General features: G+C 35.7%; 6 protein-coding genes and 2 long non-coding RNA genes across 10 annotated transcripts in view; 5 read left to right on the plus strand and 3 right to left on the minus strand.

Annotated features, from left to right (window-relative positions):
- LOC128999811 (protein wingless) overlaps positions 1-22,396 on the minus strand; it is a 24,367-nt gene extending 1,971 nt beyond the window's left edge. The window contains exons 1-3 of the mRNA XM_054426494.1: positions 22,213-22,396; positions 13,395-13,657; positions 1,361-1,656 (exon numbers count right to left, since the gene is read on the minus strand). Coding sequence (XP_054282469.1) covers positions 1,361-1,656; positions 13,395-13,657; positions 22,213-22,322 — 669 coding nt within the window. The 5' untranslated portion in view covers positions 22,323-22,396. The remainder of the gene's footprint in view (positions 1-1,360; positions 1,657-13,394; positions 13,658-22,212) is intronic.
- A 29,275-nt stretch (positions 22,397-51,671) lies between these two features.
- LOC129001178 (carboxylic ester hydrolase) lies at positions 51,672-152,218 on the minus strand. The gene is made up of 12 exons (XM_054428391.1): positions 151,795-152,218; positions 149,788-149,922; positions 146,320-146,494; positions 142,417-142,602; positions 140,933-141,129; positions 135,739-135,958; positions 62,919-63,008; positions 60,928-61,049; positions 58,307-58,478; positions 54,263-54,410; positions 52,487-52,622; positions 51,672-52,013 (listed from the first exon to the last, which is right to left on the minus strand). Exons 1-12 carry the CDS (start codon positions 152,146-152,148, stop codon positions 51,765-51,767), a joined length of 2,184 nt encoding a protein of 727 aa, XP_054284366.1. The 5' UTR covers positions 152,149-152,218; the 3' UTR covers positions 51,672-51,764.
- LOC129001182 (uncharacterized) lies at positions 67,230-95,662 on the plus strand. The gene is made up of 3 exons (XR_008491400.1): positions 67,230-67,412; positions 85,497-85,664; positions 95,501-95,662. It is a non-coding gene; the product is annotated as an uncharacterized LOC129001182 (long non-coding RNA).
- LOC129001180 (zinc finger protein 708-like) lies at positions 86,450-87,563 on the plus strand. The gene has a single exon (XM_054428393.1). The coding sequence runs from the start codon at positions 86,469-86,471 to the stop codon at positions 87,438-87,440; it is 972 nt and encodes a 323-aa protein (XP_054284368.1). The 5' UTR covers positions 86,450-86,468; the 3' UTR covers positions 87,441-87,563.
- LOC129001179 (gastrula zinc finger protein XlCGF57.1-like) lies at positions 107,921-126,141 on the plus strand. 2 transcript variants are annotated; one of them, XR_008491398.1, is made up of 3 exons: positions 107,921-109,709; positions 116,304-116,475; positions 125,210-126,141. XR_008491398.1 is itself a non-coding variant. In XM_054428392.1 (2 exons), exon 1 carries the CDS (start codon positions 108,225-108,227, stop codon positions 109,707-109,709), a length of 1,485 nt encoding a protein of 494 aa, XP_054284367.1. In that variant the 5' UTR covers positions 107,921-108,224; the 3' UTR covers positions 116,304-116,602. The 2 variants fall into 2 exon arrangements, 1 of the variants encoding a protein (XP_054284367.1); XM_054428392.1 differs by lacking the exon at positions 125,210-126,141 and having other exon boundaries at positions 116,304-116,602.
- On the plus strand, positions 137,920-141,361 carry LOC129001181 (uncharacterized). The gene is made up of 2 exons (XR_008491399.1): positions 137,920-138,052; positions 140,957-141,361. It is a non-coding gene; the product is annotated as an uncharacterized LOC129001181 (long non-coding RNA).
- A 4,854-nt stretch (positions 152,219-157,072) lies between the features above and the next one.
- Positions 157,073-181,945, plus strand: LOC129001411 (anoctamin-10). 2 transcript variants are annotated; one of them, XM_054428668.1, is made up of 15 exons: positions 157,073-157,462; positions 159,581-159,786; positions 161,225-161,495; positions 164,233-164,349; positions 166,891-167,066; positions 167,601-167,762; positions 168,025-168,232; positions 170,119-170,249; positions 171,039-171,128; positions 172,632-172,763; positions 173,085-173,276; positions 175,101-175,256; positions 176,253-176,345; positions 177,133-177,190; positions 180,844-181,945. In XM_054428668.1, exons 2-14 carry the CDS (start codon positions 159,586-159,588, stop codon positions 177,187-177,189), a joined length of 1,986 nt encoding a protein of 661 aa, XP_054284643.1. In that variant the 5' UTR covers positions 157,073-157,462; positions 159,581-159,585; the 3' UTR covers position 177,190; positions 180,844-181,945. The 2 variants fall into 2 exon arrangements, with proteins under 2 accessions (XP_054284643.1, XP_054284644.1); XM_054428669.1 differs by lacking the exon at positions 177,133-177,190 and having other exon boundaries at positions 157,075-157,462.
- Positions 181,946-184,298: 2,353 nt separating this feature from the next.
- On the minus strand, positions 184,299-192,798 carry LOC128999989 (actin-related protein 2/3 complex subunit 5-B). Its single transcript, XM_054426817.1, has 3 exons — positions 192,527-192,798; positions 185,674-185,746; positions 184,299-185,298 (listed from the first exon to the last, which is right to left on the minus strand). The coding sequence occupies exons 1-3, from the start codon at positions 192,670-192,672 to the stop codon at positions 185,059-185,061; spliced, it is 459 nt and encodes a 152-aa protein (XP_054282792.1). The 5' UTR covers positions 192,673-192,798; the 3' UTR covers positions 184,299-185,058.
- Positions 192,799-219,293: the final 26,495 nt, after the last annotated feature.

Consider the following 219,293-nt stretch of genomic DNA (forward strand, 5'->3'; position numbering starts at 1 on the left):
TGTTTATCAAAGATGGAGATTTGAATTTAATTTGCACTGCCAACATCGCAAATACAGTGTTTATGTAGAGAACTGTTTTATAATCCACCACAGACCCATATGGTTCCCTCTAATTGAGAATTAAATAATTAAAAAGCACTTATAATTTTTAAGTGATGAGTGTATACATTAAACAGAAATGCTAACAATGAATTGACGTAACTACAACAACAGAAAATTAAGCAATTCTAACACATTTAACAAATTCTCGAGCCGCGACCTAGACGCGTTATCCGGCTCGAAGGACCAACTTGTGCGAGCGAGACACGAATGACTAATGCGCTCTAGCAAACTCATTTGTTTCCCGTCCAAAAGGTAGAGATCATTTTTTGCTCGGTGGGCTGTAATTGTTAAGGTTATTAGCAGTTACAGGCGCGATAATGGAAGGAAATGCCATCACTAGAGCGCCGGCCGCGCCATCTATCCGTTGCGGTCACTAAATGAACCGTTTAGCCTCTAATCGCCCGCGCCATGTCGCTGCGGTCGCCCGCCGTTCTGTCCACTCTCACGCTATTACTGTACTGGAATTTAGTCGAAGAAAAGGAGTGAGTTTTTTTTATCACGGCGGGTCAAAGTTTTTCTTATTCAACATGTTTAATTGGTTTCAGTTCCGACGGTGATTGTATTAACTTTTCCGATCTTGCATTCAACTAGAACAGAACGACTTTTAATTTCACGACAGTTCTTGCCAAACCAGTAGGAGCTCATCGAATCCTCAAACAACGGTAAAGTGACACAACGCTACCCGTAATGAAAGAAGAGCAACAATACCGTCTTTCACAATAGAGCTGACAATCCGAGTAAGCGATCGTAAATGGACAGTTGGTGCAGTAAAACGAAATGTCACGGAATTAAAAGTATTTGAAAAGCCTCAGGTGTGCTGGTTAGACACGGGGCAGAAGTGTCACCACCCGCTGCGCGTCTCGGACGTGATTCCATCCATTAGCTGCCCCAGAAGCTGTCAACCACTGGGCCACCGACTGCGGGGTTCATTGACAAACCTACATCTCTACATCTACACACGGACAACTCTGTCAGCCTGCTTGTCGTCCTTGTCAAACGGTGGCCTGCAGCTTTCTTATGTTTGACTTAAGTTCAAATAACTTTTAAGAAGTGGCGATATTGAAATCTTTCTTTGTAACATGTTATAATTCATTCCGTAATTTTTGAATAATCTCAATCCTATATTTCGCTTTGTTTTCGTGTTTGGATCCTTATTGACAGAAGAATTTCCTAATGGCCAGTTGGTATCTCGAATTTTTAGCACTATGGATCATAGTATGGAAGGGCTTATACGGTTGTGACATGTATACCAACTCACCGCTCTGCCAGCCTCATTGTTGTGCAGGTTCATCTTCTCCCGCAGAGTTCTCCCTCGTTCCCCGGTGTCGACGAACTCCCGCGAAAACTTGTACCCGAAGCCGATGTTGTCGCTGCAGCCGCCCCACTCCCAGTCGCGGACCCCGGCCGCCGTGCCTGTGGGGTTGGGTCCTCCTCTGGCCTGATGACTGTAGTCGCAGGTGCAGGACTCTATGCTGCCCTCGCTGCAGGATCTCGCCACTGAGTGGGTCACCGCGGCGCTGGTGATGGCGTAGATGAACGCCGTCTCTCTACATCCTGCAAAAGACATAAGAGTTACAACGTTAGCGGTAAATACTGCAAATAGAACAATGGGTACATCATGAGGAGGGAATCCTGCAAAAACATCAACGGGTACAACATGATGGGGGGGATACAGTAAAAAACAAGATTTACAACACTTGTAAGAAACACTAAAAAAATAGCAAGACATTCTGCATTAGGGAGGAAATCCTGAAAAATCATCAATGAGCATAACATGAAGGGGGAACACTGCAAAAGAATAACGAGTTCCCGCATGATGGGGGAAATTTTCGTATGGCGATTCATTGAAGAATATTTCCAATATGAATAGTTTCATGAGAAACCTGCTGTAGTAATTTTTAATTAAAGGTAGACTAGCATATCACGCAGGGCTACAGGCTACCAATACACTTACTGTATTTAATAAACTGTCATTGTTATTTCAAATGTTTAACAATGAACAAACCCTATCACACACACTTCACCCTTTTAATAATGTACAGTCTAGCAACTCGAGGAACAAAAAGACGTACCATCTAAAATTAAAGAATTCACCATAGTATGCCTTTGTCCCGATAAAATAATCACTTAACGTCCCCGTGTAAAAGTTGATTTATTGAGCCATATATTTCATTCGCTATTTATAATGTGGAGTGAAGAATACTTTTCGAAATTAAGTTGAGCATCAATGTACAAACTTTTACTGAAACGATTTTATTACATAGTATTTTTTCAAGAATACAAACATTGAAAGTAATATAAAATCACCAAAACGGGTCAAAACTACAATTTTCAATCATTTAGCATCTATTTTCCAATGCAATAGTGTAGGTAAAAAGCTATAGCTTGCCTTGCTGTGGATTAATGTATGGCTGACGTTGACAAGAATTCGTCAGCATAGCAAAAATCTGAGCCGGCCTCTAAATTTTGCGTGAAATTACATAACACAAGATTTCGTAACATTTTCCAACAAGACTCTATGCGGAACTTAAAAATTCATGTAAATGCGAAACCTCACCAAAACCTTACTAAATAAATAACGCACCCAACACTCCATTGGATAAGGCAAGACAAAACATAAAATCACTTAAAACCACTTTTGTGAAATCGCATCAGGGGACAAATAACGACCACTCGACGCAACCGTCATTAAAACAACTGTGGACTGAACGCTTTGATTTCCTCACTCACAAAGCCCAGTGGTCAGTCTGAATGGTCAAGCAACAAGCACCGGTTGACAACGGGGGTGACCGGTCTTGTAAGACCCTCCAAATGTCTATTTGATATCGAGCATGAAAGGGGTGAACGTACGATTCGCATGTGAAACCGCACTTCACCCCTTTGTGGGGCACGAGAAATAATTTTTAATAATTACGGGTCTCCTTTGTACCCTATGAAAAGCACTGAGGAAGCAGGGCTTTTTGTGCGGTTGAACAGCAATCTCTACCTGCTAATTATCTTTTCGTTGGGATAACTCGTCCTTTTCTCGGCAGAAAGAGTCTTCCGGTTCCGCCCCGGCAAACCGCACTGTAATCGGACCTTTCGTTGCTGTTCCGGAGATTTGGGTGTCTGACGCCCCGGATACGTGGCATAACGTACGAGATCTTTTGGGCGACGAAGGTGATTGGGTATTTTTGGAACGTTTTTGATGAACGTTCGTGTTTCATTATTAAATTGATTGAAAATTGATATTTTTTAAATAGAGATCAAGGGAGACAAACCTATGACACTGAAATCAAATACTCAAAAATAGCTTTATTAGGTAACTAACACGAATATAACGAATGAAAATAACAAAAATACCTAGTTACGTGGTTTAAAACCTATATGTACCACAACTATTTACATAACGCTTCAGAAGAAACCCAAAGTACCCTAACGCACAACTTTTTCACTAATAGCCTAGGATGTTTACAACTAAATAACCTAAATCATATTCAACACCCACCTAAAACACTTTGAGAATACCTGACACATTAGGCACCTGAATGTGATAAATTAGACCCGACCTTCCAAACTATTTTTACCTGGAAGCTCAGATATAACCCGGATGACCTTTCGAAGGCCTTGATGGTCGTAATAGCTGGAAGGCAGTTCCAAGTGAATATGTGATTCACCCTGTATAATGGCTAAGAGGCAAGTCATCCTATCATCTGCTGAGACAAAGGAGTTGTTGCTGACCAAGAACTTCCGGTGTAGTTCATGCTGATCACGGTGCGTATTGGGAAATCAGGATGATTCAAAGAGAGGAATCTTCCACTGTCTGAGAAGATTCGTGGTAGAGAATTGTCATCTCAATGTGTCCTCCATCTCAGATTAAAAGGAATCCCGAGTGAAACAGTCAAAAGGAATCCAACTTTTCTTTAGTACAACCTTGGTATTTTTGTTAAATTACGTTAACATTTGAATTGTAATTGCAAGGGGGATAACAGTGATTTCACTTGCTACATTCTTTAACTTGGGCTTGTGTTTGGTAAAAATTAAGCATTTCGACAGTATTCAAATACGAACTACACAATTTGTGTCAATCTTTGTAGTTTGCTCATTATTATCAAAATGTGAAGAAGTCAATGTTCAGCATTTCAACAGTATTCAACTAAAAACAACAAAATATTGTGTAAATCTTCGTAGTTTAATCAGTAGATCAAAATATAAAAAATGTGTTTTAACTAATCCTTTAAATCAATTTTTTTTTTTTATTGCAGTATGTTATAAGTTTTGACAATTGTTTTCTGAACATATTTTAGAGCCAAAAAATAATGACCAAGGAGACCAATATACAAGGAGAGAAATGAGATAATGACCAAAGTGATAATGAGAAAAGTAGACCAAGGAGTAAAATTAGCAAAGATTATACAGCAGTGAAGATAAAACACCAGGTCTTTGAAGGTACGCGCATGCAAAAAGCTGCTGAAAAGTGTACTAAGTTTACTACTGTATACCTTTATGCAATCGCAAAATATTTTAGATGATGAGAAACAAAGTCACATAATTCTTACTTTTCCAACCAATAGTCCCAGAAACCATTTTCTTTATGGGTTCCAAGCTTCAAGGTATATTCTTTCTAAAGTGTGAGACCGGGTGGTAGTCTCCCAACCTTTTTTTCGTTAGTCTTTTACGGTTCCATAACATAACTCAACGGAGTGTAATGAATTTGTCCGCTGTCTGCACGCCGGGCCATCGCCGGCTCTTGAATTCATAATGAACTTCTCCTTCTCACCAACCTTTACATCTGGCCAGTCGCATCTCTCGGGATGCAACAATTTTGGATTCAGGTGACCTATCTTGGCATTCCTTCAAAATATTTCTTCTTTTCTCTTGGACCATAAAAATGCTTTTAGCCAAACAGGAATCGAAAAGTTCGTAGATAATAATTGTTGGGGGGATTAAATTGATGCAATACATCGTTTATCCAAAGCCAAGGTACTTGCCAATCATAAAGCAAAATTAAAGATAACAAACAATTAAATTTCACAGCTTCTAGCCTTTTGATTTGTACGTAATCTTCTAATTGAAAATGCATTCAAAATCGTAGTTATCTGGAAATAAATTGAAAAATTACGAAAGGACAATAGAAAATCACGAGGTAACTTCTTCAGCTTAGAATGCTCAGATTATTAAAAAGAGAAGTTTTTACTGGCCGTGTGTGTTTGACAACCCTAGCCCTAAATAACCCGTTGGCTTGTGATCGAGAGGGCCGCACACCTGTTAACGACAGCCACTTTGACGCCTTATCGCCGTCTTATCAGCCGCTTATCACCTCTAAACAACTCAGATTCCACGAACCGCACGCCCGGTATGCTCTGTTAGCTAACGATAGGGAAACATGTCCTTCTAATATTTTGATACCATAAAACGATAGGTTAGGAATCTGGCTATGGACACCCGTTCCCACAGTTGTATTGTGACTTTTTTGCTTCTACAGACATGGTTGGAGAGAATTTGTTGAAGTGCGATGCCAAAAAAATTGTTTTGGTAGTGGAATTTTAAGCAACCGATTCTGTTCATCGTTTCTGTTTAGTCTGGCAAAATTATTCTTCACAGGCTTCTTTAAAGTTGTCCACGAGAACGGCACATGCGATCCTACTTATACAGATTATCATAACATTGTCCCAGCATTGTTCGTATCACCTCTAGCAGAAGCCACCACATTTGTAACTTGTGGGTCAACTACTGGTGCTTCTGATGAAGATAACCTCTGTCGACGTAGCTGTAACGCTCTCCAAGCATTGTTTGAATCAGCTTTTAACGTCGTGTCTGTCAAGAAGTGGATGTGTTCATTAGAGTTTTATGTGCTCAGCGGTGGCCAGTGGAGGGGGGGGGGGCAAGGGAAAATAATAAAACGAGTGAAAGGCGAGGTCAAGGGTCACCCATGTCTCACACCCGCCATCAGACAATATTACATTACATCTCGCTTCCACTTCCACTCTTCATTGTTCCCTTGTGGTTTCTTCTCAAACATTATAAGACTATATTTGTCTATTGATTGTTTTTTCTGACTTGTATCTATGAATTCTTGTAAATTTATTTGTAATCTGAGTTAGATATTAGTGGAGCATTTCAAAATCGCTTTCATGGAATCGTTTTAAGGATATGAACTAGAGTCACAACATGATCGCGTTTGGTGTCTCAATTTGAAAAAAACGCCGATTGAAAAGTCATAGTGATTCTCCCAATTACACGATTTAATGTACAAACACACAATAAGTAAAATGTTCTCATAGCGTACATGTTTGCAAATTATGTTCAAAGTTAGTCAATGATTTCAATGAAATACTTATTGGCCTCTAATTGCTTGAATGAACTCTACAACCTTAACCAGTGTAAACAACATAATCACCTCTAACAAATAAAGGTTAAACGAACCCACCTTTTGTATCTTCTCGGAATTATATTTTAGTTCCCAAACACGGCTTAACACCCCTAATCCGATTGTTTTCTCAGCAAAAAACGCCTTTGACAATGCGAAAGTGAAACCTATAGGGGATGAGCATTGTGAAACACTCTAAACAATAAGTGTTCGTTACTCTTTTAATCCTCCACTAATTTGAACTTTGTGAAAAGCCTTTTAAGTTAAATCTGCCAAAAAACGGTAGGTAGTTCATTAGGAGTGTTCACTGCGGCGGCTCTAGGACCACCCCGGCTCCTGGGTCCATTGTCAGCATCTCAACACTACTAATTTACACATCACCGACCTTGTCCCGAGCCCGCCGTGATATATAGACCATGAATTCGAAATTAGGATCCAAATGGGCCCCTCGGGAGCCCCCCGCTACTACGGGACACGACGTTGACTCCCGGTCGCGAATCTGGGGGTCAGTTTCGGGAAACGCTACCGGTTTGGCGAGAGCGAAATGTGCAGGATTTTGTCTCGGAGTTATTGAATACGTAATTGTGGGAATTATTTAAGTTCGGCGATTCCTTATACGAGTAGTTTTTACACATTGTTACCACACACATCACCATAATTATTAGCAAAGCTGTGATTAATGTGCACCGATAGGAATACAAATTTAAACTGCTGGGCTGCTTTAAATTAAACTGTTTGTAAATCCACGTGTATAACAGCGAACAACTGTTTGGTCTATTAATTTGAAATAAGATACACCTTTGAGTTATATAACTTGATCTCAAGTATATACAAAAAGATATATATTTAGTCTTGAGATATTTTGTAGTTTTCTTAAGTTTTTTGCACATTTTCCCCTCAGGGTCAGGTGGGTCAGGTCTTCTGATATTTTCTCTTGTGTGAGCACACTGGATTGTGTTTCTAAATATTACCTTTATTTTTGTCAATGCGTTTTATTTATGTTTTGTGAACGAAAAAGATTTGATTTTGATTCAACTGGTACGAAATAGTTCCCTTGTGCTACTTGCACGAATCATCAATAAGATGATAGCTGAAATGTATAGCATCATGATAAAGTCAGGACAAGTGGTCAACCTTATGTAACACACAAATCTGGGATTTCTCCCCAAATATCCCTCTCCAATATGTTTGGAAGGAATGGAAGGAACAAGATACAATCGTTACCCTCAAATGGTAACACTTTGTCAGTCAAGACTACAGTTCTATTTTTGACAATCATATAAATCCTGCTAGAATAAGCCATCCTTCTTAAACCCTTCATTGCCTTAGAAAATACTCCGTCCTAGCGCTAGCTAATAGCATCTACTCAAAGCTAATAGCGGTTTCGACAACATATTTATAGATATAGTGGGTTCTAACAGGCTGTTTGGTTTTGTTAGCATTCAACTTGATGAAGAAAAATCTCTTTCCTACAAATATATTTGTTTAAACGTTCAGAATAAGAGTACTTAACCTATTGTGATCTCCAGGTGATGAGAAACGTTGGTTTTTATTTATATTAAACCCTTCTGCGCCTTAAAATAAGCAACTTAGGTTGTCAGTGTCGAATTTATCAAATAAAATATGCAGTGGAAATAATAATAACACTGACTGTTATATGTACTGTACTATTAAATACGATGGTTGCACTATCTATATTATAAAAGAATTTGTTGGATTTTTGTGTGCAGCAAATCGACCCTTAAATATTTATTTTAATGAGCATAATGCATAGCAATTTAAAGCTTTTATTCTCTAGATGTGCCTTTTGCTGGTTTGCCGTTTGGATGATATCCCGTGAAAGCCCTTCGTCCCACAGACTTTTAAAATTTCGGTGTTTGTACTGAATTCCGTTGTAAATCATCTGAACCTTTACCAGTTTTTTTTTACATCAAAACTGATGGCCATTATACAATTTTGTTTACATCCACCAGAAACCGGGGTTATCGTTACAGTTGGTGATGCTTTAGTGAATTCAATTAAGTCATTGTAATGTTATATGTATAAAAAGTTAAGAAGAAAATTATTTAAATTTGATTTTGTGTTTTGATCGGATTTTGCGTTTTTATAGTAAATGTTTCATTATATGGAAAAACTAATTACAAAGTTATGTTCAGGTTTTGCTTCGAAAAATTACGTCAGTGATAAGTTAATGATTATTACGTTAACAATAGATCATTTTCAACTTAACCCAGAGCAATCGAAAATCACAAATAGGCTGCTAGTAAGTGTGATTAGAGTTTTTTTTTTTTTTTAACAACACTCTTCTAATACAGTAAATGCAAGAAAAGGACACACAAAACCTTGAAAAATAGACCTCACACGATCCACCCACAATATAAACATTTGCCAACATTGGTATTCCACCTAGATGACCACGGGCTGATGAACGGCGCGTTATAAAATTACAATAATAGCCCGGTAGATTGTAATTTCCGACCGTCGATCGGCCCTCTATTATCATAATGGACCATCGGGAAGTGAATACTTTTATTACACATTTGTGGGCTAATTAATTAATGTGATGTATAATTTGTATTGTTTGAGGACCACACACACTCGCCGCCTTGTCATTAAGGCACCCGCTACCTGCGACGCTAACGTCATTATAATCCAGCGCCGACACCGACACCTTTGGACCGTTCCGTACCGCACAAGCGTGGGAATATTGTTTAAACTGTGATTATTTTCTATTTAAACTGTGGGTTTTTTGTTAATTGTATGTGTTTTTACTGTTATTGTTTTTTCGATGTTTGAATTTAGAGTTGATTGGTTTTGTGTTTAGGTTTGTCTTAACAATGTACCGAATTTAATCGTTCACGTACACAATTATTTTTACTTACAGCCTGGGAAATTTTATGAAGTTTTCTTTTAACTGTACGCATTATTTTATAAGGAAACAAAATACAAGTTTTGCTTAATTCATGCCGATTATCGTTGTTTAAAATGTCTCAATGTTTTGGAGTCTTCAAACCACAAAAGCGTATAATTGATCCTCCATCATTTTCTATTATTATTATTCAAAACTTAATGTAGAACACGAAAATTACATCATCTACTCAAAACTATTAACAGATAATTGAGAAATTGCTGTATTAATTTTAAAAACATGGTTATTTTTTTAAACCTAAAATAACTCTTTAGGGAGCTAATTTATAGACTTGGAACCTTTTATATGCATCATCACACTTCATTTACTTTGTACTTACACCAAAACATTTTTGTTACACTGACTACAAATCACCCTGTATAACAATACACAAAAAATGCACAGGTAAAGTTTTACTTACAACCTGAGAGATTTTATAACCTTTGTCTACATTTATTAATTGACACGGGTGAAAAAACTACGTTTAGGTAAAGAAGCCATTGTCACTTACACTATAATTCGTCCTACGTAGAAAAATATAACTAACCTACAAATTACAAAACCTCCTGAAATAATAAATCCCTAACCTCGGCGAAAGGACCATTTATTTTTCTGGATGCAATTTCATGGTGTTATTTGAAGATTAATATTAACCAGAGGTCGTACAGTGGTCGAATACTCGACCAGAAATATGAAATGTACAGACTTCTTTTCAATAAAACATGTGTTTGCAATTCCTTTTATTTGTTTTGGTTTTTGATAATATTTCGTTGTTATTTCATCAACAGCATGGCAACCTATAAGACCCATGTTAATTTTTTATAATTTTAAATACATTTGTTGTGCTTATTTTTTACCCCATTTTAATTTATAAAGGGGTTTGGCACATCTACAGTAAGATATCTTTCTAACAGTAGATTTTCCCTGAGATGCACACTCGCTGAGGAATATGGTTTTAAAGAAACATGCTTGCCTATTAATATATAAGATACAGTACCATGCTAGGCCTATTATACCCAGAAGCATTCTTAAATTTAAAAAGCCTACCAAATAACTGTAATGCACAATTGATTCACGCAACAATGTATTCCTGCAACAATGAACATCAACCAAATTCACTTCCTGTTTCACACTTTTTCACACTCAAAGCGTGGCCGAGCGCCAGTTCCCGTAATAAATGTCTATAGATTACAGAGTATTTTGACTAGCTGCTAATGCGCCAGAGTGTGCCAGAAGTGTGTTGTCACAGTCGGCCTTCATACCCCATCATATCTGGTGATGGTTCCACAAACCTACAGATCGCTGAGTATTTCCGTCCCCAACTGCTTCTCATAACCATCACACTGCAATCCTGCTAATCCCAAAGTACCAGCTGTGAGATACTGAAGCGTTTTGAAACTGTTTGTAATTAGGACAGATTTGTCACCGGAAGATTACCTTACGATTAATCTTATTTCCAATTAAAATCATTTTCCTATTCCTAGTATGGGCTGTATTATCCCTATGTTTTTTTTCTATCAATACAGAATTCAGAGTGTCTCTTACTAATTATTTTATGATACCAAAAAGTTTGATTTTGTTTTAAATGTCCTGTCGATAAATATATTAAATTATAGTAATTGATTGAGTGGTTGCCAATTACTTATTACGTATTAAAAACGGTGATCATAGAAAGAACCCAAATATAATTTTTAAGATCCGAAATTGGTCTATCGGTGTGGTTGTTTGAAAAGAACGCTCTCATATAACATTTCTAATACATATTCTAGGATTTAATTTAAAAATTAAATAATTTGTAGTTTTAAGTATCTACCGATTGGTACGAGCAACAGGGCATGTTTTAATGCAATGTGAAATAAATATGAGTGTAGAGTGCTTTTACAAGGTTTTACAAGGTTTTAAATATTTCAAGTAGAGTTGAAAAATCGAGTCATTTCAGTTACTCAAATTTACTAAATTTCAAACCCAAAACAACCTTCAAAGTTGGAGGATGAGCAAATCAAAACCACCCCAAATCCCCTGGACCACTCGAGCGAGCGGAAGCAGGCGTGTTTGCGTCTTGTGTTTTTGTTTGCGGGTCAACCCGACATAACATTTCAATAAAGATGTTTTAGTAGTACAAACACGAACGCTCTTAATCCTGTGTTTGACCAGCGACTCGCCCCACTTGTCTTATTTCCGTCCTCTGGTCGTGAGAAATTATTCTCATAACACCCACACCTGCTTGCACACCTAAGTCTTGAATGCAATTGGGTGGATATGATAAGGAGGAGTTCAACAAATGGTGATTGATAAAGATATACGTTGTTCGACAAATAATTTAGGGTTTGGATTAAAATTGGATTAAAATTAAAAAATAATTACAGGAATGTTTCCATTTTTCACAGGAGTCTTCTTTGTTCCTGCAGAATCTTTGATATTAAATAGGGTGGATATGGCATGAGGGAATGGTGATTGATAGAAAAATATGTTGTTTCAACAAATAATTTAGGGTTTCGATTAGAATTGGATTAAAATGCAAAAATAATTACAGAAATTTTTTTCATTTTTCACAGGAGTCTTCATTGTTCCTGCAGAATCTTTGACATTAAATAGGTTGGATATGATATGAGGAAATGGCGTTCGATAGAAATACTAGTATGAAAAAATTGGTTTAGGATTAGAATTAAATTACGATAGAAAAAAGTTACAGCTAAGTTTTCATTTTTCACAAGAGTAGAAGTAGTTTTTGCTCCTGTAGAATCGTTGACAATACATCAACCTTGTTTTAATTTGAAGCCATTAAAAATTAAATTAAATTGATTTGTTCAAATATGCAAAAATTTTAGATAAGCTTAAATGACAGCTTATCATAAACTCCAGTATTTGTTATTGTGTCACATCATGCATCATAGTATCAAAAAGAGACCGAAAGAATATTGACACTCTGTAAGTGGCTGATTAAACTATGTTCTGTTGGACAAAATATTTGCTACAACTGGTTTATATTATTGAGATGTCGACCATAGTTTTGGAAAATCTATAGTAGAAAAAAAATTCATAGTAATTTATGAGATCCGTCACGCATACTATGTACCAATTCAAAATATTCTATGAGAGATCTATGATTCTCCTTTGATAGAAAATAATCAGTGTTTCAGTTCTCGCACCAAATCGAAAGCCCTTTCACAATTGAAATGATGGGAACAATCCGGGCACAATTCGTCTACACAACAGTTATCTCAACAAATTATCATTTACGCTTGTCCAACTTTGAAGGGGAGGGTGAGTATTCTATGCAGGGTTTGTACAAATTAACCCTTCCGTGCTAACATACACAGTAATCCTTCATTAATTGCCCGGCCACGCGCTGGGAGTCTCTGAAACTTTTTTTGGAGGGGTGATAACAGTAAACAAACATGTCCGCCAGGTGTCCCTTGGTCATTTGCATGATAAGAGCCTCTGACAACCCCCCCCCCCTCACTGACACTGGCCCCCTCCGTTGTGAGCGGAAGATTTTATCTGCGGGACAAATTGAAAAATAATAGTATAGAGGGAACGCAGCGATCACTATCTGGAATGTTACTGCTCTGTTGGATGATTCTTGCTTCCGAGGCTACCGAGCTGAAGGTCGAGGGTTATAAAATATGTTAGGGCAAACAGAAGAAATTGCTTGTATATTTGTGTGGAAGAAAAAGGGTTTCTGTTAAAAAGTAAGGTTTAAGAGTCTTGAAATCAAGGCTACTACAAATTTTACAGGTTGACTTTCATAAACAATCAGATTATTTGTATTGGAAGCTATTCAGTGCGACTGTCGACCTTTCAGTTGTTGAAGCTTCGCGTTATCATTAAAAATCATGGGTCGTCATTTGTTATTTATGTCCTAAAAAGTAATAGAGTACTTGAATAACTTTACATGCAATGGATCAAGTTTTCCACGATTTAGTTTGTGGTTTGAAAACATTTGAAACTCTCCTCAAATCGTTGATTCAGAGATTTTAGTCATCTACTTCTCCGACTTAACAAGATAAGATATTATGTTCTTCAAGTACTCACCTCTATCGACTATCTTGCCGAAGAGGTTCTTCCCTCTGAGGAAGTTCTTGGTTGAACAGTTCCACCTCCTGTTTCTGAACTGCCACTGACACTCCAGGATCGCCTGGTTCGCTCCCTTGCTAACAGCCACCAAAATTCCAGGGTTTTCCCTGGCAAGCCGCCGCTGCTTCCTGCGAAGGTTGGCGTAGACCGCTGGATCAATCGCCAACATACCAGGGCTCATGGGTAGCAGGTTGTTTGGTTCTCCTGCCATCGCCATTTTCCTGTAGAAACAACATTAGATTATTGAAGAGTAAAGCAGACTAAAAGGGTTGGTAAAATTGGATCAAAAAGGATCATAGGGATGTTGCCAAAGATTCTCTGGAATGGAAAGCTGTTGGTAAAACAGAGTTTGAAGACCCAGAAAGATATTGAGAACGATGGAAGAGGTGAAACTGGAAGGTCTTGCACCTTGGAAGTCATCACGAAAATTGCAACCAACATGTTTAAAGGGGTAAGAAGGTGTGGATGCCTATCCAGAAGGAGTCTACAGGATTAAGTGATTAAAGTTAAATCAATCTAGTATTACACTAGATCACCACTTTTCTCTTACTTAATACCTTTTTCTAGTCGTTCGCATGGCCCCCACAAGGGTGGGGCTGGCGCAACTCTAGTCACAGGGCCCGGGCCCTCAGGGGGCCCGGGCCTACCCATTTGTTTTTTATTTTTTCCCCATTGAAGATCACTTTACAGCTCATAAATTGAAGATAAAAAAATAATATTTAAATATTTTACAAAAAACAAAGTTAAATAATTTAAAATGTATTAATTCTTGATTCTAAGGAAGTTTATATTTAAATTCTATAGGTGTGTAGGTGCGTATGTACTATACAACAGCAGAACAGCCAGCTCGGGCCCCAGTGGCCGGCTCCACAAACTCCCTCTACCCCTTCCTCCCGCCAGGCGCCTTGCCACTCCTACCTCATTCCCCCCATAATAAACAAAGTTTGGTTTTATAATTGAACTGATAGTTTCAAGAATGAATCCTTATAGTTATAAGTTAAAATAAAATTTGTAAAGCATTGAAAAATTGACATGTACTATGTACCATAGCTAAGGTGACCAGACGTCCCGTTTTAGGGGGACTGGTCCGTCCCGACAAATCCTCTCGGGACGCTTATTTGTCCTGTTTTATCAACATTTGGTCCCGGTTGCACTTTTATGTATGGAATATTTCAATTAATAATTATTGCAATCTAGGTTATTTGACACAAACTTAAAAATTCTTTACTTTTGGAGTTTTAAAAATATGAAAGATTGTAGGCCTAATAATTTTGACCTAAGTTTTCTTCCCAATTTGCTCGGTATAATACTGTACTAAAGCATGGATTGGATAGCATCGGTCATTCTCGGCATTACTCGTGCACATTTGTTTTTCTCCGTGACTACTCGGCGCAAGTTCGGCAGCTCAGGCATCCACTCCCAAAAAATGTAGTATTGTTAAAATTCTTGATGAAAATTGTCACTGAATAAAATATGATTTCATTGGTGTAAGCTGTTAAACTCAATTTACGTAAGTTTTTTCCTACTCCATATTACAAAGTACAATAATAGCAGTTAAGATAGCCAAACCCTCTTACAGGGAAATAAAAAGGACAAAATATTAATAGGCATGGAGCTTTTGTGTATTGATATAATAGTTTTAATTGCTGAATTCCTGTAATTTTAAGTCTTATAACACTCATTGAAGAACTCTTTTCTTCCTTAAAAAAGGCTGCAAAAGTGCCATTTACCACTCACAAATTTAATACCTAGATTGCCTTAAAAACTCACTAAAATACATGACATTTTCAACATTTTCCCGGGGGGGGGGCCCCGGACCCCCCCTCTACGCTGGGGGGTATTCCATACCCCCCCGACCCCCCGGTTGGTAGGGGGGCCCGAGCCAGATCCTGGTAACAGGGCCCACAATTAAATGTGGGGGCCATGAGTCGTTGGTAAACGAAAAATATTTCGACCAGACGAAATTTGAGAGTTATGTGAGCTGAGCACGAAAATCAACCCACTCATTCCCTAAACTCGTCCCTGGACCAAAGGCCGTGGGACTCAGCGGAGACTGTCCATATCTCATCCTCTTTCCCATTCATGTGGCCAATATCGGAGACGGAATGTCGTCTGAATTATGGAATTAGTCCGTAAACGACATCTAACAGTGGCGCGACGCGGGGAATGTAGACATTAGAGTGAGTTTCAGTCCAGTCCGGTTCTGGTTCTCGCTCCGGTCGTGTTCAACTTGGGAGTTATTGCCGTAGGACACCCGAGAAAGGAGGAAATGTTTTGATCTGGTGCGTCAGAAACTATGGTAATGATCACCGTCTAATAACAAATTTTAGATCCTCTGAAACTTTTAGTATGCAAGTCTTAAAGTCCATTAAATCATTTCAAAGTATTGTGCATTAATAGATCACGAGTAAGTTTTTGTTGGAGTTCCTACTACTTAGTTTACTGGTGTTGTAGAACCGTTAATGGTACACTTCTATTTACAGAAAAACGTAAAGTTTAATCAGTCACGAAAATTTTAATCACAATGCCCGATACATATCAAACCTCTTGAGTAATAATATTGTAAAAACACCCATAGAAAACAAACATTAAAATTTCAACAATTTTCTAAAAACAAACATCAAAAAATTGCGCAGTCAGGAGTCAAAGACAGCAGCAATCCTGGAGCAATCAAACTCAAAACCAGTCAAGGCAGCACTCTGGCACTCTGCTAGAATGAAACAGCTGATTCGAAATGTCAACACGAGGAGGATATATGTGAGAGGGACAGGTCGGAATAAAATGTAGTGTTATTTTAGTGGAGAGCCCCGAGATGGTAGATGAGATAGGGTAAGCGACTGTCGCCGGTTGCGATGCGCTGCTGAACGCGGCCCGTGGAACGAGTTTTACATCTCCTACTGTCACACGGAGTTCCGCATCCGAGACTTTTACTGTCACATATCGGGTGGTTTCGTGTCTTCTAGACTCTACACTTCTGCCACGCCGAACGGAGGGAACCGCATTTTCTGGTCTTTCGCAGGAACGGAGAATCCGCGTCGATAATCGAATGTGAGGTGCCGTATCTTCCATTCCTCTACTTTTAATTAATTATCAGCTTCGTGTTCCGTGTTTTCTAGACATCTACAGCCACACACTGGAAGGGGTGTTTTGCATCTTCTAGACTGATACTTTCACCCTTCGAACGAAATATTTCGCATAAGGTCCCAACAAGATACGATCTACAACTTTCGCTTTTTTATGCGAATTTTAGCTACAGCAAAGAATACTTTCGCTCGTTATGTGGTTACAGAGCTTAATGTAAAATCGCTATCTTATCCTTTATGACTATCAAAATTTGATAAATGAAAATTGGTTAACGTTTTTCTCTCCGAAAAGGGAGGGAAACATCACAAGTGGTTTCACTTCCTTCCCAGACGTATGAGTAACACCAGCCTCTTATCAAGTTGTAAACGTTATCATTGGGAAGATCCAGTCAAACATGGGATGACATCAGCTGATAAGTCTACAGCTGTTGTGTATTGTTAACACTTGCAGATTACGAGGCTTATCAACAGTAATGCTTAAGTGTTCGCTAATTTTAAGTTAATTGTCCACAAGCGTCGAGTAACTAAAACTGTACGATTAAAAATTGTCTTTATGAGTGTGCGTCATATGTTTCTTTTATGTTTTGAAGTCCAGAAATCACAAATCAAAGGTCTCCGTCGCAGAAGTGTGGAGTTCTCGCGGAGAAAGTCTCTCAGAGTTCAAAGAAGCCGACCGGTTTCCGACGGCCGCGGGCGAGGGACGGACTCGCGCTTCCGGGTATCTATCCACAGGCACAGCTCCGAAAACTGTCGGAGTGAAATACTGACTCAATTGTGTAATTTCCTGAATATTATCAACGAAGAGTTATCCACAGTCTAAAATCGTGAAAGTTGTAAACTGATAACCTCCGATGAGTGAGAACAACAATCGTTGTAGTCCACAGGCACAGCTTCGAAACCATTCAGAGTGATACTAATTCAACTGTATAAATGTTTTGAAGAGTTTCAACCACCGAAGGGTTATTGAAGGACTAAACACGGTGTGGATGTTAAGAGTTGCAAATTTAATGTTTTTAAAGTTACATATCGATCAAGACGATCATTGCGGCCCACAAAGATCATAGGTAAAATGTGCTGTTTTGTGGAAAGGTGAACAAACATAGTTGAGGTTGTGCACCGATTGTGTTTGTAATTATAGGAAGTAATGCAAATTGAAAGCCGTAATGTATGCACTAAGGTATATTTGAAAGTTTGAAGTTGAAACACGTATTATTCATCTCTGTAATGACTTTAAACGGTAGCCTAAATAATGGTTAAGTACTAAGTCCACCCAGTAGCTCAGACAATCTCATCCAAGTTGCATCATAAGTGAAAGTAGCCTTTGACCCTCTTTGTGTCAAAATCGACAGTCATCAAATGACGTCACGTTGTTTTACTGATATAGTTGGACCGGTATATCCAACATCTGCGAAAAGCCAATTCTCACCGGATTAAAATCAAGAGATTTTTTACTGAAAGCGCATTATATCAAGTGGCCATTAGAATATTTCAGACGAAACGGATTACACATTAGCAAAGATCAGTTATATTTAGCGACAGTTTCGCTAGTGTAGAAAGTGTTTTGAGATGTGTGTTTTATGAGTGTTTTGATACAACGTTCTTGACCTTCTCTACACTGGCCCGAGTCCAAAGGTTCAGGCTTTGGTGTCTGTCAACGCTCTATTTAAATCTTAAATCTAACCAGTACTCGATTGCAACTAAGTTTTGTTTTTTATTTAATGGGTTTTAAGGCACGGTAATTTCCAACATAAGGTGATTGCAGTAGTGCGAATGGTTACACATTATGTGAAAAGGTAACGTAGATGGTTTAGTTAGGGTTTTGCTACGCAAAAAAAATCGTATTAAATTTTGCAATCATAAATGGCAAGGATGTAATGGTGATTCGATAAGGAGAACTTTTGAAAAAGTGCTTTATATGCAGTTTAGTATTAAACTTTCCTGGAAGAATTATCTTTGTCGTCGACTTTACAAGTCCAACAGAAAGTATAACCGTTTAATATATTAAAAGCCCTAAATCTTGATGTGAAATAAAAACACCTTTAACATGGATGTATTTTTTTTCGTTACCAATGTTAGAACTCGTTCTTATTCAAATTGCGCCATCTCACTCCAAGGAGAATCCCTTGAGCATATGTCAACCAAAAATGCAACTGTGTTTTTCGTCTTCGACTTTTTACCGTATCTTGCGAGATTTACATAAAATTCCCATCACGACACTCGTTCAAGCCCACTTTTCAAGACTGCGTAATCCACAATTAAACAGTATAAAAAGCCGTTCCTTGACGTGTTTCCATCAGTCTCCAGGATTTATCGATTGTTGTCCTACGTCATACTCTTCACCACAGAGGAAAAACGGCCAATGGAAACGCCACCGTCCTGTTTATAGCGATTCCCTCTCGATTTATTCGCCGGTATTACCATTGAATACGCTAATAAACAAGGAGCGTGCGCAAACTGGCAATGAGCTCGCATGCGCTATTTGTCTGAGTTCGTCACTTCCACGCACATTATTCATACGCAGGCCTTATATATACGATTCCCTATACGGTCCGTAGCACCGAGGCACCGTAGGCCGCTAGGCCAATATGGGCCGTAGATGGCTGGGGTTTGTAGTTTCTTCTTGGAGGGTCGAGTGGAAAAGAGAGTTATGTCTTTCTGGTTTGTAGCGAAATATAAAACTTGAAGGGTTGTGATTTTTTTTTCATCTCCATTTTGAATTGTATAATTTTAACAGATTAGTGATTTTTTAACGGTGATTAATATACTCATCGGTGTAGGACGCCCCTTGTGACAAACCCTTAAAAATATAAAACGTGTTTGTAAATGAACTGTTTATAAATTAGCTGCAAATTGCTAAAAATTTATAATTTCTCCTAATTATATTTTCGCCTCTCTTATTTTAAAAGTTTGAGATGTATTCGCTTGAGCAATTCCATTAGTTTTTAAAAATTTAAATGAACTAAAATATAATTAACATTTAGTTGTATACGTTAGAAACATGAACACATTTATCGTAACAAGAGCTTTACAGTAGGTTATGGAAAACTAATTTAACAAAATAAAACTAACAAAATCAGTAAATAATTATTTATATCCAAAAACCATGTTCCGATGATTTAGTAAATTGGTTTGTACATCATAGTTATTTTAAATAAAAATAGTGCTATAAAGAATATGTTTGGTAGAAAATCAACCAAACATACATAAAAAAAGGTTAATAAATAAATTAAATTAGTTAATCTGTAACAAGGATAATCTACGTAATTAGAAGGATTTAATTAAGATTTCCCTCCTTTCAAAAGTAGTAAAACACCTTGTCAATGCCAACCCTTCCCAGGACCATGATGAATTGATGATTCAGGTTGACGCAACTTTTATTTACTTTGCGTTATCAGTGTTTTCACTGTGTTAGCACCTTCCAGCTAACTCCTTATATCCGCCATCGTCCTACCCGACTAGCAAAAAAACCTATAAACGGGATTTGTTTCGTGTACATATTCTAAAGAATTATCATCACAATGTTACTATTGCGTAATTTAACTTTGCTGATTCTGTTCTTCGTTCCCAAACGATATGGCTTATAGACATGTGAAAACTGTTGCCTTGTCCGAGCAACCTGTCTGTTAGTTTTTTTCCTTGTATAGCATGCTTTAACTTTATTTTAGAACAATTTCGCATTATTATTAATCGCATTAGTAATGTAGTATTATTGTAAATTGCGTCTTGTATTTGCTTATGACTAAAAATATTTGACTGTATTTGATTGTAAAATGGTGTAAACTTGAAAAATAAATAAATACATTTGTGCACTGTATTAACTGTGATTGTGTAGCTCTGGTAATTCTTTTTCAGTGTCTTGGTTCCGCATGAAAGCTATTTAACCGTAAAATAAATATTTAACTAAAAAGTAAACATTTACCAATTTAATGTAGTCACAAAAACATCCATGTATAACTTGAAACCGTGATTATTTGTATTGCCTAAATAGTCCAGCTTGAGAAAGAATACTGAAAAAACGTCGTATACGAAAACAAGTAATTAAATAAACATTTTCCATTGCATTATTGGAATGTTGAAATATTAAACAATAAAAAAATTACCCTCATGTAATATAAATTCTTCTTTCTCGAATGTCCTTACTAGTTTAGCCCGAAAAACATTGACCAACGTCGAATGCGAAAAATTGAACTTTTCCAATGCATTATTGCTTTATTCACGGATCATTTAGAATCAGAAGGAACTCCTTGTCAAACTTGAAATCGTTTTTTTTTTTTATTGCCTTACGGGTTGTTGCTTTTACAAAATGTTAGCGAACGCTCTAGACGTGAATTAAACTCCATTAATTAAACATTATACAATGCATTCTTTTAATTACAAATCATTAAACACGGATTATAAAAAAATCGAAAGACAATTCACACCTAACTTGCCTTTCTGGTAATGTTTCTTTGCCAAATGTAAACACAGTGCATAAATTAAGAGTTAAGTAATATATTTCCACCACATTGTCGCAATTACGAATTAAGCAATCAAACGATGGTCCACGATGAAGCTTGCACATTGCTCAGCTGATTACCATCTGCAGCTGCTTCGCCATTGTTGTCCCCTTATCACATCTTCTATGATCTGTGCTTTATCAGGTCATCTGATCCTACATAAACTAGTTTGCCCGCTTGCCTAATACAGTTCCCGCAACTGGATAGCTTACGACATCGAATCCGTTTATATCGTCCCTTCCTGTCAAATTGGATCTAGATTACCCGCGATGACGGTTGGAAATTAATTGAGCGTAGAAATAGCCTAAGCGGTAGGTTGTCCAAATGACTTTGAATTAAGCCTATTCAATTTATAAACACATAAATTATTTAATAGATGATACATTTGGAGTAAATTTAACTTACCCGAACAAAGATTTACCATATTCGTCCAGTTAACCTAGATTATCAATCAAGTAGGGTATATCTTGTCTTCAATCGTGCAAGAATAGTTATGAACATGCAAATCACTCATTTGAAATACACAAAAATGAGTTCATCTAAAATATAATGTCAAGTCAATTTATTTTACCATTGTAGAGTCAATCTTAATTACACGAGATTAAAAAAGAACATAATTTGAAACGATGAATGATTGACTTTGTTTATTTTTGTATGCTATGCTACATTTGTATATTTTTAACAATACAAATCGCATTAGCTTAAAAAAAATTGGCTCGAACCCAAATTAGAGCGCATCCATAATAACATATTTTAATTTTTAAGCTATATTATGTTGATTTGACACATACAAAAAAGTAGTAAATATACCATATAGTATTTTATCACTTTTCAAGGAATATACAAAGTAAATTCTTTCTACGAATTATAGTATACTGGTAAACTACCTTTATGAGTGTACTAATGACAAAATATTTCATATCGAAAGAAAAGTTCCCAAAAATTCATGACAACAATAAATAACTTAAGAAATATGTTGCAAAAAGACATTTTGACAGATCATACATTATTAATTGTATTACGACTATAATTATAGTAAATTATACTAATTATTGTCGTCTACCACTTATTACTGCAAATTGTAAAGTCACCCTAAATTAATAGCTTTTACTTAGTTTTTAGCCACAAATCACTACTTTAATAATCAATGTACCGTTTATTTAATAATCGCAACCAGAGTTTCAGCATGCCACTTACCACCAGTTGGGCCCCCTACTCCTGCCAGGGGTCCTCCTCCCGCGAACGACGAGATCCTCGACAGTAGCGAGAATCATCAGGGCGAGCACCAAAGGCGCACAGGACCACATCTCGCACTACATGGGCCACACGCACACGCGCACCGCACGAGACCAACAACGACGGAAAATATATTAAGAAATTCCGACAATAAGTGGCGGCTAATGGAGATTTGGGCGCCCCCCACTCGCCGCGGTGGAGGGGGAAGGGGCGTGGCCTCGTCGACCAATCGGAGACGAGGCCACGCCTCTACACGCGCCGCCCCCCGCGCTGTGGACCATTAAAATACCAAACAGCTTTAACTATCCGCCGTGGTACAAATAAATAAACCAGACGGTTCTCGTCCTCTAATCAATTCCAGGGCCCATTCACACGGTCTGGTTATCGGAGCTGGTTCCAATTGATTCCGATTTCAGGAACATAGGCCTAACATTCCTGACAGATTTGACGATGCGGTAATGAAATGTCGAGACGGATTTTTTCTCTTTGTTGATCACTAAACAAAATGTTTCGTCTGGAACTGTTTGGACTTTGTATTTCACTGTATTCTTCATGGTGTTTCTTCCTTGCGGTGGGGAAATGTCAAAAAGTAAACAATAAATTATAGAACTTTGAGAATAGGGATGACGAACTTCACAAATATTTATCAATGACAACGATTAAATCATTTGTAAAGAATGGTCTGTAAATACAGTAGTAGTACCTGGGTAGCTGAGTAGATTTAGTGCTCACCTTATGATCAGAATGTCATCGGTTTGATCATGAGAAAAGGAAGTAGATTTTTGATGGTTCGAAACTCTACCCAGCAGTCATTTTATTTTATTTTATTTATTTCCCAACGGTTTACACCAGTTTACAAGAATGGATACAATGTTGTAAGATGGCAAAATTCATGTAACATTAAAAGTGGTACAGTACAGTAAAAGAAGTACAGTAAAGTGGTAACAGCAAGAACATAATAGAATGTATAACAATTAACAAGCAATAAGTAAATAGATACTATATAAATAACAATCTTGAATAACGATAAGAATAACAATAACAATAACAAAATTAACAAAAGCGACAAGGAATAACGATAACAATAAAAATTAGAAGCAGTGAAGAAAGTTTTGGATATATACAGTAATACAATGTGGAAAAAATCAGATTTGACAAAAACATGGCATGAGTGGTGATACTTGGCAACAACAACAGGAACGATTAATTAAGACTAGAGCTAAGGTAAAATTGAAATTGATTGAATTGGAATAAAATAAAATAAAATGGAGAAACACGTCCCCTTGACTGAAAACCCCCCTCCCGTTTACCACCCCCTGATATATCCCGTTTATTAAGTATTAATTTAAAAGATAACACACAATGCTACTACAATGCTTTTCTATGTTTGTGTAGATGAAAATGTTGTGTTAATATGCTGTTGATTTTGTATATTGACATGATTGTGTGTTAATATTTTCCAAATTTTGGCATTAGCCACATTAGCTGTGCCTAGTTTGTCCATCTTTTTCTTATATGCTTTATAAGACATGTTCGAAAATCATTTCTCGAACAAATATAACTTGTTACTAAGGACAGCATCGCACAGGTTGCTGTGTAGATATTTAACTATCGGCTAAGTCATGGAATAAGAGTCGTGGGACTCACTACTAACTAGTGCGACTATCTTACTTCAAGGTGTGGCGATATAGGAAGATACAGCAACATATTCTGGAAGAAAGTTGGAAGAGTTCAAAGACGGAAGTGCATCAACTCGGATCATTGCTCAGATATTTTCTTGTATTTATATTACCACTGTTTCAAATCAAATCAAATCTCAAATCAAATCATTTTATTTAGCTAAAATTAACAATACATATTGCATTAGCTAAGTCATGGTACAAACGTACATTTTTAAATTATAAATTTTTCCTTATAAAACTATTTACAGTAAGGTATTTACAAACTATGGCTAGACAAAAATCATTTACAAAGCTCAGCTGTCGCTATCTATACTATATGTTTGATTTTCATAGATATAATCTACTATAGAATTACCTTTGCTACTGTCTGCTTGCTAGTTTCACTTTCATGTCTGCACTTTGTAAATTAATGTATTGTTTGTAAAATGGTGTTTACCGTAGAGAATAAATAAACTACTAATATTAAAAACCAACCAGAGGCCTGCGGAAAATGGTATGTTTCTATAACGAATATCGACTTCATTAAGGTATGAATACGAATTTACATCTTCATAACTAATGGATGAAGGTACCAACGTAAGTCATACCTTCGTTACTTTAAAATAAACTGTGTGAATGCGAAATTAAAAGAGCGTAAATTTAACAAGCTTTCAACAAGTTCAATGTCTCTACCGCGTTGAATCACAGCTGTGTTTTGGCGGCAAGCCTAGACATGACATGCACCTGTCTCCCACCAAAAATATCTCATGCATCATTACGTCTAATTGGTGGTCTCCACGGCTAGACTATTGTTACTTCGCGGTCTACACTTTGTATAATGTCCTCTCTGATAATGCATGAAATCATTCTCATTGCGTTTCTCGTTCACTGTAAAGATCCTAATTTTTATCCAACTTTTGCACTCCAGTGGGAAATAGTTTGGCGAATGTATGTGGAAAGTCTTTTTAATTCCTTTTTTACAGCAAACTTGCAGGGTAAGCGAGTTTATACGGTTTTTGAGTTAATTTTTTTTTTTATTTTTTTTTCTACGCCAGTGGCATTTCACACGAGAAGTTACGAGAGATCAAAGTTGTTGGTAAAAAGTATAACCAATTTAATATGTTCAAGATGTATCGGAAATAGACCAATTATAATTAGCAAGATTAATACATTTTTCGAAAAATCAGGCTAAAATAGGACGATGTTTTCGATTTAATATGTTTAAGATGTATTGGAAATAGACCAATTTATAATTAGCAGGATTAATACATTTTCCAAAAAATCTGGCTAAAATAGGACGGTGATTTCAATTTAATATGTTCAAGATGTATTGGAAATAGACCAATTTATAATTAGCAAGATTAATACATTTTCCGAAAAATCAGGCTATAATAGGACGATGTTTTCAATTTAATATGTTCAAAATGTATTGGAAATAGACCAATTTATAATTAGCAAGATTAATACATTTTCCGAAAAATCAGGCTAAATTAGGACGATGTTTTCAATTTAATATGTTCAAGATGTATTGGAAATAGACCAATTTATAATTAGCAAGATTAATACATTTTCCGAAAAATTAGGCTATAATAGGACGATGTTTTCAATTTAATATGTTCAAGATGTATTGGAAATAGAACAATTTATAATTAGCAATATTAATACATTTTCCGAAAAATCAGGCTAAAATAGGACGATGTTTTCAATTTAATATGTTCATACTGGACTACTTTCTCGCGTTCCTCGTGCCTTTAAAGCACATAAGGAAAATTGTGTCTGGGAACATTTATTTAGGTGTAAATAATTGTGTTGTTGGTGAAATAGCATTGCATTCCTATTCATAAAGAAATGCCACAAAATGTAATAATAATAATAATACCACGCCTACTATCAACCCTTGTTTTCCCCTATAAATTTCATTCGTAGCTTTTAAAAGTGTGCAAAAGAAAATTTGCGACGTTGATAAAACAATAGATTTTAGTCGTGTGGACCTGAATGCATTTTATGAAGTGTAGTCACTAGATTTCCCCAATATCTATGTGAAAATTCCCAAATCCCTTTGATTTAACGTGTGTTCTTCTATTCTCTAGTACATCCATCCATCTAATTTTTAATTGTAAGTGATATTACTTACAATTATTATGTACCAACTATAATATTACCATGCAGAATTTAACAAAAAGCCCAGCATTTACAAGTTCCTACGTAAACGTTGCAGTTTTTACCTTTCTACTTGCCACAACTGTATTTCTCTGTGACATTTTATTACGGTCACGTCACACGGTGTCAAACTATGCAAACTTTACTGCACTTTTCGCACATTTTACACCCCGGAGAAATCCCACCGTCACAAAAACCGACCACCTTGGCGAGAAAGGTACGTCACAACTTTCATTTGCACCTCGAAATTCTTGTGAATGAATCACCTGCAATAACCTCAATAAATCATGTAATTTGACAAAAAGTGGACAATGTTCCTTGAAGTGCATCCTGGGTGATCCTGGGAGTGAATGGACGGGGCCTAGCAGGACGTGTTAATGGAAGGTGTAGTGTTTATGACGCGAGGACACTTGGAGTCTCAAGGGACACACAGCTAGCGAGGAACATGTTCTGGTCTATGGGGAGTTGTTGATAGACTCCAAGTCAGGACTTTGAACCTTAAAATCATGTAAAAGAATTTACATAATCAAATCAAATAAATTTTATTTTGTTCAAAATTGTCTGTATTAGTGACACATTATTCAAACTAAAACTGAACAATGTGTTTATCAATGTACTTTACTTATAGTGATAATGACTGCGAATGCAAAAAGGAGTGTATACAGAATCTGACCACTCGTGCACATACTACGGGATACACAGCCGCTTGTGTAACTCACTGACTCACTGATCAGGTATACAAATGTTTACCCACTTCTAGAATAGCTAGGGATCTGAAATTTTTGTGGAGATTCGTCTCGGTCCCAAACCATCCAGAAAATCCAAAGAGTTTTTCAAATTACAACCCCCCCCCTCAAAATTAGGTAAATAATCCTTCCGCTGGTTTTCGAGATATATATTACAGACAGACAGACAGACATAGCTCGTATTAGAGTACATAGAATTTACAAAATGCAATAAAAGAATTATAAAAGCGTAATTTTATAGTCAATGACAATAGAATTTCGTACACAGTGAGATTAAACATCGGTATGGGAAAGCAATCCTAACTCTACAAATTGTTATGGATATACTGGGTTCAAAACCATTATTCTCACACTAAATTCAAATCGCGTAACCTAATAATGTTCAATAATAGTTTGAACAATGCAACATATGAAATTATTCCAGGTGCGTAACCCATCGTAACATAACACGTCATGTTATAAATCAAATTAAAACTGCACAGTATATCCAGCATTAGGTCTCCATCAACCTAATGTCTGTTTAATAAACAGCTGATAAACAGCTGATGAGCAGATACTGTATCTAAGGGTGACAACACAACAATGGTTAGTCACATGACCCTTGCACCCATTACAGTATCAATGGTCATTGTAAGATTCGCAGGATACGCAAAGATGAATGAAGATAGCTTATCGACATGTTGACAATCATAATGTAATAATGGGTTTCATGGAACCAACCGTTTGGATTATAAGTGTATTAATTAGTTCTAATGGTGTGTTTATGAGTAAGTATGTGGATTGTATGGATTACAAAGGGACAAATTGTAAATTTGTTAAACTTCCAAAAAAAAATTCCACTAAGATTGAAATGCCTCAAAAACCAAACGCATGCGTTTTTGAGTTACAAGCCCTCTAGCTTTAAGTCATATCACGAACCCCTTTTAGTATTAAATTACAGCTTGCGATTAAAGTCTAAACATTTTCCGTCAAAACTGTTGCCTTTTCTGCCATAATTGTTATTCTGCACTCTTCGAGTGTTTAGGTTGGGGACGATGGTTTGCAGAAGACCCCACGTCACAATATTCTGACAGAGTCAAAACAAAAGCTCCAGACACACTTCAGCTTTCAAATAGCTCAACTGAGACAGCCACTTCCTGTGGTGGTAAATATTGGGAAATAACCAGAGAAAACCTTTATGTCAACTGATTTGGTTTTCTCTTTTCAAATGAGTCATCAAATATTACAAAGCAAAACGGAATATGAATTATTGTTACTTGCTAGTATATTTTAATATTTAAGAGATAAAACCTATTTTAATTTGAACCTGTAGGTGTGTTTTTGTTCACAATGAATACGTGTAGAATCGATCGAAGTAGTTGAACATTAATAACATAAACCGATTGTGAATTCAATCAAATACTGTTAACAAATACAAATACACCACAAATTTGTTGTGAAAGTATCCCGCATTTCAGTTTGAATCTTTTTGAATAAATTTAATGTTTTAATGTTAGTGGACCATAATATATAGTAATATTTCTAACACCACATAATATCTATCACTGGAATAATCATGATTTTTCAGAAATTTATATTTCTTTGTGTTTTCGTCTTGAAAATAAGATATTTAAACCAGCAAAAGCTTAATAAACTGGTGGGCATTAATTGTGAATCAGGTAGTTGGGTAATCCTGAATTGCGCCAACTACCAGGGAGCCACCCGATACGTCCCTTAACTAAGCCAAGTGACGGCCCTTTTTGACTGTATAATTGAGTAGGTTACGTTAGGTTAGGATAGGTTAGGATGACAAGTAAACAAGGACATTCATTCTGCTGGTAACTCACCCCTACCTGGCGCAACTAAGGAACATTTTTTGGGACCCTGTGAGGGCTTGGTGCAATTAAGGAACTCTTTGGCGCAATTAATGCACGCCCTAATCAACGACTTTTAGTACCAGTTGTATGTCACGAAATTAATTAAATCAATAACATAATTTGAGAAACCCAAACTAATGAAAAACTATGTTGTAACTATAGACACGCAATTCACCGTGATGATTAGATTATGTTTCTACAACGTTGACATAACGACGTTCCTAAGTCTAAGGCCAGGATGAAAGGATATATGAAAATTAATAAATAAAAAATAAAGAGATGACACCTTCACTACAAAACTGGCAAAGATCAGCATGTTCTTTTTCCAGGAACATTTAAGCAATGATCAATTCCATCTCAGTCCCATTTCAAACTATCAGAAGACTGCTGAATTTTATCACTATCAAACTAGCTATTCTGATAACTAGCACTACATTCACTCAGGCTATGGCAGAGGGGAACCAACTGAAAAATCATAACCAGTTAATTTACCCATAACATTAAAATGATCTGTTCCGAACACTTCCATAGACGGGAGTCGATACAAATACACGGTTCACAACTTAGTCACAACAAACCAACAGCGTCACGCAGAACCACTCCAGATCTGTACGAATTTATTGGACAGATGTCGCGAAGCCGGGAAGTCCAAATTTGTCAAATCACTTATCCGCAGGAAGTACACGGGTTTGCACTCCTTGACTTCCTGAGCAGCACGCGTCTTCCAGACATTGACCAGACCTCAGGCCCAGGTGGTGCTGGGGTTACACTACCTCTTTGGTGGCTGCTCGACGAAATGAGGCACAAGGAAAACTGAACTGATTTGTTGAAAATTAGCATTAAAAATGCTGGTTTGCATGAGAAAAATTATATGATGATCAAAACTTGCAAAGATGTCACAGGAAATAACGTAAATTAAGTTTAAACCCTTTTTGTGGTATCTACTCAACTGACGATGAAATTTAGACGGACGCAAAGAAATATAAACTTTTGTCTGTCCAGTCCATTTCTAGAGGTTTAGCTTAAAACTGTTGGCTTGCAACCTGAGTTAGGTACTAGTAAATGTAAACTTAACTGTCTGTCCAGTCTACTATTTACAGAATTTTACCTTTAAAAAAGTTAGTTGGCATTTATAATTAAGTTATCTACGTTAAAAAAAGTACGCATCATAACAAACTACGACATGAACTAGTAAATGTAAATCATAACTCTTTTCCGTTACATACCATCATGTATATACCATACATAGTTTTTTTTGGGGGGGGGGGTGAAGGAGGACATGTGAGATTCTCTAGTGTTAGGACGCAGAGTTTCGGTTTCCGAGGTCCCGAGTTCTAATCCCGCAAATCGTCAATACACTTAGCATTTTGTTATCTATTTGACGATTCTGCAACCCTCTAGGCCCTCAGTTGTTGAACAGTCGCTAGAGGTTAGCGTCTTAGGATGTTCAGGGACATAAAAACCTATTATTTTGTCCAATATTACATTAAATAAGGTGAAACATTGCGAAATGTAATTTCGGTGTGACAGAGGACCGATTCACAGCTCCAGGTAGTGTCGAAGCTCTGTAATTATGTTAAATGGGTGACCGGGCACCTTTATTGACCTGAGACACAAATTGTAGGACCTTTCACAAATTAGCAGCCATGGGTGGCCGAACCTGCGTGCTAAAAAGAGGGAGTTTCCGAAATGTCCTAATAGCAGATACATCACACGGGATGAATAGTTGGGCTTTTTGTGGTTTTCATTTTGAAAAATAGTCGGGCATTTTGTTTCGGCCCTGCAATCACAGCTTTGTGAGATACGAGTGACACTTTGGAACCTAATTTAATTTTAATGGGCAAAAGTGTCAAAAAGGTAAAATTACAGTGTGATTTAGGGTATTTTAAATTTAACACGTTATTGTGGTGTTTTCGTTTTAGCGAATTTCCCATAGGGAATAAGCTATTACCGTATCATGGTATGGACCCGAGACCGATTTACTTTTTCGTTTTGAGGTCCCTAGAGGCCAAAAACACCATCCGTTCAAATTCATATATAGGGTTTTCCCATTTTTGACCCTGAAAACAAAATTTCACAACTTCCTTCCAAACCATTTTGTAGAGCTTAAAAAACAAATAATTTAGTATATTGAAGCGTTATTATGTGCCTAATGCTACGGAGAAAATTCCAAAGGAGGATAAGTCAACTGTTGCAGTTTGCTTGTTTATGAACATGTTTTGGTTGAAAAATTAAAAAATAAGAAAATACATTCATTTCCTACTAAACTATAGTACTAACATAAAAAAAAACCACTTTTTTACCCTCCCTGTTGCAGCAAACCTAAGTACTCGTTAAACTAATTCCGTTTAGATAGGGAATAAATGTGATATTTTAAAGGAGACATTTTAGTGTAAACCCAATCAGGCAAATGGAAATTTGCTAAGTCTGCAGTTTGCTGCAACGGGAGTATTTACTGTCTAAAATAATGCATATAATCTGGAACGAAATTAGTAATGCAAAAACGTACAAAAACTCAATTACTTGTAAAAAAATACCCAAACATGCCCAATAGAATAAAAACAGAAAAAAGTATCTTCATTCCATAATCAAAATAGTTGTAAACAAGAGCTCATTCAGCACAGGACACCCACAAATAAAAACATATATAAAACAACAATTTGCTAATTGATATATACAATTTTACAAGGTGTAAACTTGTAAAAAGTGCCTGTAAGGATTAACCATCAATGCATCGATGTATATAACCTAACGGAATAACAAAGAATGTATTTGAGCACAAAACGCCTTTTTTTGCTGAACGCAATATTGATAGTGTATTCATATTGCATACACTGAACTTTGAGGCGCAGGGTTGAACCGTAGTTTAAACATACTCCGTTTAATCTATAGTTGATCGAGAAGGAATTAATAACTACAAATGTTCTAAGCTAAACATTTTTTACGTTTATTATATGGATTTTATCATTAACTTCCATACTTGACGTTAAATTAAATTTATTTTTCTCTATGAAAAACCTATATCCCACGTTGCACGCATAAGGATATTATTTGCAATAATGATAAACTTAGTCGTACGCTATTGAAAGTAGTTTTTCTTATAGTTTTAGATGTGTTCTATATTGTTTCAGTATTTATATTTTTGAACCTTGAGGCACAGGGTTAAACGAGAATCTGTTCTTAAACTTTTACACAAGTTTGTAATACTTTATTGTATCAATTTATCGTAAACTTCAATATTTGGCGTTTAATAAAATTTATTTTTCATTACGAAAAGACTTCCATTACACCAAAAGTACACAGTGAAAAAGTGTATGATTCGGTAAATTATAAGCACTGTCGTATGCTATTTATTGTGTTTTTTGTTTGTTTCTACATGTGTTCCTTATATATATTTTTTATTTTTAAGAGGCACATTTACCTATCTCAGTATATTGGATAATACAGGAAGAGTTTGTGTATATTTGAATAGAGAAGGTTAGTACTTATTAACTTGAGAGTTTGGTTAGCTAAATTACGATTACACTAATCTGTGCCTTGAACCTAAAATGTTTTAGGGTCAAGGTGGTCTATTCACAATTCACATGTAATGTGAAATTCTCAAAGACGTGATGCAAACTAGTAGTATGCATCGATGAATAACTCCCTAACTAATAGTATTATACATCGATGGTAGTATGTCATAAGTAGCAGTCACCGTGTGAGGGCGCAGCTGCATGGTGGCGCGAATCGCTCCATTCATCTCCTACAGATACTCTCCACTTCTCTGTTTACCATGTAAAAGCGTGCGGATCGGCTTCCGCTGGGACGATACCGCCTTTGTGGCCGCTAGGCGGTAGGTCCGTGTGGGAACCCACAATAACACAGGGATGCTCAAATTTGTACCTTGGCGCCCCACGGGTGGTGCCTTTAAGATAAATCTTCTGGACACAACTTTCTGCAGGTGAAGAAATGTAGGCCGCTTGAATACCTATCCAAATGTGGGTGCATGTTCAGACTTTATCTGCTTGTCAATAATAGTATATTACGTTACTAGTCATGAAAATATATGTTTACCGGACGAGTGAGGTTGTTCCCGTGCGAGGAGTACGGGATAACCATTACGAGTCCGGTAAACACGTTTTTGACGATTGACGTACAATATTTTACACCATACTACTAAATCCTTACAAATCCTTATATATTACCACCGACTAAAGGACTAATAATCAATAGTCATAACCTCTAAGGGAGGTTATGTTTTTGTTTAAAAACTAACCACTCTCACTCATTGCCAAATACAGTATATAATCAGCTTGTTGGTGTCCGGTAAAACTCATTGCAGAACAGTATTACGCAATGAAACCCCATTTGATTAAGCTGACGGCTGTTTTCTGGACTAAATCCATGCGTGGGAAGTTCGTCAAAACAGTGTAGTGTGGCGTAAAAATATTTATATCCAATGGTTATTTATAGTAGAAACTGCATTAACATATGAATCATTATAGGTGCATGATCAAACTTTATCTCCAAATCAGGTAAAGGAGTTTTCTCAATGTAAACAATATTTTTCTTCAAATTCTCTAAAACATTGTACAGGTAGTGAAGAATCTGTTTAGACAGTGAGAATACCAATATAAATGTGGGTGATTGGTCAAAATTTATCTCTAAATCAATTAAAATATGCATATAGTCTATCTATGTACGTTATTAAAATTGCTCTTCTACATCTTCTGCAGCATTTTTGTCGAAGAGCACTTTAGATCTTCTCCTAACAATCTGAGTTTTAGTCAGACTCTGAATTCCATTTTCCTTCTTCCATAAATACATAATTGTAATTACTTCGAAATTATTTTTTAATAATGCTGTGTAAATCTTCATTTCAGATCTCACACGCAGCAAGAGCAAGTGCAGCTCGATCCACCAGTATAAACTATGCAAATAGGTTGATTTCCATAGCCTGTCCCCACTTGCAGATTAAGTAATTACCGAACACCTGCCATAACACGAAAACTCGTCCTGAGAAATTGTCTATAAAACCATAAAAATTTGCATTGGTGGAATTTCACAAGTCCATAAACCCGTGCAAGGCCGACAGTCGGGGATGGTCATGTAAACATCTGAGGAGGGTGGAGGGTGGTGAAAGGTGCGGATCAAACACACCGGGACTCAGGGGTGGTCAGAGTAATGAGCTGGGCTGACATTTTGGCACACGTGAGCGAGAATGGTGAGAGTGGAGTAGTTTTGACGGGTTCGGTAGCGAGCCTTCATTAGCCCAGCACATTGTGAGCCCCGGGATACCTTACAAACCCGGTCACCTTTCTGTCCATTGTCTTGCAGTGTACGCCGGGGATGGGAACCGAGACTTGTGGCGCTTCGAAAGTGGAGTGCAAAAAAGTCAAGGAGCTTCTGGAGCTGTAAACATATCTGATAACCTCAAAGACTGTGAACACTTATAGCGGAACCTTGATAACGAGAGTGTCAAGTACCGTACAATTTGTTTTGCACCTAATCCCATGTTTGCGAACCTCAATAAGAAGTCAATCTTGATAGCAAAGTCTTAATTAATAGTAATCCTATGAGAGTTATAGAGGTTCTACGCTTGATCACTTTTAACAGTACCGTGTAGGTTTTCTTGAAATCAGTTTGACTTTTGGTAGATGGTTATTTAAATCATCGAAAAATCACAGATAATTGTTATCCAACCTTAACCTACAATAGAGTCACCCTAATGTTGGAAAGCAAGTTTGGTTAGTCGGTGGTAATATTTGCTGAAACACCCGAGTTCATTCCATGCATAATTCTATAGTATCACACATTTACCAAACGTTAATAAATACCCAGATAATCAATAGTCAAAGATATAATAAAAGTTATACATTTGTCAATAGCAACATAATTGGATTTGCTATGGGATTTCAAACGTTGCGCTCAAAAGTTAATCTAAATGAAACTTCATAAGGAATTATATTTTCGCAATAAGCATATTCATTATTATTGACACAACATTCTATCACAAGCTGATATTTAATTTAAATGAATTGTTCCGGTTTCTCATTATAACTATTCCTTTATCATACTTACTTCCCCTAGACGTTGATGAATAAAAAGTAACATTTTCGAGTTTGCATTGTTGATGGGAAAATTTCTTTTTTAGCGCTATAACCTAAAAATCTTTCGGGCGTTCTGTCCAAATACGAAATGTGTCATCAAGGTTTGTATAATATCTTGGTGGTTTTAGTAGAGCTTTAGTCTATCACTAACAAACCTCTACTTCATCCACCCCTCTTCTCTCTGCGCGAAGCCCCACGATGACGACTCTCGCGCCATTTAGCACGATTCACCATTACCATTGGCGGCATAATAGTCAGATAAATACACGTCGACACTCGGCCCCCCACCTCGATCAGCTGATGTACGACTGTATTACCATCGTGATTCCATTATTATCCGCTAGAGTGTGCAGGCGCACGTCGGCTCCGATGACCAGTTAAGTCAATGTTCACAAATAAATTGACGTCGCATTCGCCCGTCGAGTAGGAATTGTTCGATTAAACGGTTGTTGCATTTGAGATTTATTTATGAAAATAGCCGTCGAGACTGCAAGTACTTTGCCGAAGAGTGGTTGGGTTAGTTGGTATACATTGTGTATTAGACGGATGATACAAATGAGTATTTATGTGGGCTGAGAGAGTTGGATTTTATCACTAACTGGTAACTATTGTAATTTTCACAGTTACAAAATGTATTATTAAAATTTTAACCAGAAAAACTCCGATAAAAAGTAAATGTAACGTTTTGTCCATGGAAACAAATTTACTTCCCCATGCTCACTTCGAAACGTTGAACTTTTGGCCAAAGCCATAAGTCACAATGCCTAAACGGCAACAAGAATAGGGTTTTCCTCCATTAAATAGCTAATTTCCAGGCAATAAAGTAATTTTGTTTATGCGTAACTTAAATAGAGCCACACCCCTTTTAGCGAATTTCCCATATAGGGAATAAGCTATTACCGTAGGTCTCATGGTAAGACCTAGACCCGGGACCGATTTACTTTTTCGTTTTGAGGTCCTCAGAGGCCAAAAACACCATCCGTTCAAATTAATATATATATATATATTTATATATATATATATATATATATATATATATGTGTCCGTTAGCGCGATAACTCGACCAAAATTGATCCGATTTTGATGAAATTTGGTACAAACGTGTAAACCTACATTTATTCGAACGAGTTCGCGAACCAGCATAATCGGACCATGGGATCAGGGGTTTATGGGGGGTTTTATGGGGTAAAAATGGGTTTTTCTCATTTTTGACCCTAAAAACTTTAAATTTCTAAATTTCTCTCTAGACCATTTTGAAGAGCTTAAAAAAACAAATAATTTAGTATATTGAAGTGTTTTTGAATGTTCATTGACTACGGAGAAAATTAAAAAAAATTGTAAATTTAAAATTCCCATGTTATTCTTATGGAGAATAAATAAACTGTTCTAGTTTGCTTGTTTGTGGATATATTTTAATCAAATTTGGCAATTTGGTTTATTTCATACTAAGCTATCAATATTTCAATTGAAAAAACACACCTCAACATCTTCCTCGTAGCAGCAAACCTAACTACTCACTAAAATTAATGTTTTTTAAATAGGAAATAAATCTGAAAATTTATAGGGGATATTTTAGTAGAAATCAAGCTGGGTAAATGGAAATTCGCTTAGTATGCAGGTTTGCTGCGACGGGGGTATTTTTTATAATTTAAATAACTAACAATAACGCTAAACACCTCACAACTGATGCTACTACCATTGACTTTATATCTACCCAGCTCACTACTTCTGGAATCCCTTAGCATAATTAAAATGTAAATCGATCCAACGAAACAAATGTGTAATAAACAAAAAGGTCGAAGTGTAAGGAGGCGGACCACACACCACACACCCGACTGGAAGTGATTAATGCAGTGAGGCTGGTTATTCTACAAATTACCACCAGTTACAGTGTGTCCCGGTAATTTAATTAATCCCCCCTGTGACAGCCGATTTTTCTAACTCACTGTTGGTATTTCACTCATTTTCTAAATGTAAGGGATCTCCAGAACAAATGGTAGGTGATATGTTATTGTCGAGTGATTCCCACAATGTGTCCATAAGCACGTGTACACGTTAGTTTTAGTTATCTTCATTATCAAAAATCAATCACTATTGTAATAAAGTTTATGTATATTTAAATATACATAAACTTTGTTACTTCCTAGACTTAAGTCTAGGAAGTGAATACAATATTGTTGACGTAAGTTATAGTGTTCGTGGATTTGTTATATTGAAAAGTCCAACGACGCCACAAAAAATAAGTAAGTTTATGTAATTGAGTGTTTCTCACAATGGCTATTAGTACATGGAAGTGCTCCGAAATTGTTTATGAAGCAAATACAAACAATACAGGTAATACCAAAACTGTTGAATTGTTTGATTATTTTTGTATTTTCAAATATTTGGACCACGTGACATAAGTCTAAATCGTGACGTTTATAAACAGTCCTAATAATTGATTACTAATGCCGATTGAAGATCAAAGAATTGTCAAAATATACATTTTTTATCATTGAATCACATTTTCCTTTTTTTCAAATTCAGTATAGTCCCCCGAGGAAAGAACCCTGCTTGAACCGCTAAGTTTGAAAATCTATGAATTTATATCAATTATTTAGCTTAGAACAGTTAGTGTACATAAAAAATGAAACTACTCCTGAAAATTCTTAGTTACAAGTGTATGTAGGCCTAATAATCGAATTTAATAATCTAAAATCTGGCTTTTCAGAATAATTTTATCACATTTTCATATGTATGGTTAAACAAACCTTCTCAAGTTTTAGAGACTTCACTGTGTACTTTTCACACTTTTAATACAAACGTTTCAAATATTTCAACATGAAATAAGTTAGTGTGTGAAGCAACACCAGAGCAAGAATCTAGACCCGAATACAGCGCTAACTGAGATTTCCTCGGTTATGGCCCCCAATAAATCCAAGTGCGGTGGCATTCAGAATGGAGGAGCAATAAAAATTATTAATGTTTGGGCTAATTATATAATGGCGGTCGGTGGGAAAGAGGCGAGTGATAATCAGTTTAAAATGCGAGGTGCTAAACGAATCTCGCCTACGTTGTAAATACCTGGGCTGGAAACCGACCTCCCGCGTACCAACACAAGAAAATATCAACATTGGATAGTGGACGTAGTACAAGTTTATTGCTTAGTGCACACCGCATAGACCTTTGGGCCAAGTATTCTTTTTAGTGAATGAAAAATCAAATATTTATCTAAAACGCATAGTAATTTGGCAATCAAAGTACCATCAGGAAGACAGTTGAGAGCAAATAGATAACTATAAGACTATTTACTTATACATTATAATAGTAGGCTACCTTTTTTCCTTAGTCATGTTTTTGGAACACATGTAATAAATGTGGTGTGCATTATGTAGGAGTTGATTGTACATACGAGTCCCAGAGTTAGGGAATCACGTCTTAAATTGGAATGTTAGTTACATGGCACGAATACTAGAAAAGACCCGGTATGGATCAAAAACATAAACAAATGACGTTTTTTGCCCGTAAGTAAACGTTATTTAACATTGCTTAAATGGAACTGTCAAACCATAGTACAGGATGGTGTACATGTGTACATTCGTTAGTACTGTATAAGGTAGATGACACGTCTATTTCTAAAAGAAGACTCTAGTATAGGTACAATACCCAACAACACAACTATTATAGTTCTTCAACATAATATTGAGACTTTCAAACAGGGCTGCCTATTTTTACCAGTACATAAATTAAGAATGGGCGAAGTGGAGTGCCCACTTTACCCAAAAAACAATCAGCACCTTGGGTACAACTGTTACTGAGTAATACTAACTTATTCTTTAGCCACAACCAATTATCATCAGTCGTTAAGGAAATGCTTTGTCCAATTGCGGTTCAAAGAACTACAAACCTCACTATGATTGAACTGATGACCTTTTGTTTAGATGTGAGCACTATAAACCCCACAGGTGTCTGCTATTTCTCTATTCGATTATCAATTAATTGACATTGGGACGCCACTAGGTGCGTATTTTATATTTTATGTATGAATAATGAGTGTAGGATTCTAGTATAGGAAATAATGGCACCTCTGAAAAGAACATTTGTAAAACCTTTCAACATCTAGCCTTCAAAACATAAACTAAACATCTTCCCTTGAGCAACTTTCTCTCTTCTGCAAAACTCGTCAACTGAATGAACTTTTGCAAATCCGCAGACGCTAACACAAACTTCCCGTGAGTCAGGGAGGCGCCGGGAACGGCCAGCCCGATAAAGTTGTCACCGTGTCGGAAGTAAAGATGACAAGAGATTCGAGAGGACGGCGAGAAATATGACTGTAGATGCAGGATAAGACGGCGTGGAACCGCGTACGGAGGAGCACAGTGAGGAATGGAGCTGTTACTCATCAGATAGCAAGACAAAGGAACCAACGGCGTCAATGACTGCGTCCTGGGAACACACGTAAACTTGTAACTCTCCTAGAGTTTACTGTGCAGACTTTAAATTTAATAGTTCATCGAGATTTTTTCGCGCTCTAATATCGTTTTTTAACCCTATTTATTATTTTACTCCACTAACACACTTGAAGCTCCTTTATCGCTCTCTGTTTCAAGTTATACATACTATTTAGCTTTATCCTGCTCCTTAGACACTCCTTAGCACTATTTGGCTATCACACTCTATTCTTCAAACTTCAACTATCTTACTCTCCTTTGGTAGCGCCTTTCAGTTCTCTTTTATTCGCCTTTAACATCTTTAACATTTTCTTTATCGCTGGTATGCTTTACTACACATATTACCTCGGTAGCTCCCTTCACTCCCTGGTATGCTCTACTCCACATATTACCTCGGTTGCCCCATCACTCCTGGTATGCTCTTCTCCACATATTACCTCGGTAGCTCCCCTCACTCCCTGGTATGCTCTTCTCCACATATTACCTCGGTAGCTCCCTTCACTCCCTGGTATGCTCTACTCCACATATTACCTCGGTAGCTCCCCTCACTCCCTGGTATGTTCTACTCCACATATTACCTCGGTAGCTCCCCTCACTCCCTGGTATGCTCTTCTCCACATATTACCTCGGTTGCCCCCCTCACTCCTGGTATGCTCTTCTCCACATATTACGTTGGTAGCTCCCCTCACTCCCTGGTATGCTCTACTCCACATATTACCTCGGTAGCTCCCCTCACTCCCTGGTATGCTCTACTCCACATATCACCTCGTTAGCTCCCCTCACTCCCTGGTATGCTCTACTCCACATATTACCTCGGTTGCCCCCTCACTCCCTGGTATGCTCTACTCCACATGTTACCTCGGTAGCTCCCCTCACTCCCTGGTATGCTCTACTCCACATATTACCTCGGTAGCTCCCCTCACTCCCTGGTATGCTCTACTCCACATGTTACCTCGGTAGCTCCCCTCACTCCCTGGTATGCTCTTCTCCACATGTTACCTCGGTAGCTCCCCTCACTCCCTGGTATGCTCTACTCCACATATTACCTCGGTAGCTCCCCTCACTCCCTGGTATGCTCTACTCCACATGTTACCTCGGTAGCTCCCCTCACTCCCTGGTATGCTCTTCTCCACATGTTACCTCGGTAGCTCCCCTCACTCCCTGGTATGCTCTTCTCCACATGTTACCTCGGTAGCTCCCCTCACTCCCTGGTATGCTCTACTCCACATATTACCTCGGTAGCTCCCCTCACTCCCTGGTATGCTCTTCTCCACATGTTACCTCGGTAGCTCCCCTCACTCCCTGGTATGCTCTACTCCACATATTACCTCGGTAGCTCCCCTCACTCCCTGATATGTTCTACTCCACATATTACCTCGGTAGTTCCCCTCACTCCCTGGTATGCTCTACTCCACATATTACCTTGGTAGCTCCCCTCACTCCCTGGTATGCTCTACTCCACATATTACCTCGGTAGCTCCCCTCACTCCCTGGTCTGCTCTACTCCACATATTACCTCGGTAGCTCCCCTAACTCCCTGGTATGATCTCCCGCTCTGTACGTTGCCACCCCGTCGTGTCTAACTATAAAGACATCACGCGAGTATCCAGATGATTTAGCGCCACCCGACTTTCCAATGTTTATTTGAAACACACGCGTTTAACGATGTCCCGGCTTTATGGGGGAGTATGAATCACATAACTGGTAATTAATGCTCGCTCCAGTCATGCACAATGCTGATGTCCGAGCATGATTTATAGTCTGCTCCGCTCACAAGCGCATCTGGTGCCCGAGTGAAACGATCGCGAGGTACTTGTGGGATAAGCTGGTGCATTCTTTGAGGGAACCCGCTAAAATATTCTGCTGGTGGATTTTAAATTTTTGGAATTTAATTTGTTCTTATGTGTATATGCTTCTCATTTTAGTAAAGAATTTATACACTATTATAGAGTCCAATCCCATTTCTAGAGGTAAAATTTCAGTTAGCAAAATGAATAAATTTAGGATTTTAACAAGTTTTTTTTAAGAAAATTATTTTTTTTTTTACTTTTAACAAATTTAAAAGGCTCAACAAAACTTTATTACTTTGCCAGTTCCCCTTTGTCTGATTTTCCGAGTCTCCATGTATAAATCTATTAAAATTAGCTCTTAGACGTTTAGAAACTGGACCCAACAATTTTTGATCATTTTGATTTAAATAAATAACCCTGGCCAAACACCAATTAAATCTTCGATGAATAAGTTTATGACTTTGGAAGCTTTGAGATCTATTGATTTAGATTTCAATATTTCAACTATCATTTTGAATATCATCAACATATCCAACGAACTCAACCAAACTACACCACCTTTCCAATTCACCTTGCCGGATTTACCGATTTTCTGTCTGCTCATTTAAAAGTACTTTTTTGATTATTCAAAAACTGACCCAACTGTCCTTGATCATTGCGTTTAAAGTCCAATGCAAATTAATGATCCTGGCTAAAGAGGCAGTTGATTTTAGTCAGAAACAAAGCTGCCATTTCAATAATTCAACAGCAACACTCATATCTCACTCATCAGTGTCTTAACGGTCTGGTGGCTCGGTTCTGTATCATCTCCTTAACTTTACTCATCAAAACCAAATCACACGCTTCATGTGATGGTGTCCATTCACAAATTCATAGACATTTCTCAGAAGAGTTATGACTGGAGTCAAATGAAACTAGAATCCAAGTCTTAACTCACTTGGATTCTAGTTTCATAGTTTTAATCATTTATACTGTATTGCTTAGTCAATGCACAAAATACTCTTTTGAATTATTAGTTCATACACGCCTGGTAATGTAGTTGCGTTTCCTATTCTTGCTCGTGTTTGAACCTATTGCTATTTTCCCTGAGTCGTCTTGACAGCTGTTTTGACTACGGCCTCTAATAGCGGCTAAAAGCAGGGTTAGGGTTGGAGCGAAACGTTTTAGCGTTTCACACTAAATCGTCCCTCAAGTAGTTGTAGCGGGGTTGACAGCTGAGATGCCACTCCAGCAGTACTGGGATAGTCCTGGAACTTCCTGGATGGCCGCTGTGGCTTATTGGGCAATCTCAAGTGGCTTAAATTACAAATCGAAGGTTGATCAAAATCCATGAACATTCTCGTAAGTCAGCAGTTTATCGTTGGGTTTTTGGGGATCATTATGATCTTGTAACAATTATTTTGTTGAAGCCTTGTAGGGTTTTTATCACAAAGTATATCATTCTACACTGAGGGTATATGGATGTGTGGCTATTAGCTTTAGAAAATAAACTCTTAAGAAATAAAAAAAATCTATAAAATATCTCCTACGAAACATCATGCTGTATAGCACTGTTTTGCATTATGTATCATGTTTAATCGTACTATTATTAATCGTGTATTCATTAATTGACAATCGAATCGTATCAAGGTTATGAGTCCAACTCACTATCGCGTTATTGATTAATTGATCACGATATTTATTAACTAAACGCCCAACGAGCAACGATAAGAGGCTTATTGTAGGACACGTCTCACACTCTATAGAAAAGCGTCACTCGCAAATACATGATCGTATCTAGAACGGTTCCCAATGGCGGACACTAAAATCGTTGACAAACAAGCTCCCTCGGCGTTAAGCCTGTAAGCTCCATAGACCCGCTTATCCTGGACAATTAGCCAGTAGATACCGTATCGGATACCCACCGTATTATGATACGTTCTGAGACTTTTTGTCCAAGATTCGATCTATTAACAGTGTCCTAATGGCCCGTCGCTTCGGTCGTGGACGACGTGTTCAGATGACCTAGTGAGTAGCTCGTTCTTCCGCCCCATCGAGCCCGATTTCCTCCCGAAGTACAGTCGGATTAACAGAACACTGTATTCTCTTTGTCGTTCGCGCCGCTCCGTGGACGGCGCAACAGAGACATCCGTCGAGATGATCTCGCCGATTCGCAGTCCGGAGCTCCGGATATTCGGGAGTACGGCTTCTCGGACGGTCCGGATCCGTTCGTGTTTTACGCCACGCTGTCAACAGCGGTTTGTTACCGGACCGGATTTCGAATTAAAATCGCTCTAATCTGAATTATTATGCGTGAATGATATCTCAGGGAGGTAAATGCGAGGCGACGTTGCTGGACCTACTTCCAAACTGCTGTCAATGGGTTCCCACGCGTATATTTAGCGATAAAAAGTTGTTCGGAAGTAGTATGTTGTAATAGTTTATATAAGTTGCGACAAACTACTGTACCCTGCAATCATTGGACAAGAGGTGGTGATTCCGCTCTAATTAATTCCAAACGTTTCGTGTATATTGTATGGAAATACTGAAACAGAATACTCCATTCAACAAGATATGCCGGAAAACAATGACTCAATACATCTCTTACAGTCTAAATTCCTTTTATGTTGTTTTTAAAATATTAAGAGAAACTTGAGTACCTTATTTTGCATGATGAGGACTTTTAATCCCATTGAATTTGAATAAGAATGCAAGATAAATACGACGTTAGGACTGGCATGTTCTCTCTAAACATTGCAATCTTTAATCAAAGCATTTCATGAGCCAAAATAACCGACCAAACCAATATAGGAGATTTTTAAGTTATACTGCTGGCTTTATAAAAAGATTTGTTTGCAACTATATTCCTTATCAAAGAGGCTGAAATGCAACTTTACCATTTTAAATGCTTCATTATATGCCATGCCATTGTGCTTTATTATTTGTTATTGTCATCATCCAAAACTTTACTCCTCAAACATAGGACGAGCAAGATCTCCTTACTTTTAGCTACCAAAACGTTCGACCAAACTGATTCAATGACATTATAAAGCCAAATGTCAGTTCGCGTTTATATAACACCGTGTTTTCACTTTTTGCTTCTTACTTTCTTCTTCGCGTACCCTCCCGTGAGACCCCTCCTCGTGGTGGGAGAGCCGAGAGCCAAGAGCCGAGACCTGAGAGCCGAGAGCTGAGAGCCGAGAGTCGAGAGCCGAGACCTGAGAGCCGAGAGCTGAGAGCCGAGAGTCGAGAGCCGAAACTGAGAGCCGAGAGCCGAGAGTCGAGACCTGAGAGCTGAGAGCCGAGAATCGAGACCTGAGGGCCGAGAGCTGAGAGCCGAGAGTCGAGACCTGAGAGCCGAGAGTCGAGAGTCGAGAGCCGAGAGCCGAGACCTGAGAGCCGAGAGTCGAGAGCCGAGAGCTGAGAGCCGAGACTTGAGAGCTGAGAGCCGAGAGTCGAGAGCCGAGAGCTGAGAGCCGAGACCCGAGAGCTGAGAGCCGAGAGTCGAGAGCCGAGACCTGAGAGCCGAGAGCCGAGAGTCGAGACCTGAGAGCTGAGAGCCGAGAATCGAGACCTGAGGGCCGAGAGCTGAGAGCCGAGAGTCGAGACCTGAGAGCCGAGAGTCGAGAGTCGAGAGCCGAGAGCCGAGACCTGAGAGTCGAGAGTCGAGAGCCGAGAGCTGAGAGCTGAGAGTCGAGAGCCGAGAGCCGAGACCTGAGAGCCGAGAGCCGAGAGCCGAGAGCCGAGAGCCGAGAGCCAAGACCGTGAGAGACATAGGACTGACTCAGCAGCAGATACATTAGCAACGACATCGAGCCTGGGAAAGAACAACCACTCTCTCATCATCTTGTCCAAACTGGAGAAAACATTAATTGATATCTCACTCCGACGGTGATGGGAACCACGACGATGACGAAGCCTTCTACACCCCCAAGATCACATTTGTTTTCATATTTTTGTAACATTTTGACATTGCTGTTCCTCCTTGCGACCTTTGGCTCTTGATTGTTGGATGTCTTCATTTATGTAGGTTTTCAGCGGAAGTTTTGTATATAATTTGTGGTTCTTCTTACGACCCTTAGCTGTTTCTCGGTGATTCATTTATAGTTTGTGTATTCATTGTTTATGGACCTTTTTTATTTGTAAAACCTATATACAAGATGTCCCGTAAGTAAATACCAACAATTTAGGAATATATTTTATTTCTAAAAATCTAACGAAAATTATTAATAACAATTTTTTACCAAAAACCCTTTGTTAGTAAACTATTTGCTATTGTGTACTATATTTATTAAAAATGTATATCTTAAAATCTATTCAAGGGCACTTTGGGAAAATCTGGATCAAGTTTAAAATAATAATAAACTAATTTACAAACAAATTTATATAAAAAAATCTTCTTTTGTTTTAAAATTGTGGCTAATTTAGATATTATAACTTGATTTATTTAAAAAAAAAACTGGCAAAACTTTGTGATAAAAACTCGAGACATAATTTACTCGTAATTCTCTATATACCATAAGTTACAAATGACAGTGGTTTTACTTTAGATTGCCTAAAACAAAACAAAAAATTGCGTAGGTAAAAAACACACCTTACGTTCAATGTCGTTCTGTAACGTGCATTGTACAGTATATGATATTTATTTGTTTGAATTCTTAAAAGTAAAACTATTCAAAATATTTACCGTCGCCAAATTTATAAAAAAAATATCACTAAACTAACCATCATACGTAGAGAGATACCACTGTACAACCTTTTTTATAAAAAAAAATCTCCGTCACATTGCAGTTCTTTAACCACCTTCCCACGCATCTAAAGGCAGAGTCAGGCCATTTGAAATTCCAAAGGAAGTTAAAATCTTTTCTATTAAATAAATGCTACTACAACAGCGTCCGTGCCTTCCTGACTAACGGACATAGTCTTAATTTTCCTTGAAAAAATGACTTGTAAATATTAGGTTTAGGTTAATTTTATTATTCTAAGTTCAATTCCATTGTATATTATATTATTTTGACCTAACCTATACACGCAATTGTGTCTCTTTGGTTCAATAAATCTCCCTAACAAAGAAAATCTTCGTTTTTTATTAAAATTTTACATTTTTGGTACCTACTAACTTACGGGGAACCCTGTATCTTTTAGTACCTCGTACCTCTTTATGGCAAGGATTTAACTCAACGAGTTGGATTAAAAATGTGATGTCATAAAAATGCTATTAATAGTGTAGGAAGTACAGTAAAATATTTTTAAAGATGGGTATAATCCGGATTACCAAGAATGATACAGGGCTTAAGTGGAATACCTGCTGCACTGTCGGTAATCCAATAAGTTGCTATGGCAACCATTGTGACATGAAACTAGTTGCCACAGCATTCAACTGTATTACCGATAATACAGGGCCAGGTATTTTAACCACTCAACTCACTGTAACTCATTATTCCTTGCAAACATATAAATATTCAATATTAAAATCACAAGGAGAAAAAATACCGTATTAAAGACGTACGTGAGAATTTGTTGAGTGCATTGTTTTCTACAAACTATTATTTTCGTACTTAATTTTTTATTGGTGTATTACTATATTGTTTTGAGTAACGTTATGGAAGCAGTTAGAAGTTTTTATTAAATATGGTTTCCTATTTTTATAAAAAACTAGCTGTACCCGCGGGCTTTGCCCCGTTTAACTTCATATATGAGCTCGTTCGCATGGCTCAATCACGTCCTGGTTGAAGTTCGTTCGCTACGCTCACTCACCTTTAGGTTGGAGCTCGTTCGCTGCGCTCACACATCCTGGTTGAAGTTCGTTCGCTACGCTCACTCACCTTTACGGTTGGAGCTCGTTCGCTGCGCTCACTTGCCTTCAGGTAAGCTCGTTCGCTACGCTAACTCGCCTCCGGGTTGAAGTTCGTTAGCTACGCTCACTCACTCAACTTTGGTTTAAAATTAGCTGTTGTCAAATATTAAAAAAAATAATAGTGCTGCACTCTGTTGGTAATCCTTGTAACTTTAATGCTATTGAACATCATAGAACAGAACCAACTTGTTTAATTGAAACAGCTGTTAAGATTCATTAATTCCATTTATGAGTACTCATTAGGTTAACACGGGAAACTCCAGAGCCACTGGGGCGGAGCCCGAGAGTCCGATCAGAATAAAAACGACTTAGTTTTCCTATTTAATGCCTAAAGAATCAGTGTACCAAATTTCAGCCTCCTAGGTAAGTGGGAAGTGGGAGAATTAGTGATGAGTGAGTGAGTCAGTGAGGGCTTTGCCTTTTATATATATAGATTAGGTAATGTAGTAAGACGATGATTTGTTGGTTCCTTCACAACAGCTGATATACCAGGCGTTGCCATACTGCTCGGCGTAGAGTATCAGACAGTAGACGGCGCCACTGTGTCATGAGCACTACTTTTGCCTAGTGAAAATCTAATCAGGGAAATGTAAATTCGCTTAGTCTACAGATTTGCTGCAGCGGGGGTGTTAGTTCTTTTATTGTTGGTTCGTCAGTATTTGGCTGCACTTTTTGATATGCCTCAATATGTTCTTTTTGGTGCTGTAAAAGCACGTTTAGTTATGTTAACAAATACTCTTTTTCTACAGTCACCTAACAATGTACATGTTCTCTCACGGATTTGAGAAAGCAAAGTAGCCAATTCGCTTATCAGTGAGACAATGTTAACATTGTCTCACTCTAATTACTTTGTCTCACTCACTCCAGATTTGCAACGTGAAGGCACGAAATAGTGAGCGCGTAACATGCAGACAAGGTCGTATGATATGCGCGTGAAATACGTTGGCAGCACTGACTGTAAATCAGCTGGTCAGCTGTTGTACTGTAGTATCGTTAAATTTAATATTGAAAGTTCACTCCTGTTTAAAAATATGTTACATTTTTATACCAATTTATTTGTTTTATGGTAACTGCAGGAAATTATAATGTGCAACTCGAGTGCAAAGTGCAATTGCCTCACTCGAGAAACCATTCCTCACTCACCTTTCTCTCGAGTGAGTCAATTGCTCCCTTTGCTCACTAGTTGCACAAATAACTATTCCATACGCTAGTACAGCTTTTGTCTCACATTTTTTATGACTCTTCTCCCTGCTGATCTTTAAAACCCCAAGGCTTGGTTTTGAGACCTTGCTTGAAATACTGTATCTTAAGGCCCGATAGAAATCTCTAGAGTTATTTCTTGAAATATGCTTTTCTGCTTAATTAATTGATCTTTTTCCGGTCAAGAAATGTCTTGACCACATTCAGCACGTCTTGAGCTTTTAATGTCTATACAAATTGTTCCTGTTTCTTTTATCATTCAAAGTGATCAATTTTATTTGTAGCCTTTCCTTCCACCTTATGATACCCCTGTTTCTTTCAAGATTTTTTCCTAGGGAAAGAGGTGCTTGGAACTGTAAAATTTGTGGTAGATGCCAGGCTAAAGAACCTAGTTCCATTGTCGTTACTGTTACCATGCAAACTCTCCTTTCAACAGTCCTTCCATTTATCGTCTCAGCCAACTTTGGGATTAGCATTTTCTAATATTCTAATTGACCATAAAGACAATCTTTTTTGCCATCATATCCTCCGTCGTAATGTAAATGAACATAAATGTCTATCACAGGAAGGTTTTAAAATTTTACTTTTAATCTTACATATTCGTTCACAGCCTCAAATTCGACTCGAGTATCTACAATATCATAGATGGCGAATCCCATTCCTTACTTAATGTATCCATAATCTCTACCACTATAGTATAACATGAAATTTCCAGCGTCAATGATTACATTTAAGGCCCACCTAATTTCCTACAGGGACATCCATTTTGTACTTTTCCAATTCCCTGATAACTAAGGTCCACAGCACCTGGCACTGCCAGAGAGCAACCGCTCCAGCGGATCTCAAGTCCTTATGACGTATCTTAGGTCTTTGTCCAATGTGATCCATTGTGTCCGAGACATTTCTTAGGCGATACGTAGCCAGGGTGTTTGGCAAGGGAGAGTGGTTAGCCCTTCACCTCAATCCCAAATATGAATGGAGGACCTCACTTACTTCTGGTCAGCGGGTCCATCGGACCTATCCGGGAGGACTGAAAAGCAGATACACCGACCTTCCCCCTATCCGCCACCCAGTGGATGCTCCGTATACGCTGAAGTAGGAAAGCGCATGGCATTATTACTAGACATAAAATACTAACACTATGTACAGAAGATACATACTAGTAGATACATGGCATACTAAATACTAACAAGTTGGTTCTAGCCTAGCTCATACTGTTATTATTCATCTTCTTCAGAACTTGTCCTTGTATTCTGGCCCCCTTGTCTTCACACAGCTCACAGTTTGTTGCTGAACTCTTCAGTTTCTTCCTCTCTCAGGGCCGTCCCTCGGGTTGGCAGCGCCCGGAGCAAACGTGGTCGTGGCGTCCCCTCCCCCCCCCCCCCAGTTATAGTCAGTCGCATTTGCATATTTTAATACTATGTTAATACAAATAGCCGCTGCGTGGCGCCCCCTCAGCCACGGCGCCCGGGTCCCGAGGCAGCTTGCCCCGGTTGCCCCCCCCTTCGGACGGCCCTGTCTCTCTTGAAGTTTACGTTTTTCTATTGCAAATCCTTCAGCACTTTACACAATCCTTTAACTATGTATGTCCTTTAACAGTCCTTTAACTATGTTAACAATTAACTCAAAAGCGTAGTCTGAGCATTTCTAGAAGTGTGCCAGCGACGACCAAAATACTCGGTGGTTTGTTGTTAACTTGTTTTTTTAACTGGTTCTGTTTATCTGATTATATTAGTAATTTGTAGTGTAGAAATAGATTGGTGAAGAAGGTTATTAATTTCCTTTTTGTTGATAATTTATTTCAAAATTATCCTTGCATGCGGGATGTTTCTTCAAAGGAGTATTTAGAGTAACGCCAAAGACAGCTTACAGTGCCTTGATGTAAAACCTCAATGATGCTGGAATGCCTGATATGGATGTTCTTTCACACACATCCTCATTAATAAGCTTAATAACTTGTTTAGGCCGTCCCACCGATGGCATGGCAACTAAAACTGACTAGGAGAGTAGTGTGACCAGGGCCGTGTTAAGGGTCAGTGGAGCCCTGGGCAAACCCAAAATCAGTGCCCCCATTTTTTCCTAGTGCGGGCAGGCGGTGGTTGAGGGGCACCCGGTGGGCGCCCCCAAACCTTCTGCGCCCCTAGGCATATACCCAGTATGCCCGTTTATAAAAGTGAGCCTGAGTGTGACAGGGCTGCCAGCCGCTGCTTGGTGGTGCTGCTGCCAGCAACTAGTGTGACCTGTGCTTTGAAGCTGATAGTAGCATCTTCTTTTAAATTACGGCTGATGCCATCCTAGTGTGACCCGTGCTTTAATAAAATTTGTCTATCTTTGGGGAACTTCAAAAATTATGTTTGTGGCATGATAAGTAGACCTACCTATGAATATTCAAGAAGTGTATTAATTTTTCAAACTCTAGCATTCCTATACGTGGACTTGCTAATCAATGGTTTTCATCTTTTAAGGTTCACAGGCAATGAATTTTCATTTTTCAAGGAAATGAAATTCGAGGATAAAGTCACATAGAAGCGATGCAATACATGTAAAAAAGTCTAACAAAATTTAAAATGGATTTTTTATAACGGTCAGGTTGTCAATAATGACAGAACTACTCTGATTGAATTTATAATTTATTTTTAATGAAATAGTGGTTCCATGTTTCTGATGAATGAGATTTATAGTTCCTTGAAAACAGAATATACAATTTTAAGGTTTGTTCATCAATCAAACTTTGAGTTTTTCATCGCACACTGATTATGTTATTCAAACATCTGGTATTTCTGTTCTGCACTCTCGACCTTTGCTGATTTACCAATGCTTCTTACAGCATATCACACGGTCTTTAGCCCATACCTTGCATTTGCTATTTCAATCTGGGGTTCAAAAAGGACTGCTACATAACTAATTTTCCTGTTTAAAAAAAAGCTCCTAGAGATAATTGCTTTTAAAAAACTCAATATCCTCCTCATTTTCCAACGTATTCATATTTTTCAAACATTATGTTCTTCAAATAAAACCCCTTAGGGATATCAATGGTATTTCTGAATTATTATTAAAAAATTTGGGAAATAACAAAAATAAATTTGTTTATTAAAAAAATTCTTAAATTTAAAAACTTCATACCTCACATTTTCCCTTTTACAACTTGTAAATAGTGTTTCCCTAACTCAAGATTTGCTATAAAAAATGCTTATTCAAATTATTAATTGATATGGATAAGCCACAAAGGACCTTCTCCAATGTGATATCAAAAATCTGCTCTCAAAACTACCATATGGTTCAGAAACACTCTAAATCAAGTTGTGTATTCGATTATGAGAGTAAAACTTGCCCAGTGAGAGGGCAGACCCGGGGTTTGCTATGGGCCCAAGAGATAACTAATTGTGCGCCCTTTCCCCTTCCTCTTGCAGGAATTTTTTCTCTTCCTCGCACTAACCTCTAACCTTAAACCTCGCATACCCCTCTGGGCGACCCGGGCCCATTTACTACAGCGGCCCTGCAAGAAGGTGAGGGAATTTAGTAAACTAAATTTATCAGATACTATTGAATAGATAGGGATTCCAATTTTGACATAAAACAGGAAGGAGAAGAAAGAAGCAGAAGTAATGTATTAATGAATGAGTAAGGTTTCAAAATATGAATACCACAGTAAACATTAAAAAGTATATTAACATACATTGAGCGTCATACAATTAAATCAAAGTTGTACATCAATACGATCACAACAATATACACTTATGCTCTATCCCAGACCTAGAAAGTTTGAGGGTTTCTTCGTGGTCGCTCCTTGAGCAGGTTTTTTACCCCCAATCAATCCGGTTAATCCTCCGGTCAACGAGGTAGCCGTGTTGTTCAGTCCATTAGCCAAGCCAGTAGCCGGCTGGACCAGTGTATCTGTGGCCTTGACAGTTACATTTTGTAAGTTGTCAGTTACAACATTGTTAAGTACATCACCCAGCTGAAGGAAACTACACTCAGCTGATTTGAGGACCTGTAAACAAGTAAGAAAAGACAGTCAGCATAAATAATAAGGTACAAACACAAAATCTCAATGATTAACCTGATCAGTCTGAATTTCCATTAAATTTTTTAAAAAGTTACATAGTTTTGAACAAATTTTGAAAAAATACATCAACGATCCTTTCAATGAAAATTTCTTGCGCAAAAAAATCTGTTTTAGCTAAAAATGCCTCTTAGTTTACATAGTGTGGTATGTATCAACATCTTGTTATAGACATACCACGAACAAAACAACCTGCGCAGAAACGAAAAAGATCACGTGGTTCGCGCAGGTAGGTGGGCCGTACCATTCAAACCTGCGCGGCTCGAAACGGCCCAGGGTTCTTTAGTTTCTGGTATTACTATAGAGTTGTACCATTCCCTTTTTCTTGGGAGAGTAACAAACCAAGGCTGTTTTCCGTCCTCTAAGTTAGTTTAAACATGCATATGCATGATGTTTTTTACCTCTGTAAGTCCAGCCCACAGACCCATCTGACATTTGCGGAAGCCACGGGCCTCCTTTGGTGTCTCATTGATGATAACGTAGTCTCCTCCTTCTGCAGTGAACGGCTTTAGGCTGCGACCAGAGATCTTGGGCAATCTACAAAATTAAACTTTATGTTAAGGATCTAGAATAGTCACTGTCTAACAATCCTGTTCCAATACCCTGGGTCCTGAAATTATTTAGAAATTTTACCAATATAAATTAAATGTGAACCTCTCATTTTCCCTTGAAAATGATGGCATGGTACATTTGCTATCATGTTCAAATATTATCTACTACTACTGCATCTGTTGCTCGAATTTGAACAATGGAAAAGTATTACAGGCGTTATTTCAAAGCTGATAACAGTTATAATTTTCGATGACTTTAAAAAATTAACTCAAAGATATAATGTAATCAACCACTCCAGTTATCAAACTGAAAACGAACTCATTCTGAAAACGAACGCTATTGTGTGTATCATGTGTTTACTATGAACAGCTGTAATTAATACAAATTATTCGTCTGTTTAAGTAAACAAAATCTTTTCATCATAAGAAATACATTGGAATTTTGATGGCCTGTGGGGCAAAGCCCGAGGATTTTTATTACAGGAATACAAAAAATATTATTCTACACAAAAAGTACTTTATTTTGACACATTGTAAAAATCCGTCCATTATCAACGGAGGAGTAGTGTTTTGTAGAAAACGCCTTCACGTATTATATATATATAAGAACACTCATAGTAGGTTCACTCAAATACTAATTTCTGGCAAAAATACAAACTTTTTAACCAGGCCAAATTGTTACAGACAACTTCATGTGTTACATAAAATATCATGTGACAAAAACCAAAGGAGTAAAATCAAACTTTATAAAAGCAGCACACTTGTTGAGCGGCAGCGGCTCCCAAAAATTTGTGAAAATAACGCTATTGTTTTCGCCATTTACACAATCTCGATAATTAGAAAACTGCAGAAAAACCTGACAAAATTGACAGCCATAGGAAACCATCCACAACATATAACCTTTAATCACAACTTACTGACGCCAAGAAAAAATGTTCTAAAGCACTGGCCTAACAACGTCATATGGTCAATATTTTCATGTTCTAATTATTTATTTCAAACAATGTGTTTATGAAATTTTTAGTTTTTGTTTTCGTATGCATGGCAATTATCCAAAAAGCATCACTATAAAATAAAGATAATTTTGATAGAATTACAGGATATCCTTTTTACAAGATATACCTTTTTCTAATTTTAATCTTGGGATCCAAAGTAAAAACAATCATGAACTTGTTTTGAATTGTTTTTTAGATAACTGTGTTGCCATACTTGTTTTTTTTATAAAAAAAACAATAGCGATATTTGTTTAAAATTAATTATCTTATGCTAAAAACAAACTACAGTAGGTTAGATAAGTAATGAAATAAAATTGTTTTCTCTTTTAAGTTTAACCTTGACTACAAACCATTAGACAACATACTTAGTGGTTTATATAACAAAATCTAATCTCCTTGATGTTTTCTTAGCATACTACCATATATACTACTGATCAATCACTCTGTCTATATTTGGAACATATAATATCATAAAGGATATTCATCAACCTAGTTTTATAGGGAGGGGGGTCGCCCTCACCGCTCCCCCCTTGGATCCGTGCCTGCATCAGCTGGTCCAAAAGTGAATGGTTTTATTTAACACAGAATCTATTACTTCCATTAAAATGAACAATGCCATTGTTATACATACCCAGTTTTACAGAATTCAGCCACCATATCAGTGAAGTGCTCTCTAACTGTGATGTCGTGGGGATCAGTCAATTCTCCTCCAAACAACGGTTTTCCATCCACAGATTTGAGGTCGAATAGGTAGATCAAGTCATCACCATGTCCCACACCTGAACATCATACAAAATGGTGATTATCAGGGCCGCAAAGGGGGGGTCGTTTGCCCCGGGTGGCAAGATTTGGGAGGCGGCAAAATTTAGGTTGCTATGTAATTTGTGTTAACCTATACAAAAAGGTTTATTTTGATCCAATGACTCATTCAATTGTATATCCATTGCATTGTATATACATTGTTCTCTTGTGCCTTTCCTATTATATACTTACTTACTTACTTACTGCTGTGGCTCTTGGTACCCAAGGTGGTAGGTGGTACTTTGCCTCGCCAACACACTGCCTCCAGATTTTTCTATCCATTGCCTCCTCTTCCCTTCTTCCCAGTCTTCTTAGGTCTTTTCTAACCTGGTCTCGCCATCTCAACTTGGGCCTTCCTGGTGGTCTTCTGCCCTCCGGATTGTTCAAAAGGACGTTCTTGACTAAGGAGTCGTCCTCTTTCCTTAGTAAATGGCCAACCCATCTCATTCTCCTACCTCTCACTTCGGCCACTATGTCTGGGTCCATATATAATTGCCTCAACTCCACATTGTGTTTTATCCTCCATTCTCCATCTTCAAAGGTTGCACCATATATTTTTCTCAATATTTTGTTTTCAAATACTATCAAACGTTTTTCTGTTATTTTACTTAACACCCAATTTTCTGAGCCGTATAATAGAACTGGTCTTATAATGGTTTTATATATACGGAGTTTTGTTTTGTGTGATAGTATTCGAGAGATTAATAGTTTGTGGGATGCCGAGAAACTTCTGTGTACTGCATTTTCCTATTATATAGTTTTTTTTATTTTTTATTAAGCTTTAAATGATTTATAATTTGTTTCCTCTTTTATATAGACAGGCAATAGAGTTAGTGATTCAGAAAAATTTGGTTTCTTTTTGGAGGATTCCAGCTTATAATATATCCAGATTGAAACCATTTTAAGGGGACTCCCATTATCCTAAGACTTTCCAGTTTTTCGGCAAAAATTGAATGAAACACACTATGAAATGCTTTAGAGAGATCCATGTATATTCTTAGAACATTTTCACCATTTTCAATTGATTGGACGATTTAATTATTTTTCTTTTATTTAGTTTAGAGAAAATACGTTTATTTTGTACTTTTCTAGCTATTCTAGCCATTTTTGTAATTTCCTGTTTTTCTTGTTTAATTTCTGGATTTATCCATGATTTCTGTGTGTTGTAAATTTTTACAAGTTTGTTTTCAAAGCATAAATTGAAATAGTAAATAAACATTTTGTAAAAAATATTGTACTTTTCTGTTACTGGTGCTAAATAAACATCATTCCAGTTTTCCTTTTCCAACATTTTATAATACTAGAGCTTATTTTATTCTGAGAATAGTCAGTATTTTTTAAAAGTTTAATTATTTTTAAAACGTTTTTATTAGCTTACTTTCTTGTCCGGTAGAAACTTTGCAATCAATTTTAAACTAACTTCCCGATGAGCTAGTGACTTGAAACTTGAAACATAGCTCACAAGAAATGGATGACAATGAAATATTATATCATTTAATTTTCAAATTTCCCTTGTTTAAACATTTATTTAAAATTTGTATTTCTAAGATTTGTCCATTGTGATCTGAAAGCTCAGTTATCATTCCTGTGGTCTTTAAGTCATGGGTTGGAATGTTTGTTAGAATGTTATCAATAGCTGTTACTGAGTTAGTTGTGACCCTTGTTGGAAAATGTACTAACAATTTCATACCATGAGTTTTTAACAAATTATCAATATCTTTGCTTTGTTTGCTGTTTACTAAAACATTAATATTAAAATCTCCTACTATTACCACCTTTTTGTTTTTTTGATGACACATAGTCAAATAGAATACCTGATCGACTTAAAAACACTACTTACACTACTTGCAGGTGATCTATAAATACCAACCAAAAGAAATTCATCCTTTTCAAAAACATATTTTGAACAACATAACTGAAACACTTTTCCTTCCCTTAACAGTTCAATATTACCATAATTCACCGCTTGAGAGCTGTATATGGCCATGGCCGCACGAAGCTTTAGCTGAGGCTGAGATTGAACCTGAGAGAGAATGAATGAAGTGGAATGAGCTATTTTGCGTACTGTTTACAGGTGTGACAGTACTGACAGTGATCATTTCCATGCAGTGGTAGGAAAAGATGTTTTCAGTAACAAATTTGTGTTTTTAAAGTGGGATAACTATCTAAAATAATTATCTTACTTGGGAAAATGCCAACAAACTATGAAGAAACATTCTCTTGAGAGGGGTGGTTTTAAATATACCAATTAAGAATGGAATGGTTTAGGACCACATCATAATAGAGAGGGAAGGCCACCTAGGTGTGTATTTTATCCAAAATGTGAATACAAATTAAGTGAGATGACTTGTTTTGCTTTGTTACTGACCAAGATTATTTCACTGTTTCATCTCATCCCTTTTACCACTTATTTTAAGCAGCAATATAGAAAGATAATATCCCAGAGGGATTGCCACTCTGCACACCTGTAGATTTGAAAACCAATCTTCTCAAATATTCTCAAAATCCCACAGTGTCTCAATAGTCCACCACTCACAAGGCCAAACTCTAGGTAAGTTGCCCTTTCTCAAATCATTTTACTTTATCCCTTGCTAAGATAGCGATGTTCTGGTAAAATGTTTTAAAATACAATATAAGCTGGTTTTTCCTAGACGCGGAAGAGGATGGCGGAGAGCGGAAAAGCGATTAACATGGCTTTCCGCTCCGCTTCTAGGAAAACAGTAACATTAAATTACCTAAGACAAGAGGAGTCTGCTATCCACGTTTCTCTCTCCGTGCCTAGGAAAACCCAGTTTAAAGCTGAATATGAATGCAGGAATAAATATGAGTTAGAAACCGCATGATCTGTGTGGCTTTTATTATGACTAAGATTAGCTGGCGCTTTTGCCAGAATCATTTATTAAAAGCCCAATGATCAAGCTACAAAATATTTGCCAGGAACTTTTCTTATTACTCTCAACAACCAGGGACGTATTTCCCTAACGGCGGACACCACGTTTGTGCGGGTGCCTCACTTGGGCTTCAAATTGTTTTTTTTTTTCAATAAATTTATTTCATCAATAATCGGTTTTGCGGGAGACGATGATGAAATCAGCGCCACCGAAAAAGATCTTCACTATTTCGCCGTCAACATAAGAGTTGTCACTATTCATCCACAATCGTGGAAGATGTCCAGGATTTTATCAAGAGGAGTTGAAGATCATGTCCCCGAAAACTCAGAAGATCTTCACGATTTCATCATGATCGAAGGAGACGAAGATGATGTCTCTGCGCTCGCGCAATATGTTATATATCCTCCGCGGCCAATGGAGTCGTTAATGTTTTCGCTGCAGTCAATGGAGTCGTTCATGATTTTTCACCATTATCGAAAGAGACGAAGATGATGTTTCCTCACTTCCGCAAGATATTACCTCTTTCTCCACGGCTACAAAACACTTTCATGATTCCGCCATAATCGGAGGAGACGAAGATGATGTCTCCCCGCTTGGGCAATACACAAACAATTTCTCCACAGCCATAGGAGACGTTCATGATTTCACCGTGATTGATTTTGATCCGATGCCCGAAGATCAAGATTGTTTATTCAACCCGAAAGAAACAAAAAATTGCTGGCCCCTACCTAAGACCCCTAATAATATTATTTGAAAAATAATAGACTTATTATTTTATCAGCTAGTCTCCTAGGTATTTTTGCCGATAAGATTGTTGAAAAAAATGCCAATTTTTCGAGTTGAAGCAATACTACGTGTATTTCTAAGCTTAAGTTCCAACCTTTCGAAGAATCATAATATAGAGAGGGGCTTCTCTGGTGAGACCGGCTAGGGGCTTCATCGATTCTAAATACGGCCCTGTCAACAACCCCTGTTCATCATACCTGGCACAGGTTTGTCTTCCTTCTGCTGAGTCAAGGGGTAGTCCTGCAGGAAGTCGTCTGCAGTAGAAGTCTGAGATTCATGTTCAAACCTGTACAAGTAGACTTTGTCTTTCTTAGACCAAGACTGCGAGGAGAGGAACGCCGGGAGATTGAAAAGAGCGTCTGTTGTCATCTGAAAATTACAACAATTTTACTGATATATGTTTTGAAAGCTATATGAATCAGTTTTATACAGCTAACAACATTAACCATAGTTTTCATTGTCGCACATTTGATGGCTGTTTATCATCAGGTACAATCGGAGACAGTCTACAATTGGGCCTGACTCTTAACCTGTGTGTCTGGTCGAAATTGAGCAGCATTGTATTGTAACATCTTTTACATATATTTACCATCTTGTAAATGTTTACAGTATAAATGCAAAAATATTAGATAGTGTTGAAAGACGTGTTTAAATTATTATATTCAAATAAGTGTCTTTACCTAAACTCCTAATCAAAAAGTTATTCAATTTAAAGGGTTAGGCAAAAGTTTTGATACACCCCCTTAACTTTTCAATGGGTTACACAAGGAAGACTAAGGCCTCCTCACCTTTATCTATTTTGGATAAAAGTATACAATTTTTTTTCGTTAGTAGGTATGAGAATTTTTTTGAAAAAAGCTATTGTTTTTACTTTATCAATGGTGACCAACATACTTAGTCTGAGCTTTCTAAACTTCATAAATGAAATTTGTTATCACTTTAAAGAAGTCCAAAAAAAAAAAAAACAAGTCAAACTTAAATACCGTATGGATCCTTTGGCTTTTATATTTCTTTATTTACGACATGGCCTTCATTTTGACATACCTACCAACCGTTCTATATATGTAATTTTATTTGAGAATTCCAGCTTCAAATATCACCTCTTATCTTTTTTTTACTATAGGTTTCAATTAATAGATGTTATGTTGTGTTTATTACTTTTGTTACAAACACGAAACGTTTATATCAGTTTTGATTCGGTTCTTTATCAAGGGGCGTAGAATGCTCTGATGTGATGTATGCATTTGAGTTTTCTTAAGCCCTTTAGGTTAGTTACTTCATAAAACAATGCTAAAAAGAACTCCATTATCACGCTCATGTTAATGACAAACCTAAGCATCCAAAATGTATTATTTGGGCACCTACACTGTCAAAGAGAAGTTGGCTGTAGTCCTTTCAAACAGACTAAGAAGAAGAAGAAATGTCCCTTAAAACTTACCTTTACCATGACTTTAAATAAGGCACATGGACAGAGGCTAACAAAGGAAGGATTGCACTTGTCAGACACTGTTTTTTTACACATCCAGTTTTTGTGGCTTTGTCAATAGTATATTTCATTACTAGGACCGAAAGTGGCATTTTCCGTGGCGGGCTCAAGTTTTTGTGTGAGGCGAAGCCGAACACAGGGGACCCCAATTTCACGTGCGAGGCGAAGCCGAGTATGTGAGAGCTATTTTCACGTACGAGGTGAAGTCGAGGACGGGAATAATGGAGCAAGTGCTGGATAATAACTTTCAGTACGAGTTATGAACGATACTTTTCATGACGACGCAAAAATACACAAATACAGATTAGCAGACCTCAGTAATATTACAACTATATTTTATTTCTCAAATAATTTGATTGAACATCAAAATATAAAATAAAATCTTTAAAAAGAAACCAACGTATATTTCTCAATAACTTTTGTTTAAACATGAAAATAAAAGAATAAAGCAACTTTTAACTATACATACAGCTGATTCAAATCATTAAATTAAACCGTAACAAAACACTAGCGGGCATAGAGAATAAATGGAGAACTAATTGAGAGCGAGGGAAAGTAAATTTAGAGCAAGGGAAAATCAGCTAATCGATTTTCCCTCGCCCTAAATTAGAGCTTGGGAAACGACCACTTTCATTGATGTCCGCTGTTATCGAAAATAGTTACCTTCGTTACGGAGTGATGAAAAGCACTTTTCAGTAAAAACTATGTCTGTGTAAAAACAAAACAATCAAATCAAAAATTGTTTATGGCCATATTCTTACTTCATACATAGAGTTCAAATAGGTCCTATAAACTTAACTTATTACTCAGTAAAATGGTAAGTTTTTTACGTTTACTCGTATTTTGAAAAGGTTTTTTAACCAAAAATAATAGGAACTAAAATATTTAACACATTGCCAAACAATCTAAAATCAATAAATTCAAACACTCTTTTCATAAAAAAACTGAAACAATACTTAATCAACAAACCTTACTATATAGTCTAAATGGATATTTCGAAGACCACACACACTACAACAATACATAACAGTACCCAAAGAAGAAAGAAAAAGAAAAAACAAGAATTTTGACGATTCCCTGGTCTCAACGACTATGGAGAAGAGGACCTAGGTAAAAGGTAAAAAGGTTTTTTAACCATCTAAAATGTGGACCCACATCTATTTCTGAAGTGGGGACCCATACTTTAATCAACGATGCACTTACTACCACAGAATTAACTGTAATGTTTTGTACCTCAATAAGTGGGATTTTAGAAAGATTCAGGGTGAATGCTTCGCACGGGTCAGCTGGTAATACCTTAGTTTCTAAGAATACACGCAATAAAGTTCATACCTCTATGATTTTATCCACAGTACTTGCTAAGCTGTTTAAACTGGAGGTGATACCTTTCAGGTAGCCAGTGTTGGAAAACAGTTGACTTAGAACGGGATTCAGGGAGGTGTTGCCAAAGATACCTGAAAATTGTAATTGACAAATGTGTTAGGTGGATGCTTTGTATTGCTGGGAAACTGGTCTTTTCCCACGCATGGCTGGATCCAAACAGATAAAATAAGATTAGATAAATAGATTGTGATTCATGAGTTGAGTTGTAATTATGGTTTTTGGACCTGTAAAATACTCTTTATAGCACTAGTAAATAAATACCCGATTTCTGGTAATTTAAAGAAATTACTAGGTACCGTAATCTAAAAGTCAATGTTAGACGTTTACTTTCTCTCCCTATATACATGTATATGGAGAAAGTATTGTTTTTGTCAAAATTTGTTTGTATGAATTTTAAATGGATATATCGGTTTTGGGTCCCCGATCCCAGAAAAGTGGTTTTGGAAGTGATGTTTGTGTGTGTGTGTGTGTGTGTACAGAACTAGACCACACCGGTTGTCCGAATTTGATGAATTTGGTATGTAGGCACTAATCCATGGTATCTCCTGGTGTATATATTTTTTTTTTTTATTTTGATTTTTAAAGGTGATTTTTCCATGAAATCCCATAAAATAACGGAAAATTGATTTTTTTTAAATGGCCTACGGTAATTGATTTTGATAGAAATTTAGTATGTTTATAAGTCCTTTACATTCTGAACAAAATGGTACAAATCCCTTTTCAGTAAAAATCACGGCTCAAAAGTTTTTGTAACTTTTATACTATTTTCTCTTAAAAAGCCAAAAAATAACAGAAAATCTGATTAAAAAACGATTTAATTGATTAAAATTAGTAATGGTCCTTATAATTCTGAACAAAATAGTGCAACCCCATTTCTGTAACGATTACATTTCAAAAGTTACTGCAACTTTTGTGATTTTCCCTATAAAATATCAAAGTTACTCCCGCCGCTTACCTATGTGCCAAAAGAATTTATATAGTGTAAATATTTTTATCATAAAGGTTGTTGACAAGCTAATGGAAGAAAGTATGTGTAAGATTGATGATACCATTTCCCTCTATACAACCTGGTTCCTTATATTAAAAAATAATTTAAATAGTCACAAATAATACATATAGACTAAATACCCCCCGCCGCAGCAAACCTGCAGACTAAGCGAATTTCAACTTGTCTGATTACATTTTTATTCAAATATTTCCATAAATAAGACATATTTATTCCCTATTTAAATAACATTAGATTTAACAAGTGCTTAGGTTTGCTGCTACGGGGAAGGTAAAAAAACTTGTTTAAACCATACGTAAATAGTATGGGATGAAATAAATAAATTTGCCAAATTTTATCAATATATATCCATAAACAAGTAAACTACAACAATTTTTATTTCCTCCATAAGAATAACATGGGACTTTAAACTATTTTAGAATTTTCTCCGTGACCGTTAGGTATGCAACAGCGCTTCAATATACTAAATTATTTCTTTTTTTTAAGCTCTACAAAACGGTTTAGAAAGAAATTGCAAATTTTTTTGTTTTTAGAGTAAAAAATGAGAAAAACACATTTTTACCCCATAAAACCCCCATAAACCCCTGTTCCCATGGTCCGATTATGCTGGATCACGAACTTGTTCGAATAAACGTAGGTTTACACGTTTGTACCAAATTTCATCAAAATCGGATCATTTTTGCTCGAGTTATCGCGTTAACGGACACACATATATATAAATATATATATATGAATGAATTTGAACGGATGGTGTTTTTGGCCTCTAGGGACCTCAAAATGAAAAAAAAAATCGGCCCCGCGTCCAGGTCTTACCATGAGTACTACGGTAATAGCTTATTCCCTATATGGGAAATTCGCTAAAAGTCTTGGCTCCTTGACCCCACAAGGCTTAGCAAAATACAATGTTAATATAAATGTAAACATATTTAGCAACCTGAGTTTATGTTGAGGAGCTGAGGTATCAGGCTTTCTACTGCTTCTTCCGTAGCTTCCAGTTGACCAAGGAGTTGAGTGGCAATTCCACCTGCAACCAAACAACAATATTTAACTACTGAGGAAACCAAACCCAAAAAGTCCACAAAACAAAACTAGCTCATATTTAGGGAAGTTATCATCAGGGTTACACCGGAGGATGTGGGAAAATGTCGGAAATTAAACCTGCAAACTCAAGTTTTTTAAAAGCTGTTTAGAGACATACTAGCTGTAACCTGCGGGCTTTGCCCCGTTTAACTTCTTAATTTTCAAGATGATCTCGTTCGCATGGCTCAATCACGTCCTGGTTGAAGTTCGTTCGCTACGCTCACTCACCTTTAGGTTGGAGCTCGTTCGCTGCGCTCACTTGCCTTCAGGTTAGCTCGTTCGCTACGCTAACTCGCCTCCAGGTTGAAGTTCGTTCGCTACGCTCACTCACCTTTTGGTTGCAAATTAGCTGTTGTCATAAATGTAAAAGAAATAATAGTGCTGCACCCTGTTGGTAATCCTTATAACTTTAATGCTATTGAACATCATAGAACAGAACCAACTTGTTTAATTGAAACAGCTGTTAAGATTCATTAATTCAATTTCTCATAAGGTTAACATGGGAAACTCCAGAGCCACTGGGGCGGAGCCGATTGGACGGATCACGAAATTGATGGTGTTTAAACCTATTCCATGAAATTCTACACATATGTAGCCTACCAAGTTTCGTGGCAATCGGTTCAGCGGTGTCTGAGTTTATCACTGCCAAACAAATATATATATAAGTAGATAGTAATGTACCAATCCTAAACCAAAAAAGGAAGACTTCAATAATTTAATGAAATTTATCGTTTTTCAATACTAATATGTTAAATTTTTGCCTCTTTTTAGGCCAATTTCTAACATTTTCATATTTTTCTAGAAAAAGTATACAATTTTGATGAAATTTTCATGAACATGTTTATATTTTCCATAAAATTGACTACAAAACAAAATGTTTTTAAAAACAAGTAGGCTAAAAATTCTAAAACTTTTTGTTCAAATATTTGAAATATTTTATTTAAATTATTGTTTTTTTGTAAATAACATTTTTCCTATTTGAGTTATTCAAAATCTATTAAAAGTATTGAATTTCTCAGAAAATTCTAATATTTGATGTATTTTACAAGTCCATATTTCATTTTAAATATGAAATAAAAGAAATGTAAAAAAAATGATAATCTTAAGATTAAAAGATAAGTATTGATTTAAATTGAAAATAAATATCACCAATTAAAAGCTTGTTAAAAATTAATGCTATTTCATACATTATACTTTTCTGTATGATTAAAGATAATGTAAAAATCAACAAATACCCCCGCCGCAGCAAACCTGCAGACTAAGCGAATTTCCATTTGACTGATTGGATTTACACTGAAATGTCTACTTAAAAATATAACATTTATTCCCAACTAGTGTACATGTTGCTCGGATTCGAGCAATTGCAAAGTATTACAGGAGTTATTTCAAAACTAATAACAGTCATATTTACAATGAGTTTAAAAGAGTCAACTCAACGATTACCAGTGTGTAGGCTAACTCAGACCATACAGACTAAGGAAACAAAGTTTCTTTTGTTTCCTTAGTCAATGGTTATTGATAAACCTAAAGCATTCCGGCCGGTTTTCTCCTTCTCAAAATACCTCGCTGTACAGGCAACACAGGTCATTGATAGAGGGCCAATTGAGAACGAAAAGTCGTTTTGGGGTAGTGTTAGGGTGCATTTGTAACCTAATAGTTGAGATTGTCCAGGGTCAGGTGCTGACTGTGATGAGTTAAACCTTTTACGCGCCACTGTTCTGTAGCTGCGGTCGTTATCACGATTACGCCTCTTGTCTATGTTTCGTTGTCGTCGCGTCGGAGGCATTTAAAAGAAGAAAGAAAAACAACAATTAAACAAATTATAGCTACACAAAACAACGATAAATGCACAAATTTAAGTTACAATGATGCTAACACGATCCGTCATAGCGACACAAAACAACGATAAATACAAAAATTTAAGATACAACCATACTAACACGATCCGTCTTAGGGGTTATGTTTAAACAAACTCATATAGTAAATAAACGTACTCAATGTGTTTCATTGAATTGAAAAATAAATAACAGCGGTTAAATTATACAGCTGATCAAAATGTAAACAATTATGTTCTTCATAAGGATAACATGGGAACTTTCAAAGCCACTGGGGCAGAGCCCAAGGGACTTTTTCAAAAATGTAAGGTCAGTTTGCAAATCTACGCGACACGCTCTTTCCAATGAGACGTCAATGGATAAAATCGGTTAAGAAATGGCGGAGGAGTTCAACCGACAAAGTTTCATGTAGCGTATTAATTATATAGATTTAAATAGAATTAGTTTAACAAGTACTTAGGTTTGCTGCATCAGGGAGGGTAAAACTGTTTTTTTTTTTTTTTTTTTGTAAAATGTTAGTAGTTAGTAAGAAATAAAAACATTTTCCAAATTTGATCAAAATATGTTCATAAACAAGCAAATTACAACAGTTTACTTATTCTCCATAAGAATAACATGGGAATTTTAAATTAAAAATTTTTTGGAATTTTCTCCGTAACCATTAGGCGCATAATAACGCTTCAATATACTAAATTATTTGTTTTTTTAAGCTCTACAAAATGGTTTAGAAAGAAATTGCTAAATTTTATGTTTTTTGGGTCAAAAATGGGAAAAACCTATTTTTACCCCATAAAAGCCCCCGTAAACCCCCGTTCCCATGGTCCGATCATGCTGGATCGCGAACTCGTTCGAATAAACGTAGGTTTACACGTTTGTACCAAATTTCATCAAAATCGGATCATTTTTGCTCGAGTTATCGCGCTAACGGACACATATATATATATATAAATATATAAATATATAAATATATAAATATATATATATATATATATATATGAATTTGAACGGATGGTGTTTTTGGCCTCTAGTGACCTCAAAACGAAAAAAAAAATCGGTCCCGCGTCCAGGTCTTACCATGAGTACTACGGTAATAGCTTATTCCCTATATGGGAAATTCGCTAAAACAAATTGCGTTGTAAATATAATCTTATTGAAGGAATATTAGTCTATGGCCTAATTTGTTTGGTCGATCTTTTTATGAAAATAAGTGATTGAATAAAATAATAACTAATTGAATTGTAGTAAAATGCAGTGTGGATTAAAATAATTATTTTGATTTATTTAAACTAATCGAAAAGTATTTTATAATTAATGCTTAAAATGTATAATCAATGCTTAAAATCTTATGCTAAATAGTTACCGAATGAAACTAGCTGATTTAACAAAAAAAGTGCCAAGTCATTACGTCACATCATTCAAACAGGACTCGGAACCCCCCACCACCGCGCCCGGGATAGTGGAATTGGTATCGGATCGGAACGGAACACGGAACATACGAAATGAAACGCGGCAGATTATTATTGTTATCGTTGTTGTTATCACAGTAAGCTGTAGCTGTAAGAGTACTGTAAGTGTACTGTGACTGTACATAGTAGCCTATTTATTTGATGCATGTTTTCTCAGACATGTCTGTTTGTGTTATGTATGTGTTCCCAAAATTGTGATAATTGCATGTCAAGTCCAGTAACTGTTAAGATGTTATTTGTTATGTCATAAAGTATTTATTGTAGTGTTGTTATTACCTGTTAATAATGCATGTTGTTTCCCACTTATACCTCATTGAAGCAAAAATGCAGAGTTATAGTTATAGCATTTATAGTTTTATTTTATAAACAGAAATATTTTTTCTGTTAAACCTTCATTTGATTTTTCATTATTAGCAAGTCTGGTTAGTTTGGCTAGGTTATGATAGTTTAATTTTATAATAAAAAAAGTATAAAATAGGATTTGAGGCATTTATAATTTTATTTTATGAACAGAACTATTTTTTCGATTAATAAACCTTTATTAGATTTTTTCATTGTCAGCACGTTTGGTTGGTTTGGTTAGGTTATGACGGTTTAATTTCATAATAAAAAAACATAAAATTGAATTTGAGGCATTTATAATTTTATTTTATGAACAAAAATAATTTTTCAATTACTAAACCTTCAATCTAGAAGCCTCTAAATGACACGTTGGCAAAATTAATCCTGAAAAACAAATTGTGCAAACCGTTCCGATTTCGATTCCGCTGTCCCGGACGCGGTGGCGGGGGGTTCCGAGTCCTGTTTGAATGGAGTCGTCAAGTCAACAAGTGGAGTGGAGTGGAGTGGGGATTTGGGGAAGTGCAAATAGTGCAATGCAAGAATGCAAGCTGCAAATAATTGTAATAATTATTCAATTGTATTGTGATTGTGTCTGAGTCTGTGTGGGGAATTGTGTAGAAATAGAAAGTGCTGTTGCCTTTATTGAATTAATTAATTAAGGAAACAAAGCCTTAACTTGCCGTTAACTCTTATTGCACATGGCTGGTGAGTTAATGAGTTATTAAACTCTGTTTTATCTACGCAAGTACCTAATATAGAATTAATAACTCTCGTTCTACACTTGTTCATTACCAAACACAACAGTGATGTTCAACAATAGAAAAGTTAGCTTTCTATTCAACCTTAGTTTGGGCTCGTTTATGGTATGCCTTCGAAGTTTGGTTACGCCTGACTACTAATAGATTGGTGTTGCGTTGGGGTACAGTTTCTTAACTGGGCTATGCTAATATCGATTGAAACTATCGATTCGATTAGTAAACCTTCATGCGATTTTTTCACCATCAGCAAGTTTGGTTGGTTAGGTTAGGTTATGATAGTTTAATTTTATAATAGATATATTTAAAAATACCAATTATTAATCAATATTTTCAATTCGATAGTTTTAATCGATATTAGCATAGCCCAGTTAAGAAACTGTACCCTTGCGTTGGTTTAACCCCCTATCAAAATTTAGCACGGGCTGCACTTTACTTAGCATGAGGTCCTACACTCATTCAAATGAAAATACAGTATAGATTATTTGATTTTTTCATTTGATATAATCGTTTGGTTAGTTAGGTTAGGGTGTACAGTTTGTTAACTGGACTAGGCCTATGCTAATATCGATTGAAACTATCGATTCGATTAGTAAACCTTCATGCGATTTTTTCACCATCAGCAAGTTTGGTTGGTTAGGTTAGGTTATGATAGTTTAATTTGATAATAAATATAGGCTATTTAAAAATATCGATTATTAATCAATATTTTCAATTTGATAGTTTCAATCGATATTAGCATCTAGCCCAGTTAAGAAACTGTACCCAGGTTAGGTTACCTGACTAACCAAACGATACATCGAATGAAACAATCGATATATCGATCAATATTTTCTTTCGAATGAGTGTAGGAACTTTAGTAAAGTGCCGCATTAGCACGTTACATTTGCTTTATAACAATTTTCCTTTTGGTTTCCTTTATTGGTTAGGGTAATTAACTTATTTAATATGTCTAACTTACACTGGTATTTTAGCTTATGGTATAATTTTGAGATGTCTACCTTACAGTTTTATAATTAATATCTAGCTTCAGGTTTTTTGAGTTATTCATAAAGGGCTAAGTTTATTTGTGGTTTGGACAAGTCCAAGTTCTAGCAGCAACTAACACTGAAAGGGGAAGACGGGTATATTGCGACGATCGTGATCATGGGAACCTCTATATAGATTTATATATCACTAGAAACTAAGTTTAGATGTTTAGCTGAAAATAATGGTGCAAAAATTGTTCCGCGCTCTCAAATATTAACGGAGTTAGTCTGTTTTTAGTTTTATTTAATACCGGTACTTTGTTTTTTTGACCTAACCCATTTGCAAGCCTACGAAATGTTCTCTCTAGATAGGGATAGCGGATTTTTATCCCCCTGGAATTTTAACCCCTGGGCAAACGTGACGTCACAAACCAGGGGGTAAAATTCCGGGCACGAACTTTTGAGTTTCGCGACATCAGCTTGATGGATTAAACGCGGAATTAAACATATGTTTTCACGGTTGTGAATTTAATCAGAACACATCAAATTATCAAAACCTAGAGTGTACGGCCCGGATTTTTACCCCCGGATTTTTACCCCCGGAATTTTACCCCCTGGATTTTTACCCCCGGAATTTTACCCCCTGGCCAGATATATAAATTATTGAGAATGATTAGGTAACTATCTTTAGCCTATTGTGTTTTAATTTAATAGTAAGCATTTTAATTCAATTCAGTTCAAATTATCTTTATTCATCAAGTACATTAGAAATATATACGAGTGAAAATTTAAAAACGTACGTTTTCATGTCCCTGGCCTTTTACTTCGTAGATACCGGATTTGTAGTTTATTATTATGTGTTTTAATATTTTTTGGGGCGGGGGCAACATCTTACACACATTTATTTGGTTTTAAATAGGTTCTAGGTATTTTTTTTGTATTTTTAAAGTCTCGAAATTCACGACCATGACGTGTCCCTAGGGTACATTTTCCAACTTTCACGCTGTTTTTAGACTAATTATTCATGCCGAAATATATAAAGCCATATTTTTATGTCATCAATGGTTATTAAACTTACAAAAAAGGAGCATATTATAATTTTATTGTCATTGCAGACTGACTACCATGACAAAATAAGTCTGTCCCTCGATTTGGCGTCACGACCATTTGGGAAAAATTTTCAACTTTGGAGCACGACAGTGGCAAGCCTGGCGTCGATGGAGTCAGTTGGTTTTAGAGACTAGTTCGGGGTGTACGTCAGGATTGTAGTGCCGGTCGTTTTGAGTTGAAAGGAGGAATTACAAGATTAATAAAGGAAAGATTGTGTTTTTTGTAATTTTGGTGTGTCCATGACCGTACGTAGTCATTCGATGAAGTAGACATGGTGTTAATTTTTGTTTATAAGACATTTCAATTGCTAGATTAACCTAGAAGTCCACTTTGTATCCTCGAACATGAGGTGCAGGGCTACCACCAGAACAGAGCCAAATAACACGTAATTTCACGACCAAAGTTTCACGACCGTCGCGGTTTTTTTCACGACCAATCCAGCCTTATGGATTATAGTGTGTTTGGTCGTGACAATAACTTTAATATAATTGTAAATTGAACAGTTTAGTTCAATTGAAACACATAGTTTTATTATAACTAACAGTCTAAGTGAAGGATTGTTTAGAAAGATTTTGATTATTCCAGAGAATTCACGACCGTACCGCTTGTCCCTGACCATCACGTTTATGATTTCTATCATAAAAATTTCAAAAATTAAAATATCGTCATATTTCAATGTTTTATACACAAAAGAAGCACACCTCTATACAAACATAACGTTTTTTCGGGTCTCAGGTAAGTTTTTTCGAAGTTATACAAACTTAAAAAGATTTTATTGGCTTTTTTCTATTTTTTGAGTTTTTTTCATTTTTCTAGAAAGACCAAATATACCAAAAGCTCAGTGACCTTTTTATTGTATAATGGTCATAAAAGTAAATTAGTTTATAGCAAAACATAGTTATAAAAATAATATTAACTATTTTTAATATTCATTTAAACGTCCGTTATGGTCGTGACAGGATTTTATGTTTTTCTACGAAAGATGCTCTTTAAAAAGAAAACTACCAAAGATATTGCGTTACCATGGACATTTTATGAAACTTCAAATGTTAATGAAATAAAAATAATAATAAAAATTTTGACAAAAGGGGAAAAAAATTTGCAAAGTGCTTTTCCTGAAAACGTACGTTTTTAAATTTTCACTCATACATGAATAGTGTCACATTTCTTATAAGTTATAATAAAACATACATGCTTATAGTAAATGGGAAAAATTGTAAAAGAACATAAAACTAACAGTTAAAACATACATTGATTAAGTAGGGAAAGAAAAGTTAATTACAGTTCATCAAATGAATAAATAGCCCTGCTAATGAGAAATTTCTTAAGTTTATTTTTAAATTTTTTTATATTTACTTCTGCTTGTATGTTTATTATTATTAAGTAGCCTATCTTAATTTATTTGTAACATCAAATAATCGAAAAGGTTTTTGATTTTAATTTTGAGATTCGAGTAGGCCTATCAGGATTCGATCTTTGAAGCCAACAATTGTTGATTAATATGACGTATAAACAAACATCAGAATGGTAATGGATTCGAAGATTTCTTTAACGATTTATTATACAACCGTGGTTAAAACAATGTTTTTCGTTTGTGTTGTAACAATAACATAATATGCCTTATTGTTTCTTTACAAAGACATTTTCTCCCAATTATCATTTAAATGAGCTATGTTTATTTTACATACCTATTATTAACCAACAGTTGGCCTCAAACGCAAATCGCGAACATCAAAATTAAACAGCGAATTTGGTTTAGGCCTACTTATTTGAGATTACAAAATAAATAAATAAAGATAGGCTATTAAATAATGAAATGTTTACAACTAATTAAAAACATAAATAAGAAAACCAATAATTCGATTTCTAAAATCGGCCAGGGGGTAAAATTCCGGAGGGTAAAAATCCGGGGGTAAAATTCCGGGGGTAAAAATCCGGCCCGTACATCTTCAGTTGTCTAAACGTTGGTTATATGGACAGGGGGTAGTCTAAAATTCCGGTTTTTATCGCTAATCTAATTAATCACGCTCTGGCTATTTTCATTAGACTTCCAAATCCGCGGGGGTAAAATTCCGACCGCGAACGAACTTTTGGTCACTCAGGTTACTATGTCATAGTGACGTCAGCTTTGCCCAGGGGGTAAAATTCCAGGGGGATAAAATTCCGGCGATCCCCAGATACTTGATATATTACGTTAATTATAAGTAATTAAAGTAGGAGACTCACTTTTTACCTAGAAATAACAGTGCCAAAATGTCTCAGAGGCCAAAGATAATTGTCGTTTTGATTTCCTTTATCTACCTCCTACCTTCTATTCTATTCTAGTCTGCTACTGCTTGCCGAATTACAAAATTAAGGAACGGACTAACTGTTACTTGTAGAACTGTACTGAACATGAAATGAAAATGAAAATACGGAATTGAAGAGAAGAGAAGAAAAATAAGTCAATCAAAGACATTTAAAGTACACGTGCTACAATACGAACATCTAAGAAACAACACGGCACTGAATAACTTAAAATGCAAGCATTTTTGAAATGGTTATTTCGTTGTGTTTAACACACTATTTTAAAGGCACAACAACTGCCTGTGTGTAATGTAAAATATCAACTCAGTTCACTATAACCTACACTTTAACTTACCTAATCTAACCTACCTTCAAAGGACTTAATGCAGTCACGAATCCGCATAAAGTCCGACTTGCCTTCCACACATGCCTTTTCTGTCATCACGTACTTATATTTTATGTTAACTTACAGCAAGTTTGGTTAGGTTAGTTTAGAATACCGGTAGTTTAATTTTTAAAATAATACGTCATAGACTAAACAACGTGTTACAGTAGAGTCCCGCAAACTCGGCGTAATGTGGACTGGAAGAGCGCCGAGTTTGTGAAATGCTGGGTTATCGGGAACTAGGGTTTAAATTAAGAACAATAAAATGTTTAAGCCTTTTACCTGCCTTCTTTTTTTATATTTATAATACAAGTGAGTATTAAGTCATCAGATATAGTACAACAAATTAGTGATGCGCGATTGCGAGTTGTTACAATCAAAACGTTTCGATTGTTTGAACCTCTCGAGACATTTCAATTGTATTTTTGCTTAGCGAGAGGTTCTTACTGAGAGGTTTTAACGAGATGTTCATGACGATTGTTTCGTTTCAGCACGGCTTCTCTTCTCTTGTATCCGTATCTCGCATTCGTCTAGAGAACCGAGAGGCGAGAGGTTTTAACGAGATGTTCATGACGATTGTTTCGTTAAGTGCGGCATCGTCATTTTTTACCATCTAATTTCTATTGCATCTGCCAGGGATTGACTCCCAATAAGAGGTATATCTTACTTCAAACCAAGGAAGGTTTATTAATATAATACTTATTTACTTTATCTACGGAATAGTGATTTAATACCACTCAATAAAAACTATTGACAAGACGATATATTTTACAAACAAAATGTTTGTATTTGAATTGAAATGTTTACAACGAGACAGAAGGTTCTCATAAATGTTATGTTAACAGCAGTATTATTTACCATTACCCATTACTTTAAAATAATTTTCTATTTTTGTTGCAATGACCGAGTGACGTACTGTAAGTGCTTATTTATACAGTCCAACCTCAGTATAACGAATCTGAAGGGACCGAACTGAATATTCGTTATATCAAGGATTTTGTTAAAACGGGGTTCGTTATATAGAGGTTATGTTTGCAGGAATTTCGCTAAGTCGAGGTTCAGAACCAGCGTCGGTCAATATAGGTCGGGATTAGACATCATTAAAACACAATTAAAGTAGCATAGGCTACAATACTTTACAGTACAGTGTTTACATTGTACAGTAGAACCTAAATTATCCGGCATAAAAAAGGGGAGGGATCTTGAATATTGCGCAATCATGAAAATGGCATTGACCTTGATACAGGTTAAAAACTGTAAGTTTAAAATCAAAGCTTGTTTTAACCCTCCTAAAACCTAGCCAAACACTGTATTGCGTAGTCAAAAACCTTGTAAAGAACAAAACAAAACAGTAGTAGAAAGTTTTGTATGCTACTGCTCGTGATAGGCCGGTAGGCTACTTAACTGATTTATCACAACAGAGGAATGTCAATAATAATCATTAACTGTAGCATTGGTGTTACTAGTTGACAAAAATCGTATTGAAAACAATAAATTAAGTCATTATAAAAGTGTATAATCATAGCCAATTTAAAGATAATAAAAACACTCGAAAAAGAAATGTTAAAATAAGGATGTTGCTATTCTTTCTCTTTGGTTTTGTTTTTATATTCTTTCTTAGGTTTCTCTTTATCCAAAAATTGTACAATTCACCATAGTTACTTATCGCCCAATCACAGCTTACTAAACATTACGTCGTCATCAGTCCTCAGTGAATAATATCAGTTCTCGTTCTCAGTTGCAACATAGCGCGCGCAGCGACAGCAGACGGAGATGTGTAAAACGGAGCAGACGAATGTTAGCGCAAGCGATGACGTCACCTTTCCATTTCATTTGATAAAGAAACAGATTTTTCAAAAACAATAATGGGGTGGGGGATTTGTTATATCGAGGGAAAGACGTAGACAATTCGTTATGCAGAGGTTAAATTCGCAATGTAGAGGTTCTGATAATGATAAATTCGCTATATTGAGGTGTCTTATTTTAGCCGAAATCACTAAAAATTCGTTAAATCAAGGTCGTTGTTATGGTTTGTTCGTTATGTAGAGGTAAAATATGCATTGTGTCTTATGGAGAGTTCTAGGGGATTTAAAAAAATTCGTTATATCAAGGAATTCGTTGTATCGAGGTTCGTTATATCAAAGTTAGACTGTATGTCAGCAGTATATGTATGTTGTGCATAATAGTCTACTATTCTATAAGAATCTAGAAGAAGAACTAACATCCTCGTAACAACTCTCATGAAATGTAGACAGATGCAAACAGACTGTTAGGCTTAACAAATGCAACAATCGAGAGAAACATCTCGATTGTACAAACCTCTCGCTAAGCAATCGAAACAATCGATCAGCGGAACTTCTCGAGAAGGAAAATTTTGATTGTTCAAACATCTTGCAATCGCGCATCACTACAACAAATCCTTTTTACGAGTTGCGAATGATTTGACTTGAGCTGGCTTGAGTCCATGTTGAATTCGGACTCAAATAATCACTAATTTTCTGAGCCAGGTAATGGCCGAGTTATCCAGACTGCCAGGTTATCGAGTGCCGAGTTTGTGGGAGTCTACTGTATTTAAGTCAATAACACAATCACTCATATCCCCTGGTTATATAACTAAATGTAAAGCACAGTTCATTACAAATCTATATATTTAATACACAGTTGTAACACTGTTTTCTCAGTAATTTCTGGACCGATCTATACAAGATTTATGTCTCAAATTAAAGGGGATAGTGTGTAGATTTGCCGAACTTCCTTAGAATGTACGTTTTTTCTAAGGGCTACGACCTACAGCCCTTTAAAGGTCGAGTCAATACAATTCTTATTGAAGAATATAATACAGAGTTTATAAATTATTCGTCAGCTGTTTAATGTTTGTCAGACATTTGTTATTATTTTTATAACCTCACTTTCAGTATGCAATTATTAAACTTGGAGTTTCTGTTTATAAACACACGATTTTGATCAAGGAAAGTGTATTTGTTAACTTATTTTTGAAATGTTTTAGTTTTCCTGCAAAGTCTGAAGGAAAGTGGTAATTGAGTTTAAGTTTAAGTTTGGAATGTGAAATAATACCCATAGTAGTACACAGGGAAGTTGCTTGAGAAACTGTGACTTACCATTCGGTTCTGGCGAAGAAGTATGTGACTTGATGTTTAATGGCAATGTTGACTAGGGTCATTATAGCGTTATAAAACTTTATCATTAACCCCAGGGTGTGAAAAGTACAAAAAGAAAAAGAAAAGGTAGGTAATCATTAACCGGGCGTAAAGAGACATACAGAACGAAAAAAACATGTAGAGAACCATCGAACTAAAAAGGTAAAGAGCAGTGATGGTGTTAAATGTGCTCTGGAAGTCCCTTCTAAAAAATAAAATTTTTTTAATTAGGGTCGTTAGATTGGATTTGTCAGTACCTCAAATCTATGAATTTTGAGTCAGAACAGACTAACTGGGACACAAATATTTTTTCCTTATGTTGCACAAGGGGAGGGTAAAATGAACTCCGTATCAACATTTTGAGTTTATGGAAAATCTTATCAACAACGACTATAAAAAAAGTATTAAGGGTCAAAAGAGACATAAAACTATTTGAGTAAAATATAATACAAATCTGCATTTGAAATGGCCAGTTCTAAGTCTCACTTGAATCAACATCTTTCTGGTAGTGGTAGTCTACATAGTTTTAAAATCCACGACTCCTTTTCCATAAAATTGGACCGTTAATACCCTCTAACATTGAACAAAGTATGCCCAACTTTATATATACGACGTAAACACAGCTTTTACTCACAGTATGGGTCAAAGATTCGTGAAATGCGACCAACTGCTGATGTGTGATTTACATGTAGGCTAAGTGACTATCTTTATTCCATACAACAAATGTAATGAAAAAAAAAACGACGAATGTAGGAATATACAGGGTGAGGCAGTGAAATGGCATGATTCCTATACCAGCTGACAAGGAATTGGGGGCTATCAGAGTACGGGGGAAATGGCCATAGCCGTCTAGAAAAGTGGAAATTTCAGTAGCCATGGAGCGTTGGACGAGTGCACAACACACGTTTGCTGGAAAGGCATATTTATAAAAACGTGTATATAATGGTTTGTGCTCAGCGCGCTTTTTGTTGTGAGTTCAGTCTATCGCAGCGGGCTCCCGTGCCATCAAGGAAAGCTACCCCCCTTTGGGTGAATAACTTTGAAGCCACTGCTAGCACGATAAAGCGCTATAAAACGATTGCAGACTTTATGGAAACGCTAAAAACCGTCATGGGGTCATTTCAATTCATAATTCAAAAATGTGTGCAAAACCTAATACACCATTTTACTGACACTGTATTAAACAATATTTTTATTTTTAAGGTGATACATTAATTTCTACTCATGTACTTAGGATTTATGTTAAAACAACTATCTTTTTCTTCTAAATAAATTATTCATGATTTTTTTAAATCGTGCCGTTCCACTGCCTCACCATGTACTTGAGCAAATTATCTAAATATCATAAATAGCTGCTTATTAGGTTATCAGCATTGCCCAGTTCGTATACTATTTATTTTTCAAATGAAACTCGAATTAATATAAAACATTCATTTGGTTAAAATAATATATCGGTTTGATAAACATAAAATAGTTTATACAGGCAAACTATCAGTTATATTTCATGTAAAAAATTAAACAACCCCTAAATAAAATACAAAGATAAACGGTATTTGTTAATAATTATTATTTCTTTTATTGCTGACAATATTCCCGTGGCGGAGCACGGGCGGTTAACTAGTATATTTAATAATACTGTAGTACTCTCTGTTAATATTTAACAAAGTGTTATAACACTAGCGCTCAAGTGTCACCAACATGAACTAGACATGGAAAAACTTCAGATTTTAGAATGGAATGAGAAGTCTTTGTTGGTTAGTGTATGTTTAATAGTAGTTGTTAGACTTTAGAAGTATGCCTACGTAAAAATCCTTATTCTATAGGCCTAAGGATTTAAAAGGGCATAAAAGCTACATGGTTAAAGCATAGATAAAACATAGTCCCTTAGTAGATTTCCCATCCTTATGGAACAGGTGAAGCCAATTTTATTGTTAGTTCTGTCCGGTTTTCTGTAGATGTCGTGTTTTGTTTTCAATTTGTTTCTTGTTATTTCAGTAATTTAAAACGTCGTTTAACCAAATAAAATGATCTAATCATAAACAATAACTCGTCCACTAGCTACATAACCAAACAGTGAGACACAAATAATGAGAAACTAACCATAAATAATATTCATTGTAGTTGTTAGCCTCCGGATTGCCAAATAATATTAAAAAAGGTTCAAATACCTGCTATTAAGCAATCCAAATTTGTTGTTAGAACAACTAGTTTCGGTGTCTGTGTGACACCATCATCAGGCTGCACAAGGACAGTTTTCTTTCTTCATACGAAGAGCGTCATATTTACACGAAAAATAAATAAACATTTACAGACGACACAAACACGAACACGAGACATTTATGGTAACTGATCAGTTAAGAAAACTTGCAGTCTGGACTCAAACTCCGCCGGGTTAGCGTCGTCTGTTTTCTTAACTGATCAGTTACCATAAATGTCTCGTGTTCGTGTTTGTGTCGTCTGTAAATGTTTATTTATTTTTCGTGTAAATATGACGCTCTTCGTATGAAGAAAGAAAACTGTCCTTGTGCAGCCTGATGATGGTGTCACACAGACACCGAAACTAGTTGTTCTAACAACAAATTTGGATTGCTTAATAGCAGGTATTTGAACCTTTTTTAACATAAATAATAGAAACAAATTGTAAACAAAACACGACATCTACAGAAAACCGGACGGAACTAACAATAAAATTGGCTTCAGCTGTTCCATAAAGATGGGAAATCTACTAAGGGACTATGTTTTATCTATGGTTAAAGTAACGATGTTGGCCTATTTTGTGGAGTGGATTGGATTACTAGAACTGGATTTTGTCAAATCCATCATGCCGCCGCCACTAACCATTTTTCACAGATTTCACTTTAAAAGTAGCTGCGTACAGCTTAGCTATCTTGTTTCCCGAACGTTAGTCATATGCTGAAATTAATAAGTTTGCGTTAATTAACCTATTGATTGTTAGTGTGAGTCTTATATTTACTTAAAATCACTTACGATTTACATAAACTTGATAGTTATATCATGTTATATCAAGTTTCTGGTGAGGAAATATCGTTCGATTAAAATAGACTAGTCAGTAGAACAGTAAATAAAAAGGTGAATAAGGTAAATAACAAGGGTAAATAAAACAGCCGTAACTCCGTTAATATTTTTGGGCGCAGAAAAATTTTTGCACTGTTATTTTCAGTTAAAAATCTAGTTTCTGGTGATATATAAATCTATATGTCTATCTATCTATATGTCTCGGTTGCATATTGTTAAATATTGTTGTCGTTATGTTTTTGCACTTCATATTTTACCTGTTGTTGTTATTTATGTGCCATATTATTTGCTGGTTATGTCTTTTGCATCTTATGCCTGCTTTTCACTTTCATTCTTATTGCACGTATTTTAGTAGCCTATTCCAAATTTGCTATGTTTATGTATGTCTTACACTTGAAATGATTCAGCCTATGTAATGTATTTTTGTTTTCTTTTATACTGGTTAGGGTATGTCTTTTGCATGTCATGTCTGCTTTCTAATTTATTCTTATTAGCCTATTGCTCATATTTATTACCTAATCATGCTATGTTTATAAAGAGATTTAATCCTATTTAATGTATATTCGAATGTAAAAATGGTGTTACCCTTGAGAGAATAAATAAATATATAGATTCCCATGGTCACGTTGGTCGGTTTACATTCAATGCTAAACAAACAAAATCACACACGACAACATGAGATCAAAATCAGAATTTCAATATGCAATAATTTGATTTGTGAAAGCAAATAGACTTTGATGCTGTTAAGAAAATACAGTAAGCAACTCAACTACGATACCTACATAAACTAAGTAAATAGCCTAAGTTATTACTACATCAACATTAATTTGGCTATTAAAAAATGGAATCAATTCTCGTTCAATAACTTACTAGTAATAACTTCTTCCTCATTTTAACCTTCAACGTCTGTTAACGAGCCATAGTGCATAATCCCACCAGGATTGCCACCCGTCCCGATTTCGGTTCCTTATGGCCGTATGTAAGCCTACGGTAATTCGGGGGGAGCGGGGCAATGTTCCGATTTTTCCCTAACCTAAGGTGGCAACCTTGAATCCCACATTGCCTAAAAGAAACGTGTCACAGTGAATAATTTCCTGTATCCAGCAACTAATAAACGGTATTACATACGCGTGATAAGGAAACCCAACAATGAGAGATTCCATGCATGGTAACAATATTTTCTTTAGCCCTAAGACAAAGGCTACTGTAGTAGTTAACTTAGAGAATTTATTATTGAATCCCTTTTATATTAAATTAAGCTCAGCTAATCTAAACCCAACCTCACTCTTAATTTTTCAAAAATTCCATTTAATGACAGAAAAGGGCAAATATTTACTGTACTTACATCGGGATATGATGTGATTTTTATATGTCTACTTACAGTATTTTTAACGCTGAATCCAAAAATGTAATCATTTTTTGTCGGAGAGATTCCTAAGTGGCCGTAGTGGCCATAAAATGAAGGTTAGGATTACGAATCTAAGGAAAATTGAGCGGTACTGAAGGTACGGTAATGGTAATATGGCGTGGTCTGGACGGGTCTGTACTGAGTGAGGAGTGAGGACTGAGTGAGAAGAGCAAACAACTGTTTATACTTGATCTAATGCGGAATGAAATCAAATCAATTCGTTTTGAAACCAAATAATCAGTTCTTATTTAGGCATGTGAGGAAGGTAGGTCGGGTTTTAGGCGGATTCGTGACTGTATTAAGTGTTTTGAAGTGAGGTTAGAGTAGGAAGGTAAAGGTTAGGTTATAATGAACCGACTCATTAATTTATGCAACTTCCAGACTGTTTTTGCACAGTTGAAATAGTGGGTGAAACACAATGAAATAACGATATCAAAAATGCACAAGCGTGTATTTTGTACAAGAGATGACTAAAGAAGTTTTGAATTGAATTGAATTGAAACAACTGTTTGCTCATCTCACTCAGTCCTCAGCCCACATACGGACCCGTCCAGACCACATCATATTACCATCGGTAGGCCTACAACTAAATGAACCTTAGATTCCTAATTTTAACCTTCGTTTTACAGCCACATAGGAATCTCTCTGACAAAAACTGATTGCATTTTTGGATTCAGCGTGGATTCAGTTCGGAAAAAAACTGTAAGTAAGCCTAGACATCTAAAAATTACATCATATCCCAGTGTAGACATATTAAATAATTGCCAATACAAAATTGATTTAGGCCTAACTTAATGGTCTTTGCCTACTAAGGTTTGCTCTACGGGAAGATATTGGGGTGTGTATTTTTATTGAAATGCTGACAGCTTAGTATGAAATGAACAGAAGAATAAAATGAAGAATAACAAGGGAATTTTAAATTTACAATTTTTTTTAACTAGTCCTATCTCCAAAACCATACAATGAACATACAACAACTCTTCAATATGCAAAATTATTATTTTTTAAGCTCTACAAAATGGTTTGGATAGAATTATGAAATTTTGTGTTTTAGGGTCAAAAATGTGAAAAATCAATTTTTACCCCATAAACCCCTTTTCCATAGTCCGATTATGCTGGTTCGCAAACTCGTGTGAATAAACGTCTAGGTTTTACCAAATTTCATCAAAATCAGATAATTTTTGCTCAAGTTATCGCTCTAACGGACACATAGCCTAGCCTATATATGAATTTGAACGGATGGTGTTTTTGGCCTCTAGGAACCCAGGGTGTCTACCAACCGGGAAATTTGGGAAAACCGGGAATTGTACTTAAATTTTTACTGGCCATGAAATGTACGGGAATTGTCCTTAAATGCCAGACTATGTCCTTAAATTTTTAATGGGCCATAATTTTATTGATTGCTAGTTGGTTAGGAGCACATAAAAGGTTTATCAGATGTTTGTTCACATTTTCATAATTTATTACTAGAGTAATTATGCAATAAAAATCCCATTAACAATCTCAAACCCATTAATTTGTTATCACGACAATCAAGTAGTGTCAAGTCAAGTACTTCCAAGAACTGTTGACTCAGCAGCTAGCTCATAAAAGCTGTATCACTTTTATTCCTTTACAACTTCTTTTTTTATTACTAGGGTAATTATTATTAGATCCCAAACCTATTTTATCGTGAAAATAATAGCTTTATAATGGCTGTTAAATTTCACTTCTTACTTGTACTTTCGGCTTGAAGATTCAATTTGCCGGGGCCAGTGCCTAGTGCCATAAAACTGTTTATGGTTTCATATTAAACATGTAAATAATCTACATTATTTTGTAAGTCTTATTTTGTTTTTGTCTTATTAAGTCTTTGTCATATTTTGTAAGTTAACCCCTTTTTTATGGACATTTTATCTTTCAATTGACAAAACCACAAGCATTGTTTGCATTAATGTTTTATCACTATGTAGGCCTGCTTGGTTTCAAATTATGTCATTGCATTTTCTGTATCTGTGTCTTATATTGTTGGCTATTCAGGTTTCAATGTTTTTTGTTTCCCATATATTTATTTATTGAGTTGTATTCTTTAAATAATCAAAATCTGATGAACTAGAATGAAGATAGTGACTTTGCTGCTATTATAACCTCATTGTTTTGTTACTCAGTTTTTATAGGCTCTCCTAAATAATTACGTTTAGGCCTGGGTATTTTGATTCTTGAAAGAGCTGTAAAATATATTAAGAAAATGTAATTGAGCCTAAGATAAACAACTAATGATTGCTATGTGTCGATATTAACTTTGCAAATGAAAATGTACAATAATCTTACTCTGTGCTTATTGCTTATTAATAGCCGCTTACCATACCTTGATTTTGTACTAAGAATTGAGTAACAATATGCATTACAATTTTTGTTTCAAAAGTAATCAAGAACCTAACGTTGTGCCAGGGCGAATCATGCCAAATTAATCGGTCTGGATAGGATAAGCTATGTTATGAAGTTTACGTGACGGATGGAGATATTTGTCGCTATCGCAGGAGACAATGATTGCGTTTCTCTGTTACACTATAAAAGCTTTACCTAAAGTATAGGTAGGCCTATGTTTGTTTACTTTCAATAAATTTCTATTTTGTAATTTTTAACTCTTATCTATTATTATTTACTTTTCTCTCTGGTACAACTACAGTGAATAACAAGATTAATACAGTTTGACAAATCAGGAAAATTATTCGGTAGGCTTAATGACACCGACAAAGGTTACGGCAAAGTGTCCTTAAATGTACGGGAATTGTCCATGAATTTTTTTATCCAGAATGTAGTAGACACCCTGGAACCGCAAAACAAAAAAGTAAATCAGTCCCGGGTCCAGGTCTTGCCATGGGACCTACGGTAATAGCTTATTCTTTATTTGGGAAATTCGCTAAAACTGATGTAGGTGTTACTTGTTTATAGTTGTAGGCTATGTTGATCAAATTTGGAAAATTTATTTATTCCATCTTAATAGCATTTGGTTGAAAAAACACTGTTTTCCTTCCCTGTATCCTGTAAACCTAAATCCATTTTAAACCTAATCTATATATTAATTTGAAACTGTTTTTCTTTGTAACAGCTATTTTGAGAGAACGGCTGGGCGTAGAAACTCGGTAGATGTGTCTAAAGAAAGGTCTTAGTCTGTAGATGAGCCATCAAAAGAGAAACATGGTGAATTCCGTTGGGGCTCTGCCCCCGCGGCCTTTAAATTCCCATCCCATGTTATTCTTAAGGAGGAAAACGGGGTTTTTGTTACAGCTAATTTGAGAGAACGGCTGGGCGTAGAAACTTGGTAGGGGTCTCTAAAGAAAGGTCTTGGTCTGTAGATGCCTCTTCAGATTTGTTTACATTACGACCATATGCATAATTCTACACTACTTTTTAATGCAACAGCTGTTAATATTTAAATTGTGATTTATTGAATTTTTCAAAATGAAGTACAGTATTTGCAATGGATTTTTCTGATTTTAAAATTGATTTTCTTCTGCATCGTGTCATGTTTTGCAATATAATGCTCTATTACCAAATCAGTGGAAAATCCTAATATCACAGTAACTTTTAAAATTATTTCTTATGGAGTTAACTTATATCTATTATATGGGTTGGTTTCTGCCTTTTTACCACTTCTTGGAGATTGTATGTAGGTGATATTCTTTGGCATATTGCATCTGTAGACGAAACTTGGGTTGGTGTAATTATTACAATGGAAAATAGCGAGATATCCTGGACAATTTGATATACTAAAAATAAAACTGAATTAACACTGTGCTACATTTCTTGAGCAATCATTGAAATAACCGATTTGCAAACAATGGAAACATAGAAAAAGTCATAGAACACAACCATGTAAAAGAAATAGAAATAATGTTTTTTTTTACACTAAAAACACTAAAAAAACAAGATCAGCTTTTTGAAAAAAGATAAGATATTTACAAAAGATTTTAATTATATCTAACTGTTGTGTAGATCGTAAGTATTTCCATAAACTTTGAGTCGCCTGTAATGCTTCGCAATTGCTCGAGTTTTAAAGTAAAATTCAATGAAAACCGGCCATTAAAACAAAACTTTAAATGGTCGCCATTTTGAAATTTGTGGAGCCTGATCAAAGATATTTTTGGAGAATGTTTATACCTGTAGACTTAAAGTTTATACCAGGTTTCATAAAAATATCTCCAAGGGTTTTTGAGTTATTAATTATTTTCAAAAAAATACAAAATGGCGGATTACGGCTAAAATAAGCCAAAATCGAAAAAATTTATTCAACATTTTCGACTTATTTTTGCATGTAGAATCTGAATCTGCATAGCCTGCTACGCTTTACTGAAACACCCTGTATATATACAGTATAACAAAGACGTGTTAGTTACACCAGAAAGGCTTGACCAATTTTGATCATTTTTGATTCGTTGGTTTAGTTTTTGTCTCGATTAACATATAGGTAGGCATATTCAGTTTTGTATTTAATCTTAGGGCTTAGCCCCACTGGCCTGTAAAGTTTGTATGTTAAGCGTATGGAGCTATTGGAAGAATGTAAATAATCAAATAAATTATTGAAGTCAGCTGTAAATACTTAAATTTGACAGTTCATAGAGCAGAGGTTAAGAGGTACAGGTTCTGCTCCCAAGATTCTAAAGTTTATTTTATATAAATAAATGTAAGAGATTTGTCTGTACGTTGCTCAGAATAAATATATGTTTGGTTATTTTTACGTTTCATACATTAATGAAGCTGAAACAGGTCTTATCTCATTTTCTGTCCATCTCTCTGTCACGACCCAGAAGGCATTTTACGCAGCCTTCTCCTGAAAAACAAGGGTACTTATGAAGATTAAAATCATGTTAATGTGGATTGGCAAAAGTGTCTTTAGCCATTAAAACATTGCCTCCTTACTTTGTAAATAAAATAACGGACGATCAAAACCCCGATTTTGTGCGATTTTTGTCAAGTGTTCTCCCAAAGTTTATCACATACGTCATCTATGTAATAACGAATAGCGGTTTTGATCAAGATTATTTTTTTTAGCTGTCACTGACATGTTTACATTAAAATGTTGTATACAAATACCGCAACAATTTCCAATCACATTTTGAAAGCAAATCCAAAGCAAGTGAGGTTAAAAACGTGTTTCCTTACATAATGGATTTAATTAGTGCAATAATGTGTAACCGTAAATGAAATTAAATAACTAGGCATCGTTCAGGTCAGGAGCCGGAGATTCTTTGTGTATCAAAATGTTCTTTCGTTTTGATAACCGGAAAAAATACATGGAATCAGTATTGTGGACTGGGAAATTTACAATTTTTAAATCAGCCTCACATGCAATTATATTTCTAACAGTATGCGTAGATTTTCCCTGCGATGCACAGGAGCTGAGAAAAAAGGTTTTAAATAAACATGCTTGTCTACATATAAAGTTAGCCCCATGTTAAATCTCCATAAGAAAAGTACAATTTCCATTTTTAACCCAATTAGCATAAATATTCACAAAATATGAATAAAACCTGCAGATATGGGCCAGTTAACCTTTCTATTGAAACAACCTGCTTGTAAATTAGTCCAGTAGTATGATCAGGGTGGCTGTCATAAGTTTTTGAAATGTTTTTTAATATAGGCTATAAGATTTTTTTAACTGGAATTTTTTTTAAATCATAATAAACATGTTTTGTTGTAGGATGAGAAGGTAAAAAGAAAACAACAAATAATATGGAATTGTGAGTTAATTACAACAAAAGAATAAAGGAATACAAGAGAAAAAGGAAAATCACTCAAGTATATTGTAAAATACCCAATGAGCATAGCAAGATTTGACTACGGGACGATTCAATATTGAATGAGAGAGGTAGCTTATCATATAACTGCTCTAAATTTAACATGTCCTACAAACAAGGTTACTATTTAAATACATCTCTGATTTGTTGATTTTTCTGATTAGTTATTGGCTGTTGTGTTAAATTTCATAAATAATAAAAATGCAACAATGAAAATGATAACTCAAAGTAAAAATGTTCCTCTCAAGTGTCCAATATGTAAGCAAATTTGTTCATCTCGACCCGCAATGAAGATTCATATATTAAATCACACGGGAGAGCGTCCTTTTAAATGTTTGACATGTGAAAAAGCCTTTTTCCAACGATATCAAGTAGAGAGTCATTTGTTGATACACTATAGGAAGTGTCCTTATAACTGTTCTATATGTGGGAAATCCTTTACAGCCAAAGGCTATTTCAAGTATCATTCATTGGCTCACGCAAGAGAGAGTCCTTACAAGTGCAGTACATGTGGAAAATCCTTTACATCCAAAATCAATATGAAAAATCATTCATTAGTTCACACAGGAGAGAGTCCTTACAATTGCAGTAAATGTGGGAAATCCTTTAAATCCAAAGGATATATGAAGAATCATTCATTAGTGCATACAGGAGAGACACCTTATAAGTGCAGTACATGTGGGAAATCCTTTAAATCCAAAGGATATATGAAGAGTCATTCATTGGTTCACACAGGAGAGACACCTTATAAGTGCAGTACATGTGGGAAATCCTTTACATCCAAAAGCAATATGAAGACTCATTCATTAGTTCACACAGGAGAGACGCCTTATAAGTGCATTACATGTGGAAAATCCTTTACATCCAAAAGCAATATGAAGACTCATTCATTGGTTCACACAGGAGAGAGACCTTACAAGTGCAGTACATGTGGACAATCCTTTACATCCAAAGGATATATGAAGAGACATTCATTGGTTCACACAGGAGAGACACCTTATAAGTGCAGTACATGTGGAAAATCCTTTACATCCAAAATCGATATGAAGAAACATTCATTGGTTCATACAGGAGAGAAACCTTTTAAGTGCAGTACATGTGAAAAATCCTTTACATCCAAAAGCAATATGAAGACTCATTCATTGTTTCACACAGGAGAGACACCTTTTAAGTGCAGTACATGTGGGAAATCCTTTACATCCAAAAGCAATATGAAAAGACATTCATTGGTTCACACAGGAGAGACACCTTATAAGTGCAGTACATGTGGAAAATCCTTTACATCCAAAAGCAATGTGAAGACTCATTCATTAGTTCACACAGGAGAAACACCTTATAAGTGCAGTACATGTGGAAAATCCTTTACATCCAAAGGATATATGAAGACTCATTCATTCGTTCACACAGGAGAGACACCTTATAATTGCAGTACTTGTGGGAAATCCTTTACATCCAAAAGCAATATGAAGAAACATTCATTAGTTCACACAGGAGAAAAACCTTATAAGTGCAGTACATGTGGGAAATCCTTTACATTCATAAGCAATATGAAGACTCATTCATTGGTTCACACAAGAGAGACACCTTATAATTGCAGCACTTGTGGGAAATCCTTTACATCCAAAAGCAGTATGAAGACTCATTTATTGGTTCACACAGGGGAGACACCTTACATGTGCATTACATGTGGAAAATCCTTTAAATCCAAAGGATATATGAAAAGTCATTCATTGGTTCACACAGGGGAGACACCTTATAAGTGCAGTACATGTGGAAAATCCTTTACATCCAAAAGCAATATGAAGACTCATTCATTGGTTCATACAGGAGAGACACTATATAAGTAGTTACATGTGGGAAATCCTTAACATCCAAAAGCAATACAAAGAAACATTAATTGGTTCACCCAGAAGAGACACCTCATAATTGCAGTACTTGTGGGAAATCCTTTACATCCAAAATCAATATGAAGACTCATTCATTGGTTCATACAGGAGAGACACCTTATAAGTGCAATACATGTGAGAAATCCTTTACATCCAAAAGCAATTTGAAGACTCATTCATTGGTTCATACAGGAGAGACACCTTATAAGTGCAGTACATGTAAGAAATCCTTTACATCCAAAATCAATACGAAGACTCATTCATTGGTTCATACAGGAGAGACACCTTATAAGTGCAGTACATGTGAGAAATCCTTTACATCCAAAAGCAATTTGAAGACTCATTCATTGGTTCATACAGGAGAGACACTATATAAGTAGCTACATGTGGGAAATCCTTTACATCCAAAAGCAATATGAAGACTCATTCATTGGTTCACATAGAAGAGACACCTTATAATTGCAGTACTTGTGGGAAATCCTTTACATCTAAAAGCAATATGAAGACTCATTCATTGTTTCACACAGGAGAGACACCTTATAAGTGCAATACATGTGAGAAATCCTTTACATCCAAAAGCAATTTGAAGACTCATTCATTGGTTCATACAGGAGAGACACCTTATAAGTGCAGTACATGTAAGAAATCCTTTACATCCAAAATCAATACGAAGACTCATTCATTGGTTCATACAGGAGAGACACCTTATAAGTGCAGTACATGTGAGAAATCCTTTACATCCAAAAGCAATTTGAAGACTCATTCATTGGTTCATACAGGAGAGACACTATATAAGTAGCTACATGTGGGAAATCCTTTACATCCAAAAGCAATATGAAGACTCATTCATTGGTTCACATAGAAGAGACACCTTATAATTGCAGTACTTGTGGGAAATCCTTTACATCTAAAAGCAATATGAAGACTCATTCATTGTTTCACACAGGAGAGACACCTTATAAGTGCAGTACATGTGAGAAATCCTTTACATCCAAAAGCAATATGAAGAGACATTCATTGGATCACACAGGAGAGACACCTTATAAGTGCAGTACATGTGAGAAATCCTTTACATCCAAAAGCAATATGAAGACTCATTCATTAGTTCACACAGGAGAGACGCCTTATAAGTGCAGTACATGTGAGAAATCCTTTACATGCAAAAGCAATATGAAGACTCATTCATTGTTTCACACAGGAGAGATGCCTTATAAGTGCAGTACTTGTGGGAAATCCTTTACAACCAAAAGCAATATAAAGACTCATTCATTGGATCACACAGGAGAGACACCTTATAAGTGCAGTACATGTGAGAAATCCTTTACATCCAAAAGCAATATGAAGACTCATTCATTAGTTCACACAGGAGAGACGCCTTATAAGTGCAGTACATGTGAGAAATCCTTTACATCCAAAAGCAATATGAAGACTCATTCATTGGATCACACAGGAGAGACACCTTATAAGTGCAGTACATGTGAGAAATCCTTTACATCCAAAAGCAATATGAAGACTCATTCATTGTTTCACACAGGAGAGACACCTTATAAGTGCAGTACATGTGAGAAATCCTTTACATCCAAAAGCAATATGAAGACTCATTCATTGTTTCACACAGGAGAGATGCCTTATAAGTGCAGTACTTGTGGGAAATCCTTTACATCCAAAAGCAATATAAAGACTCATTCATTGGTTCACACAGGAGAGAGACCTTGTAAGTGCAGTACATGTGGAAAATCCTTTTCCATTCAAAATCAATATGAAGAGACATTCATTGGTTCATACAAGAGAGAGGCCTTACAATTAATTGCAGAAAGCAATATGAAGATTCATTCATTGGTTCACACAGCAAAGAGAGTCCCTTATAAGTAGGTACCTGTTAAACCTATGTGAATTTAATAGTTCTAATTTTAATCCAATCAGCATTTGAAAATCCAATCAGGTACGGTAAACAGAAATTCGCTCAGTCTGCAGGTCCACTATTTCCCTACAGGGAAATTTGTTAAAAGTGGTTTTCGAAGTGATTTTGGTGTGTCTGTCTGGATGTGTGGATGTGTACAGAGCTACAGACCTCTTGTCCTGTAGTCCAATTTTGATTTAATTTAGTACTACTACTAAATTTAGTATAAAAATTTGACCATGGTGATCTCCTGTTATTACAGTGATTACCTTGTTTGCTTTCTTTTTATCATGCAACAACTTAATAAGAGAACCAATAGATTTCTGTTAAGTGAATGGATGCTCGGCCGTACATTGTTGGCGCTTTTCAGAATTTCCCAGTTTGTTAGAAAATGAACTTAAGACCCAGGACCCATATACTTTTTAACTTTGATATTTTGATGTCCCTAGATTCCAAAAACACTATTTGTCAAATTTGTATATAGTATATATAAAAAAATATATTAAAAATTTTGTTAATAAGCTTTTATTAGAAAAATCATATTGTAGCATGAAAAAGAAATTCTGGATGATTATGTAAAGTAGATTGTACTACAGTTTAAAAAAGTCCTTGATTCATTTTACAGGGTGTCTACCAACCGGGAAATTTGGGAAAACCGGGAATTGTACTTAAATTTTTACTGGCCATGAAATGTACGGGAATTGTCCTTAAATGACAGACTATGTCCTTAAATTTTTAATGGGCCATAATTTTATTGATTGCTAGTTGGTTAGGAGCACATAAAAGGTTTATCAGATGTTTGTTCACATTTTCATAATTTATTACTAGAGTAATTATGCAATAAAAATCCCATTAACAATCTCAAACCCATTAATTTGTAGATTGTAGATTGTACTACAGTTTAAAAAAGTCCTTGATTCATTTTTGCTGTACTCAAATGATATGCAGAACAATGGCCTGTCCTGATAAAGACCAGATTGGTATTTTTTTATGTACTGTAGTTTACGCTTAGTTTAAACAAGTAACAAAAAGGATAAAATTATTTTACTTGTATTACTATTACTTTTAAAAAGTTTTAGATGTAATAAGTCTTATCAAAATGAATATTACACAACTTTAATCCCATGACAGCGGTAAAATAGTGAAATCCCCAAAATGTTTACACAAAATACTGTAGTTAAAATAACGTATAATGTTCTCCATAAGAATAGCATTAGAAGCCATTTACGGATGATGTTTGTTTTGTTTACTTCAATAAAGGTCTATTCTCTGGTCTTCAGTAAAGCTGATTGTGATTTATCATTAAGCCAGTACGCAATTTGTCTATGCCAATATTAACATTTTGATCACTTTTTTGGCTGTCAATTCTGCAATGTACTGTATCAATGTATGTGTATACTATCATAGGTTAAAGTTTAGATACTGCCTACTCCTTTAAATTATAATACTATTGTTCGATATGAGAGTTAATTGAGATTATAAAAAACAGTGTCACATACCTTTCAATAAGAAAATCCAACACAGGAAGGTAGCAGGGGGAATGGGGATTGGGTGAGCTCACCACGCACAAGAAGATCTGGAAGTTCAGATGCACTACACACTTCGAAATGGGGAATTTGATATTATTATTCACTGATTAAGAGATAGGTTTTAAAGTGGGGACACTTCCACCACGAGGTGGTCAAAAGGACCGAGAGATTGCCATAAAAACGGCGCGGCGCGGCACATACGTACGATCGAGGAAGGTTTTAGACGCTAACTGAATAAAATCATGGTGGGGAAATTTGAATTTTCCATGAGAGGGAAAGAGACAGAGATAGATCACGCCATATGACGTAGGCATCGTATGATTTTGAGGAGAATGTGAGGGAGGGGAATTGCCGTGGTGTGTGTGTGTGCGTGAGTAGAGTAGATTTTACAGACTTAAATAAGTAACAAATATACAGATGAATGTTAAAAACCTATGCACACTGTTAATTAAATGTTAATAAAAATTAATGATTAATGATGAAAATACTAATTTACATATTTACAAAACCGTAGTGAACAACTATATAAAACCAGGAGAGATAATGTTACCTATCGTTAAGACTTTTTTGTTATGCCTTAGAATATTGAAATCAATTATTTTACCGTGCAATTTGCAAATTAGTGCGTTTTTGTGTAAATAAGTTAAGCGTATAATAAGTAGTTTAAACTTTAGTAAACTTTTACCTGTCTAATAATAATATTTTATTTAATAATAGGTGAAACCCGTTGAAATTGATGGCTAATTTCAAGGCTTATGCCAATTCATGTAACAGCGACAAATAGAGTTAAATTATAAAACCTTTACATTTGGCTTTGTTTAATGGGTAGTAAATAAGTTTCAAAAATAATAATGGCCATTGTGCAAGTTATAAGATATTGGTTTCTGGTTTGATTATTCAAAGAATAAAATATTTCCAGTACGTTATTGGAGTTATTATTAGGCCTACTATGTTAACTGGTTTCATCTCCCTTTTGAAGGATATTTAGATAATATTAAAATTGTTTGGATGGTTCTTTTGTTGTAAACACTTCTGTGATTTTGTCAGTGCAAGGCAAATTAAATCTATTTTTTATTTGAGAAAAATATCTGTTTAGAACGCATGTTCTTACTTCAAAGGGAGGTATACCTTAAGCTATGTAAGTTTTAATTTTTCCCATCACATCAGTCATCATACCTTACTTAAGCACTGATAAAATAACTTATGACAATGAATTATCCACTATAGTTCGGCCGCTTGGAAAACTACCTGCACGCTAATGCCAAACCAATGCTGGAGGAGGTCGCTCTCTAAGCGGCCGAACTATACCATAATTTTGAGAAATCTGGAATATACTTGTAGTGAACCTGGATTTTATTCTTGAACTGTTAGAGGCCACAATCATATGTTTGTACGGCTTTATTGGCAACAAATAATGCAAATAACATAGCAATGCTGCATTTCCAAAAAGCAAATACTGTAAATTGGCTGCTATGTGAAAACTTTTACATGCATTGTTAATCGACGAATCTTATTAAGGATTAGAAGATCTAGTTTAAAGAAAACATGACATTCCTGTGACAACAGGTACTTCATGTACATCCACACTAATCACTGTGGTAGACGAAATTTTGTTTCTGTTATTTAGCGGAAGGAAGCTCTTATACTACACTAACTACTACTTATGTTTTACAACGCACAAAATTTAACACAGTCATGGTAACCAACCATGGGAAGCTATACATCTGAAATAGTACAAATCGCACCACTGAGCCTTCCCTATGTGGATTTTAACTTTTTGAAATTTAACATGGGCCTTATGAGTTATCTGGTTGCCATGACAGTATTTATTGCAAGATAATTGAAAAGGTAATCAAGAATCACAAGATATGTTAGTCAACAAATCATCTAAAATAGCACATTACAAATACCTTAAAGAGTATAAGCTAAGAACAATTGGGCATCATTGGGAATCACTGAGCATATAGGCCAGATAACCTTTCTTTTGTTAAAACCCGTGTGTAAATCGTTCCAGTAGTATGGTCAGGGTGGCTGTCATAAGTTTTTGAAACATTTCTTAATGTATAAGATTTTTTAAACTGGAATCTATTATACTAATTCCGTAAGGAATATCTTGTGCACAGCAAAACTCTTTTATTTATGAACCAATTTTGATGATTAAGGTGTCAAATTAAAGGGAATTCTCTGTAGATGTCATGGAATAACTTTTGTCACGCTCAGTTCAATGTGCTTCGCCCCATCGGACTTTAAAGTTTTCATGTATTTTAAATATACAAGTAAAAATTTGTTAAGATTACCTAACATATGATTTATTTCTTAAAAGAAAACATCTGTCTTCATAAAAATAGCCTGTTTCCCTTCTGTCATTTTAATATTTACTTTTTCTGTTTACCTATCAGTTTACTTTTAAATAGCCCTACAATGACAACTTAAGAGATGGGATAGTTTATTTATGCAATTTCATTCATAGGGAGTAAAAACCAGTCTATTTCATTATGTGATTGTATTTTATTTTCAGATAATGGTGTGTTTAACGTTTTCATAGATATTTTTATGTGTTGTGTTTTCCAATTTTTAATTTTGATTAGGCCTATCATAAAATTCTACCTAGAAGAAACAATCCCGTGTTTGCGATACAGGGACGTATTAACAACAGAGATGGTATGATAATAAATTGTGAAAAGTTACCTATGCTGGTTTTTGAAGTTCAAAGAAATGTTATGTGACCGCTTAATTTTTTTTACTTTCTCCCCCTATACCATAGTAGGCTATATGGAGAAAGTATTGTTTTCGTCAAAATTTTCGAGTTTGAGTTTTGAGTGGATATATTCGTTTTGGGTCCCCCTGGACCCAAAAAAGTGGTTTTCGAAGTGATGTCTGTGTGTGTGTGTGTGTGTGTCTCGATGTGTACAGAGCTAGAGACCACACCTGTGGTCCGATTTCGATGAAATTTGGTATGTAGGATCTAATCCATGGTATCTCCAGGTGTTTTTTTCATTTTTTTTGAAATTTTGATTTTTTTATGGGGATTTTCCCATAAAAACCAATAAAAAACAGGAAAAATCGATAAAAATTTAGTATGTTGTAGCCCTTTAAATTCTGAACAAAATGGTACAAATTCCATTTCTGTAAAAATTACGGTTCAAAAGTTATGGTAAATTATGTTATTTTCCCATAAAACCCCATAAAATAACGAAAAATAGGATTTTAGAAAAAATCCGGTTTTATTTTAACATAGTATGTTATGGTCCTTAAAGATTTGATAGTTTTTTCATATTTTAAAATGATTTTATTTTTAATGGGGATTTTCCCATAAAACCCCATAAAATAACGGAAAAATAGGATTTTTCCAAAAACGGCCCGAACGATTTTGATAAACATTTTGTATGTTATAGTCCTTTATATTCTGAACAAAATGGTACAAATCCCATTTCTGTAAAAATCATGGTTAAAAAGTTATTGTAAATTATGTTATTTTCCCATAAAATAACGGAAAAATCAGATTTTCACAAAAATGGCCCGAACGATTTTGATAAAAATTTAGTATGTAGTCCTTTAAATTCTGAACAAAATTGTACAAATCCCATTTCCGTATATTTACTCTCACCGCTTACACATGATAAAGGTTGTTGACAAACTTATGGGAGAAAGTATGTGTCAGAATGCTGATACCGTTTATTTATATAGGCTATTGCACGGACAGATGCTGTCACAAAACACACTATTTAGACTTAGGAGATCTTAGCGTACAGTACAACACAGATTTAAATTGCCAATAAAATTGCTAAATATTTGTAAAATAATATTATGGGATGAAGCTTCTATGTCCAATAGGTATGCTTTATCGTCTGTAGAATGATTACTGCGAGATATCGCTAGAAGGTTTTGGAGGTAATTTCCAGCAATGAGCTACCTACCATAGTCTCTGGTGCGAGTCGCTGTGAAATGGTAGAAAATTCGATAATTATACCACCTTTATGGTCAATGTTTAAGAATATTTCACTTGCTAAAAACATAGAGCAAATCCAAGGGAATCAATATTTGCTGAATATATTTTACGAATAAGGAATGGCCAAGAGAGCTTAATGGTCTTTGTGAGACATTGATAAGTCTTCCATCACAATGTATTGCGAATAAAAATATCATTGACGACATGTTCAGTACCTAAAGGATTTTCTAAAAAAGCTTTAAAAAAGACAAAATTCATGCAATAATTTAACCAAAGAATGAACATGGTGACCAAATTAATAATAAAATAGCTAAGCAACTAATAATAACAGTAGAGTTTACTACTGATTGGACACTTTGATTGAAGAAGAGGAAGACCGGTTACATGTCCTTGATGGATTTCTCCACACTTTAGCACCAAGTGGTTATGTCTCTCAAGTTATTGTAGAGAGAGTAAAGAGAAAAGAGTATTGACTTTTAATTTATTATGTAGTAACAAGATAAAATTGTATTTAAATTATTAAAATAACATTGAAATGTAGTTAATATTAGTAACTGGAAACAACTAGTTTTAATTATAATCTCTGACTATTAATACAACTTCTGTATCCAGTCAATGTTATAATGAACATTTTTTGTTGTAGGTTGAGAAGGTAAAAAGAAAGCAACAGATGATATTGATCTGAGAGTTAATATAATACAACAGAAGAATAAAGAAAGACAAGAGAAAAAGGATAATCACTCAAGTATATTGTTAAATACCTCATGTGCATGGCAAGATTTGACTACAGAATGAGTCAATCGTAACTGCTCTACATTTAACATGTCCTTCAAACAAGGTTACTATTTAAATATTTCTCTGATATGTTGATTTTTCTGATTAGTAATTAGCTTTTGTGGTAAATTTCACAAATATTAAAACTGAAAGAATGGAAAAATTAACTCGAAGAAAAAATATTCCTCTCAAGTGTCCAATATGTGAGCAAAGTTGTTCAACTCGATCGGCAATGAAGATTCATATATTATATCACACGGGAGAGCGTTCCTTCAAATGTTTGACATGTGAGAAAACCTTTTTCCAACAACAACAAGTAAAGAGTCATGTGTTGATACACATTAGGAAAAGTCCTTATAAGTGTTCTATATGTGAAAAATCCTTTTTAACCAAGGGCAATATGAACAAACATTCTTTAATTCATACAGGAGAGAGACCTTACAAGTGCAGTATATGTGGAAAATCCTTTACATCCACAAGCAATATGAAGACTCATTCATTGGTTCACACAGGAGAGAGGCCCTACAATTGCAGTACATGTGGGAAATCCTTTAAAACCAAATGGGTTATGAAGGGACATTTAATGGTTCATACAGGAGATACACCTTATAAGTGCAGTACATGTGGAAAATCCTTTAGAACCAAATGGGATATGAAGGGACATTCATTGGTTCATACAGGAGAGAGACCTTACAATTGCAGTACATGTGGGAAATCCTTTAGAACCAAACGGGATATGAAGGGACATTTAATGGTTCACACAGGAGAGACACCTTATAAGTGTACTACATGTGGAAAATCCTTTACATCCAAAAGCAATATGAAGACTCATTTAATGGTTCACACAGGAGAGACACCTTATAAGTGCAGTACATGTGGAAAATCCTTTACATCCACAAGCAATATGAAGACTCATTCATTGGTTCACACAGGAGAGACACCTTATAAGTGCAGTACATGTGGAAAATCCTTTACATCCACAAGCAATATGAAGACTCATTCATTGGTTCACACAGGAGAGAGGCCCTACAATTGCAGTACATGTGGGAAATCCTTTAAAACCAAACGGGATATGAAGAGACATTTAATGGTTCATACAGGAGAGAGTCCTTACAAGTGCGGTACATGTGGAAAATCCTTTACATCCAAAAGCAATATGAAGACTCATTCATTGGTTCACACAGGAGAGACACCTTATAATTGCAGTACATGTGGGAAATCCTTTACATCCAAAGGCAATATGAAGAAACATTCATTAGTTCACACAGGAGAGAAACCTTATAAGTGCAGTACATGTGGGAAATCCTTTACATCCAAAGGATATATGAAGACTCATTCATTGGTTCACACAGGAGAGAGACATTATAAGTAGGTACATGTGCGAAATCCTTTACATCCAAAGGATATATGAAGACTCATTCATTGGTTCATACAGGAGAGAGACCTTATAAGTGCAGTACATGTGGGAAATCCTTTACATCCAAAAGCAATATGAAGACTCATTCATTGGTTCACACAGGAGAGACACCTTATAAGTGCAGTACATGTGGGAAATCCTTTACATCCAAAGGATATATGAAGACTCATTCATTGGTTCACACAGGAGAGAGACATTATAAGTAGGTACATGTGCGAAATCCTTTACATCCAAAGGATATATGAATACTCATTCATTGGTTCATACAGGAGAGAGACATTATAAGTAGGTACATGTGGGAAATCCTTTACATCCAAAAGCAATATGAAGACTCATTCATTGGTTCACACAGGAGAGACACCTTATAAGTGCAGTACATGTGGGAAATCCTTTAAATCCAAAGGATATATGAAGACTTATTCATTGGTTCACACAGGAGAGAGACATTATAAGTAGGTACATGTGGGAAATCCTTTACATCCAAAAGCAATATGAAGACTCATTCATTGGTTCACACAGGAGAGACACCTTATAATTGCAGTACATGTGGGAAATCCTTTAAATCCAAAGGATATATGAAGACTCATTCATTCGTTCACACAGGAGAGACACCTTATAAGTGCAGTACATGTGAAAAATCCTTTACATCCAAAAGCAATATGAAGACTCATTCATTGTTTCACACAGGAGAGACACCTTATAAGTGCAGTACATGTGGAAAATCCTTTAAATCCAAAGGATATATGAAGACTTATTCATTGGTTCACACAGGAGAGAGACATTATAAGTAGGTACATGTGGGAAATCCTTTACATCCAAAAGCAATATGAAGACTCATTCATTGGTTCACACAGGAGAGACACCTTATAATTGCAGTACATGTGGGAAATCCTTTAAATCCAAAGGATATATGAAGACTCATTCATTCGTTCACACAGGAGAGACACCTTATAAGTGCAGTACATGTGAAAAATCCTTTACATCCAAAAGCAATATGAAGACTCATTCATTGTTTCACACAGGAGAGACACCTTATAAGTGCAGTACATGTGGAAAATCCTTTACATCCAAAATCAATATGGTAAATCATTTATTGGTTCACACAGGAGAGAGACCTTACATGTGGAAAATCCTTTAAATCCAAAATCAATATGTCAAATCATTTATTGGTTCACACAGGAGAGAGGCCTTACAATTGCAGTACATGTGGAAAATCCTTTAGAACCAAATGGGATATGAATAGACATTCATTTGTTCATACAGCAAAGAGTGTCCCTTATAAGTAGGTACCTCTTAAACCTATGTGAATTTAATTTGAATTGAAAATCCAATCAGATACGGTAAACGAAAATTCGCTTAGTCTGCAGGTTCACTATTTCCTTACAGGGAAATTCGTTCAAAGTGGCTTTCGAAGTGATTTTGGTGTGTCTGTCTGGATGTGTGGATGTATACAGAGCTACAGACCACTTGTCCTGTAGTCCAATTTTTATTAAATTTAGTACTACTACTAAATTTAGTATACCAATTTGACCATGGTGATCTCCCGTGATTGCAGTGATTACCTTGTTTGATCTCTTTTTATCATACAACAACTTTATAAGGGAACCAATAGATTTCTGTTAAGAGAATGGATGCTCGGCCGTACACTGTTGGCGCTTTTCAGAATTTCCCAGTTTCTTAGAAAATGAACTTAGGACCCAGAACCCAAATACTTTTTTACTTTGATATTTTGATGTCCCTAGACGCCAAAAACACTATTTGTCAAACTTTTATAGTATATATAAAAAAATATATTTAAATTTTTTTAAATAAGCTTTTATTAGAAAAATCATATGATAGCATGAAAAAAAATTCTGGATGATTAAGTAAAGTACTGTAGATTGTACTACAGTTTAAAAAAGTCCTTGATTATTTTAGCTGTACTCAAATGATACGCAGGACAATGGCCTGTCCTAATAAAGACCAGATTGGTATTTCAGTATGTACTGTAGTTTACGCTTAATTTAAACAAATTTCAAAAAGGATAACATAATTTTACTTGTATTACAATTACTTTTAAAAAGTTTTAGATGTAATTAGTCGTATCAAAATGAATATTACAAAACTTTAATCCCATGACGGCGGGTAAAATAGTGAAATCCCCTAAATGTTTACACAAAATACTGTAGTTATAACGTATAATGTTCTCCATAAGAATAGCATTAGAAGGCATTTACAGATGATGTTTGTTTACTTCAATAAAGGTCTATTCTCTGGTCTTCAGTAAAGCTGATTGTGTTAAGCCAGTACACAATTTGTCTATGCCATTTTGATCACTTTTTTGCCTGTCAATTCTGCAATGTACTGTATTAATGTATGTGTATACTATCATAGATTAAAGAGTCGATACTGCCTACTCCTTTAATCTATAAGACTATATAAAACCAGGAGGGATAACGATACCTATTGTTAAGACTTTTTTGTTATGCCTTAGAGTATTGAAATCAATTATTTTATCGTGCAATTTGCAAATTAGTGCATTTTTGTGTAAATAAGTTAAGCGTATAATAAGAAGTAGAATCATGGAAGATGGTTTAAATCAAAGGAATTCAACGTAGAATGGCTAAAAAATTAGGTTGCAAACTAATTATCATAAAACTTGATAAAAGGCACAGTAATTTAAAAAAAATGTATGATTAAAATACTTCAGCTTTGTTTTAATATTCAAATATACATGTTCACAACATCTACATACTGTAATAATGTTAATTCTTAACCTCTTAATTTTATGCTTATTGTAGTGTTGAATCAATATTTTGTATGAAGTGGAATAAGAGTGAAAATTTAAAAACGTACGTTTTCATGTCCCTGGTCTTTTACTTCGTAGATACTGGATTTGTAGTTTATTATTATGTGTTTTAATATTTTTTGGGACGGGGGCAACATGTTACACACATTTATTTGGTTTTAAATAGGTTCTAGGTATTTTTTTCGTATTTTTAAAGTCTCAAAATTCACGACCATAACGTGTCCCTAGGGTACATTTTCCAACTTTCACGCTGTTTTTAGACTAATTATTTATGCCGAAATATATAAAGCCATATTTTTATGTCATTAATGGTTATTAAACTTACAAAAAAGGAGCATATTATAATTTTATTGTCATTGCAAACTGACTACCATGACAAAATAAGTCTGTTCCTTGATTTAGCGTCACGACCATTTGGGAAAAATTTTCAACTTTGGAGCACGACAGTGGCAAGCCTGGTGTCGATGGAGTCAGTGGGTTTTAGAGACTAGTTCGGGGTGTACGTCAGGATTGTAGTGCCGGTCGTTTCGAGTTGAAAGGAGGAATTACAAGATTAATAAAGGAAAGATTGTGTTTTTTGTAATTTTGGTGTGTCCATGACCGTACGTAGTCATTCGATGAAGTAGACATGGTGTTAATTTTTGTTTATAAGATATTTCAATTGCTAGACTAAACTAGAAGTCCACTTTGTATCCTCGAACATGAGGTGCAGGGCTACCGCCACAACAGAGCCAAATAACACGTAATTTCACGACCAAAGTTTCACGACCATTGCGGGTTTTTTCACGACTAATCCAGCCTTATGGATTATAGTGTATTTGGTCGTGACAATAACTTTAATATAATTGTAATTTGAACAGTTTAGTTCAATTGAAACACATATTTTTATTATAACTAACAGTATAATTGAAGGATTGTTTAGAAAGATTTAGATTATTTCAGAAAATTCACGACCGTATCGCTTGTCCCTGACCATCACGTTTATGATTTCTATCATAAAAATTTCAAAAATTAAAATATTGTCATATTTCAATGTTTTATACACAAAAGAAGCACACCTCTATACAAACATAACGATTTTTCGGGTCTCAGGTAAGTTTTTTCGGAGTTATACAAACTTAAAAAGATTTTATTGGCTTTTTTCAATTTTTTGAGTTTTTTATTTTTTTCTAGAAAGACCAAATATACCAAAAGCTCAGTGACCTTTTTATTGTATAATGGTCATAAAAGTAAATTAGTTTATAGCAAAACATAGTTATAAAAATAATATTAACTATTTTTTATGGTCGTGACAGGATTTTGTGTTTTTCCACTAAAGATGCTCTTTTTAAAAAGAACTACCAAAGATATTGTGTTACCATGGACATTTTATGAAACTTCAAATGTTAATGAAATATAAATAATAATAAAAGTTTTGAAAAAAGGGGAAAAAAGTGCTTTTCCTGAAAACGTACGTTTTTAAATTTTCACTCATAACCTCACGGCTATTCTTAGAAAATAACCTGGGAATAAAGATGAAAAAGGTTTGTACAGGCAATACATTTTTTTCAAGTAATTACTAATAATTATTATACTTTGGAATGACCTCCCTTTAGCCATTAAATACCTTGATAATCATTCCCTGTTGTGGTAGTGCTAAAAAATATGTATTTTGAACGGGTCATAGGGGCTTGTACACATGGTTGGTCTCTGACAAGGGTGCTTTGGTGTGTGTTTGTGTGTGTATGTGTGTGTGAGAGAGAGAGAGAGAGAGGGATTATTTGTACAGTTCAAAATGTAAGTTAATATCTTTTGTTAAAGTTTCTTTATCCATAGTTTGGTCTTATATTAATGTAATTGATAAAAATAAATGTATTTTATTTATGTACAGGTTAAGGGTTTTAAGAAAGGGCCATGTGGTCCTAACTTTTACCTGTCTAAAAATTATTTTTCATTTCATTTACTAATAGGTGAATCCCGTATAATTTAGGCCTACGGCTACTTTCAAGGGGTATGCTAATTCATTTAACTGCAATAGAGTTAAACTATCAAACCTTTACATTTGGCTTTGTTTAATGGGTAGTAGGCCTAAATAAGTTTTAAAAATAATAATGACTATTGCGCAAGTTATAAAATATTAGGGTTTGATTATTCAATGAATAAAATATTTCCAGTACGTTATTGGAGTTATTATTAGGCCTACTACGTTAACTGGTTTCATCTCCCTTTTGAAGAACATTTAGATAGTATAAAATTGTGTGGCTGGTTCTTTTGTGGTAAACACATCTGCGATTTCGTCAGTGCAAGGCGGATTAAATCTATGTTTTTATTTGAGAAAAAATATCTGTTGAGAAGGCATGTTCTTACTTCAAAGGAGATATACCTTAAGCTGTATAAGTTTTAATTTTTCCATCACATCGGTCATCATACCATACTTAAGTGCCAATGAATTAACCTATGCCAAGGAATTATCCACTAGCATAATTTTGATAAATCTGCTAGTATGTTTGCTGTAGAAGTTGCAATTCCTTGACATGAGAATATCAGTTGATTAAGCCTTATCAATTACATGAAGTTGTTAACATAATCTCTTTTTGATATGTTTTTGGTTTAGTGGAATATACTTGTAGTGAACTTGGATTTTATTCTTGAACTGTTAGAGGCCACAATCATACGGTTGTACGGCTTTATTGGCAACAAATAATGCAAATAACATTTTTTTTTTTTTTTTTAAGGGAGAGGAGGGAAAATGCGTTTACGCACACAGGTAGCCAGCCTGTAGTGTGAGACTCCTGAATCTATCGCAGACTACTCACTAAAAAACCCCCTCTACTCTGTTGGACACAGACCTGGAATTGTTTGTCACATTACTTCAAGTCAGGCCAACATGTTACCTAAGCCCTCAGGGCTCTCACCGTTTATGGCATTTGGATACTTTATGACCTACACCGCATCCCGGTCAAGGTCGAGCTTCTTGGCGCGGAGAATGCCCTGGATGTAATGTGACACGCAGGTCCAATTGTCCTCACCCTCCGTCATCATCGGTATGACCGTGTCCACCGACAGCAGTCCTACTAACTGTTGAGCCTCCAGGCGGGGCCTTTCCCAACGCTGGCAGTGGAAAAAGGTATGTTCCACGTCATCGGGAATGCCTGGGCAGTATATGCAATCGGGTGACACGGCTTTGCCCATCCCCACGGCATTGCCCAGGTACGACCGGAAAAAACCGTGACCCGTCAGAAATTGGGTGAGGTAGAAGTCCACCTCTCCGCACCGCCGATTAACCCAAGGTTGGACTTGCTTTATCAGTCGCCTGGTCCAGCGTCCCCGAGTCTCCTGTTCCCAGCTCTCTTGCCACAGCTGGTAGGTGCGGGTGCGTTCCTCTGTTCGTGCCTGGTCCTCCCCATGGCGCTGATAAATTGCTTTTCTCTCCGCCGCCAAAAGTTTGACGGGGATGACTCCAGCAACCACCAGGACGGCGGGTTCGGACACTGTTCGGTAGGCGGATACAACTCTTAGTGCTGCCTGACGCTGCACTCGGGCAAGCCGCATCCTATATACCTCCTTATTTAGAGCGTCTGCCCACACCTCAGCACCGTACAAGAGTACGGACTGGACAGAAGACATTAACAGCCTTCTACGGCTGGACCGAGGCCCTCCGACATTGGCCATCAACCGGCTAAGAGAGGAGACCACCCTAGCGGCCTTGTCCGCCGTGCGGAAAATCTGATCCCGCCAGCTAAGCTTGCTGTCAACCATAATCCCAAGGTACTTGGCAGAACGAACGGTCTGGACTTCAACGGCCCCTACCCTCAACGGCACGATGGTGTCAATCCGTTTTTTGTTAATATCACGATCTCAGTTTTGCTCAAAGCAAGCGAGAGACCGTGGTCTGTCATCCATGCGTTTATAGTACGCATAACTCGGTTCAGCTTTAGCTGAGCCAGCTCAACGCTACGTGCAGCTATCAAAACTGCAACGTCGTCCGCGTACCCAACCAAAACAGTTTCCTCAGGCATTTCAGACCTCAGGAGGCTGTCATACGCGACATTCCAGAGGTCCGGGCCGAGTATGGAACCTTGGGCAGCACCGGAAGTGACACTCATCGTCCGTGGGCCCTCTGTAGTGTCATACAAGAGGAGGCGGAACCGGAGATAATCCTCCATGATACGCATGAGGTATGCCGGGACGTGGAAGGTGTTCTCCAGAGCATCCAGCATATCGCACCACCTCGCCGAATTAAATGCGTTTCGCACATCGAGAGTGACGAGCAGCACAACCCTTCGAGAGTAGTGGTTAAAATCCTCAGCTCTCATCACGGCTTGCTTCACCTCTTCAACAGCGTCAACCGTAGATCGCCCCATCCTGAATCCATACTGCCGAGGGGACAGGTCCCCCGCAGCGACCACGGCTGAATTCAGTCGGGAACGTATCAACTTCTCGAGGACTTTTCCAGCCGTATCCAACATACACAGAGGTCTGTAAGAGGATGGCAGGTCTGGGTCTCCCTTCCCCTTCCCAACAAGCACAAGCCTAGCTGTTTTCCAGCAAGAAGGGAAAACTCCTTCGACTAGGCAGGCATTGTACATGCGCAAAAGGATCAAGGGGTTAATAGTCAAAACCTTTTTGAGAACTTCGCCGGGTACCCCATCGGGTCCAGGAGCCTTATTGTTCTTCAGGGATAGGACGGCCGCCTCCACCTCTCCAAGACTGAAAAGTGGTACGTCATCCACCCTTCCGAAATCCCGCAGTGGGCGCAACGTGTGAGCCGGGAAAAGGGACTCGACTATCCTCTCCATAGTGGCCCCATCCATGACGGGAGGTGGAGAGCGGGTGCCAAGTTTCTTGGTTACCAGTTTGTAACCCAAGCCCCACGGATTGGAATCGATATCGTCCCTTAATGTCTCCCAGCAACTACGTTTACTCCGGTTGATGGCTCGACGAAGAGACCTCCTAGCCACTCTGTAAGCATCCGACTTACGACGTCTGTCTACAGGTTCTCTGGCCCTGGTAGCAAGTCTTCTGGCTCTCAATGCTGACCGACGCAATTCCGCAATCTCGGCAGTCCACCAGTACACAGGTCGCTTGTTGCACCGGGATCTTCCGCGAGGCATAGACTCATCGCAAGCGGAGACGATTAGTCCCATCATGGATGTAACTAACACCTCTGCATGAGCCACGCTAGTTGCGGGGGGAACCACCGGTGCTCCTCGTAAGATGGCTTCATTGAATTTTCCCACGTCCAATTTTTTAATATTCCATCGAACGGGCACTTGACGAAACGCGGCTACTTGTCTCTGATGACTATCCAGGACATCAAAAATAATGTACTGGTGGTCATTGCCCGTGTAATCGTCCAGAACTCTCCAGGCTCTGATCCTTGGCAAAAGGAACTCAGATGCAAGGGTTATGTCTGGGATCGTTCCCCGCATCCCAGGGCGCCGGAAAGTTGGCGTGTTTCCCTCGTTGACGACAACGAGTCCGGCTCTGGCAGCAAAGTCCAGAATGTACTTGCCCCGGGAATTGGTGAGGGTCATTCCCCACTCGACAGCCCTAGCATTAAAATCCCCACCCACGACGACGTGTCCTGTGGTATTGCGCACGTTCTCTTCCAGGCGGTCTATCTTCTCACGAAATTCACGGATGGCCTCGTTGGGAGTGAGGTAGACACTAAAGTAAGTGACATCCCGGCACCGAACCCAAACGAAACCTCGGCCCTTCGCGTGACCCCGTACTTGTACTTTCGCTGCATTACGCGCCCAGAATGCAGCAGTACCAAGACTATCAGGGAACCAAAAAGATGGGTCCCTATCACGGTACTGGTACTGTTCGCTGACTAAGAGCGCGTCGACATCGTGTTCTAGGGCAAGCTGACATAGAAGTGCGTCAGCCGTCCTGGATCGCTCAAGATTGCACTGAAGGATTCAAATCTGCACTACAGCAAGCGAAAGTCCTTTCACGAATGCAAATAACATAGCAATGCTGCATTTCCAAAAAGCAAATACTGTAAATTGGCTGCTATGTGAAAACTTTTACATGCATTGTTAATCAACGAATCTTTTTAAGGATTAGAAGATCTAGTTTAAAGGAAACATGACATTCCTGCGACAACAGGTACTTCATGTACATCCACACTAATCACTGGGGTAGACAAAATTTTGTTTCTGTTATTTAGCGGAAGGAAGCTCTTATACTACACTAACTACTACTTATGTTTTACAAATACTCCTCCTGAGTGGCTGAAGCAATCTGCACAAAATTTAACACAGTCATGGTAACCAACCATGGGAAGCTATAAATCTGAAATAGTTCAAATCGCACCACAGAGCCTTCCCTACGTGAATTTTAACATTTTGAAATTTAAAATGGGCCTTATGAGTTATCTGGTCGCCATGACAGTATTTGTTGCAAGATAAATGAAAAGGTAATCAAGAATCACAAGATATGTTAGTCAACAAATCATCTAAAATAGCACATTGACAATACCTTAAAGAGTAAAAGCTAAGAAAAATTGGGCATCATTGGGAATCATTGAGCATAATTTACTACAAATGAATAGTCATTAGGGTCGCCAGAATTAGGCTGACGCTGATGCTACATTGCCTTAAATACTCCAAATAGCCATTTCATTTATGTGCACCAAATATAGGCCTACCATTGAGTTTGGATACTGTAAGTAAACTCTCTGTTTATGTGAACTAGACACACAGTACCATTAATGCAGACTTGGAATAGGTATTGCAAAAAGGAATTCCATTAATGTGAACCAATAATACCACAGGACTTAGGATAATGCAAGTAAACAGTTTATTTACGTTAACCAAATGTACCAAAAGGTTTGGATACTGCAAGGAAACAGTTTATTTACGTTAACCAAATGTACCAAAAAGTTTGGATACTGCAAGTAAACAATTCGTTTAGCCTACATGAATCTGACGTATCATTGACTTCGAATAGTGCAAATAGACATTCTACTTAAGTGAGCCTACCACTGACTTTGGATACTGCAAGTAGACAGTTCATTTACGTGAATTAAATGTACCATTATTTTGGATTCTGCAAGTAAAATCATTAAGTTTGGATACTGCAAGGAAACAGTTTATTTACCTTAACCAAATGTACCAAAAAGTTTGGATACTGCAAGTAAACAATTCGTTTACGTGAATCTTACGTATTATTGACTTTGAATACTGCAAATAGACATTCTATTTAAATGAACCAGAAGTGAGCCTACTACTGACTTTGGATACTGCAAGTAGACAGTTCATTTACGTGAATTAAATGTACCATTGACTTTAGAACTTGTAAATAGACATTTCATTTAAGTGAACCAGGCCTGCCATTCACTTTATATACTTTATATAAAAGTATATATCTCGTTTACAAAAAGCAGATGTAGCATTGACACTAGAAAAGTATTGGCTTAATATGCTACTGTAGAGGCATATCCTGACACATAGATAATTTTACTTTTGGGCTTGAATATTAAAATAATTTGTTTTACATTTGAACTTTTTAAGGACTTGTGTCCCTACAAGCGACTATTCTCATTAATCACAAGAAATGAAATTGGTGTATTTCATCACCAACATGGACACCCATAATGCATAATGTGTAATTTTTTAAAATTTTAAATTCAATTTTTGTAATTATTTTTTAGTCTAATTTATAGTTTTTTAGTTAATTTATAAAGGGATTCTGCACATCTACAACAGACAAATATATTTCTAACAGTATGTAAAGATTTTCCCTGTTATGCATAGGAGCTGAAAAAAAGGTTTAAACTAAACATGATTGTCCACATATATAGAACTAGCCCTATGTTTAATATCCATAAGAAAATCTGAATTTCCATTTTCAACCCAATTAAAATACTCTAAAAATACAAATAAACCTGCACATATAGGTCAGATAACATTTCTTTTGGTACAACCCGTGTGTAAATCGGTCCAGTAATTAGGTCAGGGTGGCTGTCATAAGTTTTTAAAACATTTCTTAATGTATAAGATTTTTAAAACTGGAATTAAAATTATAATCTTTGTTTTTTAAAACAACTTCTGTATCCAGTAGTAAATGTTATAATGAACATTTTTTGTTGTAGGTTGAGAAGGTAAAAAGAAATCAACAGATGATATTGATTTGAGAGTTAATAAAATACAACAGAAGAATAAAGAAAGACAAGAGAAAAAGGATAATCACTCAAGTATATTGTAAAATACCTCATGTGCATAGCAAGATTTGACTACAGGACGAGTCAATATTAAATGAAAGAGGTAGCCAATTATAACTGCTCTACATTTAACATGTCCTTCAAACAAGGTTACTATTTAAATATTTCTCTGATTTGTTGATTTTTCTGATAAGTAATTAGATTTTGTGGTAAATTTCACAAATATTAAAACTGAGAGAATGGAAATGTTAACTCGAAGAAAAAATGTTCCTCTCAAGTGTCCAATATGTGAGCAAAGTTGTTCATCTCGACGATCAATGAAGATTCATATATTATATCACACGGGAGAGCGTCCTTTTAAATGTTTGACATGTGAAAAAACCTTTTTCCAACTACATCAAGTAAATAGTCATTTGTTGATACACTATAGGAAGTGTCCTTATAAGTGTGCTATATGTGGGAAATCCTTTACATCCAAGGGCAAGATGAACGAACATTCTTTGGTTCATACAGGAGAGAGGCCTTACAAGTGCAGTACATGTGAAAAAACCTTTCAATTCAAACGGGTTATGAAGAGACATTTAATGGTTCACACAGGAGAGACACCTTATGAGTGCAGTACATGTGGGAAATCCTTTACATCCAAAGGCAATATGAAGAGACATTCATTGGTTCACACAGGAGAGACACCTTATAAGTGCAGTATATGTGGGAAACCCTTTAAATTCAAATGGGTTATGAAGAAACATTTAATGGTTCACACAGGAGAGACACCTTATAAGTGCAGTATATGTGGGAAACCCTTTAAAAGCAAATGGGTTATGAAGAAGCATTTAATGGTTCACACAGGAGAGACACCTTATAAGTGCAGTATATGTGGGAAATCCTTCAAATTCAAATGGATTATGAAGACACATTTAATGGTTCATAAAGGAGAGACACCTTATAAGTGCAGTATATGTGGGAAACCCTTTAAATTCAAATGGGATTTGAAGAAACATTTAATGGTTCATACAGGAGAGACACCTTATAAGTGCAGTACATGTGGGAAATCCTTTACATCTAAAAGCAATATGAAGGCTCATTCATTGGTTCATACAGGAGAGAGACCTTATAAGTGTACTGCATGTGGAAAATCCTTTGCATCAAAAATCGAAATGGTAAATCATTCATTGGTTCACACAGGAGAGAGACCTTACATGTGCATTACATGTGGAAAATCCTTTAAATCCAAAGGAAATATGAAGAGTCATTCATTGGTTCACACAAGAGAGAGTCCTTACAAGTGCAGTACATGTGGAAAATCCTTTACATCCAAATATAGTATGAAAAATCATTCATTGGTTCACACAGGAGAGAGTCCTTACAAGTGCAGTACATGTGGAAAATCCTTTACATCCAAAATCAATATGAAAAATCATTCATTAGGTCACACAGGAGAGAGTCCTTACAAGTGCAGTACATGTGGAAAATCCTTTACATCCAAAATCCATATGAAGAGACATTTATTGGTTCATACAGGAGAGAGGCCTTACAAGTGCAGTACATGTGGAAAATCCTTAACATACAAAATTAATATGAAGAGACATTTATTGGTTCATACAGGAGAGAGGCCTTACAATTGCAGTACATGTGGAAAATCCTTTAGAACCAAATGGGATATGAATAGGCATTCATTTGTTCATACAGCAAAGAGAGAGCAAAGAGAAATATTTACCTTATAAGTAGGTACCTGGTAAACCTATGTAAATTTAATAGATTTGATTTTAATTGAAAATCCAATCAGGTACGGTAAATGAAAATTCGCTCATCAATCAATCAATCAAAATAACTTTGTTGATATTGCGCATTTTGTACAGAATGGAGTCAGTTATAAAAACACAATATTAAACTTAAGACTGTTACTATCAAAAAATCAAATTTCAGGAAGTTGGGAAAAATCTTCTAATTTATACAAGGGTCTGTTGTGGAGAAATATTTTCAAACGTTTTTCAATGAATTAAAATTAGTTATATTTTTTAAATTGTCAGCTGTCAGGCAAGCTTGATGAAATTTGGTACAAACGTGTAAACCTACGTTAAGTCGAACGACTTCACAATCCAGGATAGTCGGACCATAGGAACCATGGAAACGGGGGTTTATGGGGGGTTTTATAGGGTAAAAATGGGGTTTTCCCATTTTTGACCCCAAAAAACAAAAAATTTTGCAATTTCTTTTTAAACCGTTATGTAGAGCTTAAAAAAAAGAAATAATTTAGTATATTGAATCGCTGTTGTATGCCTAACGGTCACAGAGAAAATACAAAAATAGTGTAATTTAAAATTCCAATGTTATTCTTATGGAGAAAAAAATTTATTTATTTTATCCTATACTATTGACATATGGTCAAAAAACACTTTTTCCTTCCCCGTAGCAGCAAATCTAAGCACTCGTTAAATCTAATGTTATTTAAATAGGGAATAAATATGTATTATTTATGGAAATATTTTAGTAAAAATGTAATCAGACAAGTTGAAATTCGCTTAGTCTGCAGGTTTGCTGCGGCGGGGGTATATTTTTATCGTACAACAGCTTTATAAGAGAACCAATAGATTTCTGTTAAGTGAATAGATGCTCGGCCGTATACTGTTGGCGCTTTTCAGAATTTCCCAGTTTCTTAGAAAATGAACTTAGGACCCAGAACCCATATACTCTTTTACTTTGATATTTTGATGTCCCTAGACGCCAAAAACACTATTTGTCAAACTTTTATATAGTATCATTGACTATTGGATACAGAAGAAGACATCCCATCTATATGGATCAGCTGTTGCCAATTTTTTACTAAAAAAGAATATAGTTGTGTGAGCCAGTCACAGATTGCGCTAGAGTCTAAAACTCTATTTTGTACCTTAATTTTCATTACTGACATAGTTGCTGGGTCACAACAGTTGCTATAGTTCATAATAAGTCATTCCATCAGTTTGACTTGGTAAAAACCATCATGTTATTGGCAGAAATCAGTAATTTAGATCAGCGCAATCTGTAGGTGGCTCACATCAACTAAGACAAATTTTATTAAAAACCTATCTACAACTTTAACATGGGGATGGAACGTCTGATAGTATATATAAAAAAATATATTAACATTTTTTTAAATAAGCTTTTATTAGAAAAATCATATGATAGCATGAAAAAAAATTCTGGATGATTAAGTAAATTACTGTAGATTGTACTACAGTTTAAAAAAGTCCTTGATTCATTTTAGCTGTACTCAAATGATACGCAGGACAATGGGCTGTCCTAATAAAGACCAGATTGGTATTTCTTTATGTACTGTAGTTTATGCTTAATTTAAACAAATTTCAAAAAGGATAACATTATTTTACTTGTATTACAATTACTTTTAAAAAGTTTTAGATGTAATAAGTCTTATCAAAATGAATATTACACAACTTTAATCCCATGACAGCGGTAAAATAGTGAAATCCCCAAAATGTTTACACAAAATACTGTAGTTAAAATAACGTATAATGTTCTCCATAAGAATAGCATTAGAAGCCATTTACAGATGATGTTTGTTTTGTTTACTTCAATAAAGGTCTATTCTCTGGTCTTCAGTAAAGCTGATTGTGATTTATCATTAAGCCAGTACGCAATTTGTCTATGCCAATATTAACATTTTGATCACTTTTTTGGCAGTCAATTCTGCAATGTACTGTATCAATGTATGTGTATACTATCATAGATTAAAGATTAGATACTGCCTACTCCTTTAATTTATAAATACTATATAAAACCAGGAGAGATAATGTTACCTATCGTTAAGACTTTTTTGTTATGCCTAAGAATATTTAAATCAATTATTTTACCGTGCAATTTACAAATTAGTGCATTTTTGTGTAAATAAGTTAAGCGTATAATAAGTAGTAGAATCATGAAAGATGGTTTAAATCAAAGGAATTCAACTTAGAATGGCAAAAAAATGAGGGTGCAAACTTTTTATCATAAAACTTGATAAAAGGCACAGTAATTTTTAAAAATTAATACTTCAGCTTTGTTTTAATATTCAAATATATATGTTCACAACATCTACATACTGTAATAATGTTAATTCTTTAACTCTTAATTTTATGCTTATTGTACTGTTGAATCAATATTTTGTATGAAGTGGAATAACCTCAACGGCTATATTAGAAAATAACCGGGAATAAAGATGGGAATAAAATACCTTGATAATCATTCCCTGTTGTGGCAGCGCTAAAAATATATTTTGAACATACGGTCATAGTTGGTCTGTCATAGGGCCTTGTACATGGTTAGTCTCTGACTAGTGTGCTTTGGTGTGTGTGTGTGTGTGTGATAGAGAGAGATTATTTGTACAGTTCAAAATGTAAGTTATTTTCTTTTGTTAAAATTTCTTTATGCATGATTACTTTTTTGTTTTGTCATATATTGATGTCATTGTAAAACTATATGTATAATATTTAGTACAGGTTAAGTGTTTTAAGAAACTTTTACCTGTCTAATAATAATATTTTATTTAATAATAGGTGAAACCCGTTGAAATTGATGGCTAATTTCAAGGCTTATGCCAATTCATGTAACAGCGACAAATAGAGTTATATTATCAAACCTTTACATTTGGCTTTGTTTAATGGGTAGTAAATAAGTTTCAAAAATAATAATGACTATTGTGCAAGTTATAAGATATTATGTTTTCTGGTTTTATTATTCAAAGAATAAAATATTTCCAGTACGTTATTGGAGTTATTATTAGACCTACTATGTTAACTGGTTTCATCTCCCTTTTGAAGAATATTTAGATAGTATTAACATTGTTTGGATGGTTCTTTTGTGGTAAACACTTCTGCAATTTCGTCAGTGCAAGGCAAATTAAATCTATTTTTTCATTTGTGAAAAATATCTGTTTAGAAGGCATGTTCTTACTTCAAATGGAGGTATACCTTAAGCTATGTAAGTTTTAATTTTTCCCTTCACATCGGTCATCATACCTTACTTAAGTACTAATAAAATAACTTATGACAATGAATTATCCACTATTGTTCGCCCGCTTGGAAAACTACCTGCGCGCTAATGCTAAACCAATGCTGGAGGAGGTCGCTTTCTAAGCGGCCAAACTATAGCATAATTTTGAGAAATCTGCTATTATGTTTGCTGTTAAAGTTGCAATTCCTTGACATGTGAATGTCAGTTGATTAAGCCTTATCAATTACACGAAGTTGTTAACATAATCTGTTTTTGTAATGTTTTAGGTTTAGTGGAATATACTTGTAGTGAACCTGGATTTTATTCTTGAACTGTTAGAGGCCACAATCATATGTTTGTACGGCTTTATTGGCAACAAATAATGCAAATAACATAGCTGTGGCCCTTTGGTGAGATTGATGGTGTGAAAACTGATTATTGATTCTGTGGTGATGTGATGTATTGATTGTAATTAAGTGAAATGTGTTGGTAATTGGCTGTTGTGGGTATTAGGGCCTGGAGGACCCTAACATGTTGCAATTAAGAAAGTGCTGTACTCTACTACCATCTTGAAATGACAATTAAATTGGAAACGTTGTTGGGGAACCAGAGGGCGGAAATCTTTACCCAGACCAGAAGCAGGCCAAGCCAGCTTTGATTACTTATTTTTAACTATTTAAAAGAACTATAGCTAACCTTCCAAACTAAACTGGTAGATAGTGTAAATGGTAATGAATAAAAAACAGGTAAATATCACTCCCTAACTCATTACTGAATCAATTTGGACTCATAAGGCGATTCCTGAAAGAATTGATACTTAAGCCTTCAACGTGGTGATTTTTGCATGTCTAGGAATGATTACCTCGTTAAGCGAGGTAATCATATAATTTGAAATTTACATTTCTGCGAATGGGGCGAAAGCCTGCCGGCTTCCCCTTAAATAATTAAACTAGCCTATCATCCTGGTCTTAGCTCTACTTAATAATTAATTATAGACCCATCCTGATAAAACGAAGGCATGTCGATCTCAGTAAACGGACAATCAGAAAATCCAACGAAGGGGACGGAGGCCGGCGACAGACAAGACCGAGGAAAACTCGATTTCGTAGCTCCTTGACGTTTCTCGAAAAAAAGGCAAGCGGCAGACCGAAGGAGGCGCACCGATCGCAAGGCCAGCGATTTAGTTGTGTGGCACTATATAAAATAGTGGCGCTGAGCGTCACATAGCATACTGCATTTCCAAAAAGCAAATACTGTGAATTGGCTGCTATGTGAAAACTTTTACATGCATTGTTAATCGACGAATCTTATTAAGGATTAGAAGATCTAGTTTAAAGGAAACATGACATTCCTGCGACAACAGGTACTTCATGTACATCCACACTAATCACTGGGGTAGACAAAATTTTGTTTCTGTTATTTAGCGGAAGGAAGCTCTTATACTACACTAACTACTACTTATGTTTTACAAATACTCCTCCTGAGTGGCTGAAGCAATCTGCACAAAATTTAACACAGTCATGGTAACCAACCATGGGAAGCTATAAATCTGAAATAGTTCAAATCGCACCACAGAGCCTTCCCTACGTGAATTTTAACATTTTGAAATTTAAAATGGGCCTTATGAGTTATCTGGTCGCCATGACAGTATTTGTTGCAAGATAAATGAAAAGGTAATCAAGAATCACAAGATATGTTAGTCAACAAATCATCTAAAATAGCACATTGACAATACCTTAAAGAGTAAAAGCTAAGAAAAATTGGGCATCATTGGGAATCATTGAGCATAATTTACTACAAATGAATAGTCATTAGGGTCGCCAGAATTAGGCTGACGCTGATGCTACATTGCCTTAAATACTCCAAATAGCCATTTCATTTATGTGCACCAAATATAGGCCTACCATTGAGTTTGGATACTGTAAGTAAACTCTCTGTTTATGTGAACTAGACACACAGTACCATTAATGCAGACTTGGAATAGGTATTGCAAAAAGGAATTCCATTAATGTGAACCAATAATACCACAGGACTTAGGATAATGCAAGTAAACAGTTTATTTACGTTAACCAAATGTACCAAAAGGTTTGGATACTGCAAGGAAACAGTTTATTTACGTTAACCAAATGTACCAAAAAGTTTGGATACTGCAAGTAAACAATTCGTTTAGCCTACATGAATCTGACGTATCATTGACTTCGAATAGTGCAAATAGACATTCTACTTAAGTGAGCCTACCACTGACTTTGGATACTGCAAGTAGACAGTTCATTTACGTGAATTAAATGTACCATTATTTTGGATTCTGCAAGTAAAATCATTAAGTTTGGATACTGCAAGGAAACAGTTTATTTACGTTAACCAAATGTACCAAAAAGTTTGGATACTGCAAGTAAACAATTCGTTTACGTGAATCTTACGTATTATTGACTTTGAATACTGCAAATAGACATTCTATTTAAATGAACCAGAAGTGAGCCTACTACTGACTTTGGATACTGCAAGTAGACAGTTCATTTACGTGAATTAAATGTACCATTGACTTTAGAACTTGTAAATAGACATTTCATTTAAGTGAACCAGGCCTGCCATTCACTTTATATACTTTATATAAAAGTATATATCTCGTTTACAAAAAGCAGATGTAGCATTGACACTAGAAAAGTATTGGCTTAATATGCTACTGTAGAGGCATATCCTGACACATAGATAATTTTACTTTTGGGCTTGAATATTAAAATAATTTGTTTTACATTTGAACTTTTTAAGGACTTGTGTCCCTACAAGCGACTATTCTCATTAATCACAAGAAATGAAATTGGTGTATTTCATCACCAACATGGACACCCATAATGCATAATGTGTAATTTTTTAAAATTTTAAATTCAATTTTTGTAATTATTTTTTAGTCTAATTTATAGTTTTTTAGTTAATTTATAAAGGGATTCTGCACATCTACAACAGACAAATATATTTCTAACAGTATGTAAAGATTTTCCCTGTTATGCATAGGAGCTGAAAAAAAGGTTTAAACTAAACATGATTGTCCACATATATAGAACTAGCCCTATGTTTAATATCCATAAGAAAATCTGAATTTCCATTTTCAACCCAATTAAAATACTCTAAAAATACAAATAAACCTGCACATATAGGTCAGATAACATTTCTTTTGGTACAACCCGTGTGTAAATCGGTCCAGTAATTAGGTCAGGGTGGCTGTCATAAGTTTTTAAAACATTTCTTAATGTATAAGATTTTTAAAACTGGAATTAAAATTATAATCTTTGTTTTTTAAAACAACTTCTGTATCCAGTAGTAAATGTTATAATGAACATTTTTTGTTGTAGGTTGAGAAGGTAAAAAGAAATCAACAGATGATATTGATTTGAGAGTTAATAAAATACAACAGAAGAATAAAGAAAGACAAGAGAAAAAGGATAATCACTCAAGTATATTGTAAAATACCTCATGTGCATAGCAAGATTTGACTACAGGACGAGTCAATATTAAATGAAAGAGGTAGCCAATTATAACTGCTCTACATTTAACATGTCCTTCAAACAAGGTTACTATTTAAATATTTCTCTGATTTGTTGATTTTTCTGATAAGTAATTAGATTTTGTGGTAAATTTCACAAATATTAAAACTGAGAGAATGGAAATGTTAACTCGAAGAAAAAATGTTCCTCTCAAGTGTCCAATATGTGAGCAAAGTTGTTCATCTCGACGATCAATGAAGATTCATATATTATATCACACGGGAGAGCGTCCTTTTAAATGTTTGACATGTGAAAAAACCTTTTTCCAACTACATCAAGTAAATAGTCATTTGTTGATACACTATAGGAAGTGTCCTTATAAGTGTGCTATATGTGGGAAATCCTTTACATCCAAGGGCAAGATGAACGAACATTCTTTGGTTCATACAGGAGAGAGGCCTTACAAGTGCAGTACATGTGAAAAAACCTTTCAATTCAAACGGGTTATGAAGAGACATTTAATGGTTCACACAGGAGAGACACCTTATGAGTGCAGTACATGTGGGAAATCCTTTACATCCAAAGGCAATATGAAGAGACATTCATTGGTTCACACAGGAGAGACACCTTATAAGTGCAGTATATGTGGGAAACCCTTTAAATTCAAATGGGTTATGAAGAAACATTTAATGGTTCACACAGGAGAGACACCTTATAAGTGCAGTATATGTGGGAAACCCTTTAAAAGCAAATGGGTTATGAAGAAGCATTTAATGGTTCACACAGGAGAGACACCTTATAAGTGCAGTATATGTGGGAAATCCTTCAAATTCAAATGGATTATGAAGACACATTTAATGGTTCATAAAGGAGAGACACCTTATAAGTGCAGTATATGTGGGAAACCCTTTAAATTCAAATGGGATTTGAAGAAACATTTAATGGTTCATACAGGAGAGACACCTTATAAGTGCAGTACATGTGGGAAATCCTTTACATCTAAAAGCAATGTGAAGGCTCATTCATTGGTTCATACAGGAGAGAGACCTTATAAGTGTACTGCATGTGGAAAATCCTTTGCATCAAAAATCGAAATGGTAAATCATTCATTGGTTCACACAGGAGAGAGACCTTACATGTGCATTACATGTGGAAAATCCTTTAAATCCAAAGGAAATATGAAGAGTCATTCATTGGTTCACACAAGAGAGAGTCCTTACAAGTGCAGTACATGTGGAAAATCCTTTACATCCAAATATAGTATGAAAAATCATTCATTGGTTCACACAGGAGAGAGTCCTTACAAGTGCAGTACATGTGGAAAATCCTTTACATCCAAAATCAATATGAAAAATCATTCATTAGGTCACACAGGAGAGAGTCCTTACAAGTGCAGTACATGTGGAAAATCCTTTACATCCAAAATCCATATGAAGAGACATTTATTGGTTCATACAGGAGAGAGGCCTTACAAGTGCAGTACATGTGGAAAATCCTTAACATACAAAATTAATATGAAGAGACATTTATTGGTTCATACAGGAGAGAGGCCTTACAATTGCAGTACATGTGGAAAATCCTTTAGAACCAAATGGGATATGAATAGGCATTCATTTGTTCATGCAGCAAAGAGAGAGCAAAGAGAAATATTTACCTTATAAGTAGGTACCTGGTAAACCTATGTAAATTTAATAGATTTGATTTTAATTGAAAATCCAATCAGGTACGGTAAATGAAAATTCGCTCATCAATCAATCAATCAAAATAACTTTGTTGATATTGCGCATTTTGTACAGAATGGAGCTTGATGAAATTTGGTACAAACGTGTAAACCTACGTTAAGTCGAACGACTTCACAATCCAGGATAGTCGGACCATAGGAACCATGGAAACGGGGGTTTATGGGGGGTTTTATAGGGTAAAAATGGGGTTTTCCCATTTTTGACCCCAAAAAACAAAAAATTTTGCAATTTCTTTTTAAACCGTTATGTAGAGCTTAAAAAAAAGAAATAATTTAGTATATTGAATCGCTGTTGTATGCCTAACGGTCACAGAGAAAATACAAAAATAGTGTAATTTAAAATTCCAATGTTATTCTTATGGAGAAAAAAATTTATTTATTTTATCCTATACTATTGACATATGGTCAAAAAACACTTTTTCCTTCCCCGTAGCAGCAAATCTAAGCACTCGTTAAATCTAATGTTATTTAAATAGGGAATAAATATGTATTATTTATGGAAATATTTTAGTAAAAATGTAATCAGACAAGTTGAAATTCGCTTAGTCTGCAGGTTTGCTGCGGCGGGGGTATATTTTTATCGTACAACAGCTTTATAAGAGAACCAATAGATTTCTGTTAAGTGAATAGATGCTCGGCCGTATACTGTTGGCGCTTTTCAGAATTTCCCAGTTTCTTAGAAAATGAACTTAGGACCCAGAACCCATATACTCTTTTACTTTGATATTTTGATGTCCCTAGACGCCAAAAACACTATTTGTCAAACTTTTATATAGTATCATTGACTATTGGATACAGAAGAAGACATCCCATCTATATGGATCAGCTGTTGCCAATTTTTTACTAAAAAAGAATATAGTTGTGTGAGCCAGTCACAGATTGCGCTAGAGTCTAAAACTCTATTTTGTACCTTAATTTTCATTACTGACATAGTTGCTGGGTCACAACAGTTGCTATAGTTCATAATAAGTCATTCCATCAGTTTGACTTGGTAAAAACCATCATGTTATTGGCAGAAATCAGTAATTTAGATCAGCGCAATCTGTAGGTGGCTCACATCAACTAAGACAAATTTTATTAAAAACCTATCTACAACTTTAACATGGGGATGGAACGTCTGATAGTATATATAAAAAAATATATTAACATTTTTTTAAATAAGCTTTTATTAGAAAAATCATATGATAGCATGAAAAAAAATTCTGGATGATTAAGTAAATTACTGTAGATTGTACTACAGTTTAAAAAAGTCCTTGATTCATTTTAGCTGTACTCAAATGATACGCAGGACAATGGGCTGTCCTAATAAAGACCAGATTGGTATTTCTTTATGTACTGTAGTTTATGCTTAATTTAAACAAATTTCAAAAAGGATAACATTATTTTACTTGTATTACAATTACTTTTAAAAAGTTTTAGATGTAATAAGTCTTATCAAAATGAATATTACACAACTTTAATCCCATGACAGCGGTAAAATAGTGAAATCCCCAAAATGTTTACACAAAATACTGTAGTTAAAATAACGTATAATGTTCTCCATAAGAATAGCATTAGAAGCCATTTACAGATGATGTTTGTTTTGTTTACTTCAATAAAGGTCTATTCTCTGGTCTTCAGTAAAGCTGATTGTGATTTATCATTAAGCCAGTACGCAATTTGTCTATGCCAATATTAACATTTTGATCACTTTTTTGGCAGTCAATTCTGCAATGTACTGTATCAATGTATGTGTATACTATCATAGATTAAAGATTAGATACTGCCTACTCCTTTAATTTATAAATACTATATAAAACCAGGAGAGATAATGTTACCTATCGTTAAGACTTTTTTGTTATGCCTAAGAATATTTAAATCAATTATTTTACCGTGCAATTTACAAATTAGTGCATTTTTGTGTAAATAAGTTAAGCGTATAATAAGTAGTAGAATCATGAAAGATGGTTTAAATCAAAGGAATTCAACTTAGAATGGCAAAAAAATGAGGGTGCAAACTTTTTATCATAAAACTTGATAAAAGGCACAGTAATTTTTAAAAATTAATACTTCAGCTTTGTTTTAATATTCAAATATATATGTTCACAACATCTACATACTGTAATAATGTTAATTCTTTAACTCTTAATTTTATGCTTATTGTACTGTTGAATCAATATTTTGTATGAAGTGGAATAACCTCAACGGCTATATTAGAAAATAACCGGGAATAAAGATGGGAATAAAATACCTTGATAATCATTCCCTGTTGTGGCAGCGCTAAAAATATATTTTGAACATACGGTCATAGTTGGTCTGTCATAGGGCCTTGTACATGGTTAGTCTCTGACTAGTGTGCTTTGGTGTGTGTGTGTGTGTGTGATAGAGAGAGATTATTTGTACAGTTCAAAATGTAAGTTATTTTCTTTTGTTAAAATTTCTTTATGCATGATTACTTTTTTGTTTTGTCATATATTGATGTCATTGTAAAACTATATGTATAATATTTAGTACAGGTTAAGTGTTTTAAGAAACTTTTACCTGTCTAATAATAATATTTTATTTAATAATAGGTGAAACCCGTTGAAATTGATGGCTAATTTCAAGGCTTATGCCAATTCATGTAACAGCGACAAATAGAGTTATATTATCAAACCTTTACATTTGGCTTTGTTTAATGGGTAGTAAATAAGTTTCAAAAATAATAATGACTATTGTGCAAGTTATAAGATATTATGTTTTCTGGTTTTATTATTCAAAGAATAAAATATTTCCAGTACGTTATTGGAGTTATTATTAGACCTACTATGTTAACTGGTTTCATCTCCCTTTTGAAGAATATTTAGATAGTATTAACATTGTTTGGATGGTTCTTTTGTGGTAAACACTTCTGCAATTTCGTCAGTGCAAGGCAAATTAAATCTATTTTTTTATTTGTGAAAAATATCTGTTTAGAAGGCATGTTCTTACTTCAAATGGAGGTATACCTTAAGCTATGTAAGTTTTAATTTTTCCCTTCACATCGGTCATCATACCTTACTTAAGTACTAATAAAATAACTTATGACAATGAATTATCCACTATTGTTCGCCCGCTTGGAAAACTACCTGCGCGCTAATGCTAAACCAATGCTGGAGGAGGTCGCTTTCTAAGCGGCCGAACTATAGCATAATTTTGAGAAATCTGCTATTATGTTTGCTGTTAAAGTTGCAATTCCTTGACATGTGAATGTCAGTTGATTAAGCCTTATCAATTACACGAAGTTGTTAACATAATCTCTTTTTGGAATGTTTTAGGTTTAGTGGAATATACTTGTAGTGAACCTGGATTTTATTCTTGAACTGTTAGAGGCCACAATCATATGTTTGTACGGCTTTATTGGCAACAAATAATGCAAATAACATAGCTGTGGCCCTTTGGTGAGATTGATGGTGTGAAAACTGATTATTGATTCTGTGGTGATGTGATGTATTGATTGTAATTAAGTGAAATGTGTTGGTAATTGGCTGTTGTGGGTGTTAGGGCCTGGAGGACCCTAACATGTTGCAATTAAGAAAGTGCTGTACTCTACTACCATCTTGAAATGACAATTAAATTGGAAACGTTGTTGGGGAACCAGAGGGCGGAAATCTTTACCCAGACCAGAAGCAGGCCAAGCCAGCTTTGATTACTTATTTTTAACTATTTAAAAGAACTATAGCTAACCTTCCAAACTAAACTGGTAGATAGTGTAAATGGTAATGAATAAAAAACAGGTAAATATCACTCCCTAACTCATTACTGAATCAATTTGGACTCATAAGGCGATTCCTGAAAGAATTGATACTTAAGCCTTCAACGTGGTGATTTTTGCATGTCTAGGAATGATTACCTCGTTAAGCGAGGTAATCATATAATTTGGAATTTACATTTCTGCGAATGGGGCGAAAGCCTGCCGGCTTCCCCTTAAATAATTAAACTAGCCTATCATCCTGGTCTTAGCTCTACTTAATAATTAATTATAGACCCATCCTGATAAAACGAAGGCATGTCGATCTCAGTAAACGGACAATCAGAAAATCCAACGAAGGGGACGGAGGCCGGCGACAGACAAGACCGAGGAAAACTCGATTTCGTAGCTCCTTGACGTTTCTCGAAAAAAAGGCAAGCGGCAGACCGAAGGAGGCGCGCCGATCGCAAGGCCAGCGATTTAGTTGTGTGGCACTATATAAAATAGTGGCGCTGAGCGTCACATAGCATACTGCATTTCCAAAAAGCAAATACTGTAAATTGGCTGCTATGTGAAAACTTTTACATGCATTGTTAATCGACGAATCTTATTAAGGATTAGAAGATCTAGTTTAAAGGAAACATGACATTCCTGCGACAACAGGTACTTCATGTACATCCACACTAATCACTGGGGTAGACAAAATTTTGTTTCTGTTATTTAGCGGAAGGAAGCTCTTATACTACACTAACTACTACTTATGTTTTACAAATACTCCTCCTGAGTGGCTGAAGCAATCTGCACAAAATTTAACACAGTCATGGTAACCAACCATGGGAAGCTATAAATCTGAAATAGTTCAAATCGCACCACAGAGCCTTCCCTACGTGAATTTTAACATTTTGAAATTTAAAATGGGCCTTATGAGTTATCTGGTCGCCATGACAGTATTTGTTGCAAGATAAATGAAAAGGTAATCAAGAATCACAAGATATGTTAGTCAACAAATCATCTAAAATAGCACATTGACAATACCTTAAAGAGTAAAAGCTAAGAAAAATTGGGCATCATTGGGAATCATTGAGCATAATTTACTACAAATGAATAGTCATTAGGGTCGCCAGAATTAGGCTGACGCTGATGCTACATTGCCTTAAATACTCCAAATAGCCATTTCATTTATGTGCACCAAATATAGGCCTACCATTGAGTTTGGATACTGTAAGTAAACTCTCTGTTTATGTGAACTAGACACACAGTACCATTAATGCAGACTTGGAATAGGTATTGCAAAAAGGAATTCCATTAATGTGAACCAATAATACCACAGGACTTAGGATAATGCAAGTAAACAGTTTATTTACGTTAACCAAATGTACCAAAAGGTTTGGATACTGCAAGGAAACAGTTTATTTACGTTAACCAAATGTACCAAAAAGTTTGGATACTGCAAGTAAACAATTCGTTTACATGAATCTGACGTATCATTGACTTTGAATACTGCAAATAGACATTCTATTTAAGTGAGCCTACCACTGACTTTGAATACTGCAAGTAGACAGTTCATTTACGTGAATTAAATGTACCATTATTTCAGATTCTGCAAGTAAAATTTGTTTATGTGAACCAGACGTACCATTGACTTTAGAACTTGTAAATAGACATTTCATTTAAGTGAACCAGGCCTGCCATTCACTTTATATACTTTATATAAAAGTATATATCTCTTTTACAAGAAGCAGATGTAGCATTGATAATAGAAAAGTATTGGCCTAATATGCTACTGTAGAGGCATAGATAATTTGATTCTGAGTTTGTTTGAATATTAAAATAATTTGTTTTACATTTTAACGTTTTAGGGACTTGTGTCGTGTCCCTACAAGCGACTATTCTCATTAATCACAAGAAATTAAATTGGTCTATTTCATAACCAAATGGCAACCCATAATGCCCAATAATGCGTAATGTGTAATTTTTCTAAATTTTACATTAAATTTTTCCAATAATTTTTTAGTCTTAATTTATAGTTTTTTAGTTAATTTATAAAGAGATTTTGCACATCTACAGGCAAATGTATTTCTAACAGTATGTGTAGATTTTCCCTGCGATGCATAGGAGCTGAGAAAAAACATTTAAACTAAACATGCTTGTCCATATATACAGGGTGATCAACTCAAGGAGGCCACCATTGGGATATTGGAAACGGTAAGAATTAGAGAAAACTTTAAATGGGGCACATTCCTTTATTTTTTGTGGCAGTTAAAAATATGATTTTATTTTTTCGAAATTCAGCCGCCATTTTCCAAAATGGTGGCCAACTTTGAAATTTCTTATAGAACACCCTATATTTTATCATGTTTTCGAATTTCGAATGAACAGGCAATTTAAAAACTTTTTTATTCCTGACATTTTTTCGATAAACCCACTCGTTTAGGAGTTACAGCCTTTGGAAAAATGACTTCCGGTGTACATTTTACATCATGTAGCTCCTAAACAAGTAGGTTTATAGCGAAAATTCGAAAAGTAAATATGTCAAATAAGTCTTAAAATTGCATCCACATTCCAAAAAGATCATAAAATTCGTTAAAACTATTAATTCTATTATTTTAAAAATGGCAGCCATTTTCCAAAATGGCGGCAAACTTGAAAAGTGGAAAACTGTGTATTTTATGGTCTTTATGGAATGTGGATGCAATATTAAGACTTCTTTGACTTATTTACTCATCGCATTTTCGCTATAAACCTACTTGTTTAGGAGCTACATGATGTAAAATGTACACCGGAAGTCATTTTTCCAAAGGCTGTAACTCCTAAACGAGTGGGTTTATCGTAAAAATGTCAGGAATAAAAAAGTTTTTAAATTGCCTGTTCTATCCGAAAACATGATAAAATATAGGGTGTTCCATAAGAAATTTCAAAGTTGACCGCCATTTTGGAAAATGGCGGCTGAATTTCAAAAAAATAAAATCATATTTTTAACTGCCACAAAAAAAAAAAGAATGTCCCCCATTTAAAGTTTTCTCTAATTCTTACCGTTTTCGATATCCCAATGGTGGCCTCCTTGAGTTGATCACCCTGTATAGAACTAGCCCCATGTTTAATCTCCATAAGAAAATCTGAATTTCCATTTTCAACCCAATTAAAATACTCTAAAAATACAAATAAAACCTGCATATATAGGCCAGATAACCTTTCTTTTGGTACAACCGGTGTGTAAATCGGTCCAGTAGTATGGTCAGGGTGGCTGTCATAAGATTTTTTAAACTGGAATTTAAATTATAATCTTTGACTATTAATACAACTTCTGTATCCAGTCAATGTTATAATGAACATTTTTTGTTGTAGATTGAGAAGGTAAAAAGAAAGCAACAGATGATATTGATTTGAGAGTTAATATAATACAACAGAAGAATAAAGAAAGACAAGAGAAAAAGGATATTCACTCAAGTATATTGTAAAATACCTCATGTGCATAGCAAGATTTGACTACAGGACGAGTCAATATTAAATGAAAGAGGTAGCCAATCGTAACTGCTCTACATTTAACATGTCCTTCAAACAAGGTTACTATTTAAATATTTCTCTGATTTGTAGATTTTTCTGATTAGTAATTAGCTTTTGTGGTAAATTTCACAAATATTAAAACTGAAAGAATGGAAATGTTAACTCGAAGAAAAAATATTCCTCTCAAGTGTCCAATATGTAAGCAAAGTTGTTCAACTCAATCGGCAATGAAGATTCATATATTATATCACACGGGAGAGCGTTCCTTAAAATGTTTGACATGTGAGAAAACCTTTTTCCAACTACACCAAGTAAAGAGTCATGTGTTGATACGCATTAGGAAAAGTCCTTATAAGTGTTCTATATGTGGAAAATCCTTTTTAACCAAGGGCAATATGAACAAACATTCTTTGGTTCATACAGGAGAAAAACCTTACAATTGCAGTACGTGTGGGAAATCCTTTACAACCAAAGGCTATATGAAGGATCATTCATTGGTTCATACAGGAGAGAGTCCTTACAAGTGCACTACATGTGGAAAATCCTTTACAACCAAATCGGATATGAAGAGACATTCTTTGATTCATACCGGAGAAAAACCTTACAATTGCAGTACGTGTGGGAAATCCTTTACAACCAAAGGCTATATGAAGAATCATTCATTGGTTCATACAGGAAAGAGTCCTTACAAGTGCACTACATGTCGAAAATCCTTTACAACCAAAGGCAATATGAAGAAGCATTCATTGGTTCATACAGGAGAGAGTCCTTACAAGTGTACTACATGTGGGAAATCCTTTACAACCAAAGGCTATATGAAGAAGCATTCATTGGTTCATACAGGGGAGAGACCTTATAAGTGTACTACATGTGGAAAATCCTACCAAACCAGTGACATTTTGAAGAGACATACATTAGTACACACAGGAGAGACACCTCATAAGTGCACTATATGTGGAAAATCCTTTACAACAAAAGGCTATATGAAGAATCATTCATTTGTTCATACAGGAGAGAGTCCTTACAAGTGCACTACATGTGGAAAATCCTTTACAACCAAAAGCAATATGAAGAATCATTCATTGGTTCATACAGGAGAGAGTCCTTACAAGTGTACTACATGTGGAAAATCCTTTACAACCAAAAGCAATATGAAGAATCATTCATTGGTTCATACAGGATAGAGTCCTTACAAGTGCAGTACATGTGGGAAATTAAAGGGTTTCCCATCATTCATTCACAAAGGAGAGAGAGACCTTATAAGTGTACTGCATGTGGAAAATCCTTTACATCCAAAATCAATATGAAGAAACATTCTTTAGTTCATACAGGAGAGAACCATATTTACTATATAACCACATGAAAACCATTTAAGTGGGTTATTTCTAATTTTTGTCCTGAAATCACAAAACGTTGCAATTTCTTTCTAAACAATTTTGTAGAAATAAAAGGTTTAATAAGTAACCTGTTGTTTAGTTTTATAATTCAATGTTTTCCAATTTTTGCCTGTATATTTTGATAAAAAATAGTTAGCATTTAGAAATTATCATTTGGATGGTTGCAAAACTGTTTTTTATCTGTTTGTGAAGTAGCCGGTGTCAGTGGCTGCCAAGCGGAAGAGCTAAAAATACGGCTTTCTCGTTGTAGCAGCTGACACAAAGTGTGTTTCTTATACGGTCATTTCTACCGGTTCGTTGCCATTTTCGTCTGTATACCATATACTCTCCCCTTCTTATTACCTCTACTCTATTCTCCTTCGAGGGTATTTTAAATTTACCCTCGTGAAGTGCTCTTAAGTGTTGACTACTCCTCTTGTGATGCCGGCCGGCTCCTCTTCCGATGGACACTCGACGCTAACACGTTACACGACCTATGACCAAGGGTGAGCACTAGACATTAATAGTCTCTCCTCATTAATTTGAAACTAAACCCTCTGTCCTTCTTTCACGATAATTTAAATTTGTATCTGTGTAATTCATGTTGGTTTTATTGTCTTATTTCAGTCTCATTCGATCCTTCGAGGTTTATTTTATTAATTAATTAGTTATTTTTAATTCACACACTTAATTACACAAATTAAACATTTGGTCTGTTCGGAGCTGGATTACTTTAGATTCCCAGTAATTTTGTTAACTAATTGCTGTAATCAATCATTTTATCGTTTTAGTAAGATGTCCGCCATTTTTTAGTTATAAAATAAGTTAAATAAGTATAATTGTTAAATAAAAATAAGGAAATTAAATATTATTATTGTTTTGGTTTCAGTGTAAACCTTTAGCTCGCACATATTTGAAACACAATTATTCTCTTCCTGGGTACTTTGACTGCTATAAACGTTATTGTATTTTATTGTCTCAGTCATTAGTTGTCTAAAAAAAATCCGGTAATTAGTTTTGAGATACCAATAGACATTTAAATTTTAGATTTTTATATTTCATACTCCATTTTGCAATTGATTTGTTTATTTTATTATTCATTTACGGTATAACCATTTTTCAATAATTGTTTACCTAGCATTGTGTAAACTATACTAGTAGTATGCTTATTCTGCGCTTAACAGGATGAGTGAACGTGAGCACGACAATGGGCGAGTCCAACTGCACTTACCGGTGTCACTGGTGAACACAATGTTATTTGTATTAGCAAATCCAACAAATCTCAGTTAACAACAATCATCCATTAAAAAACCGAAGTCATTGGTAAAATCTGTGGTGGATTTCCAACAATTATCGATAGGTGCTAAATCCATCGTTCCTGTACAAAACGTCTTTTGTTAATTCATCTCTTTAAAATTATACACAATAGATTAACCGAAAAAAGTTTGTTTTTAGAAATGTTTCCTTATTTTTCATTAGGCCTATCATAAACAAAACGAAGCCAAACTGCCGCAGCACAGTGTAAAATAGTCTTCTTAAAAAGATCGTATGGCTTAAAATGATGATATATATTACATACAAACATCACCTAAAAATGATTAACAATCCAATATATGTATAAGTTTCTAAATGCCACAAACGGTTATCACACCCTGCACTGATTGCCTTTACCACTTCCTTCGCTACTACCTACGACATGGACATTGTTTCCCCCCCAGTCGATAGCATTTTAGTATTACTGATACATTTATTTAACTGCCACAAAATGGTCTTGGATCTGTTTCCATACCTCTCCGTTTTCATTTCCATAGCATTTTAGTATTGCAGATACATTAATCTAACTGCCACAAACGGTTCCCATACTCCGCACTGCTCGCCTTTACCACTTCCTATGTTGTGGACCTGTTTTCCCTCCCTTCCCATAGCATTTTAGAATAACAAATGTATATTAATCTAACTGCCATAAACTGTTCCCACACTCACACTCAGCACTGCTCACCACTTCCTTTACCACTTCTTACGACGTGGACCTGTTTCCCTATCTTCCCATAGCGTTTTAGTATTGCAGATACATTAATCTAACTGCCACAAACGGTTCCCACACTCCACACTGCTCGCCTTGACTACTTCCTACGTCGTGGACCTGTTTCCCTCCCTTCCAAAAGCATTTTAGTAGTGCAGATACATTAATCTCCGCACCCCTTGCCTTTACCATTCCTTCACCACTTCCTACGAGGTGGACCTATTTCCCTCCCTTCCCTTAGCATTTTAGTATGAAAATAGACTAACATTAAATTGAACAATGTAAAAGCTGCAACAACCTAACAGTGTTACAAAGTAAATATATACATATTTGTGATGGAAAGGTTAGTTTTAATACAGTACATTAACTGTATATAACTGCTGGATAATGTTGTAAAGTTCAATTTATTAGTCTGGAAGTTGTGGAACTATAATGTCATACATTCAAAGACGTCAAACTGATTACTCCATGAATGAAAATACAATCACTAAGCTAATAAACTCCCTTGTTCGCGACTATGGATTGTGTGTCTATGTATTATTGCAGTCAAAGTCATTCCACCAACCAACCCCTCCCAATATCTTGTAGTCCACAAAATGAATGTGGTAAAGCGACAACAGGACTGAATCTGACCTGGGTCAGCCTGAGCCCCCTGCGGCAGTCATGTGGCACTTTACAAGGGTGCGACAGTAGGACTGAGTGGAATGACCCCGGTCTCCCTGCATAATTCCCATAACCCTACCTCAGTGTAAATTTGTCAGCACTTGTCTTTATTCAAATAATTTAAACAGTTATAATTAACAGAATTGGCCGGACCAGGTCAATTCAGTCCTGTTGTCACACCACCGAGGAAAGTAGGCCTAAACCTCTGAGCTAATCAACAATCACAAACGGGGACACCGAAACTGCCACGACGTTTTATGGTCATAATGTAAGATGTACTATTAAGATGTACATTTTGTAAGATCAATTTTAAATAAACCACAATCTTAATTCTTCAAAACAAAATTATTTCTTTCTGCCTTCGGTAAATTAAATGACTTTTCCATTGTTACTTGATGTGAATACAAAAGTTAATATGAACTCTTAGTAACAAGATGAAACTAGCTTAACTAAGTTATGGGCAATGTAAACTTGTAAAGTGTTCTCTTTCCAAATCGTCATTCTGCGTCGTACAAAGCGCGTGACAAAACGAAGACCTGTTCCATGGATGACCCCTGAAATTAAAAGTTTGATGGCTACACGGGATAGCTTGGGTAGAAGAGCTAGGCACTCCAACAATATCGAACTTAAACAACAATATTGTAATCTTCGTAATCGAGTTAAACAGCTTTTGCGAAATTCCAAACCCAGATACATTCATACACTTTTTGAAAATCAAAAACAGCCATCGAGAGTTTTATGGCGTAAAGTTAAAAGTCTTGGGCTTGGGAAACAATTTGATTCTCAACCAGTACACATCCCTCTAAATGAGTTAAACGTTAACTTTTCTTCTAGCAGTCAAAATACCAATCAGCATAAAGTCAATAGTTACTTGAATGAATTAGTCAACTCTCAAACCCCGCACCTGGGATATCCCAAGTTTAATTTCAAACCAGTTATTCAGTCTGATGTTTTGATGGCTATTCGCAGAATCCGAAGCAATGCTGTTGGTTCTGATGGGATACCTATCCGCTTTATCAAAGACATCCTCTACACCATCCTTCCTACTACTGTATCATGTTAATTTTTAATGCATCTTTGAGGCACTGTTCTTTCACTTCATTTTGGAAGTCTGCCATTGTCCGTCCCCTAAAAAAGATCTCAGCACTAACCCTGGTTGGGGATTTCAGGCCGATAAGTATTTTGCCCGCTCCTAAAGGCCTAGAAAGGATCGTTCACTGTCAAATCACTGAATTCATCACTGAAAATAACATTTTATCTGACTATCAATCCGGTTTCAGATCAGCGCACAGTACAGAAACAGCACTCCGCACTCCTTCGAGTGACTGAAGACATTAGACTTGCTATGGAGCGTCGACAAGGAACGATTCTAACTCCGTTTGATTTTTCCAAAGCATTTGACTGTGTTAATCATGACTTGCTGGTGCAGAAATTAAGGGCATTAGGGTTTTCCCAGAATTCTCTTAAATGGCTGAGATCTTATCTGTCAGATAGGCAGCAATGTGTGGAGGTTGGTGACACAAGATCAGACTGGATGACTGTTACATGCGGTGTGCCCCAAGGATCAATCCTTGGACCACTGCTCTTTGTACTGTACATCAACGACATAAACTCGACCTTGATCAACTGTAAACACCACATGTACGCTGACAACCTACAAATCTATGACCATTTTACTGCAAACAACGAAAATGAATGTGTCAGAAAGATCAATGAAGATGTCAACCGAATTGTTACTTGGACTGAGAATCATGGACTGAGACTAAATCACGAAAAGACAAAACCGATTGTAATCTGCCACCCTCGACTTCGCCCTTCAATTGACTTAGACTCAATAAACCCAATCACAGTGAGCGGCAAAGCACTTCCCTACTACGTCAAAGTAAAGAATCTTGGCATATCTTTCAACTCTTCACTTACTTGGGACACAGCAGTTACGGACACACGGAAAAAGGTTTTTGCCTCCATACATTCACTGAAAAGATTGCAGAACTTTTTGCCACAACACACAAAACTTCATTTGATCAAATCACTTGTACTGCCCCACTTCAGTTACTGTAACTCATTGATCAATGACATGACTGTGATTCAGACGGGTATGCTCCAGCGGTCTCAGAATTATTGTTTGAGATTTGTCTATGGTCTGCGGCGTGAGGAGCATATCACGCCATACTACCTTGAAGCAAACATCTTGAAATTAAATTATCAAAGATCCATCAAAATTTTGTCATTGGTCTTTTTAATTTTGAAATCAGGCTCCCCAAAATATTTTATATCCGATTTTAAATTTGTGTCTCAGGGTAGTTCACGAATTTCTCGTTCTTCTTCGATCACATTGCGTATACCTCATCATGTGACCACTGCTTATGACAGGGCTTTTGTTGTTACCGCTTGCCGTCTTTGGAACAGCCTACCCCTGCACATTACATCCCTTGATAAACGTTCCCAGTTTGTGGCGGCACTAAAAAATCATTACTTTGAGCAAATGGTCTCGGCTGGCGTGTCCTAGGGCTTCTGCGTCTTTGCGCGATTGCTGGTGCGTGTGCGTGTGAGAGTGTGAACTTGTTTTCTTTTGTCTTTTCTATCTATATAAATGAAATTAGAGTTTTGTCTGTACATTGCTCAGAATTATATATTTTTAGGTTATTTTTACATTTAATACATTAAAGAAGCAGAAACGAGTCTTATCTCTATTTCTGTCTGTCTGTCTTTCTGTCTGTCTGTAACACTCAAGATTGCATTTTACGCAATCTTCTCCAGGAAAACGAGAGTAGGCCTACCTATCAAGATCCAAGTCATTTTAATGTATTCACTGGATTGGCGAGAGTGCCTTTAGCCATTAAAATATGGCCTCACTACGTTGTAAATAAAACTACGGACGTTCAAAAATGCAGTTTTATGAAATTTTTGTCACGTTTTCGTCCAATTTTTATCACATAATCATCTATGAAATAACGAACAGCTGTTCGGATCAAGATTATTTTTTCTAGCTGTCACTGGTATGTTTACAAATACCGCAACCATTTTCGATCTTGTTTTGAAAGCAACTCCCAACCAAGTGAGATTAAAAACGTTTTTCTTACATAACGGATTTAATTAATCGCAAGTGCAATAATATAGTGTAATAGTGTAACCGTAAATGAAATTAAATAACTATGCATCATCCAGGTCAGGAACCAGAGATTCTTTGTATACAAAATTATTATTCTTAAGTTTTGATAACCAGAAAGAAGACCTTGAATCAATGTTGTATACGGCTGGAAAACTTAAATGTAATAATGATCGTTGCCAATAGCTTAGAAACAAGGTTTCCACTCATTGACGGCACTTCAATGGTGGTTGTGTAAAGTGTAAAGTAAAAAATCACAGCTGCAGTGGGTGATTGTAACAGAGGTTTACGGATGATGCTAAACTCGCTTTTCTAATGTGTCACTTTCTGTTCCTACCATTGACTATATCTATAGTCAATAGTTCTTACTCACCGTGTGAGGCAATCGCTGGACCATACAGCCAAATAGTAGGCCATCTCTCGGGTATGTACGCCTACCCAATTATTCATAACAACCTTTTCGACGACAATCCTTGATACCGGTACTTTTCCCTAGAATACACGGCCTACCTACTTAAAAAATAAAATTACAAACGTCCAAAAACCCCAACGTTTAGTGATTTTTGTCATATTTCCTTCTAATGTTAATAGATAGGTAGCCTATACCAATCATTGTTTAGAGAATACTTAATCTATTAAATAGCAAAAAGTTGTTTGTATAAGGTTGTTTTTTTTTTTTAAACTAAAACCGATAAGTTTACATTAAAAGTTGTTTACAAATAAAGCAATTAATGGCAAATAACTTTGATTGTCAATAATTATTTTAAGAGAAAATCCAAAAGAGCAAGAGATCAATAACCTCGGGACTTGATTAACGCATATAATTGGTCGTATGTACTATAGTTCTTAACTGTAAACATTGGTTTTTGGTACTGGTTCTTTTCCTTAGAACCGTTGGTAGCAGCAAGAATCATTTTTACGTACCAACACATCACTGTAATTTACAAATTAGTTACCGGTACCGTATCGTTGGTGTCGCACCTTATTTATTACAGGCGTATTCAATTTAATTGATGTCTATAAGTTTTGCTTTTTTCTGTCTGGATTCCAAAATATTAGTTTATGCTACGAAAACGATAACGCATTTTAGTAAAACATTTATTAAGCAAACCATCATGAATTGTTTAAACGCTTTACGTTGTTTATGTATCAATAGTTCGTGGCCTATTTTGGTTTATATAATAGTTTTGCCAGCATATCTGAAAATATGCAAACCAACTATACTGTTCTTTCCACTGACTACGATAAGATCCCTGTGCGTAGAACGGGCACACAGCTAGTTTATAATAATTATTATTTTGTAAAATTACATTTTTGTTTAATCTGTTCTTGATGTGTTAAATATATATATTTATATTAGATTAAGTAATTGCATTGTATTTTCGTTTATTTATATTTGGGTTTGTCAGGTTAAGTGTAAGAGAGGGCCATGTAGCCCTAACTTTGCCTGGTTGAATAAAGAATTTTTCATTTCATTTCATTTTCATTTCATTTCATTTCATTCTGGTCAATAAGGGAATTTTCTCATTCCCTTTTCTCCCTGCACGTTTATAATCTGACCTCCCCTACCTGAGGAATCCGCTGTGGCAGTTTCAGAGTATGTCTACCCTACTAGAAAACACCCTTATAATCCTTCCTAATTGATGTGGTAGTTACGGTATGGATTATGATCGTAAAATGTCGTGGCAGTTTCGGTACAGCCATCACAAACGACCGTCTAATGCGTACATTTCAGACCAAATATCTTCTATAATTTATTTTATGGTGCCTAAACTGTCGGGTGTTAGCAGGCGTGGTAATGCAACGATTAATCAATTTTTTAATTGATTGACAACTTAAGTTAAGTTGTTTAGTTACTTGCCTTTTAAATAAAATTTAAAAAGTATAAAGTTGATTACAATCACATTTTTATCAAAATATCAAGGGTTCACGGATTGGAAAACGTAAAGTTAAATTTTATCATAAAACAAAAGAGCCTTTGTAGTTTGTAATTAAACGTATTAAAAAACTAGTCTACCCACAACTGAAACAATAAACTTGCAATTTATAAATAAATTAATGTTCACTAGTGTACATGTTGCTCGAATTCGAGGAATTGCAAAGTATTATATGAGTTATTTCAAAACGAATGACAGTCATATTTACAATGAGTTTAAAAGAGTCAACTCAAAGATTACCGGTGTGTAACTCAGACCATGTTTTCTTCGTTATTGATAAACCTAAAGCATTCCGGCCGGGTTTCCCCTTCTCAAAATGCCTCGCTGTACACAGGTCATTGATAGAGGGCCAATTGAAACGAATAGTCGTTTTTGGGTAGTGTTAGGGCGCATTTGTAACCTAATAGTTGAGATTGTCCAGGGTCAGGTGCTGACTGTGATGAGTTAAGCCTATTACGCGCCACTGTTCTGTAGCTGCGGTCGTTATCACGATCCTGTCTATGTTTCGTTGTCGTCGCGTCGGGGGCATTTAGAGAAAAAAAAACAACAAATAAACAAATTATAGCTACACAAAACAACGATAAATGCACAAATTTAAGTTACAATCATACTAACACGATCCGTCATGGCGACACAAAACAACGATAAATACACAAATTTAAGATACAACCATACTAACACGTTCCGTCTTGAGGGTTATGTTTACACAAACTCAAATAGTAAACAAATGAACTCAATGCGTTTCATTGAATTGAAAAATAAATAACAGCAATTAAATTATACAGCTGATTAAAATGTAAACAATTATGTTCTTCATAAGGATAACATGGGAACTTTCAAAGCCACTGGGGCAGAGCCCAAGGGACTTTTTCAAAAATGTAAGGCCAGTTTGCAAATCTACGCAACACGCTCTTTCCAATGAGAGGTCAATGGATAAAATCGGTTAAGAAATGGCGGAGGAGTTCAACCGACAAAGTTTCATGTAGCGTATTAATTATATAGATTCAATTTATTGCTTACTCATATTATTAATACCAGGGGCCCATTTCATAATAAAGTACAAACTAATATTATTAGTAAATCAGCTGATCGCCCAATGCAAATCTAATGGAAATTACAAGTTACAAGTTGTAACTTGTAACTTGTAGTTTATTATGAAATGGGCCCCTGATGTTACTTTCTAAATGCTTAAAAATAGTGTTTAGAGAAGTTATTTTTTCTAAATTTTCTGCCCTGCACCTAGTAAACTACTGTATACTTACCTCCCTTGGCACTGGTGCTGGTTTCCTCTTTAGTAACGCCAGTCAACAACGGCACCTTGGCAATATCTCCCTTCTGTAGGGAGTCAGAGGGCTTGGACGTCAGGAAGTTAGGGAGGAACCTGAAGTCATCTTCCCCCTCGACTGTTGGACCGGGGTTGAGTAGTTTGGAGATACTGTTGAGATATGACTGTCCAGGGTTACCACTCGATAGTCTTTCAGACTGCAACAATGGCGACTGTTATTTTGACGAGTAAATCATAGATTGTGTTTTAATCAAAAGAGCTCTTATATAGTAGTAATCCGGGCAAAGGTGGCTCCAATAAAAATTCAGAACGCAAAAAATTTGTAAAATGTGAAATAATAAATGAGCATTCAAAAAATTTATTTGTTAAAGAACTGAACATTTCTTGTTTGGGGAATTGGACATTTACAACTTTTCCGTGATTATGGGAGATGATTACCATGTCAATGTGTAGTGTGAGGGATTACTATGATGTTGCCACTTTATAGATAAGATCACCATAACGATTTTGATGCAGATAGAAGATCAAAATGAGTCTGTATTGAATCCAAAGTCATGAAATAAGTGTTGAAGGACCTACAATGGGAATCGGGTCATCTTTATTTTTAAGGCTGCAAAGATGATGGCCCAATCATGTTATTAGTTGACAAAACTGTATTCATGGTTTGATGGTTCAAGCGGTTGAATCGTTGCCCGGTTTTAAAAACCATTTTTATGCGAATCTTTCATTTTATGATCATTTGACATTAATCAAACCTAAACAAATGCTTGAAGCCTAAATGTACACCTTTAATCATAAAATGTTTCTAAAATACATATTTATGGAGGAAGGGGTGACTAAAACTCTATATGGTTGGCAATGCATCACTCCTGAATCTCGAATCTTCAGGAAAGATAAGTACAGGAAAGAAGAACAAATACAGTATAACTATTCTTTAATCTCAAATCTTACTTTTTCTTAAGATTCCAAAATGTGTTGGCGAGCAATAAACTCACACATAACGTAATCTGAGTAAGAAATGTAAAATCAGTGAGAGAACATGTACATTGTTAGGTAACTGTAGAAAAAAAAACTTTACTAAATCCTCTGGTAGAAAGAACTATATCGTTTGTAGAATTTTTAATGCCGATGATTATCTTGATAGAGACTAACTTTTTAGTATTAAAAGTTGTTTTGTCAAGCTGGAAAAATAATAATAATCCGGGCCTAGATATCAACGGCTATTATTTTTTTTATTTTTTTTTTTTTTTTTAAAAAGAGGTTGGCGGCCTCTTTTAACCTTGCATTTGCCCGTCCACATAGACTAAGCGCCCGTGCGTGGATCGTTTACAGCAAAGCAAGGAGTGAGCCGGTACAGTACAAAGGTGAACTGTACTGATAAAATGTTATCGGCAGTGACCAGGATCCGAACCCACGACACTACTGCCTTGGGCCCGAAGTCCGCGACGCTACCGACTGAGCCACCGACTCACTAAATGAGTTTTTTATGAATGTCCCAGACCTATTTTTTACTAAGCTACTTGGTGTTTATAATGCCATTTCTTGGAATACCAGGTCATACCAGAAAGCTTTAAGAAATCGATAATTTTTCAATGCTTAAAAAGGGTGATATTTAGTTCAAAATTATAGAGGATTGTCTGTTATAATTGTACTGGTAAAACATATCTATAGGAATGCAAAATAATAAGACTTCAAAATTCGGTCGATGAAAACCACATCTTATTGGAGTTCCAGGCGGGTTTCAAACAAAACTATTCCACTATAGATAACATTTTAAATTTGGCATGAATGATCAAACTACGTTTGGCGGAGAAAGGTGACAAGTTGTATGCATTTTTGTGGATTTTTCAAGTGCGTTTGATACTATCGATAGAAGATCACTTATATTAAAAATTTCATCAATCAGCGTCATTAATGGACTTCCGTCCGCGCAGGGGTTTGGTGTCATTGTCGCAGGGCGGCATTTCAAATGAGTTTGAAACGAAGACTGGCTTAAGGCAAGGTTGTAAAGGAAGTCCTTTCCTGTTCAGCTTATTCATTAAAGATTTGTCAGAGGTGGTTACACTTAAACAATAGGTAGTAAAGATAACAGTAACTATGAAAACAATAAATTGCATTAATAACAATAGCAATGATAAATATTTGAAGGGAATAGCTATTGTAAATTATTACGAATCTAAATTGTCTTTTGAACTTCGTTTCACAAACTATGCCGTCATTTCAACACCATTTCGAGTCATCTTCGGATTAAGCAAAGCAAATATAAATTGTCATTACAGATATCACTACACGTAAGTAGGCCTAAATATGATTATCATAAAATATTACGACACTATCAAAAATTCCAAATACTTATTTTGTATGTACTTTGCTTTGTTTATAGCGTAGCAAATTCCCTAATTCGATTCCGTATTTTTGTGTGTATGTCTTTTGAACACATTAATGTCCTTATATCTCAGTGTTTCGTGGAAATGACAATAGCACCTTTGTTAATTAAAATTTTAACCGGAATAAAATGTGCAGTGGTGAGGTTGAGGTAGTATTTTATTTAACTACTTTTAACTGGTGTGGAAAAGTAACTTTCAATTATAGGCCTGCCTTAGGGCTATGCCTCATAGATCTATAAAGCAATTCTTTTTATCATTGGATATCAAATATGGACTAACACGATCGGGAGACATTTAATTGTGAAGCATTCGTTTTGGCTTGAAACTGTCCGTTATTGTATTTATTTGCGAAGGATTGTATGTATTTCTATACAGTAATAGTTTTGCCAGAATATCTAAAAGAATGCACACTAAATATGCAAACCAACTCCTTTTTTGAATATAAGAAGGTTTCAACTTACTACAAGATCTCTGTACACGTAGAACGAGCACACGGATAGTAAATAAATAAAATACCCCCGCCGCAGCAAACCTGCCGTCTAAGCGAATTTCCACTTGCCTGCAATTAATCTATACTGTACAGGATGTTTTTTTTTAAACTTGCATCTTTATTTATGTAAAAACCGTAATAGATAGAAATATGCAGTTGGCGGGAATCATCTATTGACGTAGGGGGCACAATTTTTTTTTAATTCAACGTTACATTCACATTCCCCCCCTTTCCCCCCTGCCACCAACTTAATTTTTTTAAATAGCAAGGTACCCCTTTGTGACATATCAAATAAAAGAGCATGAAAAAAGAAAATGTTTGATGAACAAAAATTGAAAATCGGTTCATAAATTTGTGAGATATTCCCCCCCCTCCCCCCCCCCCGGAACTTAATTTTTTTTTTAAAGCAAGGTACCCTTCGTGACATATTAAATGAAAGAGCATGAAAAAAGAAAATTTTTGGTGAAAAAAAATTGAAAATCTGCTTATGAATTTGTGAGATAATCTCCCCCCTTTTCCCCTACCCATAACTTGTTTTTTAATAGCAAGGTACCCGCCCTTGTGACATATCAAATCAAAAATAAATTTCACCAAACATTTTCTTTTTTCGTGCTCTTTCATTTGATATGTCACAAGGGGTGCCTTGCTATTAAAAAAAAATTAAGTTTCGGGGAAGGGGGGGGGAAATATCTCGCAAAGCTATGAACCGATTTTCAATTTTTTTTTCATTAAACATTTTTTTTTTTCATGCTCTTTCATTTTATATGTCACAAGGGGTACCTTGCTATTAAAAAAAAATAAGTTGGGGGCAGGGGGGAAAGGGGGGGAATGTGAATGTAATTTTGAATTCAAAACAATTGGGCCCCCTACGTCAATAGATGATTCCCGCAAACTGCATATTTCTATCTATTGCGGTTTTTACATAAATAAAGATGCAAGTTTAAAAAAAAAACACCCTGTATATTTAACATTGGGTTTAACATGTACAGCTCGTGACATCTAAGCTGGCACTTGGTTGATCGCTACTAGTACCTATTTCAAAAACATTATGTCCCGTCATGCGGGTTGCATCAACTGTCCTCGTGACCCATATGAAGGCGCTCAAGTACAGTAGTCGCAGCTAGTCTGGTCGCGCGGACCCTTGTGTACTAACCGTCCCCCACGCCAAAGCCATGAAGACAGCACTGAGGCACTGAACAGCCCCCGAGAGCCGTGTGGGCCAGATATTTTTGGAAATGAGCAATAAACACTCCCCTCTACACCCCCCGCCATAGCGCGGCCGCGTGCCCAGACTAGCTGCGACTGCTGTACATAATGCAAGGGGAGTCAACCCCGTGAGGCAGGTGAAATGTTTGCAGTCCGGTCTTTTCCATACCTCCACCGGTCCCGCCAACACTACCCGCGCTAGGCCAAGTGCCAGCTTATGTGTCACGAGCTGTACCTAAGTTTGCTGCTACAAGGAAACTAATAAAGTATGTTTTGAAGTAAAATAATCATAGCTTAGTATAAAATCAATACATTTGCCAAGTTTAATCAAAATATATCCATAAACAAGCAAACTACAACATTTTACAATATTCTCCATAAGAATAACATAGGAATTTTAAATTTACAATTTTTTGAGTTTTCTCCGTAACCAATAATCGTTCGAAAACACTTTGATATACTGAATTATTTGTTTTTTTAAGCTATTTAAGAAGGTCTAGAGGGAAATTGAGAAACTTTATGTTTGAAGGGTCAAAAATTAGAAAAACCAATTTTTACACCTTAAAACCTCCTATAAAACCCCGTTCCCATGGTCTGATCGTGCTGCTTCGCGAACTCATTCAAGTTTATCCCGCCTTACACCTTCAAACCAAATTTCATCAAAATCGGACAAAAATTACTCAAGTCGTGTTCACGGACATATATATATATATATACATAAATAAAAATTTGAACGAATGGTGTTTTTGGCCTCTGCTCTGGGGACATCAAAATGAAAAATTAAATCGGTTCCAGGCATGTCTTACCATGCCACCTACGGTAATACAGTAGCTACTTCCCTACAGGGAAATTCGCTAATAGGCACTATTAATTAATTCATTCAATGCATCCCTCCCACCAAGACTCCGTGAGCCAAGAAAACTATCAGATTATATGAACTTATTTATTATCCTATGATCAGACTAATGATACTCTAGTACACATTAATTGGATATTGGCACGACTACAACATGCAGAACAATAATTTCTCCAACAAGCTATATGAATTAAGAGCTTAATTTTGTTGACACTGTATGTACTGATCTGACCTGTAGTTTATCATCTGCTCTCAGGATTGTCTCTAAGGGTAGTTTCTGCATACATCTCACAAACGCTAGAGTGTCCTGTTGGCTCTGGCAAGTCTCCTCCACAGCTGAGACGCTACGAGACGTCTTCTCTGGTTCTTGGTCAACAGCAAACGAGGAGATGGCTGAACCACTCATGGCGATCACTCCACGGATAAACCCTACATAAACCAATCACTTCAATGCTACTCTAGTGCACTCCATATTGTCCAGACAGAACTACACCCTTGTCTGGACTAAAGAAGTTCTAAACCATCAGAAGTTAATACAAAAATGTGAATCTACTAATTTAAAACACCAAATACTTTATGAGAAAAATTAATGAACACTACTATTTTATTGTGATTGATTACTACACTGTACATAAATAAATTCATAGGTACCTGTTGTTAATTACTTTATGACATTATTGACTTTTGGACACTAACATGTATTACATACATATTATACTAACAAATATACTAATATTTTATCTGGCAAGAAAGCTGCTATAGTTTACAGTTAACCCTTAAATTTGGTTTGATTAAAAAGTATTTGTGATTGGTTTGATTAACAAGTTTTTGTAATCAATGCAAATCAGTAATATACATCTGTTAAAGAAAAGATATATAACTTATCCACTTATCCTTGGTATAGTATATGCCCCAATCTAAGGTAGGCTATCAATAATAATGTCAGGACGTTTTACTTGTCTATATATGTGACTTCTTCTTCCTCTTGTGAAGAATGTATATCCTTTCCTTTATGAGAGTCTGATGTTTCGTCAAGTAATATGTTCTTGTGGCTTATATTAATAATTCCATCACCATTAACATGCTAATAACTCAATTTAAGTGGTCAATTTTCATTTTTAAAATATCTAAAATTTTTATATAGAAATGCAATGTTTTACTCTATTATAGTCCGTCCACAAAATTCAGGCAGTTGGCAGTTTAAGGGAAAGGTTTCCTGGGTTCCCCCCATTTTCAGCCCCTTCCCAGACTGTAGGCGGATATATCCGTTAGCATTTTGTGCATAGTGGACGGTAGGTGGATATATCTGCCGATTATTACGACATCTATTGTTATAGTTGATTTTCTATAACTACACATTTTCTATCTTCCTAAAAACTTCTTTTTGTTCAATTATATCCGATGTACAAGAAATGTTTTTCTCGAAGAATAAGAAATTTAATTCACAAATTAAAAAATGTTTATAAATTATTTTGGACAAAAGTGCTGCATAGGTAAACTAAGGTCCAGGAAGGGTTAAGGTTTATATCAGCTGTCAGCTGTTGTTTTAAAGTAAAAGGGTGGGGTGGAGGGGATGTAATCGTTTCCCTTTAACCACCAACATTTTGTGAAGGAGTAATTGTCAAAGATCATACTGAACAGGGTTTGGATAGTATATTTAAGTAAAATAAAATAGCATAATAAGGATTAAGTGGAGTTAATAAATCCTAACCACACCTTTAGAGAACTGTGATAGGCCGAGCATCATGGCAACACTAGCCCCTGTACCCTGTCCAGCTGGTATGATGCGTGAAGGGTCTCCTCCAAAGAACTGAATGTAGCGGCGAGTGTAGTCTAGGGACGCGAGGATGTCAAACAATCCAGCGTTTCCAGGGAGCTCTTCACGTCCTGCACTGAGGAACCCTGAGAAAAAGAGATTGTGGTTTTTTTTTGCAGCATTTGACAATAGGCATGTACAATCAGTATTGAAATAAAACCTCTTAGGTCTAAAACGCAAATATAATTGTTTAGCGAATAAAAAGGTTAAAACTTTTTTTTTGTTGGATAAAATATGGATGTATTTATTATTTGATTCTATTTAGCTCTTAGAATGCAATGGTTATTTCACTGGGACAGTTTTCATGACATTTTGATCACAATATCTTAAACCACACTTGTACCAGATTAAATAAAAATATCTCTATTTATAATTTTTTATCATTGACCAATTTTTTTGTCATGTGTCAACGTTTTACAATTACCCTTAACTGAGACTATGACGCAAACTGCCTCTCAATACAGTAACTGGAACTAACAGTTAGCCATTGCCAAACAAACAAAGGAAGTTGGATTTTCATGTCCCAACATAAAATCAAAACACAGCTGACTTGCACTGTACGGCAAAACTTTGAGGCACATCGTGCAAACTTTAACTTATATGTAGGTAAACTTCGAGCTATGAGACTCGATAACAGGAATATTTTAATTATAGAGGTGGAGTTTTATTAATTGAAAACCGTTAAAAATCTACTTATTTGTGTTAAATATGTTAAACCTTCAATATATGCAGGCACTTTTAACATTGTTATCTAGGGGGATTTATAAACAAAACAGGATTTCAAGGAATTTGAGATATCAAGTGTTGAAGTCCAGCAAAAAGAAATGTTCCAGAAAAAAGTATACATACTAACTAAAGCTTTTAATTAACATTCTATCTAATCTAAGTTTTCTGATTAATGCAAAGTGACAACAACAACCCTAAGGGATTTTGAGCTGCCATTACTACATGCTTTTAGGTCAGTTCGAAGAACAGTGTAGTAGGTCTCTGATAGAATGTTCTAGGTACAAGCCACTATAAACTATAACCTTTAATGTATATCTATAAAAGTGGAACTATATGTATGTACCTTATAGACTCCGAAACCGCTCGACATATTGTAATGAAACTTTCAGGCATTATTAAGCATTATTCGAAGGATGGTTTGTGTGAAGTTTGGTGCAGATCCGCCAAAAGGGCTCTGCCCCAGTGTCTCTGGAGTTTCCCATGTTAACCTTATGAGTACTCATATTTAAATGGAATTAAAGAATCTTAACAGCTGTTTCAACAAAACAATTTGATTCTGTGATGATCAATAGCATTAAAAGGTTACAAAATGTACCAACAGGGTGCATTACTATTAATTGTCTAAATTTATGACAACTGTTGCGAACTTCAACCAAGCGGCTGTGATACAAAATTAGAACTGTCAAAGTAGGATTGTTTACAGTTATGTTTACCTTTTTAATTTAATAAATAGCTAGTGTACCTGTTGCTCGAGTTCGAGCAATTGCGAAGCATTACATGCGTTATTTTAAAACGAAAAGCAGTCATAATTTCCGATGACTTTATAAGAGTCGACTCAAAGATTATGGAAATACTCAAGATGTACACAACAGTTAGATATAATCAAAATTTTTAGTAAATATATCTTATCTTTTTTCAAAAGCTGGCCTTGGTTTTTAGTGTTTTCTACAAATGTTTCCTACCCACAGCCGCATTATGTTGTACCTATGTAATAACGATTATAAATGAAAAAAAAACATTATTTCTATTTCTTCTACTGTACTTCTACTGTTTTATGACTTTCCTGTTTACATTGTTTGCAAATCGGCTCTTTCAATTATTGCTCAAGTAGCACAATGTTAATTCAGTTTTATTTTTAATATATCAAATTGTCCAGGATTTCTCGCTTTTTTCCATTGTAATTTTAAAAATTACACCAACCAAGTATCGTCTACTACAGATGCAATACGCCAAAGAATATCGTCTACGTGCAATCTCCAAGAAGTGGTAAAAAAGTCAGAAACCAACCCGTACAATAGATAAAAGTTAACTCCATAAGAAATAATTTTAAGAGTTACTGTGATATTAGGATTTTCCTTTGATTTGGTAATAGAACATTATATTGCAAAACGTGGCACGATTCAGAAGACAATCGATTTAAAATCAGAAAAAAACAATTGCAAATACTTCATTTTGACAAATTTAGTAAATCACAATTTAAATATTAACAGCTGTTTCATTAAAAAGTAGTGTAAATGTATGCATATGGTCGTAATGTAAACAAATCTGAAGAGGGAACTTTAAAGGCCTCTGGGGCAGAGCCCCAAGGGAATTTACCTTGTTTCTCTTTTGATGGCTCATCTACAGACTAAGACCTTTCTTTAGAGATCCCTAAAAAGTTTCTACGCCCAGCCGTTCTCTGTAATTAGCTGGGACAAAAACCTGTTTTTCCTCCATAAGAATAACATGAGATGGGAATTTAAAGGCCATTGGGGCAGAGCCCCAAGGGAATTTACCACGTTTCTCTTTTGATGGCTCATCTACAGACCAAGACCTTTCCTTAGGGACCCCTACCGAGTTTCTACACCAAGCCGTTCTCTCAAATTAGCTGTCACAAAGAAAAACAGTTTCAAATTAATATATAGATTATCGATAGTGTATGAATAAGGAGTTTTATTTTATTTTATTTTTTTGTATATTAATTTATTGACTTTATTTTTTCCAAAATGTTTATAAAAACCTATTGAATTTTGTATGGTTTATTTCCAAAAAAATAATGTCTGGGAAACGAAGGCAGCCAGTTAATATTTTACCTTAAACTTTTAGTAGATTAGTATAAGTTTATCTATATGAAATTTGAACGAATAGTGTTTTTGATTTCTGGGGACATCAAAATGAAAAAGTAAATCGATCCCGGGCCCAGGTCTTACCATGGGACCTACGGTAATAGCTACTTCCCTATAGGGAAATTCGCTAAAAGCAGGTGAAGAACGCAAGCAAAAAGTATGAACAAACTCATCCTGAAAGACATTCGCCAAAGATTCAATGGATGGTGAAAAATCTATCAGTAATGACATATAATAAGAAAATATAGACTATGAAGGAAATAGCTTGGTGGCGATAGGTACCATGACGTTCAAATGTAAGTACTGTGAAGCCTTAAAATGGAAAGAAGAAACACGGCATGTGCTGCAATGGTGGTGCAATGGAGCTACTATACCTTTTGCAGCACCTACCTGAACTTTTATGCAGTCTGGTCATGGGCAACCACCCCTGAGCCTACACACTTTATGGACCGGGTGAGACATTAATAGCTGCTTTAATATGACATCGTTTGGATTTGGAGCAAAACATATTGTACCTGAATTGTTGACTGAAGGTTGTTGGCACTTAAACATTAATTTATTAAAAATTTCAACCAATTTGAAAGTTTCCGTAGCGAAGCACGGGTACTCCGCTAGTTTCTTATGAAGAATAAATTTTGTTTACATAAACAGACGAATAATTTGTATTAATTGCATACTAAAACAGCTGTTCATAGCTCACACATGATATACAAAGAGCGTTCGTTTTCAGTTTCAATAACTGGAGTGAAGTTATTGATTACCGTACATTATCTTTGAGTTGAAACTTTGAAGTCATCGGAATCTATGACTGTTACTTGTTTTGAAATAACGCATGTAACACTTTGCAATTGCTCGAATTTGAGCAACAGGTCCACTAGTTTAAAATGATAGTTGTTAAACGCAGCAAAGCGCCCCGGGTAACTGCTAGTTTCCAATAAATCTATATTATAAACTACAGTCTTTTTACATTACCAAGAGAGCCAAGCCGGTACTGAATAGTGACAACGACGACTCCCTTCTTACAAAGATGTGCTGGGCCATACTGGGAGCCCGCTCCTCGGCGGAATCCTCCTCCGTGGATCCAGAACAACACCGGGTATCCTTTCTGCTGTGTAGAAGTTCTGGCAGTGTCACTTGAACGAGGGAGCTGCAAGAATAGAATAGATTAGATTTCTACAACAGGGCATATTTTGTAGCATGTGAAGGACGAGTGTAAATGAATCAGATGAGAGCTTTGCATTAGGCCTAACAACAATTTAGAAACATTTTGTAATTATTGAACTTACAGGTTTTATTATTTCTATTCCTTTTAACTTCAGTTTAACATTCCATTACCTTTTAGCGAATTTCCCATATAGGGAATAAGCTATTACCGTAGTACTCATGGTAAGACCTGGACGCGGGACCGATTTTTTTTTTCGTTTTGAGGTCCCCAGAGGCCAAAAACACCATCCGTTCAAATTCATATATATATATATATTTAAATATTTATATATTTATATATATGTGTCCGTCAGCACGATAACTCGAGCAAAAATGATCCGATTTTGATGAAAATTGGTACAAACGTGTAAAAGTACGTTTATTCGAACGAGTTCGCGATCCAGCATAATTTGACCATGGGAACGGGGGTTGACGGGGGGTTTTATGGGGTAAAAATAGGTTTTTCCCATTTTTGACCCAAAAAACATAAAATTTAGCAATTTCTTTCCAAACCATTTTGTAGAGCTTAAAAAAACAAATAATTTAGTATATTGAAGCGTTATTATGCGCCTAATGGTTACGGAGAAAATTCCAAAAAATTGTAAATTTAAAATTCCCATGTTATTCTTATGCAGAATAAGTAAACTGTTGTAGTTTGCTTGTTTGTGAACATATTTTGATCAAATTTGGAAAAGTTTTTATTTCTTACTAACTATCTACACATTTTACAAAAAAAATCAGTTTTACCCTCCCTGATGCAGCAAACCTAAGTACTTGTTAAACTAATTCTATTTAAATCAAGAATAAATGTTATATTTTTAAGTAGACATTTCAGTGTAAATCCAATCAGTCAAATGGAAATTCGCTTAGTCTGCAGGTTTGCTGCGGCGGGGGTATCTATTTACTCCTGCCTACGCCTGTGGGATTTTGAATTGAAGCCGAAGTTTGATTTTAACGCTTTAAAGGAAAGCCAAAGCGGTCCAAACCCATTGAAGTTTTGTGGATATGCAGGGAATTGAACCCGTCCCTTCCACACCAAAGTCTGTACCATGTCACCAGTCAATAACCACTAGCCTAGCCACACTTTTAATCTCTTGTATAATCAGTTTCTGTAATTTAACCTGACTTGGCTGGCTGAGTTTGATCACAATGGAAGGAAGTCAGTTTGGTAATCAATTTCAGGTTTAGTGTCATTACTCCATTACAGTAGATTTTGTTAAAACGTTGATATATTTGTACACCAGTGAGCTACACAGGCTACACCTACAAGTAAAATAAATATCTCTAATCCAACTCATCAATTTGATTCTCTACTCGACTTATCTTCTACAATAGCAAAAAATAGAAATAAAATTTTTGGTATACCTGTATCTTTAAAAAATGAAAATTTAGAAGATATAGTTTATCATGTGAAAATAAACCCCAACAATTCTTAAATTCGTCTTTGGATTGTGCCACATAAAGTGACTTCAATAACTGGAAAGATTAATGTTGGAATAATTTTTACACAACATAAATGACAGCCTTGTTAGCACCAATAATTGATCTGTGTTGCAACTGAAATTATGATGTTAATTGCATGAAAGTAAATTTCAACTAATTGTGTAAAAGTAGCCCTGACTTGTTTGGTGATAAACTCCTTGAGATTGGCTCCGGTGATATTAATAAAGAATTTGTTGAGTGGTTACCCTTGCCTTGGTTATAAACCAGTTGACCGTTTTTTGCAAAGCTTAAAAAGTCCAACGGCCAATCTAGCTGTTAAGTGTTAGTTCATTTATAGGTTACAGATAGCCCAATGTGATTAGTTCCTGGGTGAAAGTTGATTATTAAGTTGATGTTAATGTAAACAAGATTTTTTAATACAATTTCGAAACTTTTTGGTTCTATATCAAAGCTTATAAGCTAGGTTAATAAACCTTAGTGAAGCATTGCTAGTTTCATTACTTGACCAGATTAAGTAATATTTGACCCATTTTTTGTCACCTTACATTCCAAAATCTGGCCTGGTCATGCCACTCAATGTTGACAAGCTGTTAAAGAACACTAATTAATCAATGACCCAATGAAAAATTACAACTGAGACTCTAGAATCAACTCAATTAGATTAGAATGACTCTAAAATCAATATTTCTTATTCCGGAACTGTTAACCCTTGGATCTGAAGGTGGCCATCATAACTACTTACTGTCAAATAAGCTTAACTGATTGTTAAAGTATTTAACAAGTATTTTAATGTTGTTTTTTTTTCAACAGAATGGCCAAACACTGGTATTTTTAATTTTTACTACCTAGGATTGGACATTGTTGGATCAGAACTTAATGAGAAATAATAGCATCTAGGTTCGGAAATGATCCTGACACTTGAAATTAAATTAGTAACCTTTACATAAAAAATGAGCACTAGAATGACAAATGCTATCCCGACAAATACAAAATAGGATATTGTTTTCATCCATAGAAACAAATGAAACAATCAATGCCTGACTTTTAGTGAATTTCCTATATAGGGATAATAAGCTATTACTGTAGGTCCCATGGTAAGACCTAGACCCGGGACCGATTAATTTTTCGTTTGGAGGTCCCCAGAGACAAACACACCCTCCGTTCAAAATCTCTGTTAAGGCGATAACTCGAGGAAAAATTATCCGATTTTAATTAAATTTGGTACAAATGTGTAAACCTACATTTATTTGAACTAGCATGATCGGAATATGGGAACAGGTGTTAATGGGGTACGTACAAATTGGTTCTAAAAAGATAATATTTCACAATGTCTTTCTAAACCATATTTAGAGTATAACTAAATTATAATATTGTATTTAATAAAGCGTTGTTGCCTAACGGTTACAGACAAAATTCCAAAAACTGTAAAATTAAATTCCTTATGTTATTCTTATGGAAAATAAATAAACTGTTCGAGTTTGCTAGTTTGTGGATATATTTTAATCGAATTTGGAAATTTTGTTTATTTCATTCTAAGTTATCTATATTAAAAAAAACCTCAATACATTCCCTGAAGCAGCAAACCTAAGTAAGTTACTCATTAAAACCAATTTTATTTAAATATGAAATAAATTTAACAATTTTAAGGGAATATTTTAGTAGAAATCCAGCCAGGTAAATGGAAATTCGCTTAGCCTGCAAGTTTGCTGTGGCGGAGGTATTCAAACACTGTGGTAAACCCCGCAGTGTTCTCATATTTAAGGTAAATTAAATGTTGAGGAGAGAGCTTTGTACCTGAGGTGTGTACACGTCGAGGAAGAGACAGTCCTCATTGCCGATGACGACCTGGTGATCCCCGATTGTCTGTGGACAAGGCGGTCCGTGTGCTTTGGCTTCCAACTCTCCATCGGGCTTAAACTTCCGTGGCCGCTGAAAACATTAGATATTGTAGAAATGTGGAGACAGAAAAACAAATAAGACATATTGGAAAAATCGCTGTCATCGCCAGAGAGCACAGAATATAAAATTCTATTCTGTGCTCTCTCGACATCACATTTCCTTATGTGGGATAAGAAAAGGATTCAATTCAAAACAATGTTCACAGTAACAAGTAAACATGATAGAGAAAAACAATGTTTACAAAAGTGTGTATATGGTTTTAATGTAAAACAGATATTTTCAGTGATTATTTTCTTTACCATGATGATAACATACCAGAGGGTGTCCTAGTTTGAGAAGATGAGTTCAAAGTGAATTATATTATAGCTATTTTACTGAGACTATCGGCTCAATCTCTTGAATACTTGAATGTTCCATATTTGCAATTAGCAAAATCAATATACATATGTATATGAATAATTATACCCTTCCTATAAAATGCCTCCAGCAGACATGTTGATCGGTGTAAACCATATTAAATCTGTATTATTTTTATTTTTTTAAAAATTCATAGTTAATCCAAATCCCACAAAAAGTCTGATACTCCAGCAATTCTAACCATTTGCGTGATAGTAGTTATAATAGTTTAATTTTGTTCTATATGTTTTCTATGTGGAACAAATATACTTAGAAGATGTACATCTTTTACGCTATGGCTGGTACAATGTAGGTCTAATCGTTAATCTCGTATCAATGTTGCATAGAAGAATGACAAGATGTTTTGTATTTTGCATTTTGCCAGTCATATCAGGAATTATTCATCTTGAAGGCAGCGGGGTTCCCCAAGGTCAGGTAATGTGCAGTCAATGAATCTATCATTAACATCTACAAACCTGTTCTCGACCAAGATTCACTAATTTCCTTGTTGACCATGAACCGATGATGGAATTTTGACTAACTCAGATGTTGCTTTTGAATAGTTATTGGGTACCGTACCTTTACCTATTATATTTAAATGGAATGGGTAGAAATGCCTAGTTATTATTGTATGGTTGTGTTATTCTGTCTTTCCAAAAACAGCTTAAGGGTAGAGAGCTTTAGGTCAAGTTCATTCTAGAAATTGTTGTGAAATATATTACTACTTTCAAAGGTGCATAGCCTCCTTGTAAAAGTTAGGCTAACTGAGTTGGTAAATAAGTAAAGTAGGAATATATAGCCTAAAACAAAACATTCATAGAACTACGAATAGTAATAAAATATAAATTGGCAAATAACAACAAAAATAAATAATAGCAAAGATTACATATGCGTTAGCATATGTAATCTTTGATAATAGTAACAATAAATAAGAGAGATTAAGAATAACAAAAATAAATAAGATAAGAAGCAAAATAAGAGAAACACGATAACTGATAAAGGTAAGAGAAATAAATAATATTAACTATTATGTGAGACTAAAGATTTTTTATAAGAGGCTAGGCTCGAGTTAAAAAATATCAATGTTGTTCAAAATTGTTACCATAATTAACACCCCAGAGAATCAAAATATAGTTACTGTACTTGTCCAAGTAGGACAAAATTAGCCACATCCCTGAGTTAACATTTAAAACATAAACACAATAAGCAAAAGTATCCTCAAGCATTTTTTTTTTTTTACTTTTTTATTATGATACAAAAACAATTATGAAACAAAAGTGTGTGTGCCATAAGGTTCATATTTTTAAACAAATATTTTGAACTTTATGCATGAAATGGTTCAAAGCTGGAGTTTCATCAAATTGTAAATCCTGAAGTGAATAACACCCGTGGGAAACTGACCAAAGAATTTTTCAATGACTTCAAAATAACCCCACAGTTTTCCAAGACGACTTTTACAAGAACTTTTTTCAACAAATTAATTAACAATTCTGATATATTTTTTACCTGAAAACGCAAAGACTCAGTTGGAGGCCGAGCGTACCTCAACCCTTTGAAGGCGTAGATTCCCTCTGGTTCTTTCACTCCAGTCACCCTCGCCTGCCGCCGACCTCTCCGTAGGAACACGATGGGGCCTCCGTCGTCTGCTGGCAACCGCGGTCTAGTGGTGGTCGTGGTTGTCGTAGGCTTAACCGGCTGGACAGAGGTTAACGCCGGGTTTTCCACAACGTTTTCGTCCTCCGATGCTCCGGGAGGAGGTGGACTAGCGGGCTCTCCTCCAACGATGCGTTTTTGTCTTGAGCTTCCAGAAGACCATCCCACTAGACACAAACAAAGCAGTAGCATACACACGCGAGCCATCACGACCTCGGTGTTTTGAACTGCGATCAGCGATTGTCTACAAGTCGCGGGCTATTGCTATTGCTACGACTGTGAGACGGGACGGACTTGGACTACAAGTGCAGGGGAGGGGAGCTGACCAACACCACTGCTCTCTAGATTTCCTTGGTCAAGGACAACTTGCTATGTTGTTTTGTCGGCACTCGGCGGTGTTCGCAGGTCGGGTTTTGCCGTAATAACAGGGAAATTTTAAAACTACTTCTTGAAATTTCTCGATACTCGAATGTTGTTTATCATCATGAAATTCAATTCAGTTATTTTTTATTCGTAACTCTAAAATAGAGGCGGTTCACGAGTACGGGGTTTCGTAAATCTATTTATATATTTTTTTAGTTTTAATTAAAATAAAATATAACGAGGTGTTGGCCCGTCCTACGTACGGGGATTGGGATTGAGTAGTCAACTAGAAGTTATATCAATATTTCCATTTATAATCCAAGCAAAGTTCAAGTGGTTAAACATTTACTGTAAACAAAAAGCTGCCAAAAAGAATTAAAACATTGTTATTTTCCTATTCTTTCCTCAAACAGTCGAACAAATAATTTGCATTATCTTTCCTTTGAAAACACTTTGTATACATCAATTGTTATAGAATCTTACTTATATCCTATAATCAATGACAAAATCACAGAATAATAAACTAACCTGATAGTTCTAAAGAATATTTTTATATTCAACCAGCTGTTACTTAAAACAAATTATATTGCACTAAAACAAACCATGAAAACAAACGTAAAATTTTAAAGACTAGGTGAAACCCGTCGAAATCGACGGTTACTTTCAAGGCTTACGCTAACTCATCTAACTGCGATAAATTGAGTTAAATTATACATATTTAGAACTTGTAGAATATTTTAGAGATAGGTGTAAAGTAAATGTAAAAACAATAACGATATTAATTGCGTTAGTTACCAAATATGGTTGGAATAACACATTTCCTATACTGTACGTCATCGGAGTTGTTAGTATGCTATCTGGGGCCCATTTCATAATAAAGTACAAACTAATATTATTATAGTTCGGCCGCTTAGAAAACGACCTGCGCGCTAATGCTAAACCAATGCTGGAGGAGGTCGCTTTCTAAGCGGCCGAACTATAGTAAATCAGCTGATCGCCCAATGCAAATCTAATGGAAATTACAAGTTACAAGTTGTAACTTGTAGTTTATTATGAAATGGGCCCCTGGTATCTCTTCCTTTGGAATAACTTTAAAAGTATTAAAATGGTATTGGTGGATCTTTTGAAGTTAAACACTTCCGTGATTTCATCAGTGTAATGCAGATTAATCTATGAGTTTATTTGGAAAAAATTTGTTTGTTGGGAAGACACGTTCTAACTTCAAAGGGAGGTTGCAGTGTAAGTTTAATTTTTCCTTCGTCACGTCGCGTCAGTTCATATCGTACTTCTGTGCCATTGAATAACCCTCTGGCACAGTTTTGAGAAATTGGTTGTGGGGTTACTGTTAAAGCTGGAATTCCTTGACATGGGGGAAGTCAGTTAGTTGTCTCAACCTTATCAGTTACATAAAGTTGTTACAGCATTCCGATTAATACCATTGATCATTGAATACTACTCTTAGGTTGTATTACTGAGCAATGGTAGGCTATATATAATATGAATGTTTAAAAATGTTGTTTTGCCATTGGCGGAAAAGATTTACTGTCTGGATTTTCAGAGTGATTCATGTTACAAATATTTGAGTGCGATGATGTCAACTAAATGTTTTTTATATACATAACAATAATATTGATGCAATTAGGAAATTAAAAAGACAGTTTTAATCAGCTGCTTTAACCAACGAACACAGAATAACAACTTAATTAAATATTATAGAACGGGCATGGAAATCAAACAAGCGATTCAAAATGTTATGCTAATTTTCGGTCATAGAAGCGATACAAGAATGACACGATTACTAGAAATAAGAATGATGTGACGCCTCGGAATCGGCAAAAATTGCAGACGTTATAAATTTACTCTGTATTTTGACAACCTTGCAATATTGAGATCAAATTTTGAAAATCGTTAGAGAGCTTGGAAATAACCTCTTCATTCAAAGAGTATAGTTTTAAAATTAATATTTAGTTGGTTATGTTTATTAATTATAAAGTTTATTTTGGATAAAAACTGGAAACAAGACATGAAACAGTTAGTCAACTACTAACATTGTCTTTTTTGGTCAGAAAAGTTTTATCTGGAGTAAAGTTGTAGATAATTAAATATATTTTACTGTTTGTATTTAACTTTTTTTCTTTATGGCTTAGTAGTGTCAAAATTTCGGGTTGAACAGAGCGGAAAATCCTCATTTGAAGAGTTCGGCGGGTGCTGTCGTAGCATCGCATTCGCATAACTAATTATTACCGTAAGTCGCCTGAATTATTCCAAACAGGTTGTTTCTTTTAATTTTCTTTATTGCTATTAGTGTTGTATCAAATATTGGTTTAAATACAGTAAAAGAAAATCGTCGTTATTGAAAATTTAACCTGCATTTTATAAAGCAGGAACTCTGTAATTTAAAATATTGAAAACAATCGCCTATCCTATATAAATACAGTACAGTGATTGCCTTGGCCTGTACACAAGTACCGTTACGAAAACTATACGTAGGCATAGTTTATTGACTCCGACTCCTTATAGTTTATAGTAGACTTGACTCCTTGGCCTGTACTTACTGTCCAGTCATAACTAAGCAATGACCTAACTAAACTAAGCTATGACCTAACTAAGCTATCATACCCCTCTGATATGATATTCCTTCTACTTTCACGTAATTAGAATAACTGTTATATCCAACAGAACCGTATGTTGAAATTTTTATGTCAGGTTGGTAATTTACTACAATCCAATCTAAAAGGTTTTACACTAACACAGTGCAGGCTCAACAATTCAAATTAAAAGGCGTAGCCTAAAATGTTAACGAGACCGTACCGACAGACCGCCACCGCCCACCACCGCACCGTGCAGAACGCACCATACCGTGCATAGCCGAACTGTTCGTGGGAAATTGTTATTTCTATCACTGTCGCTGCCAAAACGTATCGTTTGTAGGTTAAATTAAAATTTATTTGACTGTCATAACCTAACCAAACTAACCAAAACTTGCTGATAATGAAAATTTCGAATGAAGGTTTACTAATAACAGAAATAGTTCTGTTCATATTATTAATGACTCAAAATCAATTATATATTTTTTAAATTATAAAATTAAACTATATCATAACCTAACCAAACCAACCAAACTTGCTGATAATGAAAAAAATCGAGTCAAAAAGTTAATGCTTCCGGTGGATATCGAACAGGCTACCTCCGAATTAACAGCCCGGTGCGCTATCCACTACACCATCGATTCCTACAGCTGTTCAGCGTATCGTTGCGGTAATGGTGTTTGATCGAACAGTGGAGGGTGGTGGCGGTCTGTCGGCAAGGGTAATAAATAACAAAACGAATGCCTTCAACCAGTGTTGCCAATCCAATATGGCCCAATTACCCCCTCCAGAGCAAAGAATTACCTGTTTTTCCTCAAAAATACCCTCAACAAACCAAAAATTCCCTTTTAACATTCTTGCTTGTCTCTAAAAGTAACGAATAAAACCCTGATAAATTAGTCTTGAGTACAGTAATCCAGTAATCCCACAAATTAAGATGTAAAGAACTAAATATAGGACTTGAGACTTGTAATTATTAACCTTCATAAATGAAATTTTCAATCTTACTGACCTTAAAAAATTAATTACGTACATTACTTAAGCCTACAATGATTAGTTTTTTTTTAATGGTAGCCTATGTGATATATACTGTAGTTATTTAGTAATGATCGAGTAAGTACTGTTGAAAATTTAATTTTTTGCTAGTTTCAGGAAGAAAATAGTTATTATGACCAATCAATATTGTTATTCCCGCGTTTAATGTTTAAAATCGGACAAAAATTACTCAAGCTATTGTGTTCACGGACATATAAATAATTTGATCGAATGGTGTTTTTGGCCTCTGGGGACATCAAAATGAAAAAGTAAATCGGTCCCGGTCCTAGGTCTTACCATGCCCACCTACGTTAATAGCTACTTCCTATAAGGAAATTTGCTAGAAGTGTTTATCATAATGGTTCGATTTGCGTTTTCAGTCTGCCCGGGCAGCCGAATCGACAATCGATATCGACGCAACTTGGGAGGAAGTGGCACCACCACTGAGTTATGTTATAATTACGTTTAGTGAGTGGCAACGTTCTTCGAAGTGGCAACGTCGCAAGTGTTGTTGTAACAGCTGTTTTGTTTGGAAGTAGCTATGGTATTATTTGTGTATTTACGAAAGATTGGCTGCACTTTACTTTAGATTAGAATGAAACAATCGATTAATCAATATATCGATCGATATTTTCATTCGAATGAGTGTAGGACCTAAAGTAAAGTGCAGCCTCGGTTTTCAATTCTGTATTTTTTATTTTCAATATTTTAATAAATTTATGTTCATAAATTTAAATTTAAATCAATAAAGTTAGAATTAATGAGCTGATGTCACCTGTCTGTAATGTTATCTTATGTGACGTCTGTCACTAAACAAAACAACACCACTTTTGCGACGTTACCGATTCTACCCGAATCCACCAGCCCGCGGCCTGTAGTTAGAGGTGGCCGTGGAGTGGCACGATGACGCGAAACGAAGAGATCGGCCGGGGCGGGCCGGGGGACCGGGGATTTCCGATCCGAATCCGATTCCGATCAGCTGGTTGCCAATGTCGTCGTCGTCGTCTGTCTGTCAAGGCCAATAAGACCATTGATCAGCTGAGAATGCTGAGATGACAACAGACAACAACTTAAAGCGATGATGTGGACTGTGGAGTCACTCCACTCTCTCCTATTGGTTATTGTCACATTAAAATTATTTCAGTTATTGTCATTGTAACTCTATCGGAAGGGAACGGGAACAGTCCAGTCCCAGTCGTAACAAAACAACATAATAGATGCTCTATGTGTCATCTCCGGCGGATAGCTAATTCATCATTCATCATCATCAACCTCATACATAACCATAACAATAACCCTGGGCACTCTATAGGCATAGGTACCAAATTAAATTAGGCCCTAGTGAATTTCAAATTTTATAGATTGTTTCGTTCGTGTCCTGGACTTAACTGAACTGTTGTCAATTTAATTTAACGTCAACTTGATTAAAAACTGAGCGACTAGGGCTAATTTACATACAGTAGGCCTAGATAATATTTGACCATTTTAATGCTCAAATCGATAATTTTGCTAATAGGATTTTACAGAGAGTCGAGGTAAGTTTAAGTTCTAATAGCCTAACTTATATAGACCTATTTCAAGATATGGACTGCCCAAAAAGCCATTTCATAGGGCAGATTATTAGAGTCTAGGCTCACATGAGATTTTTTAGTGATTTAAGGCTGGATTTCTCATAATTTAATTAAAGAATTGTTAATATTATTATAATTTTCTCCTTTAGTGTAGATATCAGATATAAAAGGTTTGAAAATAACCATTGACTATTGGATACAGAAGTATTGTAAGTTATTAATAGTCTAAGATATAACTTAACTTAATACTGAATAGCCTATCATTTGACTTACAAATTATAACCATAGCATACAAACATACTCCCTTAGTATATTTCCCACCCTTATGGAACAGCTGAAGCCAATTTTACCGTTAGTTCTGTCCGGTGTACTGTAGAGTCGTGTTTTGTTTACAATTCGTTTCTTGCTATTTCAGTAATATACAACCTCGTTTAACCAAATAAAACTATCTAATCATAAACAATAACTTGTCCACTACTAAACTTAGCTATATAACGAAACAGTGAGGCACAAATCATGAGAAACTAATTAAGGGTGCACTTTACTTTACGTCTTACACTCATTCAAATGAAACAACCGAATGAAAATATCGTTTGGTTAGTTAGGTTAAGTTAACCCTCCGAGTGTTAAGCGTCGCATAATCGACACACAACACACCCGCTGTGGTGTTATGCGTCGCTTTTGCGACACACAAACATCGTTTACAGCGAAGGCTCTGGGACTGACTGAATCAGATTGAACTGGATTGAGATTGGTATCGTTGTTTTCGGCAAATTCTAAGCTTTCTCCTGATGTCTGTTTCTAGACGCTTTTCATTTTAGTTCCAAAAATATTGTAGCAGGCAGCTGACGTGTTTGTAAACAACTTGGTTAACCTCACACCGATGACTGATGTGTTTTATTACGTTTATCATTGTTTTAGTGTTAAAAATATAAAGTAGAGATATACGTGGTGCATTATAAGAAGATTTAAGTGATTTTGAAGGGCTGGTTGATGATCCTGAAGAAGTAGGTAGTGATATTGATGTAAATTATCGGCCAGATATGTAGCTATGGTTAGGCTATGCATTCTTAGCTACCGCTAAATGTACAAAATCTGTTTTTTACCCATAACTTATTTATTTGCAAACTATTTCCTTATATTATTATATTTTTGTAATCCTTATAACATTTAGAACAAAGTGGCTATTTTAAATTATTTGTAGACTCATAAACTATAAACATTTATTGAGCTCAAACATAAATTTTTTTCATTTATTTTATAATTTTCTAGAAATGTTAAGCCCACAAAAATTGTAGAAATTTTTTTTGTAATGTTTGATTTATTACATTGAGGCCCATAATTTTCCAAACAAAATGATATATAAAACAGTATACTTTACATAGTTTTTATGTTTCTAAGACACATTTTAATAAAACCCTGCAATTGCGCAATAAATGGGCGAACATTAATACCATTACTATGGACACTTGGAGGGTTAACCCTACTTAACTAATCAAATGATGTATCGAATAAAACAATCGATATATCGATTATTCAATATATCATTTGGTTAGTTAGGTAATGTTAACATACATTGGATTTTATATAGATTACATTATGCTACTTAGTTTAAAACGGTGTTACCCATTTAGAATTGATTTCCTACTGCTGGAATGTCAAATATTAATGTTACATTCTGCCGTTCCGCATCTGCGAGTGAGATGTGGCAATCGTGACTACGTTACCGTTTGATTGTTGAATGTTTTTTTTTGTAATGACTGTTTTATTTTAATATTCAAGACGAAACTAAAGCGGATTACCTGATAACGTCACTTTTTTGACGAAACGCGTAGTAACTACAACAATCTTGGAAAGCCAGAGGTAACATTAATATTTTTTAGCCATTTACTTACTCTAAGCCAATGAATTGAACTCTACTATCTAAGTTACTGCAAGATTGGCCAGGTACTATAATAGGCCCTAAGCCATTTATTGTTGAGAGTCTAAAGGCTGCTGTGCCTATGACGAGTTGTGGTACTGGTACAGAATTTTCTCTCATTGCTTAGGAAGTTTAATTTTTGTCATTTTGCAATATTTCAGATACCATGAGTGATGGTGTTAGGCAAAGATTTACTAAAGATGATACTAAGAATCAAGCAGAATTTCCTCCCACCTACATTGTACTACAGTTTAGCCCAGATATACACACTGAAGCAGTCCAATGGATAGTTGATAAAATTAAAAAGGACAGGAAAGATGGTGGTGCCGAATTACTTGTCCGAAAACAACCAAATGTACCAGGAGAGGTGAGTATGAATCAGTGGCAGTCCCAGGGGGGGGGGATTAGAGGGATACATCCCCCCAAAATATTTTATACTAGGTGAAACCCGTTGAAATCGACGGTTGCTTAAAACGGCTATGGCTTACGACAATTTTTTTAACTGCAACAAAAAGAGTGAAATTATAAAAAATGTGAGCATTTCGAAATTGTTTTAATGAGTAGTGTAATAAATAGGTTAATAAACAAAAATCGGCTTAGTGTATTATATATATAGATTAGCTAACATAAATACTATTAGCTCGAGCATATTTTAGAGCTAAAATATGTATTAAAATAGGTTTTTAGGCTTAAAATTACATATTTTTTTCGGGGGGGGGGGGGGCAGACCCCCCATTTTTTCTGGGGGAGACATCATCTGAAATGAAATCCTGGGACCCCCACTGGTATAAATTTACTTTTGTCCGAGCCTAGAACCAAGAAGCACATTTAAATTAAACATTAAACCCAGTTTTTTTTTAACTTTCTGACTAAAATTCTAGGGCTCTAGCCTACCTAAACAACCTGCACAAGTACCACTCAATTAAGTTTATTTTTTTGTTTTTAGCGAATTTCCCTATAGGAAAGTAATTATTACTGTAAGGTCTAGGCCCGGGGTCCGATTTATTTTTTCATATTGATGTCCCTAGAGGCCAAAAACACGATTGGTTCAAATTAGTATATATGTATATACGTCCGTGAACGCGTTAACAAGATTAATTTTTTTCTGATTTTGATGAAATTTGGTTTGAAGGTAGGCCCATAGGGCAAGATAAAATTGAATGATATCGCAAACACAAAATAACCCAATTTCTCTATACCTTTATAAAGAGCTTAAAAAACAAATGATTTAGCATATCAAATTGTTTTTTACGGTTATTGATAACGTAAAAAATTTAAATAATTGTAAAATGTAAAATTAAAATTGTAATTCCCATGTTACTTTTATGGAGAATATTATTGTAAAAGTTTTAGTTTACTTGTTTATCTATATATTTGGATCAAACTGGGTAAATTTATTTATTTTATACTAAGCTATTAATACCTATTTTACTAAAAAACTCACTTTATTAGTTTCCTTGTAGCAGCAAACCTAGGTACTCGTCAAACCTAATGTTATTTAAAAGATTTAATTGAAAATCAATTCAGAGAAATGGAAGTTTGTTTAGCCGGCAGGTTTGCTGCGGCAGGGGTATTTTTATTTTAAACCTGTTGTTGGTGGTAAAACCTGTTACGTACCGTTGTAGTACAAGTCAAATGGTCAATCCAGTGTTAAGCTAGTGCAGGCGCAAGACATCAGCTCAAGACACTTAACTACCATAAAGCTACCATGCACGGTACTCACTCATTAAAATTACATTGTAAGTTGCAGTCCCTATTTCAGCTATTACAAACAATAAGTGATGGTAATTACTACTGTTTTTCAGCTATCCCTAATGTTCCATGTCTCGGCAACCAATCAGAAGTTGTTGGAGTTAGCAGAAGAACAAAACATTCGTAAGTCGGACTCCAGGGGGTTCGTTAGAGATTTCACTGTCCAAGAACAGTCTGAGTTTGGTTGTGCTTCAGATATTCTCTCAACTGCTGAGAAAGAATATCTAGTCCGCCATGAACTCGAAAACATCAGAGCCCTAGAGAATGAGAAGTCTGTACCAGGGTACTCCAATAAGATACACCTCTATGAAGGCCAGTCAATTTGTAAGTAGGCCTATGGCAGTTTTTTGTTATTCTTGCTTTAATCAAGTTAGTTTATCATCAGTTTTTAAAAACTCCTCTTAAAGTAAGGCGCATTAAAAAAACAGGTTTATGGGAGGAAATGTTCTTTATAAATACACTCTCCCAAAACCAAAACTTAAACAGGATACGGCACGGGGATTTAAAACTTAAACAGGAAATCATAGTCTACAAGAAAATATAAAAACAACAGTATATACAACAGTAAATATATAAACAAACAATACAACAACAGTAATACTAAGCTATGATTCCAAATATAGGCCCAACAAAAAGATTACAACACAGCCGTTCCACTTAAGCTTGTCATACGCCATCACTTCGACTCTGATTATTACGAGAGATATTAGAGATATTACGATGCTATCAATATTACTGTATCAACTCACAACCAGCGCTGTATCCTTGGCTTTACATGAGTGAATGACTCACTAGTCCACTTCTGTTAGTAGATCACATGATAAACTAATAAAGCTCTCGCCCTTAAGGCGGTTTCACACTGGCGTCCGCGGACGATAATTTCGTCCGCGGACGGATGAAATGATTCGGATGGAAGCAACGCGCTCCCTACACATTGCGAGCTACGTTTCAAACGTCCACTCATTCGCGCAAGACCCCACTACACTACTATAGTTCGGCCACTTAGAAAGCGACCTCTTACAGCATTGGTTTAGCATTAGCGCGCAGGTCGTTTTCTAAGCGGCCGAACTATAGTGGGGTCTTGATTCGCGCATGCGCATAGGGAAGTTGGCCATTCCTACTACAATCATAGATTAAACATACTTCCTCTTACAACTCAGTGGAGGTGTGCAAAATGTCTGAGCCTTCTGTCCCATGGTGTCAACCCGGATTTTCTGTTCTGTGACTTGATTCAAGTAGTGATGATAGTGACGACGAGGTTGTACGTTTGTACTCATTATCAAAAGGGAGAGAAAAGGGTTCATCCGATTAACAGAAAGCGGCAGCGATTTGGTGAATCATTGTAATAATGCAAATAATCATAGTAATACAAATCATTGTAATAATGATTTACTGTACAGTAATTCGTATAAATATACATGGTTATTGGTTAGGATACTTTATTCTCTTTTTAATCTCTTTAGAGTGTAGTCGCAATTTCCAACCAAATTTTATCTTACTCTTGTTGATCTCTATAAATTTCTATAGTTGTATCCCAGATAACTGGGTAGGCACGGACAGCCTCAATTAATTCAGCTATAACAAACAACAAGGGAGGACACAAAACAACTAGATGAACATCTATGACTGTAAACACAAACTACTAAACACTGTGATGCGAGTGACACATGCCTCGCTGAGAGCTACACGTGGTTTGGTGCTCTGTCTGCGCATGGGCGAGGGCGTGATCGTCCGCGGACGTTTTAGAAAAATCGCTCCCAGAGCGATTCCGCCATTAGGGCTCACAGTATTAATAGCAAGTCAATACTTACTACTGCTAGTGCTAACTTACTAGGTGCTAGTTTTTGTTTCACTCTGCTAATTTACTAAGTTTTTTTTTATGGTAGGCCTACTTACAAATAATATAAGAATTTATTACAATGGAAATTTTTCAAAAAAGAGTAAACTTACAGTACAATCAGAATTCAACAATTAATTTTTACACTTGAAAAATTTGGAATCCCATCCCCATCTTCAAATTCCCTCGCTAACCGCTATTTATTTCTAGTTCAGACACATACAAGTTGCCCTTAAAACTGGACAAATTGTTCTTGATCGTATCCAACTAATTACCAAACTGTACAGTTTTTTTCTATTTTTCCGATAATTTTTCAGCCTTAATAACCCTTAAAAACATTTGGAATTAATTCCCGAAAATTCCACAACACTTGTGACAAGAGGAGTATTTACTTGCTGCTAGTAAATTAGTACTATTACTAGTGCCGTCTGATCAAAGCTATGAGAGAATTTATTGAAAACTACAGTGTGCAGGTGAAATCATTAATTTTATTGGTTTAGATGCTAAACAACAGAATAACAGAATTAAATTAGAATGAAGGATGAAATGGTAAAAACATTGTCTTCAAAAAGATGACACCACAATCTTTAAGACTTTAACAAATCTGTTAACCTTTAAACAAAAAACATTTTATCCACACAAAAAAAATGTGGTGTTCTTGTGTGTTTAATATATTTAATGAATAAGTATTAATTAATTATTCGTCTGAACATAAGTTGGCATGCTTTGTGTTGTAGCTGAGCCTATGTTAGTTTCATTTCATTGTTTGTGAACTTGTGCCTCGTTGCCGGATGTCTGATATCTTTAACTTTTTATAATTTGTCGGTTTTTAACATACTCAAGTTTTATTTTGAACTTACAGTATTTTTAAGAGGAAACTTCTTAGGACAACACACTTGTTTTGTGATTTCTGGTTATGTCTGTGATTTGGATTTGGTAATATACCATAGTTAGGCATAGGCCTATATTTGTTTGTCCAATTCTATTCTAATATTATATTTTTGTTAAATATTTTAAGACTAAGATAGTTGCATGAGAATGAGGCTTGATTTATGTCAGTTTTTACATTCCGTAAGTCACATATCAAAAACAAATCTTTAATTAAAATTATATCTTACTACTTAATTTTGAATCCTTTGTTTGAAATAAACACGATTTTATCTGTACCTAAAATCCCCTTACATTCAAGAAGAGTTTTGTCAGTAGAAAGTGGTCTGTTTTCAGTTGCCGCTTGTGTTCATTATAATTTGCTGCAACAACTATTCCCACTTCACGATGAAGATGTTTTAAGAAAGTTGGGTCGCAAATGGTATCTCTCTCTGTTCAAAAAGCAACCATTTGGTAATTATTTGTGATGAACAATATTCCCATAATACTTCTTTGGTTTTGGGGCAATTAATCTGTTTGGCTATATGATTTGTATTTTCTTTTTCTTGTTTTTATAGGCTATTTGATTTATTATTTTGTAATCAAAGATTATGGTAAGAATTTCCCTCTTAGGTCCTAAAATAATATTTTTCATTAAACAAGTTTTTAATAGAAGGTGTGTTTTCTGTTTGCTTTTTTAGATCTGTTCTGTGTTTTTCGATGTCTTTGTAGTAGTGTATGATATTAACATGTATAAACTATCAGATTTCCTCTATTTTTATTGTAGGTACTAAAAGCACTAATTTACTACATCAAACTAAATTAAATTTTCAGTATAAAAACTGTAAAACTCATAAGCATGCAAAATAAAACCTTTATCAAAACATCCTTTTTAGCGAATTTCCCCTATAGGGAATAAGCTATTACCGTAGTACTCATGGAAAGACCTGGACGCGGGACCGGTTTTTTTTTCGTTTTGAGGTCCCTAGAGGCCAAAAACACCATCCGTTCAAATTCATATATATATATATATATATATGTGTCCGTCAGCACGATAACTCGAGCAAAAATGATCCGATTTTGATGAAATTTGGTACAAACGTGTAAACATACGTTTATTCGAACGAGTTCGCGATCCAGCATGATTGGACCATGGGAACGGGGGTTTACGGGGGGTTTTATGGGGTAAAAATAGGTTTTTCCCATTTTTGACCTAAAAAACATAAAATTTAGCAATTTCTTTCCAAACCATTTTGTAGAGCTTAAAAAAACAAATAATTTAGTATATTGAAGCGTTATTATGCGCCTAATGGTTACGGAGAAAATTTCAAAAAATTGTAAATTTAAAATTCCCATGTTATTCTTATGGAGAATAAGTAAACTGTTGTAGTTTGCTTGTTTGTGAACATATTTTGATCAAATTTGGAAAATGTTTTTATTTCTTACTAACTATTCACATTTTACAAAAAAAACCAGTTTTACCCTCCCTGATGCAGCAAACCTAAGTACTTGTTAAACTAATTCTATTTAAATCAAGAATAAATGTTATATTTTTAAGTAGACATTTCAATGTAAATCCAATCAGTCAAATGGAAATTCGCTTAGTCTGCAGGTTTGCTGCGGCGGGGGTATTAAACAATTAAGTTAGCCATGGCTTAAACAGTTTACCTATTTGTATTTTTTTCTCCTTTTTAAATCAACTAATGATAAAAAAAAATCCAAACCGAATGATTAAATCAAGAATCAAAATCATCTTGAAAGGAACACAGAAAATGTATATGAAACCTATCAAGACATTATTACTTGTTTAAGAAATAAACTTTGTTGTAAGTGCAGTACAAGCTTTAGATTATTTTTCATGTTGAGATAAGCCTACTAGGTGTTTTGGTTTTCAATTTGTTTCTAATTATTTCAATCATTTAAATCCTCGTTTAGCCAAATAAAACAATTGTATCATAAACAATAGCTCGTTCCCTGGTTATACAATCAAGAGATCACCAAATTAATCCTAAAATAATAGAAACAAAATTTTGTCGACAGTGTCAGTGTCACCAACATGAACTAGACATGTGAAAAACAGGTATCACATTTTACAATGAAATAAGAAGTCTACTTGTGTTGGTTAGTCTGTGGTCGAACTCTATCTTGTTCCTTTGTTTAAAAAACTTTTTTCACTGTCCCACACTTTATAGGTATGAAGCTTTCTATGTTAAGAGTAAAACTGAGGTAAATGTAACTAAGGGAGTAACCATAACAGACTCTTGCCAACCTGGCACGTGAATTTTGCAGTGCTAGATTATCAGTATTTTTAGTGTTGTCCGAAAATAACTGTTGTTGCAAGAATAACAGGAATCCTGTTAAAGTAGATGTGAAAAGAAGTTGATTACTAAATTTCGGATCATATTTATTCTATATTTGTTACTCAGATCTCTTGACCTTAGCTGATTGTTCGCCGTCTCTACTAAATGCGTATGGAAGGCTTATTGATTAGATTGTAAATAACTTTTAGTCCCATGACAGTGGGGGGGGGGGGGGGGGGGGGTTCCAGTTCTAAGACCTTGTCAAAGGGGTCGTTCTCTGAAAAATTATATATTTATTGAGCTGTTATATATTTTTATCTGTGTTATATTTATCTTGTTATATTTATTATCTTATTAATTATCTTATTTATCTGTGTTATATTTATTATATGTAAATAAAGAAATATTGTCTATTGTCTATTGTCTGTTTGGTGACTTTCTAAAGCCATGATTAACATCTAGAATAGTGTCCAAAAATCTCCATTACGTTTTCCGACAAAATGTATTAAATTTATTTTTCCAGGGACCAATAAGACAGCTTAAACCCTTGTAGCCCCCGCCTCCTTGGAACCGCCACTGTTAACAAATCACGGATTAGGGAGTTTAACTGTATTAAGTTTGGCATGTAGCACCTATAAAAATATAAATACCTCCCAATAAATTTAATTATTGGTGATGTTTATTATATCCAGTTTATATTTATTTATTTTTACAGAGGAGATCCGAGAGTACTTCGGAGAGTCGATTGCTCTGTATTTCCAGTTTCTAGGCTATTACACATATGCTCTAGTAATTCCGATGGTACTTGGATTCCTGCAACTCTTCATTTCACCAGAGAACATTGCATGGTTCTGCATAATCAATGTGTTGTGGGCTTCAATGTTCATGGAGGTAAAGTGAAACTAAATACAACTATTATAAATACGGTTTGTCTTGTGTATTTATAGTAATTTTGGTAATTTTTTTTCAAGGATTGATTATAAGTGGCTTAACATCTTGACTGTCTTCAATCCTAGAAATAACTCATGTGGCAGCCCATTTGTGTCAAAATCACGTCCAAGAATATTTGTTTTACACCCTTGCGACTTGTAATTCACTGGCTTTGCAGTGTAAATAAAAGAAAACTTATGTGCATGGTAATACGTGTAACTACACGGCACTCCTAGCAGTGGATGCCGAAACATATGCTAACCGCAGCACTGCTGTCGGTCTATATTTATTCTATTTGTCTATGGTACTGTATATAATCTCCATACCTGAAGGTCTGAGATACAATACAAGAAGCGCCAAATTAAGGGTCACATGTGCTTAGCTCTTGTGTGACGTGACACTTTGAACATGTTTGTCTCCTGAATGTGATGGATTCATTGTGTTAATTTTTTTTATTGGTATGAAGCTAAGACCCGTTTGTTCATTGTAAAACAGCTTTGGCGCATGAAGTGTTCCGAGTTGGCGTTTGTTTGGGGCACCATCGGAATGGCTAGCAGCCTGGACGAGCCCCGGCCTAACTTCAAGGGAGTGATGGGAGTAGATCATGTCACTGGTAAGCTCCAACCTCAGGCTCCTCGATGGAAAACTCAAGTCAAGGTATTAAACTGCTGGTCAAATAAACTAAAGCTATCCAATTTCAACTCGAGTTACGATTTTGAAAAAAAACTTTGTGAGCTTATTATCGGTTATTTTGATACACACTACTTTGCAATAAGAAAATGGCTCACCAATTTTGTCATTGGCAAATGCAGGAGTTTTATGTGTTGCCAAAACTATTGAAAATTAAACTAGGAAATAATTTTTTTCATTTGTAGCCTACGATAATAAGTGATATGACCTCTGATCTCTGATGTTACAGATGTACACAGTATCAATACCACTGGTAGTGGTCTGCATGGTGTTGGCGTTCTTTGTCATGTTGGTGTCGTTCTGGCTGGAGGAACTACTACGAGCAATGCCAGACTGTCCCCAGTGGTTGTATCTGGCTCCGAGTGTTGCTTATGCTGCTCTAATCTATCTGATGAACATGGCTTACCGTCGGTTCGCTACTAATCTTACAGAATGGGGTAGGCACAAACTCTGTGTTTTTTATTACTCGCCTACATATTTCTCCCTTTTGTTTGTTGTTTGTTTACCCAAAATTGTGACTAGCGTCTAGACTGCCAGTGCAAGTCCGAGGAACGGAGGATCGTGGATCAGATCATACCGGCGCATCAGCATAGCTTATCTAACTGTTCGCGGAAAATTGTTATCTCTGTATCACTGTTGCTGTCAAAACGTATAATTTGTAGATTAAATTTGAATTAAATATAATTAAACTATCATAACCTAACCAAACTAACCAAACTTGCTGATAATGATAAACACGAATGAAGGTTTACTAATCGAAAAATAGCTCTGATCTAAAAATAAAATTAAAAATGTCTCAAATTCAATTTTACAATCTTTTAATTATAAAATTAAACTGTCATAACCTAACCAAACCAACCAAACTTGCTGATATGAAAAAAATTGTTGACAAAAAGTTAGTGCTCCCAGTGGGATTCGAACCCGGCACCATCAGATTATCAGCCCGACACGCTATCCACTACACCACAAAGGCTCATGACTCAGATCGGTTCAGTATCGTTGCAGTAATGGTTGACGTCACGCCATCGGCACTGAGCGGTGGTGGGGGGGTTTTTCGATCTGATCCACGATCCTACCGATCGGCCGTTCCTAGGAGTTGCACTGGCAGTCTAGATGCTTATAAAATTGTGAGGTACTATAGCAACAAGCTTAGAATATTTGTCTAAATATTATCCCAAGTTAAAGAAACAGTTTGTTCTTTGTTTGAAATAATATATTACGTTACTAGTCCGGTAAGTGGTGTTTTACCATGCGAGCACGACAGTACCCGCGCAAAGTGAGCCAAGTGCAGGATTTTCGTACGAGTACGGTAATGCTTCCTGGGCGAGTAATGTACGATACTTTACATCCTACTACACAGAAAAATTAGTAAATTTTAAACTCATAACACAATTTATTTAGGAAATAACATAAACTATAGTATTTTATATTTCAGAAAATAAAATAGGCCCTTGCAATTAGCTGTCTACTTCATCAGCTGACTTCATCACGGTGAAAGTACATTACGTTACTTTTCCGTGTGTAGTAGGCACGGCAAAGGGTAACTTTCCAGCCTATCAATACGGATGGAAAAGTACCTGTTTCTGTGTAGTATGATGTAAAATATGAAACTACTTAACTTCTAATTTAAATAATTCCTATGTGCAAAGGTTTTTGGCTAGTTAAATATTTTCCTTAGTTATTGGAAATAATGTTTTAGTACGAATTTGTCACCATTTATTAATTCAATCCTATACCATAACTTCCATACAGATTTGACATGTTCTAAAATCTTCTAGTAAGAATGCCAATTTTCCAGACCTGATGACAAAGATGCTGTTATACATACTATTATACTTTTTTGATTGCACCGTATTCTGCACACCATTTTCAAAGGAAAGAATGTCAAATTGAAATTTTTCCACTCAGAAATAAATACTGAAGACTGTAACAATTGCAAATCTGTTATATAAATTTACTTTAAATAGTTTAAATCTTTTACAAAATTTACTTTGTTGAGCTTTTTTAAGAAGTTGGCGGTCTCTTTTATCCTTGCATTTGCATTTCCACATAGACTACAGATCTGTGCGTGGAATGTATCCAACAATGAGCCGGTACGAAGGTGAACTGTACTTATAAAATGTTTGCGGCAGTGACCAGGATCCAAACCCATGACAACGCTGCCTTGGGCCCGAAGTCCGCGATGCTACCCCCTAAGCCACCTACTCACCTAACCATCAGCACTTAAACATTAGTTGAGGGTTTATCTTTCAACTCATGAAGTATCTATTATATAGGTTGCCAGTGTCCTACAAAACAAGTACATTGTTTGTTTTTATTGTAGAGAACCACCGCACCCAGTCTCAGTTTGAAAGGCACAGAGTCACCAAGCTAGTTCTGTTTGAGTTTGTTAACAACTTCATGTCACTGTTCTACATTGCGTTTATCTATCAGGACATGGATATGCTCAGGAGTGTAAGTAACTAATTTGAATTTTAACAAACTAGAATGTTCATTCTAACTATTAATATTCTCTTTAAGAATCATTCCTGTGAAATTATTTGATTCAGACTCGAGAAGATTCTAATTTGACTAAAAATCATACTGTAACTACCGTATGTCAAACATTACATTACATTAATAATTACAACTTACGTCAATCAATCCAGTAATATTTATGGAGGAGGCACTTTTCGACCTTTAGGTCATCTTCTGCTCCGCTGTTGCACTAGGTTATTACATACTTAGTTGCATTGTTGGTGTAGCAACCGCATACATAGTCTGACTGCGTAACCATAAAACACAAAAACACGATACTGACAAAGACGAAAACATTTAAATAAAACTATCACCGTCCGCACGGCTGAGTGCCGCCGCAGTCCCGAGCCCGTCCAGCCGTGCGCACGGTGATAGTTTTATTTAAATGTTTTCGTCTTCGTCAGTATCGTGTTTTTGTGTTTTATGGTTACGTGGTTAGACTATGTTTCTCAATGTAAATTATTTGACGCGGTTGCTACACCAACAATGCAACTAAGTATGTAATAACCTAGTGCAACAGCGGAGCAGAAGATGACCTAAAGGTCGAAATGTGCGTCCTCCATAAATAATACTGGATTGATTGACGTAAGTTGTAATTATTAATTTTATTAATTTAAACATCAATCCGTTTGCAACAAATCAATCATGATTACATTACATTATTATTTTTTTAAAGTTTTTATTAAAATAGAATGTATGAATAAAATTGTTAAATTCATGTTTCAGCAATTGGCTACCCTACTGATAATATCGCAGACCATTAACAACTTCCAAGAAGCAATCCTTCCACTGATACTTCAACATTATAACTCAAAGGTAATCTCTGTTTATGACCTTATAACCTCAGTTAATGGGTATACAATCTGCCATAAACAGAACTAAAGTAATGGAGTAAGTAATGGAAATATTCACGATGCACATAACAGTTCGATATAATCAACATTTCTTGTAAATATCTTATCATTTTTCAAAAGCTGATCTTGTTTTTTGTGTTTTCTACAAATATTTCCTGCTCATAGCTGCATTAGGTTGTCCATATGAATGATTATAAAAAAAAAAAAAACTGTTTCTATTTCTTCCAACTTGGTGGTGTTCTATGACTTTCCTATGTTTTCATAGTTTGCAAATCTCTCTCGCTTTGTTCCATTGTAATATTTACGCCAACCCAAATTCAAATCGTAAATATTTCATTTTAACCAAGTCAGTAAATATTTGTAGCACTTTTGTTTCCTTATTAAGTCTTTATAAGTCTTATAAAAATTAAATTATAGCAATATAGCCTTATAGCTTATAGCAATTAAATTATCCAGCTGATCATAATGTAAACAAATACATTTTTCATAAGGATAACATGGGAACATAAGCGTCTAGACTGCCAATGCAACTCCAAGGAACGAGGATCAGATCGGAAAACCCCCCACCACCGCTCCGTGCCGATGGCGTGACGTCAACCATTACCGCAACGATACGGAACTGAATCATGAGCCTTGGTGGTGAGGTGGATAGCGTGTCGGGCTGATAATCGGAAGGTGCCGGGTTTGATTCCCACTGATTGCACTAACTTTTTGTCAACAATTTTTTTTCATATCAGCAAGTTTGGTTGGTTTGGTTAGGTTATGACAGTTTAATTTTATAATTTAAAAATTATAAAATTGAATTTGAGACATTTATTTTATAATTTTATTTTTAGAACAGAACTATTTTTTCGATTAGTAAACCTTCATCCGAGTTTTTCATTATCAGCAAGTTTGGTTAGTTTGGTTAGGTTATGACAGTTTAATTATATTTAATTTAAATTTAACCTACAAATGATTAGTTTTGACAGCAACAGTGATAGAGATAACAATTTTAGCGCCTCTGATCCTCGTTCCTCGGAGTTGCACTGGCAGTCTAGACGCTAGTCATGGGAACTTGAATAGCCACTGAGGCAGATAAAGGGACTTTTTCAAAAATGTAAGGTCAGTTTGCAAATCTACACACCTAGAGGAACATTTTGGTATATAATATGTGGGGTTAAATCTTAAAACAAAAAAGCCTTATTGTTCACAAAGTTTCATGTAGCATATTAATAATATAGATTATATAGACAGATGGCAAACACCTTTCTTACAAGATCTGTACATTTGTTGTTTTAGTATTATTAGTAATTTGATAACAAAAGTGTGTGTGGTATTGAATAATTTTATGAATTAAGTTGTTCAACTTATTGAATATTAAATAAGACTTTCAACTTTACGGGGTGATATCATGGTTAATAATTTCATTTAATAATAACAATGTTTGTTTTATCTAACTATTTTGTTGTTTTGTTACCTGTAGGTTCGACTCGTAAAGAGGAACAGCTCCAAAAAATTTTTAATCACTACTTCTCATTTGGAGGTTGAAGAATTGCATAATGATGATCCCAGGATTTTACAAGCTTTGCGGGAATGTTATCTTGATCCTTATGAGGTAGGCCTATCAATAAAATCAGACAGCAGTTAAGTGAAACAAAAAGTGTCGTTACAAACGTATTAAGAATCCTGAGAGGGAAAAAATAAATTCCAATAATTAAACGTAAGCGCCCTCCATGATTTTAATTACTAGTCATAAAGTAGGATTTCAATTTAAATGAAAAAAAAATCCTTTCTATAAAGCTAAAAAATGTACCATTGGCCAGTTACTAAAAGTTGGCTGTTATTGAGTAAAAAAAATACAACTATATTTAGTTACATTTTCCATATAAATTATTTTTATGTTGAGCCTAGAGAGATTAGATGTTTCGTGTTCCAGGACCCCTATGACGACTATCTGGAGCTGTTTGTCCAGTTTGGTTATGTTTTCCTGTTCTCGTCAGTTTATCCGATGGCAGCTTTCTGGGCTGTCACCAATAACCTGCTAGAGATACGATCCGACGCGTTCAAGCTCTGCTGCAGTCTCCAACGGCCGATGGCTCGCAGAGTGAAGGATACAGGGGCTTGGCAGGTAGAGACACACTCAGGTCCGATTACAAAAACAACAGAATATTACGGTTACAGATAGCTAACTGTCAAAGCGCATTTGTTTTATGTAAAAAAATCTTCACATAAATATAATATCGAAAATGTAACTTATTCACCTTCACATTATATTGTGCCTCTATAATATGTGAACAGTAAGGTTTATCGTATCCAAAAGGCACAGAAAACACCAACTTTTTTCAGCCTTGAAATTACAACTCTTACTTTATTTCTTGATCAAATGAAACTTGTTTAAGGTGATAGTAGTTTTCAATATTATTCTTTTTTACTAATAATGACTTAGGCCCGATTTCACAAAATTCTCACTAACGATGGTTTAGTTAAACTTCGGTTAAAACTAACCGATGATTTAAACCACAGTTAAGGAAATCTGGTTTCACCAACGAAAACGCGTCAAAACTAACACTGGTTTTATAAACGAGAGTTTAGAGTAAAATCCAGGTGGCGGTGGCAGTGAACTGTCATAATACCAATACCAGGCTGTTACGGGAGCAAGTAAACATAACCTAGAAAATAATCAGTGTTTATGAGGTAGTGAAAACAAAACTGGAGACAGCAAGCTTACAGGAATACAATAGATTCTGAGCAAAATAACAACAGAAAGCAAGAATAAATACCAAAACAATTAACATAAGTAAATAAAGGCAAAGCAATGTTGATCAAACATATTCGAGGAACAAATTGGTTGAGTTTTGCGGTCGAGTGAAGACTCAAAATCCAACTTTTTACAGGGATGTTCAATATTCTGTTTGTTCACTAACCAGTTTGGTACATTTGAAGTAGTGAAAAAAACTGGAGTCAAAGGAATTACAAGAACGAGACACAATAAGGATAACACCAAAATAACTATTTTCTATAAAATACTAGCAGAATAATGAAAATTTAGGTTTAGATTTTGGTTTACTTACGTCTGACCGAACGCAAAACAATTGTTTGAACGTTGGGTTAGGGTTACCCAAAGCCGGGAGAAGGAAAGGGAGCCTATTTTTTCGAACAATGAAATAATAAATTTTATAATGTTGGTAGAAGATCCGGGACACTCTTTTTAGGCGGGATAAAAGAGTACGGCTCTACATAAAAGAGGAAGTTTGTATATATATATATATTTGAACGTTATGGACTCCGAAACCGCTTGACAGATTGTAATGAAATTTTCAGGCATTATTAAGCATTATTCAAGGATGGTTTGTGTGAAGTTTGGTGCAGATCCGTCAAAAGGGCTCCACCCCAGTGGCTCTGGAGTTTCCCATGTTAACCTTATGAGTACTTATATTTAAATGGAATTAAAGAATCTTAACAGCTGGTTCAACCAAACAATTTGATTCTGTGATGTTCAATAGCATTAAAAAGTTAATAGGTTTAACAACAGGGTGTAGCACTATTTTTTTAAATTATTACAGCAGCTAATTTGCAACTAAAAGGTGAGTGAGCGTAGCGAACGAACTTCAACCTGGAGGCGAGTTAGCGTAGCGAACGAGCTAAATCTGAATGCAAGTGAGCGCAGCAAACGAGCTCCAACCTAAAGGTGAGTAAGAGTAGCAAACAAACTTCAACCAGGACGTCATTGAGCGATGAGAACGAGTTCATCTTGAAAATGAACGAGCATTTGACATAAAACCACATTAGGACAGGACGACGTCTGTCGGGCCAGCTAGTTAACATATAAAAGAGTGCAAATCTGCAAATTACTTTGTAAAGACACATGAGTGTCCTATTTATGTGGTTTTGTCTGAAAGAAATCTTTGAAGCAAGAGTTTTTCAGCAATTTATAATCTGTCTATTGTTGCAGAGAGCGTTTCAAGCCTTGTGCACCTTATCTGTGATGACCAACTGTGGCTTTCTCTACCTGTCTCCAGCGATGAAGTCCGTGGCACCAGAAGCCAGTCCTAGTGAATGGGTTTTGATTTTTGTCGCTTTGGAACATGTTTTGTTGGCCACACGGCAGGTGAGCATTTATCAAGTGTTTTACGACAGTTTGTGAATGTAAATTAACCGTACCATAACTAATTCAAAGGAGTTGTTTTAACTTAACCAAATTAAACCCAAGGACCCTTTTTAATAGCATTGAACAAAAAGATGACGCTATACCAAGTGAGTCTGTATCTCATTTCTTTGGAGCAGTGCAATAAGACTAATGTCGAAATAAGTCACACATTAGCTGTGAAGCTAATAACATAACATTAGCTAATAACATTAGCTAGCTGTTAAGTCCACATCTCAATTGATAATGATACTTAGTCTCACTTTTTAATCTCTGTTTTCAGTCTGGTTCAATGGGCTAACTAACTGCTTGTTGGTATTGGTACTTTCATTGGTTTATTTGTCACACGAGGTAGTTCATAATGTTAAACCACACAAGGAGGCCATGGACATGAGTTGGCTATGTTAGAGCAATGTTGGCTGGGAATGTGCTGAATCGCCGAGTGCAAAGAGTGGCAGTTTGATATAGGCTAGCACTTAGATATAAAAACTAATAAGAAAAGTATGACAATATATGTTTTTGAATTCCTGCCAAATAAATTTTCTGTATAGTCTGCTAATCATTATAGTTTTTTTCTTTAGTTGATTTAAAAAAAATCATGTGAATTGGGATACTATCATAAGAAGACTTATACACATAAATTTAACATCTTCTAAACTAAATGTTAATAAGAAATCATTTAAAACTTAAATTAAATCCCTAGTTTGCTTTCCTTGAAGAATGTTTCAGATTTACTGTCGAGAAAAATCCCACTTTTTTCTTGATGGTTGACATTTTGTACATTTCAGGTGGACCAATTGTCCCTGTGTTCCAGTCATTTTATTAGTGTTATTCATATACCAAAAATCATCTAAAAGTTACTGGTGGTTTCCAAAATAAGCGTCCTCAATTATGCGATATTCCAAGGGAAGATTACATAGTTTTTTGTATAACATGATTTAACACAACTTATTATTCCAGATTCTTCATCTGGCAATACCGGACAAGCCTGAATGGGTACGACTTGCATTGGCCAGACATCAGTACCAATCCAAGCTTGCCCTCAAGAAACAGGTAAAAACAGACCTAGGTCTACATTTAAATTGTTGAAGATACAACATACTTTTGACCATTTATATTCATGGTTATAGTTAAGTGCTGACTGACTGGCTGCTGGGAAGAGCTCCAGTTATCCGGTGTGCATGTCTCTAACGATGATGTAACGATCTCAATGTTCGAAAATAGCACTAAGTTTGAATACCTACTTACTTACTTGAATACTTGAAGGCTTCATCTCTGACCGGGATTCCGGATGGACTGCGTCAAATTTAATTTAAAAAGTAAACTGAGATGGCGGTGAGTTAAAAAAAAAGGCACGTCATCTAATTCTTTAAATGTGTAAATAGGCCTATTTTGAAGTTTTTCCTTCACTGAGGTTTTAAACCCAGCCATTTGAATTAGGTTGAATTTGGTTTTTGAATTAGCTATTGAAGATATTGAGAATTCTTTAGTTTGCCACCAACTAAAATCAAGCAAAAGCGATTGTGTCTTCTTAACTGAAGTCTAGTAGTGTATTATTTGTCAAAATCCTGGATAGAAAATATTTTATGTATAAGGGGTTTTTCACTGAAACTATACTTATTATTTTGGGTAAATTTAAGAATATTTATATTGGATTTTAGGTAAGTAAATAATTATACTTTAAATGTATATACTTTATTTAAAAATTAAATAAACTTTTTTTTTATTATCACCAGAGTTGTTTCTAAATGGGGAAAAGTATGTATTTTGTAATAATATTTAATATTATTTTGTTACAAATGAAAATGTTCTTTGGTTTATTCTTGTGAATTATTTCCAGGCATTGTTTATAAATTTGTACGGTAAGAATGATGGACCGTCCCCAACTAGGGTTTAAAGTGAGTTATTTAAGATAGACCCCAAAAATCATTTGATTTTGAATAATTTTCCTTTTTTAAAACCCATGCAGTTTGTAGTAAATGGTAGCAAATCACATAGATTTCGCTTAGACTTAGACAAATGTAAGGCCAATTTCCAATACCACAAGGTAAATAGTATTTGTGGTTAAATAAATAGATGTTTTTATTTTGTTTATGAACACCTTAGGATTTTGGAAAAACTTTTGTTAGAAGCAGAATTGAAACCCTACAATGTTTGATGTGATTTTTAAAGTTGTTCAGTCCCATTTTTGTAGCTCTACCATATAATATTCAGTGATGTGAATTATGCATGTTTCAATTGAACCAGAGTTAAATTAATTATCAAAGAAGAAATTGTTATCTTATGATTAAATAGTTTGCCTGTGAACCCCCAGCCCATATGCAAATGGTATTTTGTTTTGTAGTTAAGATCATACATTATTTTGTCACTGCCTACCCAGTTATTGTTGGTAGTCAAGTTGTATGCAAATTAAATATTGTTTTAACTGGTAATAATAATGAGTGGCGTATAAAACATTTCAGACATTTTTTTTATATTTTGAGTTTGAAAATTTGTTTTTAACTATTTCAGTAACTAACTGTTTCAGTCATCTGTTATACTTTTGACAATAAAAAGGTTTAAATTACCTGTATCCGTCAAGTGATCCTGGTTTGTAGTTAATTGACTACAGCCGTTTCATGTTGTAAAAACACATCTTCAGGTCAAACGTATATACATTGATTTAATCCATGGAATGGTCGTCAAGGTTTAAATGGATTAAATCAATGTATATACGTTTGACCTGAAGATGTGTTTTTACAACATGAAACGGCTGTAGTCAATTAACTACAAACCAGGATCACTTGACGGATACAGGTAATTTAAACCTTTTTATTGTAAAAATCAGTGATCCAGAGGCTATACCATAAAAATATACTTTTGAGTTTAGTAGTTTCTCCCAAAATCTTTTTATATTCTTTCTTATATTAATTAGTTCATGTATATTGCTAAATTATTTTTGTAAAATGTTTCCAATCTTATATAGAATAATCTAAAGCTTGTTTCACTGTGTTAGTGTTTCAAGTCCGATGCAAAGTTGACAAATAGGGAGAAAATTTTACCTTGTGTGATTATTTCAACCCTGAATTAATTCCTATTGTCCTTTTAAACTCTTTAAAATAAACTATATCTTAAATTTCTCTCCAAATACTTAAAACAGTAATTCATTAATTAAGGGGGTTCTCTGTTCCACCCCTTTTTCACCCGTTCTACTTAACCGATTTTTCTTAAAAAGATGTCCTTTTAAAGGCCGGCGCACACAGACACAGACGGAAGGATTAAAATTTGCTTCTAATGTTGTCAAATGCACACAGGAATCCAATAGAGTTCGCGGATGAATTTTTTGTAATCTCGGGCGATTTGTAAGAACCCTCCTGCAGACCTTTTCTGCTGCGTTTACTCAGGGGGTCCAGCCAACCTGGAAACGGAGAATTGTACGTAAATTTTGATTGCCGAAAAAGATCTGTGAATTTCGTAAGGAACCGGGAAATTTTAATGTTTCAATAGTAGAAAAAAATCTCCCCAAAATCACCGATTCTTCTCGTCTTGCCAAGTTTAAAATCGCTACTGCGGGAGAAACTATTATGCAGCTGCAATCACCGTAAATCATTAAGTATTTCGCTCCAATCTCAAATAGTCACGGCTTTTGAAATTATAGCGGGTGTTGCCACGATCGCAAGAAATCATCAATATAAATCAGTGATTTTGACAAACTGTCACAAATTTTGCTGCAATCGTGTAAGACGCTTACAACATTACTTTAGTTCTGGCGATTGGGAATTGCTGCAATTGCGAGAAATCATCACAAATTTTGTGACAATTTCAAGGTACTTTCATGAATGTCTGATATTGCAAGAAATCGTTACTGATGTCACCGCAATTGCAATAATTCACAAATTTTCAGAAGGGGTTTTAATATACTATAGCAGTTTTAAATAAGTAGCCTAAGTTTTGCTTTTTTGAGCGGCAAGTTTTGTCCTGGAAATTTTGGACCTGGAAAACCAGGAATTGTCTTTGTGAGGGACTGTCATTCTGTTCCATACTTTTTATTCTGTTCTGTTCCAGTGGTTTAGTTTCTTTGGTTGGTTTTTGAATAATTTTTGAAATTTATGGCTATCAATGTAGTTAGACTATTTACATCGATGGAGCATGGCTGCGCAACACAACTCGGCATTTCAAAGCACCGAAATAGTAAAAGCACGAGGTGAAGGAGGGAAGGGATAGTCTCTCTGCTTGCAGACTCCTGCGTCTGTGTGAGTTCCGAGTCCCTTCTCATGATTCTGTCTGCCTCTGTGTGTACCGGCCTTAAAGCTTTATTATCAAACAAAACCAAGTAACCTAATGAATACCCCCGCCACAGCAAACCTGCAGACTTAGCGAATTTTCATTTGCCTGATTGGATTTAAAACTAAAATGTCTCCTTAAAAATATCACATTTATTCCCTATTTAAACAGAATTAGTTTAATGAGTACTTAGGTTTGCTGCAACAGGGAGGGTAAAAAAGTTTTTTTTATGTAAAATATTAAAAGTTACTGTGGTTTAGTAAGAAATTAATATATTTTCCAAATTTTATAAAAATATGTTCATAAACAAGCAAACTACAAACAGTTGACTTATTCTCCATAAGAATAACATGGGAATTTTAAAATTAAAATTTTTTTGAATTTTCTCCGTAAGAGTTAGGCGCATAATAACGCTTCAATATACTAAATTATTTTTTTTTAAGCTCTACAAAATGGTTTAAAGAGAAATTGTGAAATTTTGTGTTTTTAGGGTCAAAAATGGGAAAAACCTATTTTTACCCCATAAACCCCCGTTCCCATAGTCTGATCATGCTGGTTCGCGAACTCATTCAAGTTTATCCCGCCTTACACCTTCAAACCAAATTTCATCAAAATCGGACAAAAATTACTCAAGTTATCGTGCGGATGGACACATATATATGTATATATCTCTATATATAGATATATAAAAATTTGAACGAATGGTGTTTTTGGCCTCTGGGGACATCAAAATGAAAAAGTAAATTGGTCCTGGGCTTAGGTCTTACCATGAGACCTACGGTAATAGCTACTTCCCTATAGGGAAATTCGCTAAAACCATACAATAATTAAAACCATTGCGGGTTTCCTTAATCCAAGGTATGGGTATGAAACCAAAGAGCTACAAACAAACAGATGCACTTTGACATCAATACTTATTTTTTGTTAGTGAAGTATTATTTTCACTAACTAGTTGTCCTACCGGTACTTATTATTTTCACTAACTAGACCCAGTTTAGCAGGCATTTGGAAAAGGTCAATTATGATAACAAACTACTCCACCTAATTAAGAACTAAGTTTAATTGATTTATAACAAATATAAATTTTTTTTAGTAAACTGTTCAAAGTGCAACATGACAATACTTCTTTTTAGTTTTACCCATTTAAAGTTGAAAAAAAAACTGGCCTTTTCCCACATTCTTGTTTTCTGGGGATGGTATAGACACTTAGCCACCTATCTCAGTGTAGGATAACCATAGAGAGATTTAATGTTTACCTTAAATAATAAATGTGGTGTTTTTTTTTCAGAAAAAGGAGAAGACCAATTAAAAAGCTTTAATTATGTTACCAGTGTGATAAAAAAGTGCCAAAAAAATTGACCACCATTGAAACCACTAAGGCTGCATTCACCAACTAACACTATTATAGGATATAGCTATTTTTGTAATTTTATGTAAGAGCCCCATAACTATCAAGACTTGTATAAATAAGTGTAATAGTCATGACGAGTAATGGAGTAATTGAGGTAGACTGGACAGATATAATCTGTATTTTGTTGTTATGAGAACTATGAGGCTCAATCACATGTCCTTACCTATTAAACTCTACAACTCTAAAAACGACTGTAGAACCTCGATAAGAAGACTCTCGATAACAAGTCACCCTTGATAACAAGGGTAATTTTCAAATCCCCTTGAAATTATTTTACCCCTATCACATGTTATTGCAAACCTCGATAAGAAGTCAACCTTGATAACAAGTCTTTTTTATGATCCCTGTGAGAGTCTTGTTATCAAGGTTCTACTGTAGAAATATTCTGGAAAGCTAAATTCAAAGTTAAATTCACCCAGACAGAAAACCTTGCAAAACAATTTTGTCTGGAATACTCTTGCAATAAAGTGATTAAAATACTGAATATTATAGGCCTATTACATCTTTTGGGCATGACCAGAAGTAATATTAAAACGTAATGAATCACATACACATATTTTGGTATTACAGTAGAACCTTGATAACAAAACTCTCACAGGGAATAGCATTGTGTTCAGGAGTAAAATAAATTCTAGTGGGTTTGAAAATGACACTTGTTATCAAGGGTGACTTGTAATCGAGGTTCCTCTGTATGTTAAATAAACAGGTTTTATCTTGTCATCACCTTATCATTAACACCAACTTTATGTAAATTAAAGCTTGTATCGTTGTTACCATTTCATTTTGTATCAAATCCAAAACAAATTATAAAAATAAAAGATCATTATTACCTTTTGTAGCCGTGTTTATATAGATCAGGGAGTTGTATGCATGGATATATTATTTTGTGATCTGTTTTAATTTATTTAAATATGTTATCGCTATCAGAATACATACTTTTTGAATTTTGTGATCTGATTTTATTTATTAAAATATTTTATCAAAAGTTGTACTTCTTTTAATTTATAGCTTAACATTTGAAAACTGTATTCCTAAATATTACAATATCATGCTTTTGGGTTTTTTGAGCTTGGGAAAAACAAAACAGAGTGAAATTAATTTCTCAACCACTTATAATGTATAACTTATAATAGGATAACTATTAATTTGTAAATCAAAGCTAATTTATTTAACACGTTCACTGCGGGCGTATCCGATCGGATACGGGCCGAGCGCTGTTCAGACGCTGCCGTAACCGATCGGATACGCTCGGCAATGCCTTTCGTATATCATCGTTTTTGCTCTAGCGTCGGTCGAAGGCAGACCAATTCCACGTTAGCGTGTAGTGGGTGACTTGCTTTTTGTTGTGTTGTAGGTTGGTAGTAAAATGTCCCCATAAAATCCCCGTCTGGCAAACTTAAAAATCAACTTGTCCCGTCTTTCTCCCTCCAATTGGCAATACGATGGGACCGGCTACGTTCCAAGCAGTGCTGCTATATGTGAGTGTTTAGTGAACTACGTCGACTCTTGTTATAAAACAGGACATCACCGCACGTTATTTGCTATTCGTCATACCGAAATATGAGAGCCAAACACACGGCAATCGGGTTTGTTCGACGCTGCGGGCTGCGCCGCGCTGAGGCTACGCCTGCCATTTGATGGCCCGCAGCGAACGTGTTAACAGAAAGTTGTTGAAAATATAAGTTTGAAGGAGGAAATTCTGGATAAGCTTTACTAACAAAACAACATTGCTTGGATCAAAGAACAAAGATTTGTCACTAAGCCCTTAGAGTAAATCAATGATGAAGTCAAGTACTAAATAACAATGTAATAAAACAGTTTGAAATTGAACCATTTGATCGACCAAAATCAGCGGATCAATAATTTATGCAGAAGTTAATTTTCAATATTCAAGTTAATAAGGGGAAAAATATAGATGTTCTTGACTCCATCTGATGTTGTCAATTTAAGGATCGTTGCAATAATTTTCCATCAAAATTTTAGTAAAAAAAATAAAGATTTCTCAACATTTTGGGATCTGAAATCTCATCCCGTTCAGCTGATTTTCTTTTTCCCTATACTGTTAAAAATAAAAATAACACCATCCCATCAGAGCATGTTTTAAAACACTTCAATTTTGGTGCTGTACGACAAAACCACTTAGGTACAAAGGGTTTGTTTGCAACTACAAACCTGAATCATAATTTTATTATAGAAAATAATTTGAGAATTATAAGCTTTATTTGGGCATACCTAAGATTATTTGTTGCCACCAATTTGATAGGCATTAAGCAACAAAGTTTTGTTCCATACCCAATTACTTGGTTGCCTTCTTATGTTATTCAGGGATTATATATACTAAGGCAAAAATGTGGTTTTTTGCCACTATAAACTGTAGTTCCCTTAGCTGCCATTAGCTGTATGGGCTATTAATTAACAGCTGTGTCTAAGGAATGTCGGCCTTAGTCACTAACAATACTACACGATCGTGCCACTTATCCTACACTCATCTCCATTCATACTTCACTTAATATACCAACTTTGTATGGTCACCATTTCATTGAAAAGTATTTTAAAAACATATTTAAGTCTAAAGGTTAAAAGGAGACAGTATAAAAAAAAAAAAAACGGTATTAGCAATCTGACACATACTTTCTCCCATTAGCTTGTCAACAACCTTTATCGTGGGTAAGTCGTTGGAATAACTCTGATATTTTATAGGGATAGTCAAAAACGTTGCAATAACTTTTGAACCGTAATTTTTAAAACAATGGGGTGGGGTTGCACTATTTTGTTTAGAATTATTTATAAGGACCGTAATATGCTAATTTAAATCATACCGGATTTTTGTTTTCGAAAATCCGATTTTCTGTAATTTTATGGGCAAATAAAATTTAAGTTGCAATAACTTTTGAACTGTGATTGTTACAAAAATGGAGGTTATACAGTTTTGTTCAGAATTTAATGAAATTAAAGTGATAAGAATTTAGTATGTTATATACATACGGTACTAAATTCTAATCAAAATCATTTGGGCCATTTTTAAGAAAATTATTGGTTTTTATGAAAAAATCACCATTTAAATCAAAATTTAAAAAAAAAAGAAATAACTCCTGGAGATACCATGAATTAGGCCTACCTACATCCCAAATTTCATCAAATTTGGACCATCGGTGTGGTCTGTAGCTCTGTACACATCTACACACACAGACATTACTTCAAAAACCAATTTTTTGGGTCCAGGGAACCCAAAACGGACATATTCACTCAAACTTGAAAATGTTGAAAAAAAACAATACTTTTGCATACTATAGGTAGTATAGGGGGAGAAAGTAAAATCGGATCAAATAAAATAAAGCTGTACAAATTATTTTATTCAATAATAAACTTTTCAAAATCAATCATATTAAATGCACAAACTTATCTTAAAAGGGATACAATAAATAATCAAAATGGAGTTGGCACCTCACAAAACATCTCGTTAAAATGACTACGATCTTTACTTAATGATGATAGCTCCAAAAATGCACATAATTTTGATGAATATTATGGTACAGTATCCAAAATCCACTTCTTGAAGAAGAAGAATTATAAAAAAAACAGTTAAATGTGAGACAGCATTTTTGACCAATACTTTTTTAAAGTAGGCTTATATAAAGTTTCACTGTGCAAAATATTGAAGTTGACTAAAAACAAGTTATGTATTTCCCAACTAGCCTTATACTTCACATTGCTAATTTTTAAATCATACAACATTTCCTTCCCATAAACAAATAAATAGCTTATTAGACACCAATTATTATAAAACCATCCTGGATTTCTTAAAACATTGAATATATGTTTTCATTTTACCTACTTTATTTGTTGTCTGAATGGCAGTGGAAATATAAGTAAAAGAACCAAACCGGCTGGGAATGGACATTTCACTCCCAGTAGTAGGTGGCATTTACATTGTTGTTGATTCTAGTGATATAGGCTAAATGAACCAATTTTGTCAAATACTTCTAAGAACTTAATCAACTAAGATTTATTTTTTGGAGTTATCACACATTAAGGTCAAATACAGTACCAAACACTGGTCAGTAAAGATCCATTACAGCCAATGCTTGTGACTCAAGCACGCTTCGTGTCTGTCAACACCCTGACAATACTGCCAACTCCTCCGACTGCAAATGCTTTTTCATGCCACAGGAGCAAGTGTCCGCTGCTTCCTTCTGAGGGAATCTCAAACCCTCGGTAGATGTATTTCATGAGGGTATCAACAAGGTCCCTGTCTAGTGCTGCCACAGCCTCTTCAATCTGTGATGACCTTATTGATAGCAGTACTCGCAATGCTATGCTCAAGGCATTATCCTAGAAAAAATGCTGTGATTTAGTAGGCTAACCAAAAAACAAAATTTTACTGGAGTAGGCCTAACTAAGAACAAGTGATAGTTTCAGAACATGAGCTAATGACAGTTTTCCAAAGGATTGTCCAAACTGTTGGACCCGAGATCTAGTCTCATTCAAATTGCACGCCGCCACCTACAAAGATTTTGATATAGAACCAATAAAGGACACTTTGCAGATTAGGAATGACATGATATGTTTTATGTAAGCTTACTGTTTCTCTTATGGGTCCTACAAATTCAAGAAGATTTAGCTTATCAATGGGGTTTTTAATTCTAAGATTCTTGGGAAGAGTATGGCAAACATGTTAAGGCCTGGTGATAATCTTTAGTTACTTACCTTAATCTGTTGATTCTTGGAGCCCACTGGTGCATTACGAAGAACTGTTTTAAGGGCATCAATATGTCGCCCTCTGTCAGAATGGGTTAAGGAAAAAAATATTAAGGGCCGGTTGCTGAGCTCGGGATTTAGCTAAGTTCTAGACTTAAACCGGCTTTAGACTCTGGAGTCTAAAAAATGGCTTGCTGAGATAGGGCGTTAACGAAGTCCAGAACTTATTAGACTCCGGAGTTTATTTGGCTGGTTAGACTCTGGAGTTTAAAAATTGACTTGCTGAGACAAGGACCTATAAGTCCAGAACTTAACTTAGATTCTCGTCTCTTGCTGAGACAAGGATCTAGTAAAATCCTTTAAGTCCAGAACTTAAAACACTAGGATTTTAGATCCTCGGCAAGGGCAGGATTTAAATTAGATTCTAGACTTAACAGAGTGTATTAACCTTGTTTGCGCGTTATATCATCATCATATTAGGACGTATATATTAGGCATCCATATTATGTATCATCCTAGAAACTGGAATTGATAATTTAAGACATCCTATATTTTTTTTTATTGACAAACATCTGCTAACAAAAAGGAATATTTGTTTGCCCGTGATTTTTTTACTACGAAACCGATGTGTTAATTTACAAAAGTGACAATGTTTCAATTTTTACATATTGCAATAAAACATTGTTTTAGAAAAATCCTTGTAGTAAATTTTAGTAAATGTAATTCCTGCTCTATCTTATAAGTAGTTTGAGACACCCAACATGCAGAGTCGAATGGGTTAGAGTTATGACTTCCATTCTTATTGAATATCATACTCGATTGTGAACTAATAGTAGTACTCACTCATACTTAAATGCGACATGCACTTATGTACTATATTAAACGTTTACTACGACTGTACTATATAGTATTTTATCATGGGCTTATTAAAACATTACATATTACACTTTTAACTCAGTATATACGACCAGTCCCATTTGTAACCATATTTATAATTTACAAAAATCTACTTGGAAAAAGAGTATGTAATATAAATAGTAATTAAAATATTATTCATGTAATTGATTTAACTATATACAAAAACACAAGAACTATATACACAATACTTAACCTTATATTTACATTTTATTTTCTACACAAACTCTATACCACACACATTTTACAAAGTCCATAGCCCAATTTTACCCTCTCCTAACTGTAAAAGTTTTTCTGTTAGCCACTTTGCCTTTAGATTACTTTTTTCAAGTTGGTGTTAGGGTTGGTACTATTCATGAGTGGATACGTGTCTATTTGAACTGATTTCAAACATTTTACAAATTTGAAAATGTTTGGGCCAGGCGACGTACAAGCATACAATATTACTTTATTTTGTAATTTGTGTAGCTTGTAAGTTAGTATTTTCCTGTTATAAAACACAATTTCAGTTTTACAAATAACAAGACTAATATTATTAGTTTGTATTTTGTTATGAAACAGGTCCCAGACCTGGTATTTTTAGTTTTAGTTTATATGTTGTGTTTGTTTAGGGCCAATTTTTTGTTCATGCTGAATTTTATGTTGAAAAAATAACATGGACCATATCATTTGTATTTCCTGTACAAAAGCTATACTATTTCGGCTCTACAAGTTTTGACATTTAAATAGTTTCCAGTAAATTGAGTCTTTTGTGAGTTTGCACCTACCCAGAAATTGTTAAATTAGAATAATCAACACATTATAAAACTACTCTTTTCAATTTTGGTTATCTAATATATATAATTTATCTAAATAATAATTTATAAAAATAATAATTGGTCTAATAACATAATTTATCTAAAAACATTAATTTATATTATGAATGAACATGAGCTTAGTATTGACCTTTGTGGTACTCCAAATCGCATTTAACTGAATTTGCATTGATTTTTTATTTTAACCTTATTATAACGCTTTTCTCAGCCATTACCTCTAACTATAATATTTTCGTTACAAATATTACGACCCTATATTAAAAAAAATTAAAATAATAAGTTTGCCACTCAATTTAATTGAAAAAAAATATATATATATTATGATTCGGTCGTTGTCACTCTCTCCGTCACTTTCAGCTGATAGGTCTAACTGTCAAAAGTGACCAAAAACGCACGATATAAGTAGTTTTGAAGAAAGTGTCACTTTGAAATTCTAGCATTAGCCAAGCCAATCGCGAGTATGTATCGTGGGGTGATGTCTATTGTTTACGAAGCGCGGAGCAGACAGCCCGGCTCGGCTGTCACCCATTGCCAACATCACAACGCCAAATACTCTACAATTCCCTCAATCTTTATTGCTTTAAGTTCTGGACTCAAATAGGTCCAGGACTTATAGATCCTGGAGTTTCAGAGATAGATCCGCGTCTCAACAAGACGATTTAGATCCGAGAGCTTATTTGAGTCCTGGACTCATTAAGTCCAGGACTTATAGATCTGGAGCTCAGCAACCGGCCCTAAGAGTATTTGACACTACAGTAGTAAACTAGCAGGACCATTCTTAGTTACTGCTTCTTTAACCCTCCAAGTGTCCATAGTTTAGGCCTTAATGTCCACCTATTTTTGGCACATTTGCAAGGTTTTATTAAAACGGATCTGAGAAGCTTAAAACAATGTTAATTCTAATGTTCTATATACCATTTTGTTTGGAAAATCATGGGCTTCAATATTATATATAAAACATAAGGAACATTTAAAAAAAAAAAAAATTTTTTAGGTAAAAAAAATATAATTTCGAAAATTTTCAAAAAAAAAATAAGTTTGCGCCTAATGAAATTGTATAAATTATAGGCCTATAAATATTTGAAAATAGCCACTTTGTTCTAAATTTTATGAGGATTACAAATATATAATAATATAAGGAAGTATATTTGCAAATAAATAAGTTATGGGCAAAAAACTGATTTCAGTACATAGCGTTTAGCTAAGAATGCATAGCCTAACCATAGCTAGGAATCTGGCTGATAATTTACATCAATATCACTACCTACTTCTTCAGGATCATCAACCAGCACTTCAAAACCACTTAAATCTTCTTATAATGCACCACGTATATCACTACTTTTGATTTTTAACACTAAAACAATGATAAACGTAATAAAACACATCAGTCATCGGTCCGGGGGAACCTAGCTGTTTACAAATACACGCACGTCAGCTGTCTGCTACAATATTTTCAGAACTAAAATGAATAGCGCTTAGAGACAGACATCTGGAGACAGCTTAGAATGTAACGGAAAGAACGATACCTAACTCGATCCAGTTCAATCCGATTCAGTCAGTTATAGAGCCTTTGCCGTAAACGATGTCTGCTTGTCGAAAAATCGGCAAGTAACACTATACAAAGTGTGGTGCTTGCCGAATTTTCGTCAAGTAACACTGGGAGGGTTAACTTACATTGCTGAAACCTGTTGCTGACCTTTTTTGAGGAAGCTTAACTAACTCTAGAGGACTGGGGAGACTCAGATTTACCTAAATATTATTGAAGGGTTTAAAAAATTGGTTAGGCCAGTATTCAGGTACCCCAGCACTCAGCAGAGAACCTATAATATATCATATGATGAACAACCTTAACCTTATTATAATATGTAATATATTATATGTACATAACTTACAGACCGAATATTATTATTGATCCGGATTCAATAAGTCGATAACAAAATATTGTTGATTATTTCCCTCAATTTAAACATCAAATTGATTAGGTAATGATTTGTTTATGTTTTTATTCACATCTTTTTTAATAAATAAAACTAACAATATCTTAACCAAAAAATGTTTTCAACTCAATACTGTTGATATGGTAACTACATAGAAATAAAAAAACTGTAAGTGGTTTCTCCCATTTCATTCTTAAATAATATCTAAGAAAAAACTAAGGATAGCCTAAATAACTTAGTTATTTGTGTAACTAGTGGGCACATGAGAGAAATGTTTACGCACAAGCCGTAGGCGAGTGGTGACAGTTTTTTGAGTGCAGCAAAGCAGTTTGCAATCATGCTAACTTACACATTATATTTTCCCTACAGTTAGCCTATAAATCATATAAATAATTAGTCTTTCAAACACTGTACAACATATTTTTAGGTTAGGTTAAATGTTAAATCTAAACATTGAACAAAATGGGAAACGCTACACTTATGCTACGTTTGGTTGGGATACTGGAAAAAAAAGTAAAAAAGTAAACGCTACACTTATGCTACGTTTGGTTGGGATACTGGAGAAAAAGTAAAAAAGTGCTTTACTTAAAAGTAAAAAGAGTGTGGCAAAAATAGGCTACATTATGTACGGTAAATGCAGCAATTAGCAACTTTCTGTGCTATAATTTAATCAGTACAAGGAAGGCCATTTTGTCAGATAACTGTATGAAAATCTATTTAAGCTATATAATTCGCTAGGCCTAATACAATATTATAATCAAACCAAATAAATTAATAGGTATTGTTATATTTATCAATTCATCCAATAATATATTGCAAGTTGTCTGTGGAACTGTCCCCCTGTAAGTTATTCATAATTTAAATTCAAAACTGTAAGTTAAAAGCTTAGGCCTACTCCTAAATTAACTGATTGTTGCCAGATGATTAGCCTATAGTCGGAGAAATATAGGATATGACCTTAAAAAAATTGCAAGAAAACGTTTTATGGTTTTATTTTGTAGAGTTGGGTTTGCAGAATGACATACTAAACGTTGCCTAAAATCGGTGCACGAGAAAACCACTAAAATCAAAATTTAAAATGGCGGCTTTTTCCAACATTGGACAAACTAAAAAAACACATTTCACATGCATTTGTTATGCACATTTTTCGAGATATTGACTTGGGACCACCACCTGTATTTATTGTGTGGTTAGTACTTCCTTTTATTAGGGAACATGTTTTTGGCCGCCATATTGGACATAGATAATTTTTTTCAAAGTAATGATAGTGTTGTGACACATCATTACCAACTACATTTTTACACTGATTGCAATACCGAAATCTGTTTTCAAATATCTTTATTCATTTAGAAGATATATTCAAACGAATACTCTCCACCATACATTTCTTATGGACGTTTCGTAGTTTGATAATTGTTTAAAACTATTTTTCTTATATCTCCAGTTTTTATTGAAGCTTGTAGTTTGTTCTAGGCTCAAATTCTTCAGTAATGTAAGGGCTTTCATTTGAGCTCTTGATCATTAAAATCAGACGCGTTAAAGACCAACTACAAACCTCAGAACAATATTAAATTTAACTTTTTAGAAATATATTTTTATTAAAAGATTTATAACTCGGGTTGTTAATACGTCACAGAGTTATTTCTGGTCTCAAATTACTCAGTAAATGTTTGGCTTTAATTTTATTGATCATTAAACAAAATCTGACAATTTTAAAATGAGTCATGGATCATAATTAAACATTAAAATGTATTTATATTGAAATTTGTCTTTAGTTAAAGACGTATATCCCCAATTCTAAATAACTCCCAAAACTCTTTATAGTCTTAAATAATTCGCCAAATTATTGACTTTTATTTTAGCTATGGATTACTTTCCGGGAGTTATTAGAGTTTGAAATATATGTCCTTAACTAAAGACAAATTTCAAAATAAATACATTTTAATGTTAAATTAAGAACCATGACTCGTTTTAAAATTGTCAGATTTTGTTTAGTGATTAATAAAATCAAAGCTAAACATTCACTGAGTAATTTGAGACCAGAAAGAACTTTGTGACGTATTAACAACCCGAGTTATAAATCTTTTAATAAAAACATATTTTTATAAAGTTGAATTTAATATTGTTCTGAGGTTCGTAGCTGGTCTTTAACTCGTCTTATTTTAATGATCAAGAGCTCAAATGAAAGCCCTTACATAACTGAATATTTTGAGCCTACAAGCGTCAATAAGAACTGGAGATATAAGAAAAATAATTTTAAAACAATTATCAAACTAAGAAACATCCATAAGAAATGTATGGTGGAGAGTTTTCGTTTGCATACATCTTCTAAATGAATAAAGATATTTAAAAACGGATTTCGGCATTGAACTCAGTGTAAAAATGTAGTTGGTAATGATGTGTCACAACACTATCATAACATTGAAAAAAAATTATCTATGTCCAATATGGTGGATCCAAGATGGCGGCTAAAAACATGTTCCCTATCAAAAGGAAGTACTAACCACCCAATAAATACAGGCGGTGGTCCCAAGTCAATATCTCGAAAAATGTGCATAACAAATGCATGTGAAATGTGTTTTTTTAGTTTGCCCAATGTTGGAAAAAGCCGCCATTTTAAATTGTGATTTTAGTGGTTTTCTCGTGCACCGATTTTAGGCAACTTTTAGTATGTCATTCTGCAAACCCAACTCTACAAAATAAAACCATACCCTAAAACGTTTTCTTGCAATTTTTTTAACAATCCCTATGTAGGCCTAAGTTTGTTTAGTTTGCTTGGACTACTATTATAAATGACTTGTGTGATTGCATGTAACTGCATGTTTAAGAGAGCAAATAAAATTCTCATCCTCATTCTCAAATTTGAATTGTGTCAAAAGTTGGGCCAACGTAGCTTATTAGGCCTAAGCTTACAATGCTAAGTTTGAGGAAGCAATGATACTAACATTAAGCTATTTAATGAACTATAGAAAGATAAATAAAGTAGGAGATACCTGTAGAGGTAGGCCTAACTGTAAAATATTGCAGTAGACCCAAGTAAACATTAGGGAAACTTAATTTAGGTTACCTACTCAATAATTCATGGTAAAAATTAAATAAGCTTAAACTTAGTACAAGGAAGGGTAAATTCATCGTATTTAGATCCTGAATAATTTAAATTTTAAAACTAAAACCAGGCAATTTGTTTAAGGATACTGATTTAGAAGTGAAGTAACTTCTGACTCATCTGGTCCCACAGGTGGAGACTGCAGTTCTCCTTGCTCTTCTTCCCTGTAAATATCCTCATTGCACTGATCGACGTCAAGCTTTCTGAAAGCTGAACTCGATGTATTTTTAGCCATTGTCCAATACTACAAGTTAAAATGTATAAACTTGTTAGCAAAGGTTTGGGTGTTTTACTTATTTTAGGTTAGAAACAATAAAATATCGGACAATGGAGAGTGGAGACGAGAGAACTGACAAGAGTGACAAGTGACAACTCGACAATACGACGGCGCTGAAGGGCCACCAACTATAAAAAAAATATTTTTCTTAATCTCTGAGAAAAAACTTAGAATTCTGAGTTTAAAGTCAGAATATAACAAGTGGGCGTTCCACTCTGAGATTAAAGTCAGAATTCAACTAGTGGGCGTTCCCCTCTGAGATTAAAGTCAGAATTTAACAAGTGGGCGTTCCTCTCGGTGAAAGGAGTTATAATTCTGAGATTAAAGTCAGAATTGAATTGTGGGCGTTCATCTCTGAGATTAACGTAAGAATGCGGCCACCAATGCGGCCGTGCTACTATCACATGGTGGAAGGAAAAAACAACTGTTTTTTTCCTTCCACCATGCTACTATCATAGATAAAACATACTCCCTCGTTGGTTAGTCTATGCTACTATACATACTCTACTGTACTCTTCTCACGGCCACCTTTAACTCCAGGCCGCGGCCTGGTAGAATTGGCAACGTTACAAGTAGAAGAACACAGTAGAATAGACAACAGAAATGATATTTATATTATTTCTTTTGTCTAAAATAGTAGGGATTGTAGCATCGATATGCTGATAATATCGTTGCAATAAGAGAGGAACGCCAACAGTTCAATTCTGACTTAAGAGTTGAATGCCCACTAGTTATATTCTGACTTTTTTCCCAGAGAGGAACGCCCACAATTCAATTCTGACTTTAATCTCAGAATTCTAACTCCTTTCACAGAGAGGAATGCCCACTTGTTAAATTCTGACTTTAATCTCAGAGGGGAACGTCCACTAGTTGAATTCTGACTTTAATCTCAGAGTGGAACGCCCACATGTTATATTCTGACTTTAAACTCAGAATTCTAAGTTTTTTCTCAGAGATTAAGAAAAATATTTTTTTATAGTTGGTGGCCCTTCAGCGCCGTCGTACGACAACGACGACAACTGAACTGACAGTAGTGACAGTGACAGTGACAGACAACTAGGGGACAAGCAGAAGGATGTAGTGTACAGTGGTACAGACTATAGAGCAGAGACAGACACCACAGAATATAAAGCCCCGCGCACACTGCACCGTCACGGCCGGCCTTTTCCAAAAGTCGTTCCCATATAATGTAATGGAGGTGCGCGCACTAGGACGGCACGGCCGTCACGGACGCCACCGCCGCCACCGACATCTGTCAGAAAGATCGGAGGAGCGAATCTCAGGACAATTCCGCGGCGTCCGTGACGTCCGTGCTGTCCCAGTGCACGCACCCCACGGTACGGACGTCATTTAAAGTCAAAATTTAAAGTCATATAACGTAGATAAACCGTGAGAGTATTAGCTTCCACAATTTTGGAGCTTAGTGGTTGTGAATTTAACTTTCAATTATTAATACGAGATAGCTTAGTTTTGTTAGCATATGTTTTATTTACATTTTATTTCTAACATGTGTTCAAATTATTATTTTGTTTACTTATTGAATTGTTATGTTTACTTACAGATTGTGATTTAATAAAAACTTACCTTCTATTTTCTTATATAAAATGTGAATTTTTTATTACTAAAATTAGTGGAATCAACAATGGCGACGAGTAAAATGGTAAGTAGAAAAGAATTTGACTTATGTCTAAAGAAAAGGAAATTACTAGAACTACGCTTGATCAAACTCAAGGATGATTTACCAACATGTGAACATTCTCAAGATACATGCACTTACTACACAGATAAACTTTTAGCAATATGGGCTGAAATTGAGGTTACACAGTCAAATATTGAACTTCACACAAATTCAGTAGAAAGTGAATTAGAAATTCGATGGCAGTTAGAAGAAATATATAGAGGGATACGGACATTCCTTGAAGCAGAAAAGAAAAAGTACGATACACATACAGCAATTTCTGCTTCTGCAACATGTCAAAATGTATCTAATATTCCTTTCCAGCCGTATACACCAGAGGAAAGTTTTCAAAACTTCACTCGACGCTTTGAAAACTACACAAAATTACGGGGAAACTTAAGTCCAAGAGTCAAAGTGGATTTATTTTTACAGGCAATCACCCCACAAATACATGAACAGCTATACGATCTTTGCATACCAGATGACCCACATAACAAGCCATATGAGGAATTGATTCACATGTTAATGGCTCAACTAGAACCAAAACCCAGTATTTGGGCACGTCAGCACAAATTTACGACCCGTACCCAATTGTGTAATGAATCTGTACAAGCTTACGCTAATGCTCTTAGAAAGCTCAGTGTAGAATGTCAGTTTACTTGTACAAGTTGTAATGAATCTGTATCTGAAATTCTACTTCGAATGCAGTTTGTCAGGGGATTAAAAGACTCTGATATACGTCTTCAACTTCTTCAAGATAAACTATTGCAACCGTTTAAAGAAGTAGTCGAAAAGGCTGCTACATTGGAACTAGCGAAAAGTGAAAGCAGAATAGTAAAGACAAATGAAAATCAAGAGGAAGTACACCAAGTATCAAGCAAGAACAAACAGCCAGATAGGAAACCTTGTAAATCTAACAATATACAACTCTCTGAGTATCAAACTCGTTTGGAGAAACTGAGAAACAAATGCTATAGATGTGGTGATGATTCACATACAGCACATCAATGCAAGTTCAAAAATGCAGAATGCAACTCTTGTAAACGTTTTGGTCACTTAGCAAGAGTATGTCTAAGAAAACCAAAGAAAGAAGTAAAACAATCAGATGAAACCACAGAAAATACAAGCGATGATGACACTCATGAAATTTACCAACTTCATTCAAAATCAAATGACAAGTTTATGCTCGAGGTAAAAGTGGAAGGAAGACTCATGACAATGGAGTTAGATACAGGAGCGGCTCTCAGCATTGTATCATACGATACATTTAAGCTTTTAAACTCTCCAAAAAGGATTTTCAAGACAAATGTTCAACTCAAGACATACACTGGGGAAATAATCAATCCAAGAGGAGTTGTTTTTGTAAATGTTCAGTATAAAGATCAAAGTTTTGTTGGAAAACTGTACATTGTTAACAAGTGTGTAGACTCTATATTCGGAAGAGAATGGATAAGAGAGATCCAACTTGATGCAGCTGACATACATTCATTAAATTCAAGTGAAAACGAAAACATCCAAGAACTAGATGATTTGATGATTCGATACGAAGACATTTTCAAAGAAGGCATTGGGAAAATACCAAAAGAAAAGGGCCATTTCAATGTAAAAGACGAAACCCAGCCAATTTACATCAAACCTAGACACATGCCATATGCATTACAAGAAAAAGTAGAGAAGGAACTTGAAAGACTGGAGACTTTGGGTATAATCACACGTGTCGAATCATCCGATTGGGGCACACCTATTGTGCCGGTTGTCAAACCCAATGGTTCAGTCAGAATATGTGCTGACTACAAGGTGACTTTGAACAAAGTTATTAAAGACGAACATTACCCTATACCTCGGATTGATGATATCATGTCAAAGATGCATTGTGGAAAGATATTTTGTACTCTTGATATCAGTAACGCATACTTGCACATGGAGATGGACGAAGACAGTGCCATCATGCAAACAATCAGTACTCACAAAGGGCTGTTTAAAGTGAACAGATTAATGTTTGGAGTAAAAGTGGCACCCTTGTTATGGCAAAGATTCATGGACAAAACATTACATAACTTAGAAGGCGTACAATGTTTCTTTGACGACGTAATTGTCCAAGGATCTAACAGGGAACAGCTTCTCCGCCGACTGGAACAGGTGTTTGAACGATTGAAGTTAAATGATTTGAGGTTAAATAGAGAGAAATGTAAGTTTTTCCAGAACAAAATTGAGTACTTAGGTCATGTGATCGATAGCAAAGGACTACACAAGTCAGATGCTAAAATACAGAGCATTTTAAAATGTAAAAGACCAGAGAACGTAACTGAACTCCGAACTTTCCTAGGCCTTGCGAATTATTACAACAAATTCATAAAGAATTTAGCTACACTGCTACATCCTTTGAATCGGCTGCTACGAAAAGGAAACACTTTTACATGGAGCTCTGCTTGTGAACAGAGTTTTCTGAAGATTAAAGAAATTATTACAAGTGATGACGTGTTGGTACACTTTGATCCTAGCTTGCCACTGGTCTTAGCTACTGATGCTTCGCCGGTAGGTGTAGGACCCGTTCAATTTTTAATCCAGCAAAGACCTTACCAACAATCTCGGCAACACGGATATTCAACTATGCTCACTTTATCTCCGGGTTCGACTATGACATAGAGTACAGGCAAACTGCTCATCATTGCAATGCAGATTATCTCTCTCGATTCCCTATCGAAGTTGTACAAGAACATTCTGTAGATGACCTCTCGAAGTACCACATAAATCAACTGGAAACACTCAATATCAACAGTACCGTGGTGGCTAAGGAAACTCTCAACGAGCTAAGCTGTTTTGGGTCCAGTCCTACAGGCCTTGAAATCGGGACAATCTGTTGAACAATACGGATTTCACGATAACGAGCTGTCCATTCAAGATGATTGTGTACTGAAGGGCTGGAGAGTCATGATACCTCAATCTCTCAGACCTCATGTGCTTCGAGAACTACACGTAGCTCATTTAGGAGGAATAAAAATGAAGGCTTTAGCTCGCAGTTTTTGCTGGTGGAAAAGTATAGACAAGGATATTGAAGATATGGTAACTGAATGTCGACAATGCATTGAAAAATGCAACAACCCGAGGAAAACTATCCATCCATGGGAACAACCTTCTAATCCATGGGAGAGGGTGCACATTGATTTCGTAGGACCAACAGATGGCCAACAGTACCTGATATTAGTGGATGCCTTTAGTAAGTGGGTGGATGTGATACAGACAAAAACAACTACAAGTACATGGACAGTCCAAGAATTACGGAAAATCTTCTCAACTTTTGGGTTTCCTCACATCCTAGTTTCAGATAATGGAAGACAGTTTGTTTCTCAAGAGTTCAAAAACTTCATGAATGAATGTGGGATTATTCACAGAACAACGGCACCATACCATCCAAACTCAAATGGCCAGGCTGAAAGGTATGTGCAGACTGTCAAGAAGGCGTTAAAATCTATGGAGGGAGAAAAGGGTACACTGCAAAATAAAATCCAAAGACTTCTAATGCAACTCAGGCAATCCCCGAATTCAACAGGTACATCAGCATATCACCTAATGTTTGGAAGGAGTGTACGAACAAACCTAGCAATAATTGTTCCAACATTAGAACCGAACAAATATCAGAAGAAGGGAGTCCAAGTCGGTATAACAAGGAATTTCAAAGTTGGAGATAAAGTGCAAGCGCGGGAATATGTCAATGGTTCGTCCAAGTGGTATTCGGGCTATATAACTCAAAAGCAAGGACATGTAATGTACGTAGTTCAGCTGGAAGATGGACGAATAATAAGAAGACATGTTGACCAGCTGATTCTTCGTAAAGTGCCGCAGCACAGTAAATAGAGGAGGAGGTGTTAGCATATGTTTTATTTACATTTTATTTCTAACATGTGTTCAAATTATTATTTTGTTTACTTATTGAATTGTTATGTTTACTTACAGATTGTGATTTAATAAAAACTTACCTTCTATTTTCTTATATAAAATGTGAATTTTTTATTACTAAAATTAGTGGAATCAACAAGTTTAATAATTAATTAATTAATTAATTAATTAATTAATTTAATCTTCTCCTAAAATTAATCCAACTACCACCACGTCTTCGTCGATATCCATAGCTCCCACACTCTCACTGCTCACAGCAAAACAACTCAACTGCAAAATACATCAGTCCAAAATGCTGTGACGGCCGTGACGGTCGGCCGTACCGTCGCAGTGCGCGCACCCCCCCCCTGAAAAAGGCGGTGGCGGCGCAGTGTGCGCGTACCTTAGTTATTTGTGCAACTAGTGAGAAAAGTGAGCAATTGACTCACTCGAGAGAAATCCCTACTCACGAGCCGTAGGCGAGTGAGGAATGGTTTCTCGATTGAGGCGAATGTGCATGTTCTCTCACTGATTTGAGAAAATCAAAGTGGCCAATTCGCTCATCAGTGAGACAATGTTAACATTGTCTCACTCTAATTACTTTGTCTCACTCCAAATTTGCAACGTGAAGGCACGAAATAGTGAGCGCGTAACATGCAGACAAGGTCGTATGCGCGCGAAACGTTGGCAGCACTGGCTGTAAATCAGCTGGTCAGCTGTTGTAATGTTGTATTAGTCACAGCATTAAATGTCTTATTAATAGTTCACTTCTGTTTCTTTACCAATTTATTTGTTTTATGGTAACTGTAGGAAAATAATATTTTTTAAGTTAAAATTTTTAGACGTAAAGAGATTGACATGACTATTGCAAAACTGTATTTTGTTTTTTGTTGAATAAATTTGTTATTGTAGTTATTCGCGAGAGGTGCAATTTACTGTGCATGCAATGGACGAAGGCCCATGTACCGGGGAACAAGTCTTGGCTTGGTATAGACTAAATCTTTCTTTTAAGTAAAAGTATAACTTCAGGTTCAACTTCAGAGATGTGACGCAAAATTCTAGGGGGGGAATAAACTAGTATTCACCAAGTCAGGCTAGGCCTACCCCTAGAACCGGCCACACTCAAATTTCTTCCCCGGAGTGCTCAGAAGGAGCCGAGAAAAATCCAGGGGTCGATACGAAGGTGTCACGGCTTTGACTGATCAATTTATTTAAAATTTAATCGAAGGCTCAGAGCTCTAGAAGCGCTCAGGAAATCCTGCAGACGCCCAGTTGGAGCTATATCATCCCAGCCTTCGTTAACGTGTTTTGGTAAATTTTGCCTAACTTTTAGAATGACTCTGTAGGGCCGACGAGTATTCAATCTGAAGCCAATGTGATTCAATTACTCGTAATGAACTTTAAAATAATTAACTAAAGGCCTAGGTAAATAAAATAAAATCGAATATAATGTAAAACCCAATCCCTACAGAGTCGTCGGAGCCTAACTAATATAATCGAATGGAGAATTTATCGTGGGATGATTTAAAAAAAATTTAATATTAATATTCGTGACTGTTTGATTGTTCAAATCAGCCTACTCCCAAGACTAGGTTCTCTCGCCCGCCAAAGACGGGGTTTAGAACGCAGACGACAAGTCTCGGGGCATTAAAACGGCAAACTAATTAGAATAAATGTACGTTAATCATTCGTAGAAATCGTAATTTTGAAACTAATTGGTTTAAATCAAACCAAAGGATAATCACCGCTAGTCACTGGCAAGCAGGAACTGGCGGGTCGAGACTCGAGTTAGCGGAAACTAAGTTATTAAAATTTAGTTATTTAATATCGAATTTTGGAACGAAAATAGTCGTAAAACGAGAATGCGTGCGTTAAACGTAGAAATGGTCTCACTATTAGAATAGCTAACCTTCGTAATATCGGCGATCGGCGGGAATGCGTAAGTAGTCTTGTAACGACGAAGTTACTTCGAAGACGGCGTACGAACGAATAATCCTGTCTTGGAGTAAAATCCTTCGTTCCTCCCCGCTCGAGGCTTACGCGCTCAAGCGGCGAACTCAAGTACTACTAGACAACAGCTGATCGCAAATTCACTTGTTGAGCTGGTCTAGTTTCGTCTGTCGTCTGTCAACAAATAAACACCAGTTTGGGGTTATGTCGTCGTCGGCGTTAAATATATGTAAAATCGGTCGGTTTAACTTTATTATGTGAAACGAAGTGCTATTATGAATAAATATGTAGTTGTGGATGTGTTTGTGTACTTCACTGTGAATAAAAATAGGCCTACGTTCTTTGGTCCATAACCCAAGCTATGGCCAACACATAGGCCTCGGAGTAGGCTATTGTGGTTAAAAATCGGGTAAGTTCTGGTGTTCATTTATTCGTAGTACGTTTTTACCCCCCTTAAAATTTGGCACCTTACACCCCTTACCAACTTCAGCAAAAAAAGAAAAAAAGATCTTAAACGTAGGGGTTCGGACGGGGTCGGAATGGTCTCGAAGAAGGGGTGCCTGTAGAAGTCGTCGTTTAGTCGTAATCGTTCGTATCGTATCGTATCAACCAACGGGAGGGATATCACCAGCTCCGTCGGGGCGTGAGTCGGAGTTCGTTGCGTTGTTCGATACTCTTCGGTTTCGAAGAATCTACGTCGTGTCGGGCGTCGTCCACGAGGCACGTCGGCCACCTCCGATGTGAGGTGACTCACCACGACAAGGCCCGATTGGCCGTCGTTCGTCGCGGTTGGCCTCGATGCGTCATCTTTCCGGTCTCGGCGAATTAGTACGTTGGAACGTTCACGAGGCACGTCGGCCACCTCCGATGTGAGGTGACTCACCGTGGCCAGGCCCGTTTGGCCCTCGTTTGCCACGGGTTGCATCGGGAAAGCATCCACTTCGATAGATTGCGTAGCAGGATTTCTGGGATACCTCTGTTTGACAGGGGTTGCAATTGCCCTGAGCCACTGCGTCTGCTCAGTCAACGCCGACTACCCCTAATCGTCGTCAAAAGCGGTATCTGGCGTTCCAGAAATTCTGCAAATTTCGTGTTTTCCGTATAATTTTGAAAATTTTGATTTCGTGGTTGATGTTGTTGACCGGAAAGGGCGGGGAGACATCGTCGTTGTGGAGGTTTCGTACTACGATGTGTACTCTGACTAGAGCGAGGTCAGCAGTACACCGAATGCCGAGTACCACCTCCACACTTAGGCCCGGGACGTGGATATCCCGCGAATAAGGTTGGCCAGCAATCGTCGTCTACTCGGTATCGATCCGAAACACACGCTGCGTTGTTCATACGTTGGTTGACGTCAGTCTGGTCGGGTACGACGCCGCACGTCCGAAGGTGACGTACGATCTCCAATCAGACTGACTGATGAGCCGGTATCGACGAGGGCGCTGAACGTCTCACCTGAGATGACCGCGTCGACGAAGGGTCGGTCATCTCCGGGGCGCGTTCGCGGCTGACGGTTCCCGTGAATTGCGTTACAAAGCTTAGCGAAGGTCGTACGGCATTGGGTAAATCGTTGCGTCTATCGAACGTTACGTGGTGATCGTGTTTTGTCGTTGGACCGAAAAACGTGATGCGCGACGGAATATCTTGCCAGGGCGACGGGATGTTGGCTGGCAGCTTTACCAACACTTTGAGGGTTCGTCGAACGGGTGAAGAACGTTCGGTGGGAGTCCGAGTATATCTCGCATGCTGGCCGTCTCCTGGTGCGTTGGAGGTTTCAGCAACTGCGGTCAAATTCGGCTATCATGGGCCGCATAAGCGGTAGTCCACGATATCTTAAGTCACCGTCGGGTTCATCGGCTGACCGATGCTTCCCAACGGGTTTCTCCAAGACTCGCAAAAGCGTTTGCGAAGCTCGGCGACGCTGCTCCCAGTTCCCAGGGATACTTCGACGTCCCAGCTATTACCGTCCGCTCAAAGTGTGGATCCAACCGACGCGCGGATCGTATATCGGCGATCTCGGTCAGCTCTCCATAGTCGAAGTCATTGTTTCGGAAATTTCGACGTAGTTGTAGTCGTCGACGTTTGAATTTCCACCGTGTCTATCATTACGTGGCTAATCGATAACGTTCTGGTCGAGTAATGGTCGTCGTAGTAGTCGAAGTCGTCGTAGTAGTCGAAGTCGTCGTAGTAGTCGAAGTCGTCGTAAATTTCGTTTATCTCGTAATTTCGTGTAAATGTCAAAGTCAAAACCGTGTTTTCGAGTCCAATTGTTCGGGCGCCAGAGATGTGACGCAAAATTCTAGGGGGGGAATAAACTAGTATTCACCAAGTCAGGCTAGGCCTACCCCTAGAACCGGCCACACTCAAATTTCTTCCCCGGAGTGCTCAGAAGGAGCCGAGAAAAATCCAGGGGTCGATACGAAGGTGTCACGGCTTTGACTGATCAATTTATTTAAAATTTAATCGAAGGCTCAGAGCTCTAGAAGCGCTCAGGAAATCCTGCAGACGCCCAGTTGGAGCTATATCATCCCAGCCTTCGTTAACGTGTTTTGGTAAATTTTGCCTAACTTTTAGAATGACTCTGTAGGGCCGACGAGTATTCAATCTGAAGCCAATGTGATTCAATTACTCGTAATGAACTTTAAAATAATTAACTAAAGGCCTAGGTAAATAAAATAAAATCGAATATAATGTAAAACCCAATCCCTACAGAGTCGTCGGAGCCTAACTAATATAATCGAATGGAGAATTTATCGTGGGATGATTTAAAAAAAATTTAATATTAATATTCGTGACTGTTTGATTGTTCAAATCAGCCTACTCCCAAGACTAGGTTCTCTCGCCCGCCAAAGACGGGGTTTAGAACGCAGACGACAAGTCTCGGGGCATTAAAACGGCAAACTAATTAGAATAAATGTACGTTAATCATTCGTAGAAATCGTAATTTTGAAACTAATTGGTTTAAATCAAACCAAAGGATAATCACCGCTAGTCACTGGCAAGCAGGAACTGGCGGGTCGAGACTCGAGTTAGCGGAAACTAAGTTATTAAAATTTAGTTATTTAATATCGAATTTTGGAACGAAAATAGTCGTAAAACGAGAATGCGTGCGTTAAACGTAGAAATGGTCTCACTATTAGAATAGCTAACCTTCGTAATATCGGCGATCGGCGGGAATGCGTAAGTAGTCTTGTAACGACGAAGTTACTTCGAAGACGGCGTACGAACGAATAATCCAATAATCCTGTCTTGGAGTAAAATCCTTCGTTCCTCCCCGCTCGAGGCTTACGCGCTCAAGCGGCGAACTCAAGTACTACTAGACAACAGCTGATCGCAAATTCACTTGTTGAGCTGGTCTAGTTTCGTCTGCCTCGCGTGTTGAATCTTGAGCTGAGTTGTTTAAGATATTAATTCATACCTTTAAATAATCCTGTGGTTGTCTTTAACCTAATTTTGTGTATCCCTTATGTGTTCACTAATACATTCTGTAATGTAATAAGTGGGTAAGTGGTATTTTAAGCCTAACTTAACCTTAAATATTTCTCTATCTGTCTTTTACTCTAGACCTAGCCTATCATAACCACATAGTTAGCTTACAACACCTTACACAAAACACCTGGCTGGGCCTGACAACATGTCAGGGTCAGGTTCAGCCCAATCCTCGGATGAGACATTTTCGATAACATCAGAATATCAAAAGGAAACAAATGAAGCTGTAGCCTCAATAATCAACCTTCACCAAGGCCAAAATGATAATGACACTATGGAAACAAATACAGATAACCCTCTTAAGAGAAAGCAATCTTTAGAGTCAGTCACAGAAAGTTTACCCCCAGGTGATAACAGGTACAAAAAACAAAATACTAGACGTAAAAGACAATATAATCTAACCAATGAAGGACCTTTTGAGGTCATTGTACAAAGCAGGGATAAAAACAAAATCAACCCTTTTGCTGTTGGAAAAATTATAAAAAATAACCATGAAAAAATTGATTTCATAAAGCGAGCTGGAAAGAATGTCGTAGTTACTTGCAAAGATGCACATTCAGCCAACCAGTTGGTAGACTCCCCCCACCTAGTACACTATAATGTTTTCATACCTGCCTCCCGGGTTGAGGTAACCGGAGTAATATTTGTTGAGCCTGATATTAATGAAGACGAACTTATAAATGAGGGCAATTGTGTCTATCACATAGTACATGCCAAGCGTATCACCAGGTACATAAACAGGGAAGTAATCAACACTAACTTCATGATGATAACTTTTGATTCCGACAAACTCCCGGAGTACGTTTATCTAAATTATGTAAGAATGCCTGTAAAACAATACATGAGGCCTATTAGGCAATGTTACAACTGTTTCCGCTATGGGCATGTTGCCAAATCTCCATGCGACAAAACCAAAACTTGCCGAGACTGTAGTCAAGAGTATCACGAGGGACCTTGTACTACATCGATTAAATGTGCCAACTGCGAGGGACCCCACCCAAGCAACAGTAAAACTTGTCCAGAGTACATAAGACAAAAAAAGATAAATGAAAGAATGAATGACTACAAGGAAGATTACTACACTGCAAGTCAAAATGTATCGAAGCTGAACAACAGCAACAAATCACTCCTGTCTGATAGGCCTAGAGCCACATATGCTGAAAAGGCTGGACTCCACAGTCAACAAATCATGAGCCCAACGTCATCTCAATACCAATACAGTGAAACAAGTACAGACAATAAATATCTTCCTCTACAAGATGAATATGAACACGATATCAGCCCAAATAGCCTACCAGTTCCCTACAATACCAAGCCCAAATCAACTCCAACCCCTCGCAATCTGCAAGATCACACTTACCATAAAGCGCCTAGGGCTAGTACCCAAAACAGCTCACCGACACCCCCACCCTCCGTTTCAAACACCCCCCAGCAACATTCCTTTTCTGACGGCAGCAATGTAAACTTAAAAAAACTTCTGAGTGAGAAAATAAAAGAAATGAGAAACAAGATTCAAGGAGACAACACAATCAGTAAAAATAAATTTGATGATTTATTGAACCAGTTTCAGAAAGATATAGGCCTAATAGAACCTACAACATCCAAACAAGTGGCTTCTAAAAATTTACGACAAACAACATTAAAAACTACTATTGGAAACAAGAGCAATAATAGGAAATTACAAAATGCACGTTAAGATAATTCAGTGGAATATAAGATCTCTACAACAAAAATGCAAAAGCCGACTCAAACCGTTGGAAAAAATCCAATGGTAAAAAACACTGGCCAAAGCAAAATAGGCCTAAATATTGTACAGTGGAATGCCAGATCATTGCTTCCAAAGTGGCCTGAATTTAACAGGTTACTTTATCTTCATAAGATACACATAGCTGTAATACAAGAATCTTGGTTAACTAAAGACAGTATTATAAGAGATAGTAACTACACAATAATTCGCGAAGATAGAAAGGATGGGTATGGAGGTATTGCATTTATCGTACACAAAGAAATACTCTTTGAACAGGTAAAAATACAAGTCGACCTGGTAAAAGAACCTATACAAATGAGCGCAATAAAAATTAGGAATTATAAAGTGCCAATCACTATCATTAACCTTTACTGCCCAAATAATCACATTAATACAAGATTTTGGAAGGAAGCTCTTTTTACAGATGATAATACATACAAAATTGTGTGTGGAGATTTTAATGCTCACCACACATTTTGGAATTGCAACAATATTGATGCAAGGGGCAAAGCAATTTTTGAAGCTTACGCTGACTCACAATTTATCATCGCTAACGATGAAAACCACACAACTGTACCCTCAGTATACAGAGCACCCTCAACCATTGATTTAACTTTCATCACCCCAAAACTATATATATTGCTTAACAGTTGGGAAGTACACAATGATGCTATCGGCAGTGATCACTTTCCAATTTTTATAAGCTTTGACACACAAAGTATTGACAATGATTCATGCAAAGGAAGCAAATTTAACTCAACTAACAATAGGAGAAATTTCAAACTAGCGGATTGGAAGGGCTATAGTAACATAATTAAAGATGAAGTACATGCAGTAGAGCAAAACAATATTGACTTAACCGACAACGTAGCTAATTTGTATACAATTATAAATAAGGCAGCTGAAGATACTATCCCGAGATATAAGAGCTTTCCTGGAAACTCACACAAATTTCAGGCAAAGTCATGGTGGAATCAAAACTGCTCCAGAGCAATAGCCGAAAGAAGGCTATCGCTAAAATTGTTCAAAATAAACATGACACCACTCAACTACCATAGATATCAACTAGCACAATTCAAAGCTAGAGAGATTATTAGAATAGCAAAGAAACAAGAATGGGAAAAATTATGCAAAAATATAGGTGAAAAAAAATGCTCACAATACGCCTGGAAAGTTGTTCGCAGATTAAAAACCAATCAGAACCATGATAATAACCCATTACACAATAAACCTGAACTTAAAGATAGTGTTATCAAACAATTAGTACCTGATTATGTCCCCAACCAACCTGAACTTGTCATATTGATCAAAGAAATCAACCAATCCAAACATTTCTTGGAGGAAAATTTTACAATAAATGAGTTGAACGTTGCATTATATTCCAAAAGTAAAGACACATGCCCCGGAAATGACAATATCTCCTATAGTATGATTAAAAATCTACCTATGGTAGCTCTGGAAAAATTGCTAATTATTTATAACAAAATATGGAATAACAAGATTCAAATCCCTCCCCAATGGAAACAAACCAAGCTAACTGCATTTCCTAAACCTGGCTATGACGCAACAAAAGCTGAATCTTACAGACCAATTTCTCTAATCTCGTGCTTCATGAAAATTATGAACACCATGATAAAGAACAGATTAGAATGGTTCATTGAAAACAACAATCTGATTCCAGATAGCCAATATGGTTTTAGAAAAAGGAGGGGATGTGGAGACTATCTAATTCATCTCTCCTCAGAAATCAATGTAGCTATGACATATAAAGAATATATGCTTCTAGTATCTTTAGACCTGACCAAAGCCTACGACAGAGTTAATGTTGGTGTACTTTTGAGAAAAATGTACATATTTGGCATCCCAAAACGGTTCATAAATCATTGTCACAACTGGCTCATAGACAGACCGATAAACATGGGTTCAAGCAGCTCCGATCACACCAGAACTACGTGCAGGGGATTACCGCAAGGCAGTGTCATCAGCCCTATCCTATTTGCCCTATACATTTCAGACATTAATGATGAATTACCTTCTAATGTCAAGTCATTACAATATGCTGATGACATAGTGATATACAGTTCCAATAAGGATCTTAACACCACTAACTCTGACATCCAGAATTCACTTGAGCAACTGGAAAAGTATTTTTCAGGACTGAATTTAGAGGTCAATCCAAACAAAAGCAAAGCAATTTGTTTTACAAGAAGTAGAAATTACAATAACAATACTGTAAATCTATCAATCTGCAATGAAAATATACCTGTACAAGATCACATCAGACTGTTAGGCATCACAATAGATAGAAAACTAACTTTCAAAGAACACATCAACAACATCCATCACCAAACTTTGAAAGACCTAAACATACTCAAAATAATATCATGTGGGAACAAAGGTGCACATCCACGCTTTGTCTTAGATATTTACCAAAGCCTTGTCAGACCAAAACTGGAATATGCAAGCTATATATTCGGACATGCAGCCAATTGTACACTGAAAAAACTAGATATGATACAAAATCAGGCTTTACGAATATCAGTAGGTGCTCATAAAACCACGCCTATCATTGCCTTACACTCAGAAACAAGCAATTTGCCACTTACTGCTAGAAGAATAATGATCACTGAAAGGATTATCTACAAAATTCTCACAAATAGCGACCATCCTGCCTACTTCAACCTACTCTATCTGCATGCTACGGCTATAAACAATAAGTATTGGGCTCACAAGAACTGGCCTTTGTACATTAGTATGGCTAATGCAATAATAACAAACATAACACCTAATATTCATGACATCCCTAGAATCATGAACGAATATGACATGATAAAACCAATTTCTATGATAGAAGATAAGATTCTATGCAAAACAACCTATGATGCAACATTAAACAAAAACAAAAAGGAGGAGAATAATTATAGCCTAAAACAACAACATTTAATTACTTCCAACATAACCTATAGCAAATTTCTACAGATATTTACAGATGGATCAAAAACAGCATCCACAGTTGGCGCAGCCTTCTACATCCCGCAACTACTCACGAGCTACACGTACAAATTGAATAACATCATGTCAAATTATTCTGCTGAATTATATGCCATATATAAAAGCATTGTCTTCAGTGAGACATTGCAAAACCAAAATATAATTATTTTCTCTGACTCTCAATCAGCTATTTCAGCAATTGAAAACTATAAACACTCCAGAACAAGTGATGATATTATCTACAAAATTATCTCCAAAGCCCAGCAAAGCCCAAAACGCTATGTACTCCACTGGGTACCTAGTCACATAGGCATTCAAAATAATGAGATGGCTGATCAATTGGCAAAACAGGCAGCGAATGATGGGGAATCTGTTACGGATGTACACGTTCCTTTCAATGACTTCAAATCGTACAGGAAGAAAAGACATAGAGAAGTTTACAGTAATACAATTTTGTTCTCTGCCAAAGCCCAGTGGCACAAGATAATTCAAAAGGAAATTCCCAAAAGACCATGGTTCTATGAATCCAAATTACAGCGAAACGAAATAATCAACATTTGCAAACTCAGACTAGGTCATGCCAACTTCAACAAACATTTACACTCTAAGAACATGTATTTTACACCACTTTGCCTTCGATGCACGTTAGGCCAAGAAGAAACTCTCCAGCATCTATTTTGGGAATGCCCAAGCTATGAAGTCTTCAGGAAATCTTGCCTAAAAGAAATCTACAAAGAGTATAAGACTAACCTTGCAGCAGCACTCAGCTCCAAAAACGACAAAATTTATAAGGAAATTAACATATATTTGAAAGAAATAAATAAGAGACTTTAAAGAAACAAGAAACCTTCCAAACACCAACTGTACATAATTTTGTCACATTTATGTTGTCCATTCTTGGGATTCTTCATCCGTGGCCCCCCTCCCCATTTCTGGGTTAGGCAAGCCTGACGGGCCCCAGGCGAAGAAGATACCTTCTCTCCCTTCCCTAAATCCCAGGAACCCTAGATTTCCTATCTGTTTTACACATCTATGAAAAAAAATAACGTAACAAACCTCAAAAAACCATTGTGTGCTCCGTAACAAAAAAAGAAACATAACAATCAAAATAATAACAACATTAATGTAAACTGTGTAACTAACATAACCTAACCTTTGTTACAGAAAGTGTCAAATGCCCAAAGACAACCACAGAAGGATTCAGTGAGTAATAGTTAACATTAGACATCGAACAGGCTGCGTGGAGCAATTATCCAAGCCTTGAGCCTTAAGAGCTCAGAATAAGAAGAAAAAAAAAAAAAAAAAAAATAGTTTCGTCTGTCGTCTGTCAACAAATAAACACCAGTTTGGGGTTATGTCGTTGTCGGCGTTAAATATATGTAAAATCGGTCGGTTTAACTTTATTATGTGAAACGAAGTGCTATTATGAATAAATATGTAGTTGTGGATGTGTTTGTGTACTTCACTGTGAATAAAAATAGGCCTACGTTCTTTGGTCCATAACCCAAGCTATGGCCAACACATAGGCCTCGGAGTAGGCTATTGTGGTTAAAAATCGGGTAAGTTCTGGTGTTCATTTATTCGTAGTACGTTTTTACCCCCCTTAAAATTTGGCACCTTACAATGAGCATACTCTCCAAAATACTTTGGTATGATGGATTACCTGAAGACAGATTAGTCTGATCCAAGCGTATATTTTTTACTGTAAAGATTATTGTAATACAATTAACTTTAATACTAATTCAACGGAATACAGCCATGATACAGCCCAGCTGACCAAATTAATTATGTAAACTAAAAAAAATCCTTAAAAATTGTTTAACCTTAATGAGTGAAACATTGAGTTGGCGCGAGTGCACCCAAACGACACCATTGCGAAACACTCATCACTGAAACACTGACTTGTGACGTTGCCAATTCTACCAGGCCGCGGCCTGAAAGGCAGCCGTGAATCTAAGGGAGTATGCTTAATCTATGGCATTAGTATTTACTGTTCACTGCCATCGCCATGCCGCCAGACGTGACTGACTTTGCTTTGCCTTTGGTGGAGTATAAAAAAAAACGATTGACTTGCTTGAATTTGAATGGATAACAATAATAATAACAAAGAAGAAAGAACAATTTTCGAATTTTCTTTCATTAAGTTCATTAAACTTAACTTATTTCTATAATGAAATAAAATAAATTGATGCGTCAAGCCGCCAACGAATACATCCGTTAATCTAATCGTTTTTTTTTTACTTCATTGAGTTAATTTTTATTTCATTTAAGATTTAAGAAGATTTTCAGCTTCAGCATTTTGCTTTTGCTTTTGATTTTACTACTGAGTACTGACTTGACTTACACAGACGGTCGTTGCTCGTTGGTCTGTGGCAAGAATAAAAATATATGATTGTGAACAACTAGAACTAACATTAAATTACCCAGTTTTCGTATATGAAAATGCATTGATTTAGGTAAGAAAATAGTTTTTAACTAAAAGTTTAGTCACTCATACTCCTCTTCACAGTAGTACAATAGGCCTAGACCCACGAATACTTGAAAAGGGTGTTTTACACCAGTATTCGTGCATAGACCTAAGTTACACTATAATCTTAAGGTAGTCTGTTTAACACATGTTGGAAAGTTTAACTGAGCTTGTCTATGACCAGTATTTTAAGGCATTGAACAGTGCTGAACACAAGATACTGAGGGATGTTATTATGCTTAGGGCCTACAGTACTGTAGGCCAACCTGCAACTTGGGAGTAGACCTAACCTTACCAAGGCCCAGCGCACATGGTGTGACTGTTTTACAACTGTCATTGCAAACCATTTGTGCGTGCAACTTTTTTGTGACCTCGGCAATGTATTGCAGTGGGGAGGCCCACTCGCCCACTAGATGCAACTGGTTGTTGGCGATCTCAAAAAACATTTGAAACCAGTCACGTACAACCGTGAGCTCGAGACCACGGGGTGTTTTAGTGGTGTTTTGGGCTGCACTTTACTTTAGGTCCTACACTCATTCGAATGAAAATATCGACCGATATAATCGAACAATCGATTGTTTCATTTGATATATCGTTTGGTTAGTTAGGTAAGGTTAACCTAACCTAACTAACCAAACGATATACCGGTATCGAATGTAACAATCGAATTATCGATATTTTCATTCCAATGAGTGTAGGACCTAAAGTTGTAAAGAAAAAAATAAAAAGAATATTTCCTATATTCTTTTTGTAAGGAAAATAAATGTTCTTTACTATATTAAAAATATACTCTTTACTTAATTGATCATTCCATCAAGCAAAATCACCTCACACCTTTATGTAATACAATTTAGGTATTTCATACAGGTGTGAGTATAACAAAAAGTTGGCCCCTGGTGGGGTTTTAATGAATTTAATTTAATTTTAATTGAACTACTGAGGACATTACAATCACAGAGCTGCGCAGTGGAGTTAAAGATGTTAAGTGTGGGCCCTGTAATTAAACATCCCAGAAGTCCGATTTATGGACCGTGAGAGGTCTGATGTGTTGTCCTCCTTCACACCTTCTTCAGCTTAATTCTAACACTTCTTAAAACTAATGGATGTGTTTATTTGAACACTCTATGAATTGAAATGTCAGTTCAGATGAAAGATTGTGATGTGAATTGTTTTCTTTGTAAAACTGTAATACTGCAAATAATAACATATTAAAATATTGATTGAAAATATTTATGAAACTGTTTGTTCAGAAACTATTTATCAAAGTATGACTTCAAGATGTTTGTATACACTGGATTTCGGTTAAGCCGATTATTCATGAATTCACCAACTTGATATTAAAAATGTGATCATCAACACTCATTGTGTATACTTTGTATACTTCTTCAGTTAAACCAATACTCTTAAATTTACCAGTATAATATTAATAATATAATATAAAACACAGGATAATGATAAGATGATAATTTGTAAAAATGCTATGTAATGAGTTGAATTGAGCTGTGGTACAAGTAACAGATATAAACAATGTAATAATCTTTTTTGTGCACAATTTAATAATATTTTGAAAGAGAGAGCGAGAGAGTTGATTGCAAGTTAAATTTGGTGGTTTGCCACATTCTAAAACTGCAGAGTCTCGGGAAAACCTAGCCTTGACGATTTTATTTATTTAGTTTAGGCCACCAGACTCCCCAAGGATGTTCGTATATATCAAACTGGCCAGTTTACAATTTAATCAAACAGGGACTATTATGTAGTTTGTGATCTACATCACTCCTTGCTGATCAATGCAACGGGGCCAATCGACTACTGAGTCGATTAATTGATAATTTTTATTAAGTATTTAATGTTTGTGAATTTAATGGGAGTCTATCCTCATGACCTTTTGTCAACCCTAGCCTTCGACCGAGCACTCTGTTACCCCCATTTACGTTACACAATCAAACTCTCACTATTTAAAAATGTAACACTCTATTCAAAATTATTACCTTATATGAGATACAAAACGTTATAAATAATAATACTGATGATGATAGAATTTGACCTTTGCATAGAACACAAAAAAATAATATCACAGACAATCATTGTTCTTAAAAATAATAGACCATTTCGATTTAATTTAATAAATAATTTTCAATTGACTATAATTACTAATGTAACTTAAATTCTTTGCATAACGTGATAAAATTCAATTAAACATTTTTCATCCTGAATTGCTACCATGTGCTCAAGGTATACCAAATGAAACATGAAATTTTCAGACCAGCTATGACATGATTTCTGACTTGTAAAGCTAGTGGAACATGTGAAAAAATGGCAGATTGGCAAGACTATTTTAATACTAAAACACAAATAACACAAACATTTACTTACGTACACATGTCGACACATACACATTCATTCCGACGAAGATTCACGCGTACCGAACATTTAAAAACTGACTCGTGGTAATTTGTGACTTTTTGTCTGACCGAGCGGAACATCACGACACGGTTTTTTCTGGTGTAGGACTTATTAATTCTTGTTTTTTCGAGCTGGCGTTTAATGATTCAATTGAAAATACCTTCACGACGACCCGCTATTCGCTAGAAACTGACATTTGCTATCGATATGATGCATGTACGAATTTTCATCACGAACGCGAACAATCAATCCGGCATCTCAACTGTCTTGACTTAATACTAATAAAACACACCCCCAAATGCAATTCGGCGAAATTTTGACAATTGCGATCGTTTGATGCACGTACAATTTCCGCCCGAACGCTAATTTCCGAGCTACGAATTAAGATATTAATAAATTCGTCCTACACCAGCGACAAAACGCGACTTCACATGTTGACTACGCGATTACTGAGCCACGAGTGACGACGAGACGTTTGCACGCGACACGGTTCGAGTGTAGTATTCCTCCGCGTTACGTCATGTTGGACTGACTTGTCCATTGCCTGGCGCGGATTTTAAATCTTTGAATTTAAAATCGGCACAAAGTAAAGTGCAGCCGTGTTTTAGAGGTATTTTGATGGCCGTAGTAAAGTAATAGGCTATTCCAAAAAGGTGTATTTTGTCGCTCTGTAAAAAGATTTAAATTTCCTATCAGCGAGTCAGCTCCTGACTGTGACAGCGCTCGGAGCTGCTACAAACAGCCTAGAACCATTCTAGAACTAACATTCTTGCACAAATAAGGGAGAACCCAATGATCCTTCGGTATTGATAATAGCTAAAAACGTCTTCTTTGTCTGAGTCTGACATAGTAAGCGCACTTAGGGCCTTAAAAACAACTTAACTGCACTTTAAATTAACACTCCACTGATTGCACAATAGACACAATTGTTGTTGTAAAACAGTCACACTGTGTGCGGGCAGAAGCTTTGTTTCAGTTTCAAACTGGTTTCAGACGCAACTGGTTTGCAACAGTTGTTGTAAAACAGTCACATCATGTGCACTGGGCATAAGGCTTGATTGCTCTAGTCAGGAAAGTTAACACCCTTATATAGGCGACTTTCATTCACAGCTCACTAGTCCACTATGTTGGCCGTCTTGTGGCCTCCGAAAACTTAGCTGCCATTTAAAATTTTGGAAATATAAGTTAGCCTAGGCCTAGGCACCTATTAACTCAAGGTAAACGCAATAGTAGTTAGTTGACACTTAAATGATGGAATGGGAATCCAAGCATTAAATTCTCAATGGAATTTATCAAAAAAATAGGTAGTGATTTTAAATAAACATTGAGACTTTGTACAACCTTTGAAGATAATACACAAGTGTAAGCTATTAGCCTAACTTTTTTCAACTGAATTAACTGCCCTAATTAAAAAAGGGTAATTATTTAACCCTTTCAGTGCTAACTTATGCGACAATATATAGGCCTAATTGTGTATATTTTTCTCAAAAAGCGCTATGGAACAATAATAGGCTATATCGTTGTTTGTGTTTCATCTGAATAAACTTAGTGCTAAGCGACGATGATAGGTATATTGTTCCGGAACGTCTTTCGATCATGTGAGTTTAAATGGGCATAAGTTATCAGTTGACTCTAAATAACACCTAATTAACTCAAGCATTTTTCAAAAAATTACCCAAAAAAATCATTTGTGACTAATTTAATTGTTAAATGTAACAGTTTACACAAGAACCAGTAAGTTGATTGACACACGAATTTGTGAATTTTAACTATAGTTAGACACCCAGCACTATTTAGCTGTCCTCACAAATAAAATAGCGCTTAAAAATTGATTAACTTTTTTATAGCTGTTGCAACCGAGTTTTTATTTATTAAAAAAAATATGCATTACATTGAGATATTGCCAGTGGGCAGTTTAAAGAGTTAACCGTACCTCACAGGCCTCTTTCCAGGAACCGATTTCACATAATTTTGCTCTCACCCCTCCACCACTCTAACCCTATTAAGTTGAAGCCTAAAGAGTCGTATAACCACATAGCCTGCTCCCGTAAGACCTGCTATTGTATGCTATTTCCCCTTAGCAGTTAGTAGGCATAGCCTCCTCTAATAGAAGGCCGCGGCAAGACAAAAGTTGCAACACTGCTGTACTTGCAAACCTTAACAGCTGTTAAATTTATAATGGAGCTCATGGGTAATGTTGTTTACACTTTTGTTATTACCATACAAAACAACATAAAAAAGTGAAATACACATGCCAGTGTGACATTGCTACACACAAACTCTGTTGCCTTAAGAAGGCTATGGTATACATGCATTGAGTGAACCTCTCTTAAAACTGAATTAAAAAAGGTAATTTTGGATAGCCAAAGAATCGTTTAGGAAAATTTACCAACAGTAGGCTATACAGGAATGAGAAAACATTGTGTGCGTGTGTGTGTTTTTTTAAAAGGGTTTAATTTTAATTTTTAAAAAATCATTTTTTTCTTTTTTTTTACAAAATGAGTTGCAATAACTGTTCAGTTAATGGTTGTGAAAGAAATAAGCTGAAAATCCAACTTAACACTTTTTCTCCTTCCCTGTAACTAGACCTCCCAACATTGTGTGTGTAATTAGGTTTTCTGTAACAAGGGTCTAAACTAACCTAATTTTTTAAATATCATTTTGCTTTATTTTATTTTTTTTTCAGAAAAAATGAATCGCAATAACTGTTCAGTTAATGGTTGTGGAAGAAATAAGCAGAAAAATCCAACTTTACACTTCTTCTCCTTCCCAGTGACTAGACCTCACATATGCCAGGCTTGGATAAATAATTGTGCTAATGATGCATTATTTAGTTGTTCTGAAAAAACTTTAAATAAGAAAGTAGTGTGTGAACTGCACTTTGAAGATGATTGTTTTTTAAACACCATGAAAACAAGAGTGCACACTAGTGCAATTCCTACGATATTTGATCCAACATATGATACGGTTGTGGAAAACAACCAATTAAACAACAAAACAAATCCAAAAGCGACTCAGATTGAGTTCAGTAACGATGAAGGTGAAGCAATTGAAGTTGAAGTTGATATTGATACAATACAGTTAGGAAAAAAGAGAAAAAGAACCCCAAAGAAGTTTGTAAAACAGAAATGTCATCCTGAACACACAACCATGTCGAGTGTCTATGAGGAGCATTCACACACAGAATTGTCTCCTGAGCAAATCCTCCAGACTCCATTGCACAGAAAATTAAAAAATGTCATGGAACACCAGCAGACCCCAAAGTTAGTACCACTTGGAAAAAAGAAACTAACCAAACAAATAGACGTGTGACTAAGTTAGCCTCACAGAAAGTAAACTGATTGCATAGTAAATAAATGCTACAAGAAACTTATGACTGTGATAAAAACCGTGTTACTTGAGATCATGTTCACGGTAACAAATCTCATGAATTGGACATTTTTTAGTTACCTGTACAGATTATGAGTTTTACCTTCATTTCAGTGCCTATATATTGTTTTCAAAGTCAAAGTGTAGGCTAATTAATGTTTTATCAAAATTGTGCTGGATTAAATAATTTAAATTAAGGATATTTGTATGCCTCAAGATTAGCATAAAAGTTACCCTATTACAACAAAACCATATTTTACCAATTTTAACATGTCACTTGACCGTTATTATGTAAATACTAAATAGATTAGCTTATTGTTTTCTGTGCAGAGGTCGTTTACTGTACAGAAAAAATATGCTTCAAGACATCCTTTTAAGATAAAGTAACTTTTCAGGAAATAATATAATTTGATTGTTAACAAGGGGTATTTTATGCTAACACTTAAAAAATAGTATAAAACAATTCTCATTTTGTACATGTTTTTATACTCTACCATGTAGGCCTATGTTTTATGCCGATGGCATTTTGTAATAAAGAAACTACAAGACTGAGTAACACTTTTTAGTAAAAAAAAAACATCAATTCCTTGTTAGTTTTCGTGAAAAAACTGAACTTTTAAATAGTCTTTTTGCACTATATGTATAAGCCTTTTAGGCCCTGTACACATGAGGGCGGCAGCCGCCGCGGTTGCTATTGTGCAGGAACCGTGGCGTTTGAAAGTACAAAGGAGCAAATGGGACCGTTCACATGCAACTGCCCACTTCCAATCAACCGCAACAAACCCAGTCAACCGTAGATTTCCCTTCGACCGCCGCAGCTCCCGCACGGTTGGAGTTAACTAGAGTTGGAAGAGAGCGTACACTGAGGGCGGTAGCCGCCACGGTTGACTGCAGTTGCTACTATATGATCACAGATCTGCGCGCTTGCCCTGTGGACATCGCTCTCTGTGTTATTGAAGTGTGTAGCTGTGGCTGGAGTTGATGTAGTGCTTGTAGTGTAAGTTTACAAAGGTCATGCGGGCTGCTGTGAAACCAGAAAACTTTTGACATTGAACTGTTCTTTAAAGAAGTACAAAAAGAAGATGCATTTGGGATATAAACTAAAAAAAGATTGCGTGGCAAGAGTTAGTTGAGTTTTTTGCTGAAAAGACTTATCAAGTATAACAATAGAAAAATAATTGGGTAAATACAGTACTGGCGGTCTAGTGACGGCCAAGCTGCCGCCCTCATGTGTACAGGGCCTAACAATGGACTAGAGACTCTGGATTATGTATAAAAAAGTCTCAAGTAGTATTATCCCATACTCTAATACGAGCAATGTTTGTATGTATGTTTGCACAAAGATCTCAAAAACGGCTCCGACGATTTTCTTCAAATGTTGTAAGTAGTTTATTTCTGGCCTTAAAACGAGTTTACTGCAGTTAGAACTGCCAACAAAGATCTAATTACGTAGAAAAATGAAACTGAAAGTCACATTTTTTTTAACATTTGTCTTATGGGTTGCTAAGTAACCATCTTGGCTGAATTAAATAACAAGAAAAGGTAAACAAAAGACTTGCAAGTTAGTTGTCTATCCACAGTATACTTACTAGCAAATTACAAATACAGTACAAAAGGAAAAACATCAGTTGTTGCTATTGAGCAAAGACTATACTGAAGATTACTCGATACATTGTAGCAGGACTTTTTTTCTATGATTATAGTAAAGGGTTGCAGTGTGGAGTGTGGGAACTGTTTATGACGTTTAGATTAAGGTATCTGCAATCCTAAAATGCTATTGGAAGGGAGGGAAACAGGTCCGCGACGTAGGAAGTGGTGAAGGAAGTAGTAAAGGTAAGCAGTCCGGAGTGTAGGAACTGTTAATAACAATTAGAGTAAGGTATCTGCAATCCTAAAATGCCTGCGCAATGCTAAAATGGGAAGGGAGGGAAACAGGTCCCCGACGTAGGAAGTGGTAAAGGAAGTAGAAAAGGTGAGCCGTCTGGATTGTGGTAACTGTTTGTAACGATTAGATTAAGCTATCTGCAAACTTTTTGCAGATACCTTAATCTAATCCTCACAAACACGACGTAGAAAGTGGTGGTGAAGGAAGTAGTAAAGGCGAGCTGTCCGGGATCTGTTAATGAGGATTAGATTAAGGTATCTACAATCCTAAAATGCTATGGGAAGGGAGGGCATCAGGTCCGCGACCTAGGAAGTAGTAAAGGCGAGCAGTCTGGAGTGTGGAAACTGTTTATGATGATTAGATTAAGGTATCTGCAATCTTAAAATGCTATAGGAAGGGAGGGAAACAGGTGTGTGACGTAGGAAGTTGTGAAGGAAGTAGTCAAGGCGAGCAGTCTGGAGTGTGGAATCTGTTTATGATGATTAGATTAAGGTATCTGCAATAATAAAATGCGATGGAAAGGGAGGAAAACAGGTCCACGACGTAGGAAGTGGTGAAGGAAGTAGTAAATGCGAGCTCTCCAGAGTGGGGGAACTGGTAAAGGAAGTAGTAAAGGCAAGCAGTAGTGTGGGAACTGTTTATGACGATTAGATTAAGGTATCTACAATCCTTAAATGCTATGGGAAGGGAGGGAAACAGGTCCGCGACGTAGGAAGTTGTGAAG

This window comes from Macrosteles quadrilineatus, unplaced genomic scaffold (assembly GCF_028750875.1).
Source record: "Macrosteles quadrilineatus isolate MER2022 unplaced genomic scaffold, UCM_ALF_1.0 Scaffold_8__2_contigs__length_117827958, whole genome shotgun sequence".
In the NCBI taxonomy this organism is placed as follows: Eukaryota; Metazoa; Arthropoda; class Insecta; order Hemiptera; family Cicadellidae; genus Macrosteles; species Macrosteles quadrilineatus.

Bases quoted from the DNA above. Each gene is read 5' to 3' on its own strand.
- LOC129001180 (XM_054428393.1), top strand. From the start codon at position 86,469: ATGAAGACTCATTCATTGGTTCACACAGGAGAGAGACCTTACAAGTGC.
- LOC129001179 (XM_054428392.1), top strand. From the start codon at position 108,225: ATGGAAATGTTAACTCGAAGAAAAAATGTTCCTCTCAAGTGTCCAATA.
- LOC129001178 (XM_054428391.1), bottom strand. From the start codon at position 152,148: ATGGCTCGCGTGTGTATGCTACTGCTTTGTTTGTGTCTAGTGGGATGG. The intron at 141,130-142,416 runs GTGTGGTTAGGA...TGGTTTATGTAG, and splicing joins CCTATCACAGTTCTCTAAAG to GGTTTATCCGTGGAGTGATC. The intron at 58,479-60,927 runs GTATGAACTTTA...TGTAATTTTCAG, and splicing joins CTGTGGATAAAATCATAGAG to ATGACAACAGACGCTCTTTT.
- LOC129001411 (XM_054428668.1), top strand. From the start codon at position 159,586: ATGAGTGATGGTGTTAGGCAAAGATTTACTAAAGATGATACTAAGAAT. The intron at 164,350-166,890 runs GTAATTATTTGT...TTATTTTTACAG, and splicing joins GTTCAAAAAGCAACCATTTG to AGGAGATCCGAGAGTACTTC. The intron at 173,277-175,100 runs GTAGAGACACAC...CTATTGTTGCAG, and splicing joins AGGATACAGGGGCTTGGCAG to AGAGCGTTTCAAGCCTTGTG.
- LOC128999989 (XM_054426817.1), bottom strand. From the start codon at position 192,672: ATGGCTAAAAATACATCGAGTTCAGCTTTCAGAAAGCTTGACGTCGAT. The intron at 185,747-192,526 runs GTATCCTTAAAC...CCATTCTGACAG, and splicing joins GTTACTTCACTTCTAAATCA to AGGGCGACATATTGATGCCC. The intron at 185,299-185,673 runs GTAAGTAACTAA...CATTTTTTCTAG, and splicing joins CCAAGAATCAACAGATTAAG to GATAATGCCTTGAGCATAGC.